At 40.6% G+C, this 282,338-nt stretch overlaps 14 protein-coding genes across 19 annotated transcripts; 6 read left to right on the top strand and 8 right to left on the bottom strand.

Moving 5' to 3' along the window:
* Positions 1-53,540: 53,540 nt before the first annotated feature.
* foxc1a (forkhead box C1a) lies at positions 53,541-55,755 on the bottom strand. Its single transcript, XM_061044805.1, has one exon. The coding sequence runs from the start codon at positions 55,442-55,444 to the stop codon at positions 54,020-54,022; it is 1,425 nt and encodes a 474-aa protein (XP_060900788.1). The 5' UTR covers positions 55,445-55,755; the 3' UTR covers positions 53,541-54,019.
* Positions 55,756-62,576: 6,821 nt separating this feature from the next.
* Positions 62,577-65,698, bottom strand: foxf2a (forkhead box F2a). Its single transcript, XM_061044804.1, has 2 exons — positions 64,415-65,698; positions 62,577-63,163 (listed from the first exon to the last, which is right to left on the bottom strand). The coding sequence occupies exons 1-2, from the start codon at positions 65,376-65,378 to the stop codon at positions 62,988-62,990; spliced, it is 1,140 nt and encodes a 379-aa protein (XP_060900787.1). The 5' UTR covers positions 65,379-65,698; the 3' UTR covers positions 62,577-62,987.
* A 1,427-nt stretch (positions 65,699-67,125) lies between these two features.
* Positions 67,126-68,410, bottom strand: foxq1a (forkhead box Q1a). The gene has a single exon (XM_061044803.1). The coding sequence runs from the start codon at positions 68,268-68,270 to the stop codon at positions 67,443-67,445; it is 828 nt and encodes a 275-aa protein (XP_060900786.1). The 5' UTR covers positions 68,271-68,410; the 3' UTR covers positions 67,126-67,442.
* Positions 68,411-105,339: 36,929 nt separating this feature from the next.
* On the bottom strand, positions 105,340-115,073 carry irf4a (interferon regulatory factor 4a). The gene is made up of 9 exons (XM_061044802.1): positions 114,968-115,073; positions 114,150-114,347; positions 113,760-113,946; positions 112,966-113,051; positions 112,657-112,831; positions 111,781-111,861; positions 111,101-111,499; positions 109,460-109,572; positions 105,340-107,836 (listed from the first exon to the last, which is right to left on the bottom strand). The coding sequence occupies exons 2-9, from the start codon at positions 114,345-114,347 to the stop codon at positions 107,687-107,689; spliced, it is 1,389 nt and encodes a 462-aa protein (XP_060900785.1). The 5' UTR covers positions 114,968-115,073; the 3' UTR covers positions 105,340-107,686.
* Positions 115,074-115,772: 699 nt separating this feature from the next.
* dusp22b (dual specificity phosphatase 22b) lies at positions 115,773-120,695 on the bottom strand. 2 transcript variants are annotated; one of them, XM_061044800.1, is made up of 7 exons: positions 120,517-120,695; positions 120,041-120,074; positions 119,860-119,942; positions 119,112-119,161; positions 118,065-118,139; positions 116,399-116,570; positions 115,773-116,241 (listed from the first exon to the last, which is right to left on the bottom strand). In XM_061044800.1, exons 1-7 carry the CDS (start codon positions 120,535-120,537, stop codon positions 116,101-116,103), a joined length of 576 nt encoding a protein of 191 aa, XP_060900783.1. In that variant the 5' UTR covers positions 120,538-120,695; the 3' UTR covers positions 115,773-116,100. The 2 variants fall into 2 exon arrangements, with proteins under 2 accessions (XP_060900783.1, XP_060900784.1); XM_061044801.1 differs by lacking the exons at positions 120,041-120,074; positions 120,517-120,695 and adding an exon at positions 118,266-118,427 and having other exon boundaries at positions 119,860-119,936.
* A 1,730-nt stretch (positions 120,696-122,425) lies between these two features.
* Positions 122,426-129,385, top strand: ripk1l (receptor (TNFRSF)-interacting serine-threonine kinase 1, like). The gene is made up of 11 exons (XM_061044799.1): positions 122,426-122,676; positions 122,971-123,133; positions 124,166-124,322; positions 124,449-124,586; positions 124,702-124,933; positions 125,138-125,287; positions 125,523-125,599; positions 125,730-125,805; positions 125,940-126,560; positions 126,654-126,803; positions 127,229-129,385. Exons 2-11 carry the CDS (start codon positions 122,973-122,975, stop codon positions 127,516-127,518), a joined length of 2,052 nt encoding a protein of 683 aa, XP_060900782.1. The 5' UTR covers positions 122,426-122,676; positions 122,971-122,972; the 3' UTR covers positions 127,519-129,385.
* A 3,344-nt stretch (positions 129,386-132,729) lies between these two features.
* Positions 132,730-139,522, bottom strand: opn7a (opsin 7, group member a). Its single transcript, XM_061044797.1, has 5 exons — positions 139,438-139,522; positions 138,109-138,271; positions 137,666-137,793; positions 135,069-135,403; positions 132,730-133,881 (listed from the first exon to the last, which is right to left on the bottom strand). The coding sequence occupies exons 1-5, from the start codon at positions 139,520-139,522 to the stop codon at positions 133,243-133,245; spliced, it is 1,350 nt and encodes a 449-aa protein (XP_060900780.1). The 3' UTR covers positions 132,730-133,242.
* Positions 139,523-150,941: 11,419 nt separating this feature from the next.
* mep1bb (meprin A subunit beta b) lies at positions 150,942-158,785 on the top strand. Its single transcript, XM_061044796.1, has 13 exons — positions 150,942-151,100; positions 151,210-151,228; positions 151,316-151,366; positions 151,451-151,573; positions 152,812-152,929; positions 153,033-153,211; positions 154,103-154,321; positions 154,540-154,692; positions 155,616-155,831; positions 155,944-156,411; positions 156,522-156,701; positions 157,121-157,277; positions 158,253-158,785. Exons 1-13 carry the CDS (start codon positions 151,029-151,031, stop codon positions 158,473-158,475), a joined length of 2,178 nt encoding a protein of 725 aa, XP_060900779.1. The 5' UTR covers positions 150,942-151,028; the 3' UTR covers positions 158,476-158,785.
* On the bottom strand, positions 158,779-204,974 carry phlpp1 (PH domain and leucine rich repeat protein phosphatase 1). The gene is made up of 17 exons (XM_061044795.1): positions 202,961-204,974; positions 177,135-177,331; positions 175,995-176,120; positions 174,999-175,147; positions 169,452-169,598; positions 168,286-168,513; positions 166,494-166,696; positions 166,095-166,155; positions 165,430-165,525; positions 164,654-164,809; positions 164,116-164,316; positions 163,513-163,675; positions 163,276-163,406; positions 162,724-162,834; positions 162,066-162,260; positions 161,686-161,914; positions 158,779-161,537 (listed from the first exon to the last, which is right to left on the bottom strand). Exons 1-17 carry the CDS (start codon positions 204,618-204,620, stop codon positions 160,230-160,232), a joined length of 5,361 nt encoding a protein of 1,786 aa, XP_060900778.1. The 5' UTR covers positions 204,621-204,974; the 3' UTR covers positions 158,779-160,229.
* A 3,017-nt stretch (positions 204,975-207,991) lies between these two features.
* LOC132979199 (phosphatase and actin regulator 1-like) lies at positions 207,992-273,542 on the bottom strand. 2 transcript variants are annotated; one of them, XM_061044793.1, is made up of 12 exons: positions 273,327-273,542; positions 234,024-234,188; positions 226,734-226,814; positions 224,957-225,160; positions 224,211-224,553; positions 221,396-221,595; positions 219,137-219,293; positions 215,941-215,996; positions 214,742-214,803; positions 213,455-213,599; positions 210,838-210,910; positions 207,992-210,369 (listed from the first exon to the last, which is right to left on the bottom strand). In XM_061044793.1, exons 1-12 carry the CDS (start codon positions 273,436-273,438, stop codon positions 210,354-210,356), a joined length of 1,614 nt encoding a protein of 537 aa, XP_060900776.1. In that variant the 5' UTR covers positions 273,439-273,542; the 3' UTR covers positions 207,992-210,353. The 2 variants fall into 2 exon arrangements, with proteins under 2 accessions (XP_060900776.1, XP_060900775.1); XM_061044792.1 differs by lacking the exon at positions 273,327-273,542 and adding an exon at positions 237,571-237,883.
* LOC132979197 (zinc finger protein 569-like) lies at positions 242,641-248,093 on the top strand. Of its 3 annotated transcripts, none has more exons than XM_061044788.1 (7): positions 242,641-242,798; positions 243,007-243,206; positions 244,187-244,276; positions 244,534-244,629; positions 244,846-244,956; positions 245,429-245,552; positions 245,648-248,093. In XM_061044788.1, exons 1-7 carry the CDS (start codon positions 242,678-242,680, stop codon positions 247,918-247,920), a joined length of 3,015 nt encoding a protein of 1,004 aa, XP_060900771.1. In that variant the 5' UTR covers positions 242,641-242,677; the 3' UTR covers positions 247,921-248,093. The 3 variants fall into 3 exon arrangements, with proteins under 3 accessions (XP_060900771.1, XP_060900770.1, XP_060900772.1); XM_061044787.1 differs by having other exon boundaries at positions 242,642-242,798; positions 245,645-248,093; XM_061044789.1 differs by lacking the exon at positions 244,534-244,629 and having other exon boundaries at positions 242,642-242,798; positions 245,645-248,093.
* LOC132979198 (zinc finger protein 665-like) lies at positions 248,342-254,727 on the top strand. Of its 2 annotated transcripts, XM_061044790.1 has the most exons (7): positions 248,342-248,473; positions 248,691-248,890; positions 251,217-251,318; positions 251,405-251,500; positions 251,901-252,011; positions 252,102-252,225; positions 252,312-254,727. In XM_061044790.1, exons 1-7 carry the CDS (start codon positions 248,449-248,451, stop codon positions 254,537-254,539), a joined length of 2,886 nt encoding a protein of 961 aa, XP_060900773.1. In that variant the 5' UTR covers positions 248,342-248,448; the 3' UTR covers positions 254,540-254,727. The 2 variants fall into 2 exon arrangements, with proteins under 2 accessions (XP_060900773.1, XP_060900774.1); XM_061044791.1 differs by lacking the exons at positions 248,342-248,473; positions 248,691-248,890 and adding an exon at positions 249,930-251,062.
* LOC132979195 (zinc finger protein 99-like) lies at positions 258,813-264,853 on the top strand. Its single transcript, XM_061044786.1, has 7 exons — positions 258,813-258,937; positions 259,144-259,343; positions 260,547-260,648; positions 260,734-260,829; positions 261,670-261,780; positions 261,871-261,994; positions 262,081-264,853. Exons 1-7 carry the CDS (start codon positions 258,913-258,915, stop codon positions 264,699-264,701), a joined length of 3,279 nt encoding a protein of 1,092 aa, XP_060900769.1. The 5' UTR covers positions 258,813-258,912; the 3' UTR covers positions 264,702-264,853.
* A 532-nt stretch (positions 273,543-274,074) lies between the features above and the next one.
* Positions 274,075-280,707, top strand: LOC132979200 (NAD-dependent protein deacylase sirtuin-5, mitochondrial-like). The gene is made up of 9 exons (XM_061044794.1): positions 274,075-274,157; positions 275,208-275,312; positions 275,819-275,952; positions 276,327-276,552; positions 277,245-277,332; positions 277,474-277,527; positions 278,977-279,100; positions 279,242-279,357; positions 279,664-280,707. Exons 2-9 carry the CDS (start codon positions 275,213-275,215, stop codon positions 279,734-279,736), a joined length of 915 nt encoding a protein of 304 aa, XP_060900777.1. The 5' UTR covers positions 274,075-274,157; positions 275,208-275,212; the 3' UTR covers positions 279,737-280,707.
* Positions 280,708-282,338: the final 1,631 nt, after the last annotated feature.

Here is a 282,338-nt window from a genome sequence, read left to right as displayed (position 1 = left end):
TGTTCTTCTATGTGAAATACAATTTGTTCAAAAAATAAAAAAAATAATGTTCATGCTCACAGTAATGCCAGTTTTCACTCTCCATGTTGTAAGGGTTGTCTGTATTCAAATGAATTTCCAGAGCCGCCTCTTGATGGACTCTGACTGGTACCTGCTGTATCTGCTGCCTGTCTGTCAACACCACGTCCCCTGAGCGTGAGCCTGTGAGCCAGCAGACTGTTTCACTCTGAGTCTTACAGTGTGACTGCTGCCAACACGAAGGGGAGGATCACACTCCAGCACAGAGCACAGAAAGGGATCCGGAGTGACTCCTGCGTCTGAGCAAGCAGGGACACATCTAAGAAATAGAAAGCATTCTTGTTCATGCTGCACAACATGTGACCAGAGGTGATGAGTTCATGGACTAAGCTTTGAGTCGTAAGTCGGCTTCTGACAATGTCTGTCTCTTTCCAACTTTGCCTCAAGTTTCACAGGCCGCTCTCTCAGAAGTGTCCCTCCCCTGCCCCCGTCTCGACTCCTCACTTTGTCTCCACGCTCAGCTACACCTCTCTGGTTACTTGGCACCACACCTCCTGGTTGTTATCCCCTCTGCCTCTCTCCTTTGACTCCATCCCCACCCTCTCATGCTGAGGGGGGACACCCAATGCCTTTAATGTGGCCTTGGCCCCGTGTTTCTCCTGCCTGTCTTTCTGATCCGGTAGCAGTGGGTCCCCCACTCCACCCTGAGTGATTGATAGCAGGGATGCCCTCTCCTCTCACCCTCCACGCCCCACCCCCGGCTAGGAGGACAGCATAGCGTTTCATGAGCTCATCTGTGTGGCGCCCACCTCAAACGCAGGCACCACTCTTGTCTCGTCCCGCATGACTCCCTGGGGGACACAAAGCATGTGTGACCTCGCTTTAGCCAGCCTGCAACCCCATCTCCACACCACCCTCCAGCACCCTCACTGTATCATTACTGTCTCCATGCTCAATCCCTCCAAGGACTTTAGCCCTGACTAAAACCAGAATATCCCTTTACTCTGCATTTCAATTTCAAACCTAACTGCATGGATGCCAAAAACATTTAAATTATCTTCCTATTTGTAGGTTTGCTATTGCCAAAAGAGTTTAAACGCTTGACAGAAGTGAAAAAGTTGGCGTGCGACAAAGGCTGACAAATCAGTGGCAGACTATAGCAGTTCAGCTTATTCTTGCTTACCTATAAATAAACAACACATGACAAACTATCTACGCTAAGGCAGCCGTAATCGTACCTAATCTTAAGAAAACACACAAATCAAATTCTGAAAGCCTAGCCAAGTTGTCCTGTACAAGGGGTTTCAGATTGAAAAAAAAGAGTTGTTCATGACAGTTTAAAATTATACATTTAGTTGTTTGATTTCAAGGCCATCACCTGTACTCAAGTCAACAACATATATATTAGGTTATTCTGCAAAAGTCTAAGTTAAGTTCAAAGTGTGTGATTGTTTCTACTTAGAATCATCCTGACCTGTCTTTGTTGTTTTATTTTGTGTCCTTTTTGTTTGTTGTGATTTGTATCTCGACATCGTTGTAAATGAGGGAGACCTCAATGATTTTCGAGGATTAAATAAAGGTTTGAAATTAAATTAAATTAAATTAAGTGCAAAGAAAAAAATTATTTCATGGCCAACATTTTACACTCCTAAAGCCATGCCTCACAACTTATATATGGGCAAGTTATGAAAACAGAAAAAGCATTAAACTAGATTGAGTTTGGTTATGTAACTACATTTAGCTAAGTCAGTTTATATTCAGGGAAACTCATTTCTTGGGTTAAAAATACTATTTTGCTAAGTTTCCTTTGTACACATTACAAATATAACTATGGTGAACAACTGTGGTCATGCTTAACTTTGCAACTCGATGACATTTTCACTTTAATGCTTCAAAGTGGATAGTTTCTAATACCGGTTTTCAGTGCTGTCACTGGGTCAACATTACAACACTCTGGAGAAACAGCCTTTGTTGACATTTTGTTAAGTAAAGATTTGAGTTACACTATTTGCTGATAACTGACAGCAGAAGGAGAATTTTCACCGAGAAACATTCGCCGTGTACAGAATAAACATTTGAAAAGAGATGATCCTTTTTGAACCCTGCTATAATTAAAGTAAATGTCACTTACACTTACGTCCTTGCTCGTACAACTTATGTTGTATATTTATTGGGAGGACAATCTCTCAGAAAAAAAAGATACTGACTTCTAACGACTAAGATGGAAAGCAGAAGTCCAATTTTAAGATTTATAAGAGATACAAAAAAGTTAGGACACAAGTATTTGGATGCTAGAATTAAGGAATGCTACTGTTTTTACTTGCCTTAAACACTTTGTCAACCATTAAGAATTGTTACAAATGAATTTTATTTGGTGTTGATTGATGTATTAATTGTTCCTAGTCCCCCCCTCAAAGTTTTAATCCAGCTGCCCACCTTACCTTAACCTCCCCTCAGGAAGGCCGGGAGAGGCCGATCCTCCTCTGCATGGACGACATTCCAGGCGGGAAGGAATCTGAGGACACTGATCACCTAATCTCTCCGACTGAAGCAGCACCTGTCGAGGCAGCACTGGAGAGGAGGGGGGGGGGGGTCCAGATCAGTGGCAGCTCTGTGTTGACCTGATACATCTCTCTGTGTATCAGATGGTGCTGGCTGCTACTTGACAACCGCTCGTCAATCTGCACAGACAGGATGAATGATGGGATTCAATACGACTTCATGAAGAGCTAATAAGAAGGTATTCTGTCATATTCATCACATGATTTGAAGATATTTAACCTGGATTCTATTCATATATTTGAAACATTTTGTTTACAATATTTACACTGATCTAACTCATTTTAAGAAATTCATCATATTGGAGAAATATAATGGTTTCCTAGATTGCCTTGAAGTCACTGCTGGGGGAGCCACCTGACCCAAATAAAACCAGATCATTCATGTAAGAATAGAGCACCAACCACAAGACATACAATACAGTCTACGCGGCCAGCCTGACAGCCAATCAAATATCTAGCCCAGCTGTTCATGAGGTGACCATGTGCTGAGGAGGAACCTCAGAGACAGTGAGCAGGGACATGAATCACACAGGAAGAAGCTGCAGTTGCTGCACATGTGTGCAAGTGATGTTAAGATATTTGCGTTTGAGTTTCTTATACGTTCATGATATCATTTTATTAACTCCTTTTTTTTTTTTTTTAAATGTGTCTCTTGTTTATAAATCAGGTTATAATACATATAAACACCTATTTTAAGTAAAGGAAAGTGGTGTGTAGCATTTCATTATTATAGACATACATTTTTTTCAAACCTGGAAGAATTAAATATTACAAATTAAATGCATAATGTGAATAACTGCATAAAAAACTGCATAAATATATGCACAAATGATAATTACGAGATTTAAAGTATTCTAAAGAGTACCGTGTATAGATATAAATGATGAGATTTAAGTGCTGTGAGACAGAGATTGACTGTGATTAGTGATGCTGGTGTTAAACATTAAAGCAGCAGTTACATCATATACAGTGTATCCGTCTGTTGCTGAAGAAGCTTCTTCAGACCTCCACATCTGTTACCTTCAAACTCTGTGAAAACATTCAAACAAGCTTGACTTTTAGTTTTAGGATATTTCTAAAACTTGCGTGCACATTAAAAAGTCACCACTGGCCTCTGGGAATTGACTGTAGCTGCATTAAAATATGCTATGACATATGTTTTTATTTGTGCAGACTGCAGTATGAGTGTAGCATGATTTGGTTCATGTTGATAAACGATCTGGATTGCTCTCTGAGTGAGATTTTTAAAGCAGCCAGAGGAGGTCTAGTTATTCCTCTTGTCCAAGGTTGTTTAAAATAAACCAACCATTCCCTTAAAAGTCTGAAATCCCATCCAGCATGTGCCACAGCCTTAATGTCTGACTGGAGACGCTGCTTTGCATGTAGCCTGATTATTATCTGCTACACAAATTGCTAGCAGCTGGGTTGTTCACGGCTGACAGTCCCATAGTTTATGTATCGAAACTGTTGGAATGTGGAACAATTACCACTTTCACTTTTCTCCTGAAAAAAACCAAAAACCTCCTGATACAGTTTATACAAACTATTCTCTTCTAAATCGGACTTTAAAGAGCTTTATGAGCCTCTAGGGCTGGTTCGAACAAATACAGAATTTGCTTCTTGTTTTGTGCAGCTTCCTGGTAGCAGAAGAATTTTAAAAAGGAGTGATGTTTCATGTTTAAAATGACAGTGTTTTCCCCACATATTTCACTGATAGCCACCCAGTCTCTTACATAATTGAGTTTCAACAAGGCTACATGTAAGTGAAATATGTTGTACCACCCACCAGTAAGGTCTGCTGAAGGTTACATTTTACCCGACTCGATGCTGGACTGCAACATCTCTGTTGTGATTTAGGGGTCATAGAAAGAGGAAACCACAAAGAGGTTAGGCGGTAAACGGTTGCACTCCAAAAACTTGCTCATGTTTGTTTTTTTTCTGTGCTGACCATCATATGCCGATATGTCACCCTGGAAGATAAGTTCAAGCTGAGCAATGTATGAGGAAAGAAAAAAAGTCTGCATGTGGGTGGATGCATATAATTTGAAGTCTCATTTCGGGAGTGACAACGATTGATCGTTCATGGGGAAAAACACAAAGCACAATACTTGTAAAGGATCACTGCAAGTGCATGAGTTGATCTCGCTTAAAAATAACACACCAAAAACAGTGCCTTTACATGAAGAATCTCACCATTTTCATCATGAATATCTATTGTTTTGCATGGAAAAGAGAAGCAAAGGAAAAGAGGAATGGACTGAAAGGAGTCAAATTGTCAGCTTGTCTAAAGCTGGTGAGCTCCGTGCGAGTGGTCGAACAGTTTAACCTATAATTATGACAATTAAAATAATACTCATATTAACAAAGGAAAAATTGCTTCCAAATGGTCTCTCACATGTGCATGAAAAGAAAACACATGGGCACATTTTTTGCTTCAGGATTTTGGCACCATGCATGTCACGTCAAATCGGAGTAAATCTTGGATAAAAAAAAATGTAGAACTAGCTTGTTGTGTGATACCAAACAGGACAGTTTTACTGAAAGAACTGGATGATTCAGTTTAACGTACATGAGAAGGGGCCTAGGAGCAAAATAAGATAAATAGACAAATTTGGTTGGACTCTCTCAATGCATGCTGGGAATTCCCCATGTGCTTTATTGTACATGACTGCAGAGGTTGACTGCAGGCAAAACAACTTTTATGTATCTTAAACCACTGAGAGGGTTATGAAAGTTGTTCATGGACCAAAGAAGTAAAGGGTCAAGGGAGGGAGAGAGAGGGGAATGGAATTTAAACCAAATATAATGTGTGTCTCTGTGTTGATTTTGGAGCATCAGTGATTGATCATTTCAAATCTAATTTCTAACACTTAAGTGGTCTCTCAGGACGTAGAGTTAAGCTACAATTAGGGGAATCCAATAAATATTGCACATACCACCTTGACGTGTCACAACCATTTTCTCTTTTTGTTGTATTTTTTTTGCATGGAAACTTAAAGGGGTTGACATCAAAGTCAAAAGAACACTGCCGAAACCAAAATGTCAGCCGTATGCCCTGTAAAAATCACTGGACCCCTCACTCCTGTGATGAAGAGAAACAAGGGAGACTCCAAAGTCAACACAATTTTCTCCCTTTCACCCGAAAAAAAAAAAAAAAAAAAAAGAAGCAGGTTTTGCCCTCATAGTACGAGGAGCGCTGTTAAATGGACCTCCAGCAGTATTACTGCTTGAAAATCTATATTTTTTTTCTTCTGGCAGTAACGACCTCATGTCCAGTAAGAGCCCTCCTTGTGAAGGTTTGATGTAGAGGCCTGTTTTTTTGCAAAGGAGTGTGAGGGAGTGATCAGAGGAGTCCTGTGGACAGACTCGCACTGCTGACCCTGGACATCAGTGATTGATGTCAAATGTGACCATGAAACCCAACAGGGGTTGTTGTACTTTTGATTTTATTGGCCACCATGTCAGACTTTGTGATCTCTGTGGTACAAAAAAAAGACCTGCTTTGCTGCAGTTCATGACTTTGTACATGTGTACAGCAGAGACATGTCTATACATCTGTTCAATGATACGTTTGAGGGTTTGGTAATTGAATTCATGTCCTGTTTGTAGAGATAACAGTATACTCATACGACTGTCATCTGACCACAATGATATACTATATTATTCCCCAGGTCATTTTAAATGATTATAAAGATCAAACAGTATAACAGTTGAAGTACATTACCCTGATTGTTTTGGTTCTTGGACACAGGCAATCGACTATATTCTCGCAGTAACAATTTCTTTCCAAGTTTAAAGTCAGATAAATGTTGACAATCTGATTTTTTTTCCCCCTTGCTTCCTGATTGGTAAGCAACTACTTTTACTATATTAAACGTTTAAGTTAGCAAAGCAGCAGGTGACGTGCTGTTTTACAGATATAATTATTAAAAAGAAGCAAAATGTGTCTTGTATTTGTATGTGTGTGGGATAACAGCAGAGTCTAGCTGTGTGGAAAAAGAGCAGCGATGCAGAACACCGTCCCCTCAGTGTCCACAGAGAGCAGTCAGAGCAATGAGGGAGACGTAAAACAAAAACACTGGCTGCATTTTCTCCCCATTTATGCATACTCAGAGAGGAGAAAAATAGGCCAGTGGTTTGTAATTCCCCGATTTCTCTGGAACATGCATTGAGAATGTAAACGAGTACAATAAATTCACGTTTAACTGCCTTTCTGGGAATTAGCCACACAGTCTGGACTTAAGGAACTCTCATACTTTCATTAAAAGCCACATCATTCCTCGTTAAAGTAACAATGTCCATCTCATAGAGGCTGCAGCATGTGTGTAGTGAAAGTGTGCGCTAACATCTGCGCTCAGGGACATTGTGGTTAAAAATCGTAGGTAATGAGTGCGTTGGGTTTTCACCAGTATCTTTTCACACTTCCCAAAATTAACCTTTTTATTGCCACATTGTTGATTATTTTTCATATGGTGCAGCTTGTTTATGTGGTGTTGCTTCTGCTGAGGGTCCGCTCACTGAGAGATGAAGACAATGGCTGCACAAAAAGCTCGAAGTGTTGACGTTTTAATGTGGATCTCAGGGGAGGTTGGCTGGACCAGGTCAGACAGAGGAAAAGATTTCTGTTATGGGTGAATACATTAACTCTAGCTTCAATTCCATGGATATTGCCATTGAAAAAAAGCACTTTTTGAGCTCTTAGCTGGTGAGTTCGGGTTTCTGGAATCTTGAGCTTCAGTTGAATTTAACCAGTTGCAAAAACAAACAACATTCGTGCTCAAATAAGTGGTGCCAAATGTTTAGCAAACATTTGACTGCTTTTTTCTGCAGAGCTGGATACAAATATCGATGCCAATCTGGTGTATTTACATTCAAATGTTGCCTGATTAAGTAGCATAGCTTAGCACTAAGATGGGAAAGGGGAAACATCCATATTGCCTCACTTGTTTCATTTGTACAAGAATGGATGTTATAACAACCATGGAGAGTTATTGGTTAACACTAGCACAAAAAAAACAATAACCCCCGTGAAACAAAAAAGTTATCACACAAGTTTTTGTATGGATTGAAAAAAACAAGATCAAATGTGTAAAAAAATAGTTTGAAAATAGCTCATACATGGATTTTATATTCTCTATAAATACTGCAACAGGCTGTAGCTTTGTATTTACTGAATAAAAGAACTACTGTGTGTAAGAACAAAAACACAAGGCTATGTCCGGGAAAATCAACCAAGAATAGCAACTTGTTGGAGTCACCACTGGTAGCCTGTCAACCCCTTGGAGCCATGAAATAGGTTAGCTCATCCAATCCCACATCCTCAGTCATTTTTACACAACAGTTGAGGCTAAAAAGAATCACGTTTTTTATTGTGTAAATATTTGCTTACATGCTGGTACATGTTTTTCTCGCATTTGGTTATGCTAGGCTTGCTGTTTTCTATCTTTTTTGCTAAACTAATCCAACTGTATTGCTGGCCTAACTTTAAATTTACTGCAAAAGTGACATCGCAATCGATCTATTCCTCTAAACAAACAAGTCAATAATTCCAATTTCAAGCTATTCCTTTCAAACCTCCTTACATTGTAAAGCAACGTAGCCTAACCATGAATTGGTTCTTTTGGTTCTTTCTGAGCTTTTCTCTGGAGCTTGCAGGGCATCAGTCAGCAATCTACCCTGTTAGCATCTTGGGGTATTTCCAGAAAAACCTGGCTTTGGATGCAGCTGGAGCCAATAGTGATGGAGAAAGGGAAAGAGAAAGAAAGAGAGCGAGGAGAAAGCCAGCAGGAGAGACTGCAGCTCTGTGCAGGGGAACTCAGGAGGCACTGGGGCGTAATTTAAACAGGCGACGGCTGTTGTGCAGACAGGAAATGAGAGGAAGGCTAGTTCCTGGGATGGGACTGAATTGGATGTTTCAGACCCAGACCGGTATCAGAAAGAGGAGACTTATGTGGCGTTGTTACGGGTAACAGTAAGGTCATTGAGAGCACATTTCCTTTTCTGATCATTGGGTGAGCTTGTCAGCGCCGCTATCTCAGTTCCCACTTCCCTCTGAAATCATTTCAATGGGCTGGATTCAAAGTCTGAAATTCAGACCGGAGCTGAATAAGACCTCCTGTTGCTCCGCCTGTTTATAGGCTCCACTCTTATATGCTGAATGCTTTGATTTGAAGTTTGGGGCAGTTTCATCCGATGGAAGGAAGTCAAGTTGAAAAGGCAAGAAATATTTCAATATTACATCAAAAAAACTGGATGAAAAATATGCATAGGACCGGTCTGAGAATGCCCAACAAGGCTGTGTCTTTTTTTTTTGTTTTAGTCTCCGGTTTTGATTTAAAACAGACTCACAATGCTAAAGTCAGAACCCAACTCGGCTGCACTGTTCACATGGAGCAGGCAGGTCTCAGTTGCTCTGGACTGTGTAACATCCAGCCATCTTGTGAGTTCTCACTGCTCAGCCTCATGGAGGGCAGAGTCCAGTGCCAGGCCGCCAGATTACTGCCCCTAATCAATCTGATTAGCCTGAGAGGGTGGACACCTCGGCTCACATCTGGACTGCGTGCTCCGACTGCGACTCAGTTTAGTCTGACAGCAGCAGAGAGCCAAAGCATTCGGCTACACGGGAAGCCGATTCAGTTTCATTGGTGACGTTTGTGTGTTCTCAGAGGGGGCGTATGTACTGTGTTGTGTTAGAGTCGACCAAGCCAAGTCCTGATGGTATATATACAACCATTTAGGGGATTTCTCACATGTATTGCTTTTTAGGTTTAGTGTTGATTTAAGGTTTTAATATGACATATGGTATGAAAGAAACGCATGGGAACTGAGTTATCTGCACTTTTAATGCTATCCCAATCGAGCTGTTCAAATGAATTAATTTCTATAGTAAAATTTCCTAACGTTGCCTCGTGATTTAATCTAGAATATGCTTTAATGACGGTGAAACACACGGCTGCACATATCAGCTCGGTCCCCCTCACTTTCTCTGCTCACAGGCAAGAATAACAGGCACATAAGTCATTCCAGGTTTCCTATTATAAACAGGTGTCACTTTGGTGATAAAAAATGACATCTTAATTCAGAGGCGAGACGCTTTGTCAGAGCGGATTAACACATCATCACAAGCGATTTATTTTTATTGTGCCACCATCACTTGTGGGTGGAGGTCGAGCATGTCAGGAGTCCCGGCCTCTGCTGCTCCCGGGGGGAGAGTTTGGAGTGACATGTTCAGCCTTGATGTCTTCTTATGGAAGATGAATCTGCTGATGTGAAAAATGTTTAAATTAAAGTTAAGTTACTTCTGTTAAACATTGACATGTGTTCTTTGGATGTGGAACAGTTTGGGTTGTGTAACATTATCCGGCCTATAATCACTACAACTCTATGAGAATTGAATAGAAATCTGGAAAACTCCAAAATGAAAGCATCTCAGTTACGAAAGATCCAAAGACCTTATGCCCTTTTCAGTGTGCTAAATATATTTCTGAATAGTTTCAATTAAGTTAATGACCGCACAAGCCTGAGCAGTATAGAAGGCCTTCTTTATTTTGATGTTTTGGGTACTAAGGCTGGCACTGTTTTCAGAACATTTATATTAAATGAAATACAACTACATGTAATTAATTTAACTAAAATGTAATGCAATCCAAACATAGCTTTATTATAAAGTATTGCTTATGGTTAATATCGTGTTCCTTTTCTTCATTTGGCTGCATAACCTTTTTTTTTCCGAATTAGAAACTGGCTCATCTTTGGGCACAAATTTAACATCTAGAATATTTAAACATTGTTTTTTTTCTTTAACATAGAGCTTTCATGTAGCTTAGCTCTAGCTACGTCCATGATTAATAGAAAAGAGGAATTATTTAGATTTTGGATATAAAAAAGTGAGGGACTTGCTGCATGTTGTAAGGGCAGCTTTTTAAAAAGCAGCATGTTATGGGTGAGACAGAAATGTGTTACCAATAATTAAATACTTTGATTGAATGGTTATTTTATTTTTAATTTCAACATTTTATTATGCAACATACATACCTGTTAGATATAGTTCCATTAGTTTATACAGCAGTGGATGACACTAACTCTCTCTTTTTGAATCCCTGATTATCACTTAAAACCAGTAAATGTGTTGAAATGTCCTGTTCTTCACCATGTTACAGCACAGGGGGACTGACAGGCGGTGGTCTCCGCAGGCTTGTGCGTGCTGTGTTTATGGACACGCCCGGCACTTACCGTCTGTTTCTTATAAAGGATATCAAACGGGGAGAGCTGCCTGAGCCACAAAGCACCTGTTTCCGACACTTCCACTACACGTGTTTGCCGCTATGTTCAAAGAGCCCTCAGAGGATGGAGACACTGGTCGTGCTGCCTTTGGAACTACTGGACATGTAAGCTTTAAAATGAAGGAATCTGTGGTTTGGCATTCACTTCTACTGCATGTCTTTTTAATTTTTGGTCTTTATCCAGCATTATGTTGTCATTTAAACAGCGATTTAGGAGTTTTTTGCAAGGGTTCAAAATCCAGACTTATCAGATCATAGTCCAGTAAAACACGCCCATACATGTCATAAAAACATTCTTTTCAATATTACAGACAGTATAATGTTATTTCTACATTGATGGTGGAGATGTACAGTCAATATTGTGGTTGTGACAGGGGATCATCCTGTAAGATAAGGACAGAGGAAAAACATTTTCAGGAAGAAGGCAGGATTTGTGTGTCTCACAGCTCCTGCTGTACGAACAGATACAACCATTTATAAACACACATGTGAGGTGATAAAGCCAAGCCCACAGAGAGCAGAGGAAACAGCGTTATCTCCCTTGTTGTTGGTAACAGTATGGTGTTTCAGGTAGGAAGTCATTGTTTCTCTCTGTCTCTCTCACTGTGTGCTTGTTTGTGTGAGTGTGTGTGTGTGTGTGTGTGTGTGTGTGTGTGTGTGTGTGTGTGTGTGTGTGTGTGTGTGTGTGTGTGTGTGTGTGTGTGTGTGTGTGTTTTACAGGGTCTTTTTACTTACAATACAATATCTTTACAATATATCTATATTACAATATCTTTCAATAGGGACAACAGCAAAAGCTGGCTGACTGGAAAGTGTAACCCTCACAGAAACAAAAAAATATACAATTTTGAGACAGAAAAATGTTCTACAAAATGTGTTAAACAACTCCTTGGTCGGGTCCATTCACACTTGCTTGTTATTACCTTGTACCGTGTCTGCTAAGCCCTGTGATGATCCTGGAAAGATGTAGATTACAATCAGTGTATTATCATGCACAAAAGGAGACAGGCTACTCACAGAAATCAGGTTACAGAAGTATCAAACTACATGCTTCCATGTTATAATTGTAAAAAAATAAAGGGCAAATATTCATATTAGATTCATAGATACTACTGCTTTAAACCGCTGTCTGTAAATAAACATGGAACTGCCTGTAGTGTCTTTTCACCTGACAACAAGAAATGTCCTAATCAAGTCAGTAGAACTGAAAAGAAATGGCTGCATTCTAAAAGAAAGCTTCAGCATTAAAAAGCACAGGTCTGTTTAGGGTAAGGGTCATGGTTAGGGTTCCTTGTATGTTTAAATGTACTTGCCAATAATAAAATGATTCTGATTCTGTTTGGCTAGAGTTGTCTTCAACGTGTCGTTGTGTGTGTATATGCATGGATGCAGTTTTAAAAGCCAGCCCTGAAGAAACAGGGACAAGAGAGGGGTCAGCGGTTCATGAATGACAGCAGGAAGGTAGCCAGGTCAGAAACAAACTGTGCATAATGCGTACATAGAAGTTTTTCCATCTCCTTCGAGTACACACATTCTGTTGTGGTTAAGAGAAATTACACACTTGTTGACTGCATTACCACAAAGATCACGCAGCATGCTGCTCTTCGAATGTCTTTAGCCAGAGATGTCACAACTAGAAATACAATTGTAGGCTTATTCATATCTTGTCATGTCAACCGCAGTTCATTGGCGACAGATAGCTCTGTGTGAAGGGGGATGTCTGTCATCTGGATGTCATCAGCTTCTTATTCCGTCCCCACAGCCTCTGAACCATCTCCCCACAGGGCTAATGCTAGTAGCTCTCTCGACAATTACATAAACGACACAACATTGTAGTACACAGAAACATTCAACCAAACACACACATTAAACTGCTACCTCCACTCCTCCTCCTCCTCCCTTTTCCTTTGCCCTCCCACCACAACCACTGACCCCCCCCCCCTCCTCCCAGTAATGAAAACAAGATGTTTTTATTCTCCCAGGACTGAGGGTAGCAGCAGTGCAACTCGAGTTAGGGCTCCCTCTCCCCTCCTTAGCATGGCCGCTTTATGAATACTCTTACGACTTTCTTAAATATGTGACAAGAATACATTAGCAGAGAGTTTATGGGCACACGTTTGGCTGGTGAAAGTAGAAGAACTGTGTAATGCAAACTTCGTCAAGCCTTGGTGTGTGTGTTTCAGTGTGGTGTGCGCATTTGAGTGTACAGTTTCCACTAAGTGAGGTGAGTATTGCTCCCAGACTCTGCACCTGATCTTCATTTTTCAATTTGTAACCAATCTTCTCACAATTGGGCACCAAATTTAAGCGTAAACATGCCAGATATTCATCTTGTTTACATCAAAGCGCCAAAGCATCACTAAGCCCGCCCTGCTCCAACTCCCTCGCTTAAGCCCCCGTCAGCAGCATCCCACCCAGACCGGTTCTGTCACCGCTTCTTTTCCTGCCATACATTAGTCCCAATCAAGGTCAATTTGTTTTTTGTTTGAAGTCAGCTATCTGTTGTGTCTGTGCATTAAGTGTCTGATGAGGATGGATGGAACTTTCTGTGCCACATTTGGGCATTTTTTTTCTCGTAAAAAGAGGATGTGGCCAAGCTCGTAAATAATGTGTGACAGCATTAACCACAGATTGGAGTTGGTTTTGTGTGCACTTTTTTATCTGGTGCAATTGCAAATTTGAAGATGTGGAAAATTTTGAAGTTACATGTCTGATCTTTCTGTCAGTGATTTGCAGGTAAACAAGCAGGTATGATAAAATAACTTCATAAACACAAACAAAAAAAATCTGCTCCGTAAATTATGGAATCGATGACATGACAAGTTAGGCCCCGTGTCCACCTAGCAATTTTTCCGGGCAGAAAACCGCTGGCTGTGAGCTCGGGAGTGTTAACATTGAGCGTTGGTGCGCTGAGAAGAAAAGCGCTGCGTGTCCTTCCTGTCTCTATGACAACAGTCTGTTGACAATGGCCGCTGTATGACCGACACAGCTCTGTTACTTTTTACTACATGTTTTATATTTGAGATCGTTTTTTCCCCGATCAGACACGGAGCAAAGAGGATGTGGGTACAAAAACACGATCCGTAGGCGGCAAAAATACAGGGAATATCACACATTTGGAAAAGAGCGCCTATCTGAAAAGTTGAAAGATTTTCAAATTGAGCGCTCGGAGCGGCCACACAAACAAGGAAGCTTTCTGCTGCGAATGCTCTCTCCTCATTGAAAACAATTGAAAAAAAACCCGGAAAAAACTGAAAAAGAAAAACCCCAGAAAAAAACGCTAGGTGGACTCGGGGCCTTATACCTGCTTGTTTCATTTGACTTTACTTCAGCAGAGACTTCCCTCAGGAGAAACACTACCACCATGTGAGAACACTCTGTGCCTTTCTGGAGGAAACCTGGGTTATTAATTAAAGCCAAAATCCCAGAGTGACAGAAATCATGTGTACCTCCTAAACCACTGCCACACTTAACATTGGTGTACAGTGAGATGTAGAATAGGCTATGACCACCATCCAGAAATGAACCATGTACAACTTTTATGTTTGTAAATGCAAAATGTGTTTTAAACTATCCTGGTGCTCTTAAAGTTCATTTAAACTTTACAACAGTGTTAAATTTGTAACCAATAAGACAATCATTCTGTCACTGACTAGTGACGAAGCAAATTTGAGTCTATAGGAATACAGGCTCTGACCATAGGTCCAGTTCTGAAAATGTGGCCTCAGTAGTTATGTCTAATCCTTTTGACATTCACACAGATTAATTTGCATCTGATTTTAAAACATATCCAAATATGTTCACCTGCATCATTGTCTATCTTTTTGACCACCATATAACAAAGCTTGTTCTGACCTGTTTCCTACGGTTAAGAAATAGCACAATAATCCCACCAATTCTCTCTTTGACAGATCCTGAGTTTTTTACTCACAAAAAAAGCAACAGCCAGATTATTAAAGACCCAGCCCTTAACCCACATATCCCCTCTTCTTGTGTCCCTCCATTGGCTTCCTGTGAAATTTAGAAAGGATAACGATGCTGCTGTAGTAACCAAGTGTTTTAAAAGGGCTATATAAATACATTTTTACTTACTTACCCACTTCCATACTCACTCCATTGGTATTTTTTTGTAATTCGGCCCCACAGCTAAGGATAGCTACATAGAGTGGTGTTCCCACAGGCAGAAGATTTAGATTAAAAAAATAGTTTGCCAAACAAGAAACAAAGAAAGAGGAGAAATTAAAACCACACTACCGAATTCATAAATGCTGATGCCTCTACCGGACAACAGTAAACAAGACCATCAGAAAAAAAGACTATTTATAATCCCTAATACTCATGAAGTGAATAACTGCATACTGTTGTAACATGCTCTTACATTTCTTACAGCAGAGATTCTTCATGTGTCTTACATCTGCCTGTCAAAAGAAAGGACAAGGGTCACTTATGTTGTCCTGTGCACAGGGGGCACCAAAATCAACCCAAACCAAAAATGTCTCACTTTAAGCAGATTAAGAGACACTTTTGGTTTTGAAAAGAGTCTGTCCCTGATTCAATGAGTGAGTCATGACATTATGCTATTGGTTGGTTAAGTGTAAAGAGTAGAGAGAAACTGCCTGTGCAGAAAGGCCCCTTGGGGGATATTTACCCTGGAAGACTCTTTAAACGTGAGGCCAGGGAGTCGTCCACGCAGTTTAAGTTACACCAGGCCTTTGTGACCTCCGAGTCACAGGGCTCAAGAAAAAGTGACAATGTGGATAAGTGCCTGCTAAAGATAATGGACCGCTGATTGAGATCAATGACTTTCCTAAACACAGAAAGTGGTGTAAACTGGTGCTGAATGATTTCTGTGCTAAATTGTGGAGAAGCGCTGAACAATAGGAGCACTGAAGTAATGTAGATGCTCAGTTGACCCGAAATGTGTGGAGAGACGGCTTTGTAAACACCAGTGTCAATCACAGCACTCACACATTCACACTCAAACGCTTGAGAGCTCTCTCAGACAAGGAGTTGCAAACACAACACAAATACTACAGACAAGTACATGTAGGATACTGAATTATTCAAGATTACTCTATGGGCCTTTAGAACTGAGATTTAGTTGAAAAAGAACTGGTGTGTAAGGACGGAAAAAAAAACAAAGTCTATCTTCTGTGTTAAAAATGACACCTTTAGCTCGTTAAGTATGCATAAATAAGCAGTTTGATCAACTTCTATAGATCTATGCTACCCTTTTTTCACTGTTGTGAACATTTTCAATACCAGGCTGCCTACAGAGGATTTAGGGTTCCAAGTTGCATTAACAAATGGAATAAAAAGAGAAACAGCTCAAAATGACCAAATTACACAAGTTGAGCATTACCATCACATATTCGTGAGCCATGCAAGGCTTAATATAAGATATAGTAAGAAAAGAAGAATGACTGAAGTAGTTTTTTTGGGCCATTTTTGCCTTTAATTGATTGGACTGCTGAAGTGAGACAATAATTGTTGCGTAAGAGAGTGTGGGATGACATGCAGCATAGGGCCGAGGTTGGATTCAAACATACCGCCGCTCTGAAGAGAACTATAGGCTCTGTACATGGGCTGTACACTCTGAACACTGAGCCAAACTGGCGCCCTGACCTTCTATGATTTTATTGCCTACTTTTAGTACCACAGGTTGGCCAAAGTTTCAAGTCAAGTTTAAAAATCAAAAATATAGCAGGCTATAACTACAGCAAAACACAAAGCTTTGATTTGATAGTATATTATAGAGGGTGTTGAATGATGCATATTGCAGGATGGTTGGGCATGATGCAGTGCACATGAAGTTAATCACCATTGATATATTTCATGAAATAATTTCAGGGGAATATTTTTTTTTTTTAAAAGACAAAAAGCGATCCAGCACAAATATGAATGGCTGACTTTAAACACCTTAATGGCCCTCAGAGCAGGACTTGGCAGTGGTTGGAGTTATGAGTAATATCCGTCTGCAGGCAGCTAGTTCATTTAAGGGACAGGCAATAAATGGCTGAAGTGGGGAGGGAAGAAAATTTGTGCGATGCATTTCTACACAAGGTATAGTCTTGTCCATTTCCTTTATTTTTCAGTTTCAAAATGGAAATCGTAAATAATAAATAATAGCCATGTACTTTGTGGTTTTACATTTAGTGGGGCACATCACTTGTGTAACAGAACAACTAAATCCAGATTTTAGGCTGAGGGTTCAAAGATGCCTCCCTTATTTGAGGCTACACATTTCAAACTTTGACCTTCTGATTGAGCAACTCTAGCCTGAAGCTATTTAAAAGTCACCATGTCCATTCACTCTTTGCTAAACTTCTTCCTTTATATCTTCTCTTTGCTGACACACTTGAAAAACAGCATTTGTGCATTTCTTTTTTAGCCCCTCTAATCTCCATGTTTCCTCTTTTTAAGCCATTCCTCATGTTTTCCCTAGGATTCCTTGTCCCAACCTTGGGAATAAAAAGCCCATTTCCTTCTGGTTCCAAGTTCCCCCAGTGAAGGACAAAGTGTGTCCCTAAGTTCAAGCAACACCCCAGGCAATGTGAAGGGTGATGAGACCAAGAGGTGGACCAGTGCTAGAGCCAGGCAATGCTATCCAGAGTGTGGGAGAAAATCACAGGGTTACTGACCTACCAGGGAAATAAGAAAGGCTTGAGAAACAACACAACAAACAGGAGGTGGATCGGTCATCTCCAACTCATGGTCCTGATAAATGTTGTCTCCATGACATGGAAAGGTCAAAGCAGGGGTCAGCCGTTACGACCAGTAGCTTTATTACCAGTCTCTTTGAAACTTGAGTTTTCTGTTGTAAAAGTGACAAGAAAACACAAGAAGTTTTGAGTTAGTATATACGTTATAAGTCGGTTGTTGGTACTGCATGTATACAAGGGTGTGTGAAATATTAAAGTTCTGAAGTGACAGATCTGAAACTTGCCCTAAAACATAAAATAGAAAAGAAAGGAAATATTTTTTCTTCCAGTCATAATTTTGCTCATTTTGAAATACACTTGATTAATTTTGGAGTAGTAATTCCAGTGCAAACAACCATAAATCCTTTGAATGAATGCAGTAGATTAGTTTCTAATATATTCCTAAAGTTCCTAAAAATAGAACCAAGGGACTGTGCCTCCATAATGTTGGATGTGTGATACAAAATTTGGCACAGGCAAGAGGTCCTTTCTGGTGAACCGGGACCCTATAGGACAAAAGAACTGATATTGGGCCCTAGATTTATTATGGTAAATCTAGTCCATGTGTTTGAGAAATTATGGAATCCAATTACATCTTGGGATCAATTGGTGGGGTTAAGTATAGGGTTTGAGACCCAGTAGACCTCAAATAGGAACAACCTCTTGATTCTTGAACAGTCTCCTTAGGTGACAATAGAAAATGTTATTTTAAAAGGTTATGAGACAATTTAGAATTGAAATACTGCAAACATTACCTAGTTCAGTATACAATGTCTTATCCTTTCGTAAACTAGCCTCTTACAAGTAGTATCACAAAAGTTGCTAGGGGCGACATGATGATATAATCACGATACTTGAGTCATGATTCAATTTTATTGTGATTTTAAGCATTTTGCGATGTGCTGAGAATTGAGATACAATATATTGCGTTTAACTTTTTTAACTGCATATTATGTCCACAAAACTAAACTAAATCAAGAAGTGTTTGGTCAAATAAGAAAACATTTGTGTATGCTGTTTCGATTTTTTCCCAACCTCTAAAAGTTGCACAGTTGAATATGTTATAAACCAAGAGTAATACATTTTTGGGCTGTTTATCACTGCGCTCTATGTAACCAAACAAAAACAATTGCCATTCAAAGACAGCAATGCTACTTCCCTATAGTTCCCATGGGCATGTGCCTACACATAGACATACAGTACACACTACACATACAGAGGATGCTAATGACCTGTTAAACTGTGGTGACATGTGAAATGCTCCCCACGGCATCAGCATACACTGCTGACCTGGGCAGCAACTTTTCCAGATGATGGAAGCATCAGGTAGGTCAGAGCTCCTGGACAGCATTGTAATGCATCCTAATGGTATTGCACTACTGTTTAAAATCTTAGATCTTTTTTAATGCCCGATTCGTTTTGTGTGTGATCAATTATGATAACATAAAAACTTCAAAAAGTAAGCATTGAAATGGAAAAATGCCACTGTGTGACAGAGAGACAATCACCATTAGCATGGCATATTCCAACAGATGTGAGGATGGCACTAGTACATTAAATGGATGAGCAGTGTGAGGACAGGGGTTGAAAGACACGTTTTGCCATAGGCCACTAGTAGACAGTGTTGTGATGGATGTTGTAGTTTCTCTTATGAAGCTCCTGTCTTGTATTAGCCCAGGGTGAGGGAAATAAGAAAGGGAGGGAAGGAAAAGAGGCTTCAGTGAGGGGCCAGGAGCAGAGAGTTATCTCATGCTAACTTAGTTAGCCGATAGGCTCCAGGGATACAGGAGGAGAAGGGTCAAGACCCCTACCAACGTCCCCCAGGGGACCGAGGCACAGAGAAGTCAACATTCCTGAGAAACTCTGAGACCTTCCTCCCCTCGAGAGATGGAGAGATGAGGGAAAGAGGAATGGAAAGAGGAGACGGAGAGAGCCTAAGAGAGAAAAAGAATGAAAGAAGTTTGCATGTTCTTTCCATTTGCCCCCCTAACAGAACAACAAATGTGCAAACGCACTCTTCACAGTGCATCACATGTATTTTCCAACTCTTTTGCAATCTTGGGCAATATTAGTGACTCATAAACTCACATTGACCTACGTAAACTCATTCCTGTCATAATTTCTGAAATATTTTGAGACAAACTTCCAAAAATAGTCCTTCTCTCCTCTCCTCGGCGTAGTCATTTCCAGTGCAGCGGCTGGCGCCAGCAGAAGTCTGAGGCGCAAGAGACATTCTTACAAGAAGTTTGGCATCATCATAATGACAAACCATGTCAGGTTTATCTCTTACATGTGCATGCAAAAATCGATTTGCATGATAAACATGTTATTGTTTATGAGGAACAGTTTAAAGACAATAGATTTTTGCACACAGCTCATCAAAGAGTTTTTTATCCAGCTGTGATTGTGATAAGGACAAATAATACAAGTGTAGACTGATAACCACATTTTTAACCAAACTTATTTTTTATTAACAAGATGGAAGGAGAACAAAATGTAAAAGAAAGGAAATACAATAACTGTCAGCTTTTCTTTCATAGCTTTTTTAGGGGCCGTTTAAAGGGTCTAATGTGGAGCCAGAATAGCTGTGTGAACTGTGCACGCCTTGAACTGTAGCCAGGACCTCTAGACACAGCACATTTAGAGGTCTGACATTGACTCAATTGATTCACTGTTATTGCACTTTGCCTGACCTCACAACCAAATCCCCATCACTCCCTCTACTGTACAGAAAGAACACAAGACAAGGATTTTAGAACTGTGCAGCAAGTGTGATCGATCATTAATATAAGAAAATTTGAGTTTGAGCAAACATGATAGCTGTTTGCAAACACATATTCCTAATGATTAAAGTTTGCTGCATCATCCGTTTTCAAAGTAATAAGAGGAGCAGATCACATAGATAAAACAGAACCTGCCTATTCTGTGCACCAGACCTTATTTTGTCCTTCTCTGTAAGTGTTTGTCTTTCTCCATCTGATCTAATACAGCCGAGCTTTGACAGCCCTCATTCTGCTCTCAAACCCTGCTTGTCATATGCATCTGGCTCCTGACAGCCCACACTGCAAACATGTAGGAATGTATGGGAAATATAGCTTGTTGGAATGCCACTGACAATCACTGCCAGCCAACAAAGGAACAAGAAAACCAGTCACAAGCCTTCACAAACCACCTTAAAGCATTCTCAATCACTCATCAACAGCCCTCCTTAGCAGTAGACTTTGGGTTCTGTGCAGTGAGAGAAAGTAAATGTAGCATTGCCAGTAATGGACACCTCTGTAGGGGCTATTCCAGCAGTTTTTGGTGTGCCCAAGGGGTGGATGGATATTCAAACTTTCATCGTTGGTTAAAAATAGCCTGCCCCCTCTCTCAGACAAAAAAAGAGGGCCCTGCTAATAATCACAGCTCTGTGCTTGCTGTCTGAAGCATCTGGTCTGAGAATGTGTCATTTTTTAGGAGGGGCCTGGGAAACTGTAGACACCACGCTTGCTGCCCAGAATAAGAACCATGGGAATGATTGAAGGGGTCCTTTTTTGTGTGTGTGGGCTGCTGATCCAAAACTAGCCGGCCTCCAGGATTGGACTGCCCTGCTTTGCTGCCTCCTGGGCTGCCGAGCCAGGCATAAGTCACTCAGCGGCTGGTTTGGCCAGAAACAGATGATTTTTATGGTAACACATAAATGGTGGGGGACATGATGAGGTCAGGGAATCATGGACATGGGAGAGATGTCATCTCTCAAGGGTCAGACTGAAGTCTTGTATCATTAAGTGAGAAAATGTTTGACTGGTTTGCGACATGCCCATGCATATAAATCAAAATCACTACAACAATTCAATGCCCGTATGACTTTTGGCCTATTTTTCAAGGCTTATCCCCGAAACATTAAGTCTGTCTCACTCTTGTGAGTCAACATTTTGGGGAATATGTTTTTTTAGCTTTCTCTCTGAAAGTTATATTGTGGCCAATGTAAGGCTACAGTTAGATACAGCCAGCTACAGACAATTAGCTTACTCAGTAGTTAGCTAGCAACGTCTGGAAGAACTACAAGCAAATAGTCCCAAACATAACTCCCTGAAAAACTACAACCTGATATTCAAATTTTTGTATGGACTATAATAACTATATAAGGTATAAGGTGATGTTCTATTTACTTTAAAGATACTGATATTTCGATTTTGTTACTTTAAGATGGAGCCAGGGTAGCCTAGCTGTCTACATTAGGCTTAGCTAGATAGCTTCTGGTTGCAGCTACATATTACTAAAACAATGTATTGGCCCTTTGATCTAATTTCTCAAGTCGACATGGTAAAATGAAATACTAATTTGAACAATAATGCTTAATGCTAATTAATATACCTAAACAGAAAATGATGCTATACGATGATAAAGGTCTCTCAGGCAGGGAGGTAACTGTGGTTTTATGTTTTTTTCATCAAATGGCTTGATTAGTAGTTAAGTAACACTTTATTGCAAAAATATGAATTTGAGTTTTAAAAAGGAACTGACTGTCAAATCAAGCTGTGGTGACTCCACTATAAAAAATAATTTCCAAACTCTTGGAAACAAAATCTGGTACATTTATTAAGTGTAGATGTGTGGATTTGCATAGCAATCACAGTGTCAAAGTGCTCATAAAATACTACCACCACTATTTCTATACTGTGTAGAATGTGACAGGTGCACTGGTGTTAATTGTGTCAAGCAAGAATGTGGATGGCTATAAATCAGCCGTGCCGAGGGAAAGGAAGTCACTGCTGCCGTTAACTTGGCTAACAATTAGCCATAATAACTGACAGAGGTGTTCATGGGAGACGAACTGGTTAATGAGTGTTGTCTGACAAGGACTTGTCATCGAAGACCTGCACTATGTAACCTTCAATAGGTGATTTCTGTAGAGAAAATGCATAATTTTGCACTCTAACACTTGACTGTATAATAGTTGAAGTAATTGCAAGGTTGTAGTTTTTAAACCAATGAACATTCACAGCAAGGCATATAGGTACAGCAAATTTAGCATTTGCACTTCTAAAAAGATTCAAATAAATTTGAACTCTGGACTAACCCAAAGGACTCTAAGGTGCATTATACACCTCTGACAAGTAGCGTTTAAAATGGGTACTGTAGTCCAAATTGAAAAGCCAAGGAAGCTTCAGCATTTAGCCCACTCTGCATCGGTCTTGAAACCTTTCTGCGTTCTAACCTCTCTCCATTTTCCAAAAGCATTTCCAATATTTACCCTAGTTTTACTACGTCTCTGTTTCGTGGAGCTTATTAGAAAAATGCTACGTCTTTTTAGGTCGGGTAGAATCAGTTATACCTGAACCAGTTCGTTTCCATCGCTGCAACACCTGTTGGTTTACCATAACTGGTCCCAAACAGGCAAACTAAGGGGCATCCAAAACAGCCGTGTGGGGATGCCCTAAAACCACCTACCCTCACTGGTAAAAACAAATACAGACCATTCCGGACTGGAATCAAAACTTAGAAGTAAAATACACTTGCTGCTGAGTTTTTGACAGAGAAGCCAGCACTTTAACGTAGCATGTTTCTTTAATGTCTGATGATATAGAAATGTCATTTTTTTTATTTAATTCAGTAGATATCTTACATATTGATCCTTTAAAGAGATTGAAAGCTATGAATGTAGTTTTAACATGATCTCAATCATGATGTGCATGCAGCTAAATCCTCTTCACAGTTTTAACTGCAGTTGAGTGTTCACTCTGTATGTGGTTCACATGGGTGTAAAGGTTAACTCCCTTTCAGTTTTTTGCATATATTAAAATGAAACTGTCATCCCTTTATTTAAAGATGACGTATTAAAAATAAGATCACATCCACAGTAACTTGACTGATTTCTGTATAACACTTGCACTCTAACAGATCAAGACATGTTGCTGAACTGATCAGTTATGATTGGTTTTCATAACTTTGGTTTAAAAAAAAGAAAAAAAAAGTGACTGCACTTACATGTCATTCTGTGGTAGCACCACAATGAGTGAACAACTAACTGTGAATGATGCTCTTGATCTGTTCTTGGATTATGACTCTACTGAGTATAAGCACATGGTGCATGAAGTGGCCACAGAAAAAGATGAGAAAAACTTAAAGTGAGTGTCTGATTAACAGATGACACTATCACTAACGCAGCTTAGGTCCATTACCACCCAGGACCCACACGAACATGCAGCAATCAGACTGCTAATGTTGTTAAATCTGTAATTAATAGTTTAAATTCGGATAATCATGTTGTATGTTGGTCTGGTAGCTGGAGAGGTGCCAGGCCACTTCCTGAGCACTGCCGAGGTGCCCTTGAGCAAGGCACCTAACCCCCCCACAAGCTCAGGAGCGCCCGCTGTGGGCAGCCCCCTCACTCTGAGACCTCTCCATTAGTGCATGTCCATAGGATCCTGTTTGTGCATGTGTATTTCAGCCTATGTTTGTGTAGCATGTTTACTAGACAGAGTGTAAAAACGAATTTCCCCTCGCGGGATCAATAAAGTATAAATTCTATTCTATTCTATTCTATAATAACAGTTAAACAGAATATGCTAAGTGTGACCCAGGTCGCCCTCTTGGAGGACTGTAGCCTCCAAACATGGGGCGTGAGCACTAACCTCTGGGCTACTGACGCCCCTACAGAGATCTGTTTTGCAAAGAAAATGAAACTGTGTCAATCACAATGTAAAATGTTTCATACAAATGTCAAAATTATAATTCTGTTAAACCAACTATACACTTACAGACATACAGTACCTCCTCCTGAATAAGTCTGTCACATTGACTTGTCATATACTCCGGGACGCCTTGGTTGAAGCTCATACAGTTTAATACTTAGACATTGTTCTGATGACAAATAATCCTGTCCTAAAATACACAATGAGACAAATTCTGTCAGCTCAGATTTCTTGAGCCTAGATTCAGTGTGTCCTGAGATTGAGCTGCTGTCCTCAGTCATGTGCATCAGCCCCGTCTGACCCTTTATAGCAATATAAATAAATCACATATAAAGTCTAAATATGTTACTCCACAGTTAGTGTATAACCACAAACAAAGAATGCACTCAAATGTTCATCTAGAAACCCAATCCTGTAGAAGAAGACGTTATACCTTCAAAAAGATCTCCAAGTAGTTTTACATTCAACATTTTTTCATGTGCTTTTTTTTGCACCGATGATGTTGTTTAAATGATTCAATAATTGTTTAAACATTCATTCTCAAATAATGAACAGATAATCTTCTATGTTTTCCTTTTATTTTACCTCCAATATATTAGTTCTCTAGGGGGTCTGAGAGGCTGCAGTAGAGTGGGTGAGCTCTTTATGTGTGCTTGTAATCCTGTATCTACTTACTACCAATCAAAGCTCCATTACTACTGCGTTTAAAGGCATTAGAGATGTCAACATTGTTAAGGCATGTGTATTGTTTTCTCAGTCAGGGAAAATTAGAAAATGAATTCCTCTGGGCTGGAGTGGAGTGTGTGTATGAGGGTGGGCGCACATGAGTGGGGGTCAGGGGGTTGGTGAGGGAAGAGGGTGGTGGTGGTGAAGGGGGGGGGGGGGGGTTGCCAAATTGTGCTCAGTCACTGGCAGATCCTTTTCCCTGAGACAGCTGAATTGTGGGAAAAGAGGAAGTATGGTGGCTCTGCCATTTGTTTTGCTTGCTGCAGCCACTAAGCCAGACCTGCTGAGTACATACTGATTAAAGACGCAAACACAAACTTTTCTATCACACACTTCTCTCGCCAAGCTGTGGCCTCTGCAAACTGCTACGCACAACTTTATAGCAGGATGTTGCGGTGCATGCAAAACACATGTGAAATTGGACTGCAAGACTGCAATTTTTTAAAAACAAAATTGGTACATTAGCTTAACCATAGTATGTTCATTATGAGCTCATATAGTACATACTATTGACCTATACAAAGAAACTCCTCTATTTTTACCTCCCCCTCCTCTCTCCATCCCTGGAAAGGAAACGGCAGCCCTAGCACAGTCGAGAGCAGTTATGGCATTAGGACAACAGAGGCGTGGCCCGCCTTAAATGAGGGGACAAATTGTAGTGCAACGAGGAGGAGAAACAGCAGCCAGCAGTGGCACATGGGAGGTGGCCCCCCCTGAGCAGCCTTGTGAGGTCAAACTAGCCTCCCCCTTCCATGTGAACAGGAAAGGTGTGTGAACTTTTGCCTCGTCCCGCTCAGTCCATCATCCAGCAAATGGAGCACATCAGCCACACTGGGGGAGAGGGAGGCTGGTTGGGGTAGGAGCAGAGAGGTGGGAGGTGGGAGGTGGGGGTATGTGAACACCTCACACAGGCTCCCTTTGTGCTCCGAGCAGGGGTTTGCATTGCTATGGGGTTTAGGGAGGTGGGGGGGCAGCTGCAAACTGCAGTAAGAGAGATGGGTGGGGTATGGCGGAGCAATGCAAAGAAGAGACCGTACTGTTGGTGCAATTAGCACTCAGTCATTATCATGTTCAAACAGATGACCATCCATCTTCTCATTTAAGGAGTCACCTGGTTTTTAGCCCTGCTCAATAACCCTTTATTTTAATGTGAGCTGTCCCAAATAGGACCCAGACCCTTTTCTCCTAAAACAGGTGTAACTCATGGTATAAACAATGGAATCACTTCATCCTGTTGCAGTATGTTGCTGCTGGCTCTTTAGCACAGCTTTTTTTTTTTTTTTTTATATTTGCTTGCTCAACTTGGCAGACACTCAACTGTATAATGAGTCTGATTTGATCTTCAAGTTGGTCACACAGACATTAGATTAGTTTAGGAGGTTCATACAACGCAGATTCATTGCCTGAACAATCAATTAGATGATTAGTAAAATGGTTAGCTAATTCAAAATTCTGGCATTTCTCAGAGGTGTATTGGGAACACATTGGTGCATATTGTAGATATAGCACTGCCAAAACTAATTGTCAAGCTCAATATATTGTAAGAGTTATCATTTTACAGATGGACTTCGTTTCTGCTTATAATGTCATCATCAAAAAAACAACCTTGAGCAAGCATGCTGCAACCAGCAGTGAGAGTACAGGTACAAATACAGAAACCTTAACCTAACCTTGATTATGAGCCCCATACACACCCACCCACACACACACACACACGCACACACAACAAATATACTCTTCATTTGAGTTTTTACTGACTCATACAGGCATCCATCCATACAAGCATGTCCTTGCATCACATTATTACATCCTGTGTTTCCTCATTTATAGCTCCTCGTGTATAATTAACAATAACCTTTCCACAGTTGGTCAGTTTCTGTTTTTACTGAGCCCTTCATCTATGACACATTTTTAATTGAAACTTATGCAAGAATTAGGGTGTGCCAATTGTTTTTCATTGATTTTCTGACTACGATACATTTTTGTTGTGTGAAATGTTCTGCATATAAAGTCTGACTGACTGATGCTGGGGCCAAATTCACCAAACTGACGTTCCTGTCACTGTAACTGCTTTGATTGGGAGTTTTGTGTAAATATAACTTCCCAGACTGCTCTGCTTCCTCCCACAGGGAGCTGAGTGGTAGTTAAAGGAACAGCTAAAAACGGAATATTTGAAGATGTGTTTATTATTTCAGAAGAGCTATTCAGATATTTCAGGGCATTCCAAAGACAAGTGGCTATTTACAGCTTATTGACTATTAACTTAGTGTTGTCATTTTTTTCCATGCAACACAGCCATCATTATAAACTGATGGGCAGTCAATAGATCATTTTTTTCCTGATCATAACTTTAGAAAGTTTACACAATGTGTCTAAAACACTTGAAGGGCTAGGCTGACACCTTGATGAGAAGACCGACTTCAGTGTCAAAGAGCCCTTCTGTTCAGTGTGAAATAATTTTTTTACCTTATCACCAATCTTCAAATCAAGACGAGTGTGAGGGGGCAAAACTGAAGAAGGGGGGTCAGGGATTAGAGACTGCCAGGCCAATTCATCACAAATCAACGTGGGGATGTAATACAGAGTATGATTAATACAGTATGTTCTGCATTATTAACAACTTTTTTTTGTCAATAAAAGACTGGGATTCATGAATATTTTGTACACACATTTTTTCCAGTCAGCTCTCAGAAACCAAAACATAAAAGATCCTAGGCAAACTTACAAAACATGATTATGAAATAAAGGCATGTAATGTAATTAAGATGTCACTAAGTGGACAGAAAATTGAAGGGAAAAAGCCACAGATTTTGTCAATCTCTACGATTGATTTAATTAACTGCAAATCTCTTGCTGTGACCCCTGTAATCCTGTTTTTTTGCCTTTTTTCACCCGCTAGAAATTAAAGTTTAACTATAAATAGAGGTGGATAATGCAGTTGACCCAAGGGGTTAATTCTCAGGCTTTTGGATGCTTTCATCCCCTGGAGGCCCTCAGTCTTTGCTCTCCTCAGGTTACATTGCCATGAACTCGAGAACCACGGCAAGGAAATGAGTTCATATGGAGAAATGAAGCCAGGATTTGGTCTGCTCGGGCACCTTTGTAGGCACTCCCAAGATGAGAGGCCGGGAACAGGCTGAGCCTAAGTCCCGATTAATACCCTGATTCCATGCTACGTCATGAGGTCAGTGGGAATTCAAGTAAAGAGAGAAATCACGGAAGAAAAAGGAATGAGCCGCTAACTGGACCACAGCAGATATGACGGCTTTGTTCGAAAGTGAAGTAGCTTTCAGTTTTCAACACCTGTCAGAAAGATAGACAAACTTACACACGAGAGGAGAGAAACTTAAATGAAATGTTTCGATTAATACCAGATGAAAAGGCTTGTTGAGAGCAGCCACTCCGAGTTGTGTCCATGCATACAGCAGAGCCTGCAGCTTGCCTGACTAATTGCTCCTTTACATAATCCTAAAATGTTTTTATATAATCTCAAATGCTGTTTACACATGAAAACTCTGCAGGATTAGTGTTATAAATTACTCCACAGGGCCAGGAAAAATATACATCTTATTGGAGGGACCCGACTTTTTCGGCATTTATCTTCCTACATTTGTTCACCTAATCAAAATACAGTTGGATAAATAGATATAAGTGGCCTGAGTACACATACAGAAGTCAAACAGCGAGTCAACACTCTGCCCGGGCCGTATTTCTCAGTTTATTTAAATATGTTGGTGGCTCTTAGTTCCTGACGTTATTGGATTTATGGCACACTAATATGTTACATGCATCACGCTGCAACATGCTCACTCACAAACTGAACAAACGAACACAAGTGCATGCACAGCCACACGCCCTCCTAAATAAAGAGAAAAGCTCTGATTGCCTGAGCAGCTGAGCTCAGCTGACGTCTGGAAGCTCCATTTAAAATGCTACTGTGTTGGAGCTGAAGGTAAAAGCGCCTCCTGGGGAGGTAAGCTCTTGGGGAAAAAAAGACCACTGAAGATTTGTTACTTCGGGCATCATGTAACACATAGCCATCCTAACTTCTCTGAAGGTGCTTTTTTATTGTTAAAGTACAAAGTTGCAGTTGTTTAGTCAAAGCATTAAATGCTCTGTTTGCTGATGAGTCTCTATCTTTAAAGGACCATGAGGTTTTTGTTTTTCAACTCTTAAATTCCTTATGTTTTCTTATCCTCTGGATCTGAACCGTGAAACTAACACAGCCCGCATTCTTTCTAACTGCCAGTAGGGGGCAACTTTACTGGTTGCAAAGGAGTCCAATTGTGTAGAAGCCTATGAGAAAATGTTCCTATATTCTCTACAGTAGATTTAATACCTCAGTTAACATTTCCCTTGTGTCTTTACGGTCTAGATCATTTTTTTTAAGTCTTCCTCAGAACAGAATAATCTTCCATTATGTACATTATAATCACATTTAAAATATAGAAGACCAAAACATGTTGGTCATATTATGGGTACGAGTGATTGATAAGTGCTACCATAGCCACTTGTTGACTATAATTGGGTATAAAGCTGATCTATTACAATATAGTCACTTCTTGTCCTGAAAATGTACATTGGCCAACATATCATAATGCTTCAAAACAGGGGTCAACAAACCAATATAATTGGCCTGCCATATATGACTGATGCAATTCTTCTAAGAAAGCATGAGTTTTAGATTTGGTTTTTTTTCGTCATCCTTCAACTATATTTATATCTTCCCAAGCTTCAGTTAACTGTTTAGGTTTAAAAATTAAGTTAACTGTTTAGGTTTAATAAGTAATTGAATGGAAAACATTCAACAAGAATACATATAGCATTGAGAAAAATTACAGCATGCGCTGCAAAATACTCTGCAGATCCTTCATTTGAGATCCTAAAACGTACATTAAAGGGACCTGAATGGGTCACTGTTCTAGCTCAAGGAAAATAATACTTGAGAAAATGGGAAATTTCCCCATCCCCAGAGTGTTTGGTGCGTGTGTGGCCTTACAGGAAGCAGTCAACAGGCCCTGCGTAGCAGTGTGATGCAAGGGTCATACGATGAAAACATCAACACCACTGCTGACTTTGGCTAAGAAGTATTCATGTTAGATATTGCAGAAATCTTTAATTATGATCCCTTATCAGACAAAGTCCTGGTCCTTTAGAACACCCTGCATGAGTCCCTCACAGTGTACAGATCTCTCCTGAACCACTCTTGCTCCAACTGCACATGCCCCCCCACTGCCTCAGCACCCCCAAACCCCAATGCATGCATTAATCTTGTGTACCCGGGAGGGAAAAATCCAGCAGCTGCCAATGCAGTCCCACCCAGCAAGCTGAGTCCCAGGAGTTCTACTAATTCCAAGGTCATGTGGATGTCTCCACCCCTTTCCTCTCATCCTCGTCTTTCACCTCAGCTGTAGCGGGAAGAGAAGGGCTGAGGGAGAGAATAACAGCAGAGGAGGACAGTGAACATGAGGCTTTCAAAGATTACTTTTGTCACACAGACATTTGGCTGGGAAGTGAGAAGTTCCCTTATGCACAGATTACTCAGGTGTGACCAGCATGTATTTGCAGAGGTGGGAGGACAGGGGAGGCCTGGCGCTGTCCTCGAAAGCTCTATCCATCTTCTGTGATTGAATATTTCATTAGTGGCGCCCGAACCAATACCAGACATTCCTAAATCTCCCTCTGCCTCAGTGACCCCTCTGTGCAGGCAAAGGCTGGAGATGTGGTCTCTATTAATCTGATCTCTCTGGAGACATGGAGGCTTGACCAAAATCTGTCTGACTTTGAAAAGTTTGTGCTAAAAAAAGATTTCCTTATCAGCGTTTGATGATTAATAAAATGGGCCTCAGAGGCTAAAGACATCATTTAAAAAAGATTTTGGCTACTAACAAGTATTTTGCTTATTGTTTGCTTGTTGTTGTACCTCATAACAAAAATAATGATGCTAACAAAGTATCTGGAATAAAGCACTTTTATATTACAAATGTATTATAAATGTACACATAAAAACAACCACTGTGCATAATTAGCAAGTGCACTTGCAGCGTATAAGTTATGCAGAGCATTAATGCGATTATGTTATAACCTTAAACAGATCTCAAAACTCAGAAAATAATAATTGTAGTTTTTCCTTCTAAAATTTTGTTTTTTTGTAAAGTACAGTTTGATTTGTGTGGCCCACCTTCAGCGGTTTGTGTCAACCACTGTCTTTTAATTAACTTTAATTGAAAGTTACATTATTTTTGACTTTTCAATCCTTTACCAAACTGCAGATTCACATTAAAATAAATCAAAGCTGCTGAGCCCACATTAAAAATAAAATACACTGATACAATGTAAATGTCTTTTGTACTGCAGACCATTCTCATCTGAATTTGATGACTGAGAGAATGAGAGCAAAAAGTATTGATTTTTTTTATGTAAAGCAATCAAAGTTTACCCTGTACTTACTGATTTTCCTGTCTCTCATACTGTACTTGAGTCGTCTTTTATGACTCATTGAAACTGATGCATGCTCACATGTTGCCTGTGACTCACATGCTTCAGTTCCGCATGAGTGAAGTCTTTAAGGCCTGTTTTCTCAACACTTCTTTTCAGTCGGGAAATGTGTTGAAAGGATGCCTTCTTCGTATTGGTTTTAAGTGATATTCTTCACTGTAATAAATGGCAACTCCTGTCAGCAGGTTGAACTTTCCTGCTAAGCTTGGAAATGCGGTGAAATGTTAAACTCTGGACAGAGGTCTCAGACTCCCAATGTGCGGAAAATGTTATCCTACGATTCTCGCAAAGCATTCCAAAACACTGAACTTGGATGAAAACAGACAGATCACCTGTTTTGAGTCATGTGTTGAACAATAGTGTGCAGAATACAGCAATGTGGCTAATCTTTTTTTTTTTTTTCGCTATGTAATCAAATTTCCTTTCTGTCTCTTTGCCAACTCCGTGTTTAATTCTAATTCAATCAGCAGGAGCATATGTAGCGTTTTCTTTCTGTTTCCAGCATCAGACCTATTGGGCAGTTGCATTAATCACCCCTTTAAGCTAGCTCTCCCACCAACAGACTCATTAGGTGAACCTGAGATGTGCTAGTGATAAATCCTGGTGGGGGTAGGCAATGGTATGTGACATCCATGGGAGAAATGATCAACTAGGTGATCCACCATGTTGCTTATTGCTAAGAGACAGCAGGGAGTTACCTGCAAGAAGGTGACACGGGGCATAAGAGAGAGGTTAGGTGTCAACAGGCCCAAGCATCCAATCCCCAGCTCAGGTTGGTGGATAGTGAGACCCTGACAGTGGGAGATGAATGGGAGGGAATTATCTACTCACTCGGCCAGATAATTGCTCCATTTGGCCCTGAGTTAGAGAATAGCATCTAATTAGCTCCCTGCAGTCCCCTACACCTCCTCCTGCCCCCCCCCCCCCCCCCCCCCCCCCCCCCCCCCCCAAAGAAAACACTCTCACACATGTTGGAGGTTTAACCAACTGGGTCACTTTGATGACACCTAAAAAGTAGCAAACTCCTGGGCCAGTTGGCAGCAAATCTGATTTAAATGATTTTGCACTTAAAAAGAGAAAAAGTTCCGTGTCTGTAAACCTTGATTAGCAGTTTGGTAGCTTTCACACTTGAGAGTCTCGTGTGAGTGAATGATTTGAAGTTCTGCATTGTCATAAGTATTACTAAGATTAGGTGTTAAAGGTGTCATATGCTCATGATCAGGGAGTGACGTTAGAGTTAGAACATAGATTAAAGGTACATTATGCGAGAAAATAACAACCCTGAATGATGTGTGTGAAAGCTGAAGCATTAGCTTTCATTAGCTCATCAACAAACAACTTGTTAGAGTCCATGAAAAATGAAGCTAGCTTGGCTGTATCAGAAGATTGCAAAAAATATATATTTTATCTAATGTATGACCATGCATTTCTCGGAGGTTAAACTAAAGCTAAGCTGTGAACATGTGGTTGTGTCAAGCTAGCTGCATCCCCATATTGAAGCTAAGCTAACTCTTAGCTGACTGTATTTTTTTTTCTTTGTAAATAAACATAATTGAAAGTGGTATTAATATCCTTAACAGTCTTAACCACATTTAAATTGTTCTTTTACGTGTTATTGCTGATGCTATAACTAGCATGCGTGGCTTTCATGCTCCTTCTTTTCTGCTAAGTTGCTGTGCTAATGAATTATATTGCCACACTGTGAAACATACATTTGAAAAAGACCTTTTGGGATGTCATCAGCCTCACGGTAATAAAAAGGCAATGAACCCTCCCTGCTGACTGGCAGTTTTCACCACCAGTGGGGGGTCATTAACAGCTTAACTTTTCTAATTAGCATTCTGTTTGTTTGTCCTCACAGTTCAAGAGCAACAAACCTCACCCATTTCCTCCTTTTGCTGATAGGATCCCTGACCTCTTAGCGTCATCAGCACTCTAACCTGATAAAGGCAAGGATCACAAGTACACTATGGCAAAGGCCTTGGTTATTATGTATTTGAGGGTTTTCTGTAAGTGTGGCATTACTGCTATGAAAGTTTGACCTTTCGAAAAAATGATTGTGTCAAGAGTCCAGATACCTTACCAGGCATTTGCAAATCACAATTCAAAGACAAATAAAAGTGAAGGGAAAACAAAGGTCATTCAGTTGTATTAAAGATCAAACAGCCAAAGTGGTCCAGTTGGGACTTCTGTTGGGAAGATAACCTGCAGCACTGGCAGCAGTAGCAGGCGGTGACAGCTTTAGTGCACATGCCTGTGTCCCTGCGAGTGGACTGCACAGGGACCCCCTGACATGCGGAAGCCTGCAGAGAGCGGCCCTGTGCTGGGCTGCTGTTGGGGTTGAGTGGGGTTAAAGTAGGTGATGATGGTTGGACGGATGGAGGGGTAAAAGACATTTAAAGCATTGTGATAACCAACCCAGCGACTTCCCCCATTAGCCTCTAATGTGATGAGGACAGCAGGCCACAGGAGAAATGGCATCAATGTGACACGGCACAAAATGTGTTTAACATTGAGTTATGCAGCCTGACGGATGAAGGAGAAGTCAGGTGGTATAACCACCGCCTTAGAACGGTATTATACAGGTTAAAAACAAGGATCAAGTTTCTCCACCTCAAATAGTTTTCATAGATTTTTCATGGTAGACTCAATTTCAGGTTCATATTTTCATAAATGTGGGATTCCATCTCATCCTTCAACTGTTTGTTTGAAGTGATTTGAGATATCCCAATGTATCCACGGGAACTAAGAGCTGTGGAGGTTTCATTGGCAATGGCGTGGGGATAATGGGAAAGGCACCCTGGGAAAATAAACTGCAGCCAGTGATCCCTGTATGCAACACAATCCTCTCAAACTCCCCTGTTTATGGATGTAGGGATTTCTATCTGCAAGTGTGACATATTTCTCATCCTGATCACATGACTGCCCGTCAAATAAAGGTGGTTTAAATGGGGCTTAATGATCAACTCGAAAAACGCTTTGTGCATTCATAAGAGATGACAGTATCACATGATGACTGAAAGAGCATGTTAAAGTACAGGCAGGTATTGATGGAGGTTCAGAACTTTATCATAAAGTAATTGATTTAACAGGCATCACTGTCACATCAGGGAATTAGGAGAGGTGAGGAAATAAAAGTGGGTAGACAAGAAAAGTGTAGAAGTCTGATATAGTGTGCAAACCAAAATAGAATTTCAACGGCCTTAAACTCAGCTTTGGCGACTTAAATACTGTATAAATCACCCCATAAAGCCGGTATTGGTGAGTTGAGAATGTGTCACACATCACCTCTGGGAGAACGAGTGTAGGAAAGCTCAGCGAAGTGGATGGAGCTGATAAAGCTGGATTGTCTGGCTGTAATCAGAGCCAGATGTGGTCAGGCCCTCGCCATGGTGGTCCGACCACATCTGCTGTGTCAGGGGGAGAAAGAGGAGAGAGGGAGGGGGGCCCACAGCTGGATGACCTCTGACCTAAAGAAGGGAACCACGAGCCAAGGCTGACAGCTGCCATGGACGAGGCAGGCGACCTGCTATCATCTCTTTTGCTCACATGGTTTACGACTCTGCTAAAATAAAGATTCAGATGAGCTTTTGTTTACTCATCTACTTTCTATTTTTTTCCAACTTCTTTTTTTAAGTTGACCGTTTTAAGGCTTCTTTATGTTGTTGTTGATGTATCACAAAGTTTGTTATAATACGTTTTTATTTTATGTCCAAAATTAACGTGAAGCTCAAACCGTTCACCATTGTGAGTTATAAAAAGTCAACGTGTGTACAATCAGAAAACTGACTCCAGTACCCTCATGCTCTGATGGAACTGTGCTGAAAAGGTGCATCATCATGAGCACATTTACTCTATTACTATTTAACCTGCTAAAATAAAGTGAATCTTGATTTAACTTGATGAGCACTAGTGCTTTTAAACTTCTTCATATTACTTTTACAATGCATATTTTAATCCAGTTTACACATAGGTTGCTAATTGAACTCGAGAAAATTCAAAAGCAATTCTATCTTGAAGAATTAAAAAAAATCTGTGCTGCCTTGAAAAATGCTGAGCTTGAATGATAAAAATAACACAACCCCTTCTCCACAATTCTTTTTTTTTTGCATTAGCAGAGACAATGAAATACATAAAAATCATTTTACCTTGACTTTTATTTTTTTACAGTTTTCCTTCCAATTTTGTTCTACCTCTTAAAAAACAAAGGTCAGACAAAGACGTACTGTTGTCTGAGAAGCTGCAAAAATCACCAGTAAAAGTTGTCATTGCAGAGGGTGAACTGACTGACGTTATCTGCACGTTGGCTCTTAACCCAGAGGTAGGAACTGTAGCTCGATGATGGACAGCTTTGTGGTTGAAGCTTGCCCGGGGGCTGTTAGGAGATCATTGGAGGAGTTACTTTTCCCTTCACGTCCTCTGCTCTCCTTTGTGGGGAAAAAAAAAAAAGGATATTGACTTGGAAATAAGATATCTGCTGAGGTCAGAAATCTAGTCTTCTTTATACAGCAAGGACGTTTGTTTTTATGTTTTTTATCACACAATCATTTTTTATCCTTTATAGCTCAAAAATCACAACAAATATCTCTGAATAACTTTACATACACGGCAATTCAAGACCGTACCCCTTATAATGTTATTTAGACAATCTATCTCCAGCATCAGCAAGAACTGTGCAATATTGGCCAGGAAAAACTTAATTTTAAAACAACCTCAAAAAGCTTTGTACAAGGGGCCACTTTCTTAATTTCTTTGTGCTTAGACGACACAGATTTATAAATATAGACACAAATATATTCTTCGTAAAATATGTTTCCTTCTGGATGTCTATAAGGGGGGGAAAACGTCTGCACTTTATTGAACTTGCAGTACGTTGGACTTCATCTAAAGCCAAAGGTTAAGATCAATATCCAGCCAAAAACCAAATATTCTTTATCACAAATAGTCCTTTCATATCAGCTCTTGATGCATATGGAGGGCGTGCAGTCGAGCACAACTCCCTATATTTCAGGCTGTGTGCTGAACTGATAGGGGTGAGCCGTCATTGCCATGGCAACTAGCTCTCTATCTCCTGCACTTGATGATGGAGACGCAATAAAAAAAGAGATTTATCTGTCCTCGCAATGCCAGAGACGAACGAGGTGCAGCATGAAGTATCACCACAAAGACCTGACTCCTTTCAGCTTCAGGTGCCTCATATTTCCTACCCGGCACCCCCTCATTTTACAACAGCGAAGGTATGCGTTTATCAAGAGGAGGAGACCTAAATCATTTCTCGAAGCCAAGCTAGGGGTTGGAATGCCAGGCGTGATATGGCTGAACACACTTGTGCTTGAGTGTGCAGGCTCGCTTGTGTGTGCCTCTGCGTGCGCACACATTATGTCTTGTTGCTGTTCTAGTTGTCTCTTCAGTGTGGTCTAACGGATGTGAGTGATGAATCAGGTAAGCGAGGTAAGAAAACCTTATAGCTACACTTCAATTTATGATCTAGAGCCAACCGGCCTTTATAATAAATTAGAGGCTACATTTTTTACTGACAGTTTTGGCAACAATGAATGCATTTGGGGTTATTTCAGGCACCTTTTTTTAAACGCCACTTTGATGAAAAGCAAAGAAAGTCCAAAAGACCTTCCATAAATTTCTACCTTTGGACACTAATTAGTAAGTCCAGGAGCAAGTGAGTTATTGCCGAGGCAAAAGGTTACTGCCAAACTGTCATTTGCCACCATTAATTTACCCGTCATCACCTTTAAAGTATCTTATTATGAATTATTATCCGAGTTGAAGCACCGGTTTGCTGTTTGAAGTTGAGTCTACAGACACACCCATGGCGACACCTGTAAACAAATTCAAAACAAAGCAGTACAAAAAAGAAAATTCATTTTTCCCAAATGATACCATTTGGTGAACTAATAAAGTACTATATTGTTAAGTGACACCTTTAGAAAGCTAACCATAATAAATATTGTGAAATTAACTGTGCAGCAACAATCTAGCTGATAAATGATTGTTTCAATGGTAACATGCAAGTATCCAAAAAATGTATTCTCATCTTATATCTTCCCGTCTTTCATTTAGAGTTTCTCGATTTGTTGTAATCAAACTCTTAACATGATGAATTCCTAACTGTCTGTCTGTCACCAACAGCATTTTAAGTTAGAGAGTTGTTGCCTAGAAAAGAAGAACTACAATAGGAGTAAAATGTTGTTCAGGAGGGAATATAGTTTCTTCTGACATGCTGTTATCAGCACCCAGCACTCAATTACATAAGAGAGATAACACCCAGGACTGTGCTTAAAGTAATGGAGAAAAAGATAGAGAGTGCAGGCACCTCCTTCAGAGCTCAGGCATTTCCTTCTGGGATATCCCCCTCGTCTGACCTCTGGGGGGGGGGGGGTGGCGGAGAGGAAAAAGTGAGTGTAAAACTGGCAGGGTCCATAAGGGCGTGTCCTCCTGAGAGTTAAAGGCTAGCAAGCTACACTGACCTTTAATGGGTTTGAGTGACAGGCAGTCGGTGATGGATCAGCCGGCGAGGACTGGTTGGAAAGAGGCCCTTTCTCTATTGTTCTCTCTGTGACGTTCCATGCCATGCTTCAGTGAGGGCAGGTGCTTTAGGGTGTCAAAATAGGAAGACCCACGGACAGGCTTGGCTGCTGTCCATGCTCCTCTGACACATGACAAAAGCTCCAATTTTGCCGTGGCACAAAAGGGAAAACTTAAAGTGAGAGCAGGTCGTTTACAAAGAGCTGCTAAGATTCCATGCTTTGCTCAGACGGGAAAAGGGCTGACTAACCTTTGGACCCAAGTGAGTGTGTTCTGGAAAGATTTGGTCATCTGCCCTTTCTTCTTCTGTGAGTTCACCATTATATGGATATCACATTGATAACTGTCTTTCCATGGGAAATGATCCATGAATATTATCAACTATAAGGTCTTTTTGTTGACAACATACCTAAAGCATCAAAACAGCTTTTTAAAGATCCTGTCAGGAGTTTTTATAAGGTTGTGAAACATGCTGAAATGAATACTGAGGCCTCAAAGTGACCCACTGGAGCAAACAAGTTCAATAGTGACATGATTGACCGTTTCAATACAGTAGGTTTCTACGCATGTTATGCCTGCCACTGGGTAGGTGCCAGGCAAAGTGAGTTACAGCACGCTGCAGAAACAGTCTATGTTTATATTTTCCCAGCAAAGATTCACAGTGAGCGGTACAAATGACTGTCAAAAGACAGCGGGGGGAGATTTTTCATCCGAAAACACTTCTTACGCATGTACAGAACAAGATTAGGAAATAGTGAAGAGGTACCACTTTGTCCACAGGGGATGCTACAATTGATGCAAACTGAAAGTTCTTGAGAGGAGCTTAAAAGGATTTTTTTTTTTTTTAAATGGCATAGGAACATCTCTACTTCTATGCGGCAGGTTTAATATGTGATAAACGAACAGAGGTCACAGATAAAGAAAAACAAAAGAGAACAGGACACCATCCAAGTGAGGAGCAGAAGAAGGAGCCAAGTTGTTATCAAAGCCCAACTGATTATTTTCCACAAGATTTTCCTGTCAGGATGTTATGAATGTCTCCATGTTCACTGGTCGGTGATAAATGGTGTCACTTTTGCTGTGCTGATGTCATACGACAGCCTCAAAGCCCGACTTCCCCTCCAGTAAGTGTCAGCTGAAGGATGCACTCGCTGCGTCCTGTCTTTCACAGATGGCTTGTGTGTTGGTGTGGTTTATGTGTGTGTGTGTGTGTGTGTGTGTGTGTGTGTGTGTGTGTGTGTGTGTGCACTTGTGTCTTAAAGTGCTATGTTATGTTCCATACTTTCCATCGATGTGAAAAGTCTTATGGGGAGGTTTAGCCATCTGTTTCCCCATTTTTTAGCTTCTGAAGCCTGAATGCATTTCTGCACAGGAGCTATTAGATCTATCATCATTACATTGCAGCTGCTGTTAGAACTATTCTTTACACTAGTTACTGTATTATTGATTATATGTTATCCCCAGAATGTGCAACATGAGGGTGGGATGTATTTATGTTGGCATTGAAAAACCTTTCCTGTGCAATAATGCATGCCACAGTGTTAAATGAACAAGTCCTGGTGCTTTGTTTGTTTTCACAGTGTATCACGCTTTTTCTTTGCAATAGACTGATTGGGATTGGATTTCCTGCTGTGTCAAGAAAGCCAAGGTAGGAATGTTTCGGCTTTCAAAACCAAAATGTGCATTAGACGCTGAAAACATTTTCTCAAAGGTGAAATCTTTCTAATGCATTTGCGATTCACGGCACTTAATGTGTTAACTGTCCTGCATAGTTCACTTCACTCCTTTACAGTTCAGTTGTATATTCCTCCCATCTTTTTTTGTACTCATCATATCTATTCTGTTTTTATTTTTTGGTACTACCAACTGCTACTTGTCTTGTGTTGCTGCAACGCCCGGAATTTCCCCTCTGGGGATCAATTAAGGAATTATCTTCTCTTATCTTGTGGTAACCAACCTTTTCTCTAGAACACAACTGTCTGTGGATTGATCATTGATTAGCAGCTCAAAGTAGGCACAGGAACCCTGTCAAAACTTTGGGTTCCTTCTCTCCTGGCACGATGGCATGCACGTTCATCAACTCGTTAGAAGCTTTTGTGTTTTCTATATTTGATTCCCTTTTTTCCCCTCACAAGATTCTTCTTTAAAAGACTGCTTCAAAAATTAAGAGGCCACATTTCAACTGACCAGTGTTTTGGCTTTATTGGCTACCAACTTTAAATACTGGCTAATTACTGTAGTCTTTTCAGATGCAGTTAGAGGCCTGTTTTTTAGTATACTTCTGTCTGATATGAAGGACCAGTGTTTGAAAAACAAATATTTTTTACTAAGGAAATGATTCACAGATGAGCGGAGATACCTCCTAGTAGCCCTGACAACAGTGACTAAATTGGCAAGCTTAGCCAGCTAGCAGTACCTCATTTTATTTGAGTACCAATTTGAGTGAAACTGTGTTGGTAATAGGTTTACCACTGCCTGGACATGAAACTCTTAAGGCCAAAGTTAAAGGCAGCGTTGGTCATTTTCAAAAACTAGCAAGATTTTGAAAGTAGCATTCCCTCAGTGCTCCGTCTGTACCCATCCCCTCTCCTCTGCGATGCCTCAAAAGCCACGCCCCTCACTTACATGCACAAGCGCATGCTCAGCTCGTGCTTTGAGTGTGGGCTCGTGCATGCATGGGGTAGAGAACGAGCGGGGAGACAGGGAGGCGTGATTGGTTCATAAAAATGGCACCTCGTGGCAGACATTGGTCCCAAGTTTTTACAGGGTTACAACTGCTACAGATGACAGATTTTCTTCATTCCTTTTCCAGAGCTCATGACTTATTAATTCCTATCGGGACCTAAAGACAATTTCAACCAAAATCTTAAAAAGTGTATCTGGAGAAAATGACCAACCCTGCCTTTAAAACCTGGTACACAATATGCTTGACATACAAGCTGAGAACACAGATGCAAGGCTATAGCAACATTAACAGGACCGTGGCAGAATGGAATCATGAATCTTGGATACCGCTGAGGCTAACAACTTAGCAAGCTAGCAAATGGGTAACATAATGTATAAAATGTTGAGACATAATGAAGAATGATGGAAAAGATGGGGAAATTTGGAAAAACAGCATAGTCCTCAGATATATTATGATATAAAAATGAGACACAACTTGTGTACCGGAAGCTTTCAGAACATTTTATGAAAGGTTATGAGTTTATGGTTTCATCTTGGGAACAAGGTTACACAGCATATGCACTTAACTTTTGGATTACTTTCTCTCATTTTCCTCTTCACTTTATCTTCTCTCTCAGGGTAAGTGAGACTGCTTGCTGACTACATTTCCCTGATGCCAGTTGAGTCAGTAGCTATTGTTCTTGCTTCTGACGGCAGCAGAGCCGTCGTTGATTGACAACACCACTGATTCCGTTGTGCTTCCTGTGCAGACCAGACAGAGCACACAGTTTGCTTCACTGCTCTTATCGTGCATGTCACCGTGCCAGGAGAGAAGAAAAAGAAGGAAGACCCGGGGAGTATTAAGAGCAAGGGGATTTTTTTTCCTTTATTGTATCAAATCTTAGTCCCTGACAAAAGAAGCAGCGTGTTTGTATCGCTATGTGCATTATTTGTGACGAAGGTGGGAGCTTAATAACCACTTATGATTCTGTTTCTCCCTGTTTGGGCACGACGAGATGAAAGATTGTTGCTGCCGATAAGATAAGAATGTAGCAGTCGCCTGCTCTGGTTGCTGGTGCAGAAGGAGGAAATGCCTATCTGATGGGATTTTCAAATTGGATTTTGAATGGCCAGACAGGGTAGGAGAAAAATATTTACACGATTGACATCTCCATCTCTGGCTGTTAGAGGCACGGCCTCTGGGCAGTGTTTTAAACAACAGTAACACATAAAATCAAACAGTTTGAGCGAACAATGATACACAAAGATATTACTAATTCTTCTATTTTGTACGAGCTTTGAAATGCACTGAAAATGAGGGTAAGGGCAAAACAAAGTAAAGACAAAAGATGTTCCTGTTTGTCAGAATCTTTTTCCTTCCATGTTCATTTATTCGCTATGACCTTTAAAAGAACATCTAACCTGCATCTACAAGTGTGTAACCTTAATCCTAACCCCTGATTTAAGACAAACCACCATGTCCAATATGAATAGACTTCTTAACCCTTTAAATATTTAAACAAATAAATCCTATAAATCTCCTTTTATTAACTTATGTTATGAGCATAGAGTGTTTGTCATGAGAGGCTGACCTCAGGCGCATGGCAGGATTATTATAAATCTGCAGAGGAAAAGAATGACTAAGTGCATGTGTGAAGAGATGAGACTGACTGAGTCAGTCAATGGGTTTTAGAGTCATGACCCTTTTTCCCAGAAAGTGTGCCCATTGAGATTAAAGATAGAGTCAGTAGCTTATTCCTAAAAAATAAGATAAAGGATTTGCCAAAAGTAATGCCACTAAATCATCACTTAAGTGCCTCCATACTTGTGGTGGTACCTGTATCTGTAGAGACGCTGTCCTCTGAATGTATTTTCATGTCTTGGTTGACACTGGATGTTTCTGAGCTGGGAGCTGGTGTGTTTCCCTCAGCCAATGACAACATGCAGGTGAGTTTAGGTGTGGATACCATTCAATAGCAAGAAATAAGAGAAAACATATATACAGTATGTGTTGGCTTTTACCTGTGGACGCGGAGTTGGAGTGCTTTCTGTGTGACAGGGAGGTGCCAAACACCGGCGGCTAGCTTGTGCTAGCATGCCGTAGCTTGCAATACAAGCAGTAAATGTACACACGTTCAAGCCCAGCACAGTTTCAGCAGATGGCTGTTCATCATGAGTATGGTTTTGCCCAATATTTCTGCCTTAAAGGAAGTTGTTTTCCTGCCAATATACAGTAACTTTGCTGAATGTTGCTTAGTGCTGTGCTCATGATGGATTAACGTTGGGTCTTTGTAGATAATATAGCAATAAGTAGGGTCTTTTACCTGCTTTTTGTGAAGTCTCTTGAGATGACATTTGTTATGAATTGGCACTTTACAAAAAAAGATTGATTGATACCATGTCTTGCTGTGGGTGTGCGCTTCTGGGAGCGATGAGCCCATGGAGGAGGGGGGTCCAGTTTAAATGTTGTGCTCACAAGCTGCAACGCACAATGCTACTCCACTCCCCCTTTAAGGACTCAAGCAACATGACACTTCGTTGTTAAATGGTTGCTAAGAAAAAGGCTTTACAATTAATCAAATATTCTAATGAAGTATCTGCAACAAAGGAACATCTTTACTACTTGACTTAAATTTGTACCTAAAGCGTGTGTTCAAAGATTCAACAGTGAGCGGTAAAGAAAACACACAGAGCAGTCACTTTTAACAGCCCGTATCAGGAAGGTGAAACCTGGGTATAACACTGCACATGCTGGAGATGAGGGCTAAGGTGGCCCCTGCTTCTTCCTACTTGCATCATGCCACAAACATATCTCTTCACTTTATGAGAACAAATATTTCAGTTCCTGTTATATAGACCCTTAAGACTACATATGTTAACATCATCACAAGAATATTTGCACTGAACACAAACTGAAACTGTTCATACCATAATACCATCATCTTACACAGAGCTACTGTTGTATGTACTTCTTGGCAGTATTCAAATGTTCTGTATGCAGCATCCAGAAATGTTTCTGTCACTCTCAGTTGCTCTGCTAAATGCCATAAAACCACAAACAGAAGCTGAATCTTTGACCCTTGAAGTGGACTGACTTACTGGACTCTTGACCTTAATGTCGACAGTTGTCAGACCCCTCGTCTGTTTGCCCTCTTGTTTGGCGAAGGCAAGTCAATTATTGGGAAAGTGCATTAACAGCGGGGTCAGTGTGTTTCTCCAAAGGTTAAATCAAGTGTTTAACCCTCCACATTACAGATTGATGGCTGCTTCACGTCGGCCAATGAAACATACAGTCTGGAATTTTTTGCGAACATCCATTTAAAGGGGGGCTAGCTGTGCCAGGTGGCTGCAGCACAGAGCTGTTTATTTCTGTGAACTGCTGGGGATTGCAGCCCTGCGAGCAGCCGCGGCACTTTCATGTTTCCCCATACGGCATGCCCTATGCAATCTGCCCGCCTGTTATGAGCATAAAGTAAACAAAACATTAGGTCATCATAAATCACCGGCCAATGACATGTCTGGGGCTGAAATTGGACAACACGAGTAGATCAGCGGGGCACAGAGCGAAGCCGGCCATCTCGTCCTGCAGCTCCTTCTCTCCTCCTCGGTCCCAATGTGTAAGATCATTACTAAAATTGCAGCTCAATTAAGATAAGGCTAAATTACTTTCTCTGTCTCACTCTTTGATGTTTGGGGGATTTTTCCTTTTTCTACTGCTGAAAAACAGGCCGTTTAAAAGGAGCAAGGGGGGGGGGGGGGGGGGGGGGAGACAAGCTCTTTGAGCACGCTTTGATGTTGGACTCGTAGTATTGCTCGGGGTTCAGGGATTTGTGCACGATTGTTGTTCAGTCAAAAGTGAAAGCTACATCTCATTTGCTTCATCGTAAAGACGATTTAACTTTCTGGCAGAATGAGTAAGAGTTGTGAGTAAGCACTTGTGTGTGTGTGCATGTGTGTGTGTTGCATTCCACTTTGCCTGAACTCTTCATTTGGGTTACCACAGGCCCTGAGAACTGAAACATGACTTATTTGTTTTCAGGATTGGGGTCTGCCCATCTCCATGCAGAATCAGTGAAAATTGAACTTGTTTGCTGTGCTGCGTGTAGAGTATTGTGTGCAAACTGAGGATTAAATCTCATCAAAAGATCCGTCTTAAATGTCTTGTTTTAAGGGGGGAGCGTACATTTTCACACAATCTTCCAAGAACTTTTTTTTTTTTTTTTTTGCACATTGAAACATTGATGATCTTTCCCTACAACTTATTCACCGGCTCGGCCACTTTGTCCATTGTTCCTCCTTGTTCTCTTTGTCTTTAAAAGTTCACGTATTTGCCTGACTTCTCACTGTAAACACAATGGAGAGAACATCAGAGGGCCGTGGACTGGGGGATGTTTATATGAGCGGAGAGCCTGGAGATGGAACAGAGATATGAGTGCTGATCTGTGAAAGGAACCACCGCTGTATCGCCGCTGCTCGCCATCACACACAAACACCATCTGGCTGCCTCTCAGCAGAAGGAGAAGACCTCACACCTGCAGTCCACACAAGAGTACATAAAGAGCCACGGATATCACGTGAAGAAAACTTTGTCCTGACTTTGGTTTGGGTTTGTACAAGGCATTAAAACACATGAATGTATGAGCTTATTCAAAGTCTAGCTTTGCCTTGTTAGCCAGATGCTAGCGTTCTTATAGGTCTTACAGTACTTTTAGCTTTGCAAATTAGCACATTATGTCGAGACCTTGAATGAGAAAAAAAGATTTCCTCAGCTTTCAGAATGACAAATAAAACCCAAATTCAAAGCTTTCTTGAAGTTAATATATAACAATTGTACAATCCAAATGTTGCAAAGAGAATGTGGAGACTTTTTTTTTTTTAAATCAAATGGTTCATAATTTAATCTTAACACATTCAACAAATATTACTTTCTCACCTTTGCTTTTACTTCCCAGTCTTTCCAGATCAATCTCAACTAACCAGTGTTTATTTTTCACTCTCGTTCCCTCTTTTTTTTTGGACTCTTAATATTCTCTCTTCCTCAACCTTCTCTTCTGCCTCCGTTCCTCTGCTCTTTACAAAGCACCCAAGCATGAAAAACAGAGAAAGGACGACTCAGAGAAAATTAGTTAACTGGCTGAAGAGTAAACAATGGCTCGCAGAAAAAGACCGTTGGGAGGAATGGTTTTCCTGTCAGAGGTCAAAGGGTAGATTGTCCATTGACACCAACTCAGACAGCTGACATCTGAGATCCAGTTTGGATTCCTGCTTAGAGCTATGTTAGCTTTTCATACACAGGATTGATTGGGTTGTACAAAGTTGTGATATATTTTGCAGGAATTCCTATAAACCACATTTTGTACAATTTGTTTTTATTCCATGTTGTATATTTTACAACTTCAACAGCCTCATGCTGCATGTTAGCGTTGTTTCAGGTCAAAGGAAACGTGTTAATTTATTACAGCAAATAAGATCTTTGTGGTTGATTTGTGTGTTCTCCCGTCTGCTCACAAATAAAAATCTTTGAATGACTGAAAGCAACATCTCGTCAGAAACTGTGAACATTTATAATAGCTGTGGCTTTAAAGTGGTGGTGTTTTTCTTTGAACCAGGTTGTTTTCCTTGCCTGTGTTTCACCTCACACCCCATTCTGCAGGAATTCTCCATTACAGCTTTTTATGTGTTTTGTAATGTGTGTGTGCGTGTGTATCTTTTATTACAAGTGTGTTGTGGTAGTGGGGAGGGGGCTTTAAGTAAGTGTCTGCTACCTGCTACACTGACACAAAAAACTGAGTACGATGTATGTGAAAAATAGAGAAAACACACACACACACACACACACACACACACACACACACACACAGTTATTGCTACTTGCCACTAAAAGTCACTTTCCATCTTAATTCTGTAGCATGGTGTTGTGAACGAAACGGCAACCATGGCAAACTGAGTCAGTCGCACTTTTTAACAAAAGGAAACAGATTTTTTCTCTACTGTTAGTAAAGTTCAGACATATTTGGTGCTTGATCTCTGTATTTATAGAGACAAGAATAAATGTCATCTATAAATACAGAGAAATACGACTAAGTTTCTCTGCATCTTTTTAAAGTAAAGGAAAGGATGTTTTATATTTTTTGGTGTATCTTCAGAATCAGACTCAATGCATATACAGAACTCGAAATTTGACACTTCTTCCTCATTACTCTCCATGTGCAGAAACAAGAATAAACAAAGTAATTCAATCATTTAAATATAAAACTGCTATGTATAAGCTGTTATATGTAACTGTAATAGTACAATGGAGAATGGGAAGGTGCTGAAATAATGTGGTTATACATTAAGTTGCTGTATGTTTAAGAGCTGGGAAGTTTGGCATTCACAGTACAGACATCATAGATTCAATGATGATAGATTATAAGACAATTTAAAAGCAAATTTTAAAGTAAGAAATCAATAAGCTTTCCAGGATTGAACTTTGTATTCACTTTTCCGAGCCTTATCAATCTGAGCATCACTAATCTGTCAACAACATTGGGGATGGGTGGAAAGACTGAAGGCCTATTTGGATTAACACTCTACTATGTCTAAGTAGCACTTAACTGTCATTCATTTAAATCAGATATTTCTTGACCTACTGACCTCTTTGGTTAACTGACAGACATAATGCATGGTCACATTTTTATCACAGATTGGCTATAAAATAATTTCACATGAATCTGTTTCTCAAAATGAAACTTATACTGAGTTAGTCCGAACTTGAAGTCACAGGAAGTTGTCAATAATGTTGTTGTTTTTGGCTATAGCACAATCGCTGCTCCAATCACAACTTAAAAATATATATATATTAAAAAAACGGGGGCAGAAGATGGAAGGTGCAAAAAGGCACTTTAATATTTCAAGAGGAAAGAGGGTGAGGATTGTTTTGGTGGTTTTAATTATTTTTGTATTCACACACCGACATCCCCTCAATTTCTGGTTACAGCAAAGATGAGCACACACATAGATGTTGCTGGAATTAATTGCTAGTGGGTTTCTGTAAGAGTTAAGCTGGCTTTAACTCAACATGCACACACACACACACACACACACACACACACACACACACAGTCAGACCATCTCCCCCTTTTAAAATCTAACTTCAAGTTAGATCCACCTCCTGTGTGACTTCTTTCCTTTCTTTCTTTGAAATATGACATTTACTTTGCTGCAGTGTGTGGCAACGGTTTACCTGCTTCATACCTCTATAAAAAAAAAAAACTTCAAATGAATAAATCAATTAATACTCTGCAGCTCACTAAATCCCTGTCTCTCCCCCTGGTTGGTGTGACACTGTCTCTTCTTGTTGTTTAGGACGGAGTTAAAAAAAACCCAGACGTGAGATGGGTCACCAGCAAGACTACCTCCTCCTCTTTCGGTGCATATATGACACCCATCTCAGAGCACTTAAAACACCCACCACCGCACAGGACTTGTAAAATAAGATTGTCTAGGACAAGTCTAGGAAATCTGTCTTCATGAGTATGCATACAGTATAAGACTTGAATCAGGAAGTATCTTTCATTAATTCAAAATGTAAGAGCACATCATGTTGATTTAATATGAATAATATTCTAAATGTATTATCCTAAATTTGTTTTTTCATTTCTATTTTCTTTTGATTTTGTAATATAATTGGGATTACATAATAAAGGGAGATTACTTAGGTGCTTGTCCTGCTGAGCATCTCTATATTTAATTTATTGATGTTAATACATTTCCTTTATTTGTACACCGTTGTGAGTAAAACATACCGTTGTTGTATTTACTTGTTTGATTTGAAATTTGAAACGGAATAATATATTTACAACCTAACGTTAAGTACCTCGTTAAAAACGAATAAAAAACAAAATATATTCATAAGGAAATTAAAACAGATTTTTTTTACAAATATTTCTTATGTTTCCACCTATGATTATATTATAGCCCTGATTTTATTTTTGAAGCATCCACGGACAATCAAAGAGGAGCAGTGTCATGTCTCGGTGTGTAAGAGCAGTGTGACTCTGCTCTTGATGTTTTCATAGCCAAGTGGCCGCCTCGCTCGCGCCATAAAAAGAGATGAGACCCTCGAAAGACACAGACAACTGCTACTGTGGCTCAGATAGCAGCAGATGGACAGCTTTGAAGTGTTCCTCTCATGTCACCAGTTAAGAGTTCAAGTTTGCTCTGCTTGCTACCAGGAAGACAATGAGACAAAAAAAAAAAAAGATTTCCACATAAAAAACTAAATTGTTAAGCCATGAATGAATATGACCCATGCAGTGATAATGCAAGTATGTTGCTGTGAATAGGCTCACACTGCGTTTCGTTATCTACCTGTGTAAGGAGTTACATTATAAGCTATTGTTTCATGACGCAGGATGTGTTTTTTAAATAAATAAAAAATAAATCCTGTCAAATGTATGCACAAGGCCTATTTTAATATCTGCTGGGTTTTTTTTTTCATTTAGGCTATGTCTAGTCATCTTGTCATAGTGTTTCGTTGAAATATACATATATATATATATTTGTAAACATCAAGCCATCAATGCGTTCTCTTTCTATTAACAATGTTGTTGTTTTTAGTCATCTAATAAGATACCCTTCGTTCTGTGTCTGTGCTGCTAATGTGTCTTAAATTTTAAGAAATGTTACGTTTAATTAATGAATTATTTAATCAATCAAAACAGAGATATAGGCTAATTTTATCACCCATACCTGTGACGGAATGAAGTGTATTCCTGACTGGCCCTTCACGTCAAGAAGACGGTCATAAAGTGGTCGGCCTTAAAAAAAAAAAAAAAAAATCAAAAATCAAAAAATGTGCGCATGAAAATAAACCACAGGTGACGATAAATGACTGTATGTCACGCGGGATAATTGGGACATTGAGGCGCGTATAGGGCGCTATAATTAGAAACCGCAGGCGCGCGCAGCAGCAGAGAAGCAGCTTTTGTGTAACTTGAAGGAAACTCTGTTCGCTTTTGAGGTAACTCGCCAAGGCTGTCGGGTTATTCGCAGGTCGCTCTGACTCCACAGAGCTCCATTATCCAGCATTTACCAGGTCTTGCACGAGCTCAATACTGTTCTCTTGTATTTGATTTTAAGATGGTTATATCATCCAGAAGCCCTGTTTACAACTCATCGCTCTGTCTGACTTCATAAAGCCGAGTGAATAATGAATTTTTTTTTTTTTTAAACTTTGTCTTTAAAATGAGGCTCGCAGGACTGAATAGCTGCACGCGGCGCTGATTTCTTCTTGTGGGAGACAAGTGTTGGACCTCCAACCTCTCCCTCGTTTGGCCGCAGAGCACACAGCATTTGCGTCTATGGACTCCTAATTAGAAACAGATGGCGCGCGCAGCTCGGGTCTTGTACACTGACAGAGAGTTGAAAACTTTTTCCACCCTGAGCTGAGCTGGACACTGCAGACACACAGGTGCACACAGTCTGCACGAGGCTGGAACAAGAACGAGATATTTCCTGGGGAGCTTTGGCATCACTGCACTTGCGTTTTACTCAAAGCTGGCGCCATTTACATCCAGTGTCGATGGAATGACAATCGGTTCCTAGATTTCCAAAAAAAAAACTGCAAACAGTAAAAGTTTTTCTTTTATTTTCATTAGGCGATCAAAGGAACACTATTTATAACACACTGGAGTATGTAGTCTACCCTACATATTTGAATAACGATCCATAAGTCTGATGAACTTCTTTAAAAAAAAATACAGCATTTGAAAGTAAGGAACGATGTAGGCTATTAGTGAAGTGGATTTTATTTTTATTTTGACTAAAAATGCAAAGTGATCAGTTTTACGTCTGAACATCATCCTAATTTAATCAGAATAGACATCACTTGTTTGCATTGTTTGAATTACAATTGAACATAATTCATTTATTTGACCTGAACTTTAGTTTTGATGCATCGTTGAATAACAATTGTGTGACGACGGAGCCCTAGTGTAGGCCTATATCTATATGCAATTTCTTGAACTTTGACCTGACCTCTAAACACCGGCCAATATCAGGCCTCACTTGCACATAAGAGTGTCAAAAACACACTTTAATATATGATACACATAATTGCTTTGATCATTATTTCTTTCATAGGCCTACTGGTGTGTAACCTTTGCCACGTTTTTCTAAAATCTTGTTTCAATGGTCGCCAAAAAGAACGGCATGAACTTAACGTTCTGCTTTTAAACACACACATTTGGTAACAAAAAATGAAATCACAGTGACAGTTTTGTAATATGTAAAATGCTGAGGCTACAGACGCCTTTGTCTTTTCTACTTCACCCGTAGAAACGATGGAAGTTGTGCTTTTTAAGGAATGTAGCGGTACGTTTCACACAGTCTAAAAACAGGGGTCCCTAGAAGCCCCAAACACACAAGACGCCCCTGTTTACTGACATGCAACCACAAGCAACATCTAATCTGAGTTGTTGTTGTTTTTGTGTAAAAAAAATAATAATAATATACAAGTGTTCAGGATATATCTGAAAATAGACACTAATATTGCCTCTTGGAAAGGAAATTAAAATCAAATTAAGTTTGTACTTATGCTGCTGTGGGAGCCCTCGGGACAGGATGACGGCCACTGTCGAGCCCCACATAGGAAACTCAGAGCTAATTACAATATCTGTTCATTTTCAGCTCCAAAAGTACAAGTTGTTATCTAACATTTCAACCGTTTACTGCTTGTCTTTGGGGATTATTATTATTATTTTTTTACAATTTAAATGAACTCAAATCAAACACACCAAGATACGCTCTACTGTCTCCATATGTGTGTGTGTGTGTGTGTGTGTGTGTGTGTGTGTGTGTGTGTGTGTGTGTGCGTGTGTGTGTGTGTGTGGCCGCGCGCACGTGTGGGTATGCTATGTCCTGTTACATTGTTGAGGGTGCTCTGGCGGCCGACATCCTCCTCATTGACCTCCTTCTCCCTCTCTGCCTTTTCCGTCTCATGAAAAACGATTCCACGTCTCTGATTGAATTTTATTCCTTCCTGACCTGCTCGTTTCTGTGAGGGCGCCATCAATCTTTCGGCTAACACGACGTTTGTTTATTAGGCCCCAAACTTGGGAAAGTATCTAATGACTTTTATGAGCAATCGGTGCAATCGGGGAGTTTAGAGACGCAGCATTTCATTGTGGCTACAGTGAACAATTGAAATATGCTCTGCTCTTCACTGTTTGTTCTTGTTTCACTATTACACAACACATGACCTGCAGCTACTCACTCGAGTTCTGATATGATGTGTTGTAGTATTGCTGCTGTCTGTCTTGTGAAATTGCCGAAAAGCCTTTCATAATTACATTTGATTTTGTAACAACAACAAAAAATAACTTTATATTTTAGTTCAAAGAACGACTTGTGCTAATTCTCGCTGTGGGTTCTTCATTTTGTGTATGCCAACATGTGCCACAGCCTGATGTGTTGTCTTCCACTCTCCTTCTGGAGGAAATTCGGTATGCAAAAGTATAAAAACAACAAATTCAACAGCTTGCTTTGCAAATGCAAATGTATGTGGTGGAATTCCTAAAGATATTGTTTTATTTACTATTACATGTTTTTTTAAGCCATATTCTAAACCACATCATGTTTACACCACATAATAATGTTCTCATAAAACCTTATTTTTGCCTATACATACTTAACTTCTTCCAATTTATTATTATTATTATTTATTATTATTGTTGTTGTATTTCTTACGGACTATCGCTATGCGTAATTTTTCGCACGTCTTACGCAAGTCTGACAGAGCAATAACTATTATTACATATTTTTAATTGTAGTAGCCTATATATTAACAAAATAAAATAGAACTTGAACTAGACTTGCTAAATTAATATTTGAAATCCTTAAAATAAAAAATGCAATGCAAATTAAATCCAAATAATACTCTACTTTGATTGTCAAGAAAGAAAGTCGTGCTTTTGCGTAAGATTTTCTATGATTCACATAAAAAAATAAAGAATTGCCTTCCTCTATTTTATGACTGAAGTAATATTTGAGTTTGTATTTACCGTCATTACAGAAAATCATTGTAATGAATTGATGTAACTGTGAGGATGAATGAAAACAACACTACATAGGATAACAATAAATCATCGATCTGACATGTCAAGCATGTTGAGTTCATTTCACACACACTCTGAACAACTACTGAGGTACGTTTAAAGGTGACGCTAGTTGTCTTCATTCACGTCAGCGTCATGTCAGACTTGTGATGATTCAATCATCAGAAGTAAAGTGACAACAACACTATCTTTGGCATGTGTGGTATGATATTAAGTAAGCAGAGGAATGCGCCAGTAAACACACAACACGATCCAAAACAAAGTAGTGCTGCTGCTGTGTGCAGGCTGGCTCCCAGGTCTGCAGGCCTCAGGTCAACACCAGCTCGTATAAACCCAACAGCCTTTCTAATGAGACTATAAAAATACACGCAGAAAATAACATAAGAAGGTAAAAAGCTTTGAAATACGTTTGTTGTTACAACGTGCCAAGCAATTGTAAACAAATGTGCTTTTTTGCTTTATAATTGTTTTCACGTGTCCTCTAAATTGTCTCAATAGGAAGGAGAGGAGAATTATTGGGCAATATTGTATTATATTGGGGTATATATTATTTTTCTTATTATTAGAGTCAAGGTGTTGAAGATTAGGATGCCTGCAGCAGAGTAGTTTAAGTATATTTAACTTTTTACGCATATTGTGCTGAACGCACTCAATATAAAAAAATATATATATATGCCAGAGGGTGAGAGCAGATAGAAAAACAAAATCTTAATGTGAAATATCACGAGCCAGAATTGAAGTCTGCAAGAAACGAGGCGTAAGTTTAAACTCACAAAAAAATGACAATTTATTAAACAAACAAACAAATCCTTCAAAATACTTTTCAACAAAGGAAGAATCTTTGAAATAGTACGACGATATACACGTTCCTTTTTTTTTTCTTCTTTTATAATGGAACAAATTATTTTGGACACAAAAGGCAATTCCATTTTTTAAAAACACTTTTTTTGGTGTTTGGTCCATAATATCCGGCTACATTTTTATTTTTAGAAATAAATTACTATATGCAATTTACACGTCCATGGAAACTGGCATTACTTTAACATATCATATAATAAAAGGCACAAAAGCGAAGAGAGACTTACGTGTTATTTGCAGTAACACTGTTGTTTAGACAAAAACGAGATCAAGTCTTTTCTGTTTGTGTTTTCGGTCTCATATTAAGTCCATGTGGGGAAATGTTTGATTTGACTAAAAGAGTTCAAACACCGTGAGGAGAATACTGAGCCTGTTTTTTGGTTGTTGTTATGGTCAGAACTTGCTGCAGTCGTATACGAAAGCTCCAGAAGTGCGATAGATGGATTGGCTCGGTGGGAATGACATCTGACAGCTGTTATTCCCATTCACCGGCGAGTTATTCAAGCCGATTCTCTGGGATTCAAACATCTCTCGGACTGAATGGAAGTTCTGCTGCTGAGCGGTGGGGTACGCCGCGCCTAGATGGCCCAGGTCTCCGGCCTGGTTGAGGTACCATGAGGTCAGCCTCCCTTGGTGGGAATGGTGGCCCTCCTGCGCAGAGTTTAGGTTCGCGTGGCTCAGGGAGGACGAGGTGGTGGTGACAGAGTAATCTGGCAACGTTTCGTCCACGGTGGTGCTCGGTGCCAGGTGGCTCGACCTGTCCCCGGCGTACAAGCTCATGGCTTGCATGTTGCAATGATAGGTGGCGTTGGAGGTAGTGGAGATGGAGTTTTGGGTGCAAGGGGAACTATAGACTGGCTGACTTGGAGAATAGTTTAAGGACAAAGACGGGGTTATACCTGTTCTGGAGGCGCTGAGGCCGGAGGGAAGCTCTGTGGCCTCTTGTGGGGACCCCCGAAGGGAGGTCATGATGTTATCCACGCTGAAGCCCTGCGTAGAGGCCTGGCCGTGGTGATGGTGGTGCTCAGAGCTGTCCAACCCGATGGATCTGTTGGATGGGATGCTGTGAGGACTCCCACTGGACATGCTGCTGCTGCTGTCCGGGCTCTCGATTTTGGGCACGGTACTCAGAGAGGGAGAGTCGGCCTGCGGAGGCGTGACTGTCCCATTCTCAGTCTTAATATCCTGGATCCTCACGGGCTTGGAGCCCTGCACCGACTGCTCCTGCTCCCGGCCTCCTTGCTGCCTCGGCGGCGCGACATCCTTCTGCAGTCGATCATCTTTCTCCTTCACCACGTCCTTCTTCTTGAACCGCCGCCTCCTCCTCAGGAAGCTCCCGTTTTCAAACATGTTGTAAGAGTCCGGGTCCAGGGTCCAGTAGCTGCCTTTACCGGGTTTTTTATCGTCGCGAGGCACTTTGACAAAACACTCATTTAGGGACAGATTGTGCCTGATGCTGTTCTGCCAGCCCTGCTTGTTGTCTCGGTAGAATGGAAACCTCTCCATGATAAACTGATAAATCCCATTCAGGGTCACCTTCTTGTCAGCCGAGTTTTGGATAGCCATGGTGATGAGCGCGATGTAGCTGTAGGGGGGTTTCACCATATCCTTTGGCTGAGGTTGAGGGGTGTACGGCCCATACGCGCGCGCCATGCTGGCAGGGTATTGGTCATGGGCCGCGTGAGAGTACATGTTCATAGGAGCTGGCATCCCGGTGTATCCGCCACCGGCTGCGGCCCGGTAGTAGCTCGGGTCGCTGCTGATGTAGGGCACGACGCCCAGAGAGTTTGGGCTGGAGACGGAGTAGCGAGCCTGCATGTTGTCAGGAAGAAAAGGTCCAAATTACGCACAGGGAGAGCTCCACTTCTCCTACCTCAGATCTCGGAGGCGCACAAATCACAGCTCCTCCACTGCGCACTTGTGAAGAAAAAGAAAAAGGAAAAGTATCAACAACAGTGCAACGTGCTGGATCTCAGCTGCGTTTAAGCCGTCCCCATGTCTAAGTCTCTATGAAACGCACATTGAAAAAGTTCTGAACTTTGGATATCCGTCACCGCACACGGGACTTTTGCGCAGTTAAATTCTTTCCTCCTTTTTGCTTGCGGGTGGAGCTCCTCCCCAAAAGTGCGCGAGTTGTCCAATGAGGAGGCAGGCCATGCGGAGGGAGCAGAGAACTGATGGCCACACTCGGGGCTTTAAAAAAAAAAAAAAAAAAAAAAACGAGAAAGAGGAGGTGTCGGTACCTCCCAGTCCACTCCAGCCAAGACTTCAGACGTGACAGAGCAACTCACACATGTGCGCAATCAAAGCGTGCAGGGCAAATTCCCGCACACTTTGTTACAGAAAGACATCCTCTGTCAGACCTGTTGATGTCTAAATAAAAAAGAAACAGATGGATTGTCTGTTAAAATTAGATTTTTAAATTATAACAAAGATATGGATATTAAATCAATTATATAAAATATAAACATCTTAACGAAGTCAGGTTGTCGCTACGAATATGAGCCTCATTTGTTTAATTTATTACATATGGTTTCCACGTTCATTTCTTGTCTTTCATATGAACTCAAAACAGCCAAACGGTGTCTTAACGCGCAGTTTGAACATAGAGCCTAGAGGTGCATTTTTATTAGTTAGCAGATCACAGTAAGATCAGAGCCTCGCATTGTTGGCAGTGGGCGGTGAAGCGAGATCTCATTACTGCAGGAATTAAAAGACAGCTTGGGCTGCGAGGTGTGAGAGTTTATTCAAAGTAAAAAAAGATTTAAAGACAAAAGGAGCAAATGGGATGACCGTGACACCTTACATGAGGTGCCTGACAGAATAATGTTTGGATGTGGGATGTGATGTTTAAGGGCCTTTGGGGGATTTATTTATAACTTAAACGGAATAAAATAATCATGAGAGACTTTTTAATTTTAATGTAATATTAAAAATAGTCACCTGAGAGGTCATACAGCGTTTTATGGCAGCCAAACGTAACTAATCAGTTTGAGGCCGATGTGAAATGAACGCAGATTTGGGCCAAAGATAGAAAAAAAGGTTCAATAAGCGGAGCCTTGAGGCCTCCGTATCGCCCTGCTGTCAATGGCGACTGTGCATGAAATTGTAAATGGTCACTGTGAGGCAAAGTTACAGTCCCAATATCGCAGTAATCCTCCGCAGGTCGTCTTAATTAAACGTCCGTGCAGTGGCCTGCTGCTCGGCTGGTTTCTCCTTACATGGACCCGGGCATGAACTTTTTCCACCGCCCCGAGCTGTTTACTCAACTCACGACGGACTTTTGACTTAATACTGCGGCCTGCCCACCCAGTCCTCCTTAAATCTTCATTATTGAAGGTATCCACGAGTGAACCGCAGCGACACACATGAATGGATGTGAAAATAATAAACGAAACAACATGCGGAACAATTAGGCTATGGACTTTTGTATACCTCTAATTACAGGGCTGCATTATTGTTCAGATTCAGATTTTTTTTTTTTTTTGGGGGGGGGGGGGGGGGGGGGGGGGGATGAACACACTTGTTCTAGTCATTTTGGTCTACAACTTTGTCGATTGTATTGTCTGTTTATGTCAATTTTAACATCTAGTTTCCCCACATTTGTAAGTTGTTCTTTCCTTAAAACAAAAGACATGGGACATGGAAAACAATAAGAAAGATTATATCTATATTGACTGTAACAATATAGGCACAGAAACTGATTCAAATAAAACAATGTGTACTCTAATTCAGACTTATATAACTAGCCATGTTTACAAAAATTAATCAAATCAAACTCACAACAGGCAGACAGACACAGACAGACTGATTGATAGATAAATATGATGTTGGCGCCCTCTAGTGTTCAGCAAGATGTAAGTTTCTCTGTCAGTTTCTTTCAACATAGATTGATACATTTGTAACTTAATTGGGATATTTGAATACAATATGAACAATCAGAACACAACCTTTAAACACTAAATCTCCACGAATGCTTCAGTTATTAAGGTCTTTTTTTTAACACATGTAGCCTCTCTGTTCATATGGCCCTTCAGTTGTGTTTCTTTATTTTGGGATTTTTTAAATATATATTGATGTTACCCAAAATATAAAAGTTTTAATTTATAAACACTATAACATGTTGTCATGATATGTGTGGCAGTGTTGAATCGTGTTAGGCTGGAAGGTATAGCATACTATTAATAAGACACTACCGCCACCTAACGGTCTACTACAGTACTACAGTCCTTCGTGTCCCCCCTCAGTCTGACAGGCAGGGCTGCCTCGGGCCGAAGTGACAACATAAGCAACATTTTTATGAGTAATAGAGTAAACTAGTCACGCACATTCCTTCACTTTAAATTAAATAATAAATAAACTATAAAAGTTTTAGTTTAATGCTTGTTGTAGCTTGCAAAGTATAAAAAAAAGTTCATGGCTAGAAGAGAAGACTGTATCCTGTATACAATATCTAAATCATGATTAGTCACATGAAGTTAAAAACATATTGATCCAACTGCAAAATATATTGAAATATAATTGTTTGCAAAATGTGTAGAGTGAAGAATTTAAATCAAGTAACAGCACAGTCAGACGTCACATCAAGAGACGGGTATGTCAGACACAGATAGGCTATCAGGTAAAGAAAACCACGACTTTAGATACTTCACTGAACTTGAAACACAGCCAGTAGTTAAACAAATATACAGATACAACAGCATTCTGTCTGTTGTATAAATATAGTGCCACACTAAAAACTGAAACTATGTTTTAAAAGTACGAGACCTTTCAACATGCATGTTCGTGTAAACGCATGTAACAAACTGTTTCGGATGTCCTTCAATAGACAAAACACAACTGTTGTCTCTCCTATAATTCTCCATATAGATGTTGGAGAAGGAAGAAGTACTTGTGTTAACAAGAAGTAATAAGAAATAGCACATTACGTTGAAAATAGCAGGTAAAGGGGCAAAAGTAATCATCCAAATGTATTGAAATAAGCAGCAGTAAAAGTACTCATTTGGCAGGAAATGTGTATTAGATATGGATTATAACCCATGGACTAATGATGTGCCTGCTCTAGTCTGTGTTCACTGACCCTCAGCCTACGAGAAGTCACCGGTACCTGTGTGTTTTGTGTTGATATTTAATGTGATACATTAGAGAGCACTGTTCACCAAAGTAAACTTCCTTGCGTGTGTAAGCATTCCTGGCCAATAAAGCTGATTCTGAGTCAGCTTTATTTTGTGCCAAACAGGCCATCACTTACACTAAACTGCAACTCTCAGTTTCTTTCCCTATCATCCTTGACCCCAGTAGTGCAGGGTGTACAGAGTATACCCACTTATCTTCAGTCTCCATAGGGTATACCCACTTCTAAATCCCCTCTGATTCACACCATTGATTGATTGATAATATCCGTGGTATATGCTGCAATTTTTCCCATCCTAGGATGGTGAAGGGATGACTCTCCCTACTCTGTCTCTGATTGGCTCACAAGCACTAACTAAATATACAAAAGGAGTCTTGCATGTCACTGTTTATAACAGAGGCAGATTATCCTCTGCTAGATGGGCCACATATAAAAAAAAAAAGAGAAGCCTACCGACTTCTTAAAGCACCACAACACCACTGCTCGGCCCAACCAGTCACGTCATTGTTGCTACACCAAAGGCCAGCTCACAGACTAGTTATGTTAATATTACACGAGCTACCTCTTTTATATAGAAATCACATCTCTAAATGTCTTTTTTCTCTGCAGCTTCACACTCTCCATTGTACTATTGTGTCCTTAGAAGTGTTATGTTCTATAAATTGATCATTTTAGTGTTTGTATCCATAGCAGTTTGTTTTTCTTATAGTTCAGTACTGTGTGTCTGTGTTTCCTTTGTCCAACTTGTCTTTGTTTTAAGTGTAGTGTGTCAACTTGTTTCTCTGTACATGAGTCATGTAAAGTTTAGTCAAATTCACTTGAATGTGCTCTCATACTTGGCCAATAAAACGGATTCCGATTCTTATTCTGACTTAAGACTTCAAAGATGAGGAGGACTGATCAGAGGTCTGTTCAAAACATGAATGTTGTTGTTGTTTGTAAATAATTTCATACTAAAACTTTCTAACTTCAAACTTATTTATACTTTTAAACTATTTATGGGAGCACTTTTTTATGCTGATACTTCTTAAGTAAACTTATTAAGTTTCATTCATACATTTTGTTTACTGATGCCTTACTTTAGATTTGAATTGCATTTACCTGTTAGTGTATTATTTATTAAATCTTCTGGGAAAAATATCTATTGAGAACACAAACTAGTCAGTCTCCTCTAAATGTGATTGTATGTGTGATATACACTTGTGTGCAGTTTCAAACTCTTCCTCCTGTTGTGACCCCTAAATCCTTCACTCTGATTGGTCAGACACAGGACTTGTGTGGAAAAAAAAAACACATTAAGACTGTGTTGGCGGCTGCTAGTGGCTTTCTTTGCACTGCAATGTAGCACTTTTCCTTTTGTTATTACTTATTATTACTTATATTACAATAGAAATACATTTTCTTTTTGAGCCCCTAAAGCATTAAGATTAGTAGATGGTATGTTGCCACTGTTGTGTTACACTTCAAAGCCAGTGTTGTTTTTTGTTAATGCCAGAATAAAACATATTTGAAATGTTTTAATATTATTATTTAACATAGACAATATTTGTGCAGAAAGAAATGGAAAACAATCATTCTCATCCAACTTTCTGTCACCCCTTCATCAGTGCCTCAGTTTGACATATATTAGATTATATAAGTCAGCATCATAAAGTCTACAGTATTATGTCATGGTGCCTGTTTTGACTTGTTGGAATGTTATTGATTGGATTTATTTTTTTCCTTTGGGTTTATGTATGAAGTTTCCTCTTTCAGCTTTATCTCGTTCTCTGTGTGATGAAGTTTGTTCATCAGCATTGAGAATGATCTGAGAGAAGATCATGAATGTATCGTACTGAAATGACGGACAATAACATGTACAAATAAGAAAAGCCATTAGTAGAAAGGTGTCAAAACAAACAAGAAAATATAAAGACATTTACCTAAAAGGTGAATAAAAAAAAAGGGAAATATAATCTCAATTTTTTATTTGTACATAAATCAGATTAATTGCAAAATGTCCCAGATTCAGAGAAAAGCCTTTTTGACTTTTGGGTTGATTCTTTGTTCAATTGAAATTAAGACATTTAGTGTTCAAGCCATCATGAAAGAATCACTATCTTACTAAAGAAATATTCTAGCGGGTCTTTGTTGATGTCAATGTATTCATCGCTTCCCACTCCCTTTGGGATGAGTCATTAAGTGTTCGACCATTCTGTGTTTCTTTATGCTTTTTTTTATTTTGTGTAACATTATCTCTGTCTGTTGTTTACATTTTCAATTTAATTATAATTAATGTTTGATCGTATAAATATTAATTACAGACATTTGATCCAGTGCTTATTTACATTGAAAATATGTAATGTTTACACTAACTTCTGCAGTCACAATGCAGCAACACACTCATATTCACAGGGTAACAATTGAAACCACTGACTTTGCTTCACTTAATATATTTACTATTCATATTTATTTTTCTTTGTTCATGTAGTGTACATACAAACATGTTAATTACGTGAGATGGATCACAGACAAGTGGAAATGTATGAATGATCCTCCTCAGTTCCATTAGACATATTATATAGGCTATACACTAGAGACATAGAGGTTTCTATTCATTCATTAAACCGGCCTGCTCTCACTTTTAAACCAGGCTGGTTGTTTGAATCTGTGCAACAGTCTCATTTGTGAGATCCGACGTGATGTGTTTGCATGCTGTTAAATAAACATGCAACCCTATTACTGCACAAATGTCTTCTTTACCTCGCAGCCTTGAACTCAATAGTAAACAAATAAAATGATCAGATTCTGGATTACAATTCAAGATCTGAGAACGCTGTGTTTAAAGGCCTTTCTTCAATCACTTTATTTTTTAAATATTTAACAGATTAGTCTGCACCTGTTAAATAAAACAGTTGAGTTGAGCATACTATAGTCGCGTTTTGTAGGTGACTGCACTATATTTGGTATCAGAGGGACAGTTCTTTTTTTTTTTTTTTACTCCAATGCATCAAATGTGAATATCTGACAAATTTATATTCAGTATTCTAGTGTGATTGAACGACAAACTGCCTGTTTGACATTACGTTTTAGTTCTCAAAGAAGCAGAGGGCATCAGTACAATAGAATTACGGAGCTACAACATTGAATCTCCACGAGGGGGCGGTATAGTCACGTCAAAACCATACAGCAGGAAGAGTTCCCATCCCAGAGTCGTAAAGCGTTTGTAAATACACGTTTTGATTTCCTTCTGTCTCTCTGGTAAATCGTCTAGTAGTGATCATTTATACGTAAGATGGTAAACCTAAATGTTAAACTGAGGAGGCTGAGGATAAGTTTAGAAATACCCCCCTCCCGATGACTCCATTTAAAATATTTGTAACGTTTATTTTAATCAAATAAAAGTCATCTGTGTAAAATAAAACTACACCAGAACACTTTTCCACATTCATATCCACACGTTGAACTGATGGGGAAAGACAGTGAAGCGTCATTTCAGAGTGGAAATAAAAGAAGAATAAAAGTCATGTTTATTATAGACAGCGTCCATTGAACCAAAGGAACTCCGTTATGACGCTCAAGGCCATGACACTGTCTCTGACTCTTCACATTTAAAACAAACGAATTTTGTATCTTTGGTAAAAAATAAAATAAAATAAAATAAAAAAAATGTCGTTAATAAATTAGACAATTTAAACAAAACATTTGTAAAGAGACAAGAAGGCGGAAAAATAACGAAAGTTCGTGACATGTTATGTTCTCCTTAAAGAAGGACTTGTATTTGTATTATAATAATAATTATTATTATAATCTGGAAAAAAGAAAGCAGAGCTGCAGTGCTGATGAAAAGAGACGATTGTTTTATTGTGAGAGACAATAAACACTTGTGATTTTCATTTTCTTAACAATTTTCTCAAAGGGCTTTCTGCCGGAATTCTGCATAATTTGAACAATTTCATAAAAACCAATGTTAGTGCATGAATACAACAGAATCCAGGAACGTTTCACCTATAAAATGTTGATATTGCTCTTCCCTGCATAGAAAATCAAAAGCATTTAGTGCCATGATAGCAATGTCTGATATTTAAGAGTTATTTGATTAAAAGAAAAGGTCTTTATGTGGGAAGTTTTCCGTCTTCAAGCTGATTTGAAAGTAAATTAAATCATCATCAATCAAAGATTCTGCAGAAATTCAACTTGTTGGTTGAAAAATGCAAATTCCTTCTTTTTTGTTGCGGTTTTGTTTGTTCACATGACGCACGGCTTTACGTCCTGATAGACGCTCTGGTGATGGTGGTGGAGCTGATGATAGTAAGATCCTCCGCTGCTGGAGGGATGGAGAGAAGAGATTCCGTTGAGGTTCAAAACGAAGTCCTTCCTGTCACACACAGGAGCAGAGTGACCGGAATACCGAGACAGACCCACTGAAAAATAAACAGGACACGGCAGGTCAAACCATCACGTCAGTCATCTGCTCATAGAGGCCTCCCAATGGAAAACAGGCTCGAACGCCTACGCGTTGTCAGTTCAAAATATGTGTTGGTACCGTTCAGTACCATTCTACATTTGAATTGTTTCTAGTTCTCATGGCTCTTTGAAACAAATAAAACAAGATTTCAGTAATCAGTTTCTATCAAAATTACGGGATAGGAACTTATGAGAAATGCCTATGCTGGGTTGCCAGGTTGCAAGGAAATACGTATACTACTGTTCATATTTTTGAGTCTAGAAATATTGCAATGTTGGTAATAAGTTAAAAGTTTATTCAAGATGTATTACTTCCTCATTGTAAAACAAGTCTATAAATACATGTGTAAATAAACAGTATGCCTACTAATTCTATTTATTTATTTTTGTTTACTTAATCAAAGACTTGCTCAAATAAATTGTGGAGACATTTTAAAGATGAAGATGGGTTCAGCCTATCTAAAGTCTAGATATATATGATTCACTACAAATCTTTAAAAAATAAAATCAAATATTTTTCATGCTAAAAAAAAAAACAGGCTTAACTTGGCAACTTTGTTTCAATTAAAACTTGATGGTGGAAAATCCACCAAACACATAAATCATTGAAAGGCTTCAAGTTGAAAAGCACGAATTTACAGCTGATTATAAAGAACGTCCTGCTGTTGTATGAAGCTTCCTTTAATTGAACATTTCGTCTTTTATTGTTTGTTAAGAAAGTCTGTCTTGACATTTCCGTTGCTTCTTGATGTTATTCTGCATTTCGTCTCTTTAATACATTCCACATGACTCTCCAAAAAGCCTGCTGAAAGATGCAATGCAGTGAGAAATTTAAGACACAGGAGGCTAAATGTTGCAGATGTTAAAATGCACTGATCACACAATCTGATTATTCACGACAAGGAGAAAATTACATCCCTATTTTTAATTTGTACTCATCTGGGTTCAACCTCTTAATTATTGCTCCTATGTATGTTGTTCATCCAATACAAGTTGACTATTTAAAACACAACCAGTAAACTGTTAACAGTCGTCTTGCAATGGATGCCTGAAATAAATAAATACAGTTAAGTGTTTTACGCAAGGAGCCACTCGTGTTTTGTCTGATACGTCATCACCACAGTTAAATATTCATCACAAATTTTAATTTCTTGTGTTTAAACAGGACTCATCCTTAAATATAGATCAAGCTCACAATGAGACTTTACCTGATATCTCAGAGGAGTCTCGCGCGTTGTGGTGCAGGTAGCCTTGCTCCAGAGCGTAAGAGGACATGCCCGCGTGCATAGAAGAAGTGTTAGAGCAGGATGCCGCAGTCTGCTGTTTGATGTATGAAGACACAGGTGAGCTCCAGTGTGATGCTGCATTTGCATAAGCAGCCTGACAGTCCAACGTGCCCACCATGGCCGGGGGGGTCTGCAGGGGGCTGCTGCTGCTATCTGGGCAATAGTCAGCATTAGAGCCCCCTTGACACGCGGACATGTATGATGACCCAGAGCCTGATGACATGTGGGGGACGTGATGTCCTCCCCCGAGTCCCTCATAGCCTCCTGGCACTGTATTACCCATCAGGTCTATGTTGTAGCTGTTGTGACATGCTAATGAGCCTGGTGGAGACTGGAACTCGAAGTTCTGGGGCAGCATGGACGCACCAAAGCCGATACCGTTCATCATCCTGTACATTGGTTTCAAAGCTTGACATTTCCTTCTGAACCCGCGAGGTCTCCGGCGAAAAGAGCCCTCCTCAAACATGAACTCACTACCAGGATCTATGGTCCAGTAGTGCCCCTTTCCAGGTCTACCGAGACCTTTAGGCAGCTTAATAAAACACTCGTTCAGGGAAAGGTTGTGTCTGACGGAGTTTTTCCAGCCCTGGTAGGACCCCCTAAAGAAAGGGAAGCGGGCCTGCAGGAACTGATAGATCTCACTTAGAGTTAGTCTTTTGCTCGGTGAACTTTGGATTGCCATCACAATAAGGGCGATATATGAGTAAGGAGGCTTCTCAGGGCGCCTTAAGCCAGAGTTTCCCTTTTTCCATTTGGTGGATGCAGCCTGCGCGCTCTCCATCCCTGGCTGTGCGCTCAGCAGCGCTGCGTTCACAGCAGCAGCTGCTGGACTAGAGCTCAGAGGATAAGGTGAATCCAAATGTTGCTTGGAGCTCTCCGTCGTCATGGTTGCGCCTCTATTTAGTCCCCGTCACTGTCTTGCCTCAATAAACATATGAGCAGCCAACCATTCCTTTAATTCAAACCTTGTTAACGGTTCTCTTATGCTACAATTCAAAGGCCAGTGTCCCTCTGCGATGCTCTGCACGTTTATGAGCGTGAAAATCAAGAAACACCAGCTGCTGTTCCTCCTTCCTCCCTGTGTCCATCGCTGGGAATAACCCCATAACAGAGGGGAAAGTAAGCTCCTCGACTTTGCTCGCGCATATCCACCCGGTCAAACACAACCCCGACTACCTATCAATTGTTAAATCTTTCTGCCCCTCTTTCCTCCCCCCCCCCCCCCCCCCCCAATCCCTCCAAGAAATCGCCAGGAACTACTCCCTCCCCATCTGGCCACGAGCCAGACTAGAAGCCGGACACGGCGCAGCAGAGGAAGACAAATCTCCTCCCACGACCCCTTTTCAAAAACACCTCGGAATGCGTTTGTCACACAAATATTGGATAAGGAAATCTTTCAGAACTATTATGAGGGAACCGACAAAATTAAGAAAAAATTAAACAAAACGCATTTGTCCTCTTAGTGACTGGTTTTATTAAGGTGTATAGGGAGAATGGAACTTGTTATGTTCATTTGAGATCTGTTCAGGATTAGTACTTTGACATGAGAGGAAGCATGCTTTTTCCATCTGAGCGTGCCAACGTGCCACACACAGCGCACAAGTATCAGTTTACCTCTGGTAGTCTGGATTTCATCCCCGGAGAAAAGACTTGATTAAACTCTAAATAAGGCCAAAGTAAGATTCAGATGATTAAATATATATTTTTTTAATTTGCATCGTTTCCAGCTGTAAATGCCACTTTCTGTACTTTACGCACGGAGTTTCACGCATGTATGTTGCGTTACAGAGCAAGTCGCTTAGCAAGCACGTGACATGGAAGAATTTCCCATGCACCAGCAAAGTTCAAACACAATCTAGCTGAGATATCAGACACATCAAACCTGTAACCCCGCTGCGCGCAGGAAGCACAGCTGGTTTAAAGGAAATTTACTTTCTCGCAGAAGAATGGGCCTACTTGGAAGACATTTCTTCCTATTGTGGATTCGGGTCGACTTCGCTCAGGATGCACCATTTGTACAAAGCCTTTCCTGCGCATGTGTGGTGACCCAGGCGACGTCTACATGAAGTGCAGTAAGAAAACATAAATACTATGGCAACGAGGATCATGGACACTGGAATGTAAACACTTAGATGGAACTTTGTTTTTACATGATAAGTTCTAGAAGCTGTCGTATTATTTTTACTAATATTTATTATTTGTTTTTATTTTTATCATTATTCATTATTATTTGTAGTTATTATTATCACTACTGCTGCCCTGACCGTGGCATTGTTTTTTCTTGTAGTAGAAACCAGAGATGAGCCTCTTCGTCCTCATCATCTAAAGAAACATATCTTATTCTTAATATCTGAACAACACAATGGCGCATTTTTAAAGTTATTTACAAAAGGCTTTGACATATAGAAAAGGGACTCTGTCAGCCTCTAGTGTTAGTTCGATCCCTTGCAGAGCTGTCTTGATAACATCTTTACTGCGTTGGTACCTGACAGGTGCAGATGTCTCCAACAGGTGTCAGACCTTACCTGACTCCACAAGGACCACTGGCTCCTATATATATATATATATATATAGACAGACACAGAGAGAGAGAGAGAGAGAGAGAGAGAGAGAGAATAACAAAAGAACAGGCAGACCATCAAGCGTTTTATTTTGTAATTCTTTGTAAAGAGCATATTTTTGAGCGAGATAAGAAAAAAACAGTCAAAGTGCATATTTTACAACGTTTTTTTAGACAAACAACAAAGTTAATAATGTTAATAGTCAGCTTAATGACACTTGACAAAAAAAAAACGTGTGAATAAAACATCTGTATGGTTCTTTGATTGGATAAATCAAAGGTACAATAATAAGAAAGTGTAACACCTTGCCACCATAATAATGTCCTCCCTCCAATGTCCATCATCAGTGCACGTTGATGATTTTAAATCGGAAAAAAAAAAGCCCGGATTTATTTCTGATAACTTAGTGTTTGTGTATGCAGCGCAGCGTCATACTGGTTTGACACATGCGCAGCAAAGGAATCCACGAGGCTGCGTGACTTGGCGTATGAAAAAGAGGCAGCAGGTGTATTTGAATGCGGCATCATTAGATCAGTGTAGCTTGGCCAGGTGTAGGTATGGTGTAGCCGTAAAGAATCTTTGCCGGAGTCCCTCTTAAACGGCCTGCTGAGGATGCTCTCTATAGTAAACGAACTCGTAAACTTGACACTTGAATCAGTCTTTGTGGCGGGTTCGGGCTCAAGCGGCTGAGCGAGCTGAAGCTCCTCTGCACTCTCCTTTTTATCGATGCGCTTTCTCCTGCGCCGGAACACCCCATCAGCGAAGGTGTACTCGCTTTGAGGATTGAGCATCCAATAATTGTCCTTCCCCCAAGGTCTGGACGGGTCCCGAAGCACCTTTAAAAAGCAGTCGTTTAGAGACAAGTTGTGCCGAACCGAGTTCCTCCAGCCGGTGTAGCTGCCTCTGAAGAATGGGAACTTTGTCATCAGGTACTCGTTTATTTCCGCCAGAGTCAGACGTCCGGAGGGGGAGTCCCGGATTGCCATGGCGATGAGAGCGATGTAAGAGAACGGAGGTTTGGGTCTCCGTACGTACGGCTTTGACTTGGTGACGGCGCACGGAGTTGCAGGTGGAGGAGGGCTGTGCACCACGCAGTCCCCATCCGACCCCAGCTCCTCCTCAGCGGACATAGGAGAGCGCACACTGCCCTCTGCGTAACTGCACATCTCCATGTGTTTCGTGTCGTAGTGGCTTCCGCACAACACCTCTAACTTCATTGCTGTTGTCTCCTTTTGGCTGTGCGTGAACTCCGGACTTTCTCTGCGTCAAGACGACTTAAATCCAAAGGAGTCTGTGTGCGCCATCACACCTGCCCGAGTGCTGCAGCCGTTCTCAACAACACCTGTGTGTGAGCAGCAGTTTATACCCGGCTCACCTCAGGACCTACCCAGGAAGGAGGAGGAGTTCACGGATTCCAAATGATTTGGAGAATCATCTTCACATCGCGTGCGTTAAAGTCATTATAATAAATAAAGCCATGATCATAAAACGTTCATCGCTCCTGTAATATAATATTACACAAATTGAGTGATGATGTTTCCTGAAAACACCATTAAGAGCAGTTTTATTACTTGTCTCACCTGTGAAAGGTGATCTGGCACACACCTTGGGACTGTTCTACCTCAGACAACCAGGCGGCGCATGTTTCCTATGTGTGTAAAGCTGCGGTGCCTGCATGTATACAGCACGTCGGTATTAGTTGCTGCAGCCTGAACTTTCACTTCATGTAGAAAACATCTGCATCTTAATAACACCAAAAAACAGCTCCACCCTTGGGAGTGTAACATTTAAACAGATAAAGGAAAGATGCATTGTGATTCATTCTCCTTTTTGACTGAGAACACTGAAGTTTTGAAATACTCTGGGAAAGTTGTAGTTAGTTTTTTTATGTGATTCAGAGGAAACCATGGCAACAAAGACGACAGGTGAGACCTACTAAAGATACTTCTGAACTTTGCATTTCATGTTCCTTTAGTGCAGCTCCCCATTCTCCTCCCACTCAGGTTCAGCTGGCAGTTATATTGAACTCAACAACCCATCTTTACATAATTGGTCCTTTTACTTCCTGTTATCAAACCAAATCACTGTTTTCACTGCTTATTCTGCAACACCATCATCAGATAGACAAATGGAAAAAAGAAAGAACATCCTCATAAACCTGGAAACTGACGATGACATCACACTGTTGCTGATATTTATTTTTCACTGTGACGAGAAACATTATTGTTTGTGCATAGTGCTTCTCGATCTGCTCCTTCATTTAGGTTACACATGTTTGTGTTGCTGTGTGAATGTTTTGATCTTCAGGTAATGATCCGTTTGTGCCGTCTGTGACACCCAATCCAGGGTGAAGTCACTATTTTGAAAGGTGGCATGTCAGGGATGGATTCCTGTAAGCTAACCACACAATGACAGGAGCTCAAGTGGCATGTATTCATTCGGGTTAGTGCATGTAGCAGCTTGTGAGGCCACATAGTGTGTGTGTGTGTGTGTGTATGTGTGTGGTGAATACACATCAGGAGCTATATAGGTAGAACAAAGGAGGAATGTTTGTGTCTCATATTTGGCCGAGATGGAAAAAAAAAAATCAACATTTTAAAATTTGTTACCAGAGACTAATAATAGTTTTATAAAGTTATTACCATTTGTTTTTGTTACTTAAATCTTGATTAAGTTTATCCAGCGCAAAGTGTCGCTATACTTAAATCAATTTACTCATTCAAATTAATATAATTTATGAACGATTTAATTTGTTAATACAATGACTATTTCAAAGAGACAAAGACACACGTGCTATGAATTAATTTAGAACTGCATTATTGCTATAGTAGAAAGATAAATGAGAGCACTTGAGTTTAAAAAAAAAAAAAAAAAACCAAAATAGGCTTTAAATAAATTATATATGAAGCACTGATAAATCATTAATGGAGTCCTGATAAATCTATTGGTTTCAGCTCCACAATGTTGATTTGGTTGAGTTTACATTTATATTTTTAGTGTGTGGTTTTTAATTCATTTGATTTACTGAAACATCTGTAAAGACACAGGATTAAGATAGACAGTATATTGTATACATGAAAGCTCAAAGGCTTGTCATGCATACTAACCATGAACAATAGATTGAATAAAGCCTGACTCTGAGTTTATGTGGCTATATATTAAGCGATACCTCAGTCAGTGACACAAGGTCAGAAATCATTTGAACTACTGTTGTCTCAACTTTTCTCTGACTCTCTGTCCGCGTCAGTGTCGTGAGATATATGAGCATTGTGGTGTGCTGGCTTTCTGCAGACAAAAGATCTGATAAGAGCTTTCACTTTTCATTAAATCAGTTTTTTACCACACACCTACAAGCCAATAAAATTCAGAGAAAAAGATGAAGGATTTTGGTGAAATAATGTAAAATCTTAAAGTTATCCATAAAAGCGCCACATTTCCTGTATCATTGGAATGTAGAAATGTCAGACGCACATGTGGATTCAGGTGCAGCTTGCTATCCCTGTAACTCACACTACTTTGAGGTGTCACTTGTTGGTATACGTTGGAGTGAGGAACACTGAAGCATGCAGTCAGACCTGAGTGACTAAAACAGCCTGATTGCAGTGTAGTTCTATGATGCCAAATTAATAAAATGCATGAATAGATTTCAATCAATCAATCAATCAATTTGGCCATCAACCAACGATCTCCAAAAGCCTAAGAGAGCTCAAGAGCTCCCAGGAAAATAGGTGGTTAGTGACTGAGATTTACAGATAGATACATGCAGTAATACGATGTACTGTATATGCAGAGAGTCTCTCTGAGGTTTTTAGGGCCTAGTACTATAACTTCAGTCTTGTCTGAGTTAAATAGCAAAAGAATTCTGGTCATCCGGGTCCTAACGTCCTTAAAGCACGTTTCTAGTTTACATAACTGACTGGTGCCAATCAGGCTTCATTGATACGTAAAGCTGAGTATCATCTGCATAACAATGAAAATGTATGGCGTGTTTCCTCATAATATTACCCAGAGGAAGCATATATAATGTAAAGAGAATCGGTCCAAGCACTGAACCTTGTGGCACTCCATGGCTAACTTTGTCAGTTATTGCATAACAACTCCTTTACAGCTCAGTGTACAGCTCAACGATTGGAGAACTACAGCTGCAGACAGCCATGCTTGTGTTGAACAGAAACATGAAGCTCAGAGTAGACTTTTAGAATATGTTTCCTCTCTACAGAGGTATTTGTGAAGGGAAGAAAATAGTCTTACAGTCATTTTTTATTTTGGATGACAACATGACTTTGACATAAAACTAAAGGCTGTTTGATTTCTCTGCATTTCTCTCAAGTTTCACTCATTATGTTTATCTTTATTTCAGTCTCAGCTTGTTAAACCTAAGTCAGCTTTTGTTTGTTTATAGTTTAACAATTTATGTTGAAATTATGATTCACTGTGGAACATTTTCATGGAAATAAGAAATTAGACAAGGAAGACAAAGACGTGAAAAACACTTACATTTAGTGATGTTTGCATTTGGTCAACCAAACTATACTCTACAATTCTACAATTCATTTAGCAGAAGCTTTTACTCTAATATGAGTTAATGCAGAGGTTCTCAACTGGTCTAGCCTAAGGACACACCACCAACTCCTTCATGAAAACTGTGAACCAAATTTGGGATATTTTTTCAACCAATCATATTTATCAAATGAAAAATAGTGCAGTTTGGACCTCAGATGGTACAAAACATGTGACAGAACAAGGAGAATGAACAAAACCAGCATGTTTTCAGAGCGCTTCATAGATTTCTAGACACTTTTTTTTTTTTTTTCGGTCACATTTTCGCAATCCACTGTAAACAGCTTTGCGTCCCACTTTTGGGTCCCAACCCACCATTTGAGTTCGGTTCGTTAGGTGGATTCTAATTTGTAGTATAACTCCATAAATAACAATAAACATTTTACTAAGCAGGCTTTGTACAATGTGTTATTAATTTGTAAAGGACACTAAAGTACTTTTTTTACACTGATTTAGATTCCTTTTTTTTGCATGTATGACATATCTCTCCAAGTACTATTTGTCTGCATTGTCCTACATAGCAGGACAGATTATGACGCCACATTGTGAAATGTTGATAAACTATTCAAACCCTGCTTGGTATTTCAGTAATGTAAATTGTTACAGCAAATTCCACAAGGTCTAAAAATAACCCTGTGAAGATGTCAACCTAAGGAGGAATCAGTTTGCCTCTTTCTCTATATATCTCTCACACAGAGAGAGAGAGTCATGCAAACAAAAAGCTTTTGCGTGCGAGGCAGCAGATAATTTGAGATGTTCACATGTTTTGCAGATTGTGTTGCTGCGAGCGCAACAATCAGCGAGTGGCTGCAGGGGGTTGACGTTGTTTCCAAAGGTTCAAAATAGCAACAGAATTTCATGTTTATCATGACTTTGTGCTATTTATGGCAGCCGATTATAGCTGTACAATACAACCCACCACAAAATATTTCAACAGCCGCTAATTATAGTATTTTGACAGCTCTGTTTTGAAAGTATGTTTCAAGTCTCTCAGTACTTAAAGTGGAGCATTATAGTTTGGCACAAACATGCATGTGTACTTTATCATCACGTGTTTGGCTCCACATGTTTCTTCATGTATATCCAGTAACCGCCCACTCATTTTAAATAGTCCGTCTTTTCTCCTGTGAGCACCTAATGTATGAATCATTCTGTCTTTATATTGTAAAGTCGATGTGACTTTATGCAATGTTAAACATTTTCTTTACACTTTCTTGAGCTTTAATATAGATTGTCTGTGAGAAACAAATGTGACAAATAATGACAGAGAACAATTATTGGAAAGGAGAGGTAATGTAAAGCAACGAGAGTTCAGGCCCCTGCATGTTTGTTGGTAAGGAAAGTTTCTATTTTGGTCTCGTCATCTCATGGGTAACGCTAATAAGTTTCCAAACTACAGGGAGAAAGAACTGTATTTAAAAAGGCACTGATAAAATGTTCTAGAAGCAGGTTATTTAGAGCTGTAGGGAAGGAAAGAGAAGCTCTTCCTTTCATTTATGTTTCTCAGCATGTTAGGCCGCTTCAGAAACAAGAATCATATTCTCACCATAACCCTACTAAAACACTATGAAGAGATGACATTTTATCTTTATTCACATCACGTAACATGACAAGAACATTTTATCTGCAGCATTTATTTCCCTACACTCTATTTCTATACTTTACAACTTTTCTTCATTAAATATTTGTCTGAAGGGCAACTGTTCTAAATGAGGCTTCAGATTCTTCTGTAAAGTATCATTATTATTCTTATCAGCTATAAAGGATGAGCAAACTGATGGAGACAGGCAAATGCAAACTAAACCAGGCAGGTATAGAAGAAAGTATAAAAAGAGAAGAATTGTGAAGATGAAGACATTTATGCTGAAGTGCATCAGAGCCACGTTCACTTCATGCTACCCATTTTTGAGACAGTTTGGTGTAAAAGCACACATGTGAAGTTGAAGCAAGCCATTTGTGCGAGGACACCACTTCACTTCTCGCTCATGTTTAGACAAAAAGAGGGGGAACTTGGTAAACACTGCCGAGGGCACAGCGAGGAGGGGTTGGGGTTGAGAGACCGAGATGTTCGGCTTGTAAATGGAGGGAACAGTTACCTCACTGCAAGGGGGTTTAACAGTGACAAGCAAGCATTTGGAAAATGGGTTGATCGGTTCTCTGTTTATTCTCTTTAAGGGTTAACGGGGAACTGAGGTCTGTGTCGTGGGCCAAGCACGCAAGCGGACAGAGTCACATAAGCTGTTACTGACAAGAAGCATGTTCATAGAACTGTGAACCTCATCACTATTGTAGAGAGAAATAAATACCTTCATCTGAGTTTATGTAACCAATATATGATGAAAGGGACTCGAGAGGAATACAATTATCAAAACGGGGCAGCTTAAACTCACAATAAACACAAACCAGTTTGCAGTGTCAGTCGTACATCTTTTGCATTTTGAACATTGAGAAATATAAACTTATCGTAAATGTTACACACAGGGTTTATTCAGCAGCTGTTAAACATTTATCATCCCTCCAGATCTCACAGTTTAGAGACACAGTGTTCCAGAGAGACACATAAAAAAGGAACTGTGTGACGATGACTTGATTACAGTTTAACCATTAAACATGCTCAGAGTTGGTGCTGTCTGAGATGTATTCTACAGAGTTTAAATCAATGCTCTCAAGCAATAATAGGATCATCAATAGAATAATGATATGAGCAATGATAGAAGATAAAACTCAAGTGCGTTGTTAGATTTTTTATTTTTTAAGTCTGAAAACATTCGGGTCATCATGTTCAAATAGCTGCAGTCTGCGTTGATAGTGGTCAAAACCAACATGAACAAACGTTCTGTTGCTTTTCATGCAAAACGCTTCAGAGAATCATCACATAACTGAAATAATAACAAACAATTGTATGTTCTTTCTCTCCAATTTGAAGGGCGTAACGTAGGTGGCCACATAAACAGGGATATCATGTCAAATTCAACGACATGAAATACTAAAGGTTCAAAAAGAAAACTGCAGTCATATGCAACCGCTGTGAACAAAGCACAGCTGAAAGACCAGCTTAAGTTTGGCATTAAAATATAAAGGGTAACTGGTCTGATCTTTGCACTGAGTCAGCACCTTGTGTAAACTGGAAGAGGGTATAATACATTCATGAATGTTTATCCAAATTAAACTTTGTATCGTTGTCATCAGTGTGCCTCACACCCTGTACTGTTACAGACGTCAGAGGTTTCTGGTCTTTAATCTATTTGCTCTCCTGGTTTGCATGTCAGTGGTCAGATGTTGGTGCTGCCATGTCAGCACGTTTTCAACTATTGTGAAACAGCTGAACATATTTTCCCTTCATCCCCGCCTCCATTCATGGCAACTAATACAAAGCTGGGTACATTCAAAGTGACTCACGAGCTACCCAGAGGAAAAACATGTGAGGCAGGCAGTGTAAACATTTTGACATTCCTCGAAATGGTTTGGAAACTATAAAAGAACGGTCGAGTTTTATTTATTTAATCTGCGACCTCTTTACTCCAATGATTTCAATCTCACATAATCTTTTCATTTGTCTTCAATTAAACCATTTTGCATAGTAAGGGGATTATTTCACCTAAACAGGATGTGCACTGTATTCCACATGGACTCTAGTTAACTGCAATACAAAGAAAATAATTAGGAAAAAATGGTTTTACATTATTTTTTAAAGAATCCTTCAAAATTATGAAGCTCTAAGCAACAACCATCATAACCATGAAAGCTGCAGTGATGTAAATCTGTCACTCTCTAACTGAGTGGTAACAGTTGATTCAGAATTGGCTTTGAGAACATTTTATTTTCACGTATCCTTTATCTCTAGATGGTATTAAATGGGGGTGTAAAGACTCCTCCTTTGATAGTTCAATTGGGTTTAATTTGAGCCTCTGTGGGGAAATTTTAATAATCCCACAAAGTCAGATGTACCGAAGAGCTGAGCTTTTTTTCATATTTTCCCCGCAATAAAATTATAGCAAAATATTTGTTGGATAAGTAAGTATTTTGGGCAATTAATAAACACATGGACATATTATTTGATAAATTAAGTTACAAAAAGTCAAACATTTTTACCCATGAATCAATTATCAATTTCTATTTAATCAAATGACATCCAACAACACACATTATTGTAACACACAAAATCGTTCTTTATTTTTAATCTGGATCGTTTATTTATCGAGTTAGAATCGGATCGTCGTGCAATGGAGAGATGTACGGCTCAATTAACTTGTGTCTGAATTTCATTCTGTAGTATAAAAAGCTGTTTCAGACTAAGCAGTGTCTCTGTCCTTGTCTGCTTCCTCGCTCTTTGTAAAAGAAATGTTTAGTTTTTATCTGGTAGGACAGCAGTTGCGTGAGGCCATGCTCTGCTGCCCTGTGCCTAAACATTTAAGGCTGCTTTCCTAAATCGACATGTGGGATCTTGATGGAAGTTCAGATGCTATCAGCATTTTAAAATCATACTGTATTTGAAGTTTTTGAAAGTTATGCACACACATTTCAGTCACCAGTTTAAGCTTATGGTGTTATTACACATGAACTATATTAAATTAAAATCATACTGCTTAGTTGTTCAATACACATGTAGGAATAGTTTGATACAATATATCATTTATTCCTCTCAAATGTACATCCTTACATTTCCTCACACTTTGCGTGTGTTGAAGAAAAATCGGCCAATAAAAGCAACCTGTTGAATCAAAGCTGTTAGCAGGGCTTAGTCTGCCACAACCATGCACAACTTGTTTTGCTGCCTTCAGGCTGCATTCATGCAAGCATGGAAAAAAAAAAATCTGTGTGATGGGATCCCCTTCAGGTGAAGTATGCCGAGATATTATCTCTGTTACTACGTCTACAGGACCTGTTTGGGTTATTTTCGAACGAGAGAAAAGACGTTGGAGGGGGGGGAAAAAGGGCTCAACAAAGGGCCCTGCGTGCAAATGGGAGGAGGAACTCCCTTTAGGTGAGTGCTTGTAAAAGGTTGGCTTTGCACGAAACCAACACAGCTTAAGCGGCACACACCTTATTTACACCTCCTCAGATAGGAGTCAATCAGAGGGCAAATATTATCCTGTCAGGAAGATTTAATGTACTGTGGATACAGGATAATTATAATCCTTACCTTCTCATTTATTTTTAGGGTTTGGTTGCAGTCTTCTATATTTGTTGCTTTTGTTACCAAGGATGTCTTTCCTAATTTAGCTGAACCAATCCCTATAAAACACCACAAGGCAAGGCCGATTCTGAAATATTTCCATGTATTAAGCTACAGGCCTGTTATATATGTGCTTTTTATATCTTATTATTTGACAGCAGGGTAGTTCTTTGTGATCACAGGATGACTTTTGAATCTTTTCCACAACGAGAAAACGACATTTTGGATGTCAATAAATTTTACCTAAAAAATGAGCATATTCTGAACGTCTGCACTTCAAATGAAATAAAAGCATTGTCTGTTTTCTCAGATTCCATAAACACATCTCTCAGGTGGTCTGAGTGTGAGTGTGTGTCTGTGTCTTTGCGGTTTTAACTTGTGTGTGTGTGTGTGTGTGTGTGTTAAAAAGGGGGGGGGGGGAACCAGCACTCGTGAGGAGAACAACCAAAAGTTCTTCTGGATGGCGGGGCCCTCAGCAGACTCAAATGCAATCTGACAGTTAAGTTTAATGATATTTATTTCCAAACCGTGCGCTTCCAGACCTGCTCTGGATCCATTCTCTCAGCTGGACCTCAGCTCAGCACAATGCCTCAAAAGTCTGGTGTGAGTTTACTTGTACCGTCTGTGGATAGGGGAATGTTTACAGCACATTTGATGAGTGTGTGTACGAAGTGGTGTGTGGGCTCACATTTCCGTCGGTATTTGTTCCAGCTCCTCGTACTGTCTTTCAAAGAGTGTGATTGCAACACATGCTGGCAGCAATAATTGATCTTTTATGACAGTTTGGATACACAGAAACTAGCCTGCTCCTATACCTGCCATCCCAAAAGGGTTAACAGTCTGGGCTGCAGTCCACTCTTTTCTGTTCCCTATAGGCCCCACCACAGAGCTGCATCAGGTCAGCGCTCTGTTCAGCATTAGCCTGGTACAGGGCCCAATGTCAGCAACCAAAACTCCAGCAGCTATTCTTTCTCACGCCAATGGTCCAAGGATGGGAACGTTTTATATCAGTCTACTTCTTTGGTCTGGATTGAAATAACTCGACACTCATTGAATGAGATGCAATTCATATTTCTACAGGCCTTTGTGGTCTTGAGAGATAATATTCCACAGTCTTTATCATCCAACTTTTAAACTAGCGCAACCATAAGGCTGATTTTTTGTGAAATGTCTTGACAGCTGTTGTGATGGTTTGCCATCAGTTTCTGTGCGAACATTCATATTCGGCCCAAAGATGAGTTTCAAACACAAATGTGATACCCTGATTGTTCATGTAGCACTAACAGCAGGTTTAGATTTTCATAATTCTGTCAAATATCTCTTAACAGATTAAAAATAATGACAGTGTGGTGTGATCAAATGGAAGTCAAAGAAACAGTTACCAATATACTGTATCACCGTTTATTTGCAGCATAAACTCCTTCAAAATCCTTCTGGACAAATGCTTCTCTGTGTGAACTATGATAATGAAGTCAATGTTTGAGTTAAGGTAACAAAGTAACCAGTACAGAATGTAATCAAGAGCATGATTGATAAGGTTTAGATGGAAACATAACCGTTTCCTGTCAACCTTTACTTTTCCATCTGACAGGAGTTTATCTCTGGCAGATGTTCAAGAGATGACCTACATTATAACAGTCACCTCACGATTACCTCATTTTTATGGTCTTGCTTTTGTAATTGAAGTTTAAATATAGACACTGGGTTTACAATCAGTAGGAAAAAAAAAAGTAATCTGTTTGTGTCATTGCATATTAAAGAATACAATTCTGATTGTAAAGGTGTCTGATTCAGATTTCAGTGATCCGAGTCTTCTGCAGAATTTCTCTATGGAACAATTATATTGTTTTACTGCTGAAAATAGGAAAAGGGGTAGCTGTTATTCACATAATGCAACAAGAATACAATTCCGGGCAGCGGTGGCCGAGTGGCTGGTTTGCAAGCCTCATATGCTCAGACAGTTGGTCCTTTCCCACATTTCCTCACATTGACTGTCCTGTCTCTCCAATAAAAGGCACAAAAAGCCCAAAAATAAATCTTAACTAAAAGTTTAATGAAATCATTCAGTAGTTATTAGGTAAAAGCATCTTCACACACATCATGTTGTTTTGCTGTGAGGTGGCTGATCTCATTTAAATGTCAAATTTAAAGAATGTCACTAGTCCAGAAATGTTACCCAGCTGACAGAGATGTCATTTTTTTATGTAGTTGTAAATAGCTGTGCACATTAAACTGTGGCTGTGTAGCTGCCCTTAAAGAAACACTCTCCATTTGGTATTGAGGGTTTTAAAACAACACAAATCAAAGCTGGTAATTTGTTCTAAAATAATTTAAACATGCAATGTACATGTGGATAAAAGTAAAAAACATGGAGGCATAAAATGATTGCATTACCAGACCATCAATCATCTTCGAGAACACGTTTTCACTCGTCAGCGTAGCACGTATGTGTCGCGGTGTGTGGTATGTCTACAATGAGGAGAATGTAAACTGTACTTGAAATTCAATCTCTTCTCTTGTAATCTTCCCAGGTTTAGAGAGATTAAAGGCACATGTTGAAAGCCACCAGCAGAGGTTATGTTCTGTAAAGCCTGGTTTCGCCATACAGTTGGAAACGGTCATTTTTTATTCACAACAATTCTAGGAGTTTTACCTGAAAATCTTTATGTTTGTTTCAGTTGCATTTAAGGGCTGAATTAGGTCGAGCTGTTGAGCTGTCTGGACAGTCTGGATCTGGAAATGTCTTGCAACAAAAAACTTGCACAATCATGCGATCAGCCAATGCCAGTGAAGAATCGCGAGAGACTCTACACCACCCTGTTTCATGAATCATTCCTCATCCATCTGATCAGATAACACAGTTGACCACAAACATTTTTGATTAGGACTGGTGAACATGAGTTATTGAAAACAAGTTTATTTTTGGCATGTTGCTGCAAGATCATCATCTGGCAAGCTTGATTATAACTAGTTTACAAGGTCATGAGTCTTCTGATCTTATCAGAATTCAAGAATAAGTCTCCTTTTAAAGTACTTTATTGCACCATATTATCAGCACTGTTTCCCCTACCATTATATTGGGGGGGGGGGGGGGGGGGGGGGGGGCACGCCTCTGGACTCGGAAAACATCACAGACAGTGGGACTCGGGTGTTACACTCATTGCAGACAGTCATGACTCAGAGTTATTTTCAGAGGATATTCTTGATTTATGTTACATTTAAGTGTGACAAATCACATTAAGCCTTTAAGGCAATCTCTATGAATCTTTCTAAGTTCCAAATTTTAGTCTACTGCTGGTGCATCACGAAGGAGAAATGGCTGTCAGATAATTATGATGAGACAGGTTAGCAAATTAGCCTGTAGAGCTATTGCTATTAGCACTAGGAAGCTAGCCTTATGGTTTCAGTTAGTTAGCCAGCTACAGAGCTCACCAATTGGGCCTGCAATGATAACCGTATTTCACCAGGTTTTGACTTCTTTAAGTGATGAACTAAGAAAAATAATCTCAAACAAAACTCTTCAGCAGTAAAACAATGGAGTCTAAAAGTTACAAAAAACCCATTGTTTTTAAACACTAAGACACACACAGCTATTGTTTAGAGAAGAGCCCTATATAGACCAAACCTGAGCAGGAACAGTCACTCAATGAGCTACTGAAACACTCCAAAACTAGCTAGTTTGTAGATACGCTCAGTGAGTAGTCCAAAAATAATAACATCAGTGAGTCAGAAAGTTTCTTAAATCTGAAACCATCCAACCAAACTCATTCTCAGTGTGAAGCATACAGTGAATGTACTTCCGTCACAATAGCTATCCAAACTAGCTAGCTAAGCTTCCTCGTCATCACTGTCTTATAAAAACTAGTTTGTGACCAGCTAGCTTGTCTGCAGTTAGCCAGCAAGCTACAGAAGTTTACGTAGTCCAGCAATAATGACAGTGTGACAGCAAGTTTCTTAAACCTACATTTTCCACCCTGAAAGTGCTGACACACACAAAATAAATTCTTATAAATGCACAGTGATATCATAGCAGACTACACTTTTACTCTGCATATCAAAAGATTCTAACGTGCGATGCAGATGGCCTAGTGGACAGGTAGCGCCCCATGCAGAGGCTGTAATCCTCCAAGCAGCCGGCACGGGTCCAAGTCAGACCTGTGACTACTTTTCCTCATGTCATTCATTCTCTCTCCCTATCTCCTACTCTATCCGCTGTCCTAAATAAAGGCAAAAAAGCCCAAAAAGAAATCTTTAAAAAAAGGTTCTAACTTGTTAGACAAAACCTAGTGCTATAAAAAAAAATAAGAAACACAAGGCTATTGTTTGTTGAACTGCATCTCGATAACAAAACATATCCTCTGTGTGTAATCTAAAGAGAGAACGTCAGAGCACATTGCGATGATTCACCAGCTGTTGTGGCTGAGCGGGGAGGTTCAGGTTCTCAGACACTCCGGGTATACCTTTCTCAGGAAACTGGCAGTTGCAACAACTCGTAGACGGATGTTTTCTTTACTACACCCAGTGTTTGTCAGGTCTGAGGAGGAAAGGTGGGTTATGATGAGGTCAAAGGAGACACTTGGGTGAATTGTAATTTCTAATTTGGTCTTTTTGAAAGATGGGAACGTCTCTCCTTTGGGGGGGGGGGGGGGGGGGGGGGGTCTGTGGTCTGTCTGTTACCTTTGACCTTTGAAAAGAAGAGCATCAAAACAGGCGGGCAGAACGGAAATTCCACATTTGTAATTCAATTCTATTGTCATTTTCATTCCCAACTCCTCTGGCAGCTTTCTCAGTGGCCCTGTGCTTCAAACTACAACTCTGATGGTTCCCTGTCTGTTGGTTAGGTGGGTCAAACAGACGACTTTCATCCTGGAGACTAGAGTTAAATTCATGTGTGAAATTACAGTCAACTATAATCTAGTTTAGAAATTAAATCCTTTTAACATAAGTTACTTACATTTTGGTACACATAATATACTTGGTACCTTACATTGCATAAATTCAATTTGTGACATGATACTGTTGACTAATTTATTGAAAAAAAGTGTCATAGTTTGAAGTGTAGACCCACTGTCCAAGCAACCATATTTCATGTATTGCTTTATTTTTGCTATCATTTTGTAGAAACTCACGAGGTGTGACATGCAAATTTCCACACAGTTTTGCTGCTTTCTACGCCGCGCGCCCTGCCCCACTGGGTCCATTTCTGAAGCAGAAGATCACAGGAGAACAACAAGATCCCTCGGGGAATAAAGAGACATGGAACATGTTGTTACGTCTCTCTAGGATTGATTTGTGGTTCATTACATGCCTGCTTTGACGTAATGTTGAAACACGGCATTGTCTCGAGTTGGAGCGAAACAGATCATAGTGCGCTGTCCTCTATCTTAATCAGTAATAAGTGGCCTGAAGATGTCTCTTAAATGATACCGTGGTTTTTTACACATAAAAATGATCTGGGAACTCAATCAAGAAGTGTGAACTAGGCCCCTAAACACAATGGAGGGCCAGGGTCAAAGAGTCAGGCCTGATGAAAGCATTTCCCGTCCATTGACCTCTTGTCATTCCAAGCCTGCTGTGTTGTGGAGTGAGATCAAAACAAGGCCTTTGTAATCTGATCCACATTCAGCATCAAACAACCACTACCATGAAAACAACAAACAGTGAGGTAAAAGGGCACAAAAATAGTCAAGGAAGAGGGCTGTTACACAGTACCATTGTAACCCTAGAGACATGGGAGACTGGCATTTTGGATTCAACACAAAGTGAACTGGGAAGGTAGATTTAATAAAGCTTTGACAAGAAATAGCAACAGAATAAATCAAATATCATCACAGTACAGTAAATGCTGTTTTCTGAGACAGTCTGTCAAGTTTCAAGAGCACTGTAAACTAGAATATTGGAATAGCTGAGATTCCTCTTGACACAGGGTGCAAACTAAATAACAAGTTGAAGGGAGTGAAAAACTTCAGGCGCTAAAGGTATTTTTCATGACATTATCGCACAAAGGTGTAAAAGTCATTGTAAATAGAATTAGAAGTATGTCAGGTATGTTTGTTGATTTATATCCCTTTTGATGCAATGACTGAACTTCCTGGCGACAAAGCTGAATTCAGTGTTGAGGATAAAGGAGACAGGACTGTTAACTGTTGAATAATGACAAAAGGACAGACCAGTAAGCACTCCCTGAGTGTGGGAGGTTGTCATATCCATCCAGAAAGACAAACAAAGTCTGTCTCATCATGACACATAAGGTCAACCTTAGAAAAACATTTGTTTAAATCCTCTGTGGATTCCCTCTTTAAGAAAGCCGTTCACTTATAATGCAGAAGGGAGATATTTTATTATTTTTGTCAAATAACAAAATGTGTGGAATAAGAAAGACCGGTTCTTGTGTTTCAAATACATGGGCCAGACGTGGCCATCGAACAGGCCGGGGGGGTCTGGCACAGTGTAGTTCCTTGTGTAGTCCCTTATAACAACAGGTATGATGTCTTGCAGTACAAGGTTACTTCTATATCTTCACACAACTGAACACAGTGCAAGTATCCACAGGAAAAATAAGCATGCATGCAATACAGATTGTCTGTATTCCATACAACAAACTATCTTTGTTGATGTAGTAGGCACCTTGATGTCCACTACACTGTTTGTAAACTAACAATTTAGGCTATATGAGAAAATGGTTGTTTGGAAGGTTGTCTTAAAAATCAAATCTCTGCCTGACCTCTTGCATGTCCAGAGAGGTGTGTGTGACTGTATGCAAAGCAAGGCGGATGAGTAAGCCATGTCTGTCAAGCAAAAAGTCACTTTTCCATGTGACAAACGTCTCAATTCAAACCTGCCCAGAACACCACAGTAACTTATAGGGCTATCACACTTGCAGAAATCTCCTGAAAAACTCAGGATATTTCCCGGTGGAGCTGTATATGTGAACGCAAACAGCAACATTTTTAACTCGGACTTCACCCGGAGTTTCTCCTCCCAGACCCCTACTATTTTTTCCGCAGCAAGTCCGAGTGGGCGTTCGCTGCAGGATGAGAATTCACCTCGAGCCAATAGGAGAAGGAGTGACATTTCTATACTGTGACTGCTGCACGGTGCATAGACTGTATGCATGCGACCACTACGATCTCTGTGCATGTAATTAAACGGCTGCATTACGTTTAAGTTCGCCAGTAAGTTGTTCTCCGCTCTTTTGTTGATATTGTCATTCTGCTGAACTACACATAGCATTGGTATTTAAATGCAAATATTGTCATTATAGCGTTGTGTAGCGGACTCTGTTGCTTCGTCCGCATTGTTTTTTTAAGTCTCTTAAGTAGACCTTGTGCTGCAAGCAAAAAGAACTATCTCTAAGAAAACACACATTTATGGTTCAGTGTTACAATTAGAAGGCTTATCAATAACTGATATGTAACACAGTAGAGATTTTGATTTTGATTAGGAGGCAGGACACTGACACCATAAAGCAGGTTAGATTTTTCCCCTTCCATAGATATGATGGCTGTAATTGTGCAGACACACATCTCTTAGGAAACTTCCATCATTCCTGCGAGAGAGCAATGATGTTTTATTACCGTTTTGTTTGTATTCGTACACAGTTTAACATGCTGCTAGGCAACCAGTCTTGTATTATAAAGATGAAAGTTAACTGTAGTAACACCTTCTCATTATGATTTTGGCAGAGTGTGGCAGCTTTAAGCACACCTTTTTTGCATGCAAAGCTACATTAAGTTTGATCTGTACGCACAACATAATGAAATCCACCCAATTAAACTATATGTGTGGAGAAATCTACCTGTCCAACATGAAGTTTGCATGTGAGTAAAGAAAATGAAACCTTTCAATCACCTGCACACGGACATGCCTTCAGTTGAGACAGCCAAAGAGTTCCACAATAAAAGCAGCATTAGTTGAATTAAATCTGTCAGTTGGGGTGAGGCCCATATCTAAACAATGTGAGGAGAAGCAGTGAGGCACACATTTACAAAGAGCCCTGAAATGCCTCAGTGTTATTCTTCTGGAGATTTTAGAGCTTACTTAATAAGCTGACTGATGAGTAAGACACAAAGTAATGACAGTGCCAAAAGTAAACAGTCATGACTAATGTCTCTATGAAAGGGAATTCTATGCTCAGGGATTGGTGTTGACATCGGTGACTCCTGTCTGGCACGCGATGTGGGCTTAAGGACATAAACAAACCTGCGTCTGGCTTGGCCTACAACTTCACCTACAGCTCTCCTCATATGGGAACCTGGTCCAGGTTGAGAGGGGATCTGGATTGAGAACACAGCAAGACACTGGTTTACACAGAGCAAATGAAGGGGTATGTTTCTCCACAGTTGCTGGATGTTTAGTGTGCAAAGACTTGCTTGGTTGCCCTTTTGGTAAATAATAGCGCTGATCAGTCATTCATACCAGTATCAGAACAGTCCTCGGATACTGCCAAGACTATCAGGGTGGGAGCTGATACCGGCATTTGGATGATATCGGCATTTGACTTTACCGATTGCAGATAAACTGAATTAACTAAAAGTTTGCTAGTTTCTGCAAGCGTGTCTTTCCCTCTGGATCTGATTTCACTCACCACTCTGTCTCTCCTAATGTCCCGCCCACACCACTATCTGATTGGCTAGATGTCACATGAGTAAAAGCAAATCAACACTGAAGCCTGGGTTCCACAGACATGCACATAGACCAGAGCAGCCTGAAGCAGGAGGAAATTCTCCTGTTGAGCATTTAAACAAACTCTTGCAGTGTTTCCCCTACCATTATATTAGGGGGGGCGGCCCGCCCCCCCAACTATTATTTATTATAGTATTTGCAAATTCTCAAATCTAGGTAATGGAATCTGTATCAAGAAGGAAACAAGGTATCAGAACATCAGTGAATTCATAACAGAATGACCTCAGTCTGTTGTCACCTATATTCTCTCCCCTCCAGTGGGAAAACACAATGTTATGTAGGCTGCTCTATGTGCTAAATAAATGACATAGAAGAGTCTGTAAATGCTTTAAATGTCCATGTATTACAGATGTGTAGCAGTCCCCCTTTAAATCCAAATCACTTGGCAACATATTTTTAATCTTAACCCGTATTTGGAACCGTTTCATCATACATTCAGTGCATTTCTTTCTGACGGCAGGAGTCTGCCCCTGCACTTGCTCTATCAGTTTTCACAGAAGACAAGAGATAAGATATCAAGTACACCATACGCGATGTATGATTGTTTTTCCTCTCCTTCTTCCTTTCCTTTAGTCTTTATGATTATGTCAGGCAGCCTTACTAATCCGTTCAAATGACTTGATTGATGGGCCGTACCTTGGTTAAACTTTAAGCACATTTATAACCACACAGTTATAAAGGAGTCATATTACTCTTAGAAAAAATGAAGGGTGAAACAATATCCGCTTTATAGCCTGGATGACTGAATGTCTTCAATAGACTTCTGACATTCATTTGAATGTGTCATCTACACCCTTATAGACCGGACATGACCCCGTTCATGCAAAAACATTGTATACCTTATGATTAGAAAGCACATAGCTTTTAAAGCCATACCTTTTTATAGTCGTCACTGCTAAATTCCTTTTGTATATTTATAATTATATCCAGAGTTGGATTTCAAATTTAGGTAAGTAAACTAGTTCTCCTTTTAAAAATGACAAACATATGTAGTATTTTTTAGTACAAAAAAGTACTGTAACCACACACATGTAAGATCCCGACACTGCAGTCGAAAATACAGCAAGCATTTTAACTGCATGATAACGTAGTAAAGTTCTCAGTTCAACTATTAGGCTACATCAGGGCGTTCCAAAACACTCATCGGCAGCAGTCACCATGTTGCGATCCTGTCTCACCCAAACTTTCAGTCAATCTATTGACAGGCTGAGAACTGGAGCTGAGTCTGGTTTTAAACCTCCTGACAAACTCTTACATCCCGCCCACCTGTCAAGCAAGTCAGCTACGCGCTTAACTAGGGATAACACGTATTGTGTGTGCCCATCATGACAATAACTAATCACACATATTTTGTTTTTTGTACCAGGCTGTTAACATGTTAATATCTGCTGTAAAAACAGACTTTTTTGGCTGTAGTGTGTATGTGACTTCCGGTGCTCTTGGAACCGGCCTCATGTGGACACTCGAAGAACTGCAGGATTTTGCACTGAGGTTGCTGTTTGGTTTGAACCCATTTGTAATAATCATCAAAACTGAAAAACATGCTAGTTCTATTAGTTTTCAGTGATTCTATAACATTTGAAGACTGTCTGAATTTCAGATGCATTCCTTTCACACATTTTGCATGATTTACTTGTTTTTATGCTGTTTCATGCTATAAGTGTGCTTCTTGACCTAATTGTGTGTGTAATCTTGTCAGACACATTGTAATCATCATCTAGACTCGGTAACATGTTGCTAAACACAACAAACCAGGAGGAAGTGGCGCTGCCCTGCGGCGACATGGACACCAGTGAACTGTTGTAGATGTTTGTATTTTGTTGAGTGATCGTTTTGGACTGTCGTTCTGTGAGAATGGATGAATGAAGCTCAAAAGGGGAATGAACATGGCGTGCTTTTGGACTATTTTAGTGGCAATCACGATCCTCGTTGAACTTTTTAACAGCTGTCGAGCAACCACATTTTGCCCCGGAGTAAATCCGGCGATACAATACACACGAGAGCTGCTACTGTCTCTTTGCAATGATGCAAATCCACAGAGATTCATGACAAAAGACCTGCCTCAGGAGATACGATCATCACACCGACAGAGAGTGAGAAAAAGAGGCCGGAGAGGAGGCGCCCAACAGCGGTTGAGAAGGAGAGGAAGCTGGCCGCCACTACCATCTATGATCCTGTGCAATGCCAGATCGCTGAGAAACATTGTTCAGCATAAAACAACAATCTTTTTTTGTCGTACTCTTATCTAGCTTGTATCTATTGGGTTGTATTTATATCAAATGTGTTTTCCCCTCTAAATTAATCTAGTTTTTGCAACAAACAACTTTAATCTGCTCAATTTATGCTCGTGCACAGACATAAACAACAACAGGAGTACGCCTCGCGTTTTGAAAAGTTCCACTCGATATTCCGTTATAGTTCAGTACTGAAACAACAGCAAGCAGCTGTAGGCCTACATTAACAGATATTCTGTTAATGTAGGCCTACATTAACAGGATATCTGTTAATGCTCTGAAGCTGATGTGATTCTGCTCTCTTTTGATGTCTTAACACTCCGTAGGAGTCGAGAGGGATTTTTGTTTTAAAAGGCAGTTTTGCTATGTTGAACACACGAGACTTATAATAAAGCGGCGCTGTTTGCAAAATTAAATGAGAACAGGTCGGAAATATACTTGGGCCCAGGTATCGTGTTTGTGTGGGAAACACTGGAGACTAAATATTTCCAAACAGGTTGTTGGTATGAATTTGTCATTTTTATTGTTCTGTTCTAGCGCTAGCCCTTAGTAGGCCTACAGTGTGGCTGCCAGCAGTCAATAATATATCATATTATAATAATATTCATTTATTATGAATTAATTTGCCTCTTGCATGAAATGTGTGTTGAAATAGGCCTACAGTGTATTTTAACGTCTACCATAATGGTGGCGGTGGAGCCAAATATTTTCGGTGGTGGTACACAGTCTAAAAAGTTTGAGAACCAGGGCATAGAGGTACTGATGACGCTATTAACAGCTTAGTGCACATGGTCACCAAACATCTGGAGAATCCCAAGGCCTACACTAGACTACTGTTTGTTGATTTTAGTTCAGCGTTTAACACCTTGCAGCCTCAAATTCTACTAAACTACACACACACACACTAAATCAGCTTAGGGTCAATCCATTCATTATTAAATGGTATCATTCATTTCTCACTAACCGCACCCAGCAAGTCCGAGTAAACAGAACTGTGTCAGAGCTCACAACCATCAGCACCGGAGCGCCCCAGGGGTGCGTTAGCTCACCAGTGCTGTTCACTCTCTACACAAATCAGTGCACCAGCAACAGTGGAAACGTACATGTTGTTAAATTTTCAGATGACACGGCCATCCTGGGCCTTATGCAAACCGACTCGGACATTCACACATATACATCAACAATCAGCAACTTTGTGCAGTGGTGTGACGAACACCATCTCCTCCTCAACACAAAAAAAAAAAAAGAAATGAGATGGTGTTCGACCCTAGGTTTCTTGGCGACCACTCACCAGTGGTCATCCATGATCACACCATAACACAAGTAGAGTCCTACAAATATCTCGGCATCCACATAGACAATAAACTTGTGTGGAAGTCCCAGGTGGAAGCTGTCTGCTCCAGAGTGCAGCAGAGGGCTTCACTTTCTGAGAAGACTCAGGACCTTTGGTGTGTCCCGGGAAGTGCAGCTTCTCTTCTACCATGCAGTAGTAGAGAGCCTCCTACGATATGGTATCTCTGCATGGTTTGGAAATTTGAACGTTCAGTCAAAGGCCCAAATCAACAGACTCACAAAAGACAGCCATGACAATCATGGGAGTTCATCAACACCCGAGCCTCCAAGACATCTTTCAACAAACCATAATCAGACAGGCACAAAAAATAATCTCATGTTCTTCACCCTGAGTACCAGCTCCTCCCCTCAGGCAGACGATACAGGGCACCACTAGGGAGGAACAACCGTTTCAGAGATGGACCCTTGTCCATCAAAGCCCTCAACAGTACCTAAGCTGTAATGTGTGTGTACATGTGTGCATGTATGAGGTGGTGTGAGTGTGTGTGTGTGAAGATGTGTAAATGTACCTGCACTGTTTATCACTTTTCTTAACTATTACATATTTATGGTTTTAGTTATTCACTTGTATGGAATTTAATGATTATTTAACTGACATGGTTTACCGACGAATGAATGTATTTTGTTATTTTGCTACTTCATCAGAGCTCTGTGAAGTCCAAGACAAATTTTCCACTGGGACAATAAAGTTAATCATCTTCATCGTGCTTAATGCTTTAATAGATTAGCTACTGTGGAACAGTTTGGTTGTTTACAGCACCCGGATATCGGCTGTGTAACCGATCACATCTAGACGTACAACAGAGCAAATGTGTTCTTTCATCAGCTGTAATGTCTTTGATTAATATATTGATAGTCTTTAAAGTTTGTTGACCTTGTGACCATGTCATGATCAAGATTTAGTCATCATAAAACAGTTAATCTCTCTGTGCCTGTGCTTTTATGAGGGGGTTTTCGTGGGGGGGTGGGGGGGGTGTTCTTGTTAACTGGTTTCACAGTTGAGAGCAGCAGAGAGGCCTTTCCACACCTCATGACAGCTGTGTTCTGCTCAGTCACGCTAGTCAGACAAAGCAGCGCTCTCCACCGCTGACTACAGAGCCCTGCAGAGTTTGAGTTGTAGGAGTCTCACCCTGAAATGAGGAATTCAGAACCCAAATAGTGACATTATGTTAAGACGATGTTCTACCAGTCATGAAGGTAAAATGATTCTAATGGCATACAAGTCGTCCACCTTTGATTACTCTTAAAGAGCCCATATTATGCCCTTTTTGGGGTTCGTATAGTTAATCTATGTACCTACTTTTGTACGTTCACAACAGATAAAGTTCGAAAAAAGTGTCTGTTTTCATGTACTGCTCCTCCTTGCTCCCTCTACGCGCTGAGTCCGTCAGCTACACTCTGCTGAGCCCCCAAGTCTGCTCTGATTGGTCTGCTGATCCGTTCTGTCGTTATTGGTTATCAGCACGCTTCTCGGAAATTTCAACATGAGCTGCAGGGCTTGCCACAACGAGCCAATGGGCTTAGATCAGTGATCTCACACTGACAATGACGCCGCACTGACACATTTTTATCGAGGGGGGCTAGAACCGAGCGTTACATGCAGCTAATGCTACAGCTAACAGGAGGAGGTAGGAGGAGGTAGGAGAAGCCGCGTTTCCGCAGACTTTGAATTTTTGTACATAGATGTGCCTAAACATGCACAGGACACTTGTAAAACACACTAAAAGGGCATATAAAACCAGAAAAAGCATAATATGGGACCTTTAACTTGTATTTTTTTCTGATTTGTAATCGGTTAGAGGCTGTAACTGTAAACAATCCCTCTAAAAGTGACTCTCCTACTTTCTACACAGTGGGTGCGTTCAAATTGTCATTTTTTTTAGGAAGGTTCCTAACTGAGTGAAATGATCCGGAAGCATGTAAGTGGCGGCCATGATAAGAGCCGTTCAAATTCTCTAAAAGCTAAGGAAAGGCGGGTCAATGCTTCCTTTATAACCTCCTTTAGCGTAGGATACACTGGACCATCCTTTACCAAAGGAGATGGGATATGACGCCCCACAATTCCTTTCGGCCGCAACATTTAAAGCGAGTCGCGCATCCGACCGTTCACTGAAATGAACGATGATCGTAAAGTGACACAGATCATGTAAGGGATAAAAAGATAAGAGACATTTTTAGCCAGATGATGTTTTATTCAACATATTTCATTCACTTAAGAATGCTATGTGCAGTTGTACATTTGTATGCTTAAAACATTATGTATATCTTGCATAAATGTAACAATTAATTTCATACAATTATACTTATTTTGATGTTGATTTCTGAGTGGACAGGAATGTGATGGTTTTATTTTTGTTACTCGTAGCCTGGTAGTCTATATTGCTTTTATTTCAATCTCAACCTTGTGGTAATTAGGATTATTTCACCGGCACAGGGGAAAGTTTTTTAGATGCGCTTTTAGTAGTCCATTTTCGGAACATTGTAGTTTCAACACAGCAGATCCACATCATTAAACTCTGCCGACTCCCGTCACATTTAATTACGTGGCCTAGTGGAAAATGCGGTCGGATTGTCAGAGCAACGCGATCGCCTTTCCCTAAGTCCTTTATGAATTCTCCTAACATCTTTCCTTAACCTCATGACGTTTTCCCCGGGGTTAAGATAAAGTGGATAGTGAAAGGGGATAGGAGGGACAATTCGGATGCACCCAATGGATGCCGATAAGGTGATCGATGTGATTTGTGTTTCCTGGTTTAACCAGAGGCTGCTGTAATGTCCTAACATGGCTGATAAAGTCATCTGATAAATAATTGTCCATCCGCTAGTGCTGGGAAATTAATCATGTTTTAATTTTAATTAAGATTTTGGCTTTAAAAGATAATGAAAACAAGACAATAGAGATTAGACGATTACTGAGTTGTGTTTTGCTCGTTTTGTCCACAGATATTATCACGTTTGTTTCCAAGTGTTTGTTGAAATATTTAAGCCACAAGAGTGCACTACCTCAAAACATAGTTTATTTTATTTTATTTATTTTTTTCGAATATCTATTTTCATGAATTGCTTGTTTAGCGTGTTCATAATGTTGTTGGATTAAAAGTTAAGAGTTGGATTAAGGTATGCGATGCAGATGTTGTAAAATCAATGATTATGATTTCAACCATAATCAAGCAGCCCGACCATCTGCAATCGGTTAAAAAAGCTGCGGCTTGTGTAAGTCATGAAAAGCAGACAGAGAGAAAAAAGAGAGAAGAAAAGGGAAAAAGAGAAACAGCCAGGTTTGTTGACTTCAGGCACAAAGACAACAAACCTGCAGACATAATTATTCCAATTACATTCTGGAGTGTGGATAGACGTAAAATAGAGTTCAGGAAGAAGAACATACTCACTAAAGCACATTAAATAACCAATAATTATGCATTATTACAATAATTATATTTATTCAATTAATGAAAGGAACTCAATAGTCAATGTAATTTACTAAGTTTCATAGATGTGTTTGACCCACAGGAATGTTTTAATCAGTTAGTAAGAGGAAAAGCTCAATGGTTTAACAACATGACTTAATGTTTAAAGAGTTTTGTGAAAGTTTGTGAAAATAATGGAGAGAGAGTCTGCCCACAGGAATAAAGATGTTAATGAAAAAAAAAAACTATCCTCTCACACCACTAAGAATTCTGTTTAAAGATAGTTTTGGCTTCATGTGACTACATTTTTCTAGAACCGCTCTGAGATTTCTGTCCTGAAAAAACTTAAATGTATTTTAATTTGCTTACAATGTGGAAAAGAAAAAGAATCGATCAAAATGTACTGCCCAGAGATATATAAAAATGTTTTAGTAATGTTTCTTTTCTAATTTCGAAGATTTTTGTTATTTGAGCCTTTATTTATTAGTCATCACTGATAAACATCCACCTGACAGCTGTGTGTTACCTCCTCAGCTGAATCCTGTTTGAACGTGTGTGAATAATCACTCAGTGTCACAAGAAGTCTTTAAGAAATACAGAAACATTACAAATGGGTTGGCCGGGTCACGTCTGAGGTTCCGGTCTGTATTTAATGAGCTGTGCAGAAAGAGAGGTTATTTGGCTTTATAGAGATTAGATAAGCTCAGCTTGAATCAAAATCAAGACAGACAGAGAGAGGATCAAAAGTCCAAACTGAAACGCTTTAGTGTGCACACACAGTACAATGTGTGCAGACAGAGGCGAGAGAGTCAACTGCTTGACTTATAACAGTCATGTTGTCTGATCCATTAGTGTGCACTGGCAGTAGAAACATCACATATTTGGAAACAGTGTTATTTATTGTTTATACTCTAAATTCTAAAATATAATCCACTGAGAAATAAATCTAGGACAGCAGTACTTTCTTACTTGTGCGTTAACATTGTGTTTACAAGTGTTTCCCGGAAGTCCATTTCCTCCACTACTTCTGATGCAAACATATATTGTATGTCAAATGCCATTCATAAAAAGAAGAACAGAAGCATGTTCAACAACGCCCCCTGCTGGCTACAAGATTTTGAACTGGCCTACGTGTCTCAGCTGGACAGATGAAATTAAGGCAGAATGCAAATTGTCTGTAACTTCCTTTGAAATTAAGATTAGATAAAATGTTGCTCTTATTATTACCATGTTTTCATCATCAGTCTGTGAACTTGGCTTTATGTAGGAGATAATGGGTGCTTGCTGTCTGGAAAATGCACAAAATGAGGTATTTCTTCTTTGAAAATGAATTCAGTGATTTTACAATCCTATAAAACATACCGTGCTATTCATTTTGCTTTTCAATAAAAAAAAGAAAAACGTTTTGTCAGCAAAGTCAAGTTGAATCTGAACAAGCACTTTGATATTTTTGTCAGCTAGTTGGAAGATCAATTCAACAGAAAAGTACAAAAAGCAAAATCCCCAAACATATTTCATGAGATACACAGACGTTAAGATGGAGTCATTCAACTGCTCAGTGGCAATGTGATTCATGTATGCCGTTAGTTGATCGCTTAGCAATCATAAAGTGTTAGTATTAAACAGGAGAGGCAATGGCATGAAAGTCTAAAATCTAAAAATCTAATACAATTAATTTCTAGTCTCAAATATTACAGAACACTAATGTAAGTTTTTAAAAGCAGCACAAGGACATACCTTCATTTAGTCAGAGTGGAGACACTGTCTCACCGATACAAAAGGAGGAAACAGATAAAAGTCCATGGAATAGTATTGAAGACGCTGTGAACTTTACCACAGTTGCAGTGATATAGCACACAATATGATATTTATTTAAGTTCTTCCTCCAAGGATTGAATTTGCATGGTCTATGTAATAAAACCATTTAGTATTTATAACTGAGATTTAGGTGAGACAGGTAGGCTAGTTTGTTGCATTAAGGAGAAAGTGTTTCTGTTGTCACAAAATCCAAAAGCAAAAAGTTAAATGTCAAAATTAAAATGTAATATTTTAAGTGTTCATTATGTAAGAGGTGTTTTTATTAAATATATTTGTATCATTTGAAAAAGTTAATTTCCTACACATGCCCTGCTATTTGATCTAACATTTTTCAAAATAAAAAAACAAAGGAGACTATTCTTTAAGTGTTCATGAACCGGTTTTAACAGATACATTCTAATGTAGCATTTACAGTAAACCGGCTTGTTACAAGTCTCAATTATTATCCATGTCAATTTAACAACAGTAAAGTCTTTCAAATGTTTTCAGGCCTTAAGAGCCTGTGTAAAACTCAGATAAAGTTCATGGAGTCGCCTAATATATACAGAAAATATTAGAATTTGAGGGTGCACTTGGCTGAATTATATAGAATACCACATTATTGCCATCTTTGGTCACAACTAAGTACAATGCATATTTTACATGTTTTAAATATCCCAATGACCCGTCTTTTACAACTAGCTTCCAAACATCTCACAAAGTAGCGATGCACTCAGCTGTGAGGCAAAAATCACAACAACCACCACAATGCCTCCAACAAATAACAACTGCAGCCTGATTACAAGAGCTTCATTCATTTTCTATTGACAGACCAGCTTATTTCTAATCTTTATTATCACAGAGCAAATTAATATCTCAAGGCAAATACACCCTAATGTTCCCACTGATGTTCAGCAGGCCATTTAATCCAGCACCGGGGTGTTTCCCTCATGTACCAGTCTGTAGCATGTTGTTCTAACCGAGGTTGTTAAAACCATCGCGCTGCTGTTAAAAATACATTCCCCAGAGGGCTTGCCGAGGTTTAACATTTGAGCAAGACAGAAATCTTTAAGTCTCATTTAATGGAAGGTCAATATTAGTCTAAAGATCACACTGTGCCCTTTTCATTTTTACACCTCGAAGAATGTAATTGCAGGAGTGAACTTAAGAGTTAATGCTGCGTTATTGTGGGGTTTTTTTCTCAGAATCCAGTCCGCCCGCCTGTATGCTGAAATCCTGAAACATTGTGAAGCGAGTGAGGCCTGATTGTTTCATGACTCATGAATCCGTAAGTGAGGGTAACTTCTGATATGAGCATTTTCTTGCATCACGCTTTCAAGCTGAAGCCACGTGACTTAGAGCATGAGTACCCAGAAGATGAATGTGATTGACCTATAGGCAGCTAACAGATGGATAACACTTATTTTAGTGAAGAAACGCATGCTGCAGATGACAAATCTCACTGACACAGTCGGTCCTTAAGACATTCCCGGCATCAGATTGAGGTGAACACAAAAGTTGACATTTGTGGTTTTGGCATTAGACTAAAACAGTCGGCTTCGAAATAAGCTATTACATCCAGGAAAGAGTAGCTGCTTACTTGATTTTATTTTGACTTTACTTAAAGTTTCATTTGTAGAAATGCAACTGTGACTTTCATAAGTGTAAAAAAAAAAGTTCAAATGTAATGTGAGAAAACATTAGCTTACTCTGTTCCACTTTTTGGAAGAGATAAGGGGATGGAGGGAGGGAGGGAAATAAATATACTGGCTGTATCCTGATAAAAGTCAGAGAGATATGATTTGTGAAAAGAGGTCACACCACATGTTCATATTGCCAAAACAAACACCAAATTATTATTATTTTCTGTGGAACATTATAGCAGCCTTGCAGGTGTCATTTTTGTCATTAAAGCTGGCTATAACCGTATTTACTGCCATTAAAACTAACCAGAACAAAACTGATACATTTTAACAACCAAAAACAGTAAATCAGTGAGCGACTTTTGACACAGCGGTAGCAACAATCCACTAAACCACACATAGGCCTATAAAACAGGCTGACTGCAGCAGACACCAGGGAATGTAAACACAATCAACTCCATATATTTGCAGCGTCGCCTACAGTATGGGGTACAAACAAACAAACAAACAAACAAACACACACACACACACACACACACACACAAGACGATACATTTCACTCAGCAACGTTGACTTCGCCTCTGTGTCTCACAACTTTCACAGGTGTTGTGTTGTGTTGTGTTGTGTTGTGTTGTGTTGTGTTGTGTTGTGTTGTGTTGTTGTGTTGTGTTGTGTTGTGTTGTGTTGTTGAAGGCCTTACTTACCTGTCTGAAAGCACATCCTTTGGAGCCGTGCGACTGAAGTCATCCACATTCTGCTTTGGTCCAGCTTCTTTGCTTGTCCACTCTCAGCGTGTTAAATACCCACTGGTACACTCGGCTCATGTGGTCCAACTTAGCTCCTCAAAGTGTGTCAAACATTTCGAGGTGACCACACGCTCTGCAGTCATAACTGTGACGTTTATTTTATGGACACAACATTAAAGATAAAGATGGGTAAATAAGCCTGAACACAGTAGTCCCCACTGGAGAATCCAAAAGCAGCCTTTTTTTTTTTTTTTTTTAGCTGTTAGCAGGTTAACCAAACACCGACGTACACCTGTTGGTAACGTAACATTATGGGTGTGCTTGATTAGGGTCTTCTTTTCGCGGGAGGTGAGTTTGAATAGTGACAAACCGAACGACAACTTCCGGGGATGATAAATTAAATCGGAAGCGGAACTGTAGTCTCTCGAGTAGCCTCAGGGATGGCTCCAAAAGCAAAAAAAAAATAACTTTCCAAAATATTTTGATTTGCATAAAGCATAAATTAAGCCTTAAAAGAAGCTTCCTTTGGAGTTATCGCTACCAACAGAACATTAAAGTAATCTGTGCAGAATTTTTCCCACGATTGAAATTATTTTTAATAGATAGTATGTTTGCAAAGCAACCTTAGATTTGACATCCTTTTTCAAATACAACAAATTTTACCTAAACATAGAAAAAAATAGGCTACATTAAAATGTTAAACTGGATTTTTTGTTTTAAGCAGCTATTATGAAGGAAGGGTTTTCTAACAAAGTCAACAAGATAGACAGGAATTTTCAGCCCAGCATTATTTCTTTCACTGTGTATTTGACTTAGTTGCTAATGCACTGATTTTTATTAGGGACTCTTTCACTGAAAGCGAAGCGGCAGTCACAGTGGGTGAATGAGTCCTTATAACTTAATCTGTGCATTTCCTATTAAGATTAAAAAAATCTAAGAAAACACAAATCAGTCAATATGCTACTGCCCCCTGTGTCAAAGATTACATTCACATGCTGGTTTTATTCCCACCTGCCAGACCATGAATCAAATTGTCATTTACATACATAGTCATATCTCCTTTACAATTATGTAAAACTACGATGCCTTCAAAACTCTAAACATTCCCCTCAAGAGAGGACATAGTAAACTCAAGGGAAAAGCACTTTGCCTTAGTGTCAAAGATAACAGTCACACATCGGTTCAGTTACCACCTGAGCCAGAACATCAATCAGAATGGTCCGTCATTATCCACTATATTTACATTACAATACAATCAATACAATCAAAATCTATAAATGATTCACTTGAGGAAGGTCTTCCCTTTAGTCCCTCTGAATGATCAGGTTGACTGATCAGCCAACCAAAGTATCAATGACTGCATATGCGCATTGGCTCGATTTCAACCAGTCCCACAACATTCAGATTGCTTATTTCAGGACCATAATTTCATCTGCGAATGCACCAAGATTCCAATTACTAGATGGAGTACCTATCCAGTCATCAATGACAACATTTGCCGTGGAGCGTGGCTCTGTTACTTCCTTTTTTGTGTAGCCACAGTTTCTCTGTACTGTGTGTTTACTTTTAGGTTCTACAGCTCAGAGTCAAAGCAAGAGAAAATCTCTCAACCCCTGTGTTTATACTGTCTGTTTACTGCCTGTGAGGTAAGAGGCTACGCCAATCAAACACAAACACTAAATCGTGGTCTTGCTCTTATCTTATCTTTGTCATCCAAGAACAATTTAACAGGAGGACTCAGTGTAAAAACACCTTTGCATACCTACATTCATCTTTAGGGATAATTATTACCTCACATTGTCTCCTCCGACTCGATCCTCTCAAGGTCAGTTATAGTCACTGTGAAATGTGATAATGCCTTCTCACAGAAATATCAGGAATAAGAGTAGCTTTCATGACACAGCAGCTCTGCCACTGTCTTGGTTAATTGCATTAAGTAGTATGTTTATGGTTTCCAATACAAGGTTCGCCCGCTGACCTCAACTAAAGCAGCAGCTGACCGACAGCCACATGAGCTCGACCGAGTGAGTGCCAGGCGGGCCTGTCATACTTTGATCCGACAACTATCATGCAAACTTCACTGCACTATCCGAGCAACATCTCTCCTTGGAGAAGGCTTGTCTTTCTTATCACAACAAGGACCTTGCCTCTGCCTCACACAACTGGACCCCAGCTCCTGGGTGGTCTCTGGGCTTTGCTGCATAATCACTATGCCTAGCTGTTCCAAGAAGACATGGTGTTCAGAGAGAATGCCTCATTTCAGCCAAATGAGAATCGCCTGATAACGTCGATGGGAGTGATAAGGAAAGCTGTCAGAAAGCCTAGTAACTCAAAATGAAGAAAATGAAAATGTATCCAGGTGGAGAAATGTGAAACTAAAAAATATTGTGTATTACCAAGATTAAGGTGATTTCATAGTTATTAATATTGAATCAGAGCATTCGTTCCATGCCCATATCTGAATTTTGTGGAAGTTTGTGTGAGTCCAATCCTTGAGAGGTAGTGTAGGAGCAGCACAATGGAGCTTGGGATGGATGTTCAAAAATAGCCTTAAGTTGTGTGCTGATGCTGTATTCCCTTCTATCCTGCAATCTCCCATGTTCCTGACTTGGTCATGGACCCGTACCTGGTCCTGTACTCCTCGCTTTAGTGGATGAGAGAGAAGGAGGCGTGGTCTCTTCTCGTCTACCCCATTTCCTGCCTTCCACACCAGCTCTAATTGGAAATTTGGGTGGCCCTGTTTATTTACATGGTTGAAATGCTGCGAGGTTGTATTTATATTTTCATGGCGCGTTCTCAGCAGTGCTGCATTACATAGCCTTCCCCTGAGATCACTGTGGGAGAGGGAGAGGAGTGTAAAGTGGTGCAATGGTTAGATGTGTGCGTGCATGTGCGCGCGTGTGTGTGCAAGAAAGATGACGGAGGTTGTATGAGGTCTAATTTCTTTCACTGTGAAAGTGCACTTAATGGTTTAAAGGGAAGTCATTTAAATGACATATATATATAGGTTACCTTTCAACCTTCCCTACCTATTCAGTTAAACCAAATCGGACACTTTTAAATTAAAATAAAATCAAAACATTGCCCATTTTGATTTGACTTTGTCATACCAAACAGAACAGATGAATTGTCAATAGAAAAAAACATGATAATTAAGTTTAAAGCTCATGCGAGGAACTTTGGGTTTGTGTGGATTTTGGCTGGTTTTCTGATGAAACATCTCCTCCTTTCTTTTTAGAGTCATTTGTATCGTACACTGTGAATCTTTGCTGTGGGGAATGTAAGTAAAGGCCTTTACAGCAACATGCTGTAACTCACTTTCTTTTATACCTGCCCCTGTAACCATTGCATAGTTAAGGCAGCGGTTACAGGTTAAAAAAAAATACTACATAGAAATGATCAATCTTATCACTGATCTTCTTTGCTTAGGTCAAATAGAAACATTAATATATTTTTTTCTTTTTCAAAAACAGCTAAAAACTTTTACAGTTTCTTTGAAAATGACAGGAAATGACAAGAATTATGAGGTCTTTATTACAGGTATGCGAGTTATCTGTATAGTGAAAAAATTTGGTGGGAAGCTCTTAACGTTATGCTAAACAAGAAGAAAACAAGAAAACTAATAAAAGAACAATTTCCACTGCTGCTAAAATTCAAACAAGCTTAGTGGAAATGTCCCTTGGATACACTATGTAGGTAAGATTAAGAAATTGTTTTCACTTTCTAATCCAATAATGTCAGACAGTTACTCTATACGTCTATAGTTCCAGACAGTACACGCTAGTCTGAGATCGTCTAACCTAAAGGTCTCTTAGGAACCATAAGTACACAAGGTCCAGGGATAAAAATGATCTTAAGATGAGCCATGTCAGGGTGGTGGCAGTGTGTGTTTATCTTTCAGGCCGGGGCTGCTGAGTGGAAGAAGGCAGAGCTTTCTAGTCAAGCTGTGGCTACACAGAGCGGGGGACCTTACACTGGATAAAGTAAACACACACGCACACACTCAGTCACAGACACACACATACAGGGCTCTCCCGTCCTCCTCCCTGCCCGTCGGCTGGAGACCACACACCCAGACCACACAGAGTCTGAGAACAGCCCAAGTCACTCTCACGCAACACGACCCACGAGCTGTCACTCTCACTGCCTCCGTCTCTGTCTTCTGCATGTCACCAGACACACACACACATATAGATGGAAAGTACACTTCTAACTCCTTCTACACATTGGTAAACCATAAAATGCAGATAGAGATGAATTAACAACATTAATTAGTCCTAACATTTGAGGTGATAAATTATCATTTTTCAACAATGTCTGCCTTTGTATGTTAGCACTTTAGCATGTGTGGATTTTATGTGTGACCCGGCACTTGTGTTACAGGCAGTCACGTCGCAAGTATTAGGGGTGATCAAAGGATTTGTGAAAGCAAGTGCTTACTGCAGCAGCAGCCAAACCCCCCCACCCACCCAATACCCTCAAATGTGTGAACATCAGGTGGGGGGGTTTTCTTGCTTATGAAGGGGCTTCATATTACAACTTCATCCAGCTCTACAAGTACAGCAACCAACAATTTGATACATCACATCACCACCTGCTGGTACTTCAGTTTATTGCACAAACAGTTTTTCATTAATAGCTGGTCACTATCTACTATGCAGCTCTTCAAAATATACCCCTACTTTTGATTTAATCTGAGGGAAATACACACACACACACACACACACACACACACACACACACACACACACACACACACACACACACACACACACACACACTCTTAACCAGCCATGTATTTTTGCCTGGTAGACCATCATATTGTTCTGCTTATCACTCCTTATCTGTTTACATCCGTGTCCCAAGTCGTTTGATTGTTTTGCATTTCTTTGCTGCTCCTTATCCGACAACTGTTATTGCTTTCCTGACATCATATTGTACCGGGTCAAGCACATTGTTATCTGAAGAGTCTTCGATAAACACTGTCATCTGAAAACAATTAAAGCTGATTGATTGTGCTGATAAAGATTTTACTCACCGTGATGGACAGCGATTCTCATGCCTTCATATAGGTCATTTCCAATGATAATAATCATGGGTAATTATTATGATAATGTGATGAATATTGTGATAACCTTATTATATTTATGAAAGAGATTGCACTGATGCCTGCACAAACCATCCGTCATGTAATCTGTTATTGTCTCAAAATAAGCATCGCTCGACTTAATATTTCAGTTTCGCTCCCGTTAGTTTCCCCGTCATTGGGTCATCAGCAGCGGGCCTGTAGTTGGTGATGATTGGGGGATTTGCGGTGTCATTTTTAGGGGTCAAAATTCGTAAAAAGGAGATATAGGTCATGACCTTTCCTAACAACAGAGTCATCAAGCATCATCAGCCAGCTGACAAGGGTTAAACAGGACTGTCGTCAAATCCTGGGCAGGGGTCCTGACCCTAAACAGACTGGGGTCATGGCCCCTGAGTCTAGTGTAGAGTTACCACAGGTATGTTTTCAGGAAGAGGGGATCCAACCAGGCTTTCCTCTGTATTTGTGAGTGCAGAATTTATTATCTATCTACGCTTGTGTCTGATTTTGAATATTCAGAAAATGGTTATCCTAGATGTTTTTGATTTTACTATAAAAAAAAAAACCTTCATGCCAGCAGGAGGAGCTGTTTTTACTAGTGTTGTATTGTTCAACATCTTCTACTTTCCACATGAAACCAAACCCAACCTAAAACCATAGACACCTACAGATTGGTGTACAATATCCTTGTGTGTGCAATTCCCAAGTTCTTTAAAGCTTCTTTTATATCCCATGTCATTTTATGTGCAAACCAGAACATTCGGAAGCGTTTCATTACTTTGAGCTTTGGTGTAAAATAGACTTGTCCTGACTTTAACCCTCATCTGTGGGGAGGATACTGCCCTCTGCAGTCTATATCAGAGGATACATAGTTGCCTTAAGCTTCTTTAATACAGTACACAGCCAGAACAGAGTTTGAACTCTAACTATGTGCAACAAAAAAGTCGTTTCACTTCAACTTAATGTAAAAAAAAAAAAGAAGAAAAAAAAAAAAGTTTTCTCAAATGACATTTCTCATCTCATTTTAATAACAAAATTTAATGGACCTAATGAGGTGAACCTATTTTACCTTTCCTAATATCATTTCTGAATATGTCAAACAAACATTTCCTATTTGCGTCACTGCTCTTTGCCACAGCAGGAAGCATTAGTGGTGTGGGTTAATTTACTATTTTTGCTGCCGATTCACAATCGTGCAGATGTCAGCAAATCAAATCTCAGATTTCTTTGTGATTCATCCTCATTTTCTTCTTGCCTCATAATCTAAAGGTGCTTTGATACATGAATACATTTTTTTTTTTAAAAAGCACTATAAAACATTCTTGTCAGTGATATTAAGCTGAGTATAAAATCCTTATACAATGAACATCAGATAAAAGTAGTGTACAAAAGTATAAACAAATACATCTGATGCCCTTTTACAGTTCTGTGAACCGCCTACGAGCTAGGATTGTTGAACGATGGTGAAAGTAAGGATCAGTTGGGTGACATGTTTATCTCAAACAGATAGATTTGTCAGGCCCAAGATGAAACCAAGAACCTCACTTTCTTTCAGAGAAAATCTTACAATTTAAATGTTTGTGATAAGTTTCATTTCTCTTCAACCCCTTCTTCTGGTGAAGTTTTGGGTATTGGTTGACTGTCCTCTCCAGAGCTGCTGAAGGGCGATGTCACTTAACGTCTCACAGGGACGGAACAACTGAAGCCTGACTACAAATGATGTGGCTTCCTGCTCAGGGGGAAACACCATGATGGATGTGTGAATGTGCTTTTCTGTTTTCCAGTTTGCATATTATCTTGTTTGGCTTGTGTGTTGCATGACAGCAGTTCCCACATCAAGCACAAGAGGACCTGCAGGTATGTAGATACAACTGACAATCTCATCAAATTACCTTTAGAAAGGTCATATTGATACTGATGGGGATTATTGCACCTATTGTGGTAACAGGTAGGCTATAAAGTAAAATACAAGGCCTTCGCCTATAATGGAGCACTAGTTCTCTCTTATTGTCGGTCACAAAAAATATATTTTTTAAAGTAACCTATCAAAATCAGAGGCTTTTATAGTGTGAAGACGGCTGCCTGTTTAACATATTAACATACAGATGAACATGTGGTAAAGTTGAAAACATTTTATTTCTTGTGGTTTTTACTGATAGGCTAAGTTTATTTCATTTGGCTAGGCTATGCTATTCAGTAATAGACTAACATTACACATTGCTAAGCTACATTGAAATGTTAAGAATGGGGGGGGGGGGGGGGGTCGGATTAGCATTCTGTGGCAGACTGAAAAGGAATAGGTAGACTCTCAGGTTCTGATTCTGGCTCTGGTGGCTCAAACATGTAGGGCTGAATAGGTCGAATAGAGCAGTCAGATGAAGCCTCCATTGTCAGGTCCTTTACATTTTGACAGTTGAGAGAGGCGCGTCTTTTCCCACGAGTGGCCGTGGCTTTGACGCATTCAACAACAGACACGCCCACAGCCTCCCAGAGCAGGGAGAATGGCTTCATTTTCATAATTTTTTAAGCTTCAATATAAAAGTTGAGTTTTTTTCTCATTATTGAAATTTGGCCTGGTGGTTGGTAACACATTCCTCTGTTGTATAAGAAACTTAAAATATAGTTGGGAGTTGTCATTGACAACAGACTTTCATGGGACAAACATGTACAGAAATGAATAACGAAAATGGGAAATACTTTGTCCGTGATCAAAAGGTGTGCAAAACACTTGACACAACAAACACTTAAACAAGTCATTCAAGTCTTGTTTTTCTGTCATCTTGATTATTGCTCTGTGGTTTGGTCAAGTGTTTCAATAAGTAACGTCAAAAAAAATTGCAACTGGTCCAGAATAAAGCTGCACGAGTAGCTCTCTCATGTGGTTTCAGATCAAATGTCAGTAAGACACATGAACGCCTCTCTTGGTTGGAAGTTAAACATGGATTATTATATTCACTCATGGTTTTCATGATAACAACAAAAACTCCTTTTAACTTGTACAGAAGATTATCTTTCAGTACAGACACACACCATTATCCAACAAGGCATGCTGTGGGAGGTTGTTTTACTCTTCCTATATTAAGAACATCAGCATCTCAACGTTCAGTAACATACAGAACAATGCTGGAATGGAATTCACTCCCAAGTCATGTTAAACAACAAAGCACTGTACACAATTTTAAAAGAAGTCCAAAAGAACATTATCTACAGAGAAACTTTAGTCAGTACTGATAGGACTACTGGGACTTTTTCTTTTGGTGTAACCATGTTATGTCTTAGATGCTGTAAATCAGATGGAGCCTTTGCCTTTTTTTCATTTATGTCAATTGTCTGTTATTTTTAGTTATTGAAGAAATGTTTTGGAATGTTTGTGTAGTGTGAAAAGAATAATAATATGAATTTGTAAAATGTATTGTCACAATATAAACTGCGGACCCCAGGAAGAATAGCTTCTCGCTATGCTGAAGCTAATGGGGATCCAAATAAAACAAAACAAACATATTATTGCTTTACAGGGATGTTTAATATGACTCATTCTCCCTGCTTTTGTTTGCACGTCAAAAAAAAGCCCTAAGAAAAACCAGCACAGAAGACATGAATAGTAGGAAAAAGATAACTTTATTTCAATATAAGTCATTTATCCATTTGGCAGTTTTATATAAATCAAACTCTTAGTAATCCACACCAATCTTTGGCATACATTGTTAATCAAATATTATACAAAACACCAGTATATACACTTCATTTGAGATTTCCCTGATAGTCTGTTCTAAAATGTTTTGCTGTAACTGTAAATGTGATGTGAGAAAGTGTGACTGTCTGAGTTTGAGTCACTGGTGTTGTAGGTGGGGGAGTCACATGTTGTAACCTGAGTCCGTGAATGTCAAATCCTGATTACAGTCACAGTGCAACTATAAGGACAAACATGAACCCATTACAGGTCCTTTATTACACAGATGCACACACTCAGGTTACATCAGGGTTAACTGTAACAAAATAGCACATTCTGTTTTTTATGGCAAAGATCTGAAGGTGAAGTCAAGTCAGAAATCATTTCACAGAATTGAGTAATTAACTATGACAGGGAGGTTTTATTGTTCAGAGACACACAAAAACAGCCGTAAAGAAAATGATTCCTGCCTGTGATTTTGGTCAGACTTTGTGAAAGTGATGTGGTTTAAAGTGTGAAGGAAGTACATGTAGAGATCGAAACTCTGGACCACAGAACAAAAGCATAACAAAACCTTCACCCCCCAACACTGCAGCGTTAGCCACTAGGAGTTCAACAGCATTGAATTCCACTGTTCTCACTGTTGGAATTTCTTTTTAAATCTTGAGATGTACTCATTCCTCAGCGTTGGGATGTCTGGATTGCAGTGTGAGAACCTGTGCACTATGTCAGGCATGGGAACCTGAGTGCTCCTCCCTCTCCAGGCCTGCATGCAGACCGCAAAGGTAGTTTTTCTTCCCATTTGCGGGGGCCGCTAGTTTCAGATAAAAAAGGAACAGGTACAGTTTCCTTACAAGTTACGGGATGAGTGTGACTTTTCCAGAGACCTCCCTCATTCTGGTCAGGTCACTTTGAGCGGTGATGGACCTTAAGGCTCAAGCTGCTCTCTGATCGTACGATTAAAACTAGTGGTCTACAACCTTTTATTGTTGTTTTTAGGGGTTTCATAAAAAGCTAAGATTACAGGCAAACCCTCATTAAGAAACCCTTACAAATCAAGTGCATTTCCTTTATAAAAAAAACTGCAGGGCTAAACCTACATGAAAATGTACATAATTTACAATATAAAGTAAAAAAAAAAAAAAACACTGATATAAGAAACCTAATAAACATGATTTGTGCACCAAATGACCCTTGTAGGTGTCTTCTGCACAACTGGAAACCAGCTTTGTGTGTTTCAGAGCAAAAAAACATGTTTGAAAAGCTTCTACACATTTTAACTTAATACACATGTTTGATTTCTAATGCTAACAAGCATTATCTGTTAAAAAAAAAAAAAAAAGTATGCCTTGAAATTACATTTAAAAAAGGTAGATCATAGTGGGCATACAAGTTAAATACATTATCTACAACAAGCACATTTCTTCTAGATAGCAATCTATAGACAGTTTTTGTGAGCTTTCTCATCAGTTTGACATAGTTAGGATGAATCTGATACTTTGATAGAGGTTTTTTAAAGACGCTTATGTAAGAAATAGATTTTTGTCAGTGCCTTCAATTTGACATATTGCAGCCCAGAAGTAAACTATTTGTGACAACAGTTTGTTTACTACAGCACCAGACATGTGGCTACATCAATTTCTTTCACATTTAGACTTAATGCCCTGAAACTAAGAACTTAGGTCTATAGTGGACGAGTACCACTTTACTATTCTGCTCACCTGACTGTCCCCTCTGAGGATCTTATCTTATCAAGTACTGTAGGTAATGGTTTTAGTCAAATTGTGCATAGTCTGTGATTGTCCTGAGTTCCACTTGAGAGTTAAAATTGAAGCAATCACATAGTCAACTGTTACCTGTTTAAATACCATACGCGTTCACTCATATTTGAGATATGAGTGTGAGCCTTTAGGGGCCATTCTTCCTGTGCACCTGTGCTAGTACTTCCTGTCTCAGTCGCCCTCCGCTCCCCTCATCACCCCCAGCCTCAAACCGCATCCTACACACTGTCACAATATCACTAGTAGAAGAAGAAAAACACATCACTGCCACAGTCACAGACACAAAAGTGCGACATATAGGTGTGCAAACGTGAAGACAACAGGGTCTTCCCCATCTCTACCCCTCAGTTTCATTTACAGTGCACAATGCTGCAGGAACAAGGTGCGATCAAGGGGCAGCGTTTCACATTCACATTCATGCCCTTCTGCGTCTGTTAGTGTGTGTGTGTGTGTGTGTGTGTGTGTGTGTGTGTGTGTGTGTTTGAATTCATGCCATTACTCCTGAATGTGTTGTAGAGGTCTCATAGCATGATAGTCAATAGTTGGAGATGTGTTCTGTTCCTGGATGTGATCAAACGCCCGCAGGAAGTGGCCATTGTTCTGCTGGTAATAGTACACCATTTTTTTTGCAAACACTGGCTCCACCTAAAAAGGAAATTTGGTTTACATGTGAAATATGTTCAGCTGAATCAGGTTAGCTACTTGTGCCCCTGAAAGAAACAGAGTGGTACAGAGTGGTACAGAGTGATACCTAAAGACAAAGTGAATGGAAAAAATAAAGGTGTTTTAAGTTAATTGGTTGCCTCGTAAACTGCACCACAAAGATTGTGATGCCTTCATTTTTATATTCTTATTTGATTCAATATTTTTTCTTCCAAAAAAATTCACCTGAAACTGGAATCTTGTAAATCTTCTTTCATATTTAATATTTACAATTAAATCCAAAAACAGTCAGTAATTATGAATAAATATATCTGGCTTTTTTTTTTGGTTTTTTTTAAGATTTATGTTTGGGCTTTTGTGCCTTTAATGGAGGGATAGGACAGTGGATAGTGTTGGAAATCAGGGAGCGAGAGTGGGGAATGACATGAGGGAAAGGAGCCACAGGTGGGATTTGAACCTGGGCCGCTCGCTTGGAGGACTGCAGCCTCCATACATGGGGTGCATGCACCAACCAATGCGCCACCAGCACCCCAAATATATCTCTGTTATGCTAAGTTTCTCCCTTTTGACAAATTTAATTTCAGAATACTGCATGAATACACATATTATGAATACACAGAATAAAAAAGGTGCCCCAAAATAGCATGAACTTAACATTCACACTTTCACAGAAATGTTTCATGCTAAATACCCTCAGCGTTTTCTTTTCAGAAATACAGTTCCACATACCTCTATCTACTGTGCTGTGATTGGTTAGAGCTGTTTTTGATAAGCCATAAAGGCCAAGCGGTCAAACACAGGAATTTCCCTGTTCAAATGCTGTGAGCCCAAATGTCAATGATGACTTGATACTTTACCTTGAAGTGCTAACATAATGTATTTAGAGGAAAACAAAGAAATGTTTGAAATCTTGCCACTGAATGGTTAAAGATAACTACTTTAATATTCAAGATAATACCAGGTAATCATTTAAGCTAGCTCAAAACAAGTTATTTTAGAGCTTAACTTCAGCCAAACTACTAAATGCAACTAATTTGGGGTGCCAGGTAGCCTAGTGGTTATGTTTTATGCCCCATGTACAGAGGCTAAAGCCCTCACTGCAGTGACTGTGAGTTCGAACTCAACCTCAGCCCTTTGCTGCATGTCATCATCCACTCTCTCTTCCCAACACTTCCTGCCTCTCTGCAGCTGTCTTATCTAATAAAGGAAAATATCGCCCAAAATATAACTTGAAAAAAAACAAAAAACAGCTCACTAAATCAACAACTTAATTTAGCTTCAGATTTAATTAAGGATTGGTGTGGCTATCTGACTACTCAGTGTGATTTAGTGCCACTGCACAGTATAAGTTTAGCTCAGTTACATTTTTAGTTTAGTTTTGAAAGGGGTTTGTACAGAATTACAAATGGATATTTTGAAATATGTAAGTGAACAAAAATAATATTTTTTGTAACCTTAGTTTTGTAATCAGGCAATTAGGTTTCTATTTAAAAAAAAAAGAAATATTTGGCCAGTTTGCATACATACGTATTGTTTAAGTGATAAATGATTATGATGAACAACACTTGACAATATAATGTTGTTAATTGCTGAGATAAGTCTTACCTGTGCTGTGATCATCTTCCTTGGGCGCTGTGGATCAGGGTACTCGTCTCCAAAACACAGCACCACCTGATGTCTCGGTAAATGCCGGCCGTTATGAATAAAATCCTGAAGCTCTGAAAGAAGTACAGAGAAGAGAAAGTGAAATGAGATGCATTTTACAAAACAAACCAGACAGGTGCTACTTTTCACCCCATTAAAAATGGCATGTTGAAATATACATTAAAGAAGCGTATAAAAATAAATAAAAAAAAAAATCAGAATTTTTTTTATATTCATAACCACTTTTTTGGACAAATCTGCTGCACTGATGGAAAAAAACAGAAAAACACCACCTTGTCATGCAGTGACGGACCACAGGAGGTGGGTGGGGACTCTACACCACATTGGACCCCTGGTGAGAATGTCACTAGCTTCTAAAAAGGGACTTACCAAACAGAATCACATGTAGCTTGGCCTTCAGTATTAATCGTCAACATCATCATATCTATTATCAACACAACCACAACCTTTAACATACTGTGAACATCTGAAGCAGAACGGTTATAAGTGCAATCTTGTTATTAATAGCCAAATTGGTTACATTAGACAAGCAGCATCTAAATCAATGTATATCATAAGTACAAGGCGAGAAGGTTCTATTAACTCAAGACAGAGAGCAGCAAGCAGCTACCTTTACAGGTATTAAGTTTTCATTAAATTACACTCCAACCTGTTGACACACCAGCTGAGAACGTCTTGTGCACTGCACTGTTTAATTAAAGGTAATGAACGACTGCTCAATCTTTGGTCTAAAACACAAACATTCAGTTCAATCAACTCATATGAAGGACAATAACTTCATACATTTATTAGACTACTTTTATTTAGTACAATTTAAAGGCCCTTGCTCTTTACTATCATCCATTTTTGCCGTACTTTCTGCTTTCTACATTTTACAGCAGAATTTAGTCCTTATTCCTACACTGAATTTATCAGTCAGCCTCAGTTACCATTTGATTTACAGATAAACATTGAAATAAAATAATATATGATACAATCCTTTTCAAAAATATTATGATGCCTCACTATTAATTAAACTACAAAACTGTTAAATAATGCATCCTGGGTGCCGCTGGCCTAGTGGTTAGTTTGCGTGCCACCTGTACAGAGGATATAGTCCTCCAAGCGAGCAGCCCGGGTTCGAATCCGACCTGCGGCTCCTTTCTCGCATGTCCCCACCCTCCTCGATTTCGCACTCTATCCACCCTAATGCTTTACTTAAGTCCCCTGCATTGTACTGAAAGCAATCAAGACACAATATAAAAATGTTTTAAACAGACTGTTGTGTAGTTGTAAGAAAAATTGTTTAACATCTTTTGTTTGATGTCGAGATTTATTTCTTTGTCTGGTTAATGTCAATGCAGTCAAACCAGTACTTAAAATACTAAAAAAAAAAAAAAAAAAAAGGTAAAAGTTACAATTGCTGATTATTATTATATTAATTATTAATATGCACTTTGGGTACATTTTTAAAACACAAATTTAAATTGAAATTGTCTTTTATGTTTTGTCTTTTTTTAAGAATGGAAGGTGTGCTGTACAGATAGAAAACCAGATTTGATTGGTGAAAAAAAGAACCCCACAGAACACATTAGTGCTCACCAATAAGAAATTGTTGAGTGTCAAACAGTTTGACCGCCTGCTCCTTCTCCAGCTTGTTGGGTTTATCTGAATATGGAGCCAGAGGTCCTTCCCAATACACGCGTCCCTGGCAGAGGCGTTTTCCATATAACCCATCAGGCGTCATCCACAGGAGCACACCCTTCTCCAGGACATTAGGGAGCTTCTCAGCACCCTGCCGGTGAGACTCGGGGTACGGGAATGGAAAAAGGATGACCTCTGCCCCGCTGTGAAACTTGTCCTCCGGGCATGGGGAAGAAGAGGAGGAAGAGGATGGAGATGAGGGTGAAGAAGAAGTGATTCGACAGCCTTCTGGGCTGGTGGTGGTGACTTCCTTCACCAAAGACTCTCTGTAGTAAAGGGACACATGCAGGCTGAAATCTGAAAGAAAGAGACACGTGGTCAGCTGAAGTATTCTTGCAGGGAACTTCATTTGTAGTAACTTTGCTCTATTATAAGTTCAACACCTTTTCACTCTGTCTTTAACCTGTCTTCTATTTGTGTTCAGTAGTCTCTGTATCACAGCTCTGAGTTTAGAATAGGGAAGTAAACCTGTGTTTGTATTTTCTTATCTATTAATGCAAGTATATTCAAAATACAAGTATGTGAGTGAACCTCTGCGTGTGTCTGACTAGAAATGAGTCAGGGATGATTGTTGATACCTGTGATGGCATTGTTGTGGTCCACTGTGTACATGGGCAGTTGAGACTCTGAAAGGTAGGTGTGGAATGAGAGCTGAAAACCTGCATGGAACAAATTCAATAAATACTGGTCAGAGAGGAGAAGAGAGCATTGAAAATGAAAGTTCATCACATTTCTTCTTTAAGAGGATCTGGAAATTTCCTTTTTTTTTTTTTTCAAATCTTATCTGAACAAACACAAGTTCAAGAAAGTCACCAGTTTAAGTCCCGGTGTGGACCAAATCTGGAAACTGTTCTGGTAGCTGAAGAGGTGCCAGTTCACCTCCTGAGCACTGCCGAGGTACCCAACATCAGAGTGTAAAATGAAATGTCCTCTCGCGTGATTAATCAACTCTATCATCTTCCTTCTTTCTAACGGCTTTGTGGCTACTTCACTTAGCTTGCTCTCGTCTTTTGTTCCTTGGAAGCTTGACTGAACACATTTTATTGTTAGGAAAAGGTATAATGCTACTACAGATAATAATTAACATATTAGAGTCTATAAGTCAAAGATTACTGTCAAGAAAAAACAGGATGAATCAAATCATCTAAAAAAAATTTACTTTTTAATTCAGCTTTTATTCACTCACACTTGTTTTTTTGTTAAATGACAGAAAATATGTCACAGTGAGGCATCTGCATTTGGAAAGTGATGCATGTGAAAACTGAAATAACAGAACTTTTAATTTATAAGAACAAGTTAAACGCCAGATTAAGCTCAAGATATTACAATGGATTTGGATAAAAGCGTCTGCTAAGTGAATTGCAGAATAATAACAGTCAAAAGTGTACATAAATTGTATGATCCTGGCCTGCTCTTAATGTCGTATCCATGACATGAGTATGGCCATATCTTACCATTCTCTGTGTGAGACCCCGGCCAGGCCCTGCCGAACGCTGATGGGTAGTGGCTTTGACCAAACTGCACCTCTGAATGTGGCCCCGGATGTTGCGCATGAGGAAGAGGCTGTTGCTCTGGTGGCGAGTAATCCCTCCAGTCTCTTCTCTCCTGCGAAAAGGTAAATCCAGGTCCCTGAGAGAGGGTAATAAGGACGGTCACTCAAAAAGAAATTGCCATTAAACCCAAGACTTTAACACTCAGGAACATTGCGGATGCATTTGCCAAAGGTTCAGTGCATGCAGCACAAACAGTATCAATCCTCTGACCTGGTTGTGTAGAGATGTGTATGCAGGGATATAACCATGTGTGTTCACATGTGAGGTTGTCTCCTCCATACTGCTCATCTTCATCCCTGGAGGGAAAACCATGAAAGCAGGATTACAACATAATTCACAAGCGAAGAGAGTGAATGTGAGAAGCAATATTCTAATATAACCTCACTATAGCCTAATGCATTTTAGCAGGTTCACACAACGACCATGTGTTTTTGCACTTTTGAGTTCCTGCTATTTTAATGTGATTGATGGCTGTTATGCAGAGAGAGTGCAACATACGCCACAGACTTACATGGCAACCTTAAACCTGTTCATTTTCTAGAGTAAACCGTTAGCCAGGATAGCTAGAACTGCTCTAGTGTGACAAAAGCTGTTGTTGTCTGATGGAAGACACTTAGTTATGCAAGGCTGGAGGTCGTCTGGTTGTGCTCTGTGCACCCTGCACTAAGTAACCGAAGCCCTCTTAAAAAAGCACTGCAGCCTTTTTGGTACATGCTTTGGCTTCCTTTGTGCTTCCTGCTTCATCAGAATCAGCAGCAGTGGTGCATGTGTGTGTGAAAAAAACATTGCCAAGAGGCTATAAACAATGTGAGATGTAGCGGTGTACTGTTTATGCAAATTAGGCACTGCTGTGGAACACCTTGGGTTTTTTACTTATTATCAAAGTTTGAGCCACACAAATATTTTTTTTTACAAACAACAGTTTACATTAGGACATCTTTCATTGCATAGGGGAGGTTAAATATAGTTTTTAGACCATAAGCTGCATCATTTCACAGTCTTACCTTTTTTAGCTTCCTCTGGAATGATTCTGTAGACTTTGTAGGGCTCTGAGATGTCCAGCTGACTTCTTCCCACTAACTCATCAAAGTCATTGCTTTTATTAAGAGCACAGCGTAGTCTAGTTTTCCATGTAGGGGGGTCTGGCTTGTCGACTCCTTCCTTATATTTTCCCTTAAACAATGCCCATGCCTATAACATCATTGAACAGAGTTAAGTCACACTTCCTCTTTAGGCATGCCATTTTGAAAGTACGGGCTCTGAATAGTTAATAAGAGTGCATTTAAAATGACTACATTGTTACTTCATGTGCTCTTTCATATGCAGTAAGTGTGTTGACTGTATGGTCGTCAGAGGCGTCAGGCGGACCATGAACACATCTAGGATGATCTGACCTTGAATAGTGCAGCATCCTCCTCTCTGTTGTAGTCTTGTTTTCCTGCGTGTTTCCACGGAATCCTGAAGATGGATTTGTCATCATTTTCCCAAACTAGGCCGGGATATCCCCCGCTCTCAATCTGGTCAATCAGCCACTGCCTCAGTTTGCCATTGCCGCAGCTGACTGAAAGGCCGCCATCCTCGTCCAGGTTCATCTGTGCACAAGGAAACAAGATTAAGCAGGTTAAAAAAAATGGGGTCTAATGGAAGACTCTCTATTGAAATAAGCCTAAAATAGAATTTGGATTTTTGTTAAATTTTTTTTTACAATTGCTATACCTTTATTTCTTTATTGTACTTCTTGTGGTACCAGGGTAAGTCTGCTCCACGTGAGTTCGCATACATGCAACCCCACACTGTATCTTTAAAATTCGACTATCTACAGTTGTTTTAGTTGTTGACACTTTTGGTAGGCCTACTACTCATTTACAAAGCAAATGTTTTTTGTTTTTTTAACTTTATAACTGTAATAAAAAGAAAACGTGACTCACTTCTACATACATCAATAAAAACACAAATCAATTTAGCAGCAATTTAAGTACAAGTTTTTAATTTCAATTTAGACATAAACCTAACTCTGACAAAATGTGTCGACTAGAAACTGAGTGTTAAAGGGGATTTTAAAAAATCTACTTAAACTGAGTCCACGTCAACTTGAGATTCCACCTGCCAGTGCTGACACACACTTGAGTGAGTGTTGTTAATTGATTCATTTTCATCATTTCTCATGTTGAACACGCCGCTGTCTCATCTTAAAGGAGCTGCAGTCGCTTACCTTTGATTCTCGTCGCTCCTCGGCTGAAATCTGTTGATGGCTCTCTCGCTGTCCTTTTCTTAAACGTTATCACGTCTTCATTTGTGACAGGGGGGGGAGGAGGGGGAGGGGCCTGTGGGGCTTCATGCTTTTTTTTTTTAAAAAAAGTTCAAAAGGGAGATGCGCAGCAAATGGGGCGCACATTTCTGTGAAACTGGTCGCCCACGCGGAGCTGCGGTGGGGAATCCCTCTCGTGACACCCCGAGCAGACACAGAGCTGGGTGGAGTGGAACAATTACCTGTGTACATAACCGAACAGAAAATATCGACACTTAATCCCCACGTGTTTTTTGTTTTTCTGAAGCCTGTGAATTCACCTTATTTTCCGGGTTCAGGTGAAACCGTGACTAAAACAATTCTATAAAGTCGTATGTTGGTTTCACAGTGGAAGATAACAAGCCAAAGTACCTGACAAAAAGGCGCGTGTCTCAATTATTAAAGCATCTATTCCAGGCTAATTGTGCGCATTACTGCCCTCTAGTGTCTGCCTCCGTATGCGCCACTATCAGTATTTTAAAGTCTACTCAGTTTATAATCTTTAAAAGTAATGGTTGATATTTTTGTCATTGGTGCCTTACAGTCTACAGAGACAACTAAAACTAAAAGACTGTGAAAAGATCATGATTCTGTTGTTGTGATGACACCACGCATGACCTCCCTTGCACATTAGACAAACAGGAAAAAGAAGCAGGAAGCAGAGACATAAACACATCACAGAGTGTCTTATCACCTCCACTGACTGACAGGCTCACTGCAACACTTCACGTTTCTCCTTTTATTTCAAAATGTTAAAGCTTCATGACACCATACAAAACACTCTGTTTACAACAATCATAATTTAGAAAAAGAAAAAAAAAAAAACATCATGCAATGTTAAAATTAAAAAAGAAAAGTCACATGTGCTGCACATGTAATGGTCTCTTCCAGTGGTAGTGTCTGTTATATGTAGACAATCATTTCAGCAGTGATAAACATCCTGCTAGTAGTCCATTTTTAATGCACAGTAGACTTCCAGAGAGGTCCAATGTACTGTAGAATCACATGGAGGTGTAATATCCAGGCCGGACGGTAAAATATCTGATTCAAAGAGCTGATCAGATATCTCCTGGTGGGGTAGACGGCTGTTTTTTCACCTCCTTGCCATTGACTTTAGACGCCCTTTCAAGCAAGTCCCGGATATCAGCCTCGTCATTGAAGGGGTTATCCTTATATTCTATCTGTAGCCATTGTCTGAACTACAGGATGAAAAAAAAACAGTTCATCTTCTTATGACAATGCAAATAACACTACTACTGATGGTGCACTCTCTCCTTCCCTGTCTATTCAGTTCTAATTTATACAGGTCCCACTCTCTGGTACACAAACTACCACCACTCAGTTCCCAGGATTTACCTGATCTGCTTGATTAGCCTCAAACTCCTGTAGCTGCCGCTGAAAGCCCAGGTTGGGGCCGGCACAGGGCCGAGCCGCCCTGACTGCAGCTAGCGCCTCCTGCCAGCCCAGTCCTGTCACTGTCATGATGTAAGCTACCACCAGGGTGACACTGCGTGACACACCAGCCAAACTGTAAGAAGAGAGGGATGGACAAAGATACTTGACACTATTTCACTTCATGGTAACACTTTTAGGTGTGATGCAGGTGCAAAGTCCTTTCCATTTTGACACAAGTATGCACAAGTATCAGTGGCCATGTAAAAATGCACATTAGCGTCTCAGTTATGTTTTTCTGTTTGTGTTACACATGTAACATATCCTAGTTTTTGAAGATGTAACTAAGCTTTAAAACCAGCTTTTGAGAAAACTAGATTTTTTTATGTTGAGCAGGATGCAAATATTCAAAACTGGAGTTACTTAGTGCTCATCATAATTTATGTAATGATGGTTTTCAAATAGAGAACCTGTATATTATTGTTGCTATGGTACAGTAGACACAGTAGGTTAATCCAGAAAAAATATATATATATTGTATTTATGTCATTTTCCTGTGATAACTTGTATTTTAAGTTGTTTTCTCCAGATTATGCTGGTTTTTCATTACAACGCATAGAGTCATCTCATTAGCTCAAGGTTTCAAAGCTTGTTTTCCAGACATAACAGGATTATTTTCTGTAAATTTAGAAAACAACACAATGGCCTGGTCACTGTGATTTGCCAGACAACGACATGCCATGCTGCCATTACCCACACCAGTGAGGTAAGTTAAGCCTGTTCCTATGTTGGTGTTTGTGCTTTTGCTACTTTGAGGATAAAAGATGAATAAGTGGAGTTTTCGAGAAAACGACTGGAAATTATTTTTTTCTAAAATGAATCGATGCATGTCTGCTTCGGGCTTCTGTAGTTCCATGTGAACATCATGTCCTAAATATGTGTGTAACCAGATTCAAAGCAAAGGAACCCAAGTGTTTGTTATGCAACACAGCTCAACAACTCACTTGCATTAGAACCAGATTAAATACATACAGTACAGTGGGTGACAATTGAGGCAGCTATGGGTGGACTACAGATAGTGACCGGTGGAGATAGAATATAATAAAACAATTATTTGGTAAAATAAGGAAACTAAGGTGTAAAAACTGATTGAATATACATTTAACACTTAAAAGAATAAAAGAATGAAAACCTCATTATTTGAACCATATGTTTAGTAGAGAACCCTTTGGCAATGCAAATCTGATACCGTAAATAGCCTCTTGTTCCAATGTGTTTCTGAGAAGACCCTCTCTGTCTACCAAAATGTAACTCCCCCTGTGAACATATGGTCAGCCACCATGCTGCAAACAAACAATGTGGCTCTGCTGTGATACTGTACTCCGTTTTTGGGAAGTTCAAGAATAGGCTTCTTGCTTATCATTTAATCTCCTCTGTGCAGCAGTAACACATGGCTTCACTCGAGTGCATGGTACATGGCCTCATTTGTAGCTCTAGATTTAGAACTGAACAAGATAGATGGAGGTAATTTAGCTAATTTAGTTACTAGAGTTGCTTATCTTGTTTAGTAGGGCATGAGGGAAGCTCGGTTCCCGCACTGTTAAAAATATACAGGCTTTGTTTCTCTCACCAGTGAACGAGGCAGCCTTCTCCCTTCAGGCGGGACTCATGCATGAACATTATACTTTGTTTAAAGTGCTGGGTCCTGTGGGAGACAAAAGAAAATTATAATTGGCTACAGCAATATCAAACCATGAAGAGCACTGTGACTGTGGCGCTCTTATTTTGTCCTCAAACTCACACACATCTAAAAGGCAGACTGTTTACATACATGTATGTTTTGTTTTTGCACATGCAGAGTTTATATTTTTGGTGCCTGCCCTGTCTAACCCTGAAATGTATTATCATGGATGGATCAGGATAAGGGTGTGGATATCTCAGGTTTGAGAGAGTTGGAGTCATATTTCACAGAACAGGTTCCAGACACCTCACACTGTGGCATAAGAGGTGTGAGGCAACCAGGGCACATAGAGGGAGAGAGAGAGAGAGAGAGAGAGAGAGAGAGAGAGAGAGAGAGAGACAGGGGCATTAGTGTGCATTTGTGTGTGTAAGTTATGAGGTGGGGGGGGGGGTGGGGGTATAAATAGAGGCACAGCACCTACCAGCATTCTTAAACTGCAAACTGATCAGCTGAGCTGCCTTCTCAGGGAAGAAGCTGCCTGAAATGGGAATTTAATCTTGGAATTTTTTTTTATATGTACTTTTGATCAGGGAATCCCTCTGTGACACATGCACCACATTGTGGAGCTTTCATCCCCAGATTGCATGCTGCAGTACAACCCCTGCATGTGTCTATGCACACTACAGACGAAGAGCTGAACGTGACTGTGATCTAATCAGACAATGAGATCACAATGAAACGTTGTTAACGCATATCATTTACACGTTAGCTTGAAGAAAATGAACCTCAGCCGCCCACACAGTGCAGCCTCAAATGGATGAGGTACTCGCTCTCTCTCTCGCTCTGCCTCAGCCTTTCGTTCTTCTTTGTGTGTGTGTGTGTGTGTGTGTGTGTGTGTGTGTGTGTGTGTGTGTGTGTGTGTGTGTGTGTATGTGTGTGCGTGTGTGTGTGTGTGTGTGTGCGTGTGTTGCTTTCCTGCACATTTTTAGTACATACAGGTTTTGTGTGGGCAGGTCAGCCGCTGAAATGCACAGATAGGTCATCTCCTGGGGGACAAAGCGCACTAGTTACCCGTCAGCCACAGCCACTTCCTCTATGCACCAAACACAAATCAATTAACAGCAGGTGGTAGATTCAAATGAGTAGATTCATATGAGTGTTGCCAAAGGCAAATACAAGCTGCGCTACTGTGTGGAAGAATAAAGGACATTTTAAGCTGATTTGCGGACACATTTGTATTTTAAATTGCAAAAGCTGAGAACAAAAGCTGCTGTTGTATGAGCAGAGAAACGCAACATCCATAAGAATACCTAGAAAATATAATAATGAAGAGTAGTTCCACAGTCCACATTGAACGAGCTGGAACAACCGCCTACTCTCAAACCCACACAAGAACACAATTCAGGACACTGACCAAACCAACTGTTGTTGACTGGCATTCTTCATTATTCTCCAACTATCACGAGTGAGAAACTTCTCTAGTCGCTGTAACTCACTGACAACCAAGAAGTGTTTGCTCAGTCAGGAGGCAGCATGATAAAACCTCATCCTGCACAACCTGACAGACCGGTTTGTAGTCGGTTCAGATTCGTGAGCAATATATCCTGATAGGCCAAGAGGGTCTCAAAAATCAGATCCGTTCAGCATTACTTGCTTGAGCACTCTGCTTCGAGTTTGAATGGGAAATGTGAGACATTTGCACAGCCTAATGCAAATGTCATGTATAACAAGGAGAGTGTCTTACCTGGAGAATTGGAGCTGCACTGTCATGGATGGACAGGATGTGTGTGATGTTGTTTCTGGCTAACTGTTCTCTGTCTCTTGCATCTACAGTAAACAAATACCACCGCAAACAAAGACCACAGGCATAAACTTTCATGGGCCACTATAAAATCAAATTGATTTAGAATTGCACTCTGACGTACCTTTGAAATTTCCCAGGTACAAGTCAGGCAGCACCTAAGAAGACAGAATTAGAGGATGAAGCAGACAGAGCATCAGATGCGCAGATTATTATTAATATGAAGTCATGGTAAATCAGATAAGAATTACACAACAGCATGAAGATTTGACGTGATTTGCCTAATGAGATATTCTAATCTAAAGTTGGGATACGGTGACTTGAAAAATTGCTCAAAATCTCAGATTCAGTCAATTCTGTTTAATATTCACAGTAAAACCACTAAAGTTAATACGGGTTTTGTCTAATTATTTTTGAACAAAATGTAGCTACCTTAATAAAATTATTCTCATGGGCACACAACTTTTGCTAATTCTGGCAAATTGGGCTCTATGAATATTGTCAAGCACCACCATCTCCTTAACTTCACTCAAAATGCCCAGAACCACGTACTCGTACGTCAACTCAACACTAGTGGCGTGCAGCGGAGGGAAATCATACCTTATTGATGCCATTCCCCATTCTGAAAACCCGCAGGAAGAATAACAGGGAAAATAAATGTTCCCTCGTTGTTTCAGAACGCGTATGAAGTGTATCCACGGCTTCCCAGACCCGCTGTAGGGGCGCAAACGCTGCTGCTCCGCGTCCAAGCGAGCCGAGCACCGCTGGCCAAGCTCCCCGCGTTGAATGTTGGGAAATGTAGTTTGTCGAAAAACGTGAGCGGACTTCATGGAGAATTATAATAGTTTTTGCGGACACATGCGTTTCGTAAACCCAACCCCGTCGTTCTTGTCCCAAGTTTATGGGAATAGTCATATATTTTCGCCTTAAGAAAGACTTAACTCTTAGATAAACTTCAAAAGTACTACAGACTGTCTACATAGCCTACCGGTGCAAAACAAACCCCTCTGGAGATATTATGAGAATAGGCGATATTTTGCCAATTTTCCACCTTTGAGTGATATGGAATACAAATTCTGAGTAAAAAGGCTGGGAATACAAATTATTGAAATTTTTTATTTCTAAAGTTTAAATAGGCCTACACTTTCTTGGCATTCATAGTCAACAATCATATTACTGTATAGATAACAGTTATGCAAATTGGACTGATTTTTTTAGGCTTACTAATAAAGGACACCACCCCATTTGACTTTATATATCTAGGATAAGAATGAATATGTAATACAAATTATGCATTATTAGTAGTAGCCTATTATTTGTATTATTATAAGAATTAATGGCAAACACGTCAGATGGAGAAAAGGGGACTAGGCTTTTGCTGCATGCAACCATTGTTTCATTTTCCTTAATTTCCACACCAAAGTACAAGAAAATAATCTAAATGGATCATGACAATGTTTAAGTGAAACCTTGCCTCGTTGTATGCTGATCAGAGGTGGAGAAACAGATCCAGGAGTCAAAAAGTGTCTACCTTTCAAGCACCCTGGATACCCCATCTGCTGTCAGAGAGTATTTGTTAGGTGATACCATCAGAAAAGGTTATCCAGACAACACCCTTGCCCGGGGTAAGAGCTAGTCAGCAGCACCCTGACAGAGAAGGTTATCAATCAGGTTTCTTAAGCACATCTCCAATATCTATTCTAACCAAAAGCCAGGGAATTGGACTGGAAACCACTAACACAAGGCAGCTAAAACAAAAGGATGCTATAGTATTGCGGTTGCAGAGAACATCACTTTAAAGTTCTTCACTGATTCTCATCACGTTGAAAATATCAACAGGAAGTATTGCTGCTTCCGATGCCCCACATTGTCAGCATATTTACACCACAGGTGCCAGTGAGTTCGACTTCCTGGTGATCTGTTGTTTTCTGGGGGAAAGTGAGTAACCTCCAGATTCAATTTTTATTTTTTTAACCTGAATATTACAGACAATAAACAATAATGATAAAAAATTTAAAAATGGGGGAAAAACAAACCAGAAAATATAGGGCAGGTAAATGTGATACTGCTTTCATGTGGTTTTAGTGTGCAAAAGGAGGAATTTATTTTGTGGCTGTCGACAGATAGGCTGCACGTGAAGCTCTCATGCTGTCACTGACTACAGTTCAGGTGGTTTCCCACTCTAGTTTCATACAAATGTTTGTTTTATCAATGAACTTTTTTAGCTTGTGCATTTAAATGAAGTTTGTGTTGTGCTTCCAGAATAACAAAGTCATTATTGTAAGTGTTTTGTCTCAAGGTAGAGATGTTGTTTATAGCTGAAATTGTGAGACTAATGCACCGTGTTACAATACCATCATTTAACCTCAAATTGCAAAAACTCACTCCAACTACAAAATAAAGTTGACTGGCCTGCAATAAACATTTTGACCAGTGGGTGTCGACAATGCCATACGACTTGATTTATGGTAGTCCCCATTTCAGATGTGATTCTTTATCTCGGGACCCTATGAAACACAAACACAGGCAGTCAACAAAACCATGCTGCTGTGTGTGTTTTGTTATGTCGGCATAATGTGTCTGAAGGCGTTTCAGACGCAAAACATCTGAAGCTGCCATCTGCCGGTTATCTGTTATCGACTTGTAAGGCTGTTTGTAGTTTTCACTTCCTGTCTGGTTTCGCTTTTGAACGAGGAAAAACGTCGCAGAAATCCCGGAACTGTAACAAAGTGCTCTACTTGGATCGTACAAGACGTTCAGGTAACAGGTCTAATAACTCCACATGTTTGTCTCGTAGTCAATTAGATGTTTAATGTTGTTTTTCGCTGAAAGAGTGTGGTCAAAAAGTTGAGGGTGAGCGAGTCTAGTTGCCTAAACTTTCTTTTTTTCTTGAGGCTGTCCAGCTAGCTCACATCAGTAGCTTGCTAAAGTGTTATACATGTTTGCAGTGTGAGTCTCTCTTAGTATATTAGTATGTTTTGTTGGTGTTTGACTTTGCATTAACGCGAGTGGTTGTGTGTATTGCTCTCTTGTTTTCTTGTAACTTTGAAACAGGGATGGCCACCGCGCCACAGTCTTTACTTCAGATGAGATCGACTGATCTTATTAAAAAGGAGCCCCTGGCGTACGGAGGATTTGGAGATGTCTACCTGTGCTACCACGTAACACTCGGACAGGTGGTGTTGAAGACTATATACACAGGCCCTCTTCGTAATGAGTAAGTAAAGGGTGCATCTGATACTGTGTGGAGTGTGCTGGGGGATTCCCCTAAACGCTAACTTGTGTCATGTGCCCTCTCAGGACTCTTCAATCCAGCCTCCCAACATAACTCAAACCGACATGCTATATGTGTCTCCTTTCCTTTTCTGACATCTTGTGCAAATCACTTTAACAACATAGTTCATAGTTATTCACAACTCATTACTTATTTTTTTTACTCTGCATTTTACTTTAGTTTAACATATTCTCAGACACACACATTTGCTCAGCTGATTATTGACACAAGCAAAGTTTTTTTCTGTTTCCATCACTTTTTTTCCTGCATTAGATTATATTGACTGTAGCATTTTGCCGTTGTAATGTTGTTTACAAGCCTAGTTTGTGAGTCCAATCTTCAGGCTGTGTCTTATTGACTCAGTATCTGATTTCTTGTTACTTCCTTTTTACGACCAGAAAGAGATGCTTGAAAAAGCGGATGTCAGTCTAACAATCAATTTCTCAAATCAGATGCATCAAAACAGCTTCTCTCTGTCGGTACAATGGCACTTCCATCTGCAGTGCGTCTGCTTCTTCATTCATGTTTCTATTTCAGGGTTAGCATGGTAATGAATCGTCTACATGTCAAAGAATGTACCAATATTTTTATACGTAAACTTTGACAATTTCTAGCACACTCCACAATGAATAAAGTTCCAGGCGCACGACCGCAACAAGACTTAAAATGAGACAACAACAAAAAAGTCAGCGCTAAATGTCCTTCAAGTTTCCTTTATCTGCGCAAGAGCAGTGTACAAAACATCAATGGTTACTGAATGTAGAAACGTGGGCGTTTTGATTGAGATTCATACTGGAGAAAAATGTGGATCAGTCTCATCATGTCTGATATCTGAACTACTTCAAACAAGCACTAGCACATTACTTTGGTAGATTTACTTAGTCTGTCTCTCAGTCGGCTGTAAGATTAATCACGATGCAAGTAGTGCCCGTTTGTTGGACATTTCTAATAATTGCTTCGCTTTATCTTTTCCAGGGATAGTAAAAAGTCACTGCTGGAGGAGGGGACCATCATGGCAAGCCTGAACCACGAGCGGGTGGTGAAGTTGCTGGGCGTCATCATGGAGGACAGAGACTGCTCGCTGGTGATGGAGCTCATCCCCAGAGGCAACCTGTTGGTCATGCTAGAGATGGTCAGCAAGTTTAATACCTGTAGTTGACTTGAAAATGGGAAGATTTCATATTCCTGTCTGCAACTGCAATCATTTGAATAGTTTATGTGTATTATGGTAATTACACAGATATAACCCTATTTGCAGGTCACTGTGCCAATATCCATCAAGGGCAGAATCATCTTAGAGATTTTGGAGGCGATGGTCTACCTCACAGAGAGACATGTTGTACACAAGGACATCAAGCCAGAAAACATTCTAGTGGACAAGGATTTTCACATCAAGGTATACAGCAGACTATTGCCAGTATCACATTTATCATTCTGACAGCATTCATTCATGTAACCGCTGCGTGTTTAAAAAAAAAAAAAAAAATGTTTTAACCTCTATGTCTTTCTAGATTGCAGACCTGGGCCTGGCCACCAGCCAGACATGGAGCAAGCTCACCAAGGAGGAGTCTCGCAGGAAGAGTCGTATGGGGCTGTCAGCCGGGGAGAGAGGGGCCGGCACTCTGAGCTACATGGCCCCCGAACACCTGGAGAGCATACACACACCCTCCACTGAGAAGTCTGATGTTTACAGCTTCGCTATCGTGGTTTGGGTCGTCCTCACAGGAGATGAGCCGTATGCAAGTAAGTGCCAGAAGTCCAAATAACCTGACACATTTTGTCCATTCGCTTTTCTTTTTTTTTAACCTTGAGGAGCTGTTTTTTAAAATCACCACTGCCTGGTTTAGCATCTACATTGTTAGTTTACAAGTTAAAACAAACTATGATACATCGCTTTGTCTTGCATGCAGATAACCAAATGGGGTGTCTTTTTTTTTTTCATTCCAGATGCCAGGAGTGAAGAGCAAATGAGCCAGTGTGTCCGAAAGGGTGACCGACCAGCGGAGGACGTTATTCCAGATGACACGCCTGCAGAGATGATAGAGCTGATGAAGAGATGTTGGGATCACAATCCAACGCAACGGCCAACATTTAAAGGTGCACTCATTGTTTTCTTGCTTGTTTGTAGGCTACCTTCCCTTGTGGCAAAGTGTGATATGACACAGATTTATATCACATTTATAAGTTCGATGATTTGTGTCACACCGCAGGGTTTTACTTTCGCTCTCGGCTATGTTAACTTTCTTACTTGATTTTCGAGTGAAGCGTCCGTGTGGTTTATTACGTACACTTTTTGTTGTCCTCTCATTCCTTTTTTTTTTTTGTCTTGCAGAGGCCTACCACCTCTTCCGCCCTTTCTACATGAAAAAGCTTGAGCCAGATGTAGAGGAAGATTTACTTGGGCTGAGGGTGAATAGATGTTTTCTTTTGGATTTGATGTTGTAGTGCACAGTGGAGATACCAAGCAGTGGATTAGAAGTTAAAATAATGAAAGTTCGGACTATTTACCGTCACAATTTGCCGTGTCATTTGTATTCAGGATTCATACGAAGGCCCAGACGATCTTATTGAGAAGATGAAGTCTTTATCAATGACCTTTGAGTGTTTGTCAGCAGGTGAGTTTTGTTGGTAATCCTGACAGCCTTGACATTCTATACACATTCCAAGACACTTGAAGTGATACATTACACGAAAGTTGTCAAAAACACGAGTAGCTTTATTGCCTCTACTCATCTTTTTATTTCCTTAGATTGCCCCGCTCCTTTGCTGAGTTCAGACAGAGTTGTGCCTGTGCCAGTTGAAGCCAGTATCGAGGACCTGCATGGCACCCAGTATGAGCCGTGTGACGATTCTGTCCAGTCGGATGCAAAGGTAGATTGCAGCCCTTCAGCTCTGGAGCAGAAACTGGATCGGGAGTTTCAGTACCACAAGCACGGTAGCTATAACAGTGAGAACCAGCCCGATGCCGCCGACTGCCACCATCTAAACAACTCGAATCCTTTCCTGAATAGTCCCTTCAGTACTCCTGATCACGCCATAAGGCAGCCAGAACAAGACAAACCCTCTTACGCATCCTCTGTCCATTCCTGGACCAAAGCTGAGCCGGTGCAGCCCACCAGCCACGAAGAGGCCTTGTACCACCCAGCTGCTGGTGTCTTTGAGTCCATGAACTCTTCCGTACCTGCTCCATTACACCTGCCAATGTCTGCCAGCACCTCCTGTCTTCCACAATTGAACCAGCAACACCCAAACTCCCACTTTGACCGCCAGCAGTCCTGGCCAGCTTACCCAGTGTCTGACACCTCTGCTCCTGACCTCGGCCCTCGGCGTCTTCTGGCACCTTGCAAGGGTAGCTCGTCACAAGATCAAGGTACATTCAAACCTTTTTTTTTTTTTCCTGAAAGCAATGCTAAACGCCCAATGTGTCACTAACTCTGACTAAAATGCTCTGTGCTTTGTCCAGGATCTCTTTTCATTCAAAATGCCAGTGGGATCCAGATTGGGAGCAACAACACAATGAGCATCAGACGTTTCGACTCCACAAGTAGTTTGTCGTCTCAAACTTCTTACGGCTCAGCTCTCTGGCGAATCAATGAATGCATTCAGAAATATGGTAAATAACCTCCTGTGTAGTTTATGTGATAGTACGTCTGTGCACTTGAGATGCTCAAAAATGCTCATCGTTACCTTCCAGGTTCATTTGGTCAAATCTTTCTGCCAAACAATCAGAAACTTAAAGACAGCCGGGTTTATTTTACATGGAAGATAAAGACATAAGACATGTGGATTTTGGAGATTGTTGCAGGACATTTCTGTCACTATTTTTGACCCTGGTTGTTACAAGAAAAGGTTTAATTTACATCATATAAAATGTTGAAAGGTCAGTATAAATGCAGTAATTTTTGAGAGCTCGTATAAATATTGCAACAGATTTTGAGAGTTCAAAAGTTCAAAGCAACAGTCCCTACTAGTCCAATCTGAGTTAAACAATATCTCATTAGTTGAAGCCCTTATAGATGTGTCTCTTGCACCATTCAGAGGACCATGCTGTGACCGAGGAGCACCTAGATCTGCTGAGGGAAAACATCGGCAACAAGTGGAAGCGCTGTGGGCGGCGGCTGGGTCTGACAACGGTGGAAATAGAGACCATTGAGCACGACTGTTACCGTGACGGCCTGCCGGAGATGGTGCACCAGATGCTGGATCGTTGGAAAATGAAGGAGGGGAGTATCGGCTGCACAATTGGGAAGCTTTGTCGAGCTGTGAAGAGCAACATAGAGGTAGATGTCATCCAGAAGATATTGGACCTGTGCGGTCCTTCGCCCTGAATTTCATAAACTTTGGCAGATCTCTCTTTTTCCCTCTAAAATTCTGACTTCCTGCACATGGTTACGGTATTTCGGTTCAGCGTAAAACTAAACGGAGAACTTATTTTGTTTTTTTGTGATTCAAATATTGGCGTCATAGAAAAATAGTACACAGCAAAGAATGCTTAATGTGTTTGAAAAGCTGGAGCCTCACCAATGTATTATCAGCCAATATTGGCCTACACATATCAGTCAGTATGTTTAATCGGTTTACAGATATATGCAGTGATGAAAACTATTTTTCAGAATAGGACATTCTGAAACAATGCTTGTGATTATGATTTTAAAAAAAAATGGGTCATCATGTCGTCGGTTCAGCAAAGAAGTTTCCTCGAATACTCTCAACATGGTCTGCACATCATGTAGAGAAGCATCACATCAGTAGTCCACACAAAGATGGCCTGGTTGGTAGTTTGTTATAGAAAGCAGCCTTCTTAGAATCAACATAAAAAAGTCCATTATTTTAATCATTCCTGTTATAAAACTCTCTATCAGTCACTATGTTGATAATTGGTGAATATCATATCTCTAAAATCCATATCTATCTTAAAATCCTATCACTAAGGCTCCAGTCAGTGTCTGAACGATACTCATGGAAAACTCCACAGCTCAACCAAGCATCTTTGTAGAAAGACACTCGAGGGGAATCAGCCACAAAGATTGCTGTAAACAATTATTTTAATAAAAAAAATGATGAATACGTTGTAAACTGTCTTTAAAAGCTGGACACTTTGTTTCCTGCTTCGATAAAGTCATCGCTTGGTCATGACTGACTTTTAGTAAAGTACTCTGATTGCATTTTCACAAGACTGAATTTCTTTTCTACCACACTTGTGTTTTGAAGTATATATTTTAGTGTAAAGGTTCTTCTAATCATCGTTTATTCTCTAATTTACCGCGGATTCAGCCAGTGTGTGTGACGTAAGCTCGTATTATAAAAAATTATGATCTTTTTAATATCAAACAGCCATTGAGTTAATTATAGATGTGGACTGTAGCTTTTAACAGAATGATGGAGTCATATTCAGGGACAAAGTGTGAGTGATAATCATAATCAAAAGGAGTCTGAACCCAAAAGAGGCGATGACACTGAGACTCTAAGAAGCTGTAATCGTAAACACTGGGGATGGGGAGTGGGGCATAGGGTTGGGGGGTTGGGAGGGTCTTACTATATGAGAGCTGTGTGTCCAGTAGGGGTTAGTAGTCCGGTTCGGTACCCATTAATTGGCACCAAAAGTTAAGAATGGTACCAAAATAAGAGATCTGTACCGTCCTACTTTGTTGGTACCCTTCTGTTGGGGTGCCAAGGGTACCGATCCGACCCTGAAGGGTCCCTTTAGTTTACTGTGTCCCGTTCTTCTTCTTCATTGAACTTAATGAATAGCGGACTACACTGTGTTGGGCTGCTATGATGTCACACTATTACATAGGTGACTCGGCTATCTCCATCTGGCTTACACTCCGCTTACCAAATAAGGGTAGGGTTGGCTGTGGAAACACGAGCAAGATCAGGATGTACGTTGGTGGAAATTGGGCTTTTAAGTGTTGAACTCCTGTTTCTCAAGATTTCTCTTAAAATGCATGAATGACTTATAAATAATAGAATGTGATTGTCTTCAAACTGATGAAATGAAGCACTGTACTTTATCAAGTGTACAGTTTTGAATTACAGGCTACTTTTGTCTCACCAAAGATGATCTCATCTTTGACTTGTGTTCATGTTTTTTGGTTTTTTTTTTAAACTGACATGAAGCATCACAGAAACTTTGGTCGCCCTGTTTTTCACTCTACAATTCCAAATAAACTGTTTGTACATATGTTTTAAGAACTCCGCAGTAAATGTGTATTTCATGCTTTGAATAGATTGCACCACACAACTGGAGTTGTAATTGTTTCTAGTTCAGCTGATTTTTTTTCAGAGTTTGTCCCACAGCGTTCATTCATTACGAGCGTACTGAAAGGAGGAGAACATTTAGACAGATGTTTCCGAGTACACCACACAGGCAGACACTTTTTCTTCTTTAATGTTGAAATTGAAAAGGACGTTTTGAATCAAATCAACATTTTTATGGATTACAGATGTGATGATGAAGTGCAAATCAAACGGTTAATGTTGTGGTATTTGACTTGGTGAGTTTGATCATTCTTTAAACCAACCAATGAAATGTAATCCCTCCATGCTGTTAACGATGAATGATAAGATCCTTCAAAACAAATGTGGACAGGCTTTCTAGTTTTGAAACAAAATGAACGACATCCATTATCATCAGATTTACAGATGCTGATAAAAAGGCGCCCTGATGATTGATAGATAAGATCTCATGATTACTTTTTGTTGATCAACAGCAGTATGCCTTGCATAATAAGAACAATAGCATGAAAAGCAAAGTTTTAAAGAGAATACAAAGTGACCCTATGAGACAAGCTGATACGAGGATAACATCTCTTTGAGGTAATGAATCTGAAAACTTAACAGCTTAAGTTTTTCAAAGAAAAATTTGGTCCTGAGTGATTGCTCAAAGTCCATTCAAGTCATGTTTACTTCACACAACAGATAAACACAGAACAACAGTTAGAGACGAAACAAACATTACAGCCTTCCTACACAATTAATTTCACCTGTGTTATTCCACTGCTTTATACAGTATATTTTCTCCCCTTTCTCTTTTGAAGTTGAACATGTCAAGTAAAGAAATATTCTGTTTTTAATGTATATTAATCATTATATTACACTGTACATTAGAAAAAAGATTGTGCTGTTGTGTACATAGGTTATTGATGTAGCACCATGAAATATATTCCTGTAGCGAGTAAACAATACTCAGGTTGACATGGTAAAGAAAGGGTTAACAGCTTGTGATGAAGGATGGCCCTAAACATTTTTTCAAATATCCACTCCTCAAAATTTCTGGACAGCCTGACTCTGACATTTTCCAAAGTTGTTCTCCCACACGTCTCTCAAAGTAGGAGATTTTCTCCGTCCCTGACTGAAGGAGAAAGCGTCTCGGGAAGCGAGAAGTGACGTCGAAAGGATGCTGAAGAAGTCAGTGCTACGTTTACAACATTTCCAGATTACAGACAAAGAAGTAGAGTTGATGCTTTGCTGTCAGTTTTTGCCTTTTATATTTACTGACACATATATGTAGGTCATTGGACGTGTTCAAAGTTCAATCATAAAAGAGACTTTAAGAACAAGCTGCAAACAGAAAAGGGTATAAAGCAGCTTCTTCATGTGATCTCATCTTGCAGCGGTTGCAGGATATATTCCTGAATAATTCCTGCTGCATACTTACAACAGCTCACCCACGCGGGAATTTTACAAAGGGGTTGACAGGAATCAGTCTTTTTTAAAGTCTGGGTCAAACATTCGGATGATTGTGTTCACACATGCAGCTCACCCAAAACATTTCTGTTTTTTTTTTTTAAGGAATTTTGTGTATGTGTGGAAAGTGCTTGAATCTTAAAGTAGACAAACTGACATGTTGTTTCTTATCCAAAAAAAAAAAGTCTACACTATGTAGGTCTTATTTTAATCTTGTGTTAATCTGTGAAGCTCATGATACTATAGTAAAGTAATTCTGTAAATACACTGTATGCCCATACTTTTGAAATCAAGATTCATTACGGGGGTTTCATGATTTTAAGATGCTGCAAAATATTTTGTGCAGCTTTGGGTTAAGTGCTCTGAGAAGTTATCTGAATTTGAACCCGGGCTTAAAAACGAGCATTGTAACACGTGACAAACACTTAAACACAGCCGCCTCTCTCTATGAAGTCTTGCACAATGATAAAGAGACTAGTATGACAAAAACAAAGCATATGACTCCTGTGTGATGACCATAAATAACATTAAAGGGATGTATTAGTGCAAATAATATACATGTAAAATAATACTTGGGAAAAAATATTCAGATTGTTTACTGTGGTCGGACTAGTTCGCAACCAAACACCCTTCAAATGAGACGTCTTCATTTAACTTGAAGCTCTACTGTCACATCAGCGAAAGTGAAGCACAGTGGGTAACAGAAAAAACAGACATATAGCTGGAGCATAAACATTTTGAATAGAGCGCGTTCCTTAAAACCATCACTCCTGCCAGAACAAAACCTACAAAACATGTCCAGAGATATATGTAAACAGAAAGTAAAGCTGTTTTCACATTTGTCCTCCTTTCTAGAGGATTCCGGACTGTACCTGGACTGTACCTGTCATCTGCATTTAGTATGCGCCACAAACATCACCACTACCGTCCGCTCGCTCGCTGCAAAGTTTCCTTAATATTGCTTTATTGCTTTCACACATCAGCTCGCCCTGACTTAATGTGCAATATTTACTCGGGGGGGCTGGCAGAAGTCCAAAGGGCCTGATTTACTAAGCTCCCAAGTAAAGAGTACTAAATTGCGTGTTCGTTCCAACAAATTGCACATTTGGTTGGTGGGCGTTTTGAGGGTGATCTACTAAGAAAATTTGCGTGAATGACAACAGAAGCAAACCTTGTGGAGGCGGTGGTATTTAAGTTAGGTTTTTGCGTGTTCTACTGGTTTACGTCACGGAGAGTTTGGACGGAAAGCAGCATGTCTGCAAGCGCAAAATAGGTATCAGTGGAAGCGGCAAATTATTTTTTTAATAAATCTGATCTGATCTGATTAAAATGACTCAAAATAAGCTCCAAAGTCAGTAAAGTAGCTGTCATGGTCTCTGTGTTGTTCTTTGATGTGCGGACGTGGACTCAACTGCGCATCCTTCTTTTTTTTTTCTTTTTTTTTTTCTTATTCTCGAGTCGTCCTGCTTGTAAACTGAGCACGCTTCATAATAACATAAAGCTATGCATGTGTTGTATTACGACATTATGCACCAGAGCTAACCCTGCTTAGGCCCCGGTTTGTACTGGAGCAGTGTGAGCGCAGGCCAGCAGGGTGAATGGGGAGGTGGGGGGGATTGGTGCTTAAGCACAGTACTGCTTTGCTAGTACTAGTGTGAGTGCGTCCTAAGTGAAAAATTTGACTGTTTGCGTTCACACGTGCAGCTCGCCCTGAACATTTCAATACGTTTTCAGTAGTTCTGTTTCAAGTGGGAAAGCACTATAAAGCCATTTTCACATGTGCACTGCTTAACATTTCTAGACAATTTCAGGCAGACTGCCCCTGAAATCCATCTGATCTGGGCGTCCACAGTTGCACCTCACAGTGGAAGAATATCCCTGAGGCAAGGTATTGTGTTAAAGGAACGAGGCAGACGAAGCCACAGAGTCAGCTATACGACAGTAATACTAATATTGGCCTAATATCAATGCTATGTGTAGCTGGACAGAATCACAATAACAACAAAAGAGTGGAGATGAACATACTGGTGAACAGAAAACATGATGCAGCAGTGTAATTAGGTGCATTGAGATCGCAACGGTCACTTGCATACAGTCTATGGTGTTCCTCCGATCGCAGGGAATAAACAAAATCACTCCCTTTAACTCACTCGCGGTTAATTCTCCTGATTATATCCTGGTGCATTCTCACATCAGCTCACCGACTTCATGTGGGAAAAACACTAGAGGTCTGGCAGGAGAAACTCCAGATGAAGTGTAAATTGTTGCTGTTTGTGTACTGTACACACATGAAGCTCACCCTGAAAACTTCAGGAGTTTTTCAGGAATATTGTGAAAGTGTGAGCAAGGCTTAAGAGAGAAAATCAAGGCCAAGCCACTTTTGCATGCCCTGGCACCATCTCTAAAGTAATGTGGAAGTTGTCTATCTCTGTAGTTCTTTTTGCACACATGCTGGCCAGCAGAGACTTCTTGTGGCACACACTTTGCGTCTTCTGCTTTTGTGTGTGGTGAATTGGGCTGTCATGATCCATACACGAGACTCCGTTGGCTGCCGGGTTTGTAACGCCACAAATTTTAGGGTAGTGTCTGAAGCATTCAAAAGCATCCTTGCACTTCTCACAGTTGCGGCCCTTCAGACTTGCTACGGGAGGTTGAGCAGAGGAGTTTGAGGAAGGGAATCTGTTGGTCTGGTTGTGGACTGTGCAAAGTCTGACCCTGATCACTGACTTGGAGCAGCACTTAGACGGCCCCTCAGAGCAGAGGCAGCCCGTCACACAGCTGTGGCAAAGAGTGCACAGGTCCGTGCACATGACCCTTCTGAAGTTTGGCCTCAGCATCAGGTAGATAATGGGGTTATAGATCGTGGAAGACTTTGCAAACATGGCTGGCAAGGCAAAAGCCACAGGAGGGATGTTCTCAATGTGTCCAAAGGCAGCCCACATGGACACCACAGCATATGGACTCCACGCCGCAAAGAAACCGATGCAGACTGCAACACTTAGCTAACAGGAAATAGAGAAAAAAAAAGTGAAAAAGCAATATTCTTTGATCATTCATATCATGATAAAAAATACATTATTATGTAAATCTGATTGGTTAAGTCTATATTTTTCTTATTGTACGCCTGTAGACCCCAACACCATGTTAGTGAATTTCTCAATACTCTACCCATCTTGACCGAGCTCCCTGGTTTCTATTGAAAATACAAATCCTAAAGAACAGATGACAAATTCAATTTTCAATGTCAAAGAAAGGCATTTCCTTTTCCTTAAATGTAAGAGCAGTGTAGTTGTTAGTACAGTTTAGAGCAAAGTAAGTAGAGTATTTTGAGATCGATACTAAAAATTTGAATGCAATAATACAGCTTAATATTGTTTTTGTTTTTATACTTTATGCGCAAAAAATTGAGTGCCATGACATATGGGGTTCAGTATAAACCAAGTCAGGTTTGCTGCTCAAAGATAATTGTTAGAAGGATCAATCCAGTGTTGATTTCTTTCTTTTGTTTTTGGGTGATAACAAGAAAAGGTATATCGCCAGGCTTATTCCTTAAAAGCACAAAAATGCATCTTTACAACCTGAAAACTTAATTGACCAACACTAACATCAGTCATATGGTGTATGAGGTAACACGAGGTTATGATGATGATGACGATGATGATGATGACCATTTATCAGCGAAGGTAAGCTCTTCTCATCCATCACTACAGCCAGAGCCATTTCCCGCTTAATGAGAAGCTGCATCACTAGAGGACCTATTGAGGTCAGTTTCAATGTCTACAGCAAATTGATGAGCGAGGAGCCCTCTGGAGGATTCTGGTCTCTAAGGAGGCGCTTTGATAATCTGGCTCTGAACCACAGCCCCCGTTCTCTGGCCATATCATCGTCAATTTGTTACTCCATCTTTAAAACTATGGTGTGGCAGCTTGGTTTTAATTGATATGCATTATAATCTTTTGAGGTTAGGTTATTTAATAGAGATGCCCTGAAGATGAAGACTAGATTGTAAATGTAAAAAGCAAAAAGTAAAGGACAGCTCACAAGCTTCTTTCTTCACTGTCATAACCAATGGTGCCTCAATTTATAAAACATGTCGTTTCAAAATAATTACTCAAAAGAAGCCAGATCCAAATGGTATCTTTTGCATGATGCAGGTTATAATTTGTGTTTTGTCGGCCTTTTCTCTTACCTTAACAATAATCGTCTGGATGCTGCTCATATGAGTCTTCCTCAATGCATGCTGCTCCATATTCTTACGGGATGATTGCACTGTGACCAGGATACCTGTGTAGGATGCTACAATAACACAGCATGGTAGGATGTAGCAGAAGATGAACAGCGCCACGGTGAATGAGCGTGCTGTGGAGTGCTGATTGGACAGGCGCCAGTCAATGCAACAGGCGGTGCCGTAGGGCTCTGGTCCATATTTCCCCCAGTGGACCAGCGGGGAGCAGGCAAACAGCAGGGCATAGAGCCAAGCACAGGCAATGAGCAAACAGCCGTGAACAGAGTTAAACCTGTTCCCTGTGAAGACAGATTAAATCTATTTTCAATTGTTCAAGTCATTTAAAGGTTCAATTCATACTCATTGGTTGCAAATTTTGTATTGAAAAGTAGTTCAATTATGGAATCTTTAGGTTTTGGTCTCATTATGTGATATGTACAGTAGCTGGAAAGGGCAAAAAGAGTAAGTAATTACAAAATTGCAAGTGAAATTCCGAAACAAATATGCACACAAGACACTGTCAAATGAAAAATGTGCTTAAAAGTCAAAATACATGTTGTAAAAGCAAACGCTCTGCAAATCCATTAACAATGATAAGTCTACAACAGAATAACAAAAAAGAAATAGAACTAGAAATAAAAGCCCTGCATACCCATTCATCATTAAGTGCTCCAGGCCTTTAAGCGGCACTAAGTGAAACTAGAACCACCTGCCATATTGAATTCCCTGGGGCCTTTGCAGCATGTCTGCTCCAGGAGAACACCATAGATTCCCCTCTTACACTTTTCCTGGAAGCACTCATGTCAACCCAGGGTCTGCCACATCAAAGTAGTTCATGGTGTTGTCTTATTGGATCTGAAGTAAAGGTCTGTATCACTGAGTGTTTATTGCTTTGCACACCAAAAGGCAGCTCTTCTGTTTTCAGCGAGCAATGAGCCCATTGGTCTAGTGAGGATAATGCTGTCGATATTTGGACAGTCTTTTGTCGAAGGCAATCACGGTGTTGTACTGATGCAAAGATACTGAAGTACTTGAATGAAGAATTTTGGAAAAAGAGCTTTGGTGGTTGTTGCTTTAACATCTGCTATGGGCTGGCTGTCTTTTTCAACCTGTCGCAATCTGCATAAATGAAACAAGCACAGGGGTCAAAGATTGTTTTGTCTTTACTTTGGTCAGAGCCAGAAGAAGGCATCCGAAGTGCAGGTGAATCCAGGCAAACAAACAGCTCTCTCCTGTGGTACAAAAATATTCCATCATAAATCTTGATACATTTAGGCTAGATAGACTTTTGTTTTCCTTAAAATGGAATTGAATTGGAAACAACTCAGTCAACACGATCTGTGTTTGTGCGAGTTGCATAACAGACAGAAGCACCAACCTCCTTGATAGCTAGGACAACCAAGTTGTATTTTTCATTCCACGAAGCACATGATGTAACTCAAGAAATCAACGAAAGTGTTGCAGCATTGGAGTGTTTAAAACTGCATTCAGTGTCCTGTCCTTGAAAATACATACAATAAGAACTCTTACTAAAAAGGCCCCCTATACGCTGTGTTTGTAACGACTGGCTTCAGATGGTGGAATGTGTTCTACGTAGTCACTGACATTTTTATGTGTAGGAGGATGCAATCATGGCTTCATGGGCAGCATGCAGCCTCTGTGCTGCTTCAATTATTCAGACTGCAGGAATGATGATCCTTGATTTGGTATCCTGCAGGAATACGGATTCAACTAACTCAGCCATGAACCACTTTGACACAATCACCCACTTATTTATATAAGCTAGACACAATGGTCTCCAGGTTTGTTTTCACTGTGGGCCAATGCTAGAAAGAGGAAGCAAAGCATTGAGTTTTGCTTTGCAGATGCAGAGACGTCCTTCATTGTAAGACAGATTGACAGTTGTATCTATTTAGCTGGAGTGCTTAAAGAACATAAGATTGATCGTTAGCTGGGTAGATTGATTTCAAGTTAGCTTAGTTTAGCGCAAGAGTAGTTGGCAACTGACGGTTAATTAGGTGAAGGATAAGTCCTTTGAAGGAAGAAGAGGGCATTGATGGACGGGTCATGTTACATCATCCTCGAATACACTTGAGACATCGTGGCTGACAGTAGGATTGAACTTCAAGTAGGCTACTTATGCAAAAGTGCTGGGGGTTTTGATAGCAAAATTAAACATTAAAATAAATACACTTAAAGAAAACTATCTTTTTGTAGTTCCATATTTTGAAGAAACTCTTCGATAATTGATTTATTTCTTTTTCTAAATCATGATTTTGTGATTTTTAAATGAGAGATCTGTTGAAAAACTTTTCAAAATGCGGAGTTCAAATGCAGAGCCCAGTTTGACTGCATTAACTAACATCACAAGTAATGCATATCGAGTGCAGCCCTCTGACTTGTCAGTCATCAAAGAAAGACTAATGTGCAGCGCTTTAGGGAGGGATTATCACTTCGTATCCTTCCACAGATAAATCAACAATCAGCCACTTAGGGATGTGAGAGTTAATCCTTTTGTCATTTCAATGGGCAGACAAAAAAAAGCTTCTTTGAAGACTTACCATAGAGCGGATAACATACTTTCACAAAGCACACCATGCTCAGTAGGGTTAGAGTGGTCAGACTGCAGATGCCAAACAACATGCCGCAAAAAGCGTATATGGAGCACATTGTTTTCCCATACAGCCACCTGCGTAGGAGGGCAAGGGGGTGTGAGAAAGTGAAAGAGGACAGTGCAAAGCAGAGACAGGGAGGAAAGATCAATATAGGAGAGGGTAAGGCGGGGGGGGAGGGGAGAACAATATCATGAGCGTGACACTCCGCCTCTATGAATTCACAAGCAAACATAGTACTAACAAACCATATTGTTAAATGGAACACAAAAGGGAGATTTAAAAGCAATATATATAATATTAGCTTACAAACAACAGAGTCTTCCATTCGCTGTTGGTAAAAATACTACCATTTTGTCTTTGTTTGCTTCTTTCGGTGCAGAGTGTAGTACCTGTGGTAGAAGCTTGAAGTTATCGCCATGGGGTATAAGGATATTGTCAGACCCAAGTCACTGACAGCGAGGTTGATGATGAAGTACTCCGCAGGCTTCAGGAGGTGCTTTTTCTTGTAGGAGACATACAGCAGCGTGCTGTTTCCAAACAGTGAACACACTCCTGCAGGAAATACAGACCAAAACCCCAGAGTGTTGAATGCACCAGAAGCAGAAGTTCATGATGATCTAGGGGAACCAGCGTGCGACTGAACATCTCTGTCAGTACGCTGATTTATTCATTTATTGTCACTGTCTTACTCCAGTCTGCTGTTTGTTTGTAAATCTGTGTCTGGATTGGGTAGACTGCAAAAAACTGAATTCTCCTTTGGGATAAATTTAGTTGTCTATACTTGTCAGAATCATTCTGTACTTTCCAGCATTCAATTCACTTAGTTGCTTACTGCAGAAAACAACAGGATTAGAAACTTCAAGTGTATTTAGCATTACATTTTTCCACTGCGTTTTTGGAAAGATGATAAAAATGAGGTTCCACACATTGACTTGAGAGATTTACAGGTATTGGTAAGTAGATCAAATTCAACTTTGCTCTTTAAACTAGAGTCAGGCTTCTGTTTTTTTTTTTTCCCCAGCCTCCAGGCGTTTTGCTAAGCTAAGCTAAACAAGTTAAAGCCTTTGCATTTACAGGAGATAAACAATCTTCATATCATACTATGCAAGACAGCAAAAAAAAAAAGAGCAAAATTGCTAGCAATTGTTTGATGTTTCACTGTTTTTCTTCATGAAGTGCTGTGTGAATAGGTCTGTGTTGTGTCACATTAAAATCACCCATTGAAACTGTATGTGTCTGGTTGCCTTTACATTGTGTGCTGCCTGCGACGACATTCAATTTACAGAACCAGCAGCGTTGGGGCCGAGATCAAAGACTCAGATCAAGTTAATCTGGGCATGAATCTTTTTCCGGTACATGGCAAAGCTTAAGATTTTACTAACGGATGCCCCTTGTTGTTGCATGAGCAGCTTCAACATTGTACCTTCACTGGGTCTGTACATCGCTGTGTGCATCGCTGATAGGCAGGCTTATGCAGATATGGAATTATACATAAACAGAAAATATTGGCCTATTTGAAAGCAATACATAAACGCGATCAGAAAAAAAGAAAATACAAAGTAAACTTGCTCCCAAGGCTTCCCAGTGTGCTGTCTTGCTTCATGCTGTTACTCATTTCAGCCTGAACAGGGAGAGTAGAAAACTCATTATCGACAGCATCGTTTTTTTAAAACTCTTTTACGTATCTATTAACGGAATATTAAAGACGTTTAACTCACCAAAAATGGAGTAGACCACTGCTACAGTTATATCCAAAGGTACAGGTATGCTGGAGTGAAATGCAAGGTCTTCTAATAACGCCATCTGAAAAATGAATCGATAATGTTTGACCTTTCAACCTGTGTATTCAAAGACTGTCCGCAATACATGGCAGTGCAAGTTGTTGGTCACAAAACAGCAGATCACTATATAACTCATTTTCACTCTGCTATCAGCAACCTGTGCACTGTTGGTCAAAAGGTTTAGTCAGAATGTTGCAGAAACCAATTACCTTGAGAAAAATACAGCTAAACCCATATGAGTAATTCTTCTCTTTCACTGTGACCCTTTAGTTACATATGGGAAAGAAAGATACCTGTGTGGAAGCGCTCTGAAAACTCTAATAAGCTTGAACCAAACACAGCCATGTTTCATTTGTTTGAATGTGTCTACCCAGTGTTGTAGTGGTGCCTAAAGCAGTGGGTATACTCTTAATTCCCCCCCCCCCCCCCCCCCCCCTCCCCCCAATGTTTTTTTTTACAAGTAGCCCGTCCAGTAGAGTATAAATGTCCTCTGTTATAAACAGTGACTACACTTGCATAGTAAGTCTGTAGCCAATTAGAGACAGAATAGGGAAAGCCATCTCTTCACCATCCTAGGAAAACACTGCAGCATACTACCGAATATTGTCAATCAAGAAGTATACTCTATGGAGACAGAAAAATAAGTGGGTATCCTCCGTATACCTGCGTATACCCTGCACGACACCACTGTTGCTACCCATTTGTTCTCATCCTCAGCACTCTCTTTATTCCCAGGTTGTTTGTTCTACTTCAGCAGCTTCAGACAGATAGTGACTGACAGGCAGATCAATGGATGACATGAGGGTCAGTTAACAAGTGGTTAAATTATAGGAAAACACCTCTGCACATCCTAGTGTGCTCTTTCCCTGCAGCATGACTGGATTTATGGAAACACCAGTTACACCGGCAAATTCTGCTCACTGTAACATGGCATGGATGAATCATAATATGAAGTCACCACTTGCATTTAAAAAAGTAAGACATACTAATATTTGTCTTATAGGAATCTGAGTTCATATTCTAGGCGTTTGAGTTCAATAACATGCTGCAAAAAGCATATGGAGGAGAACGTTTGAAAGGCCTGTTTTGCTGAACTTAGCTATTAACACACTTTTATGACTTGACTTAAACATGTCAACTGTTCATGGATGGCTAGAAAAAACGTAAAGCATCCCCATGTTCCAATTTCCCAAAGGGTTTGACTTTAGATTAATAATTCACACCCTTTAAGAAAAACGCTCGTATTGATCCGTCCAGAACCTTTTCTTCTTTAATCATGCTGTACCGTCACTGGATTTGAATTTAACATAATGACATCATATTTGTTTGTTGAATTTGGAACTCTTATCTTAAAACTCATAAAAACAAACTATTCTCTTATGTGAAGCAGAAGATGTGAATGTTATTTTCTCCCCTAATTCACTTTCTGTTGTCATAGTGAGAGAACGTCTTTTGTACTTCTGTCTCTTCTACTTTCTGACTCACCTGTTGCAGCTTTTCTTGTCTGTCTGCCCTCTTGTCCTGCATGGGGAAACTAACTCTGGAATATAGACATATCTTATATAGGATAGTTTTAAACCAGATGGTACGAATCTAAATCATGAAGTGTGAAAATATCTGCATGTAAAACACATAATAAACACATGTGAAACTTAATCAAGAAGTAGGATACAGGAAAAACTGAACAGCAGTACTCTTCTAAAATCTTGTCCACAGAGGTCAGGGTCACATTGTGGCCAGTAAAACCAAAGCACTTACTGCCTTACATTTTACAAATAGTCCACTGTGAACTTTTTCTGTCGGTAATAGCTGCCTCGGAAACTAGAATTAAAAGTAACTGTGTCTCCCTGCTTTTTATACTCACAGACTTATGACTTCATTTTCTTACATAACAAAAAACAGTAGCTAAGAGGCATAACTCAGAAGATTAAGAAGACCAGTGTGTTAGCTGTAAGCTCTAAGTCATTTTCTCCTGAACACCCTCCATATAGACTGACATGACAGAAAATTAAAATGAATGAATCACTTCAATTTGTTATTATTGTTGTTATTGTTTTATGTTTGTCTCTGTGCACATATTTATTTGACATTTATTAATATATTCTAACAATAAAATGTCAGATCTATGGTATGTATCCATATCAAAAACTACTATCATAAAATCCCCAAACAAATATTGAACATGCCACTGAGGATTAGAAAGCACAAGCCCTCCTACAGATCATCAGAGGCTAAATGTTAACCTGTATTCAAATGTCGTTAGAAGCTTCTAACTCTGTCTTTCAAAAAGAATGAAGAGCCAGTTGTTATGGACATGAATAAATGACAAATAAAGTTGGCTTACCTCTTATAAGTAAGTGCTGAATTACTTGAAACCGCGTCCTCGCGTGCAATTAAAACGTCATTAAAATCCCAGAATGACTTTTCAACCTTTTCACCGCTGACTGCAGTTTGACTCAGGATGTGAAGAAGTTTTCAGAGACGGTCCCTCCGCTGTGAGAGTCAGAGTCAGACTGGTTACAGTAGCCACTGTACAGCCTTGTGGACGGAGCAGCACGAGGCTCCACTATGGTAAGTCAATTGATGACGTCAACTTCATAATTCTAATTTTGAGTGTTGCATTGAACATAGCACTGGTGCAATCGTCATGTCTAAAAAGAAATGTAGTCATGCATGATAGGGCATCTGCGTTTTCTTGACTTTTGAATAAAGGAGGGAGGAGGGATATTTGAGTTAGTGCTCCTTAATGCGTCATATTGTTAGAAAACCCTATATGAGCACAAACACTCCCCTGAGCCCACTACATATACCACATACACCACCACAAAAGCTTGTGCATCTGATTTTCTTAGTTATGTATCATTTACATATGTCTTGTAGCCTATATTCAAATGAAACGCTATGGCTTACATTTTTTTGACTCCCTAAAGGCTCAATGTGTCTCATGATGATTGAAATATGAAGGCGATAAGAGAGGAGAGCATATCTTAGAAAGTCAAACTGTTGAAGACTCATCTTTTTCTGGCAGCCTAAAATTAGATGCCTTTTAACCTTGCTTGAACCATCATTTAATAAGGGTTGAACCAGATTGGAAATTTCCCACCAGCCCTTAATGGTATAAACAGTTAAGGAAAACAGTCTGAAACAAATCCACAGCGTTTGAAATGAAAGAAAAAGAAGAACAAAGAATAAATGATCGTTTTGAGCAAATGTCTACTGTAATCAAAAAATACTCTTCAGCGTATGACTGCAGCTAAAGACTTAGAAAAAACTCGCTGTTAATGGTCCTTTTGAAAATAGATGAAATATTTTCATATTCTGTTTACATACAGTTCCAATTAAAAGCAACCCCACTTGTGATAACACTACCGCCCTGTTTCTAGAGGGCTTTCAGAGGAGGAGAGAAGAAGACGTGCACACTGACCCTCTCCAGTTTGCATATTAGCAGCATGGGGTTGGTTGATGATGTAGTTCTGACACCGCTGCACATCTTTAATATGCATTCTGAAGGGGCCCAAGGCTTTCTTTCATAGTGGTCTTTGTTGATTTATCAAGCAAATGTAGCCATTTGTAACACCACCTCACCAAATAAGCTGCACATGGGTGTCCCTCCACTTAATAGTCCTTTTTATTTTTTCTAAGTTCAGCTAAACTCGAACCAGCTCCACTGAAGCCTAAGCTTTATTGAACCCATCAATATCTTCAACAAAACAGCCAGGATAACATCCATCTTTACGCTCTGAACATGTTCATAAGAATTTAACACCTCAATCTTCAGAATTTTTTTTCCTGAATGATCGAGGAGCATAAAACCCACATAACAAGATAGGTGTGAATGCCACACTACACACTACAGGGATCCTTTTATTGTACATTCTTTCTACAATCCAGCATGAAATATTTCATCTTTGGAAACCTTGAGCCCTGTAAACTTCCCCTCCTATAGTGTGAGTTACCCACTGAGTCAGTCAGGTCATTTTATTACGACTTGATGCTAATTATGCCACACACAACCGAATGAAATCTATAAAAGTGAGTCAAAGACACATACTGTAGGTGGCACTTGAAATTAATTTTGAGTTCTTCTCAGGAAATGCAAAAGGGAAACAATCTGGTTTGTCACACCTTGAAAGCAGCCATGAGTTATCTTCAAACGCATTACACACATTGGAAATATTGCCTTGCTTGTCTCTTGCGCTCCTTTATGGCATGAGAATACACACACGCGCGCACACACACACACACACACACACACACACACACACACACACACACAGGCTGGAACAGATTGGACCAATGTCTGAGATGAAAGCTGTATTCGAAGTAAAAGAGTGATGTCGAAGAATTAATTGGGATGGCTACAGAGGGTAGAAAGAAATGAATGTTCACATTAAGATAAAACACAGCATGAACATCAAAGTGGTCTGATGGGAATACATAATCAGAATCTTACACACTTTTGACTCTCAAAGAAAAGCCACAGCTGCCTGTAGATAGTCATTACTACAGCGGATGGTTCAGAATATTAATGGTAGTTATAGTTTTATATGTGAAACAGCACAGTTTTATCTGTAATGAAAATCCATGTACTACAGGAATTTAGTTATTATTATTTTTCATTTCTCTTAAAGCACGGAATGTAATTAATAAAATTTGCCCTTTCGCTGTTTACTTAATTGAAAGTACATTATGTTAGTGATAATTGTTGTACAAGTTGAAACTGTAAGCTCATGTTGCTGCAGTCACTAACTGTGGAAGGTCCATTTAGTAGTCAATGGAAATAGAGACAGTTTGATGAGACTTAAGACACAGTGGACAGTTGATTTGAGCACTGGAATGAAGGGGTAGTGCTAGCCTGGTACTTTCCAAAGGAATTAAAAAATCGTTTTATCAATAAAGCTCAATAATAACATGTGTTATCTTGTTTTTTTGTTTGTTTGTTTGTTTTATTAATATAAAGACTGGAATAGAAACCCAATAACTTGGTGTTTTTTTGCTTAGTGTGTAGTTTTAGTTTGCCAGAACCCTAACCCAAAACTCATTCTTTGACTAGCTTATAAATCTGCAACGCCTCTGCAGTTTGCCTTTTCAAAGTCAAATTTCTCATTTAAACAGCAAGCAGCATCTTCAGGTATTGAACATATAACCCAATAAAAAAGAAAAAATCTGCAGTTCCCAGAGTGTTCACTTGAGACTTGCTCCGAAAACCAAGTAATCCCCTTTATGTCATTGTTTCATTGTTTTTAGGATGCTAGGTAGAGCTCAATAAGTGTGTTTCAGCATCCAAGATATTAATGGCCTGCCTCATCTCCAACTCTTTGCCTGCTTCTCAATTAGCCGACATTAGATGGAGTCAGTATTTTCAATATGGCATATGCCATTGCAGGCCTTCAATGCACCTCTTTTTAAACCAATGAGTGACATCACTGAAAAGACGTCCCTGTTTTATACGCTCTATGGTGAACAGCTGCTCAGGGAGTAACAGAATAACCCAATCATGTCTTCTAACTAATGTTACATATCTTGTTATATTTTATATTCATCATTACACCCAGAGTAAGTCAACAATAGAGTTATCCCTGTGTCCCTGTTATCCCTGTTGGCCTCTTCATCCCCAGAGTCTGAGTTTAAACCGTAAGGTAAATGCATTTCCCATGTACATTATATACTGTATGCCTCTCACATTTTCTACCATGTGCTCAATATAAGAGCCAAGGGCAGATCTGCTTTAATAACTTTCTGAGTATGCAGGCTGTTACATACTTAAAGCCACTATAAGAAGGAATGGCTCCCTGTTGACGTGTTGAAAATGTAAAGAATAGGTGAACTTATGAAACACCCATTCACTACAAGTTCCAGTCCTTGATGTTTATATTGTAGTTTTTTTAATTTGCATTTCCTTGTGGTATTATATAACGGGAAATTAATGGTGCTTACTCCCAATGGGACCAGCCTGGTTTAATAAAGGTTGAATAATATATGTACTGTATATATACATTGTGTGTTGCAGTATCATATTTTGACAGTATCAGTATGTAACATTGTATTGTTTTTTAAAGGACACAGTAAGAATTGGGTTTCCAGCATTTTTATTAAATAGTTTAAGAGTTAGTAAGTCACACACATACACACACACACACGTCAATACATGTCCTAAATGATCCTTTGGACCTACTTTCACTTTTTTGCACCATTGAATTTTAGTCACAGTCAGCCCTGTGAGCTGAGACTTTCTAATTTAGATTTTAGGAATTTCATGCAATCTGAAGTCCCCTAAAAGAAGGAAAATACTGAAAGAAACTGAAAATACTGCTTTTTAGCTTAGAGGGTTTATGTGACATTATGCTGTAACCATGCCCACAAGAAACACTTCCTTTGAGGCGAGAAAATAAGAAAACCCAACAACCCATAGAGAATTGAGAAATAAAAGCACAAAGAGGTAATCAAATGACAACAGAGACGCAGGAACACATCTGAATTTTAGTGCAGTTGTCGCCCTGCAAGAAATGCGTCGCAGCCGTCATCGCTTTAGATTCCTCCATTGATTATCTGTCTGTGACTTTGTGGGACATTGCGGCCCCTTAGCAGGCAGGTAGAATTGAATTCACCCTGCACAGTCACTGTAGTCATCTTTTAGAACTGCTTCGATGATAGAATAGCTGTCAGCACTTCATGTTTGCAGTAGACCCATGAAGTCACGGCTCTGTAAACCATGTCATCTGGTTGGAAATTGCATGTGTACACAACATGAACGTGGAGAAAAGATTTTAAGCCACTGATCCTCTGAATCATAAAAAACAATAAAAGCCTGGTAAAGAAGTACACAACAAAGCCAACAGCTGAGAAAAGGCCAGCTGGCTGTGACTTTGGTGTGATTTAAAAGAGTGCACTGACTTGAACAAACTGTTGACTTCCTGAACAGTGGACGGTACTCGGGCGAAGGTGATGAAGCAGATGAAATAGAGTATTGCAGAGTTTTATAATGACTATAACTATGTTTTAAATAAAGACTTTAATGGCATGACACAATAGTACGTTGTGTCTCCCAACCCATTGCACTAAACACGCTATCCCCAATAACGTACGCTCTGTCAGTTCTGAACAGTTTCTTGATACAATGACTGCGGGAGAAATGTCGAGATTCCAACAGCTTGCGATCATGAGATCAATGAAAAGAGTGAGCTTATTATTAATGCAGTGGTGGACGGGTTGGAACCCCTCACTGTGCTGAAAGGCTCAAAGCAGGACTGATGAGCAACAACACAGCTGGTATTACTGCTCATGAATTCACTGTGTGCAAACACTGGGGAACCAGATAGCATTTAGAATTTTTATTTTTTTGACTAACTTAAAGTATGAAGACAAAAGAATATCGTATTGACCCCCCTTACAATCTGATATGCCACCCGAGGTAACACCCCAAAGTTTTAAACAATTGGAGATTGCCTTGTCAGAGGCAATCAGCCAATCGTAGTTGGCCTAACATAGTTATGTTAGATTCACCTATCGGAGATTTATTTCAGCAAAAGGCATTTTAAATGTCGCACATTTGCTTTTGTTTGTGCCCTAAGTTGTGACTCTGACTTCTTTTTTGAGTTAAACAATGAGTCTTAGAAGATAAATATGTTGTGTTACTTTTAATTTTTTTTAATTTTTTTTTTTTATGCTTTTATCAGAGGGACAATGGATGGAGTCGTAAATCAGGGAGAGAGAGAGTGGGGAATGAAAGGCGGTGAGGGAGCCACAGGTCAGATTCCAACACAGGCTCCTCTTAGGATTGTAGCCTCTGTTCACTGGGCACATGAATTAACCACTAAGCCGCCAGTGCCACGTTGTTCTACTTTTTAATAATAATAATGTAAAACATTCATGAGGATTTAATTATTCTATTTGAAGTTGAATTTCTTTGGTTTTCCATTGATTGTATTGGGTTTAGAAATGTCTTAAAACTATGAGGAACTTTCAGTTTGTGTCGATCTCGGCCACCGTTGTGGACAAGGTGGTCTTTGCTGGTATTATCCTGTGGATGCAGAAGTAGTGTTTTCTGACGAAGCGTCCCTAGCAGCTTTCTCTTAACAGCCACTCATACCCCTCATTGTAAATCTGTACAACGGAACATGTAAACAAAGGCTATTTCAGAAGTTGTTCATTTCCCTTTCTGACGTCGATCGATGGCAGTAATCAGCATTTTAAATTATGACAGAAGCAGTCGGTCCTCTGGCTGATGGTCTGATTTGCTTTTGTGGGTCATAAAAGGCATCAGTATTAATTTCAGTCTGTTACAAACCCACAGGAGCGTCAAGCAAATGTAGTCCAAAGTGTGTTTGCGCTGAAAAATTTACAACTTCCCATCACTGTGTTGTAAAGACGTCTGTGATGCAGCTCTCCTGCTGGGGGGCAACTTCAACATTCATGTTTATATCAAATAGTATATAACAAAGGCTGTCCATATTCTGAGGCTTTCATATACAAGGAAAAAAATCCCTTTAGATACGAACTGTACATATTATAGGAGAGGGTCCTATAGCAAAGCAGTGACTCACTTCCAATTAAACCCCCCCAGTTATATATCCAATTAATATGTTAAAGATAGCATGAGAAGAACCTGAAGGCATACGTCATATTCCCCCCTCTTGAAGCTTATACACTTACTAACCGTGATGATGGTTCACGGAGGTCGTCTGCTTGAATTGCCACAGTTTCTAAATTCAAACAATAAATAGATGACTCACTTCATGTGCAAACATGCTGGGGTTTCACAGTGGAGGCAAGATGAGATAAGGTAACAGATCAGACGGCGCACCTGAACCTGAGCTTTACTCAGAGAGGACAAACTCGCATACTTCAGCGATTAATGTACTGAGTACTTTACTTTGCACAACTAGGTATTCTTTATCATGCATCTTAAAATAAGTCTGTTACTTGTAATGTAACAATGTGTCCATATTGAATATAAAACAGTGTGTTAGTTCGTTTTCTAAACTGTCCTGTAAGGTATCCTGTTATTGTGAGAAAAAAAAATCTTTATATGTTTTTGTTAGTACATGATTTAGGACAAAATTCCAGCATATCTACATCGTACATGTTATCCTACATTGGTAAATTACAAAATAAATGATCATATACAATATACCTTTCCCTTTCCCACTCTACATTTTACTTTGTTTTAATTAAATGTTATCCTATTCTTGAGAGTTTTTATATTTAGATTTTTTAAATGTATTAATGTAGAATGTGGACAGGTACCTAAAAGCCTTTCTCTGTAACATGTTGTGCATGTGATCAATAAATGTGTACTTGAATTGAATAAAAAGGATTAAAAAATGAAAATATTCTGGTAAAATTGTAAGTTTAGTAAGAGGCAGATGAAACAGGAAGCAATTAAAACAACAGTGTCTGCTTAATCTAAACAAAAAGTTAAGCATCACCTCAGAATTTATAAAGTATCCAAAGCTAAAGGCCTTCCGATGTATTATTTATTTTGCCCTGTGAGACTTCGACATTGAAACGCCATCCTGTGATTGGAGGATGAACCACAGCCGCCCCACTTTTAGAGTAGCACCTGTTGTGGGAATTATGGTATATCTAAATGTTTTCTTTTAATTTTGTAGAATTTTGCAGATTCTTGGCATTCCTGTACAACATCTTCTTGTGATCAGCGACAGGAAGGATGAATCTGGCCGGAGCCTGCAGTGCATCAGTTCAGCCCCATTAGTTCCATCTTTTGCATGAGTCCGTCTTAGAAGTAATATTAAGCAGATGCCGGGAAATATCAATAAGTAATCACCACCGACCTAATAACTGACACTACCAAACAACTTAAGGTTAATATGATGTGGCAGCAGTGCTTGATTGTTTTCTTTTTCTTTGTCCTAGTTGCACAGGCCTCAAGGGCACTATGAAATTTAACATTAAAAGCCTTTCTGTGTAAGATAGCACTATGCCAATGCATTACAAGGCAAAACGTATATAACTCACATGATGGATCACCGTCCTGATCTGGTTTTGATTACTTTTATTTTTGATGAGCATGAATAACAAATACATGGACCAGAGAAGAATACACAAGAGTGAATATTTATATGTGTGCATCATGAACGGTCTGAAATGTTTGAGTGAAAACTTAAATCTTGTTATTGTGTATTCATTTTTATCTTGAAAGATAATGATCATGAAAAGAGGGGTACTTCTATCACTACTGCCATCTGCAGGCGTCTGGTGGAAAAAGCAAATAACCGCAAACATCATGCACCTACTGGCAGGATCTAAACAGCAGCATCACATCAGAGTTACAGATCGGAAGATGAGCACCTTGTTCTTCCATTATTATTTTTTTAAACGCTCAAAAAACCATCTAAAACTCTGTTCATCAGCCCAGGGTTTGATTCCTGCCTCCCCCGGGTTATTTAAGGTATACGATTCAGTCTTACAGTAAAAGCTATTTTTATCTCTGCCCTGAAATGTATCAACCTGTGAAGATCACTTAAGCCAGTTCAGGTGAGGCGACAAAGTTAGTGCAAAATATCTGGATCTAAAAGTTGAATGGACATATTGAGATATATACACTACAGCGGTAAGTGGTTTCAGCATTCACTGTCGGTGCTGTGCTGTGACATAAATTACCTCATCAACTGGAAATCTGTGTCACAATTTATTCAAATAGGTAAAATAGTCAGAACAAAACCTGCCTTTAATGTGCAACATTAATTGTAACTGATTGGGTCCCTTGCCCTCCAATATAGTTATTCACATTTGATTTCATTGACACAGATTGGTCACTTAAACGCATCTCTACATAGTGAGTTCATTCAGCCCCTCACCTTACATTGAAAACATTGTGTTTTTGAGTACCACAGAAAAGTAGCCTCTACTACCTTGAGGCCCCACTTCCTCCCCACGGTGACAGCCATGGTAACGGTTATCTGTGACAAAGATCAACTACACTTGTATTGAGCTTTGAACCGCTTGTAAGAGCCTTAAGAACAACATGCATCCGGCCAAGCATATCAGGGGGCTGCCTCGTGTTTCTTCACTATAAAATCAAGAGCGTTAGGAACCATCTTTAAAGAGAGAAAATGTATTTCTATTTATTGGAGCAATAAAAGTGGTGGATGTGTCAAAAGAAAAAGAAAATACTGAAGGTGACTGTATAGTTAATTCAAACTGTAAGAAAAGGTTGAAAAAGAAAATCAGAGTATCTTGTTAAAAAATTCACCCAATACAGTGCAATGCTACTCACGCATGTGTTTGTTCCTCTGTCTTATGCATACAGGTAAGCATGACATGTTTTTTTTTTTCCTTTCTCCTCCTGGCCTGATGTGTCACTGCAGCATAAGCTACAAATGTGTAAAGATTTGTTGACAGATACCGGAGGACTCAAGTTGTTGTATAACTTAAACGATTTACAGCTCTATCAATTGACAACCTGGGATCACGTGTAGTTAATTTGTTTCCCTGTTATTTCTACTACCTGAGTGTCTCAGTACACCTTCAGCGTCACTGTCCCATGTAGAGGGACGCTTCAGGACATGGCAGCAAGAAAACCTACAGGTGTACTTGCTCTTCATGTTATTTTCCTTTGTGGTTCTACACTCTGCATGGTGAGAAGTTGGATTGACAAGATACTGTCATTTTTTTTTTTCATGAAATTAATTTGTCAATACTTTTGCAATCCCATAACATTTACATTTTTAATTCTCTTTTGTGCAGCCCACAGCCAAACTATTAGGTAGGTGTTTTATTTTTTCTAGCAAGACATTGACTTCACTACCTTTTTTTTCCTTGCTGTAATTTTTAAGTCTCTTCATTCACACAGACTATGATGTGGACGGAGGGCGGGACCTTGACATCTTTGACATCAACGAAGGTATTCAGAGAGGAGGACAACAAAAGAAATGTTTTCTGCACATGTTTCCAGATTAACAGTTTCCTTTGTGCTTGGTGTCCACAGAGGCAGGGCTCAATCTTGTGGAGGGAGATATCGTGCTCGATGAGAAGCAAACTCGTAATTCAATAATAGGGGATGAGTACAGGTGGCCAAAGACGATTCCATACTACATGGAGGATGACTTAGGTAAGAGTGTCTCCTAGAAGTTCACAGAACAAAACCCTAAATTCATCTTAATTCCTCAAAATACTGGCTATAATTATTCTTTTAAATAAAATGTTTGATTTAGATTATTTGGTTTCTCTGTTGGGATTCTTCTATAAACTGATGAAACTATCATAGTAAAACAACATTTCCTCAATTTGGCTCTGAATCTATCTTTTTTTTTTTTTTAAGATCTCTGTTCCTTTTAAGTTAAAATGCCTTTCCCTTTTTTAGGTAACATTTTCTTGAGCTTCACACATCATTTGCAGAAAACTGTAATCTACTAATTGATGAAATTTCAACGACATTAGCTGAATGAATAACTGGTTTATTCACCTGTAGCTTTAGTTTCAACCTTAGTTACTTCTTCAGGTTGTGTTTAAGGCATCAATAGGAATGATCAAATGGTATGAAATAATACTGACAGTAGCCTTTCTATTTATCATTTTGTTGTACTTTTGATGTGTTAAGAACGTTAATTTCAAATATTTTGATCTTACAAACTTGATATTCTGGACTTTAACTTGTAACTGACATTTTTCTAATGGTTTGCTATAGATAAAAATAGTACTTTTTGAGTACTGTTTTTATACAGGTGCTTTCTTTAAGTTCTGAATAGGCACCACATTAATTGTGTTTTACTTTTTTTATGTGGGACTGTTGTTTGATAAATTGGTTAACTTGGAAATTTTATGCATAGCCAATGTAAAAAAAGAGAGCCATAAATAATGATTCATGTTGTGTGATAACTATTACTCAATTTGAATTTGCATATATTGTCATCTTCAGCAAATATGCAAGCTCAGTCTGTGGGCCAAGGAAGTTTCAGTGGGGTCTTGAAGGACCTCAAACGATGAGGGATTTAAACCAGTGCCAATAAAACACAAGAGGGGGATAACCCAGAACATATAGACAGAGTCTGCTGTTTATTAATCAGCTTGTATTACATCAGACTTGACTCAGACTGGGTCAGAATAGGGAACAGAGGTTACACATTACCATCACTGGCGTAGTCTTTATGTTTGATATTCAGCCATTTACATGCAATGCTTTGATCCACATATATGAACCTTATGGGGGTACCTTGAATCTTAACGTGCTTTAATAATTCAACAGAGGACTTTATGAACTGTCTCTGCATTATGTTTCAACTTAAAAGGGCAATTTGAATAAACATTTCTTCAGGCTTTAAATGAACTTAATTAACATCTTCTCTGCAGAGATCAATGCAAAAGGTGTAATACTGAAGGCCTTTGAGCAATACCGGCTCAAGACCTGCATCGACTTCAAGCCTTGGAGTGGAGAGGCAAACTACATATCCATCTTCAAAGGAAGCGGGTAAGACGGTAAAAAGGTATACCATAGCATGATAATCTACACTATATCTATAGGTGCATCAAAGACAATGCGTCCTTAAATGTTGCTTTCCTTTTTCTAAAAGCTGTTTCTCCTCTGTGGGAAACCGGAAAGTGGGGAAGCAGAGATTGTCCATTGGGAGAAACTGCGACCGCATCGCCACCATTGAACATGAGTTCCTTCACGCTCTGGGTTTCTGGCACGAGCAGTCCAGATCAGACCGTGATGATTACGTCAAAATCATGTGGGACCGCATCTCTGAGGGTACTAAACTTCTCACTGCTGGACTTTAATTAACTGAAACACATGCCCATTCATGCTCCCACACATGATCCATCACTTTATGACATGCTAATTTTAAATGGCTTGCATTTGCATGTGTGTATTTATGACTTAGATTGAGAGGCAGTGTGAAGTAGCATTTAGGCCAAATATTTACATGTAAACAAGCTTTGGCACAAATTCACATTGTAAAGTCTTACATCAATGTGGGATATGAGGGAAAGCACTGCAAGCAGCCATTGGCTTATTGCATGCGTGTAAAGCATGTGCATGTGTTGTTTTTCCTGCCCGCATAATCTGAGCGAGATAAGCCGACGATAGTTCTTTAAGTATCAGACTTTGTATCTTAGCTGCACTCACCTATGTGCCTCAAATCCTTCATTGAAAAATCTGCTAAAATTTCATTTCCGCTGGTTTCCCTGTTATAATGCACTTGTTGATCACATTATCTCAAAATAACAAAGCTATTTTTTCCTGTGCTAGTGGTATAATTTATTGACGACCAAGAGAAAAAAACAAAACAATCGGCTGATCACTGTGAAAGGCCAGACCAGGACATGCAATGATAACACTGAGGTCAGTTTAGCCTGCGTCTAGGTCACTAGTTCTCTATGGATTGGAGATAAATAAGTTGAGGACACAGGAAAACAACTGGAAATGACTCTCTATCAGGGGAAAACAAAACCAGTAAACAAAATGTATAGATGCATGTCTGCTCAGGGCTACTGTGCTTAATATATATATGTTTTAAATCTAATGTATTTTTGCAAACAATCATCTCTCAAATAAATCCTTCAATTTTAGAGCTTTAAGAAAAACATTGTGACAGGTACAACATTTCAGTAACTCCTTTTATTTGTGTCTGATTTGTAGGTAAAGAACACAACTTTAACACCTACGACGACACCACCTCTAGCTCTTTGGGTGTGCCCTACGATTACGGATCCATGATGCACTACAGCAAAAACGCCTTCCGCAACGGCACTGAGCCAACCATTGTCACCAAGATCCCCGCTTTCAGCGACGTCATTGGCCAGCGGATGGAGTTCAGTGACAGCGACCTGCTCAAGCTGCACCGCCTCTATAACTGCAGTAAGAGTCAACAACCCACACCCAAGCTGTTTGTCTAGATCTAAGTGCAGTGTCAATGCACTCCAATGTTCTTGTTCTCATTAGTTTGTTATCTTCGTTAGATCGTTTATCTCTTAAACTCTCGTTACATGAAAACGTGGACGAGCAGAACAAATCTCAGTTTATAGCAGTGCAAAGTTCTACACTTACGTGTTGTTTGTTCATGCGACGCCTTGTAGCACAGGGATCCACCTTCCTGGACTCATGTGACTTTGAACGTGAAAACATCTGCGGCATGATCCAGGGTCAGGGGGATGAGGCCGACTGGGTCAGGGTTGACAAAGCTGCAGGAGGGCCCGACACGGACTACTCCAACATGGGCAAATGCACAGGTGAGGAGGAAGGATGTAGCAGGGAATAAACATGACACTTGATGCAGTTACATATCTCCACAATGAAGGTTCAAAGTGTGTCTCAAATCAACACTCTTTATCATTTTATTGCAAACTTTGGTCCCTGAAATGTTCACGACCAAAGCTGATATGAGCCATCAGTCTGTGTTTCCTTAATCAAGTGTTAATTCTGAACTTAGTCTTAGTAGGACATTCTCTCTCCTTACTATCCCCTTTACCACAGGGGCGGCAGTAGCTCAGTGTGTAGGGACTTGAGTTGGGAATCGGAGGGTCGCCAGTTCAAGTCCAAGCACAGATTGGTCTGGTAGCTGGAGAACCTCTCCACTCCACTCCAAAACTGAGTGCTCGCTGTGGGCAGCCCCCTCACTCTGAGACCTCTCCATTAATGCATTTCCATAGGATCCTGTTTGTGCATGTGTGTGTTCATGTTCATTAAACAGAGTGTAAAACTGAATATTCCCCTCGCGGGATTAATAAAGGATAAATTATTAAATTACCACAACTCAGCAAGCAAAAGTTGCCCAGAAATGCACCAAGAGGGGACATTTCATATCAATCAAACCCTCATTGTAGAAGATGGCAATTTAGTTTACTTTAGAGAGAAGTTTCACTGATGCTTCACTGCTTTTAAAACCAGAACTTTTTTTTATTTTTTCACACATGATGCATTTAGTCTTCATTGTTAGGGAATCTCTGGAAAACTAGTATGGACCAGTATTGTCTGGGATTTTACTGTTTCAGTGCTTGCAAGGGATGTTCTAACATAGACTTAAAACAGCTGAACCTACATAATAATGATCAGTATTTCATGAAATAGCCCATATCATATTTCCTCTGTGCAATTTGCTTTGAAACATTGCTCAGTAAAAAATGTGGTAACCAAGAGAAATTTGTCTGTGTAGGCTCGGGGTATTTCATGCACTTTAACACTGGCACGGCCAGCAACGGGGACACAGCTCTGCTGGAGAGCCGGATCCTTTACCCCAAAAGAGGATACCAGTGTCTGCAGTTCTTCTATTACAACAGCGCTGGCACCACTGACACTCTGAAGATACATGTCCGAGAGTATGACAGTGATAACCCCAACGGAAAACTGCGCTTAATAAAGACCGTAGATGGTGACTACTGCTGCCTCAAATTTACTTACACAATGCATGCTTGTGAAATCTGTCCATATTAGACCTTCTGTTGAGTTGATTGCTTCTTTTTTTACTTCATGTGCTTTAACAGGATCCCCTCAGGAGCTGTGGCAGCTGCACCACGTAAGTTTAGATGTCAAAAATAAATTCCGTGTTGTCTTTCAAGGGACCAAGGCAGGTCCCGGGCCCTCAGCAGGCGGACTTTCCCTGGATGATATCAACCTCTCTGAGACCACCTGCCCAGAGTTTGTGTGGCGTGTGAAAAACTTCAGTCACGTTATGGACAGCACGCCAACAAACACACCTATCTTCAGCCCCCCATTCACCTCAAAGGAGGGTTACAGCTTCCAGATGACGCTGTATCCCAACGGGACGGATGGGTACCCCGGTGAGCTGTCAACATACGCTCACCTGGTGTCCCGGGAAGGGGACACTGGGCAGAAATGGCCGTGCCCCTGGAAACAGATGACTATGATGCTTATGGACCAGCACCCACACATTCAAAAGCGCATGTCTAACCAGCGCAGTGTCACAACTGACCCAAGCATGAAGCTGACAGGTAAAGCTAAATTCAGTGTCCAAAAGATTCAAATCATGTGTTGTTTTATGTTTAACAACTTATCAATTTTTTTTTTTTTTTTTTGCTGTTATACTAACCTTTCCCAACAGGCTCTGACCTATTTTTCTGGGACGACCCTCGCAAGGTGGGCAAAGAGATCACAGATTCGGATGGGTCCAAGTATTTCAGAGGGCCAGGTGCTGGGACTGCAGTGTATCTAACCCACCTCAGAGCAAATAGCAGGGACTTTATAAAGGGAGGAGATGCCATCTTTCTTCTCACTATGGAGGGTAAAAAACACCGGATTTCAGTATCAACTTCAGCCAAGTCAAGTTTATTTGTATAGCACGTTAGAAACAGCCTCAGCTGACCAAAGTGCTTTACAGACGAAAAGGAAACATTCAGTGTCCGGACATATCTAAGATAAGAAAGAATAGTGTTGCCCCAAATCTTACCATTAGTGCTTTCATTTTGGGGAAGCATATTTATCTTGACCTGCATTATGGTTACAAGCTACATCAGTGTGTTACAAAGCAGCGCCCTACTATATGTGCGATCATGTATGCCAGTGATGCATGATCACATCCATAATTACCACAGCCACTTACCAGAAACACAACACATGCAATCACTGCCTGTTCGTTACATGTTCATGTTTCTCCTCCACTCGGGTTCAATTAACAGCTTTCTCATTGCCGCTCCTCTTCAGATGTGTCTCATCTGACAGTGACCCAGCCTCTGCCTTCCGCAACCCCGACCCCCCCTTCAACAACCCCCCATTCAACAACCCCCCCTGAAGTCTGCCTCAATGTGGAGTGTCTAAATGACGGAGTCTGTGTGGTGGATGAGGGGAAGGCCGCATGCAGGTGTGTAATCTGTCTGGACTCAGTTAATGCAGATGTTATAATTGGCAAGACTAAAAGGGTGCTTTATTTGAAATAAACACACATACTTGTGCCCTTATGAAAAGATAAGCGCTCAGTGAAGACATCCCTCGTCCCAATTATGCCCCTATGCCCTACTGACAAGTTACATAACCTCTTCTATGGCCCTAAATTCACACCACAAACAAAACAGCATTGCCATCTTAAACAGGCCCAGGTAAGTAGTGACAATGGCGATAATACCTACCCTACCACATGGCCACTTCTGGACCCCACAGCTCAACCCGTGTATGGGCTGATGGACAGCAAGAGCCAGGTCATCATTGGGGTTGTCAAGAGGGAACATCCCTTCACCAGCCTTTCGTCCAATCAGTCCCATGACACCTCGGGAAGGCCGGACAGTGAGCTTCAGAGTCACCATGCTGGCTCCAAACACCCCACCACACCCATACGTACAACTTTTTTTTTTTTTTATCTTACCTACTATCTTATCTACTACAGTACATGGGCGTCACAGCCCAACAAGCACTGCCACCTTCAACAGACCCAGGCTCGGTACACGCAAACCTCTGATACTTCCGGACAGAGCAGTTTTAGTTGTTGCCCCTCTGTTATTATTATTATTTGTGCTATGCTAAGCTAACCACCTGCTGGTATTATCTTTATATTCGAGACACAAGAGTGTTAAACCCAACTCTAAATGAGCAACATGGGATTTAATGTTTTGAATTTTTGTTGGGAATATGAAATAGTTGATCTTTAGAACTAAACATCTGATCTGGAGCCTCAAAGCTCAAAGTTAGATTCAGTAGTGAATCACTTCCTATCTCATCTATCCTATTGTTAGATGATCCTATTGCTATCCTATCCCAAGTTTGCATCACCCTCTGTATGCTTTACAGTGTAGTACCTTCATGTCTTATGTTCTGCCTCTACTCCTCTCTGTCTGCTCTGTAGGTGTGTGGTGGGTGATGACTGGTGGTACTATGGGGGCAGCTGTCAGCACAAAGGCTCCAACAAGGATAAAACCACCCTGGCACTCGCCTCCTCTCTGTCCGTCCTCGGAGCGATGCTGTTGATTACGGCAGTCAGTGTCACCTGTGTGAAGAAGAAGTATAAGAAGCGAGGAAACGACAGCAGGGTCATTATGGAAAACGAGATGACCAGTGAGAGGATGTAGTGGGAGACTGACATGTCCAAATACAGCATGAAGAAAATAGGTTGTTTTTCAGTGCAATGTCTATAATTAAATGTCACGTCGAGCAGGTTTTAAAGTAGTAATGCTTTAAACTCTTTAGTTCCAAGATTCTTTGCCATTACAAACTGTAGATTGTAATATTAGATGAGATCGCCCCCTTCTGGTCATTCTATGTAAAAACACTTCAGCAATCCAGGATTATAGTATGTAAATAAACTCTTTTCAACTTCTAAAGTCTTACATGAATGTATTAATACCAAGTAAAGAATGATTATTAAAATCAGATCCAAGACAGCAGCACTTTTATTCACAAATTTAAAATTTATTATACCAAAGACAGGAACATTTGTGTTGTCTCTTTTCCATGTGGATATATTTGTTTGTATTACTGAACTTGACACAGTCATGCCGGTGAGAACAGTTACTTCAGGAGGGAGGTGGGACTAATATTAAGTGTCAGAGTGTCCATGTATGCGTTTTTGTGCGTGCGTGTCTGTGTGTGTGTGTGTGTGTGTGTGTGTGTGTGTGTGTGTGTGTGTGTGTGTGTGTGTGTGTGTGTGTGTGTGTGTGTGTGTGCATGCAAAGATCTGTCTGTGTGTGTGTGTTTATTAGATACAGTGATGACTACAGGACATCACAATCAAAGTGGAGCAAACCATCGCAACTTTGTGTCGTTATATTGCATGGAATGTTGTTTTTTCTGAGCTGTAATTGCACATATACATCTGTATGTTAGTGGGTGTATTTATGTGTGTGGGTGTGTGTGTGTGTGTGTGGGGGGGGGTCTACTTTGAAAGAAAAAGAGGAATAGAGCGAGGGAGGGAGGGGGAGGTTGACACCTCCATTACAGCAAACTCTTGGTGAACCAAACAGCCTCCCCACCATTAAAACCGTCACCGACATACAGGTATGCAGTTCCTTTAAAAGCATAAGTATACAACATTTCTCTTATTTACAATCATTGGGGAAAAAAAATCACCATTTCTCTCAGAGAAGATTAGTAAAAGTGACTGAGTCACCATAAAGAGTATGCAACTCCTAGGAGTTAGTATTCAAAATTTCTACAAAAAAATTCTATGCCTTTTTACAGGCCAAGAGCCATGATTTACTGAAGAAATACAGTATTTAAAGTGCCCTATCTACAACAGTTAAGTGTGGTATTACTGGTGTACCATTCGACATAGTTTACTGATAATAAAAAGATTATGTGTCTCTGTTTTTAAAAAGTTCTTTTCAGCAACTTCACTGCTTTCACATTAAAAGATATGGTCAGTTTTTAAAAAAACAAACAAACAAACCATGGAATCGTTATCCATATTAACAAGTGTTGTGGCGAGCTAATGCTATTGCAAAGAGACTAGTGTTGATTACATACTCAGCTGGTTGTCTAATGTAAAAACAACGTTCCACAGTCTGTGAGAAGGGCACAGCCGTGGAGCTGCACCCACAGGCTTTTCAAGAGGGTTCAGTATCATTAAAGGGCTCATTTGCTTGTTTTGTTCAATGGATTTCTGGGTAAAAACTGGTGGAGCCAGTTATAGTGCATGGTTCTTCATCGATGAGGATGTGTAGAGAAAGGAAGGCTGTTTAAAAAATAAAGTATGATCAACCTTTCGTGTGCGTCTTACAGCCTCCTGAGGGAACTAATTTCTTTGTGTGGAAAAATAGTTTGGGCTCCTGTGCATGCTGCAGCTAGGAGGAGATGAGACTGTAGTTGGTGGTGTTGTTGTTGTTGTTCAGAGTGGGGTGTCGTAGTAGTCCGAGGGCTGATCGCTCCCTGGCGGCTTCTGCTGTTTCTGCTGATGCTGCTTCATGATTTCCTTCACCTCCTCCTCCAGCTCAGGCGGGATGATGAACTGGTCATCCGGGTCGGGTTGGGCTGGAGCTGTAAAGTAGCCCCCGGACTTCTTAGAGGGAGCGTCGGCAGCCACCTCGATAAGGTTGTGACTTTTTTCCTGCTGCGCCACGGACCCATTAACCCTTCTCTTGCCAGTTAACTTTCCTCCTTCCCCAGCTCCGACTCCCTGCCATGACTCGTCTCTCTCGATCTCCTCGGCCAGGCTCATGTCAACGCCTTCCTCCAGGGGCTCGGGGGTGCATGGCGGCGGTGGTGGTGGAGGTGGAAGAGTGAGCAGGTTGTGCTCCTGGCTTGAGGATGAGGGTAATGCGGTTTGTGTTGGAGAGGAGGACTCGGCTTTGAGGCAGTGGACGTCCGCTTCTACTTCAACGCGGCTCCCGTTCGAGAAAACACCAGCGATGGGCTCCTCATCCTCGCTGTCGAGCCCGTTGTCGGAAAGTGCACTGGAGAAGGTGGCGCTAGAGAGCTGCCTCTGGAAGGAGCTGGCCAAGCAGGCAGGGTGGAGGGCACAGCAGCTGCGGGCTGAAGGCAGCTCTGCACCTGGGTACAGGTACTGGCAGGACTGGGTGTTTGCCAGTGCCTGGGCCTGCTGGTGCTGTAGGGACATGGAGTGGGCTTGGTGGTGCAGGTGGAGGTGAGGATGGTGAGGCTGCTCATGCAGCAGCACCAAGGAGCTCTGCGGGGGCTCATCGGATGAGGCGGTGGAGCCTACCTCGCTGCTCATCTCACTGGTGCTGATCTCGCTGCTGATCTCGCTGCAGGAGGACGGCGGCACAGGCAGGGAGCCATCCGAGGGACGCTCCTTGATGGCGGAGGACGACGGGGGGTAAGGGCCCAAGCCGGGGCTGGGAGGAGGCTGGGGAGGCTCAGAGCAGCAGCAGGAGCAGCAGTCCTCACTCACACTGAGCTGGACCACAACAGCGCTGAGGCTATCCGTGCAACCATAGCCCTGTGCCAGCGTGCACAGCTTCTTCGCAGCAGACAGGCCATCGGGGACGTTTCTGACAGCCTCCACAGCCTCGGTGGGTGACACAGCATCCCACAGGCCCCGACTCCCCAGAATGAAGAACTCATCCTGGGGGGTGAGAGTGACGGTCTGCACGTAAGGACAAGGGATGACTGATGGGTAGAGAAAGGAGTAGCCCATGATCCGGGTAGAATCTGTCACCCCATTCACCTTGTTGTCCTGTGAAAAAAGAAAGAAAGAAAAAACATGAATACAAGGCTTATGCAGTTTCTATCTTATGTTATGTTCTTATCTTACATCTCATGTTGTTTTGAATGTGTACTGGATGCTTTACCTCAGTGATAAAGGACGTATGAAAGGATCTTACCTCGGTGATGATAGCCCTGTGCTGCCTGATCCTGCGGTACTCCTCCTCCAGCCCCACATTGTGCAGAAGTGACAGCGATAAAGGCTTCCCATCGCGGCACAGGATGGCCTGGCACTTGCCCACGTTGGCAGCCGTAAGGGTGAAGCAGCCTCCGGGGTCGGTGGGGTCATGGCGAATGTGACACAGAGCAGCTGAGCCACCCAGTTTCTGCCCGGCAGTTCCCAGTTTTCTATTGTAGTAAAGGAGGAGAGTCGTAAAAACTTCAGTCTTTATCAATGAACTGTGTAAAGCATTGTGTGTGTGTGTGTGTGTGCTGGAGACCGACAGTTAACGAGGTCAGGAGTGAGAGAAAGAGCGGTGAGAAAACAGATGTGTTATACCTTTGCATGACGAGGAAGGTATTGGTCATGTAGTCCTCTTCACTCTTGGTCTTGTGGATCTCTTCGGCTAGCACGTCATTCATTGTGCACTGCAACAGGTAGGGCACTTCAACGTTCCTGTCCCCGTCAAACACACCGTACAGAGCCTCACGACTCCCGCAGAAACTGTTTACCGAGAGAGCTGCAACACACAGTCTGCAAATAAACACAAAAGAGGACATACAGTCATTGCTCTGTTTGAAAAAAAGAGAGCTTTCTGAGAGACCATCTTCCGTTCTCATATTGATCATACTACTCCACAAAAAGCATGAAGATATAATGCCTTCTGTGATTCATTTGAGCGTACAGCAGAATCTGCATCATCTGATTGAACCTCACATGGAAACGATATGAGCCATCTGTTTCTCCTGCGTGCACATTTGTGTGTGGAATAGGCTATTCAGCTTGCACAGAGATGTTTTTGGCATGTGATTATACATGATTCACGTTTTCAATGAGCACCGCTTCAATGTTTTCCTTCATCTGAGTCATCTGGCTTTAACAATGTGAATCCCAAGAGGTTTGAATTAGTGAGGCCTCACCGGACTGGTAGTGATAGTGGGTGTGTGTCCCCCCCCCCCCCACCACCACCACCCATCATTGACTGAATTGAACTCACTTGTTTTTGACGCCCGAGGCCTCTGTGTAACCATGACTCCACACAGCAGGCCCACCAGATGCCTCATTGGAGAAGGTTGGAGGCGGATCAATACGGAAACAGCGAATATTACTGAAAAACGACAAACAAGAAATAGTGAAAATCACTGTTTTACAAAGCGGCATAAAGATCTACTGTAATGACAGCTTACTACTCTGGGCTCTTTTTACATTCTCTCTTCTGAAAGGTGGTGTTAACATAACAGGGTTACTGGGTTAATATGGAAGTCAGATGGGACCTGAACATTACAACAGAAAAGCAAAAAACTGCATATTTACAATAATACATTCTGTGTCTAATTGCTTTGTGTTTTATGACTGTACCTTGTAGGTCCTCCTCGTTTAATACATTTAAATACAATTACACACAGAGAGGTAGAGGAAATATATTGTTGGGAAAAAGGGAACAAAATAGTCGCCCTAAAAATGCAGGTTTGGTCTGATAAAGCATACACTGTACTGTACAAACACACTGTTACCATGGAAATACGATGACAAAGCAATATTAACATACTTGAGTTGTTCCAGGGTCTTGTGGTCCAGGTTGAGTCGAGGGTTTCCAGTCAGATCCAGCTCTTGAAGCTTGGGAGGCAGGTTCTCTGGTAAAGTGATCTCACTCAGCTCGTTACAGCTCAGATCCACACACTGACAGCAGAGAGGAAGAGATGTGAGTATAAACAAACAGACACTGTACATAGATAAACTGTGAATAGATGTGCAGGGAGATGTGTTGCTACTACTACTGTCTTACTTTCATCTCCATCAGCTGCATGACCTCGGGAAAGACCTCGATGGAGTTGGAGTGGGCGATGAGTGTGTGCATTCGCCGGCAATTCATGATGGTGGTGGGCACAGTCTTCAGCATGTTTCCACTCAGGTCCACCTCCTCCAGTTCCTCCAACTTGGCCATTTTACTGGAGCAATTTAAGAACATATTGATTTATAGATTATCCGAAAAAAACAACAAATTATGGAGGAAAACTGGACACTTTCTTTACAAAGGGCAACTATAATTCTTAATAAGCTTCTAAATTGAATCAAACCAAGGGTTGGACTTTTTTTTTGCACTTTACAATATATAAATATATCGATAAATGAGTGCTCTGCTGGCTTCTATAAAAATTAAAAAAGATTAACAACCAGTAAGTTATCAGCAGATTGTATGATCTTTAAGAATGATAATAACTTTCAGCCTCAAATTTCTAGTAGCCGAGTTCTTGGCTGAATAAAAAAATACAATTAATAGATAATGAAATGAATCAATGCTGAAATAACTTGTAAATCCAGTCCTGATGTGCAGGTGAGTTTGCAGAGAGAAGAGTAAATGACACTCAGAGTTGAAGTAAAATCTTACCTTGCCGGGAACGTCTGGAGATGGTTGTAGGCCATGTGCAGAACACGAAGGTGTGTGTGGCCCGTTAGCATGGGAACACACTTATCTGTGAGCCGGTTGTTGGTCAGGTAGAGCTCCTGCAGGATGCTGTGGCTCTCCTCTGATAGGCTGGACGGTGGCAGGTGCTCCAGCTTATTAGCTGATGCATTTACACAACGTAAACTGAAAGTTAAAAAAAAGAAAGTTTAAACACATTACTGTAACTCTTTAGAGAAGGACATTTAAAAAAAAAAAAAAAAAAAGTGACAAGTCACTTTAATACAAATACCTTCATGGATTTCAGATTCTCTGACTCCAATTGAACCCGCCCTCTCTATCATCTTTGTCCTGGTTGTGTTTTTTTACCCTAACACCCTACACCTTGAATATCTTGTCCTCAGTCAAAATCTTCTTCATAATGTCTGTTCTCCATCTTCATAATACCATTCAATTCCCCTTGATGTAATCAACTGCATCAACAAATGAATCAAAATCAACTCCAGCTGGTGATTACTCCTACCTGTCAGATTTGAGGAACAGGTTGCAGGGAAGCTCCACCAGTTGATTGTGTTGTATGTCCAAAACCTCCAGCAGAGGGCGCTCTACTCTTTCAGGCAGCTTCTGCAGCTGGTTATGTCCTGCACTCAGCTTCCTCAGACTGTTGCTGCATAACAACCTGCGGCACAAAGAGAAGCACAGATGACTGGGTCAGAAGTGGAAGGAGAAAAAAAAGGGTAGACTTAGACGCTAAATAATCCTTACACGGTGTAGAGATGTAGGAGACAATTAGAGAAAGAGACAGGTACCGATATTGGTAAATAGAGAAATTAGATTCTTCCATACAAGAGAAGGTAGAAATTGTAGCAGCCTAAAAAAAAGTGAGGGACACGGGGATGGAGCGGCAAAAATGAGGATGTGAAAGCAGAAAATAGCAGCGCCTCTAGTGGAGACAGTAGCTGGAATTCATCATCCTGACACTTACTGGGTAAAAAAAAAAATACATCTGCACACAGTGAAGGGGAACAGAAAAGAGAAATAAATAAAAATAAGAGTGAAGCAGAGGTAAGAGTTGGTTCAGCAGGTGTGAGACAGAGGGAGAAGGAGGAGGTGAACTGACCTTCTAAGAGGCTATATAAAGAGTAAGAGAATGGACGAAGGCCGCAGAGGTTACAGGCTATCTGTGTGATTTACGAGGCTCTATGGGGGACAGACGACTGGCCGGCAAAGGGCAGGGAGAATAATGCAGCACTGTAGTCCATTTGCAGACTTTCGGGACACATCCACAGGGAGACTCACCGCGCTGGGAGCTCAGTGATGAGGTTGTGGCTCATGTCCAGAACTTCGAGTTTCTTTGCTTCACACAGCCAGTCTGGAATGGACTCCATGTGGTTCCTACAGGGGCGGAGAGGAGCGTGATGATGATAAATTGTGTGCAGTTTGTAAAGCGAGATACCTAAGATGAAATATGAAAAATGCACCGGGATGTTTTTCTATTCCCAAAAGTCCTGCTCTAAAAAAGTGTGAGACGGCAACTTCAGTTCTGCTTGAAATGTGGCTTCTTTTTCTGTTGCAGTAATCCAGATACACTTAACAAGTAATTTCAATCTCACCCCTGCTGTGTTTGAAAATGGGACGCAAAGATTAAAAAGCAAAATCATTGTTTTTATAAATTAGAGTTCAAGAACCCCTCTGTCTTTTATGCTAACAAGAATAGCTAGCTATCTACAGTTGCATGATTTTTCATTGATGTTGATTATAGAGGGTGAAGTGTGAAGGGTTAAGGAATGACAGCCCAACTCATACATATTTGTTTGCAAGGCATTTGGCTCTACAAGTTTAAGATCATTCTTGCATCAGTCATTTTCTTTTTAATCTGCGTGTGTGTGTGTGTGTGTGTGTGTGTGTGTGTGTGTGTGTGTGTGTGTGTTGATTTGTGTGCACTTTGTGTGGATTTCGCTCACCTCGAGATGTCCATGTAACTAAGATTGGAGGGCACAGGAGTGACATCAAGTTGTTGTATCTCTGTGGAGAGAAATCCAAACACATTAACCTACAGCAAGGACAGACGTGCTCTATTACAAACGCAGGTAGAATGAAATGGAGAGACGCGTTTGGAGTGGGGGCGGGGTGAGACGACAGAGTTAAAGAGGTATGATTGAAGAGGGACAATCAGTCTGCGGCACTGATGAGAAAAATTAATTCATGGCAAGAGAGAGAGAGAGAGAGGGGGGGGAGGGGGGGCTTTGAAGAAAATGAAGGAATACAGGAAATAACATGAGTGATATCAGGTTTAGAGAACAAGATTCAGTGAGGTGGTGTTTATGTGAAAGAAGCACACTGTTATGGTTTGCCAAACCCACCGTTGTTGGAGGCGTAGATGCCTTTGAGCAAGCAACCCTTGGCCTTGAGGCTGCTGATGTGGTTCCTCTCGCAGTGCAGCACCTCCAGCCTGGGGAATACTGAGGCGTCCAGCTCCGTCAGCCTGTTATCCCTCACATCCAGCTGGGTCACGTGCCGCAGCAGGTCAGGCTCATCTGGCACCATGCTGGAGATCTTATTCAACCTGACAGGGGGGAGCAGGGAAGAGGCTAAGGTTCAGCTCCAATTGGATAAGGTTGAACTGCACAGGCTGTGGCCTTTCTTGTAAAGCAGGGAACACGCCTCAGGTGAGGGCTGATATACTGTGCACCTTCTCGCTGCATTGTGCACAACATACACGGAAAAGTGAGCTGTGAATCTGTTGCACTTTAAGGGACTTTTGTGTGAACTACGGATATCCTGGTTGATGATTTCAGATTATTTGATGATTATAAAATATTCCGTAACTATATCATACTGAAAGTAAAGCAACTTCCAGTCACATGGGTGCTGTTTGTCATAACTGAAGGGCTTCTGATAAAATGCTGTTAGGATATACTAACAATATTTTTTTGGGTCATTTAGCCTTTATTGGACAGAAAAGAGAAATGTTGGGAGGAGAGAGTGGAATGACATGTAGCAAAGGGCCGAGGTTGGATTTGAACCAATGGCCGCTGCGTTGAGGACTATAACCTCTGTACATGGGGCCGTGTGACATAACCGCTAGGCTATCAGGAGCCCCACTAAAGTGCCTTTGAAAATACAAACTACTGGAATGTAGTTAAATGAGGTATTTCATGGTGACATATTTGTATGTTCGTCTGCATTTATTTCCTTTTCTAATAAAATAAAAAAGCTCATTAACTCCATTAGTACGGCAAGTATTTAATTATCCTTTTTATTTTAGATTGACATATCCATTGACATTTACTTCTTAATGTTTTCATTTAGGAAAAGTTGGAGAAAAAAAGTCCCTAGGAAAAACTTCAAAAATAACAAAAAAAAAAATGAAAAGCAGTTTTTTTCACATTTGAGAAAGTTGAGGCAGGAAGTCTTTTTATTTGTGGAAAATAAGTGACCGAAGAAATTAATCCAGTATAACTACTGTATTGATCAATCGTTATAATGATCAACTTTTAATCATCAGCAAACCGTTGAGATGACAAATATGTTAGTATTTTCTGCGTTCAGAATATTAGAAAAATTACACAAATTAATCTTTCTTCCTGGGAACTTTTTTTGTTTTGTTTTTTAGCATTTTGATGTAATCTAGGGCAAACGGTTAATGGATTGATGACTCTAACGCACCTGAATGTTTACTAATTGTGTCAGCTAATTATTGAAAACATTTGCTTGAAATGGATGACCAGAAACAAGCTGCAGTGTGACAAAAGAATAAGAACTCACTCATCAAAGTGATCTTTGCTCAAACAGGTGAGACGGTCGGAAAATGTATTTACTGACCTTGCCTGAGCAAAGTCAGAAGGAGTGAAGTATTAACTGGAAAAATAGTGCAAGTCACTGCAGCTCTGCGCTTTAGCAAACAGTGGTTAGACACCTGATGGAGCCACAACAGGCAAATGATTTCCTGACTCCGTGCTGTCCTGTCTGCTCGTGTTTTGGCTTTCTCTTTGTGTTTTTGTTTCTATCATTAGGGGGATAACAGGTGTCAGGGAGTGTATTGCTAAGGATAAGCATGACTCAGGACTTTAAGTGATGCCGGTTCTCTACTTAACCTGTCGTATAATCCTATAATACATAATTGTTCGTAAGATCCTGCAGACATTGTCGTACCTTAGATCGATGTGTTTGACTCGCAGCAGTCGGAAATTCTGCAGGGTGAGGGTTTCTAAGTTGTTTCCAGCCATGCACAGCTTCTCCATAGAGGTCAGCTGCTCCAGCACCTGGGGAACGTGGCTGAACTGGTTAAACGAAAGGCCCAAGTAACTCAGCCTCTGAAGGGTCCCCAGCTCATTGGGCAGCTCATCCAGACTGTTGCCATCCAACAGGAACGTCTGCAAACTGAGAGAAAGAAAGCAGATTAGGAAACAGACAACAACCAGCCGGGCTCAGTAACATTATGCCACTTGATCATAGTCAGTTTACTAGTCGTCCAGAAGATGGCAGTAGCAGTATGCATGCCCTACTGGACACTTGAGGAATTTCCAGACATACCAGATCATTCCTGCAGATTAAATTCTCATCCAGCTCTGTTTCAAGCTGCATACCTGTTTGTTAAGTTTCAGATTCATGAGATCTGGAGCACATGCACTATCCATATGGCAGCTCTGACCCAGCTACAGCATGACTCCTATTATAATGGAAAATCCTTATTTTCATGGCAGGCTGAATAATAAGGTTTAATACCCTTATTTAAATGAATGTCACATATATTCATATGTTTATGAGACTCCTTTAAAGACTTGGCTTTCCACGGGCAAGGGTGCTGATCCTGGAGCTTAACATAAAAAATTAAAAAGCTTTGAGAATCCCCATGAGGGAAAAATGTTTTCTGGCTGGCAACACTTGGAAATGTTGGCCTAGAAAATAAAATAAATCTGTGATTTGATCCGTGGGGTGAACCCAATTACCTCTAAACCCTCAGAACAAATGGACATCATTTATTTTGAAATGTAAAGTCAGTACATTGTTCCTCAAAGAGACACAAATAGTTTAACTGTGAAACAATCCTCAAGAGAATTGTTGCACCAAAATACTAAGAGTGAAGTTGAAAATTGAATTCTCTGCTTATTAACATACTAGTCTTGACAAAGACTAAACAGCTGAGTAATAGGACAGAAAGTAGAATAGTGTGAACACATGTCGGAACTTTATAATCAGGTTTATTTCAGCATCTAATTTATCAAACATTAAGAGTTTTTTAGGTTTCATTTCGTTGGCTGTCAAAGCCAACATCTGGTCTGTTTCCTCAACAACTTGTCCCGTATCCTTTTACTCACTTGGTCATGGCTCCCACAGAGCTGGGGACAGAGGCCAAGTAGTTACAGCTGAGGTTGACCTCCGTCAGGGTCGGGATGTCACAGATGGCCATGGGGAACTGACCGAGGTGGTTGTTGGACAGGTTGAGGCTCCGTAGACGAGAAAATCTGCAATCAATTGACGAGGAGTAAGGTAAAGATGGAGAAACCCAGGTGGAGAGGAGAGAGTATTAGCGAGTGATTGGAGATGTTGTATCTTGTCAACATGAATATTTTAAAAGAGTGGAAGATATTCATACATATATTAATGAATGTATTTGCAGGCGGCGTAGCAAAGTGTAGCGTACAGAGAATTTTGTTTAAGTGAAAACACATGCAGTTAGTTCCAACAAGCTATAAACAAAGCCTGCCTTAAGACTAGGACTAAACCTACACATGTGATTGTTGAGCAAACAAGTGCAGCACTGACGTCTGTGTTGTTCATTCAAACAACAGTGACCGATGGCATTTGGCAAGGTGTCCTATGGCAGACCAGTGACCTTCAGAGGGGTTAGCCCCTCAGGGGGGGGAGGGACCAAGGCAACAGGCTGGGTAAAGGACTCTCTCTCTCTCTCTCTCTCTCTCTCTCTCTGTCTTTATTTATCCATCTACTCACATACACACGCAACCTTCTATCACCTATCACATGCACAGAGAATGCAGATAAGGCAAACTGCAGATGGGCATTGTGCCATGATAGCACGGCAGGCAAGGAATGCAGCTGCTTTAAACGGCACTACTTGATTTTCCTCCTTATGTACACACACACACACACACACACACACAAATATGTTTCTCACACACGCACACAGTGTGTCATGGTGATGGATAAAAAGGCATCAGACACGTCAGGGCTATTGATTAGGATGGCTAAGTAAATCCGACTGAGGGTGACTCCTTCAGGCTGGCAGTGTGTGAGTGTGTGTTGGGGGGGGGGGGGGGGGGGGGGCGGCTGTGTGTGGGAGAATGTCATTCCAACCAAACCATTAAATCAACCTCTGCAATCTGCTGAGTAACGCTCATTCCCCCCTCCTCAGAGGCTCCGCTGGTCTGTGTCATCCTGTCCTATCATTCCACTCTCAGACTTACATCCATACTTCATATTTTTCTACTGTTGCTCTTGGGTGTTTTAAAGCTCCTAAAACAATTGTAATAACAACAGCAAAAGACAACTACAAAAAAGTTACAATTTATTACCCAAGTATTAAGTTCATCCCTTTGATTTGAAGGCCTCTTTAGCTCATGATATCTGAGCTAGATGCCAACGACATACGAGAGACAAAGATAACGACTAGGTAGTGAACATAACGGAGATTATTTGATCAAGCTCAAAATACAAAAGAAACCAACAAATAGCCAGAAGAATAGAAGACATTGGACTAACATGGGTGATGTGGACTAAGAAAAGTCTGAAAATGAAAGTTAATGCTGCCCAACACATATAGCCCATAGGCTATTTTTGAGCCTCTTTAGGGCTACTGAAGCACCCTTACATTTCATCAGGGGCAAGTGCCCTACCAGATTTTTGAAATCTGACATGTTTTTTTTTTTTTTTTTATATCTTAATTAACATAATTTCAATACAAAGCATAAACCAGTTTAAAATAAACTTTTAAGATAATATTTAAAAGTGGGTACAGCTCTGGCTTGCTTTGAGCCAGCATTTCACCTTTTTGTAAAATATGTTAAGACCGAGATTAATTTTATTTCAGGTGGTAATGTGTTCCAAGTGTAACAATATTCATTGCTACATTTTTAGTTTTTTAAGTAGTAAAGTATTGTATAAATCATTTTTATCTCTAAATTGTACCTGAGCACTGTAATAATGTTTGCATACTTATTTACTTTCACCACCAGTTACGCTGATCAGAGGGAGGTAAGTTGACAAAAGTAAAAAATCATAATGATGCTAGCAACTACATGATCATGATGTAGACCACAGGAAGAATAGCTGAGCTCTAGGGTTCAGCTAATGGGGATGCTAACAAATGACCAAATGATAATGACGTACAAACTGCAACATGCAGAAACAACAAAGTCCATGTTTCATTTTCCTAATAAAAATACTTTGTGGTGTAAAACGCATGTTACTTAGTATTGTTGTAGTTAATGGAAATCCAATATATAGAAAATTAAGTCTTGCTGTTGAGTAGTATTAAACGCTTGAACAGAACTATATGCCACATTGTCTTTAAGAGCTGAGCACACCTAAAGTCCTAACCCCACGTATCGACCCTGAGGACGCGGTCATACTGGCCATCCGTACTGTGCCCAAGCACGCTTCACCCCTAAAGTCCAGTTAGTTTGACCAGTGTGACAGCACGGAGCGCACACACTGGCACGGTACACTTCCTTGGCTCTGGCACACTTCGGAGAAGTACGGTACACTTCATGCACGCGGGTAAACAACGCTGACAGCCTTCATTAAGGAGAAATCCGGAGTTTCATGGCTGTATCTGATTAAAATGACTCAATGTAAGCCACAAAGTAGCAGTCATGTTCTCTGTGTTGTTCTCCGATTAGACGCCGCTGACTCGCCCGCGTGTCTATTTTATTTTTATTTAATTTATTTATGGCTGTGTCTGATTAAAAATGGCTTAAAATAAGCCGCAAAGTCAGTAAAGTAGCTGTCATGCTCTCTGTGTTGTTCTCTTGGTCTTATTTGGTTTTATATATTTTCAGAGTTTAGATTTTCTTTCAGTTTTTCCTCTTTCTTCCCTGGTGTTGCTTGTTTCCTTAGTGTGTTATCTTAATGTCTCCTAGTTTAGTCTTTGGTGTTTCCTGTGTTATTTTGTAATTTGGTATCCTTGTGTACCTCTATGTTCTAGTGTGTATTATTGTTGTTACATTCTCTTGTCCTGTGTCAGCGTTCCAGCTTTGTTTTCCTCCGTGTTGCAATTTATTGATCTGACCTGTTTTGAATTGTGACTTAACCTTTTGGTCTTGGATACCTCCGCCTGAACTGTTTTGGATTTTCTGTGTACAGACCTTGCCTGATTAAACAAACTGAACATTGTCTTGTGTCTTGGAGTCGTGCATTTGGGTCCATCATTTGGGATCAGTGTGACAGTTGTTAGTAAATGTTGTTTCTCTCTTCCCTTGGCTTTATTGAGCTTTTCAGCCTATTCTTTGGTGTAAAAATGTTGGTTTTCTGAACTGTAACATTTGCTGCGATCATCCGCGTTCCCAAACTTTGCGAGAAGCTGTCGTACAGCTCTGATAAACCCACTGTGAGCATCGAGCCGAACACCAAAGAGCTCATACATAAGTGACTCAGTTAGTATGTGATCATAGAGGAGTAATTTAGTCAGCTAAAATCCTGGATATTTTTTAATTCATGAGGTGAACAGACACATTACTCTGAATAAATCATTGTGAAGTTGCTCTGTGTTTGCTGAATATGTAAATAAGTAAATGCTCGCCTCAGTTTTCACTTTATTTACTTTATAAGGGGACATTTTGTCTATATTACATTTTAAGCTTCTGCTGCTGCCCTGAAGTGGCCAAAAAAAACAACCTCAATTAGGCTAATGCGACTTGATCCTTTTCTCTTGGCCTTACATACCCCCTTTCATCTCATATTTAGACTTTCTGCCACAATTCTGTCAACGTTTTCCACCCTGTCCTTTATATCCATTACTTTTATGTCCTTCATAACTCGCTAAGCTATCATACATATGTAAATAAAGAGGCCAAGGGTTCAATCATATGCATGGAACATTAGTTATCCCCCCACAGTGATCAGTGACCTCTGTCTTACAAGAGAGATGCATGCTGGGTAGAAAGTCCCATGCCAGAGGATAGAGCTAGTATCCCGGACAACTGATTATGCATATCTGATTGGCAAATCACCCACCAGTTAGTATTTGGCCAGAGAGAGAGAGCGAGAGAGAGAGAGAGAGAGAGAGAGAGAGAGAGGCATGTGGCAGGTTCACATTCCAATCCTCTTGGAAAAATACAAAGCACCCTGACCCCATGCTAGATGTCAGAGAATGCCAGTGTTTATACTGAAACAAAAACAGACTCTAAAACAACTGTCCACACCAAAATACACCAAAACACCCACATTCACTGAGGCTGCGCATGGAATACTCAATTGTTTTTCTATATACTACAGATCTATTCAATCTCTCAGTCTCTCAGAGGCAAAGCGAGCCCTCAAATAACTTCACGTTTCTGTCAAATCGCCTCTATTTTCATCAAACTGTTCCTCTCTTTCTCATTACTGACCTCTTTTTCTCTCATGCTGGGTCAAATGCGGATGAGCCTACTTAGGTTTGGCAGAGCTAAATGGATGTTATCTCGCTTGACCAGCAGGGGAGCTGTGCACTCGGATATACCACTAGGTATTTCCCATTGCATTATCGTTGTTTCCCCCCCCCCTCCTCCCCGAGTCATCGTTCCCTTCAGAAATGATTCCATGACAAAGCAACACAAAATCCTAACCTCATGCACAGCCACACACAAATATACATTCCAGGAAGTGCAGTCATCTTAAAAAAAGAAGGAATGCCATAATGTATCAAGGCTTGGTATGCGCTGACCCTAAATCTGTAGCCTGCAGCCACTTTCTCTGCTGCAAACAAGCAGGCAACCCTCTCTCCCTCTCTCACAGAATCACAGACACGCTATTCTTCAGACACTGCTAGCACATAGTCAAGTATCAAATTTACACAATTTGCTAACTTACTGTATATCAAATCAAAAATCTTCTAGCAACCATCTTCAGAAATAAATTATTTAACTGGAATGCACATGTACCTGTATCTGTATACTCTGTAAGAATGCACACACACACACACACACACACACACACACACACACACACACACACACACACACACACACACACACACACACACACACACACACACACACACACACACACACACACACACACACACACACACACACACACACACACACACACACACACACACACACACACACACACACACACACACACACACACACAGACGTACGTCTTGGCTGTGGGCTTTAATCTGGGAGCATGATAAGCATGCAGCAGATGGTGCCCGCAGAGAGAGAGAGTGAGGGAGGCCGGGCACATTAAAAGCTTCCCTACAGACGCATCTAACCTTCTGGGCTCTGGGCTCGTTTGGCCTGGCCTGGTACAGCACAGCCCTGGCTAGCCTCTTTGGTCCCTGTGTGAGCCAATGGCCCCAGTCCTAGTCTGCTCAGGTCGATTGCTTGCAAATTGCCGGCAAAATCTAAAGCTGTCCAAAGCAGCCAGCCATGACCTGCTGTGTCTGGTGAAGCCTCGCTGTGTAAGTGTCTCGTCCCTCCCCTCCCCGTACAACGGCTCCTGTTGTGACCGAATTATGCTAAGCTTCGCTAACAAACCCTCAAGTCTCATCTTGCCTGAACGAGCACATTCAAACTGTCCTGAATGATCTCCTTGCCTTTTCAAGCCCGTCCACTCCTTTACAGTCTTTCACTGCTTCCTCCCCCCTTCTTTCACAGTTCATCCCCAGGTGTGTTTACTGTAGATTTACAGTGCCGTTGTACCTCTGCAGCTGTTGCAGCCGCTGGTCTGCCGGCAGGAAGTTGTGTTTGAGGTTGAGGTGGGTGAGGTCCTGGCTGTAGAAGAGGTTGGGAGGGACTTGCTCCAGGCTGCAGCAGGACAGGTCTACAGAGTTGATTCTCTGGGACACCATCTAAGCAGGAGGAAAAAGAGGCGCAGAGAGGATACAGATAGAAAGAGAAACATGGGAGTTAAACAGGATTATCTCTCCCACACATGACTGTACTGGTTTACTGCGAGTGTGTGTAGCCTGAGGGTGGCTGGTCAAATGTCATTTGGTGGCCAATCTTCTTAGGATTAGGGAGTAGTCGAGTGAAAGTCCTACAGGTTAGCGACCTAACCTCTCACGTTACATCATTGTGTAATAGAGTTAACTGCAGGGGAAGTAGAGCCGTTAACCCTGCGATGACTAGCTAGATTTTTTTTTTTTTTTTTTTGCAGACACCTACAAGCCGGCATCTAAATTGAAATGACAGCATTAACGTCCGCCCTGTCTTCAAAAGGGGAAACAAATCTACACTCGAGCTTTTCAGAGCAGAGTTCGCTGGAGGCTCTGCAGGCGTCACTGCCGCACGTGCGGCTTCTATCCAGGCTTCTATTCTGAGTGGCCCTCTGGGTGCGGGTGACATGCATGTCCTTGTTAATATTTAGAAAAGAGGTTTTCTGGCTATGGCCTACTTGAGTTCAAATGAGAGAGAAGGGAGAGAGGGAGCCATGAGTGGTGTTTATATTAGTGAGTGCACCCAGAGACACTTACATGGTTAAACACTACAGAGTGGACCGCAGTGAAATATGTGCCGTTTTCAATCCACTCAGTTCATGCAGGCAGCGGCGGGCACAGCGCCATATTTTCATACTTTATCTCGCAGTCAGGCATGTTCTGAAATACAATTCAGCTGACCCGTAAGTAACACATGCGAGCGTATGCTTCTGCTCTCCTTCTCTTTCTGTAACTAGCATGCACGCACACGCGGTCGTACCTTGGCAGCGTGTCTGTGCCAGCGCAGGTGCTCCGTGAAGCTGTCAAAGCTGACGTAGTAGGTTTGACTCTGAGGCCCCGCCGAGCTAAAAGCCAGGCAGTGATTGTGCTTCTTCACCTCCTCCACCTGCAGCAAGAGAAACACACACACACACACACACACACACACACACATACATGAGTGGTAATACTGTCTGGAATACTAACATCTTTTGACCCCCAACTGAATATAAACAATAACCTCCCATGCCTGAAGATTAAGAGCTAAAAAAATGTCTCAATGGATTTGCTTTTATTGGAAACTGAATTTTAATCAAAGGACAATACATTCATTAAGTTTCTAAAGAATAAAGATGCTTAATGACTTGTGGAAATACATAATACATAAGGCTTGCATGAACACGTGTGTGTGTGTTATGTGCAAGAACAAGTCTTTCTTTTTAAGACACGCAGAGTCACACACAGACACGCACATGTTCTCTGTGAATGAACTGCTGACTAGTTATGGTGTATGACTCGATGTCTAACATGCACGCACACAAACTGACCTCACACAGACAGATGCAGAAGCAGCGTGTGCAATGGATGGCTGACTAGAGGTCATGTGTTGTGTGTGTGAAATGTTTATAAAGTGGGTGTGGTAAAGGGTGTGCGGAGCGTCCTCTGTGCCCGGTTCTTCTACTCTAAGAGTGCTTAGAGCTGGTTTAGTGGCCTTGCAGGAATGGAGTTCCATAAAGTAGTAAAAGGACAAAGGTCGTATTTTTTTAGCATTAAAGCAACTCTCACCTGTGAGCTAAAAATGGACAAAAAGAATCCCTGCAGATTACTACAATCATTTCAACCTGTCTTGCACCATTTCTCTTTGACTTTGGGATAATATAACAAAGTAGGAAGCATGAACTAAATGTCTCATTGAAGGACAAACAAACAGACGTTGAAGGTGAAACGTCATAAAGGACAAACTTTCCCGCAGCTGCATTTGCAGAGGGTAATAAGAGGGACGTTATCAGGTCATATTGTGCGTTTATGATCCCAGGCATTTATTACATAACAAGATAAAAAAAAAAAAAAGTACAGGAAGAGAAGAAAATGAGATCACGCGAGAGCTGTCATGCCCCACTAAGGTGTGTGTCACACGTACTTTTCCTCCAATGAGCGGCAGGATGTGCATCTTCCCGGTCTGGCTCTCCTTGACGGAGGAGACGATGAGGCAGGTGCCGCAGAGGATGACCTGCCGTCTGGTCCAGCGGTTGACTGGCAGCTGGAGCTTCCCTTTCCGCACATTGTACGTCCCTGACAGCTGGACCCGCTCCGAGCTCTCAATGCTTTGGGGCTTCCCTGGAGCAAAGGAAGAGAGATTGCATCTAGTTAGCAGTGACGCCTTGACCTCAATACAGGTCTCTTCAATTATTCGGTACTGTTTGAGGAAAAGAATGAGGGTGATGATGAAGGCTGAGAGACTACAGCCCTGCTAAGCAGCTCTTGTCAGACTGTACTTTCATGCTGATTTCAGCAGAAGAAAGATGACAGCGAGAGCATGCTGATGTTCAGAGGGAATGATATTTTCTTATGTTCTACATCTAAAGTTACCAAGCTGGCATGCAGAATAGGCCACAGGAGTGTTAGTTTTATAGATATTTGGTAAGAAAACAAATGTGTTGGATGAATCAGAATGTTTAGCTACTGGTAACGTAAGGATAATTATGATAATTTCATCCTTTGAGGGACAAGAGTATGTTAATTAAGTTCACTGCAATGCATTCACTAGTTAAAAAAAGTAACTACATTAGAGGGTGTCATTAGGGTGCATCATCAGGGAACCGTGTATGTCTGCAGAAGACAGCGTGACTCTAACAGAGGTCGAGGTCTATTGCGAGATAACGGAAAGCTTTGATTTATTGGTGGTGCTAGGTTCAAACGTATGGGCTCATTAGACACTTTGTTTGTCATCTGGGGATACTTTTCTCTAGTTCAATACAACTAATGTCAGGATATATCAGTCTGAAACAGCTGCTCGTGTGTTCAAATGGCAAGTTTAAAAACTGATCTCTAAGCTAGTATGTGAATAATGCAACAGAAGAGGAAATATGCCCACAGCGGTTAGCAGAAGTGCTCTCAACACAATACCACCATGACACGAGGTTAGCACAACATCTAAACACGTTTAGCACACGCGGTTAGCCACGCTCGCCCTCCTTTGCGCACTCAATAGAACAGTCTGGATTTGTATTCACTGCAGCTCTATATTAATTGCGTCTCACTTTCAATATCGGCTGCAGCTCTTCTGAAGTGTGCTCCTGTCATTTCTGAGCTACCTTTTTTTTCAGTTTTCCCCCATCTGTGTAGCTCTCCTCCATGTCCTGTTCCCTTCTTCGCTTCACGCACTATGCTGCCAAACCTGACAGTCAAGGCTGCTTATCAGGCGTCGTGTCAGCCAGGCCAGCCTTATCGTTCTGTCTAAACAGCCACCTGCTTTCCGTCTACATACACCTCCGCAAAAAAAAACTCCCCGGACTGGAAACCCCCCCCCCCCCCCCCCGTTTCTTCTACCTGCCCGGCTGCATAGCTATTGGTTCCTCCATCCCATCTATGGCTGTGTGTGTTTTTTTTTTTAGGTATTTGCATCATGATGGCGGAGAAGAAGTTTCCCTTTCCAAGCGGCAGATGGCCTCAGAAAATGTCTCACATCTTGTGGCCTACTGTAACCTGGCTACCTCCATCTTGCAAGTGTGTCTTTCACACTCGTTTTCAGGTTGACTCCAGACTTCAACAGCAGGGAGGTGGAGGTGAGTTAAACAGAGGAGGAAAGAGTCTGCAGGGGCGAGCAAGTGCGAACTAGCAAATGCTCCCATGGCTTTAAATAATTCAGGACTTTCACATGCCAACTGTAAGTCTAACACAGCGGAGTACTCTGCTGCGGCGCACTTCTCTCATCCATCACACTCAGCAGAGTTTTCAGGCGTTCTACGCTGAGGTCTGCTTATTTAAGGTGATGTGAGCAAACCTGAGGTCACAACAATGCATTCATGTTTCACTCTAGAGACAGCCACTAACATATACACTGATATGTAGAGTTTTACACAAAGTGGCAATCATAACATTTATAAAAAATAAAAAATAAAAACGCACAGTCAGCCACTGAGCGCTGACCTTTCCCTTGCGCCGCGGGCTAATCTTATGCTCACAGCAGAATCAATAGCCTAGTTTGCAAAAGGATATTTGCTTTGACCAAAAGCTAAGTGTGTAACATAACACACTTTTTGTTCAATGTTGATCATGAGTCATGTTTGACTACAAAAAAAGAAACTGTCTGAGTGAACTAAGCAGAAGAGACCAACAGCATGTTGAGGAGCAGCAACCTCTGGGCAGCTGTGCATGACAGGATGACGCCATCTTACTTTCAAAAAGTGAGTGACTTGAGTTGAACAAGTTAAGACCTATCCAGTTACAGAAATAGCAAGCAAGTGACCAAAGTAGCGCACTCCAGCATCAACATGTATTCCATTTGAAAAGGCAGTCTCTAGAAATCCAGCTTACAAAATAACAATGAAGAAAAAAATGTAACGTCCACTTGTGTCCAGACTTCTTAAACACAAGTCGCCGGTTAATGAATGTAATGTTCATTTAAGCACACGAGGACTATTAATAGATCTGCCTCAAGGCAATGGCAACTTTCATTTTGGTCCCAACAATATCAAATGGAGCTCGCTGTGCACAAAGCTTTGAAGCGATGAAGGATATAATGTAAATGATATTGAATGTAACACAAGCACACATCTCTTTTGAATCGTTTCTCTCTGTGCGCTGGCAGCCTGCCTCAACTCCACAGCAGCAATCAAAAGCTGGCAATCCTACATTAGGGATTAATATGGATAAATATGTTTTAATGAGCCATCAGCACATGAAAGGAATCTGTTATATATTACAAATGATGTTCTTAAACTACAGTATTTCGAGGTTTTGGATTTTGCATTTTTCAAAATTGCAAAAACACTCAAAATGAATATTATGTCATTACTTTTTTTTTACCTATACAAAATGCCACCCCCCCCCCCCCCCCCACCCCCCCCCCCCCCCCCCACACACACACACATACTGTTGATCTACACTTTCATTCAATTGCACTCTAGAAACAAGTGGAGTAAAAAAGGAGCAAACACTCGTGCAGGTTGTATCTCTCTTTAAAGGGTCATCATTAACATCCACTCCACGTGAGATGGTATTAAATGACTGTATTATTGTGACGGTGTGTCACCTTGTGAGTGGAGGCTGGCTGGCAGCAAAATGCTGAATGTTTTATTTTAGGAAACACGTGAAGAAGGAAGAGGAGTGCGTGGCCTTAAGGTTGTATTTTAAAAACCTGTACGTCTCATTTTCACAGTTTTGACTATGATCACGGGAATGTTTCATACACAGTGACTGACGAAAGGTAGGTGGGTAAAACAAAGCCTTAAAACAAAGAGCATAGGATAACATATGAGTGGTCAATGTGAGCTAAACTAGGGACTTAAGATTATGCTACGAGGAAACACAGTGGAGGGACGATAAGGAAGCTGAGATACAGAAGCTGTCAGTTGATTTGACGCGAGAAAGCGAGAACTCTCAAACCAACCTTTAAGTTTCAAAATAAAAAAGAAATGACATCTTGTTTCCATTTAGATTTCCTTGAAAATTAAGGCTTCTTCTTAAAGTGCACTTAGTTGAGTATTAGTTTATCTGCTCTGGATTTAAACACAAGTACAAAAAAATTATGTACGCAGGAAGAAAACGGTTCAGGGGAATCCTGAAAAATGTGTTTTGCTCTCAGACTTTCTTACTGATCAACCAACTGGCCGGATCAAACCATAGACTGGTAACCTCCTTCCTAACTCTGGTGGCTCTGGAAGAGGTAACCCGCAGGTGCAGTTTTTTTTGGTTTTTTTTTTACAACGGAGCCCAGGAAGGAGGGTATGCCGTTGCATTAGACAAATTATTCACAAGCTTTTAGCCTCAATATGTCACATGGGCATATTCCTACTATTTTTAGGCCTTTGTTGGAATGTGCTCCCTCCCACACAAGCATATGCACAAACGCACAAACACACACACACACACACACACACAATCCTCCTACTCTTCGCCTTGCTGACATCTACACACACACACACACACAAGCATACACACACTGACACAGTGACAGTGATTAACCATCTCCATATGTGCATCCATCTAATTGCCCCCCATTGAACGTTGACGGACCAAAAAAACAGTGAGAGACTCGGCAGAGGGAGAACAATACAGACAGACTGAGTGGGCTGCTTCAGTGGCGAGAGAAGTTTGAAAAGCCTCTCCTGTATGGATGCTGCCGTTTACAAACCATCTCGCATGGACGTGGGACGACGGCATGGAGGCTAATGCTTCAGTCTGGCCATGGGAATGCATAGTGGAGGAAGCAGGGAGATGGGTGGGACTCCCACGTGAGCTTCCTGTTTACAGGGGTGGGTCAGGGGGAAGCAGGATCTCTCAGTGACGATTCCACTGCATGGAGGAAATTAGAGGAGACAGTTGCTATATTCCAAATATTCCACAGGACAGCCTACACCAAGAAATATTTCTAGCAACGCTGATGTTAGTCATGGTGGTCATCCCGTCATCTAAGGGTGATGTGAATTTAAAAATAATAGACAGGCACTGCAAGGTGGGTGTGTTCTTGTGCAGAAGTCATAGTCTATTCCTGGACCTTGTGTGTGTAGGTGCAGGAGTACTACAGTGTGTGTGTTTGTGATGGTTACTGGAGATGGCTTCCTTCCTTTTCCCCAAGCTCAGGAAAAGATCATTTCCGCTTCACATGAGGCTCCAATACCCATTTGTGTGCACCCAAACACACCTACACACACACACACGCACGCACACACACACACACACACAGACACACACACACACACACACACACACACACACACACAGAGAAACAAATCAATTCCCAAAGCCTTTCACTCGCAATTGCTACGACTAATTCTGGAGACATTAAGGCATATTCTGTGACCCAATCGCAACAAAAGAATCGCTTCTTCAAAACCGCATCAGCTTCAAAACTAGAACCTGCAGCCACCATCAGACTGAAGCAACAACCAACTCCATGTTATGAAAGGTTTCTGAACGTTGTCAAGAAGGCTTCTTAAAATAACTGACCTTTTAAAAAAAATATATACAGTACATATTGTAAACATGACCGGTTAAAGAGATGAACTTTATTCCTAATTTTTTCCTGATTAAATGCCAATCACTTTGTTTCTCTATCATCTCCTGAGTGTCAGTGAAACGCCATTGCTTAATATGACAGGACAGGACACACTATTCTAAAATATACTTTATTGTGCCCTTCCACTTGAGTCCAAACTCGTCTTTGACTCAAGTTCCGACCCGACTGCTCTTTCCTGTTGCCTTGTATCTCTCACCACTCAGGTTGCCTTCAGGTAGAAAGGGGCGGAGCCACTTAATTTGACATCATGCACCTGGGCAGGCTGGGCCTGAGTATCTCTCTCTCTCTCTCTTTCATCAACACTTAATTTGATTTGTGGTATTTGTTAAGCCTCCACAACACTACACACACTCACCATTGCAATCACCTCTGATTTACAGATTGCACATTCTTTGATGAGGATGTTTTGCCTTAGTTTTCAATAAATTATTATTTACATTACGTTAAAACGGTGTGGTCTCCCCGTTTGTCCAGCTCACTGAGCCTGGATTGTGACACGTTGACACATAAAAACAACAAATATTTAAACATTAATAAACAGTAATAAATTGAGGGCAAACAGTACAACAGGGTGACAATTTAAAACACATTAAACACAGTTGGTTGATAAAGTAAATGATTATAAATAATACTGAAACATGCTCTTGAATGCAGCATGTCTGACTGCAGGGATAAGCCTGCAAAGACAAACTATTATGAATGCTACAAAGATCCATGCTTCTTACTGATAAGCTGTGATCAGTTGCATAGATATCTGAGAAACTATTTCACTATATTAGTACTGTATGACAGCGTCTCTTAAATAGCAGGGCCACAATGCATTTCACTTTGAGTAAGCTTTTTTTAGCCTGTGAAACAAATTATACACCCACAATATGCATGCAGATTTGTAACCGCTGCTGTCAAGGGTGCAGCTTCAATAAAACATCTCCAAATATTGAGACAGAATGTGTAGTGAAGTGTACATGCATATTTTTCTGCAAGCAACTCCTGTTTGCTTAATGTCAGTAAGTGTTCTGAGAAAATGCTTCCAGTTCCAAGACACTAAGCTGCATCCAGCTTGCCCCGCTGCCCCTGTCATCTATCATTGTTAGTGATCAGCACCCAAGGCTGACCTCCCCTTCATCCGTCTCCTATTCACCAGATGAGATCCACACTTCTTTCTTCTGGCTCTTCCCAGTAATAACAAGGACACATCCCTGGTTAATCATGCCGCCCTGCTGAATGCAATCTGACATCAGCACACCTCCGCTACAGGACCGGGCATGCCGAAACCGTAGGGCATTGATGACCCACATAAGTCACAGTGGAGCACAAGCATGCGTAGACGATTGGCCTGCCCCTTCTATAGGCGGTGTGACAGATGTGATGGACTTATAGATGATTCTAAGCTGATGCTGGGGTCTTTGGTATCCGTTCTTTTGCTTCTTTTGAAATGTACCAGCACAGAAGCATCTAATTAAAGAACTGTTTGAAAAAAAAATAAAAAAATCTATAAAAACTTCCTCTAACATGCTATCATCGAGTAATATGTTTCAAGTAGAAGATACAAGGTTTAACAGAGAAGACAAGTGAGGTAAGTTGGTAGAGAAGAGATCTAGAAATAGATGTTAAGACAGAGCGATGCCAGATGTTACTCTGCGACACAAATAGCTGCACTGTCAGTGTCCTCCATGCACACATGCGTACAAAAAAAGTCAAAATGCATCTACTTAAAAAGATGTGTGTTTGCAGGCGAGGGAAGGACGGTGCCTCCCACATCTGATCCACTCTGCCTCTTTGCCTCTTCACCCAAATCGCTCAACCCCTCCCCTCCCAGCCCCATCTCGACAATTCTCTGTGGACGATTTGAGGTGATTCCTCAGATCCAAAGTGACAGGATGTGTTAAGCGCACTGTCTTCTCAGGCAGCACCTGACAAGTCTTGCTAGAAGGTGGCAAAGGTCACAGCGGGTGATAGGCCGCTCGCTGCACTCACCTCAGTGCTGCTTCAGCGTCCTCCTTTAGAATACGCTCTACCTCCCTCTCCTCTCCTATCACAACCGCACGTGATGAGCTGTGAATATGCGGCAGGGAAAAATTCAACAGACAGTTTCAGGAAGGGCCATTTAGACCTCACAGTTTCACGGATTCTGAAAAAACGAGTGATGCTTAATGAGTAACTTCCTAATGCTACAAACATCCCTGCTAAAAGTTCCCAGATGTTCCAGCACAAACGGTCCACAGAGATAGTAAAGGGGGGGGGGGGGGGGGGGGGGGGGGGGGGGGGGGGGGGGGGGGGGTTCCTCCTCCCTCTGGGGCTGCGGAGGTGTTGACGTGTGAAATGTGTCAAGCTGTCCTTTGTGTAAAAGTGATAAGATGATGAGGTGTGCGTTTGCATTGGAAATAAGTGAGATGCTCATGCGTTATCGCTGTGGAACCACATTAGCACCTATAACAAGAGTGTGGATGGGTTCTTACTTGAATTATGTTTGCCCTGTCCGCTTTACTTTATCAAACCCTTGGTGGAGCATTTTACTGAGTTCTTGAAATATTTTAACTGTCAGTGAAAAGTCCCCGTTTCCACCATCAAAAGTTGGGAATGATACCAAAACAAGGGATCCCTACCGTCTTACTTTGTTGGTACCCTTCTGTTGGGGTGCCAAGGGTCCAGGCCTAAAGGGTCCCTTTAGTTTACTGTGTCCCGTTCTTCTTCTTCATTGAACTAAATTAATAGCAGGCTACACTCTATTGGGCTGCAATGATGTCACACTATTTTGTAGCTGACACGGCTATCTCCATCTGGCTTACACTCCACTTACCAAATAAGGGTATGGTGATCAGGGTGTACCGTACCAAACTGGACTGAACCAAACTGGACTGCTTGAAACAGGGCTAGAGTAAAAGGTCAAAACACCAAACAAGGACGGATTGTTGGCCAGTGCTGCATCATTGGGTTGTTGGCTTTAATGGTTGCAGTACTGGCCTGACAATTTGGCTAACATCACTCAGCGATTATGACACAAAGGTGAGCTCCCTTATGTTCTTAATAGATCAATTCTACAGATTTCGTTCGTAGCACTTCAATGAAATGAACCTTTGTGGTTTAGAGTCAAATGTTTTACCAGATATTCGTGCAGAGATCCATGCCCCCTTAAAGGATTATTAATAATTACTTATAATGTTCCACATTGCTAATTAGCCAATGTAAGCATGCTAATATTTACCAGCCTAAACATCAACATGTTAGCACAGCTTGAGCACACATGGTATGGTGCTTATTCTTCGTATTTAGCTCTTTAGCCGAGCTTAGAATCTAATTCCTGTTTGGGTCGCTTTCATTTAATTCTCATGTAGCCGAGTATCAAGCTCCATCAAGCTCCATATCTGTTTGTCGACTTTTAATGAGATCTGGAGAAAAAGCAAAATCACAGTTGTGTCCTAATTTTCTTTGTTCGTTCGCATACATCTGGGAAGTCCATTTCATAACATAATCGGAATAATAATACAGAGTCAACTCGTCTGTGAAGTCAACAGGAAAATAATGATAATAATAAATGTGTAAACTCTGCTGTGATTGGACAGCACCAAAATCATTTGGTAGATACGCTAGATGAGCATTTATTTAATCATCCATGTCGCAGCTTGCTTTCATTATCTCTTTAATTAATAAAACAATTCAACATGATTGAACTGTGATGCATTTTAGATGGGCACAGTCGAGGGTTAGAGTACAGGATTGTAATTATCTCTAATGTGCTAAAGTGTGTTAAGGGAATGCCTCAGAAAAATCCCTGTAGGAAGAGCTGAGTGACACTGGCTTTGTGCTCCTGACTATTATCAGACGCTGAACGTCCTCCAGCTTCAACAGCTCGGTTAAAGTGTGGTTTCTTCTTCTCACCCTCTTTGTGTGTGCGTGTGTGTGATGTAGCATTGAGGAGCCGGAACACACACGACTATGGGGCTCAGGGATAAATAAGTTGCCATGGCGCAGATGACCATGAGGTGTCCCTCCGTTCTCGCAGAGAGGGTTTTAGCAGATAATTAACGGTTTGATGGATGCCCCTCAAATTCTGATAGCTCATCTCTCTCAGGCATGTCACCAGGAAGGACACAATCAGAACGAAACCTCCTCTCTCAGTCCAGTGAAACACATCCTGAATCCAAATGAGGTCACAGCCTGCAATATCTTCCCCATCAAACCATTATTACCCTTTGCCCCTGGGGAGAAGGCGACCAAACAGCCCGCTGCTATTAAAGGCCTTTATCCGACTCCGGTTATCAGGTCATGGCATTACCATCCACCACCTGTGAGGGCAGTGAGGAGATGCTTTAAAGCATGGGGGATGACCTGAAGCAGGATTTGTAGTGTGTTCTGTAATGCTGAACTATCTTTCCTTTTTCTTTCTTTCTTTTTTTATACTAGAATTTGACCCACTTGCTCACCCAGTTGCTCTTCTGCATTTTTAATTTCTGAGATGACTTCATGCACAGCAGCAGACTCGCTCCACTTCCTATCTCCTCTTATCAGGTGATGTTAACCTCATACGAAGCGGTGTTTTGCGAATGAGAGCAGAAGCGGATTGTAAACTATGTTATCGTGATAAATGATGCGGCCGACAGCTGGAATGAGGACCCGCAATGGAGAGAGGCCTCACGAGAGGTAATAAATCAAGTTATGCAACAATACATTTCTAAATGCACGACTTATTTGCCCTCCCCGTAAGTGAAGGAAATAACGGCATCCTTCATCAGCTGCGCCGTCGTTCACACCGCCTCCTGCGCTGGGAACGTGGACCATCATGTAATCAAATCAATATGAGCTAAAAATAGAATCCAGATGCAGCAGACGGGTGCGTTACAAATGCTTAGGGTCCCAGTTGTTGGCATCAATTTTGAAAAAAAGAAGAAAAAAAAAAGATCTTCCCCAGTGATTCCCTCTGTGAGTGAAGGGGTGGGATGCTGACGTACATGGATGTGTGTGCTCCCTCTCTCAACTCCCCCCCCCCTTCACGGCTCCACTCCTGATGCTGTTATGTAATGAGTGTGTGTTACGAAACCTTACATTGGAAAACACGAGCCCACTGATCAGCACACACATGGGGTCTGGGGATGCCCCCCCCCCCATCCCTGGATTGTTTGTGAGTGAATGGGAATGTTGTCACAAAATGTATGTGTGTTTGCTCATGTATGCATTGTGTGCATGTGTTTGTGTGTGTATGTTACAAAATGTATTAAAAACATGGGAAACATCACGAGGCTGTGGAAGCACGCAGAGCTCGCTCATGAATTATTAAGTATGTTTGTTGGCGAGCGTGTATAAAATGCACTTGTAAAAAGTACAGGAAAAATAATGAGGTCCACGGATGCGTGCTGCAGTTCAAGCGTGAATACTGGGAGCTATGCTGGTGAAGAGAGAACTATGGCCAGAGAGAGAGAGAGAGGGGGGGGAGACATACAGGGAGGTGTATGTGATGGAAAGGAAAAGAAATACAAGATAAGCCAAAGCGTCCATTGATTAGGAAGGAGGAAGGGAAATAGTACAGTATAGATAAAAACAGGGATCAACACTAAACAGACGGGGAGAGAAATAGTCTCTAGGGACTCATCCTGTCACCTCAGGCTGAAAGAGTCAAGAGAGGAAGGAGCTGTGAGGCGAGGTGAGCTAATCTCAGTCAGCCATAAATAAGAGAAACTGACAAAATACTCTCAGACAGACTCCAGAATTGACTTGTGCTATTCATAATAATTATAATACTAATATGAGTTTATCACAACACAGGCTTTGACGATGATTTTTTTTTAAATAATGAATACAAGTTTTCAACTTTTGACATTCAAAGGTTAAAGATTTTGCTCCATTATGACAACATATGTCTTTGATATCTAACTTATTTGGCTTTTCTTTAAAATCCTTAAGGTTTTTAGAAAAAAAATGTATACTATTTATCTGGCTTGTATGTTCTCTGTTACAGCACACACATTTTGTGCACACTCATTAGTTTCTTCAGCATGTCAGATATATTGAAATGACGGTGGTGTAGCCAGCCAGTCACACGCTGGATTTCAATGACCTGCACATTGGATCCACAGGAAACAACTCGTGCATGTACCCGATCAAATCTGAAATGCAGGAGGTTGCACATGCATACATTTTTTTTACACATTTGTGACACATATGTTGCAAAATTACGTGCTATTAAGAACTGCCTTTTTTCTCTCATCTGGAAGAGAAAATAGAAGGGCTTAGGTAGAGTTCAGCTACAAAGATTCTTTAACAAAAAAAAAATGTTACACAGGTTTCTCTTCTGCCTCTGCTGTGTGTCACACCTTAGCTGCTCCCGAGACAATGTCTGTCCCCAGTGATCGATAAAGATGCCACTTAGAAACAGAACTGTGCACGTTTTGCTGCCAAGGATTCGCAGCATAACCACCAGCGACCACAAGAGTTGCCAAATCAACCAGAGCTGAAAGGTGGAATCTGAAAATGTATATCCTGTGTGTGTCTTTTTTTTTTGCCTCATCTGCATGTTCCAAAATTACTTCAAGAGTTTGGTGTAACATTTAAAGGGCAATTAAAGCCAATACTAACAAAATGTCAGCGCAACTAAAATTGTTATACACCTTGGTTTACATGTAAACAGCAAAAGCAGACACACACACCCTTTACTGTAGTAGCAGATTAATTAATAAGCACTTATCATCACCAGAGACAACACTTTGAGGTCTTTGAGGAGCACAAGGAACAAGAAAGCTTTCTTATAAATGCCCTACATAACATAGTGGCAGGCTCCTTCAAATAAGCAATAATACTTATTATTGTTCCCCTTTTTCAAACGCTAACAACTCTGAAAATACATTGATGATTAAATCCTGTGGGATATCCTTCCAGCAAAAAAAAAAAGGTCAGCTCTATATATTATTGTTTCATTTAGATCGAGGTCTTGATAACCCTGTTCACGAGTGTGGAAGTGGATGGCTATTCCATGTTGGGGAAAAAAGGGAATTACCAGAAGTCCATGAATGTGTGAGAAACAAATAGGGAGGCTGAGCTTTCACACACATAATAAGGCAAGCCTGTACACGTGTGGACTGAGTTAGTGTTGTGTGATAGTAAACTGGCAGGAGAGCCGGGCTGGTTGGGTTATGTAATGTGTCTCTGACTCGCTTACACACAAACACACACACACTGACACACACACACACACACAGGTTATGGACACAAAGGTTTCAACTATGTGTGTGTGCATATTTTAACGTTTTCACAGTGCAAGAATGGTCTCAGCTGATCTGAAATGTCTAGTTTCTCCTACTTATCTTCCTCCACTAGCTATTTCTCTAAAGTATATAAGGTAAGTGTCATCATCCACACTTTCTAACCCTTTTCTTTCTACTTTCTCCTGCTCTGATTTACATATTGAGTGGTTGAGTCTCCATTTCTAGCCCAGCTAACTGGCGACCTGACCTCTCTTTCTTCGCACCTTTAAAAGCCCCAGCCTTCCTTTGAAATATGTCAGCACAGGCTCTATCCTGCTTAAGTGTCCTTACATAGCACAGAAAGGCTCAGGGCTACTGCTCTGAAGGAGATCATTCTGTCTGTCCCAAAGAGGAAGAGCAGAAGAAAAAAGGAACTGGCAAACGAACAGATAATGGTAGCACCTTCATATTAATGTCCTGGCACACCCATCCTCTGGCCCCGCCCACTAGCCCTCAAACATGCCAGAGAGGTCCCCGCAGTGTGTCCTCAGCACAGCCGGTGCCATCACGTTCAAGGATACACTGTTGACAGCTACGGGTCACTGCGGTCCAGGCACAGGGTGGCACACACACACACACACACACACTCATGAATGATGCAGCACAGGCCGTCAGTCCTAAGGCTCTCACACCAATACATGAGGACACATAATCAGGTTTGATAACGGGCGATGTATGCAATGACACAAAGGCGGGCCACAGCCTGAAGTGAAGATGCAATTAAGGCAAATCACAGACGCAAAACAAACAATGTATGACAAAATGTGATGCCTGGAGGGAACTTTTAGACAAGTTATTACCTGAAACAAATCCCCCAACTCCTTATACTGAGCATTATTCAACTCAAGTTTAGGCCTTAAAAAATGACTAAATCTCACATAATCATACGTCATAACATTTAATTGACTGACAGGATCTTCATAGACCTTAAAAAACCAAACGTGCAGGATTGATGTATTCGTTTACTACAATTTGGTGAGAGTCTCAACTTCTATCACGCTTCATCTCTTAACTTCTTTTAACAGCTGTTCAACATGATTCAATTTTCTTCTTCTTCTAATCCGGCTGTTAATCTCTTCTTTGACCAAATACCTTCCATTCACTTTACCCTCATTCATGTGACAACCGCCTTAACCTTGAAGAGTCATAGAGTGGTGAGTCAAATTGACAGAGAAATCTGTTCAGAGCGCCATAATTTTTTTCAAATTAATGGTTATTTGACGCTAGCGATTCGATAAAAAAGAATGCCCATAAATTGCAGAATCAAGTGTTTTGTCGAATAAATGAATAGTAATAATTTGACTTATTGTTCAAGTTGTTTTTTCAAATGAGTATTCCAGTTATTTTTCATGTACTTTCATAGTTGGGATAAAGACAAGATAATCAGTAAATCGATGCAGCATAGGCCGACATATCACAACCTCTTCCTTTGGATAATATTCCATACCGCTGCATCCTTCATTACCCATAATGCAACATGTTACTTTAGTGTGGAAAAAGGATGTCTCTATAAAGCTCCAAGGCTCTATTAAGTGAAGATTCAAAGATGTTGTTGTTGTTATTTTGATACAAATTTACAAAGAAGGCTAGCGTAAAGCTTTCATGATGCGGACGACAACACAAGATTTCTTTTTTAATCCGATTTTGTTCTCATCAGAAATATAATACCTTGTTACACTTGAAAAAGAGAGACAACAGTAGCGCTTCCAGAATCCCTCAAACCACCAGTGCTCAAGACTTGAGCACAAGTGAAGCTTGTTACACTGCATCCATATAATTACTACTTCTGCGGTCATGTACTCCGGTTAAAATTGGTGATGACCTCACAGTAGACTTAACCGATCTTGCAGACTCGAGCCTCTCAATCGGCCAGATTTGCTTCCTTCCTGTTTGACATCACTGTAAATTAAATTCTGTTTGGGATCTAAACTGGGGAGAAAAAGAAGCAAATGTAATTTTAAGATCTCCTTTTTCTGCTAAAATGGTTGGCATTTTTAAAAAAACTTATTTCCAAAATGATAAATAAATAAAAAAGATGAATTACCACTAACAATGGTTCGCTCTTATCCAATTTAATCCAATATTCTGCCACTGCGAGAACAGCTGAGATGAGATGCAAAGCCATCAAACTGGCGAGATCAGAAAAAGATGATGATAATGCTGCACATATCTTTTTTGGAAGATTCGCCAGAATCTCGTGAGAACTATCCCAAACACGTTATTATCTCATAACTCAGGACACTGGTTCCTCATCAGCGGCGTCACTGTGTCACTTCAGCCTCCGCATTCTGTCACTCAGCAGTCGCTAATGGCCTGTATACAGCAGCAGCAGCCTGTCTCTGCAGCACTCCATACAGCTCGGATAAAGAGGAGCGCCTGAGACTGTATGGGGGTGCTTAAAAAGAGGGGAGAGAGGCATTGTCGTCTTAAGCACCAGTACAATAACACCCCTTACAGACACAGAGGTTTAGGCTTACCCACCTAGCATTCAAACACCCCCCCCCCCCTCCAAACTCCCCCCCGGGGAAGAGCATCAGAGGAGGGTGAAACGTGAGAGCCGGGGATGAAGGGAGAGAAGCGATAAAGGAGCCGGCTGACAACACCTCCCTCTGATAGCGAGGCTAAAAAGGCGAGATGAGACACTAATTGGTAAAGCAGTGAGGGTTTGATGTTGCAAAAAAAAAAAAAAAAAGGGTTAGAGTGTGAGGTGGATGAGTGTGCATGCATACACATGCACAATGGGAGTATAAATGTGTGTCTCTCTTAATGTGTACGTCAGTGATTAATTAGTTTGGAGGGACTCCCGCCTGTTTGTCGCTCTGGGTTTCCCTGTTCGTTTGTACCAATGCATTAATAATGCCCGTCGTTGACAGAAACAAAGCAGGAACATTTTACATTCACAGCTTGCCACTTTCAATCCCTTACTCTTATTTTTTATTTTTTTTCTCACCCTGAGAATCTCACGGTCCCTTTAATACGATCATGATGATTGTCAATACATGCCTTTAACCAAAAGTACTTCAGTTAATTACAGGGCTGGCATATAGAGACAGACAAAGTTTCCCGCTCACCCTCACCCCTATTTGGAGCTACCAATTAACCTAACGAGCGTGTCGCTGGAGTGTGGGAGGAAGCCGGAGGGAACCCATGCATGCACAGGGGGTGAACATGCAAACTCCATACAGAGCGGCTCAGCCCAACGAGGGAGTCGAAGCAAGAACCTTCCTTCTGTGCAAACTGCGAAGCGCTAACCACTGCACCCCCCCATGCAGCTCGGAGAATCCAAAATTGTAATCATGAAACTTAATTCGAATGTCACCAAGATTACCTGACTGGAAATATTGATTAAACCTAAGTTTCTCTCTGTATATTCAGCAAAAGCCCAGCCAGCAATTCTAATCTTGCTTAATGTCAGTGTGTCCCTTACTAATGAAAGACTGTGATCTTATTTTAAAACAAAAAAAAAAAAAGGAGACTTTTAACAGAGAGCAACCACTCCATTCTCCAAGCCCAGGAGGCAAGCATGGCAGTCCATTCGAAGGGAGACATTTTAAAAAGGTCATAAAATATCAAAACTGCAAAAAGATAATCAGGTGAATTGTTTATGTCACAGCACTTGATGAGACGAGGAGGCACTATGATATTTGCTAAATTCTAACAGCATGATTAAAGGGCCTTTTTTTTTTTTATGTGTGACCTTTGTCGAGTATGCATTATGCAGCTTTAATGACCTTATTTTGCAACACTGAAACTTCGAGCGTCAGTTATGAGGTGATTTATGTATGGACGCTAATGGTATCGAGTAAGTAAAAGTAACAGTTGTGGGAGCTATCCGAAATGCTAAGCTGCCTTTTAACGCACATTCATTCCCGACTAAGTGCAACTAAGTTACCTGCATCTCCGGCCACGAGTGCCATGGCAACACGTGGGGCCTGACACAGAAGTACACATTCATTTGTTCTAAAAGGTAACTCCTGTTTCCTGCCCCCCCCCAGTGAAAAAGGTATCATTTTGTGTTCTGTGTACCGGTGAGCATGTGCTAGCAATCAACATATAGACAGATTCTAGAGTAAAGAGAAAGGCATGATTTAAGTAGGCGGCAGCAGTGTTTTCAAAGATGCGCTCCTAGAATAGCCGTGGAGTGAAGCAAGAGACTGGATGATAAAACCAGATCAGCGTACTGTACTGTGATATCATGTGCGTATGTGTGCGATTGGTGGGATGAATAATCTTCTTTTCTTTTTTTTTTTTGCTTCAGCCTGCCTCTGTCTGAACTTGTTTTACTCACACACAATGTTATGAGAGTAAAGTTTTAGTGCCGTCTGATTGCCAATGCACCACACTTTTTAAGTATCAACATCTGGAGAAACATGCAGAGATCTTTTAAGATCCCGTGTCAATAACACAAAACAACACTGCTGTAGCGATGCGTGGCGTTTGCTGCCTTTTGCCAACACATTTGGGCCCAGCTGATTGCAGATTCCCATGAATCATCATGCCTCATGCAGCAGGCCAAGAAACTGCCTTTATAGAAGCAGTGTGTGGTGACAATGACAACATTTCTATCACTGGTAGAATTATTAGCACAATGAAGGGCGGTCAAGCTACTCTCAAGTTTTCCCTGAGGGGTGCTGACACACTGATAAGTACATTTTTGTTATTGTCTGTACTTAACCTCGAATGCGATTCATTATAAGGAGCTATGAAGGACTCCGGTAGCTTAGCTAAATCTGGCAGGCAGCCATTGGGATGCTTCTGGTTTAGGAGATTTTTTATTAAAAGGCAGCCATGTTGCTGCATTCCTTTTGTTAGTGGAAAAGCTGGAGTGTAATAAGAAGAGTGCAAGCAATAACAAAGGTAAACAGTGAGCATTATTATTAAAAGTTCAGCTATTCTGCTGTGCTATTAAGTATTACAACGGGCTCTGCAGGACACTGGTTGCCTTGGGGTGATGGAGAAGAAAGTTGTGCAGGAGGACAAGCAGCTACAGAGTCAGTTGTTGTTTAAACCCACAGAAGGAAAGGCCACAAAGTAATCAGACCCCAGATCTGTGGTTGAAGCTACAATCGGTCCGGTTCAGAGCGGAGAGAAAGAGAGGAGGGCTTTCACACAACAAGAGTGAAGAGAGAGCGAGAGAGCGAGAGAGAGAGATAGAGAGAGAGAGAGAGAGGGGAGGAGGAATTAAAGGGCCGCACTCTCCCTGATGATGCACACGAACAGGACGAGTGAATGAATGAGATTGTGATGTTGTTGCACATTCCCTCTGCCCCACATGCTCACTTTTTTCCCCTCTTTCTTCTCCTTCTCTCCCTCCTCTCTCCTTTCCTTCTTCTGTTTTGTTTAAAATTTAACAAGGTCTGGAACAGTGGAGGGCTAAAGCGGGCATCCGGGGTGTTTTGGCTCAGCTTCATGTCACATGCAGGGGCCATGTGAACACAGTGGCACTGAGAGAGAGAGAGAGAGAGAGAGAGAGAGAGAGAGAGAGAGAGAGGGGGTGGGGGTGGGGGGGTGATGGGGTACTGGATCGGGAGAGTAGTGAGAGAGAGAGAGAGAACTAAAGAGGGGAAGTCTTTAAACATGGAAGCAGAAAGAACTGGGTGGCATTAGAAACGACTGTATTTATGAGAAGGACACCACAAGAGAAACAGGAAGTAGTGAAAGACAACGAGGGATCAGCATGGGTGAGATAAAACAAAAGTGCAAAAGAACAAGGACATGGGACGAGAAAGTCAAAAAGTAACTTCCTGGTGAGGCAGGTGACAGCTCTACTTTTTTGGTTCCAGGGAATGGGTGATTATCAAACTGCACAGCTAACAGCACGAGACAAGCAAATTGGCCACGTTAATGATTGAGAGTGGCCGCACATGCAGGGATGTCTCTCTGGACTGACAAGTGTCCCTTTAGTTTCACTAAGCTCAGCTTTTACAGGCCTTACAATCTATACTGGCCTTTCACCAAACGACTTGTCGAGCGATTTCAAAGTCACAGACAAATTTCCATAAAAAAAACAAAAAAACAAAAAAACAGAATAACATCATGAGCCCCCGTGATCTCTGTCGTTCGTTTAAGGTGGTCATCAGATATGAGTTATACATGTGTTATATATTACAAACTAAAATAATATCAATAATATTCTGTTAAAGCAAGAACTACTACATAAAGAAGCACATCATTTTTTGTGACTCCTGCCTAGCTATTGAAAAGAATTCATTATTAGAAATACCTACAATGGCCTGAGAGCTCAATGCTCCGCAACTGGAGAAAGCACCTTCAAATAGACTCAACACAACGGAATGCTAGAAGCATTTTCATCAATTTAACTTTTTTGTAGCACTTGAAAACGAACTACGGATACCCAACCGTACAGCAAATATCCAAAACACCAAAAAGTAGAGTTTTCAGGAGGCAGTAAAAGCGCTGGACACAGCAGGGACGACCTTGTTGTTGACTTAAGTTTTGAATATTTTTGTTGAGTTTAACTAGGAAATCATCAGGCCATGTATTTCACCTCTCTTTTCAAGGGTAATGAAATAAACAAGAACACAGTAACCAGAAACATGCATGAAGTTTCTCAACTGAGGGCGTGCACAGACTTGTCTGCGGGGGGGGGGGGGCTGAATTGAAGAAAGCTTTCTATTTTAAAAGGCAAATTTGAATATAACAGGTAACCTTACACCTATGGCTTTGGAATGAGTGAGTAGATTAGGCTTTTGCTTCGCCAGGTCATCCAAGGTGCGTGCAGCAGTTTCTTTTTTGCGCAGAGTAAAGCTGTAGCAGAAGTCAGGACACGGTAACACAGAGATGACTCCAATAATTTGATCATTCACAAACTGTGGCAACAACAAGCGAGTCCAGGCCATATGCTGAACTTCTTAATGACCCCTGGCTCTGTTTAGTTTTGTGTTTTTGAAGTGTGTTTATTTGTACTTGACTTCCTTTGTCTATATTTGCAGTCTGTTAGTTGTGCTTACACTTAAAACTATGAGCAAATAGTTGTGTTTTCACACATCCAGCATAAATAGCACAACATTTGAGGGAAGCGCGACAACATTTCCGCTCTGTTTTTGGTCCCCATCACATCCGGAGGGAAATGTCCGTCTCATTAGCGTCTAAATGTTCACCAAGCTAGTTGCTAATTATTATACATGCAGTGTGAAGCATAAAGAGGGCTTTAAAACCATTTATTCACCTGCTCACACAAATGCTACCACAGTAGTGAGAGTGGCTTTAAAGAGCACCTAGAAGAATGCTGTGCTGTGGATATGTACCTGCAGGATCAAAGTCTGGTACTTCTGAGGTTGAGGCTGTGTTCTCTTTCTAAGCTTTACTGGCAAAACACACAATCGTCCATAAGGAAGTATCACTCTTGTGCTTCAGCACTTTCTGCAAGAGATGAACTTTAAACTAGGTCATCTCATATCAACAACTCGGCCTCTTTCTAATAGAGCAGAGTCCATAGAAACCTCGGCTCCACCCAAAACAACTCGCCTAATCTCGTTCTGACCAGATGACACAAACAAAGATTTGGGGACACGTTTGGCGACCCCCTAAAATCATGTCCCACGATACTATTGGCAGAACAATTACACCGCTTCACCTTGTGTTTGTCGGTGCAGATAGGTGCTTCAGTAAGAATCTAAATGTCCAACAAAACAGCGGCCCCAACAACCTTAATAAACCAATCCTCTTGTAATTACTAAATGCCTTATAAAGAAAATAAAATGCTTAGAATTTGAAATCTCGAGCACAATGTGAAATTCTCTCTCTAGAGACTCTGGCTTTGTAAAACAAATCAGTTTAAGCACCACTGGAGCGCTGGTATTTAAAAACCTCCCATCCAGGAATTGACACAGTTCTGTCCCGTACACTGGCAGGCCGTGAGTTCCCTAATCGGAATTTTTTGGGCCTCTTTAATGCTGAGAGTTGCAGATGTTGCCTGGTATTAGGCTATGCTGCTGCTGATCAAAGCTGCGGAGAGTGAGCCCCTACTGGCCTGACTCTAATCCCTCCCCCCCCCCCCCCACCTCGCATGCATGTGGTCTGAACAAAAAAGGGAGTGCTTCCTCGCTTGGGGACAGTCAGCCTTCTTCATGACCCTTCAGAAGGGAGGAACCGTTTCACATCCTTTGCCTGTGAGCACCACAGACTCCTACCCTTTCCGAGGTTTCTGAGGTCCTGTCGGCAGGGGCATTTTGACGGGCAGCCGAGGGCTCGCCTGCTCCCAAGAGGCAAGAAAATCACTGCCCTTCCCTGCCCCCATTTCCAGATTACCCATCTGAGAATAGGCCTGCAGGCAGACAGGAGTGACACAGCAGCGTGGAATTGTTCAGCCTAGATTTAGCTGCTTACCGGAAAGCGATGAGAATTTCTATTGCATGCCCCTCTGTTTCTTTTTTTCTTATTTCCACAGGGAGCAGGGGCTAAACACAACTGTTCAAGTGTACACACTCGCAGAGATGACAAGAGAGAAAGAGTGCTTTTAAGTGTGCTACAGCTGCAGAAATATACCAACCAGAACTGCCTTTTATTAATCATTTTTACAGAGAATTAGGGGGACGGTCATTTATTTTTGGAGTGAAAAGCAATAGGCTTGGGAGAGATAAAGAGACATGAAAAGATAAATGGAAACTGTCAGATGGTGTGAGGGAGGAGGAGATGCGAGGAGAGATAGCAATCGGAGAGGGAGGGGGATCGATCATGAGAGAAATTGAGAGAGGGAGGAAGATTCCGCGCGAGAGGAGAGGTGGGTGGGAAGATGTCAGGCAAGAAGGCAATCTATATTAGACAGAAAACAGTTCCCCTGGCTTTAACTGTTACAAGCCGACACCGCCATCCACTCCTCTCGATGTCTGCATCAGCAGACACACGTGTGAATCCTCCTCCGGAGATATGCATATCCCGGCTCCTCGCTGATGCTGTGCGGCCACGTTTCATTTACGACCACTTGTTCACGTGTGGCTTGCACATGACGAGACATGAAATACATGATCTACTCTTTGATCGCTCACTTTTATCTCCACTGCACATAAACACCAGGGAATGCATACAAAACCTCACCGACACATGCATATTAGATTTGAGCTCTGGAACGTGTGAAATCTGATTACACAATTACATAATGACTCAGCAATAGGCCATTAAAAGGACCATTAGCTGTCAGGCCGTGACACGGATGTGAGAATGGATGAGGCAGCCTAGTGCCTCACTTCGGCAAAGTCCTGCAAGGAGTGTCAGCATGCATGGAGATGCTGCGGTGTGGGTAAGCTAATCCATGTTTTAACTACAACTGACACGTGAGTATTGCAATTCATAAATCCCCGGTGACTGGTGGAACATTATTTGAATAGCAAAATTCATTCAAACTAACCCACAGCGAGGGATGCTGGTGTTTTCACCAGGATAACCAATGAGCCATCCTGAACACCCAAAAAACAAAACAATGACAAAATCAGTGCAGACTGTTCTCCTTCTGCCTCTGAAAATGTTTTCATAGAGATGCGCAAGTGTGGGAGCAATCTGGCATGTTGACTGTACGCGGCTAGAGCGACGTGGCACAGACAAGACGAGAGAGTGAGTGAGCGGTTCTCTGCTTAATAGCTGCCACGGCCTGCTGGAGAAAGCTAGGAGCTTCATTAAGCCTTTAAACCCTGCAGAGTCCTTTAAGTCATCACGTCAGCAGCCGCTGCCTCCTCAGAGAGGGCCCGAGGTTACAGTGGAAGGATACAGTTCTGCATCGAGATTCCTCTGAGCTTTTAGAGTAATTGAACTATCACTGTCTTCTTAAAATGTTAACATCCAGTGCCTGCATGGAATACAGACATGATGTCAGGAGAGGCCAAACCTCCTCCATGATGACTGCTTTCTTTTAACTGTTTCTAATACTGACTAAAACATTGATACGAGTATGGCGGTAACAATTGCAAGCCATAATAAGCTCATTCATTTATGATGTCATTAAACAGTAAGGGTTGTGTTTATTTCAGAATTTTTGAAGAATGACGCTGTAGACTTAAACGAGGTGATGACAAGGTTTTAGCCTTAGAAATGTAAGATAGGCCCTACAGAAAAAATATGTTGTAAATAAGCACCTCAATGTAAGTATAAGACTAAAAATAATTTGGGAAAATAAATAAATAAATAATAAAAGTATAAAATACACTAAAAAGATGCACTTAATGCTAATGCTTAAGTATATTCCTACTATTGCAATATTTGTGATTTTTTTTTTTACACTTAATATGCAAAGATGATAAAGAATTTTCACTTTCCTCTTGCTCCGTAACATTCCATTTGATATTGTTTTCCACATGAACAAACCTTCTTCAGAGTTCACCTTGCTGGCAGATGCCGAAAAAGGAACATGAAAATTGCCTGAAAATTGGGTGCAACTTGTTGAAACTGTTATGGGCCCTGACTTTCCTTCACAGGAGTTTGAGCTATAAACCTGCAAAGGAGCTGAAAGGAACTAATAGCCTGATAGAGTCTGGGTCAGTATATGCGCAGGTAGTCATTAATTTTCCCCATAAAGATTTACAAGAATCTGCTTTTAAAAAGCACAACATTTCAACTTGAATAGGTCGAGATCACTGAACGCAGTGGGTATTGCTGAAGTGCATGGAAGAGAGTGTTAGTGAAGCTGAGTAGGCTAATGAATCTAAATTATTTAGTGTGCTGCTTTGGTTTGGTTAAGAACTCTGGGTCCTCGGCCTCCAGGGAAAACCCTTTGCCTGTGGGTGTTAGTATGCTATTTCCTTTTTTTTTTTTTTGCAACAAACACAAACTCACACACTCCAACATGTGTGTCAAGGCCAAGAGCAATCCTAGCAGGGGCAGCTTCATTACTTAGGGATGAGGATCTCCTGTCATAAGTGACACTGATCTCGACCCTGTTCTTAGGCAATCATATCATTGCTCTGACTCCTGTGTAAAATTAGAAAGAAACTGCTAAACCAAACTGTCTACTTTGTGTACTTTTATTTAAAGCTGAGGCATTTTGGGCCTCTCAGCAGCAGAATGTGCATGTATTGATTATATGAGTCTGTGCATGTTTTTTTTTTACTCTTTTCCTTTCTACTCAAACTCTAATAAAGCTGCCTCTGCACTACAAGAGGCTCCTGTGTGGGCAGCTATGAAAGGATCACTCGTCAGCTTGCCAAAGAGGACAGCGGCCCTTTGATCTAGGCAGCCTTCTGTACATGTGTGTGTGTGTGTGTGTATGTGTGTGTGTCTAGCGGGGCAAAGTGAGTTTCTCATCTGGCCTCTGCAGAGTCTGTGCACTCAAAGCATGACCTGAACTCTTCAAAGTCAAACCAGCCTCTGCATTGTCCAAAAGGATCTGGGGAGACACACCATGGCAACTCCTGGACTTAGCTGCCTCTTCCCATCATCCTCCTGCTTCCATAATCATGCTCAGTGCTGAGTACCTCGTCTGTCGCTCATATTAAAAACACGGCAACGGTTTAGAGGGTGCTCATACGTACAATCTTGACCCACAGTCAAATCTAACATGTCAATATAAACTTTAGATGCTGGACTTTCTGTATTAAAGACAGCTCTGCATGCACAGACATGCGGACAAAAAGGCCTTTAGTGTGACTGAGGTCTACAGTTGTGGCAGCTGCGCCTGAGAGTCAGCCAGCAAGTCAGCTGAGACGTTTCCCTATCTCTACTATCTGTTCAGGACCACCATTCACAGACAGCTCAACATGTGTCAGCATAGTGTGTGTTGTCCCCCCCCCCCCCCACAAACCTCCCCTGACCCCTTGCTCTGCTTCCTCCTTGGCATATGTGCCTGACATTCTAGACGAGCCGGCATACATTCCTCACATGCTTCCATCGTGTAAGGAAACGGGGGAAGAGCCGGGCCAGACATGTCACAAGAGCATGAGCGCTGCTTTGTCTTTACAGTGAATGCGTCTGTGTGATTGTGTGAAAGTGCTCTTCAGTGCCTTTCTCTGACGGACTGAATGAGAATTAGGCCCTCTGTGCAGGCTAAGTGTTGAGCGGTGTTATTGGCTGTGTGACGGGAGGGAGGGAACTGGGTGGAGGGAGCGCTCAGGTGACCAATGTTAAGCTGTCTCACATGGGATGTGAAGGCGTCACCCTCTGAGAGGCTTCAGGGTAACTTTAGCAGTCTTTAGCGGCCGCTGGTCAAGCTCAGCTGACCGCACAGCACTCGCTCAGCTGCATGAACGTCCACCCGCATGAGCCCCGGTGTGCATGCCTGCCAAATGATGCTATCTGAATGAAATCATTCTACCTCAAGCGAGCCAGGATTCAAGAGCAACAATAGGTCATGGAGCGCATGTGACTGTAAACGTGAGCCGGAGCACATGTGGCCATTTTCAGCTCGGTATTGAGTGACCTCTGGTTCAACAGCCTCTTAGGACAGGAAGCTGGAGAGTATTAGTGCCTCTCTAGTCTTGCTCAAACCCAACAAACAGTTTATCCTCAACTGTCCTCAGCAGACACTCTGACCAGCCCCCTCCCTCTCCTCATCTCAATTCATTTCCCTCAGCTGCGACAGCAATAGCGTACTAGTGATGGAGGCAGTGGCGTGGTGAAGAAAAGGGCTTCCTGCGCTTTAGAGGAGCACGTTAACCCAGCTTGGCAGGCATTTAGTTAGTGTGACAGTAGCCGTGCTGGATGCCAATAGGACAGGCACTGTGCAGCATCTCAATGACCAGAACTCACTGGGTCCACAGAGAGGGTTTATGGTCCTCCCACCCCTACTCTCGATCCACCCACAAAGGCATTCAGCCTTTTCATCAGGATGATAATGGGGCAAAAGCCGGAAAAAGGGCCCCATGTCTGTGCACCATAAGTTGTGGCGATGGCTTTGTGACGACGTCATGCATGTCCATGGGAGCACAGTGCGCTGCTGCGGTCCAACAAAGTCAGCCCAGGACAGAAGAAGGTCCCTGAGGCCAGGTAGATCTGGCAAAGCGGGAACCTTTAGGCCACGACCTCACTCTGAACCAATCATGCCATTACACAGTTAAACCTGAACATGGTGAACCATCACTAGGAAACACACTACCTAAATTGTTGCTGTTGCTGTTGCTGCATGACCCAGCAAAGGTCATCCTCTGCACTTAGCTTTGCCTGACGTGTGCCACAATAATATCAGTAACATCTTGACCTCATCTACTCAGTCCAACACTAAATTGGAAACGTAAAAATCTGGGCTCATGCTGCTAACTGTTTTGCAATGACCGGTGTTCAAATTCAGAAACCACCCACCTGTAAAAATGATATACTGTCTCAGCAAAACAGAAAATAAATTGCTGCTTGGCTCTAATATTACAATGTCACAGCTCTGCATGAATACGCCTGCCTCATTTTGTGATACAGGTTGACAACCTGTAACAAACACTGTCAACAATGAGACAAAAAAAAAAAAAAAAAAAGTGGGCCTAAACAAGTCAAAGAGTAAGTAGAAACCTAATCAGGTGAGAATGTGATCCTGTCTGAATGCATCACTGAACTTACCGGCATAAAAACGTAACAAGGAGCCAATTTCTGTGTTGAGCCCTTCCTCTTGAACTCTCCACGGGTCCTTAAATCCAAGCTTAAATAGAAAGTCATTCTGAATCTGCAGAGGCCTATCATCTGGGCTAAGTCTCCTGACAGCCTCGCCGTGCAGTTGAACATACAGCGTGGGGCTGGAGTCACAGAAATCTCCATTGTGATTGGTTATCAGCCCTGCTTTCACAGCACTCTGGCCACAGTCCGGATCTTGGATGTCAGGTGAATTACCTGTAGAACAGGCTCTTGACAATGAGCCTGCGCTACTGCTGGGTGGCAAGTTGCCCAGACTGTGCGGGTTGAGTCTGTTATCTGGCCCCATATTGTTTGTCATGTTGTTTATATGCTCTATGTTGCAGTGCTTGTAGTTGGCAGTGACAGCAGCGATCCCGTTTGTGTGATGTTGGGAGATGGGGTCCATGCTCGTGTTTGAGGCAGGACAGTCCAGCTCCAGTTCGTCTGAGGAGCTGCCATACATGTCGTGGCCCTCTGTGGCACTATCAAACGAGGGGCTGAGGATGGAGGCCTCCGTACCTAGGACCATGTCGTCGCTGAGGGAGTCCCTGTGCTCGCTGAGCCGGGCCCCAGAGCTCAGATCATCAAATGCACTGCTCTCCACGTCCGAGCCAGAATTTAATCCATAGCTGTCCACACCGTTCCTGTGCTCCGAGTCGTCATCATTGGGGGTATCCATGTTAGAGTTAGAGTTTAGATCTGACAGAGAGCAGGTAATGTTGTCTTGTGACTCTGATTCAGGGCTGAAAAGTTTTCCACCAACGTCCTGTTGCTTTTGCCTCTCATCTGCATTCTCCATGAGCAGCAGCCTCAACCTGTCACTCGGATGGCCCCTTAATTCCGAAGACTCCAGGTGATTCAGGTGGTTGCATTTCATACTGGAGCCTTCACTCACTTTGCAGTGGTTATCGTTATATTCATACTTCACGTTGCAGTTGCCATTTTGGTCAGTCTTGGGGTTATCTTTAGAAAAAATGCGCATCACGGAGCTCGACTTGCTGCAGAGTTTGCTCAGACGGAGCGCCACCTCGCCGGCCGTGGTGTCCATAGTGCAAAGAACCGGTCGGGGATACGAGGGCGTGAGTTTATCGTGGACATGCACGGAGCCCCGGTGGAGGTCTGCTCGAACCCACTCGCGGTCTGCGGGCTGCAGCTGCATGTTCTGCCGGTGCTTGAGCAGAGTTTTCCGATCCAGACTCCGGGTGTGCAGAGACGCAGAGGACAGGGCCGAGTTCATCTTCGCGCTGCGGGCGGCGGTGACAGCCGAGGCGGCGGTGGCTGCAGCTGCGGCGGCGGAGAGATTCCTCTTCAAGCGCCGCCGTCTCAACAGGAGGGAGCTGGAGTTGTTGGACGAGCCCCGGCCATTAGACGCCGCGGTTCGGTTTGACGCACTTGAGCCCGTTGTCGAGGCGGAATGAGGCAGGCTATTCCCGTTCTTCGCCTCGACGCGGGAGGGAGCCGAATGTCCACCGCCATCGTCCTCCGGAGTCCCCCGGGCGACAGGCAGTCCGTTGGGCTTCTTCATTAACTTGGTCGCGCCTCCATCCGACGCGCCATCAGCAGCAGCAGCAGCAGCAGCAGCAGCAGCAGCAGCCTGCACACTTTCCATCTCTGCCAATGAAAAGTCCCCCACACTAAATAAATAACGGTGCGCACTTGGTTACACCTACAACATCTACATTTAAAAGCCTGAATACGTGCCCACCGTGGTAAATGTCCGCCAAATGGGCGGTGTTGCCGACTTATCCCACTAGTAGTCATTCACTTCTTGCCTTCCTTTTCCCCGTCGGAGTCTCCTCCGCTGCTCCAGTAAAAAAAAAAAAAAACATTTTACCGATTCAGTTCACTGGGAAGAGGCTCGTCGCGCGGGGACATATCAGGGCGGAGACGTGACTGTGCGTCCCATTTAGAGCGAAACACAGTGCTGGAATATGAAATGAACGTCGGCCGACCTCCTACGCAAATACCGACTGTTATATATTCATGAGGAGGACACAAGATGGGGGTCGCTAACAACAACGCGTTGCATCGTGGGAAGTGTATTCCGCCATTCGGCCTTCTGCTGGTACCCACTGCTGGGGAAGAAAACGTGTCCTGACTTCATTTCCCAAGTGCGCCTTCTTCCGGTTCAGTCAAGTGAGGCGGTGAACAGATGAGAGGCGTAAACATAGCTCCTATAAATTGTTTGGTGTTGCCGCTTCTTGAAGTGCGTTCCCTTACACGCTGTAGTGTTTCAAAATCTTTAACTATGGGTGTCGTATAGTGAAGCAATGCTGTGTCACACCCAGCCCGTCTAATAGTCAACTGTTGAATATAAGTGAAACTCTGGACATAAATAAGTCCAACTGTGGATTTCTCCCTTAGTCAGTCTTCTCTAGAAACTTTTGCTCTGGAAAATTAATCCTCTCTGTTGGTCTGTTTTTTTTGGGGTTTTTTTAAGACTAGTGGTGACTAGGCAAATAACTTCAGCACCATCTCATCAGGACGCCATTTCACAAGGCAGAATAGCCCGACTAAGTCTGCATGCTTTTATTTTGTAGTATTTCTCGCCATCTAGTGGAGAGAACCTTAAAACCCTGACTTTAACCAATAGTCTGCAGTCATTGATACATACCACGCCCACCAATACGTCATCGGTACATGTTCCGCCCACACTTGTAATTTCTACAAGTTCTGCCCACTACAATCTTCTAAATGTGATCCTGCAAGGAAGTGTGGGTTGGTTAACTTTAGTTCGCCATCTATTTTTATTGAGTTATTTTGACGAACAAAGTTAAGTAGCCTACATATGTCATTAACGTTACCAATGATGTACATTTATTTGGGGTTGATATAAAAAATAAAGGCCTTATGTCTTAACTTCTGTATTCAGTAAAATTATAAAGTTTATTTTCTTATTACAGCATAAAGAAATAGAAGTATGTTTTATCGTCTGAAAGACTAAATTAGAACATAAGAAGTAAAATTTACGAATGAATGTCGTTTAGTTTCATTTTGTCTAGACATGTAATTATAGCCTATTACAAAATTTAAAATGATCATAGACCTCATATAGTCTAATACACAGGTATTTCAAATACATGTCCATGACTTTTCCAAATCTTTCTGGTTTAAATCATTTTTTGAGGCATTAAACAAAGGCAACGCTTTTCATTTAAATTCACTCAACAAATGAACTGAGAACATTTTTATTTATGATACATGATTCAGAAAGTGCCTCCAAACATATTAAAGCTGTAGTATCCTCCAAGGCGTATAGAAGAAGCCCTGCAGTTTAAGCAGATGGTTGGATGGAGCTGAGAGTAAATAAGAAAAAAAACATTTTCATACTCAAAATTTCATCAAAAATACAAAAAATTATGCAATCTAAGCGTGTAATAAACCCAAATAATTTCAGTAAGATGACATAATTCTCTATGAATATTTAACCATAAGTTGAATGTCACATATCATACTTATTTAAACTAACACTTTTTACAAAGTGTACAACTTTTACTATTGTGACAGTTGGTGATTAAATAAAATAAATAGCCTATTGTTTAAATAAAATAAACATTGTTCGCTTTAAAAGAAAGTTTATCAACTCTGGTTGTGATATAATCCTGTGTTACTTGTATGAGTGACTTAAATGCTTATATTTAATAAAATACAAGTTGTCTAAGGAAAATACTCTTACTTGTCTGTGTGTCTTTCAAACGTTTGACCACAACTTCCGGGTTTTTTTGGCGGCAAAACCATAGTTTTTGACATCTCGCGTGGTTCTCTGCTGAGATTCGGACAGGTAGGCTACATGTTCCGCCCCTCTCTCGCAGCCCGCAGACAGACCCCTCTCACTTTATCCCTAACCTGTTTTGGACAACATGGTTTTGGAACAAACACAAGTTTATTTCTGACATGTCATATTGTGTGTTTCTTTTGTCTCTGGAAGGCTGCGTAGGCCTTTATAACGTTGCATGGACCTTTGTGACTGCAAGATGTGGTGCAAAATGTTTCAGATTTTACATCCAGTATATTTTTCATTAAAAGTTCCAGTGTGTTAACTTAACTTGATCCCTTACCAGTGATCTAAGCTAAATGTAAAAGGCTAGCTAATTTAACATAATGCTACTTGGACAAAATAGTCGACCTAAATAAGGTAAGCTGTAGGATTGAGGTGTATCTCGATGTCTATTAGTGCATCTGTTTCACCAAATTCCAATAGAATTTGCTCCATAAATTGATTCTTTTGGTTACAACAAATAATGCTGAGTCAGGATATTAATTGGTAATTTGAGTGGCCTAAATAGGCTAATAGCCTACTGTTCTAATCTTTAAGGCATTTTTTTAAGGTTAATCTTTTGAGTTTTTTTTTTTAACAGTGATAACACATACCTTTAGTATTATACAGCAGAAGCCTTTAAACATCAGAATCAAATATATCCAGAGGGCCGAGGGCACCTTGTCCCCCAATTTGGATTAATTGAATATTCCACTTCTAATTCTAGTAAGCAAAAGTTCCATCAACATACAAATGCAAAACCTCAATCTTTATATGTTTATAACAGGTTCAGACAACATCCTGGTCATCTTATTACATTGAACCATGTGTTTTAGTGCTTCTTTAACTTTTTAAAATCACTTATTTTTTACATCTTCATAAATGAGCAGATGAAAATGTGAGACTGATTTGCAGTGTCACACAGTTTACCCTTTAAGGCCCCATCTGTCCCTGTAATGCAACAATACTATTGCATTCATTCTCTCAATATCTGAGCCTCATGTGTTTCACCTCTGCTTCCTGAAAAAGCTACCTTTAGGCCTTACAGGGAAATAAGTTAAATGGGAAATAAAGCACTGAATCATAGTATAAGCTTAACTTCACATTGGCCAAAAAACCTAACATTCATGTCTAAATGACAGAAACAGTAAATTAAGTAAAATTACAAGGCATGGATTGTAGAGATTCTTTTAAATAAAATATCATTCAAACAATGCACTGCATTCAGAAATGGAATTTAATTGGCATGATGTTTCCTGTACACGGTACTCTGTATTTCAAAAATGAAAGAAAAAAAAAAAAAGAAATGAAAAAAGAAACACTTTCAAAATTCATTCAGCTGCTCCTCTAACATGAAAAAGGGAAAAACGATTATTGCTGAATTCATGTTCCTTGATTCCAGCAAAAATGGGGAAACCTCATGCTCAGACCAGAGGCTCAGGTTTATGTCTCGGAGCTGAAATTAAAACTGGAGCAGATTTGTCTAAATGTATTACTATTACACTATTTTACTGCACATATAGATGGGACATTTCAGTTAGGTGGCATGATGCTGGAATCAGACAGAAAGCTGGTTCTTACACAAAGAAACCTCATCTTTTTCAAAGTCTCCAGGATAGGATCACCCCATCAATTTCTGATTCAAATAAAGGATCAATCTGTGCATTGATTTTGAGGAGGTGCTCCAAACATAATCCAAAATATTTCACATAAAAACTATTAAGTGCACAAAAAGTACTATATTCTCATTTGTCCGTAACAGATGGAGACATTGAAAATAAAGGAAAGCTTGTTTTCAATGCAGATACATGTTGTAGTGGGAGGCCGACAGCCTTTCGCCTGTACTCCCTTTACTCATCTGACAAACATGAATTTCATATTGCAACTTCAAAAGTAAAACAGTAAAAAAATAATGAAAATATTCTGTGTACATAAAGCTTATGAGCATTGGAATACTGGTGTAGTATCAGTGATCAGGTGACAAGAGCTTTAAAGTGAAGAAAACAAAGTGGTCACAGTTCAGAAATCCAACATTATTTTACACCTGTAGGCCCTGATCTTAAAACAGTGGCCACTGTAAAGCCAAACTCTTCTCAGTGCAAAAAAAATAAATAAAAAATCCTGACCTCAGTGAATTCACCAAAAATCTGTACTTGTGTCAGAATTCATCATCAGGTTCAGTCATAATTTCTAGATTGAATCAAGTGTTGTCGAATGAGTCTGTAAGCTGTTAAAGAGGCAGATTCTTTTGGTGGCTCAGTCAAGAAAAATGCAAGAAAAAGTCCTCATGGAAAAAAAAGACTATTCTAAAAGAAAATCAAAACCCTGAAGTGAGTCGTATAGTGTATAAGCACAGTTAAAAAATGGTGGGAAGTACACCTGTAGTTTTCTCTACAAAAAACAGATATTGCTTGTTGAAAAGCTTATAATGTCACGAGTATAAAAGTAAAGTATAATACAATGCAGAGATCATTCAACGCAGCGCTGAAACACAATTAAATGTATTACATAACAACATGGTGAGCCAGCTCTTGGTCATTTGTTTAAAAACAAAAAAATCTCACAAACCAAAGAGCTAGAACATTTAAAATCATGAAACCAATTATAAATGATCAAAGCGGTTCTATCAAAAACTAAATCATAAAAAAATGATCAGTGTTGCACAAACTGGAACCAGAATATCTCTGGCAGCTGCAATTGTTTTTTTTTTTTACATTAAAATGTATAAGATTGTGACTTTGTCAAGCATGATTCATCTTTGAAAGTAACTTTCTTCCTTATTATAAACAAAATGTACATTTGGAGAGAGCTCACGACTCTCAAATTCACAGTTAAGCATTTAAGATGTCAACATTGTCGGTACAGTGAGAATTGCACATAATGAGGGAAGAGGAGAAGTCAGGACTACACAGAGTAATGACAAAGAGGGGACTCTAGGGGGTGCTATAGCCTAGGAAAAAGCAGAGGAAAACAATATTGCACGGTTTCTAATGTTAGACCCCATATTTGAAGCTGTATCCTAAGTCCCAGCAGGTGCAGTAGAGGCGGATCCTTTGCTGATATCAGTGAGCTAAGAACAGTCAACACTGCATCCAAGTGCAGTTTTGGGCGAGAGGAGTCTGGAGTAACAGCATTATAAGGAAGAGGGGATAAAAACGTGTCCACTGAGACACGTCCTCTGGTGTTAATGATGTGCCAACAGCTTTCCTCAGTAAATGTTGACAATGTCAATCAATTGCAAAAAACAAAAACTAACCCTCCTGCTGTCTGACAGCCACAGAACTGAGCGCCCGCATTGAGAGCTCAGCAGGGAGGTTTGACGAGACAGTCGAGGGGCGATGTTCCAAAATAGGGGCATTGTGAATCAACTGGAGTCAGTATGTGCTACTTCCGTCGATGGAGTAGTGGGCGTCTGCATCTTGTACCGACTAAGTTGTTTTGGGTCTTGGAAAAAAAAATAAAAGGCATTTCAGAAGACATGGCCTTATTGTAGAAACGGGCACCATTTTTACTGTCCAGCACTTAAGGTTCTCAGTGGAGGAGCGGTGGGATCGGTCCGGCACTGCTCCAGACAGTGATGGTCTACTATGGTCTGTGAAACCTAAAAAGACGGAACAGGAATAGAATCGTATCAGAAACATTTCATCGCATTTCATCATCTCGTCTAAAATTAGCTGCCAAAACCTGCTGCAGCCTGTGAATAGCTCCAGTAGTGTATGAACAGCAGAGTGGATTAAAGAGGAGTGATGTCATAACATTGTCTTTAAAACATCCAGTTTTTTTTATTTTGGCCATCACAACTATTTTGGTTGACAGGCTGCTCTGGTGATTACTTCCATCATGTCAATTACAGGAAGCTACGGCCATTTTACCATCTGGTTCCATAAAATCAAACTACTTTTTGCAAACAGTGGAGCTTCTTAGATATAATTTATTTCTAGGCACTCTTTGGGGACCAACTGAAAACTGCTCCGCAACCCACTTTTGTGTCCCGACCGACCAATTTAAGAACCGCGGGTCTTTGGTATGAACTGGCAACAGAGCGGCACGACTTGAACCTCCATGTTACCTGGTTAAATGGCGACTTGACTCATGCACTTCCATCTCGTTGCTCTTGAAATCGTTGAGTTCCTTCCGTATGGCTGCCTGCAGAGAACAAACAAGAAGGAAATTTGAGAAAAATAGCTGCAGAGGCTTAGTGCTCAGAAAGAAAAAAAAAAAACACAGCCTCTAAGCTCTGACTCTACCGCCTTTTAGCATGCTTCATGCATCATTTACGCTTATCTGGAGGCCATGAATGATTCTGCTGAATTCTCTCTCACACACACACACACACACACACACACACAACAAGAGCTCTGAATTTTCTCCTCTTGAGACATCTAAGAGCATTACCAATAACACACAATCTGTTGCTCATCTAGTCGGGTAGTCGGCTTTTGGTTTTTAAACTGTAATGAAGTAGAGATGTGTGGATTTACATAGATTAAAAACACACAGAAAAAGCCATTGAAATAATGTTTGGACCAAAACAGTGTACTGTGCAGCGTATTTGTGCGTTAGAAGCTGCCAGTCTGCGGATTAAAGGCTCAAGATAATACACCCATTTTCAGTGTGAAATAGGACTACAAATCACAGAAAACACTGAGAATAAAACAAGCAGTGCTTTGAGTCGTTCAGCAGGGGGACAGGTTGGTCTGATCTCTTCTAGGACTCTTGACTTTGTGGCTGTTTTCTTTTATAAAGCAGAATTTATTTTTAACGTGGATTGAGCCACATGGTGAAAAAATATAACTAAAATAAATCTAATATAAATGACAGATTACTGGAGATGTTCTCCATTTTTAAAGACGTTTAGTCATTTATTATAAAATGATCTGCTGCATTACATGTTTAATTGAACCATTAATCACAGGCTACCATGCATTTTTTATAGGCTGACACCTTGCAAACTGAAATGAGTCAGCATAGTAAACACTGAACAGTCATTTGCTTTGTGCTGCTTCTCCACTGTTTTGCAGTTCAATGTAATTAGACAGATGTGCCACAATTACTCAGCTGAAGAGCTTCTGTTCTGTGGATAAATAAAATATATATATTTTTAAGCCTTTAAAAGTCACAGCAAGGATTAACCCACGTCCAGTATTAGCCGGGACTTCCCGTATTTTCAACTAATTTAGTTTGTTCCCTGCGGGACGCCCCCCTGTCCCATATACTGTATTGTTGTTATTTCCTTTTAATCACTAGAGGACACGTTACTTATCCTAGATCAGATCTGACACAGGCAGTAGCCAATCATGCACTCATCATGTCCATCAAGTGACACCTGTCGTCCAATCACAGCCCTCCTCATATGCATCAGTTATACCTACAGTATCAAAAGCACTAAATACAGCTGAATTAAGACTTCCAGCTACAACAAGCGATGGCAAGCAAATCATGGCTTTTGCCGGTAAGCGGCGACTCAACAAAAGCCTTCTCCACTTTATGTCGGGAATTTCTTTTATAGGCCAAGTAATGCACCATCATGTCACCATAACACAAAGCTAATATACAGTAACTTTTTTGTCATTGTGCCTGTATTTGGTCCTATTTACAGTACAAGAAAAGCGCCACCATGAGGGCAAACAGAGACACACAACATGCTGTCACTTGCGTCAAGCTAATTGTTAGCATTTTAACAGAAGGTGGAAGCTCATCTTATATCTGACATTTTGATCCAACAGCATTGTTAAAAACCAATAGTTTGGAGAAAACATGCAGTCCAGTGATTATTTAAATTACATGAATGAATTTTAATATACTCAAAAGATTCCATGGATGCATTTAATGGTTAACAAAACTTTTAATCTAACCATCTTTTTTTTTTTTTTCTGGGACGGTCTTGGGAGCACAAAGTAAAGCTCCTTTCCATTCATGATGTCATACACATTCATGTTTGGGACCATGCCCAGTGAATCATGTCTGTGAGTGGTGAGTGTCTTTCCCAAAGGCCGAATGATTGCAGAGATATTGGAAATTAGGATGAGTCAAAGTTCCATTAAATTAAAAAGTGTACTCTGTTGTTTTTAAGAACCTTTCATCCCCTCAAGCATGTAATGCGTGTCAGCAGCACAGCCAGGTGATATCATTTGTTTATGCCATTTAGCATGACTCAAGGGGGGGCGTCTCCAGCCTTGGGGGAAAATGTTCTGCGACAGGAGAGCAAACAATATTCAAATCTGTTCACAACTGTAGAAGCCGTTCTGCAGCGGAGGGGTCCTGAGGCTCTGCTCGTCCGATTACTCTCTTATGTAAGGGGGAGCTGTTGCATAATCAAAACGCTGAATCCCTGTGATTTCCACATGAGTGCTTCTCAGGTGTGTTCAGAACTCTGCATCATCAAAGCACAGGAAACAGCATCGCAGCTCTGGAAAACCAAGAACTCATTAAAAGTCAGAGGCTTGGGCCGCTGGGCAGTGAGCAGCAGGACGGCTCCAGGCTTTTTTTTTTTTTTTTACTCACAAACAGGAAGCAAAACAGTTCAGGTGGAACTTGTTTTGACAAAGAGTCGGGAACACATCCTCCTATAGTTACTCTCCTGCTTCACAGGTTACGTCATATCAAATGCAGAAGGGGGAAGGGGATGGCTTTTGAGATTATTAAAAGATTATTTCAATTTGACTGTTAGATTAGGGGAGTGATACTGGCCTTGTCAGCGGCTGTTAGCCGGGTCCAGGGCTTATCCGCCCGCCTGTCATAGTCCTGGGCATCCGATACCTCCACGTAGTCACTGAACCGGATGAGAATCTTGGCCTGTCTCAGCTCTTCTACAGTTGGCCTCTGGCTGAGCTGAAATAGCAGAAGAAGGGGAAAAAAAAGAGTTAGACAAGAGAAAAGTGGGCAAAGTATTACTAGTCACTGTCACGGTTAGCAGCTCGTCAGGATTTGCATATATTAAAGTCATTATAGATGGATTAGGAAACAAGACTTGCAGATCCAGTATATCTTTAGCAGGTGCATCAGAGTTCAATATCTCACTGCTGTGGCATTCAGGACATTTATTGAATCAGTGCTTCTATTGAATATTTAAGTTCTGGCAAAACCTCTGTGACAAAACGATAAGACACTGCAGTATATGAATACCAGCGGTTATTTTTTTAGAAACAGTGACACCATCACAGAATGTGTTTTTTTTCTATCCAGCTAAATCTTCCCTTAACTTATCGTGATCAAAATTGTTAACAGAATCCCTAACAAGACAAATGAAATCTGTCCATATGAAATTAAAACTGTGAGAATTTGGGGTTTCATACATCACAGCAGGAAAACTTTCCAAACCAAGCGATTCTGATATACACTTGGGAAAATAAACGTGTTCCATATATTTCATATTGGATCAGGTGTTTTTGCACATGTAATTGTGTATCTGTGTATGTGTATGTGTGTGTGTGTGTGTGTGTGTGTGTGTGTGTATTTGTTAGGAAAGGGATTTTGATAAAGTTACAAAATTGCAGGTTGGTTACCTGCTGTGCACTGTTCCATGCATTCTGGATATACAGTACACATTGAGCATTTTGCTGTTTGATTGGAAAGCTTTAAAGTGACTTTAGTGTACACAAAAAAAGCAAATATGTACACATTCATTCCTTGCTGTGATATTTTTTATTTGTTTTGAGTAGCATGTCAGCAAGAGAGGAGAATGTGTTGTAATCTAAAAGAAAGTGTTAGGAACACGCTCAACACCTCCCCCATGGGGTCCAAGGATTTGGCAGCCAACTTGCTAAAGGGGCCAAGGGCAACAAGGACATCAGTGTACCCTGGGGCAGACCTGAGAACTACAATACAAAGGGCCTGTAACGGGCAAGATTCTCACTTCGCCACACACGAGTCACAGTGTTTGTGCATCCTGGCCAACAATTTACCCCCCCCCCCCCGACATTCTCGGCGATGGAGCGTGGGTAAGCATGTTTGGTGCTAAAATTAGGACTCACCTTTCGTGTTAGCCTTCGCTTGATCTCCCTCTTTTCCTCCATCTCCTCTTGTTCATTGCGAGCTGCAGAGAATGAAAAGATGACTACATGCACATACAAACAGTGGACTGCATGTAAAATATTAAGACATTTCTGAAAGGGGGGGAAAAAAACAACTCATTTGCATAATATGGCTCATTAGATGTGCACTAAAACTGGGTAAGTTTCTTAACGCCTAAAATAGTTTCCATCATTGGCTGTTTAATACTATTAGGAATGGGTATCAGGGGAAAAAAAGATCGCTTTGTTCTTTTCTTCAAGTTGTCCCAGGGCTTTTTTTTTTCCATGTTTGCGATCAAGTGATTAACCTATTTAAGAATTTTACAAGTCTGAAATGCTGATTACTTTCGCTTACTTGCGTCTCCCCAAAAACTCATCCATGCATTGTTCAACACATTGAAAGTCATTGAATCCCCCCAGCACAGAGGAACACATGAAACACGAGTAAACAAGGTGCATATTGGGACAATGCTTCCTGTTAGTTAAAGGCTTCTGCACTCACACGGCATCTGTGCTCGTGTATAACATGTACTGTATCTGTAGTACTACTCGTATTTTTAGATTCCCGGCAGTACCTCTCTCTCTCTCCAGACAACAAGGCCCTGTTTGTTTTAACCTTGCTACTGTATGTACGTGTGAGTGATAGGGAAGACTTGACTAGTCACTCAAAATTCCTCAGACTTTGTTTTTTTGTTTTTTTTTTCCTCCTGTGCTCTGCCAATCACGTAGGAGCCTCTAGGAGAGCAGGAACTTGTTGGTAAATCAGCCTTTGATGTGAGTGCTGCAAAGTCCCAGGCAACAGAACTGCTTCTCTCTGACACCGTCTGTGTTTGAGCTAAGAAAGCAGTCTCCCTGGACAGGACTCCTCGGGGAGGCCTGCTGCCTGCTTGCCGCAGATGAAAAAGCAGCCCAAGGAGGAATAAAAAATAAAATAAAAAAAAGTGAGAGATGTATGCCACAAGCTTTCACAGAACTGGGCCTCTCAAATCACCACTGCTGCACTGTGTGAAGGTTGCATGCCAATATGGTCTTGCGCTTCTATGATGAACTTACTGGGTAATGTTTCTGGCTGTTTTTAAACTATGAAGTTTTTGTTTAATTGTTTACACACACAAGTTACTTAAATGATGATGTTATATATTAAAGTTAAAGTCACTCACGTTTGAGGATGTTCCTCTGTTCCAGCTCCTCCGCTGTTGGTCTCTGACTCAAGCGCCTGGCAAGAAAAAAGCATAGGACTTGATCAATGACGGTTTTCATCTCTGTGGATCTGACAGCAGTCTGGATCTGCTCAACCCTGTAAGCTTCTGTACACCGGATGAGATCTGTTTGCTGAGATTGGCCTTTCTAATCTCATCCTGTGTCCCCCTCTTTCTTCACACAGTGAGGGAACAGTCAAGACACCAAATCTCAAAGTACGGCTCTCCGCCCCCCAGTATGGCCTGAGCATTATATCAGCATCATGCTGACAAGAGTGCAGCTGCTGTAAACAAACATGCACCGACTAGAAAACACACATCTACATGGACGCTTCCTTCTATACAGTCTCTATACCGGCCAGCTTTTTTAAAAAGCAGAACCTTCATTAAATTAGTGCATGTGCTGTGCAATATTAATACGAGAGAAACAAGTATAGTGTGGTTATATAAAGAGTTACACAATGTTTAATCAACTGGATAAAAACATAATCATTTCTAAGCTTCACTAATAGGTTGTTTGAGTCTTACAAATGTTGAAATGACTGTTTGCTATGTAAAATGTGTCCCTCATGATAACAAACCCAAATCATTTGGTCGGATTCAAACCCACTGCGAGAAGGACTACAGTCCCTGTACATGAGCCGCTCAACATAACAGTGAGGCCAATCCCATGCTAAGTTAAAAATAAATGGAAGTGGTTTAAGGACTCTTAATATAATTCAAAAGAGAGCTTATATTTGTACATGGTTATGGTGAATGGACTTGAGCTTGTGTAGCGCTTTTCTATTCTTCTGATTTTTTTTCACTGCAGGTCACACCTACCCATTCACACATTGATGGCAGAGGCTGCTACTCTATGTACAGTGTCCACAGTAATTACTAATCCCATTCTTACAAATTCACACGCTGAAGACGAAGCAGTGGGAGCAACTTGTGGTTAAGTGTCTTGCCCAAGGACCCATTGGACATGCGTCTGCAGCAGCTGGGGATCAAACAAACAACCTTCCAGATTTGAGACGAGCGACTCTACCACCTGATCCACAGCCGCCTCACGCCCAACCCTGTGTCCCAGAAACGTATCTCTATAGAAAAGGTAAGTTCTAAAATTATGCCTGCATAGACAACTGTTACTAGAACAATAGTATATATCAATAATATCTTTAAGTTGTGTTAATAGCTTGTTTTGAAACTTCAAACTGGTTGGAGTAAAAAAAACATCTTTCTTTTTTTAGCTGCATCAACAAAATTTTAAATTGGGGGCAAATTTAAACTGAACTTTTTGCTGTTTCTTGTCCCTTTGAGAAGTATTTGTTGAACAGCAGTTATTAAATACGTAAGCTCCACTCTCTCGTTGCTGTTTTTGTGGTCTCTGCTGGTTTCCATGACGCCTCACAATGAAAACAAGATTCCAGGAGATCAAAACGCCCAGCCAAGACAAGTCTAGCACATGACTCCATTGTAAAACCATTACATGCACGAATTAAGCAAACAAGATACACTGTGTTCATCGTTTAGAGGATTCCAGGCAGATTTTTTTTTTACAAGCCATCTCCCCCTTTTTTTTTTTTTTTTTTTTATAGATTTCCATGCTAAGCTAGGCTACCTGTCCTGGCCTTAGATTCATATTTAATCGACAGTTATTAGAGCTCTATTTGTCATTTAAGTAACTCACAGCAAGAAGGAAAATCCCTCCTTGTCAGCAAATGTCAAACTTCTAGAGGCAGGAATTACATTTCAACATATTGAAGCGTGCAATCAAAAATAAAAAGCCAAAGATGGAAGTTTTAATTAACTTTCATGCTAATAATAAATCATATTACAATCGTTATATCTGTCAAAAAAAAAAGCTAAAATAGGATTTTTTTTTTTTTGGGCCCAATCATGGAGCTCTATTTTGGGCAACATCCATCTGCTGATGAAGATGTGACATGATCAAAAGCTGTAGAAGAACCTCGGCGTATAAACTGAATCTCTGATGTTAAGTTTTAAGAATACAGATAAAAAGGTTTACTAAATAGGTAGGTTGAGGTGTCCTGAAAAGACAATATCTTTATCAATTCTGACAATGAAGGCCGCACGGCTCCTGGCATAAAATCATCAGATGACACTGTGCAAAGGACACTGTGACAGAGCTTTCTGGTGAGATGACAACTAAGCAGGCAGGCCTTCTGGGAACACGCGCTGTGTTCCAATCACAGTGGGGAATAGACACTTGAGTGCCAAAATCTCTTGATAACACTGCATCCATTCTCCTGCAACCATATTTCCAACATCAACTTTCCAGGCCTTCATTGTTTTAACCTTATGCTTGTCAGCCATGTCCTTTATCATTACATCATTACATCCCCTTCATGCAGACAGGGAAGTCGTGTTCAAAGCACCGAGTAGACACAAAATTAGGCCTGCGATCAGTTGTGGGGGAAGAAAAAAAACCATGATGTCATTTGATGTGCTCAGTAAGAATAGCTCACATTCATGTTGTGAACATATGAATACAAAGTCCTGTGATTTGGATGCGCTGTACCACCGTACAGTGCTTTGTGTGTGTATTCTGCTGGTATGAAGTGGCTTGCGTGGTTCTGCTGTGTGGAGGAGTTGGGTGGAGATAGCTTGGCACATGCATCACCGTGGTGATTCAGTCAGCGAGGGAGGAAGTCAGGCAGGAGGAAGAAAGAGTAGAGAGAGAGAGAGATACAGAGATGACAACAGAAGAGAAAAGAGAATGGCGAGAAGGGGGGGGGGGGGGGGGGGGGGGTGTGATGCATTGCTGAAATTAGGTCAGCTCCATTTTCAGCACCTCACTTTAACGAGATAAAGCGGTTCTCCTTATCGGATGTTGAGAAGGAAGAAATTAAAGGATATTAAAGTGATTTGAGAGAGAAAAAAAAAAGTGTCACATTTGCATCAGATTTTGACGAAGCCGCCGTTCTATCATCCAGGAAAACAGGCCACCGCCGGCTCACAGTACGCAAGAGAAAACGCTCAGTTCCGCTGAGAAAAAAAAGACGCTATGTTCCAGCAGCTATTGTTGAGTTGGCAATGGCAGCCATCAACCAGACTTTCCGAAAATATTTGGCCCATCAATTGTGCACGTGTGTAAATGTTTTCTGGTCTGTTTTTAGAAAAATTTATGTATGCGCCGTGCAACGCGTCTCACCTGGTGAGCTTGGTGCCTATCTGCTGCCTGGACTCCAGCCTCTCCTCATCGGTCTGCATGGGCAGGATGTTTTTCTCCTCCAGCTCTCTTTTGGATGGACGGTTACTCAGCTTGATGGCCAAAGAGTCTTTCCTGAGCACCTTCTGAGCCAGGGTACCTAAACACAAACATCATAATCAAACATTACAGGACAACAAGCCGGAGGGAAAGAAAAATAGGCATCATTTACCCAAAACCTTTTTGGATGTTTTTTCTGCTTTTTCAACTGTAGTTTTTTTATTGAAGTGTACTTATCATACCTTGAATTTAGACTGCACAATTAGATATGTGTTTAAATAAAACTCAAAAGTGTGTTTGTTCATAATGAAGTGGACAATTTTCAATTCACTAACATTTTTCAAACACTAAATCCTTAAATGCCCCCCCCCCCCCCAGACTGCTACAACTATTAATATCTGCCTTACATCTATGACCATGACTATAAATAATAAAGTGAATCTTAGAGCTGCTCAACTTCAACTTATATAATTAACACAATCCTTTCTCCCTGTATCATCATTACAGTTAGTATTGTTAATATTAGACTGATCAGTAGATTGTCGCACTTAGCAGTTACTGCGAATACTACACCTACTTTTACCATCATTACCAACATTGTAGCTAGAAATCTTATTCATTGTTCTTTTTTTTTGGTTTCTTGTTGCTCTGTTTTCTAACCATCTCTACCTTTCTTCACAGTTACCAAGCCCAACACAGTTTCTGCAGATTGTTCAACACGAGTCTGGTTCATCTCGAGGTTTCTGCCACACTGTAGCCAAATGCTGCTTACTGCTGTGCTCATGGTGGATTATTGTTGGTTCTTTGTAAATAATAATAATCATTTAAAATATAATATATCAAAGAGTAGCATCTTTTGGGCTGCAGGTAGCCTAGTGGTTACGCCGTGCACCCCACGTACAGAGGCTATAGTGCTCGTTGCAGTGGCTGTGGGTTCAAATCCGACCTCTGCCCTTTGCTGCATGTCATCCCCCACTCTCTCCTCCAAACATTTCCTGTCTCTATTCAGCTGTCCTATCAAAATATGGCAAAAATTGCCCAATATATCTTTTTTTATTCTGAAAAAAAAAAGAGTACAGCCTTTAGTTTTACTTGCTCTTTTTGTTAAGTGTCTCCTGCAAAATGTGTTGTGAATTGGTGCAATAAATAAATAATAAAGATTGATTGATTTTGATAAGATTGAAATACCATTGTTGTAGTTTAAATCAAGACATATTGACTGATATTAAATATAATTTTGAATACTTTGCACTGTTCATTCAATGTTAACACATACACACAGATTTAAAAAACAATCTTCTCAATCAAGATCCCTGTGACTTTAAATATTACTCATACTTCTAAAGCGCCTTAAAATTATGAAGTGGCATATTGAACGATTCCATCACACATGGCCAATCACCACCTTTAAAGAAAACTTCAATATGCTACCATCATGTAAAAAAAAAAAAAAAAAGGACAGAAAAGCACAGCTTTTCACACTTCAGCAGTTTTTGCCAAGCAGTTTCCATGGATGACAGCATGCTTCTGGATACACTTCTGTGAACTTCATTTTGGCCCAGCTTTGAAGGTCAAACCACATCCGAGTTCCAGGAGCCTCCGAGTGAAGCTAGCACTACTGTTTGTCTGTCGATCAGGATGAGTCAAGCGAATGTGTCATCATATCTGTAAACGTGATCCTCAGCACCAAAACAGACAAAGACAGCTCTTCTGCCGGAGCACACTATTCTGTGTCTTAGGTTTTTGGTTTTTAACGTCTTGCTACAGATAGATCTGGAGAATCCAAAGAAAGACATATTACAGGTCTTTGTTTATACATTAAGAGATAAAAATAGACAAAATCCATTGACTCAAAAATTAACCTTTGTCTTCACAACTCAAACCTCTACTCTGACATTAATGTGTTCTGTAATTTTCATCTGCTTCATGCCTCTGTTTATTGGATCATATTTAACTAATATGTAGAAAGATTGAAAAAGGGTCCGGGTGACCATTTATTCCTTAGTTACTTTTGGCTGTGACTTTTTAAGGCTAAAAATGCTAACACTTTTTTTACATACCCATCATTCTGAAATGTTCATGGCGGTGTATGATGGCCATTTTCACATACCGGTTCCTCTTTGTGAACTTAACACATGCTTCTAATTTTTTATTGTCAATACATACACTTCATCTGAATGTGTGCAACCAGCTGCCCCTCACTTGTAAATATGGAGTCGTCGTCTTCATCGTCGTCCTCGTCATCATCCACGTCGTCGTCCTCGTCCTTGTACATGCTGGGCAGATCTTCGTAGTCGGACTCGTTGGGCATGTTCTCCTTGTCGTCCTCGTAGTCGATGATCACAGACGGCACTTCCCTTCGGTCCAATTGAATACAATGACCGCCACCGTGCAATGCAGAGCTGATGGAAGGAAAACGAGATGCATTCGGTCATTCTATCTGGAATAAATATGGCTATATGAATAATACAGAAAATCAAACAAATGCAGTCTGACTCAAGTGTACATATTATACCTGCATCATGATAGAAAATTGTACGATGTGCAATGATTTTAATAGTTTCAATAGAAAAATCAAGTTAATCATGTTAGTGTTTTTAAACCACAAAAGTGGCACCAATTAATCTGAGGTTAGATGAGAGTTCGCTGGATCTTGCTCTGAAAGCATCAACATGTTGCTGAAGCATGGACATTAAACATGGGCATCCATCAAACATGCACATTCTGAATGAGAGAAATGTTCTTCTTTAAAACATGTTTTTTATTGCAATAAATCCAGGCTTTTGCAATGTGTTTATTGCAAAAGCTGATATTGTGATAACGATTCCATTCGAACTCATTGATCAGCCCTAAGCCATACCATTTGGCCTTGTTAAGAAGATGAGCCTGACCTCACCACAAACAGTGAAGGCAAAAATACAGTTTACATCGAAAAACCTCACATCCTAAGCGGAGCCTTACATCATCTTTTTTTTTTTCAAAAAGGATATATTGTGTATGACATGAAGTATTACCTCAATCCTCCAAAACCTTCTTAGTGCATATAACAGAAGTGATTTAAAACAATAAAGGGGCCTCTGGTACATAGTCTAATGATGGCTTAGTGGGATTTTAATCCAACTATAGAGGAAGGGGAGATATAAAACACCATCTGAATGAAACTCGAGTACACCAAGCCTGAATACACCACAAGAAAAACATTTTTTGAAGTCCTACGCAATGCAATGCAACCCTCTGAACTACACAGAGGGAAAGAGTAACCGATTACACAACATGCATTATTCAAAACAAGGTGACAGAAATAAACCTCACTCTCAACAGACATTAAATGCAAACATTAACCAGTGAATTATATGACTGATTAATGGATCACAGTCTAGCTTGAGCGCCTTATGATGATAAGCTACTGTTATGTAACCATTTTCAAGCTTTCAGACTAATTGTGAGCAATGTCAGGGCCATTATTTCCTTATCCCTACCCAAATGGCTTTGGTGAAATTAAGAGCTCAGAATGAAGGAGGTTACATAATGTCCAATCCACTATCCTGTCCCTTTTCTCCAAACATGAAGAAATACAGCTCTTGTAAAGAGCAGCTGGTCGTGTTATGTCAGGCAAACTGCTGGAGGGACGCCTACTCCATGAGCCTGTGCCCACACATACACACAGTTACTTCAAAATTAGGCCATGTTGCCCTGTGAGGCAGTGTGCTTATTTAGACCTGTACAACGGTGCAGCGTGGCAGGATGCGACCTCAATAAGAACGGGACATTTTTAAGTGTGACAAGTAGCTGAAAACACAAACCTAATAAACAGGCTGCACAAGGCTAATTATACTTTTTTGTTATCGATAACTCTGCTTAGTGCTGTTCTGGCAACAGCTTTTGCTCACAATTGATGAATTTGATGTTAATCGGCTAAGCTCAGGAAAATGAGAAAAAACAACACTTTACTGTCCGTTAACACGGAAATGTGACTTGCATAATTCATTTCCGTGCTGAGGAATTTAATTGACCATTTTCTGTGTTGTTCTTCTCAGGATGAGAAGCTCAAACCCCTTTAATTCCTACTGCAGTGTTAAAGGATGTAATTCATATAAAACATTTATCATCTAACAATATACTGTATAGGCCTACTCTCAATGTTGTTGATATTAGGGGGATACCCAAACTGATTCCTCCCTTCAATGGGTGGTTAAATAAAATGTTTAGGATATTTATCAAGTCATAATCTTGTGTTAAAAAAGTTAATAGTGAAAATCTGGACGGAAAATCAACTCATATTTTAAATAGATTTAAAAAAACGTGCAAAACTGAAAACAGCTAAAATTAGTATTTAGCCAAGAATACTAGATTGTTTAAGGTTTAGCTTGTTAGTAGCTGAAAGCCAATATTACTCTGATGTTTTCAACAACATAAAAGGAAATGTGTACCGTCCAAGCTAAAGTTATGTTAGCTAGGAGTTTACTTCCAAGCTAATGTAAAGTTTGCTAGCAAGTGGTTGTATGCAAGTGTTAGCTGTTGACTGACAGTAGCTAACAGGTTTCAAAATGTTTTTGCCATAATATGAGCTGATGCCCCTCAAGACTTTTCATTTTTTTAATTGCTTATAATTGAAAAGCACTTCCATTTAAATGTTTAGATATTTAGCATTTATTCAGCTGAAAACTGTAGAACAAGTAGTTTTACAAATTGTGTAAAGCGCTTTATAAGCTCAAGCGCATTTACCATTTACAACAGCATAAGAGCTTCCCACCTTGAGCATGACATCAAAGGAAAATGGCCTCCACGTAAATACAGTATTCCATTTGGATTATGCTAAAAATTTGATTTGTGATGTTTTTGAATACACGAAACATCAACACATTTTGCAGCGTTCAAATCAGTTTTGTCCAAATCCAACCAAGATATTATGTGGGATATAGAGACAGACAGACGATGAGAGGCTGATCTGTAATCCCTCCCTGCCTTTACTGAAGGACAATCAGATTTAAAGACCTTAGGACTGATGGCTACTAACCTTTCAAACCTTTGCATTGAGAGCGCCAGGGTTTTATTGAGCTCCTCTATGATGCGGCTGGGAGCGTGCAAGCTGCCGTACTGTAGCTGGAGTGGGTGACCGTGGCTCTGGTGAAGGCTGGATAAGCCAGCGAACTGAGATGGCAGCAAGTTGCCGTGGTGGAGGGACATTCTCTGAGAAGGGGCGCACTTTTCGGACAGAGCGCTTAGGGGATTTGGGGATGGAGAAGGGGAGGAGGAGTCCAGCCCCCCTTGAGGCATACAAATCATAACTTTCTTTGGGGGCAGAGGTGGAGAGTGCTTTCCCCCAGGCATACAGGGCAACTTCATTGGCTGGCAAGAATCTAGAAAGAGAGAAAAAAAAAAAACACAGTTTAATAGCGTGCAATGTTGCATTCACTACACTTTGCTGGTGCAGACAGATAAACAGAGCTCATTGATAATCAGACATGGCTCAGACATCAGCAAACTGTGGTGGGAATTAGGCCAGGGTAATGCTACTTTCCTTTAAATGACAGATTGACAATGACAGAGAAGGCCAAGATGACCTATGTATCACCAGGGGGAATTAAATGAGACTATCATAATCCTGTACACATGTGTGTCTACTCAGGTACAGTTTAGATCAATAGCAGTCAAGATTAATTAAATAGACAAATACTTAGTGGGAGAATTTCACAATTTTGAAAGTCTGAGGTAATAAAAAAAAAAAAAGATTTGATTACAGCAGTAAGTACGAACACTGACCTGTGCTATGGTTTGGGATCCTAGAGAAAGGCTTTGGAGGGAGGGCAGGGGGCTGTTTATGATACAGCGGAGGCTTGATGGGGGTATCCTGAAGGTCACCAGCATAGGTGACAGTTTTCTTGCTGGGCAGGACCATAGAGGATTTAATATGGGGCTCCTGAGTGCAGACTCCGCCGTCCATGGAGGATCGGAACTCAATGGTTGCTAAACGGAAGAAAAATGACATTTTGACAGGAGTCTGGAATGTGTTTGACTGCATAAAAACAGAGACATTTCCAAAGAAGAGTGGAAAAACAAAGTTAAAAATGAACTCTGGATGTTACGTTAGGAGACAATGGGAGGAGGGGATTCAGGAGCTGAGAGTGGAAAACGACCCAGGAGCCTTTTATCAGCAAAAACCAGACCAGGGAAACAGTGTCAGCCATGAAGTCTGACAGAACTTTTGCTTTTTGAAATTATTTTACAGCGCTGAGCCTTTTGATGGTTTTTGCATGATCACATTTTAGGGCTGACAATTCACAACACTGCTGACATAGTCTGACAAACAATGCACTTGTATTGGGAGCAATACAAAAAAATAAAAAATGAATGCTTACTACTGTGTGATTTGGAGAGGTTAGGTTAATCCCAATACTTTTCAACTGTCAGAAAGTTTTCAGTGACTCTTTCCATGACGACAGAGCTTTCTTTGAATTCAACCACTGCATTTGCCGACGCTGCGTCCTTAAAGTCTACACTGGCAAGTGATTGGTTTGGCTCATTGGTGCCACACTAAATCCAGGTACACAGGGTGACCGTCAAAGATGTAGAGCAGTTAAAGCTGATTCAAATCCAGCCAACAGCCATCAATAAGTGTAAAAGGTTTAACCATTATCGCAATCCAGCTAAAATATATTCCTACTTTGTTGCACCTAAAGATCTATTTTAGAGCAGAATGATTTTTTGTTGTAGATCCTTACATCAATGGGGATGTCAGTGCTATAGAACAACACAGTTTAAAGTAAATGTAAAAAAAAAGAACCACTACTGATTTATCAAGATGTGCACCCAAGCTTTTTTTTTTTTTTTGAATACGGAAAGTAGGCCATCACTGGGCAGGAACATTGAGAACACCAGAACTCGTCAATACGCATTCTTATATGGGGCATACTGATTTGTGAAAAATAGGAGACACAGCTATTCAGTTAATCAGTTTTGACCGTTTCAGTAAAAGTGAAGCCTAGCCAAGGAGAAGTGGCTTGCATTCTATTAATACATGATCCTATTTGTATTTAACTTCATTTAGATGGTCAGACATTTGTGCTCGCTTTGACATCAACCAGAGAGTGTTTTCTTGTTTTGATCATGGTCCAAAGAGCTCAATTGGTGCTCAACAATAAAATCCTCATTTGCCCTGTTCACATGTTGGCAAGAGTCAATGGACTTTTTCAGTTTCACCAACTTTGTTTTTTGATGTCCCGAGGCATGGAGCACCCTGCTGTCAGACTGAAATACACTCTCCAGCTTTGAATCTCTGTGTCTGAGGCACATCAAATCAAGATCAAAGAGTTTACAAAAACCCTACCAAATTTCTATAATGAAAGATTATATCTCTCGATGCCCTGTGCCAAATCTTGAAGAGTGCACTTCACAGACTGCTGATTAATGAGGAGATGAATAACTAAAGACCTTCCAATTTAGAGCACCATGTCTACCCCTTTATGCAGATTCTACTTAAAAACGGAGACAGTTTCCAGCTCTGTTAAATCAGACTGTGAATGAAGAACTAGCAGCTCACCTTTTTCAAAGATCTCTTTCAGCACCCCTCTCTTGATCAGCTCATCTCTGCTCTGTCGCATTGACATCTTCCTCTCCAACGCTGAGGGGAGAAAGGAGAATTCTAATGGATTTTCAGATAAATCAAATTATCCTTTCAATAAAAAAAACAATGGCAAATACATTTACCAAAAATATGTTGGTGAAACACACAAAACCATAAAGGATTGAAAAGATGGTATCTGAACAAAACTTCAAATAAAAAGGCAGACATTGAGGAGTTTTCTTGTTGTACCAATCCAACAAATCCAATGAAAAGACAAACTAATACACGTATCTGCTTGTTTGTGCTCGTCTTTATGTTTGAATTCCATGTTTTTGTATACATGTATTTGCTCCAGTGAAGCACATCAAGTTGCTCAAAACAAACTCCAGTGCCCCTCTTCATTGTGACGAGGTAACATGTCACTAAGTGCAACACACTTAGGGGGGAAAAAATGTTATCACCAAACTATTTGTGTTTATAATTTTTACTGAATTACTCATCTATATCTAAAGACTAGAATTGGTCTCTTTATTTGTAATATATTGTGAACATTTATCAAATCAAAAAACAGAGTTCTGCACATTCCGCCTGGAGAGAAATCCGTTTTTCAACTTGTGATTTTGTTGTTTGGCAATCTGTGAAACTGTGACTTCTCGTCTGAACATCTAAAGCTAAAAAAACTGGGTCTGGATTAAGACAAGAGATAAAAGATGGTGCAGATATTCCGACAACACTTCTCATAGTAATGCATTATGCACAGGGAAGCATGTCCCTTAGCTAATGCTTGCTTCTATTTATAGCTTTAAGAAGTCGAGGCACTTAGCATCTTCTATCAGCATGGTGAGTGAAAAAAAAAAATCATCAAGAGTACCTTCAAAATCAAACCCCTGCATAGGAACCAGCGAGGACTGTGAAATAAATATTAGCAATGACACTTGAGAACATGGCGCAGAAACAATCCCCGCGGGCTTCTGTAGCTCTTTTCTTAAGAAGGAAGATCACAGATTGTGCCATGTGTGCTTTTCAAACGACCCAGGAGTTTTGTCCCAACTCTATCAGAGGGCGCTGTTCTCGATGCTAATACATCCTCAGCGTGGATTCATTTAAATACTGACAGCTTGACCTCTATTTTCCTTGCCTTTGGTCAGAACACAGTGGATTTAAAACCCAACTGCTGAGAGTCTAAAATTAAAGAACACAAATGAGAGTGGTACAAATGTCAGACGGGGAGGCCTTTAGGGATGAAATTTGGATATTCAGTGCTTCAGTGTTATAAAATACAGCAGAGCAAGTTATCATCAAAGAGTATGCTTCATTATGACTTCCTTCAGGACACCAGATGTTCAATATCACTTCATACTTCAGAGGTCTTTGAGGAGAGGCCTGTTTAAGATCAGCTCAAAGCCAATCTATCAGTTCAGTAGCGAAACATTCTGGGGTGGGGGGGAGGGGGTGGGGAATGAATATGGGACCAAAATATCACCAGTGCGTCACACAAAAGAATCCTCTTCACTGAGGCCCTACAAAGCGGTACATTTAAGGGTGTGAAATGACAGGAAATGTTGCCATGTGGTGCTACTTCAGACGCTAATGCTGTCAGCTTCATCAGAAAAAGAAAAAAAAATCCCCCCCCAGAGGCAGCAGCTGTATCTTTAGGTCAAGTGCATCGAGAGAGGCGTAAACAGACTCAAAGAGTCGGCCCAAAATCCACCGAGAAGAGTTTAAAGTGAAAGCCAACAGATCAACAGATTGTTTCTCCAAAGCACCGCATGGGCCAGCGAGGCATTCAACATTTCACTTCCCTGCATCTGTCTGTGCCTTCTCAACCTTCAAGCGCGAGAGGTTTTTATTCATAATACCTGAACAGTACAAAAAAAAATAAGAAGAAACCTTGTAAATTTCTGATTTTTTTCTAAACTAGGAGTCTAATTAAGCTGGGGCAAAACATAATTACAGAAATATATTGTTATCCTGACTTGTTTGATAAAATTATCCAATTATCTAAACAATTCCCACCACTCTATTATCTGTTTTCCCCCCAAAAAAGGCTGCTATGCTAAGCTATGCTATCATGAACTGCTTTTTTTTAAAGCTCTAAGTCAATGCCAAATTGGTCCTTGTTGTAAGCATTCTGTTTATTTTGGGGTGCATACCAACTGTGACAAGAGCTTTATAATTTCATTTAAAGAGGACATATTATATATACCCCTTTTCCACAACAGTAATATTCACACTGTTCACCAATGTTACACATCTGTATAATAATCAACTAAATGGGAAAACCCCTGAGCTAAAGAGCGGCGCCATGACGGCAATGTTGTAATAGGCTAAGTTCGGGGATTATACACTGCTGATTCATCTAAAATGAGATGTAATTACTCAAAGCTTTATGACATAATTCTGCAATGCCAAGGGATGTGGACAGCATGTGTACATTTTATGTAACACCATCAACTCAAAGCCTTTGTAAGGATATGCCTTCAGAATTGGAAGATATTGTTTGAAGCACAAAAAGAAGAAGAAGATTTGATTTGAACAAAACGGTCAGCGATCTGAAGCCGAGCATCTTGACGGGAGTTAAAAAAAAAAAAAAAGTGGCTGTTCTGTTCTTGCAAAACACAACATAACGTTCAATATTTAATGAATACATTAATGGTGTGCAAGAAGGGGAATTTCATGTTCATTTCATCAGGAGGAGGACCCTCTGAGAGAAAGACAAAAAACAGAGTGTGGATCAAAAACTGCCACTCACACCACATATCTCACTTTGATCTTTAATGAGAGTAAAAATGATCCACTGATTTAAAAGAAGCGTGACTGACATGTGCATATGTATAGTGCTGAGAGACATTAGGTAAACATAGCCCTCGAATTACCAAAGAAAGACAAAAACCCAATAAGCAAAAACTGTCCTCCAAGTAACCTTGCATATCAATCAAGCTCTATTTCGGACACTCAACCATTACCCAAGTGGTGTCCAACACCCCCCCCCCCCCCCCCCCCCCACACCCCACTCAATCTGCAGCAGGATGAGAAGATTATATACTCATCAGGGAGACTCTGCTGAGAGCATATTAAATGAAACTGGCATATCTGAGTGTAGCCTGTATTGATATGAGAACGCTACACTTAGTTTTTTTTTGGAGAGAAAATATATTCCACTGCGCAGTGACCCAGATAGTCAGAACACATCCTACCAGCCCCGCGGCTCAGTAGCTCAAAGTGGAGGCTTTTACAGAGGCGATTCTCTTTGCCTGAGCCTCTCTCACACACACACACACACAAAAAAACAAAAACTGTCCAACTTTCATGGAGTCTTTTATCAATGAAAAGCTGAGGCGTTCAGGCTCAAACATCAGAAGCTTGGATACAGCTAAATGAGTGACTGATAGATAGAAATAGTTGGCTTCGAATGTGACATTTGTTTTGTTTTGTTTTTAGTCTGTCTTTTTGAGTAAAAGTTATGCTAATAAACACCAACAGTTGTGTGTCAGATGTCTGCTGTCCTTAAGGAAATCTAACTAATTGGATTGAAACAAAAATAACCCCCCCCCCCCCAAAAAAAAAAATGACAGACAAACACATGAATGCTCTTTTGATGAATCTCTCTAGTGAGATGTCTGTGTGATACAAGCTCGCTGGGCATGGTAGGATGGCGTGATGATCAGACATCCAACAGTCAGAACCTCCCCCTCCTTTCCCCCTTCCTGAGGTGAGGACAACAGACCGCCAAGAGCTGGCCGTCCTCTGCTTTATATAACAACACATATGGAATCGTCTACTGTGCTCACTGTCCAATTATCTACCACGGCATCTGCACGCCCAGTGGCTGCTCGGCTCCCTACTGTCACAAGAAACATCGTCAACAGTGAGACATCACAGACGACTGCAGAGACAAACAAGACAGGAGAGGCCGAGATCATAGCAGAGCAGCAGGAAAGATGTCCATGCAATTACAATCAAGTTTGTGTCTAATGACATGACTGTCAAGTGCTACCTTACAACACATCTCCCCCTGTATGTTTAAGCAACAGGTGTCAAATGACTCAGTACAATAAAGTGTGTAGGGGGCGCCAGTAGCATAGTGGTTAGTGCGAACGCCCCATGTGCAGTGGCCATGGGGTTCAAATCCAACCTGTGGCTCCTTTCTCGCATGCCATTCCCCTTCCTCTCTTTCCCTGATTTCTGACTCTATCCACTGTCCTGTCTCTCTTATAAATGCATCAAAAGACCCAAAATAATAATAATTGTATCAAGGTTTCTTATATCTAAAAAAAAAAAAAAAGGTTATCCCAACAAATAGGCTGTCATCTTAGTGATTTAAAATCCAATGAGGGCAAATCAGGAAGTAAGAGCAATGCTACCTTTTAAACGTACCAATCATAATTGGGGCTTCAGGTCAAACGTTTTCTGGATGCGGCAAACAGAATTTTCGATTTATCTATGTCTTCTTTTTTTTTTAATTGCAAGAGAACAAAATCCACTAGAGTGTGCATGAGAGTATTGGGTGGAAAGGGTTGAGAGAAAACAATGACGTACAAATACAGAGAAAAATAAAAAAAAAAGGGAGGTAAGACCTATTGTAATAACTATGATTATCCTCACGATCATCACAATCATCATGCTCATAACATGATATCAATGGCCACACTTAATTATAGTTTTGTGGTAACTGTAATGGTGTAATGGCAGGGAGAGTGTCGTCCAGCCCTCTGGCAGCTAAACCAGGATTCTCAGGGGCAAAAAAAAGAGAGTTGGCACAAATTGTAATCACAAAAAGACAAAAAGAATGAAATTATTACACCGAGTTCTCCTTGGTAAAGGACTGATGATTAACAACTCAGGGACACATCTCTATGAAGGATCGGTTTCATTCTTTCAGTCAGTTTGACTTTCATACACACACCTCTGAATCCAGGCCTAGTGCTCGTTTAACCACTGAATTAAATACATTATCCTATACTTAGCAATGGGAGCACTTCAGCAGGAGAACTCGATATAAGAGAGCGCACACTAACCTCTAAAAAAACAACTTTACATTATTATATATGACGTGCAGACCTTGTGTTGTTTTTAACACTTAAATCTCATCCTGCTTTCTATTAACAGTCAGACTTATCAGTTATTGAAAATCTTTAAAGCCATGACAAATGTAAGAAAAGGATGTTCTGATAGCATGCAGTAGATTACTAAATCTATCACACAGCAGCTCTTTCAAACATTAACAATAACAATATAGAAAAAAAACAATCTTGTCACCGATGGCTTTCATTTCTATTTTTTTTTTTTTTTTACATCAGGTCACATAAAGGCATTAGAATTAATTTCAGTCGATTTCATGACCAGTGAAACAATAGCTTTACTGGGCTGTGTGTGAACAAGACTGAAGAAATGTATGCTGAGTTTAAAACCTTTTAGCCCACTGAGCAAAAGAACGATGAACATCAAACTATGTATGATTGTGTCACCATCTTTAGATAAAATCAACTGTATGGATCCCAAACTGGGAAATTGTGGAAACTAAGGTAGTGACACGCTAACAGGGCTAACTTAAGAAGGCTAATTTTGCTACCTGCTGTATAATAACAGACACCGATCTGTGGCTCATTTCCCGCATGTCATTCCCCACTCTCTGGACTCTTTCCACTGTCCTATCTCTACAAAATAAATGCACAAAAAGCCCAAAGAGAAAAAAAAAATGTTCTTGCTCATGTTAGGTTTACACAGTTAGAAGGGAAGTATCTGGCACATAAATTACACGTGCTTAATCTTAATCTGTTTCGTACACATTCATTTAATCGTTCTTTAAATCTCCATTTAAGTGGAATGATTTGACTACCACAGTTCAAACACCGCGAGCCATTTCCTGTCGTTCTAAATCACTACATCGGCTCCTTCTTCTGACTGCTTGTGTTCCACCTCTTGCAGCACAAGTGCGGGCCACGCTTCCCCCTTTGTTTTGGGGGCTTTAAAGTTGGCTTCACACTTCTCCCTGATATTGAAAGTGACAGTTTGTGTGCAGCAGCATTAGCATCAGAGAAACCTGCCTAAGCATAAGAGCTACTTGCAAGTTTGCACACCGCCTACAGCTTGAAACAATGCAAAACATTTTACTTAGAGGCCCTACAAACAAAAAAGCTAGAAATGCTGGTAATAATCCACCGTCAAAAGAGGATTGAATAGAACAATAGTGGGAAAAAGACCTTTTTTTTTTAGAGACAGCAGCGTTATGCATACAAAACAAATGGATAACAAAAGCGATGAAGAGAGCTTTTTCATCAAACTCCACTGCGCATTAACACCATTGTAGCGCGAAAAAAAGGCTTTTTGTTGTTCAGCTTTTGATTATTGTCCTTCAACACAACTGGGGAGGCTCTGTTATCACTGAATGTACCAGCAGACAGAAAACATTCCCATAGCTGCTTCAAACTCTCATTTTAACTACATTAAAACATTGGAAAGAATCAAATACTTAAAGCTTAAAAGTCTGTGTCGTCGCTTGTGTGAAGAAAAATAAACTTCTATAAATACTCTGGTCTAGGAACAATAAAAGTGCTTAAGGCTTATATAAACCTAAAAGTCAAATCCATGTTTTATGCTTGTGAAAGTGATGGAGACAACAAGACATCGCACTAAAGCAAGATAGACACTTAAAAGAGCGCCGAGGCAGTCGCAGAGGCTTGATCAAAGCAGGAAGAGACTGATTCATTCAGCAACTTCACACCTGGAAAATGCTAATTTATTAACATCCTGTCCTGCTCAGACCGGATTCAGGTCCCCGTGCGATTGCTCATCTTCGCTTTTAAAGGAAGATTTTTTTTTTTTTTTTTTTTTTTCTCCTTCCAAACCAACAAGACGCAGTCTTGACAAAGTGTCTCCTCCTGTCCAACAGGCTGACGGAACAATTCAGGATGTGTCAGCCAAGCAAAAATAAATACAGCCGCATCTGAAGAGAGCGTGTCCTTCACTCGCCCCTGACAACGCTGTGCTGCGAGATCAAAGGAGCTCCAAAAGAGAGACCTCAAAACACGAAACTCCAACGCTTTTGTTGAATCAATTTGCTGCATTTACAATCACCCCGGAGACTGAAACTTCTTACATTTTATTTTGCAAAAGGAGGTACACTGGAATTCTCCCCACAAGAACACAGGGTGTAAAATAATAGAAACCTTTTTTTTTTGTTTATGATCCAAGGTGCACCTTCATGTGTTTTATGTGACTGAATTAACACACACTGTAGAATCACCAAAAAGAAATGTCACATACCAGCAGAGGTCTGCTTGAACTTCTCACTCTTCTTCTTCCTCCATTTCCAGGGCTTGAGGAGGCGCCCCAGAGTGGCAAACTTGCTGCGGCGGCGAATGGGTGGAGTGTGGGTGCCAGAGATCAAAGACTCAGAACGCATGGCGGCCAGCCTCTCTACTTCCTCAGCTGTTTGGAGGAAGACAGAAGAAAAGAAACACACACACACACACAGGGTGTAGTTTAGGTGAGGATGCAGAGGAGGTGATATTTGTGGTAATCATGCAGGACAGCTAGCAGAGACTGCAGCAGACATTTCTGCTTACAAAGATCCAAGCAGCAGGAAACCTGTGCCAAGTGGCCTTCTGAATCCCCTCGTAACTGGATGAGGTGTGGAGAGGATAAACAAACCTGCATATATCAGACAGCATCACGCACGGAGTCTAAACAGTTTGAGGCTGCGTCGCTGAGCGCTCGGCGTTAGCGTGCCAAAAACACACCAAACAGACTGATAATAAGCACCTCATTAAGGGGAAAATCTTTCTGCTCCTCATCAAATATTCACAAGGCCTGGCCCTTTCCACTGTTACGCACTGTTCAACATCAAAAGCAACCGATGTTCAGCAATTTAGTCGAACGCAAACAAATAATGAAATAAAACGAGTGTGTGTTATGTTCGAAAGATGCTGCAATCAAGGGCTACAAACAGCTCCAATTACAAGAAAACAAGACACCAGGGTTCACACAAACTGGGATTACATAACAATATCCCCCCCAGCTCCAACCCCACATCTCGGATTCTAACTGAACAACCAGCTTTTGAACTGATCTTGTATTACTAAACTAGCAATTGGACGCAAAAAAAAAACAAAACCTGAAGCAAATAAAACAACGTAACATGTCCTGCCTCATTCAATCAATCAGTCTGAACTTGAATTCATTTCACAACAGGACACATAAAAATGTCTTACTCTTCTGACTTCAACGCAGCTTTTCACAACGTATAAAAAACCTGCTTGCATAAACCTCACTAGCATCATTATAAGCACTTGCAACAAAAGCATAGTCTTGATTTGAAAGACTTGAACTGCTCTTAAAGAAAGCTATTGAACTGATGTTTTTTCACAATACAGGAATATTAGAGACAATAAAGTCGTCTTTTTCTGTATCGTAAACAAAGACACATGCCTCGACTCAGTCAATTCTTTTCAGCACAAGAGGGGATCGTACCGATGCTTCACAATAATTTGAAGATTATCCTGTCTAGGTAGCCATTCAATTCCCTTGATTTTTTGCTTGCTTCCTTTTTTTTTGTTGCACTTGTTTTATTTGTTTCATTGACACATCAGCAACAGTTACAGTACAATGTATGACTTGGACTGATCATACATTTCAAGTGAAAGTCTGCACTCTGTAGGCTGCCGTCCACTTCCCTTCATCTCCATTCTGTTATAAAAATAGACACAAGACTTGCTTGCCTATTTTTTGACACACGTATACATCATCATTTGCACATGCAATGACAGCATAGCATTGAAAGTGTTTAAGAAAAAAAGATGTATCCCCTATGGAAGCAAAAATAACTCAAGTTTAACCACCTCGTGTTTCTCCAAAATGATTCTAAAACAAATATTTTTGATCTGCTACAAAGTAAAAAAAAAAACAGCAACTTTAAAATCCTTAAGGTACAAGCATACAATACCTACTGGAAAAAGGACAAAAGCACAATCAAAAAAAAAACAAAAGCCACACTTTTCCTGGGTGGACGTGCAACAACATACCAGAGACTCAATACATGTGGTGACCTCTAACACCGCGTGTCTTGTCAGTTGTCAGTGTCACCACATTGCATCACATCATCATCATTAGCAGTGATATGCTGACAGGGAAAGTGCCGGTAGTTTGTCTTGCGATAATTACATCACATTCAGGATTGTTTGGCAACACTGACATATCAGTTTGCAGGCCAGTCGTCTCCCCAGGGTAATGGGGTCTGCCATGATAAATAATGTGACAGTAATGCAGTGGAAAGCAGTCCCACGTGGACCATCACTTCAGCGCTCTGTTCGCCCCAGAGCACAACCATCTTAGCAATCCTGACACCTCGGTGCTCTATAAATAGCTCCAGAGTCAATGCTAATCGAATCAGGTAAGAGATTCAAATGACTTCATTAGAGCTACAGAAGCTGGATGTAGACAGGAAGTGAGTAACACCGAGGAGGATGAGTAACAACCAGACCCAAACTGTGTGATTTAATGATGCGCAAGAGCAAAAGAAAAATGCTTTGCTGCAAATCCACAACATATTATTGAGACACATGTCAGCTTTTGTGTGAGCCTGTGTGGTTGTCTCTGTCGCGATAATGGACCCAGCTCCTCTTCAACCGTTTTACTGAAGCACTTAAAGGAAGAAAACACAGGATGTGAATGTCTTCAGTTTAAATGAAAACGACACATTTAATTACAATCTTGGCAAAAAAAATAAAATAAATTCGAGCAGAGAAGAAACAAGCTGCAAATCTGCTAAGTATAAGAGTGGGGGAAGGAAAATCCTCTCCCGAATATCTTAAAGAGAGTGATTTAAATATGGTGGTGTTTTCAAGGCAGGTGAGCGCACACACACACACACACACACACACACACACACACACACACACACACACACACACACACACACACACACACACACACACACACACACACACACACACACACACACACACACACACACACACACACACACACACACACACACACACACACACACACACACACACACACACACACACACACACACACACACACACACACACACACACACACACACACACACACACACACACACACACACACACACACACACACACACACACACACACACACTTCGATTCCATCTTGCATTTTGTGTTGCATGCCAATAACCTACATGGATCCACTCTGTAACACAAAACACACTGGTGCTGCTGGTTTTTTAATTAAAAACACTTGTTTGCATACCAAGATGGCTGAGTGATGATGTAATGACACTGAACTCGGAAAGGGGCTTTGTGCAAAAATGCTTGCACCCTTTTCTGCCATTTTACACACACACACACACACACACACACACACACACACACACACACACACACACACACACACACACACACACACACACACACACACACACACACACACACACACACACACACACACACACAAAAAGACTTAAATCATCAAGAAATAAACCTGGCTTACGTTGCGTTATATTTGTAATGAAAACCAACAAGAAGGAATTGAAGTCACAGTGCCAAACCTTGGGAGAAGTTCTGATCCAGTCAGCGGCAGTTTCCACAACAGCAACAGTGAATCACTGGTGTTTAAAAAGGTGAACGCTGAGCTACTTTTAATACAGAACATCAGCACATTATGCAGACACAAGAAACGACTGGTGGGGGTTACATGAGCAAACATGCATGGGCATGTCAAAGACAATGAGGATTGGATCCTGGATGCTCTCCTACCGCAGGGCTACTACATGGGCGATAATAAAAAAAAACCCGCAAGGGATCGAGCCCGTAGGCGCACTCACCGTCTTGTGTCTCATTCCCGCGGCTGCAATTGCTGCAAATGTGCTTGATCTCTTTCCCGATGTGACAGTGGATCGTAAAGGGCATGTTGTTGTTGTTGTTGTGGTGGTGGTGCGGATGCTGGCCGTGCCCTTTCTTGTTGCTCAGAGACATGATTTTGACCAGGCTGAACGCCTTTTTCTTGGGTTTCTCCACCGCCACGGCCGTGTTGCCTCGGCAGCCCGTGGAAAACCAGGTGCCGTGCATGATGGTGGGCGCGGGGTCCACGGTGGGGTAATTGCTCGTCTTGTACATTGTCGCGCGGAAAAAAACGGAGCAAGAGCCTCAGCAGCGCGCGCGCGCGCGGCGTTACGACGGTGTGGGGTTTAAATTAAAGGGACGAGCAAATCAATTGAGTCCAACCTGACCCATATTAGCAGCTTCCATCGCGCCAACACCAGCTATGTCCCCCCCCACCCACACCTTCACCTGAGATCCCGATGTTTGCGCACAAGAGTCCTCCTGCTGCTGCCAGATCCAAGTGAGCTAATAATAAAACAGAGGATGAGTAGTGAATGGCTGGTGAGTACCTCTCCCTCCCAAAGCTGTGGACTGCAGTCGGTTGTGGCTAATCCACGATTAGTGGAGCTAAGCAGTGGGCGCCTCTGATTGGCTGCTCTGTGCGCTCCTCTAATAGGCCAGTGTGCAAGGACGGAGGAAAAGTTGCTCGTCTTATGAAAGGATTCAAATAACTCCTTATTTTAAGCCGGTTACATTATATGACCCCCTTCTGTAGGGAGAAAAAAAGCTGAGGTTAAATTAGAACTCGGTAATGAATATAAGCCTGCAGAAAAGGGTAGTATTTACAAAAACAGAAAAATGATGATGTGCTTTTGTCTAACACGTTTTGCCTAGTAAAGGGAGTTAAATGAGAAATAATCTTATCTCATTGAATAACACTCTCTAATCTGTGAACCACTTTACACATTATCTATTTGCACCTTAACCACCTTCTGCTTCTCATTAGGTCTTATTAGCATTCTTATCACTTCATTTTTTCTATGTCATATACAGCTCTGGTTACATATTTATTTCCCGTTTGTATTATTGTTCTCCATTGCACTATTCTCACTATACTCACTCAATATGTGTCTACTTGCATACAGCTCTGTTTACATTTGTCTCTAGCTGTTAGTCCTATCAATGTCCACTTGTATCTTTAGTCTACTTTATTTATTTTGAATGGAATATAGTATTTAAAGTCTAATGTTTTTTGTCTACATTGCACTCTCCTGTTACTTATTTTTGTCTTTCGTGCTACTGCTCTTCATGCCTTTGCACTGCTCACGAGGGACAAATACAGCTTTTTGAATTGAATTAATTAAAATAAAAAAGGTATAGGCAATAGTTAAAATTGAGATAAACTAGCGATGGCCTGTCCAAAAAAGGGGTAAAATATTGGTAAATATGTAGTTAAGCTGGTGCACTGAGGCAGGTCATTCTAGACGCTGACTTGAGCCAAAACTGAGTGAAGTTATTTTTTAATAAAAACAACAATGTGTGTTACCATGTTAGTGATACATGTGCTCATTTTGGTTAAATGGTTGAACTATTTAATTATAAAAAGTGTGTGTGTGGTTAGGGGAGGGCATATGAGAAATGTGCTTTTGTGTGACATATGAGACATAGAGGAATCATTTGCAGGTTGAAAACAATGACCTGATGCAGGTCACATGCACACTATGAATACCATGCAATTTCCACAAATGACATCACTGCACTGATGCTAAATAAGATGAGGTCAAATACTGAGTGAGACTTTAAAAAAACACAACTTGTCATGCAAGAGACAACAGAAGCAGATGCAAAAATAACATTTGTCTAATCTGGGCATGAAAAAGACGAGAGCCCAGAGAAATAGAATCAAAGGAAAGAAGCACAGCAAAGGGACGTAAGTCAGCGATCAGAGAATACTGAATACTTCAAATAAAAGAGAGAGAGAGAGCTGAGCCTAAAGTGAAATGAAAACATTAAATATTCTTTCTTTACATCACAAAATCCACATAGCCACTTGCTTGATCCCTGCAGTCACTGAGCACATTTTGGGGATAATTGATAACATTAATAGCCGGTAAATGAGGCGTTAATCATGGAAAAAGATAACTGACTCCTGGGCTTTCCAATCACATGTTTCCTCCCAAGCAGTGGATGGTTGTGGGCTGGGGGGGCGGGGGTCTAACTTTGATACTTCAATGAGCTGGAGCTTATTCCAGTGACATCAAAGCCCTCTCCAAAATGAGGGACAGAAGCCCTTGATTTACTCCCACCACGGTGCAATGCAGCAGGCAGCTGCCCTCATGTTGCCTCTTTTTAGTGCAAAGCTTCACTCTTCTGCATTCGAATATGATGAAGTTTAAAAAACATGCCAGAAAATGCTCTGTTACAAACCTCCTTATTTTGACTCCCATCATCGCACATAATTCGACCTAAAGGACTTTAATCACCCTAACATGATCTTAAATTAAAAGAACTTGCTGTAATGTCTAAATTCTGAATTGACTCCAGAGTGTGTTGACCTATATGGGCCTACATACATGTTTAAGCTTGACACCACTGTTGCTTCACTTTTCTTTTGAATATTTCTTGCAGGAATCAGATAAAGCTAAAAGGCAGGTCGTTTGTAGAGGGAGAGGAACAACAGTCGCATGTGGCAACGTGGTTATGTAACTGCAGTTACAGGCAGTGCTGATCAGTGCACGGTGCATCACTTTAGTTAATGTGTGAGGGAGGGCAGAACATGCATATATTTGTTTCTAAATATTTGTCCTCAGTTTTCAGTTCCTTTGGACTTTATTAAAATTGTACTCAGATTTAAAGTTTTTTTTAATTTTTATTTTTAACTTTTACAACAACAACAAGAATCTATTACTTAAGGTCAGATCTGGTCAGATGCAATTGGCACACCTTTGGACCAAAAAAATCATTAGCTGCCTCACGCTTCCTGCCTTAAAGAAAATAAACATTTGATTAGATGTAATTGAATGGCTAATGTTTTGTTTGTTTGGGAGTTCATTTAATGGATTTTCTTGGTTGAACCTTGACTAATTCAGCACACAATCCTCGGATTAGTGCTGGCCTCCAAAAGTCTGCGTTCATGTGGTTGTCAGCGTAACCTGGCACATGTTACAAACTGTCATAAATAAACTTAAACTCACACTGTAAGCTCACCCAAAGCTGCTAAGAAGCATTTTGCCAATCCTCCATGAGTGACTCACATCTGATGGATGTTAGCTCATAGTGTTGTTGCCATGAGCCTCAGTAAATGTTATTTTTCCATGTACCACTAAGAGCTAACATTTATTTGAATACATATCAAATAAAGAAACATTTTGTGGCACTTTGGCTCGTAAGAGAGTTGACAGTGTTGTTTCTTGGGATGTTTGGGATTGTGGTTTAGACTGGTTTCAAAGGATGTGGTGCAGGTTTTTTAGGGCTAAACAATCTTGAGATTTCAGACTGAGCAGCCTGTCACTACAAATCGGCTGTTTCCATTCTCCCCGTATCTCTCTGTCTCTTCCCATCTGTCATCCTCTCTCTGCATATTATCTGTCGTTTCTCCCTCATACTTACACACATGCACACTACCACATTTTCTTACACTACCACGTTTTTCTTGACACTATCTAAATGAGAATTAATTAGATGGTAAAAGTGCAGCGCCTCTCCTCTCCCGCTTTTCATGTGGGGCGTGGGGGAAATGTGACTGATAGTTACGCAATTATAATCTGTAAGGAGATGGATTCTTTACAAGTCTTTTTTTTTTTTATGCAGTTCTTGGCTCCACCTTCAGCGTTAAGCTCAATCTTCCTCATGACGGGCAGCAGTGTAATGTGACGGGATTACATAAAAGGTCTCAGACTGCAACACTTCAGAAGAGAAAGGGTAATGTATTCATTTTAAAAAGACATCACACACGGACTCAGCGAAAGAAAAATGTCAGTCCGAGATAGAGATGTATCCACTTGCTTTTATAAACTGTTTTTGCACATGGACAACTTTCCCTCTTGACATTAATAGTCACTGTGAATATAATTCTGCTCAGCCACTAAAGCCAACAGAGATGTTCATAGAGTACTGTCACTCACCCTCAGGATTGTGGAAAGGTGCTTATGACTACAGCATCACAAAACTGTAAACAGATGACTGCTCGCTTTTCTTCTGTTATAATTCATTCGTGCCTGTCTTTTCATGTTCTCCACTGTCTGTCTTTCACCGCCTCAATATGTTGCTGAATGTTATGACAAGTGTCGAATGCCAATGTAACCGACAGTAACAAAGCACATGGTATGTTGCGTGATCCAAGGCACAGTCAATGAAACCTCAAAGTCTGTCTAAGTCTTCTGGGTTCCTAAAAATAACCCCATCCTTCTCCAGTCTGGTCAGATGACCTCATGTCTTTCAAACAGATAACATAATAGATCAACTTTGTTTTCATGTGGCATTTTTGTCATCAGCCATTGAGCATCTCTCATATTGCTTATATAAAGTTCCTTCAAACTCGCTCATTGCAATATTTTGTAATTCAAGTAATAATTCAGTTTTAGAGTCTGTGATATCTGAACACATTCGACCGAACTACATTTGAATTTCCCTCTCGAGATCAATAAAGTATCTATCCATCTATATTTGACAATATTAATATAAATAGACAAAATTGTTTTATTAGAAGAAAAAAAACAACAACATTGAATTAAACCAATGCTTCTATCTCAATTCTTCTAAATAGGGTTTTTATAAAATAAACTGAAATATTTGACTTAATGCAGGAGGCTACCAATTTCAGAGTCCACATCCCGTCAGACCTTCAATGTTTATCCCGTGTTAAATGTTGCCATCTAGTGGATTAATATGGTGACTACTTACTTTATAGCAAGCTACAGAAATAAGACAAGAGAATAAATTACATGTTGGCCCCCGCTCGTTTATTGTCATTTATCACAAATGTAAAGTTTATTATCATTCTGTACTTTCCAAATGCCAGGCGTAATATTTTATTCAGAGAACTGCATAACGAAGTTGCTCGTGAGTTTCTCTGGCTTGCACGTTTGAACGTAATGACGCCATGAGAACATGTTCCAAGGAGAAGCCCGATACGTCAGACTTGACTTCCATATTCCCATAGCCAGACGATCGTTGTCGCAGCGATGTTATGTCCGTAACCACAAAATGAGCAAGACACTGACAGACAATGGTGAGTGTTTGAATCTCAAAACAACATAACAGGCTGCTTTCAGTCCGCATTTCTTCCACGGATAGTCAAAAAAGATAGCGTTTGAAAGCGATGTTTTTGGGGCAAACTTTTATTCGCTGCGGGATATTCTATCGCTGCAATTCAGGTGCCGTGCATTTTTCAGTCAAGCGAACCTTGCAGTTTAACTCTTTAACATCGTTGTCCTCAGGTTTCCCTCCCCTCTCCTCTTTCCGCCTCATCGTCCCTCCTCTGCAGCTTGTGTCTGCAGCTCTGTTGGAGATAGTGAAGCAGGGAGCTGTGATGTATTTCGGTCTGCTGGCAGAGTTTATCACCTCAGTGTTGGAAACAGCCCCTGAGCTGCTCACTGACACAGAGAGAGTCCAACTAGTGATTGGCCTTCGAGCAAAGGTAAGACAACTTACCTGTCTCAATTGTTCTGTACCAACTACTGGAGGGAACAATTTACAATAGAACATAAGTTTTAACCTATGTACTTCTCCATTTCATTTAAAAGGAAATATGTTTTTGCTTCCACTAAAATTAGACAACACCTACAGTGACATGTTACACTTTACATGGAGATAATAAACACATTACCTACTGTGACTAGACATTTCATACAACCAGCAAGCGTATACTCTCTGTGATCTTTGTAGTGAAGTGCCTTACACCAATATTGTTGCATTTACCATTAAATTGGTAATTCAGGAAAACTAAATTCCCAATTTAATGTAAGTGATTAGGGGCTTTGTTCAGGGTGCGTTAAAAATAACTGCTGGACCCTGTAACCTCTCTACCTGTCCTGAGTCTTATTCTTATAAAAACAGTTGATGAAGGGCCTACAGCCACTGTTTTTTTGTTTTTTTTTAACCTTTATTTAACCAGGAAAGAAACTCATTGAGATTAAAAATCTATTTTCCATATACAGTATACAGTACAACTGTTTTGACTGTTTTTGTTTGTTGTCAGATGTTTGGCATTGTTCTCTTCACAAGAAAATTATTAAAACGTCATTAGCTTTCTTTCTTTTACACCACTTTTAAATCTTCAGTTTTTCTTTATTTTACCTGTGATGTCGTCGTCACGTCTTTATTTTAATATTATTGTCATCAGCTTGTTGACTTTTCTCATGTTTTTAATTTCCTCTAATTATATTGCATCACGGTCTTAACTCCTGTTGTATCTTTTCTGATTACTTGTGTTTGCGTATATATTATTTTTGTTGTCTTGGCCTGACTGTTGATGTTGTTGTACTGAGTTCCTTCATTTGCTTTGTCTGTCAAAGCACTTTGTAAACATCTGGTTTTAAAGGTGCTATATAAATGAAGTTATTATTCATATTATTGTTAGGCTTCACTGAATGGTTGCTTCTCTTTATTTGCCAACAGGCGGTGCTACAGTTGTGCTACAATGATACATTTGCCAACCAGCAGGCCTTTCAGCTTCATTTGAGTTACATTACAAACCAGGATAAAGAGGTCAGTGCTCATGTTGCATCTCAATCACTCTTGAAAATCACTTGATAACCCCGGTGATGCATTGGCTCTGACTACCCATCTGTCAAAACTGTTTGGATGTGGGGAGGGGGCGGGCATTAAGGGCCCTGTGATAGAGTGGGTAGTATCAATGTTGTCACTACTTGGTTAGCTTACATACACAGAGCAAGTGTATAGTGGTTTATTTCAAATCAATTAATTTGTATTTACACAGGCTTTTGTTTGTTTGTTTTCTAAAGACTTTCAATCCTGAGGTAAAAGCTTCAGTTACAAACTTCATCAGGCTTGTTCACACTCTGGTAGAAGATCAATGCCAGAAGGATGACTTCTACCAGGTGAGTGGGCTTGTGCTGTGTCCTTTGCTTATTTCTTCCAAGTGAGAAACGTCTTAAAAGCAAATCTGGAGTAAGTTCTGCTGTCCAGGTTGTTCATTTTATTCTCATTGACCAGAACATATCTTTAAATGTAACACTCAAGATATCATGTACATTACATTGGTCTTAAAGTAAGTTTTGAAAATGTAATCATTACTTTTCTCTTTTTCTCTTTAGAATATCTTCCCAACACTGTTTGGTCCTAAATATGACTCAGCTCTACAGGCTCTAATGAAGAAATTCCTCTTCAACCTCCAGGAGCTGCTGCCTGTTCCTAATTTTGAACAAGTATGTACCCGACAAAGGGACCATTAAAACAAATTTTAAAAAACAACTTAAATGTTTAAGACAAGAGTTTCAGTTTTCTCAGCTTCACCTAATTCAGAAGCAAAATGTTAGTAAGTAAGCACAGAAAAGTCCCATACAGTATATCATGTACAGCATGCAGTGGGTGTTTGTGTCTCTGTCGTCATTTACTTGTTAGATAATCATAACAATATTGAAGCATATTTTTGTGGTAACTGGAAAGGTAAAAATATTTTCGATCACCTGTACTCTCCTGTTTTTTTTTCTGTTTGGAAGATGATGAAAGGCACTCTGGGGCAGGTAGAAAAGCTTGTTCTGTTACATAAGCACTAAAAGCAGGTTGAGGGAGGCTGTTAAATGAACGAGGATGATAAGAGTTGATGAATCTTAAAATGCATGAATGGTGTTTGTGATTATATCTGAAATTGATTCATCACTTCTGTGTCTTTTAAAGACTTCCCTTTGGCTTAGTCTCTCCCCTTCCATCTTGAAAGAGTGTGTGGACTTCATGAACCAGCCGAAGCCACTTAGAACACTTATTCAGCATCACAAACACCATGGGCACAAAGTTCCACCAGGTAATACCAACAGGAGTTTAATGCATTCTTAACTTTCTTAAAGCTGCAGTCGCTGAAAATAATTTGCATTTTGCTGGTCCTTTTTCTTCTAGCAGCTTCTTCCTCTGGGGATGATTGCATCCTTTCCAGCCTGTCATATCAACTACCAAACGTGGACATCGACAAAGGCGATGCAGTCGTCAAAACTGAACCCACATTTGACCCACAAGATTGGCAGGCAGATAACCAATTGAGCAGCGAGTCAAAACAAGATGAGGTGTTCTATTCCGAATTTGTGAAGAATGAGGAAGAACATGATGAGCGGTGTGCCAACGATTTAACTGAAGACCAGGGAGCATCTGTTGAAGTAATCCTACCATCCTTTGATGAAAACGAGTCAAGTGATGATGACCAAATGGACAAAAAATGTCTTCAATATTTGAAATCCGGACGATTAACGTCTGCAAAAAAATTCAAGTGTCATGTTTGTGGCAAAGATTTTAGTTCTCGCAGCAAACTAAAGAAGCACGAGATTACCCATCGTGCTCGGGTTACAACGAGAATGAGTCAGTCAGATTCTGCAAGTCAAAGGACCCTTTTTAACAACGTGAATTTACATCTTAAACTGAGAACGTGTGAGAATGACGCTTCTAGATTTGAGACTGAGCTACCATCGTTTGCAAGAGAAATAACACATAACCCATCAAATCAGAACTACCTTTCAAACTCTGAGCTGTCTAATGAGGACGGCAGTCTTGCTTGTCATGTTTGTACCAAGGAGTTTGCTAGTCAAGAAAACTTTGACAAACACAAGAGGATGTGTGCGGGCAGAAGCAAAGGACAAGAAGAGATGGACCCACATTGTTCCTCAAGCTCGACTTTTCACACTGAACCACATCCTGTTGATAAAACCAACAAGTCTGTTCCTTTTGAATCATCAAATGAGGAATCCAAGGATTTAACATCCTCTGACTCACTACAAGACCAACCATGTAAAAGGAGCAGTCGCGTCAAACAATGCTCCATATGCAGAGAAATATTTACTAGTTCTACTGACCTGATGAAGCACATGAGAAGCCACACTGAACAGAGTCCTTACCTTGGTTCTAACAGTGGTGAATACTTTGACAACTATGAAGACTGCAAGAAACCCCAGGAAAATAAATGCAAAGCTTCCAACCAGTCTTCCAAAGACAGTTCCATGAGCCATGAAAATAAAGTGAAACAGGAGATCGATGAGGTTTCCAGTGAGATAAGTCAGATCCCCAAAAAACGAAGAAATGCTTGTAAACCAATCCTGACGTGTCCACAATGTGGCCAGCGTTTTACTTACTGCAAGAGATTTGAGGAGCATCTGAAAAAGTGTTCAGAGGCAGCCTCTCAAACAAAAGAGCCAACCAACACAAACTATTTCATCATCAATGGCTGTGATTTCTTTTCAGTTGACAACACTACTGAGAGCAATGCTGAGAAAAGTTCTGAAACAATGGAAAGCCAAACTGCAACTTCATCCACAGCAGATGATGCAGACGGCTCCCAGTGTAAAGATGGAACCTTTAAGTGCACCATGTGTGAGAAAGACTTTTCAAACATTGTGCTCATGCAAAGACATTACTCTGAGTCCCATGGTGTCAGAGGCCCATACCCCTGTACTTTGTGCAAGACCACTTTTACCAGGTTGTGCGAATTGGTTCGACATCAGCAAAACAAACAGTTGTTCCAATGCCCCATCTGCAAGAAAGGATTCAGAACTCCAGAAGAAATAAAAAGACATACAAATGTACATAAGCCAAGAGTAACAACAACGTCTTTCAACTGTGAAACATGTGGGAGAAGCTTCAAATTTCGCGTTAATCTGATTATGCACCAGAGAAAGCATAGAGAAAGGCCACCCAATGTTTGTTCATACTGTGGGAAAAAGTTCAGCTCAAGGGACACCCTGAAAGCGCACTTGGTGAGGCATACAGATGGTTACCCATGCCCAGAGTGCGGGAAGGTATTCTATCAAAAAACACTGCTAACATATCATCTGTATAAACACAAAGGGCAAGAGCCGTACCTCTGCGACACGTGTGGGAAAGGATGGCCGAACGCGGCTCTGCTCAAGGTTCACATGGTTAAACACAGAGAGGATCGGCCATTTAAGTGTGACGAATGTGGTGTGACTTACAAGTGGGAATCAAGTTTGATCTCTCACCACAGATCCAAACATATAGGCTTGCGGCCATTTGTGTGCGAGGTTTGCAGCAAGGCCTTCAGGATAAACAGTGAACTGAAAAAACACATGATGGTCCACACAGGGGAACGACCCTACTCGTGTCCAATGTGTGGCAAAAAGTTTACAAAAGGCTATAACTTAAAGAAGCACAGAGAAAAGCCATGTCTATAGGAGAAACCTGTTTGTGAGCTGTGTTAAAACTGATCATGATGCACGTGCCATACTATATTCTTCATCTATTGTATATAGGTATCACTGTGTGTTTGTTCATTTAACCAATGTTCATGACTGACAGTTTTAGTACTTGACCTGCAGATTTTTAAATAAAGACACAAAATCTGAAATTGTGATTGATGTTCATGAATAGAGAATTGGGTTAATAGGTATTTTTCAAATGGTAATTATGTCTATTTAAGGTTACTCTCAGGACTGAAGTGGATAATTATTTATAATTATACCGGATGATTGTAGTTATTTAATTGGATCACTTTGGGTGGACTATGTAGCTATGTAAATACAGTACATGTGAATGTAACTCTTATGAAAACACAGTAGGTGGCAGTAATGCAATCATTTCGGATGCATACCGCCATTGAGACAACATGAGAAGAAGAAGCACCGAGCCTTCTGACGAGAAACAGCCAGACGTTTCCTGTGGCTGCATTTTTGCAGAACTCCATAACGACAAAAAAAAAAAAAATGAGCAAGACATTGTCGGACCACGGTGAGTGTTAAACCATGAATTGAATTCTGTCGGCGTTTCTGTTGTGGATAGTTAAAATGTTAAGGGGCGGAAAAGGCATGTTTCCGCGTCAGAGGCTGATATGAACGGATACGCTGCGGGACATTGTTGCATTGCTGTAAACGCTTCTGTGTATTCTCACTCAAGCGCGATTTTATGACAATACAGTTACCTCGGAGTTTACCATTTGTGTCCTCAGGTTTCCCTCCCCTCTCCTCTTTCCGCCTCATCGTCCCTCCTCTGCAGCTTGTGTCTGCAGCTCTGTTGGAGATAGTGAAGCAGGGAGCTGTGATGTATTTCGGTCTGCTGGAGGAGTTTATCACCTCAGTGTTGGAAACAGCCCCTGAGCTGCTCACTGACACAGAGAGAGTCCAACTAGTGATTGGCCTTCGAGCAAAGGTAAGACAACTTCAAAGAGTTTCTTAACGGTCCTGTGATGTTGTAAAGGAAAAAAATGTATTTTAAACGAGGAATTTGTGAAGCATGGTGCAAATACTCACCTGTGCTGTAAAAATGAGGTTGTATTCTAGATTATTTTTCTCCATTACACCAAGAGGTTAAATTATAGTGATTAATTAAGGTATGTGAAGTTGTTAATATAGAAGTTAAAGGACATAACCACATTTTGATGCTAAACAAAAAAATGTCAGCATTCTATAGTTACTAAAAGTTACAAAAAAAATAACCTTAAGACTGTAATCATGATGCCCTAACAGTGGAGAGCAGAAATGTGATCAAACTAGTTTAAATGAGCTTGATCTTCTCCAGCTAAATAGCGTTAATAATGTGTTTATAAAACACATTTTATAATACTTGCGGAAATGGATTTTAATTTTCCCTCCCATTTGCCTGTGATGCTTTGGTCTTTTAAAGCCAAAGTCATAACATTCATATTATAGAATAAGATTTATTGTGTGTATAGTCGACTGATATGGTATTTTTGGGGTCGATACCGATTTTAAAGAGAGACAGGAATGTTCCCATACGTTATTACCTACCCTGACCTTCAAAATCCAACCAATTCAGCAGCCACAATCTACTCATCTGTCAGACCACCAACAAAGCAAACACGTCTTACTAATTTTTTTGATTTTCTTTTTACCGTCTGAAGGTCTGCAGTAGACTACTCGTCTCAGTCATAATATTCCAACAAAAAAACAGTCCTTCTGCATCAGCACAATCCAATTTCAGTAATGATTAAATCCAAACACATTACATCCATAAAGATTCACGGACTCATTAAAAATGTCCATCACTGTTGAACTAAATGAGAGTGGAGGCTTCAGGATAGCGGAGGTGTTGCCAAACAGCAGTTTGTTTTGGTTTAATGCTGGTGCTCAAGGGCGACACCTACTGGATCAAAAAGTTGCGCATTCTTCCTTTAAAGCATAACTGCTAGATCATGTAACCTCTCATCCTGCACGGACTCTTAAGGCCCTGACACACGGTCGCCCCCCTAGTCTTTGCGGTGTGTCCAGCTCTGTCGCTACCGGTTGGCCCCAGTTGGCCTTTTTTTGGCCCACTCTACATGTTGAATCTGAGGAGTCGTCGCCGGCGCGGTTGGGGGTAGGAATCTCTCTGATTGGCTGTTCAGCTAAGCGAAACAGGAGAGCCAGTGCACGGGAAGAAATACGGAAGCGCCTCTTCTATTCTTGTTCCGCTAATAAAAGACCAAAGGCTCCATTTTCCAGTTCCATTTTCAACTTTTTATCAGACCTTATTCTCCATTAGAAGTACCTATGTTACGAGAGTTGTGCGACAACGGTGAGAAAATTGTCTTCTCGTATCACAACAGCGGTTTATTTATCCGCGTTCTTCCTCGTCCTCTTCCGGTTTCCCCTTTTTGGAATGACGATTACAGACTACCATGGAGAGTCTGTAATGCCTCTTGCGCAGAATGTACATGGTTGTTTGGCCGTTGACTGAAGTCTTTGCGGTGTGTTCTAGTGCAACTTTTTGGCCAAGACCAAAGGCGTCCACCAACGACGCCACTACTTCTTGGCACTCTGCTTGGTGTGTCAGGGCCTTTAGGGTGCACTCACACTAGGCAAAGTTGTCCCGTACCGTGCTTTAGAACGATTGTCCCCCCTCCTCATTCCCCCGCTGGCCCGCACTCACTGCTCCAGGACTAACCGGGCCTGAGCACAGTTACCTTTTGAACATGATGTCATTATACAACACATGCATGTCTTTAAGTGATCATGCAAAACGTGCTGAGTTTACAAGACAGGTGGACTCGAGAGAAAAAAATTAAAAAATAGGGACGTACTGTCGGGTCTGCGTCCGCACATCGGAGAACAAGTCAGCTACTTTACAGACTTTGTGTCTTATTTTGAGTCATTTTAGTCAGATACAGCCAGAACACCCCGGGATTTCACCATAATGAAAGCTGTCAATGTTGTGTACCCGTGCTTGTGCTCGTGCATGAACTGTGTACCGTGCTGAAGCACACCTCTTCCAAGCATGCCAGGGCCAAGGAAGTGCTTGAGCATGGATCAGAGCGCTCACACTAGTCAAACAAGCTGGACTTTAGGGGTGAAGCATGCTTGGTCATGGTACTGATTGCCTAGTGTGAGTGCGCCCTTTTTCTTACCCTACATCAAATGTTTACATACTGTACTACTGTTGTGATGATTTTCAGATGTTTCGCGTTGCCAGTCTCTACAGGAAAGTTATTGAAAAACCAGGCTTCACTGAATGGTTCTGTTTTTCTAAATGCCAACAGGCGGTGCTAGAGTTGTGCCGCAATGATGCATTTTCTGACCAGCAGGCTTTTCAGCATCATCTGAGCCAAATAAATACCTTCATTACAAACCAGGATAAAGAGGTCAGTACTCTTGATGCATTTTCATCACTTTTAATTTCTTTTGGGTTTACTTATTTGTGTTTTTTTTTGTTTTTGTTTTTTGTAAGACTTCCAATTCTGAGATGAAAGTTTCAGTTACAAACTTCCTGAGGCTTGTTCACACTCTAATGGAAGATCACTGTCAGAGGGATATCTTTTATAAGGTGAGTAAGATGGTACTATGTCTTCTGCTTGTTTTTGTCAAGTGACAAAACACAAGGGGAAACACTTTCAGTTCCTATCATTATATGCTGTTTGGTTTTGTTCCAGGTGGTTACTTTATGTCATATTGATTAAAAAATAGCTTTGAGTATAGGATAGGATAAGATAGTATAGTACTTTATTGATCCCCAGAGGGGAAATTCGGGCGTTGCAGCAGCACAGACAAGTAAGGTCATACAAAATACACATTAAACAGAATAGATTAGATAAATAAAAATAGGGTATATACAAGTACAAAATGAATGATGAAGTTAACTATGCACCCTATATAACCCTCAAGATCTATTCTACAAATCTGCCTCAAAGTATGTTGTAAAATGTAATGAATTATATTCTCTTTAGAACATCTTCCCAACACTGTTTGGTCCTAAATATGACTCAGCTCTACAGGCTCTAATGAAGAAATTCCTCCTCAATCTGCATGAGCTGCTGCCTGTTCCTAACCTTGAACAAGTAAGTACCTGACAAATGATTATCAACAACTAGCAATATTTGATATTCTCTCTGAAATGGATTTATTTTCCTCTTCTGTTCCATTTCTAGACTTCCCTTTGGTTGAGTCTGTCTCCTTCTATCTTGAAAGAGTGTGTGGACTTCATGAACCAGTCTAAGCCACTTAAAACACTTATCCAGCATCACAAACACCATGGGCACAAAGTTCCTAAAGGTATAGTACCAACAGAAATCTTTTCAATTATTGTCTTGAAGCCACAGTTGCTGAAAATAATTTATGTTTTGTTTTGTTTTTCATAGCTTTGTCTTCCTCTGGGGATGATTGCATCCTTTCCAGCCTGTCGTATCACCTACCGAATGTGGACAAAGACAAAGGGGATGTAGTTGTCAAAACTGAACCCACATTTGACCCTGATGATTGGCAGGCAGATAACCTATTGAGCAGTGAGTCAAAACAAGTTGAAGAAGACGACGTTAATGTGTTCTATTCTGAATTTGTGAAAAATGAGGAAGAATATGGACAGCAGTGTGTCAGTGATGTAACTGAAGATCAGGGAGCATCTGTTGAAGTAACAGTTCCATTTTTTGAGGAAAATGAGTCCAGTGATGGTGACCACATGGATGAAAAATGGTTCAATCACTTGGGAACTTGCAGTCGGACATCTAATGAGGACGGCAGTCTTGACGAACACCAGAGGATGCGTGCGGGCAGAAGCAAAGGACAAGAAGAGATGGACCCACATTGTTCCTCAAGCTCGGCTTTTCACACTGAACCACTCCCTATTGATAAATTCAACAAGTCTGTTCCTTTTGACATGTCAAACATTGCACCCCAGGAATTAATATCCTCTGACACATCACAAGAACAAACATCTAAAAGAAGCAGTCGCGTCAAACAATGCTCCATATGCAGGGAAATATTTACTAGTTCTACTGACCTGATGAAACACATGAGAAGCCACACTGAACATAGTCCTTACCTTTGTTGTTATTGTGGGGAAGATTTTGATAGCTATAAAGACTGCATGTCACACCAGAAAGATAAATGCAAAGCTTCAAACCAGTCTTCAAAAGACAGTTCCATGAGCCATGAAAATAACATGAAACAGGAGATCAATGAGGTTTATAGTGAAATAAGTCAGAGCTCGACAACTGCAGATGCATCAGCAGACTCAAAGGCTTATAAACAGCCACTGACATGTCCAAAATGTTGCCAGCGTTTTACCTACCACAAGAGTTTTGAGAAGCACCAGAAAATATGTTCAGAAGCAGCTTCTCGGAAGATTAAGAAAACCAACACAATCAATTTAATTAATAATAGATGTGATATCATTTCAGTTGACAAGGCTATGGAGAGCACTTCGTCCGCAGCAGTGGCTTCCAGTGAAATAAGTCAGAGCTCGACAACTGAAGATGCATCAGCAGACTCAAATGCGTACAAACAACCTCAAACGTGTCCAAAATGTGGCCAGTGTTTTACTTACTACAAGAGTTTTGAAAAGCACCAGAAAACATGTTTGGAAGCAGCCCCTCAAACAAAAGAGCCAACCAACACAAACTATTTAATCATCAATGGCTGTGATTTCTTTTCAGTTGACAACACTAATGAGATCAATGCTGAGAAAAGTTCTGAAACAATGGAAAGCCAAACTGCAACTTCATCCACAGCAGATGATGCAGAGGGCTCCCAGTGTAAAGATGGAACCTTTAAGTGCACCATGTGTGAGAAAGACTTTTCAAACATTGTGCTCATGCAAAGACATTACTCTGAGTCCCATGATTTCAGAGGCCCATACCCCTGTACTTTGTGCAAGACCACTTTTACCAGGTTGGCTGAATTGGTTCACCATCAGCAAAACAAACAGTTGTTCCAATGCCCTACCTGCAAGAAAGGTTTAAGAACTCCAGAAGAAATAAAAAAACATAAAAAAGTACATACTCCAACACCATGCAAATGTGAAACATGTGGTAAATGCTTTAAATCTCACTATCCTCTGATGCGGCACAGGAGAACACATAGAGAACAGCCACCTGTTGTTTGTACATACTGTGGGAAACAGTTTGCTTCAAAAAACTACCTGAAAGCTCATATGGTGAGGCATACAGGTGGTTACCCATGCCCAGAGTGCGGGAAGGTATTCTATCAAAAAACATACCTTACATATCATCTTTATAAACACAAAGGGCAAGAGCCGTACCTCTGCGAAACATGTGGGAAAGGATGGCCGAACGCGGCTCTGCTCAAGGTTCACATGGTTAAACATAGAGAGGATCGACCATTTAAGTGTGAAGACTGTGGTGCAACTTACAAACGGGAATCCCATTTAATGGCTCACCGCAGATCCAAACATTTGGGCTTGCGGCCATTTGTGTGCGAGGTTTGCAGCAAGGCCTTTAGATTAAACAATGAATTGAAAAATCACATGAAGGTACACACAGGAGAACGGCCCTTCTCGTGTCCAGTGTGTGGCAAACACTTTACACAAGCCTATAGCCTAAAGAAGCACAGAGAAAAGCCATGTATGTAGGAGAAATATATTGTGAGCTTGTACTGTTTGAAAACTGACAGTTATCCATGTACCATACCATATTCTATGTGTGTGTACATATGTGTCAATTTGTGTATGTTCATTCAACCAAGTTGTTTTGTATGATTGACAGTTTTAATAATTGAGCCACATAATTATAAATAAAGAAGAAAAAAAAAATCTTGAGTTGTGAATGATGTTCATTCATAGAGAAGTGTCATATCTCAAAGTCTTTTCTAAAGGGCACAGATCTCCAAGGTTTTTTAAAGGACTACCAGAAGCTCAAATCTGTTTGATAGAAGTAGGAGGAGGCTGACTCGCATTTTGGAAAATGTCTGGTGGATTTTGCGCAGTGGAAAGAGCACAGACGGACATTGTTAGGAAAACCTGTGAAATAAGCAATTGCATTGCTAATTTATATATTGCTGCAACATCTGTTTTGACATGCTTAGAAGACATAATATGGGCCAAATCCCAAACTTTTTTTTAACAGGGTTGCATACAAGTTCGGGGAGTTCTATTTGTTATATCCTACTTCCTCTTTCAGCCTACTTCCTGCCATGAACATATCATAATAAACTGGGAAGAAGCTTTTCTCTGGCCCCCGCACTTTGATTGGTGAACCAATGCAGAAGTTTTAATTTTGAACCGGTTTGCACAAATACTACATGGTCATTCAAGCTGGTGCAGGGCAGATGACAATTACCTATACCTATTATATCTCCAAGACTATGAGCATTATCGAGCCTCTCACCCTCCTCCCTCAATCTAAGAACATGTTAATGTGGCTGAACCTAGGAATGAAACAGCCTTCTCCTCCCATTACAAATGAACAGATTGAACAAATTAGGGATATAGTCATGCATCTCAGTAGAGAAGACGCCTTGTCCACCCGAACAGTGTGAGCAACCTCAGCCACATGCTGTAAGAAGAGCTGGTCATACAACCTAAAGGCATCATCTGCTCAGATTCAGCGACTACCTTGTTGGCTTTGAAAAATGGGACATGAAGGGCTCACCCTGACCTGCTTCAGGAGATTTTGTGCTGCTTGTTAAGGATTGAGAAAATAGGATGTTATTTTGAATTTCTATGCACCTCATCCTCAGCCGGGCCTCTGGCCCCTCAAGGCTGGCAACCCCCCCAGTGCAACTCAATTGTCCTTATGACCCTAATCATGGTGACGCATCTTACAGCTTCTGCTTTCCCTCAATGGGTCTCCATCTCCAATGCACAATCCACTGCTGTGTGAGCCCCACACAATGACTATAAGTCAATGTTGAGGGACCTACCTTCCCCTATTTCTATAAGGAAGACCCCCATCAATATACAATGTTTAAGACTTACCAGTCTTAATCTTTTAGCAAAAATCTATACCATATCCTGTTGGACCACCTTAAATTACCCACTGCATGGCATTTTGCATCGGCCTATGATCATGACCCACAGCCCTATACAAGGTCCTAAGCTGCTCTAGATCAACAGTATGGGCAGCCCCACCATTTAGCACTGAAATAGATAAACTCTATGATAAATCTCCTAAAGGTTCAGTCTGGTGTTCCTAATGCATTCCATAACTTTGCAGTCAGAGTCCAGTCCCTTGTAGGAATGCTGCAGGCTATGGGGCAGAGTGAGGGTGCGCCAAGCTTGATGATGGCTCGGCTTAACGTGCTTCTGTCAGAAGCCACCAAGCAGCTCGGCTGGTGCTTCAGTAAGTTTCTAGGTTTCACCCTTCCTTAACCGACAGAAAACCTTCTTCATTAAAGAGGAATTCACCTCAACTAAACTCTCACTCATAGATCAGACCTATACAGTAGATAAGCTTCAAAAACATTATCGGCACCCACAGGGTCTCACACTATTGTCCTTTTTTAAGGTTCAGCCACTGCGTTTGATCGGAGCAGTCACCTTATAACCCCCACAAAGAAAGTCTGCTCCAGTCCACCAGGGACACCAGTATCCATCCATACGTTTGTTTGATATTTGATTCAGAAAGGTAAAGAGAAAGAAGATGGAAATGAGTCAGAAAGATGAAAAGTTAATGGTGATGTTGAATTACAGATGGAGGCATAGGAAGTGCAATATAGTGAGTTGGAGAGGTACAGCACGCTAAAACACTTTCAAACGGAATGATAATGGTGTTCAGTAAATCAACTGATCAATGAAACTAAAGCCTTCAAAGTGAGGAACACTGGCGGCAAGAGTGGAGAGAGCTTTATTCCTGGAGTCAACGGTGCTAAAAGGGTCATCTATAATGTGTCTTAAGAAATCTCAGAAGAAGAGTTCAAAGAGGGAGTACCTGTATGAAAATGAAATGGATAGCTGAGTTCTAGTTTATGTTTTACTTTCTGCAGTGGAATGCTAGGAGTCTAGTAGCCAAGAGTCAGGAATTAGAAATATTTGCAAGTTGCATTGAGAAACCTGATTTTATATGTAGACAGTAGACTTGGTAAAAGCCATGTTTAGAATTTGAAATGCCAGGGTATGAAATTATAAGTATAAGAAAGGTTTACAACACAATAATATAGGGATTTATACTTACCTTAAATCTGTGACTGTTTAAGTATGGTCAGCGCAAGGAAAGATCTATGTAGTCAGTCTCTATACCACTTGGTTACAGTTGAGAGTAGAATAACTGAAAGGTATATTGAATGAGGTAGAATCACCAGTAATATGGGTTGGTGATTTGAATGCACATAGGGCAGTCGGGGAAGTAACAAACCAGGCAGAAATGGGGCGGCAATGGAGGACTTTTCTAGACAAACATGTACTTGTTAACATGGTTTGAAATAATTCTGGGAGCAGTGTCATGCATAGAATTAACCTTTACATCAACTGAGCTTGCTTTATTGGGGAATGTGATATAATGGATAGATACACAATGGAAACTGATCATGTTCCAATACTAAGCAGCTTTGGGAAAGCATCTATTAAAGAGCAGAATAACAATTTTCCGTGAAGTGCCCAATGGTGGTGAAACCTTATTTGAAGATGATGGGGCCATAATGAAAAGTGGTTGAAATTTAGACCATATTCATAGACAACGACCGCAGGCACTGGATCAAGTAGTATCATTGGAAGAAGAATGGGTTTTCAAAATCTCAGTAGCAAAATCTGAGTATGTACCTGGTCTTTGGTTGGTGTGAGACTTACGACCCGCCTCAAGCTCTCAGCCTGTTGTTAGGTTGCCTTAAAGTTAGGTTGAGACAGCAATTCAGCAAGGCGACCACCATCGATGGGACTCCAAAGCCCCTTGCAGTAACAGATGGGTGACGTCACTCAGGCTTTATCCATTAATATTTACAGTCTATGGCCTTGCCATGTTGTAAGAAGAGCTGGTCATACAACCTAAAGGCATCATCTGCTCAGATTCAGTGACTACCTTGTTGGCTTTGAAAAATGGGACATAAAGGGCTCACCCTGACCTGCTTCAGGAGATTTTGTGCTGCTTGTTAAGGATTGAGAAAATACGATGTTATTTTGAATTTCTATGGATACCTGGCCACTCAGGGATTGAGGGAAAATACATTTCTCAAGTCATTGCTAAAAGAAACTGTTGATTTGAAGGTTTTGCTTGAAAAATGGGAATTTTTGTCTGTATGTAAAATTAGAGCAACAATGGCTAATACTTGGCCATTGTGGCTTCTCTTAATGTTTATAGGCAAGCATCCAGACGTATGTCAGTGTGGGCTTTAGAAACTGTTATTGATTAATTACTTTGTAATAGTTAAATCAATTAAATATGACAATTATCCAGAGACATATCTGGGGTTTTCTTATTCCTCTTTAAAATCTATCCTTTCCTCTGAAGCAGAGTTCCAACCTACTGGTAGAGCCAGACCCGCCTCTCCCTACATGCAGAACACCCTCTGTGCATAGGGTCCCCTCATCATCTATAGGGGCCTCATGTTTGCACAAAACAATTTTCTGGGGTGGTGTCTGCAATATGAGAAATAATGCCAAGGTGATCAACATCCAGCTTTCCCACACTTAAACTTTACCTGGGAGTCACAACTATATAGTACGAGTCAATAGGCTTATATTTATTATTAGGTTATTATCTGAGAAATTAGGCATCCAATCACACGCTCGCTCTGCCTCTCCCGCTCCTGTTCATAAATAAAAATCCGCCAATGGGGCGCCACTTGGGCAAGGGGCAGACCTGGGTAGAGAGAGATCATAAAATGTCTTCATTCAACTGCCTGTACCTAAAAATATAATATAGGCTACAAATTATAGAGGGCGGCATTTCACTTCCAAGTGTACAGCTTGCCGGAATTCCACAAGAAGACGAAGAAGAAGCAGGGGGAAAAAAAACAGCCAGCCAGGCGTTTCTTGTGGCTGCATGTTAGCAAAAATCCATCACGACAAAAAAAATGAGCAAGACATTGACGGACCATGGTGAGTGTTTAACTATAAAAAAAAATGCTGTCCGCATTTGGATAGATGAAAAGAGAGAGGTGGAAAGCGATGTGTTAGCGTCACTGATATTAACGCACACGCCGCGGGACGTTGCATTGCTGTAAACGTGCCATGTATATATTTTTTTTCCCTCAAGCGTATTATAACAGTATTGTTACCTCGGAGTTTACCATTTGTGTCCTCAGGTTTCCCTCCCCTCTCCTCTTTCCGCCTCATCGTCCCTCCTCTGCAGCTTGTGTCTGCAGCTCTGTTGGAGATAGTGAAGCAGGGAGCTGTGATGTATTTCGGTCTGCTGGAGGAGTTTATCACCTCAGTGTTGGAAACAGCCCCTGAGCTGCTCACTGACACAGAGAGAGTCCAACTAGTGATTGGCCTTCGAGCAAAGGTAAGACAACTTCAAAGAGTTTCTTCATACTGTATATAATGTTGCAATGAAAAACATAGGCTGCCAAAGAAACGAGGAACGTGTCTGCCGTAGTGAAATGTAGCGTGGTGCAAATACTCAATTGTAAAAAGTATAGGTAGGTTGTGTTCTTCTTTATACTAAAAAGTTAAGTTAAGGTCATAATTAAGGTGAGTTATGGTAAGTTGTTAATATTGAAGTTGAAGGACATTATCACATAATGCTTAACTTTTTTTTTTCAACATTCTATAGGTACTATATTAGATGAACAAAACTATCCTGAAGACTATAACCATTCTTCAATCAATTTGTATTTATATCAAAGCAGAAACAGTATCCAAGTACCATTGTTAAAATGTGCTTCAACTTCTCCAGCTAATAGCAATGACAGTGTGTGTATAATAATAATATAATATAATATAGTTTTTTTATAGCGCTTTTCTAAGAACTGAAAGACGCTTTGACAAAATATAAAACCATAAAACAAAACAAAAAACGACGAGGACAGTACAATGAAGAAGTAATGTGGGGGGGGAGTTAGTGGTTGTAGGCAATGTTGAAGAGGTGAGTTTTGAGGGATTTCTTGAAGGAGGTGAGTGTGGGGGAGTCTCTGATGTTTGTTTTTTTGTATACACCTTTAATAATACTTTTACAATAAGGATTTCATTGTTGTTGTTTTCTGCCTATATGAGTTGGTCACCCAAAACCAAAGTAATAGCAATTAATGAGATTTATATGTTATATGTATAACCCCAGTTTATAACATCTGTGGAAAGGAATATACTACAGCCTATTTCTGCTTCCATAGTATATGATTTACATATATGATGTCTTTATGTTATTATTTACATTTTTTTTTTAAACATACAAAGCGTGAGTGGAAAGTAAGTGCAAATCAAACAGCATCACTGACATTCATGTTGGAGTTTATGCAGACTTTAGGAACACATTTGAAAGGGGGAAGATGTATATTAAATATATTGGAATTGGCCCCACAAGAGTGTGTGGGCTTTGGTCATGATCTGACTGACTGACAATGACTCGTGATCGTCCCCTACATCAAATGTTTACATACTGTACTACTGTTGTGATGATTTTCAGATGTTTCGCGTTGCCAGTCTCTACAGGATAGTTATTGAAAAACCAGGCTTCACTGAATGGTTCTGTTTTTCTAAATGCCAACAGGCGGTGCTAGAGTTGTGCCGCAATGATGCATTTTCTGACCAGCAGGCTTTTCGGCATCATCTGAGCCAAATAAATACCTTCATTACAAACCAGGATAAAGAGGTCAGTACTCTTGATGCATTTTCATCACTTTTAATTTCTTTTGGGTTTACTTATTTGCGTTTTTTTTGTTTTTGTTTTTTGTAAGACTTCCAATTCTGAGATGAAAGTTTCAGTTACAAACTTCCTGAGGCTTGTTCACACTCTAATGGAAGATCACTGTCAGAGGGATATCTTTTATAAGGTGAGTAAGATGGTACTATGTCTTCTGCTTGTTTTTGTCAAGTGACAAAACACAAGGGGAAACACTTTCAGTTCCCATCATTATATGCTGTTTGGTTTTGTTCCGGGTGGTTAGTTTGTCTTAATGATTAGAAAAGTGGTTCCTAAGAAGAAAAGCAGAGCCTCCCACCACATAGGAAAAAAAGTGATTCATTGCTGTCAAATAGAAAGACTTTTCTGGGCAACAGGGACCAAGTGGTTAGTTTGTGCACCCAATAACTCAAGGAAGAATAGCTGTGGGTTCGGCCACAGCTAATTGAGGTCTGAATAAATGAAATGAAACAGAGGCTGCAGTCCTCGAAGTCGGCGGCCCAGGTTCAAATCCGACCTGTGGCTCCTTTCCTGCATGTCAATCCCCACTCTCTGTCTCTCCCCGATTTCTGACTGTATCCGCTGACCTGTCTCTGAAATATAGGCACAAAAGCCCCAAAAAACAAGCCTTTAAAAATTAACTGAATTTACTATTGATTCCATGAGAACCCTCATTAAAGATGTGGCTGTGTGATATTTTTCAATGAGGAACTCTTGTGTTTTTTAAACAGTTTTATGTACAGACCTTCAAATAAACTATCCAATAAGTGTGTTATTATTTTAGTAAATTTGGGGAAATCTTATTTGGACAACCTTAGAGCAGACAAAGCCTCGCACCAACCCTAAGATCTTTGGCCCCCCTAGGGGGGGCCCTGACCCCATGTTGGGAACAGTGGTTTAGAAAATAGCTTTGAATAAAACCCTCAAGATCTATTCTACAAATCTGCCTCAAAATATGTTGTAAAAATGTAATGAATTATATTCTCTTTAGAACATCTTCCCAACACTGTTTGGTCCTAAATATGACTCAGCTCTACAGGCTCTAATGAAGAAATTCCTCCTCAATCTGCATGAGCTGCTGCCTGTTCCTAACCTTGAACAAGTAAGTACCTGACAAATGATTATCAACAACTAGCAATATTTGATATTCTCTCTGAAATGGATTTATTTTCCTCTTCTGTTCCATTTCTAGACTTCCCTTTGGTTGAGTCTCTCTCCTTCTATCTTGAAAGAGTGTGTGGACTTCATGAACCAGTCTAAGCCACTTAAAACACTTATCCAGCATCACAAACACCATGGGCACAAAGTTCCTAAAGGTATAGTACCAACAGAAATCTTTTCAATTATTGTCTTGAAGCCACAGTTGCTGAAAATAATTTATGTTTTGTTTTGTTTTTCATAGCTTTGTCTTCCTCTGGGGATGATTGCATCCTTTCCAGCCTGTCGTATCACCTACCAAATGTGGACAAAGACAAAGGGGATGTAGTTGTCAAAACTGAACCCACATTTGACCCTGATGATTGGCAGGCAGATAACCTATTGAGCAGTGAGTCAAAACAAGTTGTTGAAGAAGACGACGTTAATGTGTTCTATTCTGAATTTGTGAAAAATGAGGAAGAATATGGACAGCAGTGTGTCAGTGATGTAACTGAAGATCAGGGAGCATCTGTTGAAGTAACAGTTCCATTTTTTGAGGAAAATGAGTCCAGTGATGGTGACCACATGGATGAAAAATGGTTCAATCACTTGGGAACTTGCAGTCGGACATCTAATGAGGACGGCAGTCTTGTTTGTCATGTTTGTACCAAAGATTTTGATTGCCAAAAACTCTTTGACGAACACAAGAGGATGTGTGCGGGCAGAAGCAAAGGACAAGAAGAGATGGACCCACAATGTTCCTCAAGCTCGGCTTTTCACACTGAACCACTCCCTATTGATAAATTAAACAAGTCTGTTCCTTTTGACATGTCAAACATTGCACCCCAGGAATTAATATCCTCTGACACATCACAAGAACAAACATCTAAAAGAAGCAGTCGCGTCAAACAATGCTCCATATGCAGGGAAATATTTACTAGTTCTACTGACCTGATGAAGCACATGAGAAGCCACACTGAACAGAGTCCCTACCTTTGTTGTTATTGTGGGGAAGATTTTGATAGCTATAAAGACTGCATGACACACCAGGAAGATAAATGCAAAGCTTCAAACCAGTCTTCAAAAGACAGTTCCATGAGCCATGAAAATAACATGAAACAAGAGATCAATGAGGTTTATAGTGAAATAAGTCAGAGCTCGACATCTGCAGATGCATCAGCAGACTCAAAGGCTTATAAACAGCCACTGACATGTCCAAAATGTTGCCAGCGTTTTACCTACCACAAGAGTTTTGAGAAGCACCAGAAAATATGTTCAGAAGCAGCTTCTCAAAGGATTAAGAAAACCAACACAAACAATTTGGTTGACAATGGACGTGATATCGTTTCAGTTGACAAGGCTATGGAGAGCAATGCTGAGAAAAGTTCTGAAACAATGGAAAGCCAAACTGCAACAACTTCATCCACAGCAGTGGCTTCCAGTGAAATAAGTCAGAGCTCGACAACTGCGGAGTCACCACCAAACTCAAAGGCTTATAAACAACCGCAAACGTGTCCAAAATGTGGCCAGTGTTTTATTTACTACAAGAGTTTTAAGAAGCACCAGCAAATATGTTCAGAAGCAGCTCCTCGAAGGATTAAGCAAACCAAAAAAAAACATGTAATTAACAATGGAAGTGATTTCTTTTCAGTTGACAAGGCTATGGAGAGCAATGCTGCGAAAAGTTCCGAAACAGCAGAAAGCCAAACTGCAACAACTTCATCCGCAGCAGTGGCTTCCAGTGAAATAAGTCAGAGCTCGACAACTGAAGATGCATCAGCAGACTCAAAGGCTTTTAAACAATCTCTTATGTGTCCAAAATGTGGCCAGTGTTTTACTTACTACAGGAGTTTTGAGAAGCACCAGACAATATGTTCAGATGCAGATTCTCAAACAAAAGAGCCAACCAACACAAACTATTTCATCATCAAAGGCTGTGATTTCTTTTCAGTTGACAACACTACTGAGATCAATGCTGAGAAAAGTTCTGAAACGATGGAAAGCCAAACTGCAACTTCATCCACAGCAGATGATGCAGAGGGCTCCCAGTGTAAAGATGGAACCTTTAAGTGCACCATGTGTGAGAAAGACTTTTCAAACATTGTGCTCATGCAAAGACATTACTCTGAGTCCCATGGTGTCAGAGGCCCATACCCCTGTACTTTGTGCAAGACCACTTTTACCAGGTTGTATGAACTGATTCGACACCAGCAAAACAAACAGTTGTTTCTATGCCCCATCTGCAAGAAAGGATTCAGACATCCAGGAGAAATAGAAAGACATCAAAAAATACATTCTCCAACACCATGCAAATGTGAAACGTGTGGGAAAATCTTTGATTCTAACTATGCTCTGATGCGGCACAGGAGAACACATAGAGAACGGCCACCTGTTGTTTGTACATACTGTGGGAAACAGTTCACTTCAAAGGACTACTTGAGAGCTCATATGGTGAGGCATACAGATGGTTACCCATGCCCAGAGTGCGGGAAGGTATTCTATCAAAAAACACTGCTAACATATCATCTGTATAAACACAAAGGGCAAGAGCCGTACCTCTGCGACACGTGTGGCAAAGGATGGCCGAACGCGGCTCTGCTCAAGGTTCACATGGTTAAACACAGAGAAGGTCAGCCATTTAAGTGTGAAGACTGTGGTGCGGCTTACAAGCGGGAATCAAGTTTGATCTCTCACCGCAGATCCAAACATATAGGCTTGCGGCCATTTGTGTGCGAGGTTTGCAGCAAGGCCTTCAGGATAAACAGCCAGCTGAAAAATCACATGATGGTCCACACAGGGGAACGACCCTACTCGTGTCCAATGTGTGGCAAAAAGTTTACAAAAGGCTATAACTTAAAGAAGCACAGAGAAAAGCCATGTCTATAGGAGAAACCTGTTTGTGAGCTGTGTTAAAACTGATCATGATTATGTGCCACCCTTTATTCCACCAATTCATACAGTATATCTGTATATGTGCTGTACTGGTTTGATTATAGAGCTCCTGATGTGTAAATAAAGAACAAGCTGTTTGTGATATTGTGAATGATCGATCATTGAGTAAAACTGGCACAGCTTCACAGACTGTTGAAACAAAGACTTTTTCTAAAGGTGTGAATGTCTTCAAGGTATTTCCAAGGGCTACAAGAAGCTTAAGGCTATCAGATAGATTATGAGGAGGCAGACTCAATACTTATATATGTATTTGTTTAATTCTATCATTTTGGTGGGTTGCTCAATGGAAAGAGCCCAAGTAGACACTGTTGGAACAACCTGTGAAACATGCACTCACATTGTAATGTGTGTGATGCTGCAACATTTGTTGGGTGTTTTATTTACTTAAAACTACAGATTTACTAATGCATATGGTAATTAAGGTATTGTTGGACTATCGTTTAATATGCAGTTGGTCTTCCAAAATAAGCACTCCCAAGACTGCAACTTGGAATTGCTTTTGGAAACGGTCAGCCAGTAGTGACAACTAGTTACAGACCAAACTATCAGCTAATTTATTGAATTTAAGGGTTATTTGATAAAAATAAAAAAAAAAGAAGAAAAAAAAAGCCATTGGTTACACTGCTGCTGCTTCAAACAAGAAATCTAAAAACAAATGTGAGCAATATTCATGTGGGCTCTGCAACTCTTTCTGGTAGGTAAAGTGTGCTACTCCTCTGGGCTGTTCTGACAGTCGCCACCTGCAGAGACTCCAATTTCTCTCCGACTGAAACCTCCATCTGTCCTGCTGGCTCTTGATGAACAGACTCCCATAGCATGGAGTGAACTGTCTGCTGAAGAGCTTAAGCCCCACTGTCCATTTCTGGCTGCACTGGGGTTAAGACGAATATCTCCTGGGTTCAGGCACATAGGTAGCTGTGCATTATATAACAAATTGTATTAGAGAGTTTTCCTAGTTATTGATTCACCATTTCCGCTGTCAAAATGACAGGTTTTACTATAGAATAGTTGGAATTATCAACACCACATTAGATAGCCTTTTAACAAAAGTCAAATTAAGCATTCAGCCCTGACTTACTAGCTTATATTGCGGTGAAGTATAAGGTGGCAGAAAGCCTAGATTACTGTTTGGTAGTGATGCAATAGGAAAATTGTACATTCCTAGCTTACATTAGCTAAAGCAATTAAGCTAGCCTAACACTTGACCCAGAGAAGGGTTTCCAATTGCAGTAAATTACTAGTTATCAAAAGTGTTGCTTTATTTCAAAACTTGGCCAGCTGTCCCCTTTGGATTTTTATTATCAATAGCGTTTTATTTTTTTATTTTAGCTAATTAATCTAATCTAAAAGTGGTGAAATGACAAAGGTTATGCTTATTGGGTCTGTGGCTCAGTTGATCGAGTCGTCGCCTCTCAACCATAACGTCAAGGGTTCGTTCCCCAGCTGAGCAACATGTCCAATGTGTGAATTGTAACAGGAACATTGTATTGCTCTTATATGACTTACAGCATGGAACACAGAAGTGTAACATTATGAAAAGCATTTCAGCTCACCATCCTGAAAAGTTATCAGTTAAAAGTGAATGTTGTGTGAGTATGGTAAATGTTTACGGCTTGCATTTAGCTAGAGAATTAGTTACATTATATTCCCCATACCTCATCTCTCTGCATCTATCTGCTGCTCAAGTCAAATAACAATTCAATCTGCTTAAACTGTCATGGTTTAAGATATATATTAAAAGCTAAATAAATGAACACTAAGCTTTGGTCTGTACGTTCAAACAAGAAGGTGTTGAAAATGTACTGAATGGTAAATTAAAGTTATTCAGAGGACACAAGATTTGTTTTATTAACATTAACATTACTGTCTTTTGTGTCTGTTTGTTAGAGACTGCTAATATCTTTTATAGAATTTAATAAACAAAAAGTATAAATGGGACAGTGTTTAAAAAAAAATATATATATATATTTTATCGCTGCAGTTATGTGACATGACATCAAGATCAATTTTTACTTTGGATCCGTGAGATATGCTGAAGAAAGAACGGTTGCAAAGTGTACTTGGTTGAATTCCTTATTTACACAGAATTGGTCTTTTCAGAGCCAAGTCATCTATCCCGTAGGCTGTTAGTCTGTCTTTACACAGGATTACATAACTGTCTGAAAAGTGCATGCATAATTTACCATAATGTTCTGTGTAGAGCACATAAAGTACTTCCCTGTATTATTTTAGGAGCTACACAAAAATTGGGGACAACATGAAAATGAATACTCAAATATTCATGTTCTAAAACACTTCAGTCCAATGATTTTCTTTGCATTTGAAATATCACTAATGTTTGGTTTGTGTTGTGAGAATAACTCATGGAACTACCCTGAATAACCATCCAGTGGTGTTGCTTATCCAATATTGTTTAATAGAAGCCTTTGCAGCTGTAATTATGAAAAGTCTCTTTCCTGTCATTTAAATAATAGAAACACGTTTTCTGGGTTCAGAGGCCGAATCCATCCTGACTTCTATCAGAAGAAGTCGGATAACATTTTGAAGGACTGCTGAGTGGTGCAATGCAGCTTTGATTGAATTGAGTCTCCGGTTTGCAGCAGCGTCTGAAGAGATTCTGACTCTGTAAAGTGTCTTACTCAGCAAGTATGTCTTTAAAAGCTGGAGCTGCACTGGCGATGCCAGTATCAAATGCCACCCTGTAGTCGTTCATCATTACAGCTGAACGAATGCTCATCACTCTGCCTGACATTACTCTTTCTGAGAACACATCATTATTGAAGATGTTTGCCTCCGTTGTTTTATTCCCATGTGTCTTACAGGATTCGTTGCATGCTGCTTTGAATTCAGAAAGACTAGTTATTAGAGCGCAACAGCAACTCAGGAGGAGCATTCTATACTCCAGGATTATTACTCCTTTGCAATGATTGCTTGCGGATAACAGTAGTTTCTTTACCCGCTTACCAACGCGCTGCCACACTTACTATAAATATGACCCATAAGCACATCATCATTGCAGCTTTCTATAGCTTGGCAGGCTTTTTGAAAGAGGCGTTATTTCTCAGCTGGCATGTGAAAGCACATCACAGCCAGGAGCTTTTTCCCACACTTCCAAGTGTGGAAGAGAGAGATGAAAGCAGAGGCAGAGAGAGATTCTGGGATGAAACGTCTTCCTGCAGGCCCTAATAGGAGACACCTGCCTGACATTTGCATTAAACCATCTTGCTTAAGAGGTTGGCAGGTTTTCTGGCCTGGTGACACTGATGGTTTATTGAAAATTTATGCAGTAGGAGCATCCAGTAAACGTCCCCAGATATAGCGTTGCTATTTTTTGCTCTGATTTTCTCGCTCATGTTTTATTCAGGCCTGGGATGCTTTTGCACAAGAAGTGCAACCAAGTAGTGAAGACGGATGCTTGCTTGTTTTTTTTGTTTTTTTTGGTGGGTTGGTTTTTTAAGATGCAAGCCCGTAAGTCTATCATAGGAGGAAATGTCGACCATGTGCTGTGTTGCATGTGTTTCTCAGATGGAGGTGATGGCGAGGAAAAGAGACAGATTCAATGAGACGGAGCAAAAAAATAAATCTCCTGCCACTAATTATCAGCACTTTGTTAAACACTCTTGCTAATAGCCTCTGGAGTTGCTACAAACAGCTGCAAACATTACAAATTCAACAGCCTTTTCATTGGCTCCAACTCAAAGAGTTTATCTAAAATTCTCTTTGAAAAAAGGAGACAGCCTGAAATGGTGATTGCAGATTCTGCTTGTTCATGACCTTGCAATCACATTTAGCTGCCTTTTTGAATTCTGACAAAACATCTAGATCATCTGACTTCACCTTATTTCATACATGCAGACTATCTCTAAAAATAATAGTCAGGAATAAATCAATACAAAACATCAGCACCCATGTTTCAGTATTTAGCTACAGTCTGTGTTTCTCTGACATTCTGTGAAGCCCTCTGGCAAACCCTTCTGGCGCAGAGAGCTCTGCTGCAGAAAACGTTGTCCCGTCCCACCGTGCATCTGTATCGATTGTACTCTTTCGGACAGTGGTGCTTACTGTACACAGGGATTGCACCGCAGAGCAACAGAGTGAGAGAGGGAGAGAGATACAGGGAGTGGTGGGTGGTGAATGAATTTAGCTTTCTTTCTTCTTTTTTTTTTTAGCTTAATGTTGCTGCAACACAGAGGCATGCTTAAGCGCTGAATTGTGAGACAGAGTGCGTTTACATCCATATACTCTGCATTCAATCTTGCATTTCTGTGCATATTTACATGTGTAATTACAGGGGATGCATGTTCTGTATGTATGGATATGCAGACACACATGTACTAGGGGTGTACATAGTATTTATTGGCCAACATCTGCAATGCAGCCCAGTCAAGGCTTCAGCCTCATCTATTTACATTCAGACCATGTATAATAGTGGGAGCTCTTCAGCGTCCCCAACTCTCTACACTGCACACAGCATCCTGCTGTTTGGCACAATTGACATCTGTGCTGAAGGTGGGTTTATATTAATATTCCATAATGTCAGAGCCGACCTGAGGAGACAGTGAACATAGAGGGACTAAGCTGACCCTGTGTGTTTGGGCTGTAAGGTGCACAGAAAAAAACAGAAGAACCACTATCGAAACATGACAAACCGTATTAGTGCTGTTCTTTATTTCAAAATACTGCATGATTCTTCAATGTTGTGTTCATGTGGTCTTTATCAATCTTGTAATAGTAAAGAGTCATGAGCCATGTAAGCACAATTAAAAGGCAATTAAGTTTAAATGACCATAAAAAGCACGAGTGCAGTATACAAAACAACTGAAATTATACAAGTCATTTGGACTGTTATATGCAGGCTACTCATTTCCTCTATCATTTTTATACTACCAAAACTGAGTAGAGTGCAAGTGTAAGAAAGAGGGGATGGAGGCAGAATGAAAAGTTTAAGTTGCATGTGTGATCGAAGATATTTCAAACTCATAAATGTGTAATCTCTTTTGGTAGTGAGAAGTTTCACAGAAAATCAAACGATGTAACTAGCGGGAAGAGCTTCTTGTGTGCTAACATGATTGTTAGGCAGACAGAAAACAGATGGGGATGTAGCCGAGCTGCTGAATGATGGTCAAAGAAAAACAAGAAGACAACCTCCTCCAGTGAGACAGATGCTGCGTCAGCTTGCAGACAACACGAAAGACATCACAGGAACAAGGGGACCAATATGCATGCAAAGTTGGTGCTCACAGACATGCTCACATTAAGATATGCAACGCAGTAACACAAGCACATAGCTCTGCCTTCTAGCAAAAAAAAGAAAAAGAAAAACAGATACAAAATTCTTATGGAAACAATAATATTTCTACTTCCCAAACACTGTAATCGGCCAGCTGCTGGTGTGGGTGATCATTTGTGTGTCAGTATTTGTGTCTGTGAGGCTAAACTGACACTCTAAATGCTTCATAACATGCTCTGATAATTAAAATAAAACCTGTGAAGTAGGTCAACCCTCCACCTACACCCTGTAATGGTTTATAGCAGGTGACGCAACCGTTGCTAGCTGCCTACTAATGGATGCCATTATATTGTAATGTCTTTGTGACTGTGTGCAGGGCCATTTAACTGAGGGGCAGATTAGATTAGTGCAAACACTAAGCAGGTCGATGCAATAAAAACTATGTTTCATACATGCTCGCTGATTTTATAACAAGCCCGTGGAGTGTTAGTCATTGGTGTGCCGCAGCCTTGATCCCGCAAAAAAAAAAAAAAGGGATAGAAACAAAGTATCAGCTGTTTAAACACTGAACGGCGGAGTTGGCTGTGAACATTTCACTTGTCTCCAAATTATCTCACGCACAAGATAAACCCATCAATAGGATTACAGTTCCATTGAAGAAGAAGAAGCCAGACCGGCAATGTCTATATACTGGCATGACTGTGTTAGATGTTGAGGAGTTTACTGTTCATTGATAAAAACATGCAAAACATTCATTCAGTTTTCTGTGGATAGAAAATAAATACTTGTACTCGATCGTAAAACATCAATGGCCTCTCTTTGCATCACTCTTTGCAGATTATGTTAATGATTACTAGGCTGTGTTTTTAATAATTATAAAGAATTTGAGGAGAGAGAGAGAGAGACAGACAGAGAGAGAGCAACGCAAACCATTACCTAGTCCAAAGATAATTGCCTGCGTTTTCATATCCGTTGCAGCCTTGGTCATCTATCATTATTGCGCACCTAGCCACACAACCGGCAGACTTTTTTGTTTCCCTGGCAATAAGCAAGCTAAATCCTGCTCCACTTCTTGAGGTGGAAGTGAGTCAACAGTGCTGTTGTACAAATCGCCCCCATACTGTCCTCATTCTTTGTATGAGCTGGTTGTAGAGTAGAGAAATTAAAAAAAAAAGAAAAAAGGAGCATAGAGACAAATGATAGTGTCCTGCCATTGACAGGAGCAGCCCGGAACAAGGGCTTATCTGAGATGAACGTGCTGGTGGCCTTTGTTTGTTTTTGTTTATTTGTTTGTTTTTGGACTGTGCATGCAGTCATCCGGGAAAGCAGAAATGAGCACTGTCGCTCTTTTCCAGCATTGCTCCTGTTCATATTGAACACCTGGGAGCTGTCAATACAGCCGCTGCATTGTTAGCCAAAGAGCAGCTGCACTGAAGAGAGGTACGGTCTCTCCATGATTAAACTGATGACCCATTGTTGACAATACCTGCAAACCTCTTCTATCTTCTATTGCTCTGACTCGAGAGCAGTAGTATCTCTACACGAGGACTGGAATGATAACTCGTGTGTTGATCTGCTGGAAGCATCAAAGGTGTGAGAAAATGTTTTCTACTAGGTCTTTGTTTATTATTTTTGTAAGTGTTGTGATTTTGGAGTGTTGATGGACACAATCTTAGGTCTGCTCCCTTTACATAAGCCTGATTAGTAGCTTAGGAGCACTAGATGTAGCTCAACTATAAAAGAAGAAAAAAAAAACAGGCAATCTTTCTACCTCCTGACACTTCCCTCTGACTAATAGTTCTACCTCAATGTTTTTTTTTAATTATAAAATACCATCCTTGTCAACATTGTTTTCCAATGTTGTGTCTTTCTTTTCATTAGATTAAATACATGATTATCTTTTAACCTTGTATCTTTTACTTAACTATGACTTGTCTTGCCACTGTAACTTCGCTAAGTGCTGTGCTCATGATGGACTAACGTTTGGGTCTTTGTATCATAACAATGAGTAAGGTCTTTTTACCTGCTCTTTTGTAATATTAAATAACGTTTTACCTGCTTTTTGTAAAGTGTCTCGAGATAACATTTGTATTGAATTGGCGCTATGCAAATAAAGATTGATTGATTGATAAAGATCGACCGGGTAAAAAAAGCCCATGGTCACAGATACTCTTCACTTCAGTGCATTTACTATATTCATACACTTGATAAAGTTGAATAAACCCGAATTTAATAGATATTTCTGAAAAACAAACCAACTCCTTAATAAATATTCAATTTAAACCCCTTATAGCATTGGCCAACATCCAAACAGCAAAGTAGCGTTGTACTCATCTCACACATTCTGCTGACTGGAGAGATTGGTGGGACTCCAGCAGGATGAAATGCTCAAGCAGGGAAATATCTATTATGTTGTGACAGCACTTGCAGACCACTATGCATCCTCCATTTCATAACATAGCATCAAGGGAACACACCTGTGATGTCATTCACATGTGGGCACATGCACTCAAATCATCTCAGCGAAGGAGACAAAGTGAAGACTTGTGACCACCACTAGCATCAAACACCCTTTGGAGATAATGCAAAGGCTGGCGTGACACTGTGTTGTTGGCATAGCTGCATGTATCTGACTCCTGTGGACTCAGTCAGCATAAAATGCCAAGTCACCATGGTAACAAGGGATGCAACACGCTTTGCAAAGGTTGATGGTGGAGACAGAGCATTATTCTCCACCAGCATCATCAACATTGTCTGCTACGGTGATTAAAATCTTCATAAAAACGCTGCACACACACACACACACACACACACACACACACACACACACACACACACTGGATATCCCGACAGATTTTGTGCACCACACACACGCACAGCCAAAGCCTACTACAGGTCACGTTGAAGCTTCTTCGTATTATGTAACGGCTTGATTTACAGTGGTAGCAATTACAAAGCGTTGACAAATTCAGCGGCATTCAAAGCTGTATCATTCCCGTTTAACAGTCGATCTGAACTCCCTCTGCGTTTTTGCGCCAGACACGTCAGAAACCACCAGCGTTGGTCCACAAAGTTGCATAACATTTCAGCCACATATCAGCCTTCTTTACCAGGATATCTAGAGCTATCCATTGCATTTTTGGAGGGATAATCTCAACATGAATACCAACCCACAGGCGAAGCAGCCTACTGAGATGTTGCTGTCATTTCCATTCGCGTAAAACAGGAGCGCATTTTTTTTTTTTAGGTCTACCCACATGAAGACATCCGGAAAGGAAAACCTCTGAGAGAAAATGTTTGTGGTGCAGGGTGGATGTGTTAGCGCCTACCTGTCCGCAGGTTAAATGACAGTCGGGCTTCAACCAGATAGGGAGTGTCGCTCTTGGAGCGGAGTCTCCGGATGGGTCTGCGGTCTCTGCTGCCGTCTTGAGTGGTCGCCATTAATCTGAACCTGCGTCCAGATGGTTACTGCTGCTGGCCGACCGGGGGCAAGAGCAGCACCACCACCACGGCCAGTCACTCACACACTGAGAAGAATGATGAAGATGGAGAGGAGGGAGGGAGTTCACACACACACTCACACACACTGAGAGATAGAGAGAGAGAGACACACAGACAAACAGACACACTCAGAGAGAGAGAGTGAGAGAGAGAGAGAGAGAGAGAGAGGGGGGGAGGCTATTTTTTAAGGTAGCATTTATTTATGAATAGCCTTTTTTTTCCCATTGAAAACTCATACAATAGTAGGTCTACTGTTAAGCAATCAACAACACCAAGGGGTGGTACTTCAACCGAAGAAGAAGCACATTTTTCAGCATTAAAATATAACCATGTTTTTGACATTATAACAATTGGACAATTGGATTTTTTTGTTGTTGACAAGAACACTTCAATTGTGCAGCATGCCACTTTAACAGGACGGTGAATAGACCATCCTGAATGAAAGTCACTTACGGCGTATTGCCACTAGATGTCGCCCCTTAACTAAAGTTTCACCTTTTTCTTTCCTAACTTCAGTTGTGAGCATTTTTTTTTAAAACGCGTTTTGCGACAGTGTAGTTCGTTTACGGCCCCTCATTATATTTGCGCTGGCAGAGGTAAACAAGACAACTTGGCGTTACTTTGTTTTTCCTTCGACAGTAGGATTACAGCATTGCGTGGTAAGTACGATAAAGTTACCGAGAATAGTTCATCACCTACACATGTCACGGTCTTATTCACATGTGTATTCTCATGTTTGGACGTGCATGTTACTCCCTTTTCGTGTAGTCTATCAGACAAACTTTTGACTCCTAGGTAAAAAAAAAAAAAAAAGCAGTGTATGTTAATGTCTTCTGTGTGAAGGCAGCTTGTCATATGGAGTTTACGTAATTAAAATACTCAACTATTGAAAGCTAAGTGGCTGGTTGGTTGGTGCATCTCTTCATCTCAATGCGGTAGTGAATTGTCTTTTGAACATTGGCCCTGGCAGCCAGTAAAACCTGTTTCCACACATTTGGCACATAGTTTGTTCAAACATGCAGGTCGCGCCCTATAGTCTTTTTTTTTTTATTGAAGTGTGTCTCAATACAACGCCTGAGCTTGCCTTGCTTCCTCTGTATTAAAATGTATTGTATGCACATTGGTGTGTTGTCAGTGGCCAGGCTTCTTCTGTGTTATCACAATCACAGAACACACATGAGAGACCACTGCCCTGATTGTTCAACCATAGTGCATGCAGTCTCACATAACTATATGTGTTTAAGTGTTTTAGGGTGACAGCTGAATATTCACTTCTTTGAAATAATGTTTCACCAAAGTGTCATAACTTCGATCAACATATTTTCATATTGTACATCAGAATCAAAGGTTAGGTTTTCTTGCATGGTATTGCAACTGTTAGTGGAATTAATAAAAAAAGAAAGTGTTTTTTTATGGCTGCACTCGTATGATGTCTGGTTCATCATTTGTACACATGACTTTTTGATACTTGGGGGTCTTTGTGAGGGTTTAAGTTAAAGTAATATGGGGTTAAAGGATACCTGGCTGCACAAACAGAAGTCAAGTCCAGCAGAGTTCAGGTCAAATAATGTGTTTTTTTTAACACCAAAAAGTCATAATGCAGTGAAATAAACATTTAACCGATTTAACAGTTGTTGTTGCTGTTGTTGTTTTCATTTTGTTTTCTCTGTTCTGTTTTTACGTGTTCGTCTTTTGATCTGAAACACTAGTGACGATGCTCCTTCACAATCGAGCTGTGTTCGCTCTGGGTCTTCGCATGTGCTCCGCTCGTGTGAGGAGAGGACCTTTGATGGACACAAGAAGACCCAACTCGGGTAAAACAATCAAACCAACAAAAAACGTTTTGTATATTGTGTTTGTTGGGTACTATGTTAGTTTACTGTTTACCCTTCATTCAATGCTAAATATAAGACATCATGCTTCAGACTGACTATGGCTAAATGTGAAAAAGTATTCTTTGAAAAGTTTTTAAGGAGGACTTCAAAATAAGTTTGATAAATATTGTAGCATTATGGGATATTACTGAGGCGGTAGTTTTAATGACATCTACATAGTTCCTGAATAATCAAACAGGAATTAGTAGATAATATTCATTATTTGCTGTTAGAGAATTTAAATGAAGATATATTTCTCCTTCAGAATTTGGGACGTATACACAATTAATGGAAGGACTAAATATCAGGACAACATGTGAAAAAAGTTCTGTTATTATTCAATCCAATCTGCTGCCATGTTTTGATAGTAAAAGATAAGTTATTGAATGGAAAAAAAAAATCATTAAAAGTTTTGTTTTTGTCTCCTTTTTTCTCCCCCCTCTAAGACATGTCTGAGTTCCGTGAAATCTTTTCCAAAGCAAAGCACATCGCGATCATCACAGGAGCAGGTGTGAGCGCAGAGAGCGGAGTCCCAACCTTCAGGGGAGACAATGAGAAGTGGAGGAAATGGCAATCTCAGGTTTGAAAACAACAACAAAGACACGCTTGTGACTGATGGCATGATTTATTTATTGTGTCTTAATTTAGGTCAGCGCTCTGTTTTAAGTGTGTTTTACAGCTGTGGTTCAGAGTCCTTGTTGAGGAGAGGGTGTATTTTCTGTTTACGTTATAAATCTTCACATATCTCTGTGGATTTATCTAAGGGATACGGCCAGTTAAGAGATAAGTGTTGTTTGTTTCATAATATGGCTTCTTGTGGTGGGCTGTAGAAAGATTAACCTACAGGCTACACCCCCCTCCCTAATTGAGGTAGATAAACTTACCTTAGAATACTACACTCTTGGTTAATATCGTTGCAGCTCCAAACCAATGTCTATGTTGATGCATTCTTAGGACCTGGCAACCCCAGAGGCCTTCTCTCGCACCCCATCTCGGGTGTGGGAGTTCTACCATTACAGGAGGGAGATGGCTTTAAACAAGAAGCCCAACGCTGCACATCTGGCCATAGCAGAGTGTGAGGCCCGGCTGAGGAAGCAGGGGCGCACCGTGGTCGTCATCACCCAGTGCATAGACGACCTGCACCGGAAGGCCGGTTCTAAGCATGTGCTCAAGATTCACGGTGAGAGGTGGACTAGAACTACACGCCATACATTAGATTTCAATCCTGATATTTTATAGGAAATAAAAGACAATAATAGTACATTCTGACGCTAATCAGCCACTCCATGCTAAGTGCTAAGCTCTAGCTCTTTAACTCAGTAGAATGCCAAATGGAGCAGCAAGACATTCAGCCAGTCTCACAGATGACTGGAGTAGATCCTGAAGTATTTACTAGTTCAAAAATAGACAGATCATGAATCCAGAATCGTTTTGAATCGAAAAAATAGATTCTCAATCGAATCGCGAGAGACACCCAAAGATTCCCAACCCTATTACTCAGTGAAAACTGTGACAGCCCCTTGGTTGGTTCACTTTTTTCCCCCTCTGTAATGGAAAGTTTTTGTGATTCAGAGTTGTTGGTAATTTCAAAACCAACATTGCCTGAGCCCACAGAGTTCCTCACATATTTACGCTCAGTGAAAACAGTCTTGTGATGACATTATCTCAAGTGTTATCTCATTATGGCCTCGTCTGGCTCTCTGTTTTCATACAGTTTCAGGGTGATTTATGGCACAACACCGACTAATGACTTATGTTTGAGTCAGGCGACAGAGACGTCGTTGTTTACAAAGTCTGTGGAGAGCGAGCAGTTTTCTGTGACCCCAGCCAGCCTCACTGACAAACAGCTGTGTTTTCAATGTTAACCTGCAGGCAGCCTGATGGAGACGCGCTGTGTGAGTTGCGGACATGTGACCGTGAACAAGCGGAGCCCCATATGTGCTGCCCTGAAGGACAAAGGGTAAAGGACAGGCAGGACCTCTTGGAATATACACAAACACACACAAACTAAAAAAAAAGATGTAGGATTTGTAGCATGATGTCTTCAACTTGACCTCTGACTTGGTTATGTTCCATTGACACGGCTTCTCTTTATGTGCAGTGCACCTGGCCCAGACGTTGCTGATGCACAGATTCCAGTGGATAAACTGCCACGGTGAGATTACTGTCAGTTGTTATTACAAACACAGAGGGTCAGATTTACTGAGCCGCTTGTAGTGTTTTTGTGTTGCACACTAGGCCAAGACCTTTCCTACATTAAACAGGTGAACTGCCTTGAGAACAAGTATGTCTTATAATCTTAGGTACACATTTGGAAGGTACCACTGAGGGCTGTCTCTCTCCTCCATTTTTACCTGCATTTAAATGAGGATTTGGCACTTACTAAGTTGATGCATAAAGTTGCATAACTCTATGCATGTTAGTTTTACATGCCGATGTAACATACAAGTTGGCAACATACAAGTAGACAAGAGAGGATACTGTAAATACATTAAATATCTTAATAATTAAAATTAACAAAAGTAGAAAAATATATTTTTTAATTGCTTAGACTAGTGTACATAACGTTTGTTTGCTTTGCTTGTAGCACATGAGATGTATCCAAACCTCCATATAATGCCTAGCTCTGACTCTGCATCTCTGCCTGTTTCCTTTAGAATGAAAAGCTAGGGAGGACTTGTTGATGGTATAGATTGGAGTTATTTTAGGGCCAATCTGACACAAAAAATGTGTTTTGTCATTGCTTAGCAAGATGCTTGAATAAGGGGGTGATATATGCAAAAAATGTGTGATCATCAATAATTAAACATTTATTTTGCTTTCTTTGGGGGCTGTAACAATCCTCTTCATCTGCTACTGGCTTCATTCGGTTCCTCTGTTCCTGTCTCTCCAGCTCTGTCTAACCTAGCTCCCTCTCTTTCCCTGTTGCAGTTCAAGCTCTTATAACGTGCATTGCATACTGTCTTTTCTCTTCTTTTCTATTTACCTAGTATTTCCACAGTTATTTGACAGTATAGATACATAAAGTAAAACATAACTGTGGAGCTGGGAACTTTAGACGATAATAATTACAATTTCTCTGAGCTTTGATATCAGAAAAAAAGGAAACCATGCCCACTGTTGCTTCACCTGCAAAATTGACTTTATACTGATGTATCAACAAGCTGCTGCCCGGGTCAGTCTGTGTGAGCGTAATGTGAATATTTTCTCTCTGCAAGTCTGGACCCAGCCCTTTGTTTTATCATGCACTAAAGTAATTTGGGGGGCTATATTAACCTGCCTCTGTATATTACAAGTAACATGGTCAAGGCCTCCACATGGGGGCAGTGGTGGGCTGTGTTATGGACAGAGTCACATGCAAACAAAAACGTGAGAACAGCAACAAAGAACATTACACGACCTGTAGGAAAGAGATTTGCTTTAACTCAGTTCTTGCCTTCATTTCTTCATGACGATTCATGGGTTTCATTCATCTCTGGTCTCACAGTCTTTGAAATTATGCCTTTGTCAATCTTTCTTTTGTGCTATGGCCAACTTATCACTGTAAAATGAAAAGAAATGACATATTAAACATCTCAGAACTATTTGGTGCTGCTACATCAAGGTGTGGTGAAAGTGACTGCCACGGTCTGCTGCGGCCCAACGTGGTGTTTTTTGGAGAAACTCTGGACTCCCATATCCTGACCAAGGTGGAAAAAGAGATGGAAACATGTGACCTTTGTCTGGTGGTGAGTTATCCTCATTTTCGCATGCATATATAACATATTCTCCTATTGAATAATAGTTATATATGAAATTATATCTTGAGCTAAAAAAAAAATGCATTACTGATCATTTGAAGCTGTTCCTCGTGTCCTTGCTCCTTGTAGGTTGGGACTTCCTCAATTGTTTACCCAGCAGCCATGTTTGGCCCCCAGATTGCATCCAGGGGCGTTCCCGTGGCAGAATTTAACAAAAACACTACACCCAAAACCGAGTACTTCACGTAAGTCAGACAGAGGTTTGGAGTGTTGAAAAAGATACAACTATGCCTTAAAGTTAGCTTGAAAATGTATGAATGAAAAGTAAAACCAGAACAATGAGTAATGATGCATCTGAGATTTAGTGCCACCTACTGGCAGCATGTTGGCAACCTCCACACTTGTGGACCACTTGTGTAGTTACTGTATGAATGACTCTCTTTATTGCGCTTCCACCTCAGTGAGAGACCTTCCTGCCGCTGACCTAAAATTCTTCTCTCTTTTTGTTTTCTGTCTGTGTGATATGTGTGTTTGTGTTTGATGTGGCACAGGCATCATTTCCAGGGTCCATGCGGAACAACGCTGCCTCTGGCTTTGGCGCGACATGAGTCGGAGGTTATTTAAAAGGGAACAGTTGTTTAAGAGGAGAGGACCTTTACAGAAAAACAGAGGCTTCTTCCATAGACCAATGCAATACAAGCCTGAGGAGGGCTTCCATAATATTCATTCATTTTTTAAATTCCAAATATATGCCTTAAATGACTCTTGCCGTTTATGTTTGTAAGAGGGAGAGATGTATAGAAAAGTGCTTTTTAAGGCTTCTACTTGAATATACAGCTTACTAAACTGGAATTGGGATATTGTATGTACGGTATTTGGTGCCTAGATTTAGGCAGAAACTATGCATGGTAAAAAAAAAAAGGGAATGCACTATGTATGTATGTAGGTTTTTGCATAGGAAAACATCTCATATATCGGTTGGTACTGTTATTCTTTTACTTATCTTTCATATGACATGCTTGTGATGCTTCGTCATGTTTAAATATACTGTGCTCTAATCTTATGCTGTAGATCAGACTATCTTTCTCTTGGCAGAGAAGCAAAATATTCCTCTTTTTTTTTTCTTCGCCTCAGAATGTACAGATGTACATAGCATAAAGTAATCTTTGTGCCTTTCAAAACTGTTTACACAACCTTGACCAAATGCTCGATCCAAACCTCAAGTGCAAATCAGCCGATGTTACAGAGATTAAGTCGTGTGCAAAGACTTTTCTTTTGACCAAGGACAGAGGATGTGTTGTTTGACTGTGTTTATGACATCAGTAAAGTTACATTTCATGGATTATTCATGATGCGTTTATACAAACTTTAATGTGTAGTTTCATACAATATATATATATATATGTGTGTGTGTGTGTGTGTTTAAATGAGGTTGATGGAAATTATCAGAAGATGCAAGAAATTATATCTTCAATAACTTGATTATCTGTGTTTTGAATCCATCAACATCCTGCACAATTTCTAAAGATGTATTCTAATAAAACTACCAATGCAGTTATACAGCACATGATTATTAAAACCCTAAATGTACATTATGTTGTTTTCATGTCTTATTGTAACACAGGGAAGTGAAGTGTACAGTTATGTGTGTGTCTAAAATGAACAGTAGGTGTCAGCATGCAGCTTGCAATCCAAAACATTGCTTGCATATATAAATGTGCGCTGAAAGGGACACAACCTTGTATCTACTTGGATTCTGATTTTTAGTATGCATGAGTGAGAGGAAGGGTTGTTACGGCTGAGCCGAGCTGAGGAAACCGTTACCGACCTCAAATGTAATGCTGTTGAAAAATGGAAACAGGTTGAAGTGGGGAGAAGTCTTTGACTATTGTCCCAGTTTATCTCTTATGGAGGTCTTGCTACTTATGTCGTTTTAAGATAATATCCAATATAATATTAATTAACTTGTTTTTGCTGAGATTTTTGTGCAAATTTGTAAAAAAAAAAAAAAATTGAGAGTTGCCAACGACTATGTTTCCCAACCTTTTTTCCCTTATAACATCTTTCATTGACAACTTTTGAGCTTTGTTAAGTTGTCTCTTCTGTGAATAGTTTCCCCAAATAACAATTGTTTGCTTAATGGAAAATAGACTTGTAAAAAAACCTATCATACAATGCTAGAGGTAGACTCTAAAATCAGCCAACACAGTCTTTAAAATAAGCGTGGCATTGGCCTCTTTAAAAACTGTATATCTATTGATATGACTTATATAATGATGCTTATTATTATGCTCATGCGATGGTAGATGTTGACTTTTCAGGTAATCTGAAGCCATTGGCTACACAAAGTAGGTGACAGTATGCACCTTGAAAAATGTTACTTAAATAGGTGCACTATGTTTTACATGCAACCTTATTTAGGCCAGTTTTCTTTTATGACTTGTGGATTTGTACATTTTTATAGGGATTGTATTTAATGTCTGCTGTTATCCAGAGAGGTCAAAAAGCTCCAGCAACACTTGAAGTGTAAAGATCGACTTCATCAGACCGACGCTTTTCGGTTTGTGACCTTACCCTGCTTCTACGGTGCTGTTCTCCAGATGCCATCATGATAATGGTAGGAATAATATCTTAAATTCACTACAGGAGAAAGTTGGTGGTATTTGCATTATATGGAGAAAAAAAATATGTGCATATATCAGCATTGGCAATCAGTCAAAGTGAGTTAGACAGTATTATCATAACAGACACAGACAATCCAATGCCTTGCTTCCATAAATATCTCACAAGCAAAAAGGTAAATATGACATCACCAAATATCTATTCTTTCATTTTCTTTGTATAATTTTGCAAAACTTTTAGCTTTATCTTGCAACTCTGTGTGGATCCCACACAGCTCTCACTCTCACATACACACACAGCTCTCACTCTCACATACATCCTAAATGTATTTATCTTAATTGACTTACTGGACTAACATGATTAAGTCATTCAGTGGAAATGAGATGGAAAGAGGGCTACGAGTCACTTAAATTATGTAATGATAGTACTAAAGGGAGAGTGCATACCACGTTCACTTTGTCTCCCAAGAGAGCAACAAAATTAATGTGTGTGAGGAAAGGTAGGGAGAATAGACTGTCACAAAAATAGTATAGTAGTAATAGGCACGTAATCCTTTATTGGTGTCTCGGGGGAGTCCCTCAGGGCTGGTTTTGGGACTGCTGTA

Source organism: Labrus mixtus, chromosome 8, assembly GCF_963584025.1.
Source record: "Labrus mixtus chromosome 8, fLabMix1.1, whole genome shotgun sequence".
NCBI lineage: Eukaryota > Metazoa > Chordata > Actinopteri > Labriformes > Labridae > Labrus > Labrus mixtus.
The sequence above is the reverse complement of the archived record's forward strand: the minus strand, read 5'-3'. Positions and strand labels throughout refer to the sequence as shown.

Bases quoted from the DNA above. Each gene is read 5' to 3' on its own strand.
- mep1bb (XM_061044796.1), top strand. From the start codon at position 151,029: ATGGCAGCAAGAAAACCTACAGGTGTACTTGCTCTTCATGTTATTTTC. The intron at 151,367-151,450 runs GTATTCAGAGAG...TGGTGTCCACAG, and splicing joins CATCTTTGACATCAACGAAG to AGGCAGGGCTCAATCTTGTG. The intron at 151,574-152,811 runs GTAAGAGTGTCT...TCTTCTCTGCAG, and splicing joins CTACATGGAGGATGACTTAG to AGATCAATGCAAAAGGTGTA.
- foxc1a (XM_061044805.1), bottom strand. From the start codon at position 55,444: ATGCAGGCTCGCTACTCCGTCTCCAGCCCAAACTCTCTGGGCGTCGTG.
- phlpp1 (XM_061044795.1), bottom strand. From the start codon at position 204,620: ATGGAAAGTGTGCAGGCTGCTGCTGCTGCTGCTGCTGCTGCTGCTGCT. The intron at 169,599-174,998 runs GTACAACGGCAC...AATTGATTGCAG, and splicing joins CGGCTGCAACAGCTGCAGAG to ATTTTCTCGTCTACGGAGCC. The intron at 161,915-162,065 runs GTATAACACATC...TTACTACAATAG, and splicing joins ACCTTCCTCGTCATGCAAAG to AAAACTGGGAACTGCCGGGC.
- LOC132979199 (XM_061044792.1), bottom strand. From the start codon at position 237,862: ATGTACAAGACGAGCAATTACCCCACCGTGGACCCCGCGCCCACCATC. The intron at 226,815-234,023 runs GTATGTGACATT...TTCTCCCCTCAG, and splicing joins GTTCAAGCAGACCTCTGCTG to CGTTGGAGAGGAAGATGTCA. The intron at 219,294-221,395 runs GTGAGGGGCAGC...GTTTGTGTTTAG, and splicing joins CGACGACTCCATATTTACAA to GTACCCTGGCTCAGAAGGTG.
- irf4a (XM_061044802.1), bottom strand. From the start codon at position 114,347: ATGAACCTGGACGAGGATGGCGGCCTTTCAGTCAGCTGCGGCAATGGC. The intron at 113,052-113,759 runs GTAAGACTGTGA...TTTTCCCTCCAG, and splicing joins TCCAGAGGAAGCTAAAAAAG to GGATGAAGATGAGCAGTATG. The intron at 107,837-109,459 runs GTAAGACTTATC...TTTCCTTTTTAG, and splicing joins GGAAGATGATCACAGCACAG to GTGGAGCCAGTGTTTGCAAA.
- LOC132979197 (XM_061044787.1), top strand. From the start codon at position 242,678: ATGTTCCAAGGAGAAGCCCGATACGTCAGACTTGACTTCCATATTCCC. The intron at 243,207-244,186 runs GTAAGACAACTT...ATTTGCCAACAG, and splicing joins TGATTGGCCTTCGAGCAAAG to GCGGTGCTACAGTTGTGCTA. The intron at 244,630-244,845 runs GTGAGTGGGCTT...TTTTCTCTTTAG, and splicing joins AGAAGGATGACTTCTACCAG to AATATCTTCCCAACACTGTT.
- foxf2a (XM_061044804.1), bottom strand. From the start codon at position 65,378: ATGACGACGGAGAGCTCCAAGCAACATTTGGATTCACCTTATCCTCTG. The intron at 63,164-64,414 runs GTAAAGTCTCAT...TTTATTTTTCAG, and splicing joins AGACTCCTCTGAGATATCAG to TGGGTCTGTCTCGGTATTCC.
- LOC132979195 (XM_061044786.1), top strand. From the start codon at position 258,913: ATGAGCAAGACATTGACGGACCATG. The intron at 260,649-260,733 runs GTCAGTACTCTT...GTTTTTTGTAAG, and splicing joins TTACAAACCAGGATAAAGAG to ACTTCCAATTCTGAGATGAA. The intron at 261,995-262,080 runs GTATAGTACCAA...TGTTTTTCATAG, and splicing joins TGGGCACAAAGTTCCTAAAG to CTTTGTCTTCCTCTGGGGAT.
- LOC132979198 (XM_061044790.1), top strand. From the start codon at position 248,449: ATGAGCAAGACATTGTCGGACCACG. The intron at 251,319-251,404 runs GTCAGTACTCTT...GTTTTTTGTAAG, and splicing joins TTACAAACCAGGATAAAGAG to ACTTCCAATTCTGAGATGAA. The intron at 252,226-252,311 runs GTATAGTACCAA...TGTTTTTCATAG, and splicing joins TGGGCACAAAGTTCCTAAAG to CTTTGTCTTCCTCTGGGGAT.
- foxq1a (XM_061044803.1), bottom strand. From the start codon at position 68,270: ATGAAGTTAGAGGTGTTGTGCGGAAGCCACTACGACACGAAACACATG.
- opn7a (XM_061044797.1), bottom strand. From the start codon at position 139,522: ATGGCGTTATTAGAAGACCTTGCATTTCACTCCAGCATACCTGTACCT. The intron at 138,272-139,437 runs GTGAGTTAAACG...TATTTCCTGCAG, and splicing joins AGTGGTCTACTCCATTTTTG to GAGTGTGTTCACTGTTTGGA. The intron at 137,794-138,108 runs GTACTACACTCT...CCTCCTACGCAG, and splicing joins ACTTCAAGCTTCTACCACAG to GTGGCTGTATGGGAAAACAA.
- dusp22b (XM_061044800.1), bottom strand. From the start codon at position 120,537: ATGGGGAATGGCATCAATAAG. The intron at 120,075-120,516 runs GTATGATTTCCC...CTGTCTTCTTAG, and splicing joins TGGGGAATGGCATCAATAAG to GTGCTGCCTGACTTGTACCT. The intron at 118,140-119,111 runs GTATGTACTAAA...TGTCTCCCACAG, and splicing joins GACCTGCCCACACAAAACCT to GACCCAGCACTTTAAACAAA.
- ripk1l (XM_061044799.1), top strand. From the start codon at position 122,973: ATGGCCACCGCGCCACAGTCTTTACTTCAGATGAGATCGACTGATCTT. The intron at 124,587-124,701 runs GTATACAGCAGA...ATGTCTTTCTAG, and splicing joins ACAAGGATTTTCACATCAAG to ATTGCAGACCTGGGCCTGGC. The intron at 124,934-125,137 runs GTAAGTGCCAGA...TTTTCATTCCAG, and splicing joins AGGAGATGAGCCGTATGCAA to ATGCCAGGAGTGAAGAGCAA.
- LOC132979200 (XM_061044794.1), top strand. From the start codon at position 275,213: ATGCTCCTTCACAATCGAGCTGTGTTCGCTCTGGGTCTTCGCATGTGC. The intron at 277,333-277,473 runs GTAAAGGACAGG...CTTTATGTGCAG, and splicing joins GCTGCCCTGAAGGACAAAGG to TGCACCTGGCCCAGACGTTG. The intron at 279,358-279,663 runs GTAAGTCAGACA...GATGTGGCACAG, and splicing joins CCCAAAACCGAGTACTTCAC to GCATCATTTCCAGGGTCCAT.